The sequence below is a fragment of the Callithrix jacchus genome, chromosome 13 (assembly GCF_049354715.1).
Source record: "Callithrix jacchus isolate 240 chromosome 13, calJac240_pri, whole genome shotgun sequence".
Lineage (NCBI taxonomy): Eukaryota > Metazoa > Chordata > Mammalia > Primates > Cebidae > Callithrix > Callithrix jacchus.
Genome location: NC_133514.1, coordinates 90,818,980 through 91,066,256, shown reverse-complemented (window position 1 = coordinate 91,066,256; position 247,277 = coordinate 90,818,980). Strand labels below are relative to the sequence as shown.

The window sequence follows — 247,277 nt, the reverse complement described above, 5'->3', positions numbered from 1 at the left end:
TTCCAACAGAGCAAGGAAGGAGACGACCGGAAGCTCCATGCTTAGAACTTCCCTGGACTCTGCCGCATGAGCGTCTTCCTTCGGCTGATTTTAATTCATACCCTTTTGCTGTAATAAATCATAATCTTGAGTATACAGAGTTCATTGAGTTCTGTGAATCTCTCTAGTGAATTATCAAATGTAAGGGTGGTTTTGGGAACCCCCAAACCTGCAATTGTTGTCAGAAGTGAGGGTAGTGTTTGGACAACTGCTTCCTAATGTTACAGGGTCCCTTTCCAGGGATATGGAATAAGAAAGGGTATATTAGTCTGTTCTTACTCTGCTATACAGAACTACCTGAGATGGGGCAATTTATAAAGAAAACAGGCTCAATTGGCTTATGGTTCTGCAGGCTGTACAGGTAGCATGATGGGGAGCCGTTAGGAAACTCAATCGTGGTGGAAGGTGAAGGGAAGCAGGCAAGTTTTCACATGGTGGAGCAAGAGAGAGAGTGTGAAGGGGAAGGTGCCACACACTTTTAAACAACCAGGTTTAGCAGAACTCACTGTCATGAGAACACCAAGGGGAAAATCTGCCCCCATGATTCCATCACCTCCCACCAGGCCCCTCCTCCAAAACTGGGGATTACTGAGGTTTGGGTGGGGACACAGAGCCAAGCTGTATCAAATGGTGAGCAAGACATAAAAGAAAAAGAAGATGTGTTGCTTGGAGCCAGGAAGGTGGGGTTGAAGGAGATCTCTCAAAGCTCTCTTCATTAAGTCTCACTCAATTTCATAACTGGAAAACCTTTCCAGATGACTTACTTTGTCCCAAAGTGGAGGGACAGCCAAAACCAGAAGACAGCTCCTCTTCTGTGGAGTGAGATACGTACAAAGATGGATGATCAGACACAACGCATTTGGGTTCCTTTCTACTGCTGCCCCCTTGCCATCTCTCCACACAGGCAGACATCACTGTCAGAGGCTGCCATCAATGACCTGCCTTCCAACTCAAATTCAAAGTCCATTTTAAATACCACTTAGGAAAAAAAAGGCAAACAGTTCAGGATAATTTTCAAACAGAATTACTGGGCAAATAAGCTGGAATAGAATGTTTCACTGAAGATGAATAATATGCCTCACTATCCATCCCCCATGCCAAAAAGATTTCTGTGCATCTGTTTGAAGAAAAGAGAAAGAGAAAAAGAAAAAAGAGATAAAGAGAGAAAAGAGACAAAGATAGGAAGAAACAAATATCAAGTATAAATTAGATAAAGAACATTCTAAGAGAAGAATCTCTCTGGAAAACAGGAGACATTGTTTGGTTAAACTTCTCTGTAGATTAAGACTATAAAATTGTCTAAAACATACTCAAAACCAGAATAATATCACAGGCTGATGTTAATAAAATCTAAGAGCTGGGTGCAGAGGGTCATGCCACCCAACACTTTGGGAGGCCGAGGCAGGCAGATCACTTGAGGCCAGGAGTTCAAGACCAGCCTGGCCAACATAATGAAACTCTGTCTCTACTAAAAATACAAAAATTAGCCAGGCATGGTGGTGGGTGCCTCAGCTACTCCAGAGACTGAGGCATGAGAATCACTTGAAGCCACAAGGCAGAGGTTGCAGTGAGCCGAGATGGTGCCGCTGCACTCCAGCCTGGGCAACAGAGCAAGAGTCTTGTCTCAATACATAAATAAATAAATAAATAAAATATAGAAAACTAACATCTACTGAATCTTTACTATGTTTCAAATGCTGTTCTTAGTGGTTTAGATGTGTTAGACATTTGAAATCAGCAACATTATCGCTATCCCCTATTACGTATGGTGACATTAAATAACTTTCCTGGTCAGGCCTGTGGCTCATGCCTGCAATCCCAGCACTTTGGGAGGCCCAGGTGGGCAGATTACCTGAGGTCAGGAGTTAAAGACAGGCCCAGTCAACATGGTGAAACCCCCTCTCTACTAAAAATACAAAAATCAGCTGGACATGGTGGTGCGCACCTTTAATTCCAGCTACTGAGGCAGAAGAATCACTTGTAGTCCCAGCTACTCAGGAGGCTGAGGCAGGAGAATCGCTTGAACCCAGAAGGCAGAGTTTGCAGTGAGCTGAGATCCCACCACTGCACTCTGGCCTGGTCAACAGAGAGAGACTCTGTCTCAAAAAAAAAAAAAAAAAAAAACTTGCCTAAAAGTTTCAGCTAGTGTTGGAGCTGAGCTGCACTCCCATGTGGTTTGGCCCTTAACTTCTCTCCTATCCTACCTGAAACTTCTGAAAAATTGTTATCGAACAGACCACAATAAAACCCTACATAAATTCCAAGAAGAATCTATTCTGGCTACATTATCTGACTGTAATAAAATAGTAGAAGTAGTAATTACTGAAAAATAACTTTTCACTGCTCTATCCCAATAACTTAAAAATCTGAATAAAAAAGATAATTTTCTACGAAAATGTGTTATTCAAAATAAGTTTTAAAGAAGAAGGCAAATTTAAATTAGCAACAAGGAAAACAACAATAGGATAAACTGAGAAGGAAAAGTGTTGGCCCAGTGCAGTGGCTTCCACCTGTAATCTCAGCACTTTCGTAGGGCAGCGTGGGAGAATCACTTGAGCCCAGGAGTTCAAGGCTGAAGTTAAGCTATGGTCACTCCATTACCCTGCAGTCTGGACAACAGAGTGAGATTCTGTCTCTTAAAAAAAAATAGAAAGAAAAAAATGCAGAAGGAAAACTGTCAAAATCCCAGGCCTAGAGAGTTTTATAGATGAATAATTTAGGAAACAGATTAATTTGGATGCTATTCAAATATTACAGAGCATTACAAAATAAGGAGCACTTTCTGCTCTCCTATTAGCCTGAGAATTACAGTGATAACAGTGATGCTGAAAGCTGACGAATGTGGTAGATGTACATACTCACCTGTGTGCACACACAGCCCATGTCAGATGAGATGCTCTGAGCTGTGTGTAACAGGATCTGTAAGAGTCACTTAAATATCAGTCCATTTAAGATCAAACCAAACACCACCCCAAGCCTAGAAGTAGGTGTTTTCATTGTTAGGTCAAGCATTTAATGAGGCCCTCTGGGACCAGAGCTCCAGGAGTTCTGCTCTTAGAGGAGGCAGGAGAGCAGGAATAGAAAGGTGGATGAGGAGCAGAGCCAAGTTCAGAAATCGAGCTGTGTGGCCCATGCCACAGGGACTGCCCGAGCCTACCATTGTCCCTTTTCACAGTTCCTTTGCCATAATGTGTTGATGCCCTGCTCTGACTGACTGGGGAGCCCATATTGTATCTGTTTTTAAATAGCTGAATATCACCCTGAATATACCAAGTAGTTTTGGAAGTGTAGTATCCTAAAGTTGGCATCTCAAATCAGCAGAAAAAAAGAGTACTTATGCAGATACCCACTTCATTGCTTAGAACAAAATAAAGCCAAATCCCTGCCTTACCTGTTGTAGCAATCACTACCAATACTTCAAAGATTAAAATGTTTAAACAAAAAAAGAAAGACAGAAAGAAAAACCTCAGACTTCTAGAAGAAAACAAGGATGAATCATCTTTAAAATCTTGGAATGAGAAAGACCTTTCTAAGCATGATGTGGAAGCTAGAAGCAATAAAGAAAACATTTGACAACTGAAAAAAAGGAAACTTTCTGTATGGAAAAAAATGGCATCCTAAAAAAAGTCAAAAGCCAATAAATCACAAATCAAAATATAAAAACACTGCAAAACTGCATTTGCAATACATCTGACAGCTAAGGAGGTAATTTCCCTTATGTACAAATCCATGAGCGCTCTTACAAATCAGGGTCCAATAATTAAGAAAATGTCCATAGCATCACTAATACCTGATACATATAAATCTCACCCTTGTTTATTTGTTTGTCCACTAGATAATGCTCAATGTTGGATAGGGTATGGGAAAGTGGGCACATTCATATGCTTGCTAATACAATTTTTAGGAGAATAATTTGTCAAATTTATTAAAACTTAAAATATATATATCTATTGACAGATTCATTCCTGGAAGCATCATGTGTAGCTTGGTAAAATTGGAAAAAACTCAAATATCTATTGATAGGGAATCAATGAGACAAATTAGAGTACATGTATTAATCCAACCAAATGTTGATTGTCTACTATCTGATGATACTTGAATTCTCATGGGAGGAAATGCAGCGCAAATAACTAAAAAACAGCCACACAAAGTTTGTAATAAATGCTTTGAAGGAAATGAATATATTGTATTATAGAGCAAGCATTGGCAACATATGGCCCATGGGCCTACCCTGGCCTGCCACTTGTTTTTGTGTGGTTTGTGATATCGTTTAAATGTGTATCCCCTCCAAATCTCATGTTGAAATGTTATCTCCAATGTTGGAAATGGGGCATGGTGGGAGACCTCACCTTCAACATTGGGATCATAGGGGTGGATCCCTCATGAATATCTTGGTGCTGTCCTCATGACAGTGAGCGAGTCCTTGCTCTAAGTTCACACAAGATCTGTTTGTTTATAAGAGTGTGGCATCTCCCCTCTCTGTCTTGCTCCTGCACTCATCTTCCACCATGATCAAAAGCTTCCTCAAGCTCTTACCAGGAGCAGATCCTGGAGCTGTGTTTCCTGTAAAGCCTGCAGAACTGTGAGCCAATTAAACCTCCTTTCTTTGTAAATTACCCAATCTAGGGTACTTCTTTATAGGAAGGCACAAATGGACAAAAACACCTTGTGAGTTAACGGTTCTTATTTTTTAAATGGTTGTTTAAAAATCAAAAGATGAATATTATTTTCTGATGTGAACATTTGTACCCACAAAAATTTAAAAATTTTAAAAACCTTAAGAAAAGAAAATTATATGGCCTTTCGAATGTTAATGTCCATGAATAAAATGCAATCAGAATGCAGCCATACCTGTTTTATGTTGTCTGTGTCTGCTTTTTCACTGCAGTGATAAAGTCATTTCTCTAGTGACTGTCTTATAAAGCCTAGAATATTTACTCATCTGGCTCTTTGCTGGAAAAGATTGCTAACCCCTGTTTTAGAAGAAATAAATAATAAAGGGCCTAAGAGAAATGAAAACATATGCCCACACAAAATTTGTACATGAATGTTTGATGAACCAATGGAGGGATAAATAAACAAAATGTGGTATATCCATACAGTGGAATATTACTGAACTGTGAAAAAGAATGAAGTTCTGTTCCATGCTACAACATGAATGAACCTTGAAAACATGCTAAGGGAAAGAAGCCAGTCTCAAGGGAATATATTGTATGATTCCACTTAAGTGAAATAAGCGTAATAGGCAAGTCTATACAGACAGAAAGTTGATTGGTGGTTACCTAGGCCTGGGGGGTTGGGTGGAAATGGAGAGCAATTGCTAACGGGGGTTATGAAAATGTTCTGAAATTGATTATGATGATAGATACACAACTCTGTACATGTACTAAAAGTTATTAAATTGTACACTTGGGTGGGTTAATTGTATGGTATGCAAATAATATCTCAATAAAGCTGTTTTAAAAAAGAGTGGAGCATGCAATGAGTTTGGAAGCTACTTAAGATAGGGTTTCAGGAAAAGCCTCTCCAAGGATGTAATGTTTAATTAAGACTTCAAGGAAGAGAAAAGGCAGGAGAAGAATATTCCCCTCAGAGGAAATAACAAAAGCAAAAGTCCTAAAGCAGGAGGAAGCTTGTCTTGTTTGAGAAACAGCAAAGCCAAGCATGGCTGCAGAATCATATTCTGGTGGGAGAACATGAGGTCAGAAAAGTAGGCAGGGTCTAGACCATCTATGTCCTGTGGGAGCTACTTACAAAGGCAGAGAGTAGGATGGTGGTTATCAGAGACTTGGGAGGGAAGAGGGGAGGGAAAAATGAAGAGAAGTTGCTTAGTGGGTACAAGAATAGAGTTCGATAGAAGGAATGAGTTCTAGTATTCAATAGTACAATAGGGCAATTATTGTTAATGTATTGTATATTTAAAAATAGCTAAAAGAATTGTAATGTTTCCAACACAGAGAAAAGATAAACGTTTGAGGCATTGGATATCCCAATTACCTTGATTTGATCATTGTATGCATGTGTCAAAATATCACATATATCCCACAAATATGTACAACTATGATATATCAATAAAGAAAGAATCTAGCTCTAGTGGGAGATTGAATCAGCTCTCTCAGAAGAAGGTGGCTGCATGTAGGAGAAGGAGTTCTCTGAAAATCTGCTAGGCTATTAAGTAAGATCTGGGTGGGTGAACAACAATGTCTGGTGTGATATTAACCACAGGAAGATAACTGAGCCCTTGGCATGTGTCGGGCATTCACTCCTCACAGCATCTTTTGAGATTGGCACTAATACTCTCCGACTCAAATTACGGATAAGAAACTCAGTTTAGTGAGATTAAGTACCAGATCCAAGGTCCCACAGATAAATAAACGGGAGAGTTGAGATTTGAACCCAGGTCTCCCGGAAGCCAAAGTTCGTGTTCTTTACAACATCATCAAACTGTACCCCTCTCCCCCAAGCAAAAACAGAAAGCCATGTAGGCTAAACTGGCTGGGAGAAGTTTTATGGAGGAGGTTGGATTTGAGGTAGACCCAAAAATAGAGATAAAAGGAGACAGAGGGCAGCTCAGAAGAGATGATCACCGTGAGCTAAGATGCAAAGGCTGGAGAACACAAGAGCTATGCAGAATGCATTGGTGAATTCACCTGCTAGTTTTGAGTGCTCAATAGCAGAGTTGTGGGATGAAGTCTAGAATAGTACATGAGAGCCAGATTCTGGCAGTCTCAAATGCCGTCCTGCCCAGGTGACATTTTCTGGTGGGTGACATTGTCTGGTGGGTGACATAGAGACACAAAATGTTATGAGCAGAGGAGTGACGAGGTCACAGTGTAGGTGATAAATAGGAGTATGGTAGTGATAGGTAAGAGTAGAATGGGGAAGACACTGAGGGCATGGACTGGAGTCCATCCTTTACCTCTGAGGAGTATGGCTTTGACCTTTAAGTGGGGGCAGTGACAGTGGCCACACCCCAAAAATAGCTGAACATAAGAGCTATTTCCATGCAATAAATAATTGGACTTGGTATTTGAACAGTGTATGGAGCTTAGGAGAGGAAGAAATCGAGGAGGATTCCAAGGCTGGGATGACAGAAATAGGGAAGCCTCTAGAGTTAGATGCACGTAAAGTATATATAGAAAAGAACAAAAGGCTAAGGATTCCCTCAACCTTGGAGAGTATCACATGTGTAGAAGGTGCGCAGACCCTGCTAGTTGGCAATCTGGTATCTACCTGATTTTCTTTACTAACTTAACCCTCAGCAGCAATGTTCCTGCTTCCAAAAGTACATTTCCCAGCTCCTTTGCAGTAGGGATAAGCATGGGACATCATTTCTAGTTATGAGACCTAAGTGGAAGCATGTTGGGGATTTCTGGGAAGGTTTTTCTTTTCTCTTGTAAATGACAGCCTTTCTTCCATGTGGCTTCCTTCTTCATTCTGCCTGGATGGAGGACAGGAGGCAAGAGGTTGAACAGCCATTTTGCAATCATAGCTAATCATGAAGACAAAAGCCACCTACTAGGGATGAGCGAGCAGAAAGATAGAAGCTGCTTGGGAAACTGTCAACATTGCAGAGCCATTGTGCCAGTCCGAGATTGTCTACCTATGCACTTCATATGAAATAAGCAAAACAAGGCCAGGTGCAGTGGCTTACACCTGCAATCCCAGCACTTCGGGAGGCCAAAGCAGGGGGATAGTTTGAGCCCAGGAGTTTGAGACCAGCCTGGACAACATGGCAACACTCCATCTCTACAAAAAATAATAATCACAATTATAATCATAATCACTGCTGTTAATTTTCGTGGTGATGCATGCCTATAGTCTCAGCTGCTGGTGAGGCTGAGGTGGGAGGATCACTTGAGCACAGGAGTTTGAGGCTGCAGTGAGCCATGATTCTGCCACTGTTCTACAGCCCAGGTGACAGAGACTTTCTCAGGAAAGTCAGGAACTATTTGGAAAAGGCAAGCAAGGCACAAGCCTATGTCTCAAAAAAAAAAAAAAAAAATCTGGCCAGGTGTGGTGGCTCATGCCTATAATCCCAGCACTTTGGGAATCCAAGGCATGTGGATCACCTGAGGTCAGGAGTTCACAACCAGCCTGGCCAACATGGTAAAACCCCGTCTCTACTAAAAATACAAAAACTTAGCCTGGCATGGTGGTGGGCACCCATAATCCCAGCTTGGGAGACTGAGGCAGGAGAATTGCTTGAACCCAGGAGGTGAAGATTGCAGTGAGCCAAGATCACACCATTGCACTACAGCCTGGGCAACAAGAGCGAAACTCTCTCAAAAAACAATCTTTATTTTGTTAAGCCACTATAGTAGGGTTACTATCATATGAAGCTAAATGTAATTCCTGACTGATACAGTAGGTTAGAAAACAAACAAGAGAAGAAAAGGAGTGATCAGATAAGTAAGAAGGGAGCCAGAAAAGTTCATGTATAGTATCACAGGAGCTGATGAAATACAGTCTGCACCCAAAGAGGGTGTTTGTTGAAGGTTGTAGAGTGGGTGAGAAGGCAGAAAGGGTGTTCTAAGGACAAGCTCACCAGAGCAGAGCTGCAATCCCAGCCATGAGTGAGATGGTGAGACTGGCAGTGTAACTGGTATGGAGTAGAGAAGAGGTCCGTGTAGTCAAGGAGGCAGAAATAAATGCAGCGTCAGGTAATTGACATGAGTGTTGAAAGGAACTGGGATGAGGGCAGGAAGAATGAGAGTCAGGTGCCAAAAAGTTATTGAGGAGCCTAGGAATAAGTCCCAAAAAGCAGGACTCAGTGTTGCCTTTAAAGACAGTACTAGCCCGCACCTAGGCAGGGTTTCCCAGCCTGTCATATTCTTGGAGATGTCACAGTAACTCAGTTTATTTCCATTTATCCTTAATTGACCAGATGTTCAGTAACAGGCTCTCACTTTCCTGATTAATAAAGTTGGACCTCGAAAGCCATGTGACTACTAACTAACTTCCTGGGAAATATGCCCTTCCTAGGATCAGCATGCTCAGAATTATGCCTGTTTTTCACAGATACCTGTACTTGGTTTCCAGGTAACTGGGAAAACAAATCCATTGTCAGAAGGTTGCTGAATGAGCCCAGAACTGGAATAGAAGCACTCCTGTTTGGATGCATGTGCTTTCTCAGAAGTGGTAGGGTAGTACAGATGAATCCCCTTCTGCCTCTCTCTGTCTGGACTGCGTGCACATCTCTCAATGCTGAGCCCCAAGTCTTTCTTTCTTCTTCTTCTTCTTCTTCTTTTTTTTTTTTTTTTGAGACGGAGTCTTGCGCTGTCCCGCAGGCTGGAGTGCAGTGGCTGGCACGATCTCCTCTCACTGCAACCTCCATCTCCCAGGTTCAAGAGATTCTCCTGCCTCAGCCCCCTGAGTAGCTGGGACTACAGGTGCCGTGCTGTCACACACAGCTGATTTTTGTATTTTTAGTAGAGACAGGGTTTCACCGTGTTGGCCAGAATGGTCTTGATTGCTTGACCTCATGATCCGCCCGCCTCAGCCTCCCGAAGTGCTGGGATTACAGGGATGACCCAAGTCTTTCCTCAATCACACAGTGCCCCTTAGAACTGCTGAGGTGATGACTTTCTTCATGCTATGATCCAAGCCTAAGGATATCCACTGGTTACCTTGACAGGTATGATGTAGGTGTGTCTGTTGTCTTCTCAGCAAGTAATTTACAAGCCACCTATAGCTAGGTGGAGAGACTCTGTACCTGGTTATTCTCACCAGCTGTGCAATGATTAGCATCATTTTTACTGCCAAAGGGTGATAATTATCCAGCTTCATCCTCATGTCAGGGTGGAGGGCACACCACTGAAAGCCCTATGAGCCCAAGACAAATGTGGATAATCATTTTAGTTCTTACCAAATTGATATCATAACTTCAAATCACAGAATCAGCACAACTCCTAATGGTGGCCAAGCAGTCTTTTCACAGGCTACCCATGAACTTCCAAGAGCCACAGGGGGCCGCTGGGCTGATGTATCAGCCTGCCGGTGCTCAGGCCTGCTCCTTTCTGCACAGGGTGGCATGGGATGGCCTTCGCTGCATAGCAGGCAACAATTTGGCTTGTGGTTAGCAGATGCAGTTTTTGTCTCAGAAAATACAGCCACTAAACTCATAGGATAACACTTGTCCTGGGTTTTCTCAGGAATGTCAGGAAATATTTGGAAAATGTAAGCAAGGCACAAGCCCCACCCTTTAGTCCCTATGCCTGACTGTGTGCCTATTGCCCTGTGTTGGTCAGGCCCCAGCTGGGTGGCTGTGGCCAGGTCTGAGTGCTTCTCTTTCACACCGTGTGGCAGCAAGGGGGCTGCCCAGGGCAGTGGGGATGTGGACACTTGGATGCTGGTAGAGCAGCAGAATGCCCTGGAGACAACGCTTGAGGTACCATAGCCGAAGCCATCAGTCTCCTCAAAGGGCTACTAGGAAATCAAATTTTAATACACATGCCTGTAGTCCCAGCTACTTGGGAGGCTGAGGCAGGAGGATAGCTTGAGTCCAGGAATTCGAGGCTGCAATGAGCTATGAGTTTGCTTGTGAATGACTACTCTGCACCAGCCTGAGCAACACAATGAGGTCCTATCTCTAAAAAAGAAGTAAATTAAATATATATATATAAGACTGGACTTTAAAGGTCCTGTCTTTATGATGGTCCTGACTTTAAATGGCTTCTTTTTAGAGGAAGAGGGATGTCTGTGGAGCTTAGCTGAAGCACAGGTTAGGTGACACTGTCAGGAAGAATGTGAAAGGGATTCTTTTCCTGAGCAAGAAATCAGACAACATGATTCTAAGGTCTCTTCCAACACTGAGTTGCCAGGTTCTATGGTCTGATATATGGCAATTGACGGGGCTGATACAGGGACAGTATCCAGTATTTACGTATTTGGTGTGCTTACTTACCTCCCGATCATTAGTTGTTAAAATCCTCCCAGCCATAACTTTGAAAGGAATAGAAATGACAGTTTTTGTTGAATGTAAATGGACACAGAATACCATGGCTTTGGTGGCAGATCTTAAAGCACTAGGTATATCTGGCATCAGAAATACGTAGCTGTCTTGTTCATGCATGCTAATGTGGAACAATAGTCAAGAGATGTTAAAGGAAGATGAAGCAAGGGTAACAGCGTAAAGCACATACCTCTGGCTGGGTGCAGTGGCTCATGCTGGTAATCTTAGCACTTTGGGAGGCAGAGGTGGGTGGATTACTTGAGGTCAGGAGTTTGAGACCATCTTGGCCAACATAGTGAAACCCCTTTCTACTAAAAATACAAAAAAATTAGCTGGGTGTGGTGGCGATGCCTATAGTCCCAGCTACTCGGGAGGCTGAGGCACAAGAGTCACTTGAACTCAGGAGGCAGAGGTTGCAGTGAGCCAAGATCATGCCACTGCACTCCATCCTGGGTAACAGAATGAGACTCTGTCTAAAAACAAACAAACAAAAAAAACAGAGAAAGAGCAAGAGCATACCTTTCTCAATTTATATAAATTTGTATACTTGTATATTCATGGAATAACTCCAGGAGAATATAAAAAATCTGATACCAGTGCTTTGGTCGCTGAATGGCTGAAGGTAAGAAAAAGAATTATTTTCCACTGGTTACTTTTTTTTGTACTTTTCTACTTCTGTACATTGTGTTTGTATAAATAATAATAATGAACCTTAGCTGCCTTACCAAGAAACCACAGTTACTGGCAGGCATGGGGGAAGGTTAGGGAGGCTCTGGAAAGGGAGGCCTTTGGGGGGCCCAGGAAGAAGAAAGTCTGTATTTAAATACAATTCAATCCTGCCCACATTTAGAAATCATTTGCAGTGAATTCCATGTGGAACTAGATCAGTTTGAACTTGAGCCACCCACAAGTGGATTATAAAAGTGAAAGGGGGGTTCATGACTGTTCATGTTAATAAGTTATTTCTTTGGGCTGTGGACATTTTCCTCAAGTGCTCTAGTCTTCCTGGATGAACAGCTGGGCGCCTGCGTCCTGTCCCCATTCTGCCACTGGCTAAGAGTGTGACCTTGGGTAACAGACTCTGTTCTCTGGGCCTCTTGGAGAAGTAATGAGCTCACAAATGCATTGTCTATTTCATTCTGTCTGAACCAGGGTGTGGGTGTGGAAACACCACTGCAGAGCAATGAAAACCAAAGGGTGGTCTTAAGGAATCAGAGTGTATCAAGGAAACCACAGTAGAGTGGGGCTAAGCCTCGAGAGAATTACCATATCCTGTTTTCTGACAGAGTCTGGCCAGACTCTTCGCCAGGTTCCAGTGAATCACCAAATCACTCTGGGCACAGCTCAATGCACAGATGGCGCTGGGAGCCGGGAGAGCTGCGTTAGGCGGTAAATCTCTCCTGCGCTAATCCCAGGAAGCATATGCTTAATTAGGCAAGGGTGTGTTGGACTTCCAGAGTACAGATAATTGAAAATCAGTGCAGGAGATGGCTTGTTTTCATCTTAAAAAAAGATGAAATATACTCATATGGTTAAGTGACAACATTAAGGAGGCCCAGCTTTGTTAATCTTTGAATTTTTATTGTACACTTAACTTCACAGAAAATAACTTTAACTGAAACACTACCCTAGAGTCTCTTCTGATCTAGTTTGATATACAAACATATTTTTATTATTTATTTATATATTTATTTAGAGACAGGGTCTTGCTCTGTCACCCAGGCTGGAGTGCAGTGGTGATCACAGCTCACGGCAGCCTTAACCTCCTGGGCTCAAGTGATCCTCCCTTCTCAGCTTCTGAGTAGCTGGGACTACAGGTGAGCACCACCATGCCTGGCTTATTTATCTTTTATTATTTTTATAATTTTTTAGTAGAGGTGAGGTCTTGCTGTGTTGCTAGGCTCGTCTCAAACTCCTGAGCTCAAGCAATTCTCCCACCCTGGCTTTCCAAAATGCTGAGATTACAGGTATAAGCCACCTCACTCAGCTACAAACATATTTTTTATTTCAGAGGTGATACATGTTTTTATAAAAGGGTAATTTTGTTTTAGATTCCTTTTATAGACATTTGGAAAACAAATCTATATAGAAAAAATAGAACTCATGAAAGAGTGAAACGAAGAAAGAATAAAGTACTGTGTTAGCAAAGTTGCAAATCACTGAAGTCACACTTGGCTGTATTTTAAAATGTGGTTTCATTTTGGATTAATATTGAACTGCTAGTCAATATTCAATGTTAATATATCATCAATGTATTTCTGATATTCCCCATGAGTACCTCCTCACTGGATAGTAAGGAGCCCTAGGGCTTCCCAGTGAATAGTATTTCCCCTTCCTCTGGTTAAAACAGGCTACTTTCAATTTATAAATTGTTACTTCTCAGAGACCAATCCCCCATAAGGTGTCAGCTGCCCAGGGACTATATCTGAACCTATAACTGCTGAAGAGTATCTACCCTGAACTGGCCCCTTGGGATTCTGTGCTAGCACATGTTGCTGGGGTCTTTGAGTCCCACTTGTTTTTGCTGGTCCCCTGACCCTCTCTGTACTACCAGGGAATTTGGCTCCACGTGGATCCTTTGCTATCTGTGAGCAGACCATGGAGAGCCAGGAGCACATGGTCTATCTAACTGCCTATCTCCTGTCAAACCTGTCTCAGCTTCCTCTGTGCTCAAAGTAGCCACAGGTAGGGTTTCTCCTGCATTGTGTCCAGGGAAATGAGCTGCTAGCCCCAATGTCCTTGCACTTCCCCAAATTTATCTAGATGTGTAAGTGCCTGCCCAGCATATGTGGAGAGGAAAATAAAAGGGATCAGCACCTGACCTTCTTGCACTATATCACTCTATCTCCTTGGTTCTTTCACCTGAGCAGGGAAGGTCTGTCTTTAGATGTTCTGCTGTTTCTGTATATATATAAATATATACCACAACAAATCGATTATATATTATATATATTTGTCTCTGTATAATATTCTCTCTCTATATATAAGTATATACAGAGGATATATACAGTAGATACAGTACATACAGTATATATAGGATATACAGTATATATATAAGCATATGCAGAGGATATTATATGTATTATATTTATATAAATATATGTATATAAGTATATTTACATCTATACTTATATGTATAAATATATAATATATACATACATAATACAAATTTATATATTTATATCAAATATGTTAACATGTGTTTATATAAATATATGTATATATTATATAAATATATATTAAATATATTTATGTAAATATACTTATTTATTATAAAATCTATGATATATTTATGTAAATATGTTTATATAAATATATCAATAGTTACATATTAATGTTACATATCTATTTTTGTCTGTATAATATCCTCCTTGTCCCTTCTCCATCCTAGACTATAAGGTTAGCAGATGTCATGGTTTAACGGTTATAGTCAGACTGAAACTTTCTTCCACAGTGAAAGAGACTACAGATATTTAGAAATCCTGTTTCTTCTGATAAAGTCTGTCTTTCCATGCTATAAAACCCAATTTTGGATATTATTAACTCTTACTTTTTGTTACAGTAAGACTTCTATTTGCCCCACCTGACATTCTCCCACCCCTAATTTCTCTACTTCCCCTTTGCCCAACACAGATGAATTCTGTAGGCTGATTAGGGTAAGGTCAAATGCACAGAACCATTAAGAGGGGAATAAAGCACATTAATATATTTAGAAATATTACTCCAGCTATGACATCTTTAAATTGCAATGTTTTGGTAGTGACTAGTAAGATTAAACTTTTTTTTTTTTTTTTTTAACACATCTTATTTTATTCAGATAGCAGTCTGATCACACGTGGTCCAACAACACTCAAATAATAAATCAAATTTAATCAGATGTTAAAAAGACTGGTCTTCAAACATCATAGCCAATGATGCCACGCTTGCCTATGATCTCTCCGACATAAAACCACATCAACACCTCAGTGGCCACCAAACCATTCAGCACAGCTTCCTTAACTGTGAGTTGTTTGAAGCTACCAGTCTGAGCACTATTGACTATTTCTTTCAGGCTCTGAATAGCTCTAGGGATCTCAGCAGGGGTGGGAGGAATCAGCTTAACCTTGGCGTGGTACCAAAATGTGGCCAACTGAGGCTTCGAATAAGTCACAGCAGCGTTCACCAGCGCCGGGGTCTTCTCCACAAGGTTACGGATAAATTGGGCCATGGTTCTGGGATGGAAAGTCCGTCGCCCCGAACGATTAAACATTTTTTAAACATCTCATGTTATATAAATATAAAATATTTTATTACTTTATAACAGCTCTGTATATAGTAAGGCTATTAACTCTTTGCCTTGGTGTACAGCTTTTTCTATACAATGTTTTTGGTCTTATAGAATTTCCATTTCTTTCATAATTTGATGCTTAGAAAACTTGTCTCCAGACTCTATTTTCTGTGACATTTTTCAGTCACTAAAATTTTTATGATTTTATTTATTCTCTTTAATATGTTGGGAATCTATTCTAGGATATACCGTAAGGAGAATATCTAACTTGATTATTTCTAAACTGCCAATTTTCCTGGAATCGTTTGATGAATATTCTAGAAACATAAGTATTTATATCACTGTATCTCATGCAGATGCACTTGTTTGTGCTTTTCATCACTTAACCATCTTTGAATGGCAAGCATATGTACAACCTCTTCTTTCCAAATGAGTGCTTCCCCTCCTGTGTAATCTCTTTAGAAGGTTACTGAATTGTTCTAAGGATGCTTCCATTGCTGGACGTTCTTTTCTGGTTTCCTTTGAAAATTATTTTTGGCAACAGGTTTTGAGCCATGTAGAAAACCAGTCTTATAGCTCACTAATACTTTTTTATTGGACCCCTAATTACTGCAGCTTGATTACCTGATTTGCCAGGTAATGTGGCTCCAGATGACTCCTTCCTATTTCCAAAGAGCAAACACACTTTTAAAGCATGTTGCAGAAAAAGATGGCCTCAGTTCTGCTATATTTGTTTTAAAATTAGTCATATGACTTTATAGTTGCTTGTGATCAGGTATGTGTGTGCACATACACACATAAGGTTTAATCTTCTTCCTGTTCTGCATATTTGGCTGTGACTACAAATTAGAGTCATATGCACTTGGGAAGAAGAGGACTTTCTAAAGATACTGGCCTCTAAGCAAGCTTAGAGGGCAAGAGGAACTCCTCCCTTCTCCCTCCAAGAAAAGACTCATTGGTTTCACTTCCTATAGTGGGATTCATCAATGGGGACAGTGAGTGATTCTCGTATGTCTTTGGTAGAGCCCATGGTTCCATTTAATTTTTTTCCAGTGCCCTATGTATTTCTAACAACAACATTGACTAAAGGAAAGAAATGCCAAAATTGATATCCCTCTGGATTTTATAGATTTCCTAATTTTCTAATTGCTACACTCCTGCCAACAAAACACAGTGAAATAATGCCCCGTGAGAGGTCTCAGAACACACCACAGGATAGGACTACAAATTTCAGTGATTACAAACAATTAAAGCAGGCAGCCAACATGTAATTTTCTTTTTAAGCATGGATATAGACTGAGAAATGACATACTCGGTTGGAATAGACAGACACAGAGCTGTTTCCCTTTGTGTAAAAATCATACTTGATCAAGTAGAGAGTACAGCTAATGTGCCCTCCTTTATTTGCCTATAAAATTGAGGGATGTGGAAATTAGTGAAATTAAATTCACAGCTGCATTATTTGCAAATAACAAAATTCTATCTGATCTTTCATAAGCCAAAAGAGGAATGTTTTGGCTTGTGGAAAAAAAGAAAGAGTTGAACATCCAAACAATGGGAGAGAAAGGGATACACTTGAGTCTTCAGGAACAATTGGAATTATGACCCCAAATATAACTGGAACTATCTCCCTCTGTTCTGCATTTTGGCTTCTTCCCATACATTGACTTCATCCTGCCTCACTGCAGACCAGCCTTTTCCATGTATCAGGGTGGACGTCTGCCCTAAGCTCCTGAATTTTATTGTCTCCACTGGAGAGATACTACCTATCATATTGTTGGCAGTCTAAAATTCAAAATTCCTGCTGTTGGAGTTACTTCAAACAGCTAGGAGTGCCATATGCCCCATAAACATTCAATAGTTTCCTAACACAGTGTATAAAGTGTCTTGAGGAAGGGCCACTTCTTTCTAATTTACACAAAAGTGCCATATGGGCTTATGATGGCCCTGGGTAGAATTCTGAAGGGCACAGGTTAGGTCAGAGGCCCATTCCTGGACCAATCACTTATGGCCGTACAGTTGAGGTCCTCTAAGAATATGGTAGTCCCTATGAGATTCTTATAAGTAGAAGAAGAACAGTTTGTAGAGAAGGAGGACATAGTTCCCTAAAGAAAGGGATGTGCTAGCAGGCAAAATATTAATTGTCCACTATGCCATAGTAGCAGTTTGGTAAGCCTATTTTACATTTTCTTTCTCCTTTGAAAAAATGTCTTGATTCTGTTGTTCTTCTTTGCTAAATGTAAACTCTGATAGGGCAATGACTGAGCTTCCATATTTTTCCAGTAATTTTTACACTAATTTATTAATTAGGTGGTGCCACAGTTTGAATGCTGGTGTCCCTCCAAAATTCTTGTTGAAATTTAATCTCCAATGCAATGGTATTAAGAGGTGGGGTCTTAAAGAGGTGATTAGACCACCTCCTTCTTTAAAAATGATGTGAGCTTGAATACATTTTACCTATTGAACACTGTGCTCCCATTCTTTTTCTTTTTATTCAGAACATTAATTTACTCTCCCTTTTATAAGCATGGATCATCAGTTATTTTGATTTTTATTTCAGTCAATATTAATTAAATTTATGGAAATATATTTTCTTATTCTGTCCTCATCATATTTTCTTCGATTCCATGTCTTCATTTATCTTTCTTTCATTTTATTCTTTTTCTTCTTCCTTTCTTATTTCTTCAGATTAAAAGTTTTAAGGGTTATCTTTTAGTGAGGCTTGAGGGTGGCAAACTCTCTCAAGTTATGTGTATGTGCCTATATTTTGCTGTCTGTTGAATGGAAGTTTAGCTGGGTATAAAATTCTAGCTTGCCAAATATATTTCTTTGCATGCTGAAGATATTATTCCATTGTCTTTTGGCCTTAAGTTTTTCCAATTAGAAGCCTATTATTAGTCTATCATTCAATGTTAGATGATCTATTAAATAATAGATCTTTAATAGTAGATAATCTTTACTAATTATTAAAGATTTTTGTTTATTTTTATGTTCTTTATGCAGTTTCACTGCATGAAGAATTTAAGTGGGGATTTAGTTGTATTCTTCCTGCTTGGTACTTGGAACGCACTTTCAAACCAAGGACCGATATCATTGCTTAATTCTGGCTAATTTTCAGCTACCACCTCTTCAATTATTACTTCTTCCTTATTTCTTCTATTCTTTTCTTCTGGTACTCTTATTAGATGTATTATATGGTCTCTCAATTTATTATCCATGTCTTTTAATCATTATTTAAAATGTTTTATATATTTTGTGCTGCATTCTGAGTGCATTTTGTAACACTGTAATTCAGTTCATTAATTTGTTCATCAACAGTACCCATTTCTGGCCTACTAAATTTTTAATTTCAAAATCTAAATTTCTATTTCAAAATCTATAATAAATTTTTTGTCTTATCTATATAGTTCTTATTTCTGCCTGTTAGCTTGCTTGTTTTTGTTTTTGTTTTTCTATTGTGCAGACTGGAGTGCAATGGTGTGATCTCAGCTCACTGCAACCTCTGCCTCCTGGGTTCAAGCAATTTTCCTGCCTCAGCCTCCTGAGTAGCTGAGATTACAGGTGCATGCCACCATGCCCAGCTAATTTTTGTATTTTTAGTGGAGATGGGGTTTCACCATGTTGGTCAGACTGATCTTGAATTCCTGACCTCATGATCTGCCTGCCTTTGCTTCCCAAAGTGCTGGGATTACAGGCATAAGCCACCGTGCCTAGCTACTTGTTTGTTTGTTTGTTTTTCTTATGGATTTTAGCATCCCAAGCATAGTTATGTTTTAGTCTTTCTCAGAATAACCCCTAAAATATATCTAATAAAGCAAATTATATTTTAATAACTGATTTTTATTCTGGTCTTTCTTGGCTTTTTAGCTTTCTTCAAATGCCTTATCATTTGTAGGATCAGTCTGTAGGATCATTTTGAGAGGGAGATTCATTTCTATCTCTCTTCCCTATTTAGTAGGTTTACGATAGCTTATAGTTAATTTCCCCCACCCTCACGCCAGTGTCTCAGTCCAGAACCAAGTCTTCCATTTGTGATGGGGGATTCCTGCCTTATAAGGCACTGATGCTTCAGATCTAGTCACTAGGCTAGGAGGCAGCTTGTTTTAGTTCCTAGTTATGTCTCTGTCTTCTGCCACCCTAGTGTTTCCTCCTGCTTTTATAAAAGATATAAGCTCACATATGCATCAACATGAGTTTTCTTTTTCAGCTTCTTTTCATGGTCAGGCAAATATTCCTGCCTTTAATACCCAATCTCATGTGGGGTCCACTTGATCCTGTTATTCTACAGTACTGAGCTCCTAGACATGACTACTGCCTAAAGACCAGAGGCCCAGAGCACGATGGTTTTAGCCCTATTTACTTCTTGATGTTTATACTTTGTTTCTGGGTCCTGGAGCTTTTTATCTTGTTATTGAGTCCAGTTGAATTGTTGTATTACTTTAGTTTCTTTTTTAAAATCATCGTCTATTACTGCTATATATTTTAGTAAAAGGAATGTTTCTGGTACACATGTCCAGCTCATGTGTACCTATTTATTTAAAATTTTCTTCCCATATGGCCAAAGTGAATAAACACATTGATTCCTGAGTTCTCTCTTTTCACAAAGAAAACTCTACCCAGTTCTTTGAGAGAAGTCAGGTTCTTCTGGCAACAAATTCCAAAATAAATTTCTTCTGTGCGTATCATAGAGTGGATACTGAGTATCCTGATAGTAAAAGGAATTTACCATCTCCAGTAAAAATTAAACTGCATCATTTTACAGTAAAAATCACACAAAAGGTGAAGGGATATTCCTCAGATTAAATGCTAGTGTGGGTACTTATTCTTTTCTTTATCTTTTATTTTATTTCTTAAAGACAGGGTCTGCCTATGTTGCCCAGGCTGATCTCGGACTGCCAGCCTCAAGTGATGCTCTCATTTCAGTCTCCCAAGTAGCTGAGACTACAGGCATGTGTGCCACCATGTCCAGCTCATGTGTACCTATTTATTTAAAATTTTCTTTATTCCATAAATAAGGATTTTTATATAGCATTTATAATAAATAGTAAAATACAAATATGATATTAAAATTGAGTTTTAGAAACATATAAATCAGAACATATTCCTAAGATTAGGAGGAAAACATAAAAATTCCATATTCACATTGCAGAGTATAAGGTCCCACATGTTGAGCTGTATATTTGCCTTTGAGCTTATATATGGCCAAAGTGAATAAACACAATTGATTCCTGAGCTCTCTTTTTCACAAAGAAAACTCTTCCCAGTTCTTTGAGAGAAGTCAGGTTCTTCTGGCAACAAATTCCAAAATAAATTTCTCCTGTGTGTATCATAGAGAGGATACTGAGAGGTGAAGTAGATGGTGCCTTCAAAAACGTAGCTGCAACGTAAGTTAGCAAGGCTGATTTTAGAGATTCTTCAATGAAACCCTAAGGCACAATGCCCACTTCGTTAGCACATGGCAGAGTTGAGACAAACTCAGATTTGAGCCTTCATCAGATGTTCTTGAAACCTTACAACACTCCCTCCTCTTGAGGGCTTTAAAGAATCTCCATGAATGAACCCTGTATTAGATCACTTTGGCCAGCCTGAGGCAAGAGGTGAATTCTCTTATTAGCCATTTAATTGTTTTTGTTGTTGTTGGCAATCACCGGAACTCAACTCAAATTAATGTAAGCATAACAACATTACACTTTTTAGTTTTGTTAACTCTAAAGCCTAACTGAATAATTGTAGGCAAAGGGTCTACTGGCTGTAGAGACAACTTGCTCCAGGGAAGTGAACACTGCCACAATCTCCCCATCTTGTCTCTGCTTCCATTTGTGTTGCACGGCCAAAGAGAAAAGAGAGCCCTTCTCCAGTGGATCAAGTTACACAATCCTTGGGAAGGTTTGGTTTGGACCACATGCCCATCTTTGAATCTCTACTAACATTTATTAGGCACATACTGTATACCTAGCTCTGTACTCATGCCCTTATGTGAATTATATCATTCAATCTTCATGATAACTTGATGGGAGAGGTAGAAAGGAACTGACTAAAACTAACCTCTGCAATAGATGGTTTTACCTTTGCCTCTCAGTTTCTTGATTCCTCACCTGCAGTGATCTTACCCTCCACCTCACCAAGTCACACAATTCCATGGTCATACCCTAAACATTGTCTTCAACAACAACTGCAGGTTCCCAATTTCAAGTGTCCTACTCTTTAATCACCATTGCCAGTATCCTAACTCGGACATTCATTGACCTCGTTGGGTTCTTGAATCCACTGATCCCATTGTTTTTCACCGTCTATCAATCCTATCTTTTTTCCATCCCCACTCCAACCATCATGTACTTAATTCTCTTCTCACCTGGCTTGAAACTATGGTTCATCAGTGTCCTAGTTTGGTTCTCTCAGAAGCTGACCCTGAGACAAAGATTTGAGTGCAAGTCATTTATTTAGGAAGTGATCCCAGGAAGCATTGGAGGGAAGTAGGAAAGTCACACAGGGAAGAGGAGGGAGTGAATACAGGGAATTTATTAAGCAGGTGTGTGGAATAGTCCTTAGAATTATTCCCCCCTCAAGGGCAAGGAAAGTGTAGTATCCCATCCATTGTTAGCTAAAGGTTACTCCCAGGGGCTTCCTAGCACTTCTGGACCGTTCTAACGCAGGTCAACAAGAAGCCTTCCCACAGAGAGCTGCAGGTACTTGCTGTGAGAAGCCAACAATGTGCTGTTATAGGGAGTGCAGAGTGAGGGTCAGGAATTGAGGACCATTATAGCCACTCTGTTGGAGATGCCCTTGCTTATATCCCCAGCCATTGTACTCCCCTAGTAAAATCCAAACCCTGGTGAAACCCAACCACTGCCTAATCTGAGCATCTGAAAGCAGTTAGAGAAAAGCACACAAACATGATGACTGATCTCACCTTAACGAGTCCATGAACATCAAGTGAGTCTTTAGTCAATTCCCTCCCTGACCGTCTGAGACATCAATTTCAAACTTTTTCATCTCTTGTCAAACCTACAAAACTCCCTTTCTCCTTCTTGTTTTTGGTTGTTCTTGCTCCTTATTTCACTGGGAAATAGATGCTATCAGAAGAGAACTTTCACGTTTCCAACATCTAAACACTGAACATCGGAACACTGATATCTACTCATGCTCTCTGCCTTCACTTGAGTTACCCTAGATCAGTGTGTCTCAACCTTTTCTTTTCATTATTGCCCATTATACAGTCTTTTGAGATACCATTTTCCTAATTGCCTGTGCCATGAGATTACGTACTGCATGCACATCTGTGCTTTGATATAAAAAGAGTAGGAACAAACTTTTGTCCTCATCGAGGATACGTGCAATAGGCGAACCATCAAAGCTTCTGTCTTAGGCTAAACCTTCCCAGTGCACCGGGTCCCATCTCCTTTTACCAACTCTAGAGTGCCATTCTCACTGTTATCTGTTCTCTTTCCTGTACTATCATTTCCCCCTTTCTACTGGATTATTCTCTTCAATCTATAAAAATATTCTATGTTCCATCTGATTAAAATCTTCTCTTAAATGCCTATCTCCCTTCACTGGTCTTTCCTATTTCTCTATATCCATTCCCCTTTACCAAAAACTCAAAAGACCATGTTTAGGTGTGCTGGCCAGCAGCCAGCATCACCCACCAGACATGTGAGTGAAGATGCCTCCAGACAGTGCCAGCCCCAGCCCCACTCCCACCCCCAGGTCTCAAAAGGGCTTTTCGTCACTTTCCTTAGAACCAAAGAGCAGAGATGCAAGAAAGGCCCCTGGAGGCCAGCTCTAAGAGAATTCAACCCCATTTTCACTCAGCTGAACTGGGCGGTTGCCTATATGACCACAGTTGGTGTATCTTTCCTGGGTTTCATGTCAATTGAAAATGTCCACTGTGGCTTGTTGATCTTCGGTTATTTTACCTCTATGGGGACTTCTGTTATTTATGAGAAAAATACCTTCTTAATGGGGTTATTGGAAATTCAAATGAGATAAAGTGAGCTTTAAGAACCTTGAGGCCGGGTGCAGTGGCTCATGCCTATAATCCCAGCACTTTGAGAGGCTGGCAGATCACGAGGACAGGAGGTCCAGACCATCCTGGCTAACATGGTGAAAACCCGTCTCTACTAAAAATACAAAAAATTAGCCAGGCATGGTGGTATACACCTGTAGTCCCAGCTACTGAGGAGGCTGAGGCAGGAGAATTGCTTGAACTCAGAAGGCGGAGGTTGCAGTGAGCCGAGATTGCGCCATTGCACTACAGCCTGGGTAACAGAGTAAGACTCTGTCTCAAAATAAAAAGAAGCTTGCACAATGAGAGAAGACAATAAACACTCCCCCAACCTCCTCTTTGCCACTTCCAGTAGAACTGGAAGTTCACTGAGGGAAGGAACCATACCCACCATTTCTTTATATTCTTCATAGCCCATAGGACCCTACTTTGCTTGTAATGTTTAATAAATGCTTTTAAAAATATATACTTCTAGTGTTGTTCCCTGAATTGGACCAGAGGATAAAAGATTTACCAAGCAAAAATAATTAAAAGCCTTCTTAGTTGAAGGCCCCTTGGTGTAGGGGTCTTTTAAAAAATTTAATTAATTATAATTGTGCCAATGAGGGACACTAATGTTGATACACTTTGAATTCTTTGGTGTTGCCTCTTCTTCTGAATGAGAAATTTATTAAATATGTATAATATATAAAATATTACTGATTTCTTCATGTACCCCTTATGTGATTTAACACTTAATGCCTTGAAGTGAGGAACCAGGCACTATGAAATATTTTGTAGTCTCAGAGATTGAAGTAATCTCTTTTACATAGGAGGGTCTAAACACATATTTGTTAAATAATAAAAAGAAAATAATTTTAAACATTACTATTATTACAAGTTGATGTCAAATTTGAAAAGTTTGATTAAAAGAGAAACACATTTACTTCTAACGCAAAGACTAAAAAGTAGTATTTCATGAATTCCTTTTGGTTTTTTACATTTTCTAATAAGTTTTTGTGTTTGTTAAGTGTTGAGAGGGTCAAACATTCAGTGAATATTTAATCTGCTGATTTTTGGGGATCCTTCCTCTTCAAGCAGAGGAACTTTTCCTTAGCTTGGCTTTCAAAGCCCTTAAGAGCTCTTTTTTACTAGTTCAGCCTTCATTTCTTTCCACACCTCCTCATGCCCCTCCCCTCTTTCCCCTTTCCTTTCTCCTTCCCTTTCATACAGACATGCTCCTCTCACATCTGGGCCCTTGCTCATATGTTTGCCTTTGCTCTGTTGGCTCTTTTCCTGGCTAACCCCTAGCAGTACCATTCTGGCCTTCCCTGACTACTATGACCAGTTGAGCTGCATCCCCTACAACTGTCTCCTCTAACAGAATGGAAGATCCCGGAGGGCAAGGATAATATATAAAATTATCCTTGTCTTCCCAGTACAGTGCACAATCCCTAATAGAGAAGACTCTTCAAGAACATGGCTTGTTGGCATTTTTTTTTCTTTGAGACTGTCTCACTCTGTTGCCCAGGCTGGTACAGTGGTGTGATCTTGGCTCACTGCAACCTCTGCCTCCTGGGTTCAAGTGATTCTCATGCCTTAGCCTCCTGAGTAGCTGGGATTACAGGAGTAGGCCACCACACCTGGCTAATTTTTATATTTTTAATAGAGACAGGGTTTCACCGTATTAGCCAGGTTGGTCTCGAAGTGCCTTAGCCTCCTAAAGTGTTGGGATTACAGGTGTGAGCTACCACACCCAGCCTTCCTTGGCATCTTTTAACAGGTTAAAAAATGTCATTGGAGATACAGTTGTTTCATTCGTTCAGTGAAATATTTTCTATATTGGTAATAATTACAATAACAGAAAGGGTGAATCTTTGCCAGGTAAACCTTAGGCCTTCAATAACTATTAATAATCAATTATAAAAAGCCTAGAAGAACCTTATAAATTACTGGAGAGCCTACTCAGAGACAAGAGCATCAGAGGGGTGGAAGAAATTTTGAAACCAAGTTATGGTTTAAAAAGTAGTGGAGAAACGTGAATGTTAGCAGCATTACTCCTAAGAGACAAAAAAAATGGAAACAACCAACTGCCCATTCACTGATGATGAATGGTATATCCATATCATAGAATATTATTCAGCTATAATAAAATAAAGAAATGAAATACCGATACGTGTTCTAACATAGCTGGACCTTGAAAACATGCTTAGTGACTGAAGCCAGTCACAAAAAAAACACACCACATACTATATGATTCCATTTATATGAACATTCAGAATAGGTAAATCTATAAATATAAAAAAGTAGATTAGTAGTTGGCTAGGGTTGAGAGTCGGGGAGAGAAGAGTGAGGGTGAATGCTATCACTATGGGGTTTATTTTTGGAGTGATGAAAATGTTATAAAATTAGATTGTGGTGATGGTTGCATAGCTCTGTGTATACCAAAAGCCATTGAACTGTACAGTTTAACTGGTTGAATCTTATGGTATATGGATTATATCTCAAGAAAGCTGATTTTTTTTTTTTTGAGATGGAGTCTCACTCTTGTCACCCAGGCTGGAGTGCAGTGGCATGGTCTCGGTTCATGCCACCTTTGCCTCCCAAGTTCAAGCAATTCTCCTGCCTCAGCCTCCTGAGTAGCTGAGACTACAGGCACCCGTCACCATGCCTGGTTAATTTTTACATTTTTAGAAGAGATGGGGTTTTACCATGTTGACCAGGCTGGTCTTGAATTCCACACCTCAGGTAATCCACTCGCTTTGGCCTCCCAAAGTGCTGGGATTACAGATGTGAGCCACCATACCTGGCCAATAAAGCTAATTTTTAAAAGTAGTACAGAATATTTGTTGCAAAGTTAAATCTCAGGAGGCCATGAAAAAAAAAACTTTCGACGTAATCGTTGCTGATATAGTTCTTCTTTGTACTTCTTGGTAAGAGAAAAACCAAATCTCTAAATAATCTGGGCCTTTGAAACCCTGTGCACACAGGCCAGAAAGCCCCCAACTCAGTGTTGACCAGCCAAGTGGGTGAGAAGTCGAGATTACAGGATGCTAAAGATGACAGCAATGCTGGTGCTGTATGATGAATGCAAGAAAAAGAGCTATAAATGAGGTGAGTAAAAAGATTATTAGAAGGACACAGCATAACTAAGGGAAACAGCAAAATTACGTTTACAGTGTAAAACGTAAACATATACCTGGAAACTGACAGCTTGTAGAAAACGCCACTGTGGTGTAGAAGTCTCTCTGGCTAGCTGTCAGATTTGGAAAGCATTCGTTTCTGGCATCAATATTGTCAAGTGCAGTTGGAAGGAATCTGTTCTAGCTCTTGGGACACCCAGGTTCCAGTTTTGGCTCTCTCATTTATTCACCATTCAACAAACAACTATTAAGCCTACTGTGTGCCAGGCACTGCAGCTGGCCCTGGTGACCCATAGTTCAAAGACACACAGATTCCTACCTCAAGGATCATACTGTTCTGAGAAAAACAATTTAAAAAGATAGTAATTAAGTACTCTGGCAAAGAGCAAAGTACGTCTTCTGTCTTGAGGTGTGAAGAAAGGAATAGGTGTGAGGGAAAGACTTGCCACAACTTAAAGTCATATTGTTTCCTTGTTAACTCTTTTTTAAAATATAGTTTTTGTAGAGACAGGGTCCCACTATGTTGTCTAGGTTGTTCTTGAACTCCTGGCCTCAAGTGATCCTTTCAGGCCTCCCAAAGCTCTGGGATTACAGGCATAACCAGTGGCCACTGCAGTCACCTTATTAAGTCTGCTGTCCTACAAGAACATCAGCACCTTGAGGAATTTTTATTGTATTCATATTTTATTTTATTTTGAGATCGAGTCTTGCTCTGTTGCCTAGCCTGGAGTGCAGTGGCACGATCTCTGCTCACTGTAACTTCTGCCTCTCGGGGTCAAGCAATTCTCTGTTTCAGCCTCCCAAGTAACCGGGATTATAGGAACCTACCACCATACCCAGCTAATTTTTGTATTTTTAGTAGAGATGGGGTTTCACCATCTTGACCAGGCTGGTCTTGAATCTTGACCTCGTGATCCACCCACCTCAGTCTCCCAAAGTGCTGGGATTATAGGCGTGAGCCACTGTTCTCGGCCCTGTATTCATTTTTTATAAACAGCTTTATTAAGACATCACTCACATAGCATACAATTCACTCATTTAAAGTATATGATCCAGTGGTTTTTAGTATGTTCACAGAACTATACAATCATCACTGCAATCTAATTTTACAGCATTTTCATTACCACAGAAAGAAATCCTGTGCTCACGAGCTGTCACTCCCCTTCCCACCCCAGCTCCACTCTACCTTGCCAAACACAAATCCATTTTCTATCTCCACAGATTTGCTTATTCTGGATGTTACATATAATGAAACGACACACAATGTGACCTTTGCTACTGTCTTCTTTCACTTAGCATAATGGTTCAAGTTTCAATATTCATCCGTATGGTAGCAGGTCTCAATACTTCATCATTTTTCATGGCCGAATGATATTCCATTGTATAGAAGTGCCACATTTTGTTTATCATTCATCAGTTGGCGGGTATTTGGGATATTTCTACTTTATGGTCTTATGAATGCCATGAACATTTGTGTAAAGACTTTTGGGTGGACATATGTTGCTATTTCCCTTGGGTGTATACCTAGAAGTGGAATTGCTGGATCATATGGTTACTCTGTTTAATCTTTGGAGGTATTAATATTACCAGATTGTTTTTCAGAAGGACTGTACCATTTTACATTGTCACTCCACATCCTTAGGAACACTTGCTATTTTCTGTCTTTTTGATCATAGCCATCTTAGCGGGTATGAAGTTGTCACTTTATTCATTTTCGTATCTTGAGTGCCTCAAAGACAACCTGGCACAGGTAGATGCACAATTTATTTGTTGAGCAATGTTGAGAACACGGTTGACATTTGTCATTTAGGGGCTCCCCAGAACCTGGCCCCCTTTCTTTTGTTTAGATAATTCTCTAAGGATTACTGGAGAGAAGCAAATCCCAAATATAGAAGGCTCCCAATATGTCAGCTCCTTACTTTCTCAACCCTGCCTGCAAGTAGAGCATGCAACATAGGCTAAGTTTGGTTGACCTAATGGATCTGCCCCGGGCTTCAAAGACAGGGCTCTAGTAATACAAAATACAGGTGGTAAAGAAACAATTCTGGCGGCAGTAACAGGCACTACAGTGACATCTGGTTGCCAGGAGCAACAGTGCTGATACTGAGAGTGGTGGGTAGCAAATGGTGGGTAGTGCTCAGTGGCAGTGAAAGCTGTGGTATCCTGTGTGGAATGGTGGTGATGGTTTCCTCTTTCCCCCAGTATGCTGTCCTGTGTCTTGGCTGTGTTCCTGGCTGCTGGCCAGCCTTCCTTGTTCCCGCTTGTCTAAGTCTGTTTCTGCAGCCTTCCCAGCAATTGTGTCAGCCAATATCCTTTTACTAAATTCTCTTTTTCCTTAAGTCAGCCAACATCAGTTTCCTCTGTTGCTTGCAACTAAGAACTCTGGCTGTTACAATGAACACTGTGTGTGTGTGTGTGTGTGTGTCTGCGTATGTATGGATAGAGATCAACGGATGAATGAGGCTACTGAAGCTCTATACAGAGCTTTGAAGGATGAGTAGGGGTTGATCAGGCACCATAGGGCAAGTGCTTTCAAGCAGAACAAAGAGCACAGCATAGGTACTGTGGAATGAGAGAACACGGTGATTAGAAAAATTGTCAGGAGTTCAGTCTGGCTGGGGAAAAGGGAGCAAGGTGGGGAAGTGTCAAGATGTGATGCTACAGAGACTGGCCGGGGATGGATCATGAAAGGTCTTTTAGGTTATGCTAAATAGTCTTGATTTTATTCTGGAAAAAACATAGGAAGGACACTATTAATCAAGGTAGTGATGTCAGATTTCTATTTAGAAAATATACTATTTAAAAAAATTCTGGCAGCAGGAAGAAGGATGAATTGGAAGGGAGCAAGACTAGAGACAAGACCAGCTGGGGAACTAGAGCAATAATTCCAATGAAAGACAATGAAGTCTGAACCAAGGCAGTGACCTTGGAGATGAGGCATTGGTTCTGAGATATATTAAGGAGGCAAAACCAATGGAAATTTTGCCTTTGTTTTGCTACATAGGAATTAAGAAAGAAGGAAGACCATGGATGACTCCAAGGTTTCTGTTTAAGTAGGCCTGGCAGGTGGCAGTGTCATTTATGCAGGCATTTATTCAACGAAAGTTTAATTAGCACATAATGTGGTAGGTGCTGTGTATAATGAAGTGGATAAAATAAACCTGGTCTTACCTTTGCTGTAGTAATGATTACTTTATGTCAGTCCTCATTTACATATCTTCTCAGATTTTCTGGGCCTTACCATCTCTGGGACCCTTGACCTCTTCCTCTGTTTCAGCTGCTACCACTAGAGACTTAGGTTAAGTCCCTGTGGTTTAATTGCCTGAGGCCAACCAGCCACATACCCACAGTTTCCTCCCACCACTTCTGAACTCCAGGGATTGGACCTGGCTTTCTGAGCAACTGACAAAGAAAATGGGTAACACAACTGGGAAGTGAGGGAATTTTAACTCCCTGAGGGACAAGTGATGACCAACAGGAGATAGGAGACACAGGGATAAAATTCCTTCCTTCTTCACATTGTTTCATGGTGTGATTTCTCCATACTGCCTGTCTGGAGATGTCCCGTATGGCTAAGGGGCTGCACCTGCCCAAGAGACAGGCTGTATTTCTTTAAGGATTTTCATGGAGTAGTATTTAGCACAGTAATGCACTGCTGTACCTTGTTCCTCATGTTTTCTTGTCTTTTTTCTCATATTGCTGCCCTGGGATTATGCTTCCTAAAAAAAGCATCAACTCTTAATCCTTGCATCAGGGTTTGTTTTCTAGGGAACTGGGCTAAGACATAACCAGATAGGAAAACAGAAGGAGATGATCAGTTCCATTTGGATAAGCTGAGTTTGAGTTAACTTGAGTGAAAATTATTCATCCATTCAAAAATACTTATTGAGTGCCTCCATGGATGCTTGAATTAGGGATACTATGGTGAACAAAACAGACATGTTTCCTGCTGTTTTAGAGCTTACATTAAGTGTTAAGGGGTGACAAGTGATAATTCAGTACAGAATAAGTGGATATGATGATTCTACCTAATGATAAAAGTTTTTAAAGAAAAAAATTTAAAGGTGATGTGATAGAGTGTGACACATGTATGTTGGGAGGGGGTGCTAATCTAGACAGGTGGTCAAAGGAACAGAGAGTAAGTGGAGGAAAAAGCCTCTCCAGAGGGAGAGGCAAGGCTTTTGAAAAAAATGGCTGGAAGAGTAGGTCTGGAGACAGATATACCTGCCCATCATTGGGGGTTTAGGCATGGGTAGGAAATTTGCCTCTATTTTCACCATGAAATAGTTGGTGAGGACATATGCATAAAAAGTAATGGGAACTTGGAGTTTTGTAGAGCTCTGAGTTCAGAAGTGTCTTTTTGCAGCATGGATGTGCATGCAGATCAGGAACAGGAAGAAGAGTGTGGGCAGTGCCAGAGCAGAAAAGGCAGATACTAAGTGCACAACCGCTGGCACTAAGTGGTCACAGGACTTTGGAGAAGGAAGCCTGGGCCTCAGTTTCCTCAACTGCAAAATAAGAGCACTGAATCGGGCTCCATGATTTTACAAAGGCAAGGAGGAGTTGATATAAAACCTCTATATAGCTATATAATTTAACCTTGAAACTCACCAGTGAAGTCTTTAAGACCCAGTAGTAATTGTCTCTCTCCCACCATTAATTACATTCTGGCCACTTGTCAGCTAACACAATTGTCAGACTCCTTCAGCAAAATGTCTGTTTCATAGCAAGGACTGTTTGCAGTAAGGACAAACAATTGGGACTCATTAATTCAATAATTAGGACACTGCTTATGCATCTATTGTCTACTCTAGTCAGCTAGGTAAGCTCTTCAGTCTTCATCAGAGCAATTATGCTAATATGCTTGAAATTTTCCAAGAGTATTATACCTTCACACACTTATCCTGCCTAGCAGCAGCCTGGCTTAGTCAATATTGTCACCCACAGACAATTATAATGAAGGCATAAGGCCCTATTGTTGGCATATGACTACCAAATAATCTCCCCTCACAACAGAATTTTAAACAATTTGTATATTGTTCTTTCAGGGTTTAGACACTGGCCACTGTTCTTCTTCTTCCAAAATATGTAGATCTCAGATATTTAAATGCCTTTAAGGGAGAGCTCATTGCATTGGAATTGTATTGTAATTTTCCAAGTAATATTTGAACAATCATTGGGTTATCCAATGGTCTAAATAATTATCCATTTAAGTGTATAGAGGAGAACTACAAGATGCCTGGAGAATAAGAAATATAATTTGTTTTGCATATATGTTTCTATCAGAGCCAACTTCTCTCTTAATCTCTTTCTAATTATAAAAAATCCTACTTGTCTTATTTTCTCAAATGACTTTGGCCAAAGAGTGAGAATTTTCCAGTATGATCAACCAATGCTTCTATGGTAGATGCATGAACACTTGTTAAATTTGAAGGTTTTTTTTTTTTTTTTTGTAATATATGCCTTATTCCTGTCTCCTGCACTTCCTATCAGACGTGAAATACTAAAAACTAACATGAATAATGATTGTGTGTGTGTGTGTGGGGGGGTGCATATGTTCATATCTGGAACATAAATTCATTTGGAACCTGAAATTTCATTGTATCGATATAAAAATCTAGCCGGTGTTGGATTCCTTATCATTTACAATAAAAGTAACCCCACAGATTTGTTCTTTACAATTTTTACTTAGAAGATCTCATTTAATCAGTGTCCTTTCAGCTGCAAATAACTGGATCTTTCCTTAAGATGTAGTAATACTTGCTACAATTTAATTGCACTAAGATGAGCAAATGTGTAGCTTGGATGTTGGAAAGAGACCCAACAGTTGTATGGAGGGCCACTATAAACAGGAAGAATGGGTGCAAAGCTGTGTAGAACATTTGCAGACCTGTGACACATGTTTTCCTTTTATACAAACGCTGTATTTTACCTTTTTTCAATTACTTAGTGCTTTGGTAAGGGTCAGGGAAGACAACTGAGAGTAAGTTGTCCTTGTCCTTCAGGGATTTACATTCTAGATAGAGAGACAGTTTGTATACACAGGAGACGCTAAAAAAAACTGCTCAAGACATAAATCAAAATAAAGTAATGGTATGTATATCATTGTAGTTATAAGAGAGAAAATTCATATATGAGTGATGCAGTGTTAGGCTGGGGAAGCCAGAAAGGGCTTTAAAGATTTACCAGAGTGGAGATAGAATATGAGTTGTTTTTTGAAAAATCACATTTTTAAAAACATCAAACTACAGAAGAAATAATGATGAAATTTAAGTTTTCCACTTACGACCCTCAGGCTCTTTCCAGAAGCAACCACCATTATCATTTTTATGTGTCTCTAGTGCACTTAACCACTTTTGAATTGGATTCTGAATTGATTTAGATTTAATTGATTTTGCTGTGTCATGTGTAATGAAGGGTTAAACTTGGTCTCTATCCATATAAAAATGAGACTCACTCAATCTAATTTATACAATAGGGACCTACTGATAGATCTTGAGGTACCCTAGTGGATTTCCAAGCTGTTTGTTGCCATGGCAATCCCTGCTCTATGTGCCTTCAGTTTCTGTCTTGACCCACTTTGGTTTATGTGCATTTCTAGCAGAGGGGACAGTAGGCACGCTCCCATTTCTAAGCCCCTTGGGGATTGCATTGGTAGCCAGATTGTCCCTCCTCCCTCTTCCTCAATTATAGACATCCTGGAAGGTTTCCTAAATGAAAGAGTTCTGGACCTAAGGTCTGAGACTTGGAGAAATGGTCTAACTTAGACCTCAGGCATACTACCCACTCAATTAATGTAACCTCAAAGTACCTAACTCCCACACTGGGAGAACACTCTTCTGGAATCCCAGCTAGGCCTGCTTTTGTTTCTATTCCTACTATTCAGGTGGACACCCAAATCCACACCCTGTTCACACAGGAAAGAATACTGGTGTGACCAGGGCAGCTTTTAACATGCTACTTCATATTATAACTGTTGACTTGCATTAGCAGGAAGACAGACCCAAAACCAGAAACAGCCTTCCTACTTTTAAGTTGAACAGCCTTTGCCCTAGACCATCCTCCCTAGGGGCTCTGGAAAGAGTAAACAAGGCAGAGGAGGTGGGACAGCTTCACCAATTAGCTTCCTGGGTTTCCTTCACAAACCTTTTTTATTAAGGGGTTAGTAGAGCTGCCTCTAAACAATGGAAGAAACCACCCTGGAAGGAAGTATCTGGAGGAAGAATTTCTGCTGAGTAGCTTTGTCTTAGCATAAATGTTTGCATGCAACAGAAGAGAAGTTAATGATCACAGACTTTCCCTGAACTTCAAAGTCCTATGCTATTTACTTTCATATTATTATTTAACCATCACACAACTATATTTAAGTAGATATGGCTGCAGGTGAGTTCCATTTGCCAAAGATTAGCTATGGAACAGAGCCGTACTCAAAGCTACAATGTGATTGTAGCTGATTCCTGGGTTCGCGCTCTTCCTCGCAACTTTTGCTTGAGAAAAGTTCCTCCGTGTGTGAGGAGATGGTAGAAAGGACAGAGATTTTGAAAGGACATCTGGAAAACGTGTATGACTCAGGGGATGGCCACATCACTCTTAAGATCCATCTGAAGGCACCCTCCTCTGGGACACCTTCATTTTTAAGAAAGATTATACTTTAAAAACTCTTACTGTTTGAAGTGCTCATTGGTACTTCCTGATTACTGATTTGTATTGCTAGTGCTTTTTTCCAGCTTGTTTATCCCAAGTCCCCAACTGAATCTATAAAGTAATCCAGTTTCTGAACAGGCAGCCAAGAAAACTGAGTTCTAGTCTTTGGCACCTGTGTGAGACCTATTTCTTTTCAACTTTAGTTCTACGATGCTCCCTGCCTGTGTCACAGTGGGTGCATAGTAAATACTTGATGTCATTAGTTGGGATCAATATTTTGTCACCAGAGGCTTGGGTGTTCCTAAGGGTAAAAGCAACAAGCTTTCCCCTGGGTGCGGTTATGCCCTGGGCAGTCGTAAGTGTAGGGCCTGCTGCCTCCTGTAGGCCAGATGTGCAGACCCGGGCCTAATGGCCCAACAGTGGAGAAAAGGGGAAGGGAAGATAGCCCAACCATTAAGGGGCATCGTGACAGGCGTTTCTTTTAGACTTCACAAAGACCCTTCCGGACATGCATTATTGCTATCATCCTTGCTGAAGAAGGAACCAAGGTTCAGGTTAAACTCTTATACCTGGCATCCCCTGCCCAGGCCTAAGTGTTCCTGAAAGACCCCAGCTCCGGGCTTATTTACATTGCGAACTCGCCCTCGTCTGCAGCACGAGGGCCCCGCCCACTCATTTGCATAGGGCGCACCCGGCTTCTCCAGAACCCCTCTCTCCCGGGCGCGTCCTCCGGGCTGCCCGAGTCCTCCCCGTGGCATGAGCACGTGTCTGCCCCGGCCTCACGACGGACCGTGGACGAGGCGGCAGGCCCCCACAGGACCCACCCCACGGCGCTGGCGAGGGACCCGGCAGTTGCCGGGGATCGTTTTCTAGCGCGACAAGGGACGGGCCTCTCCCTCCCCACCCGCGAGCCCAGATGGGAGCGCGCCGAAGCCCAACTCAAGCGAAACCGCTGGCGTCCCGCCCCGCCCGGCCGCGCCCCGCCTCGCCTCACGCTAGACGGGGGAGGCGGGACCAATCAGCAAGCGACGTCTCCCTTCCGATTCGAGGCCCCCGACGCGCGGCTCACACCCCGAGCTCCCCGCGTGCTGATTGGCTGCGGGCGCCGCCGGTCCGGCCGGGAGGCGGGGCGGGCCGTAGGCAAAGGGAGGTGGGGAGGCGGTGGCCGGCGACTCCCCGCGCCCCGCTCGCCCCCTGGCCCTTCCCGCGGCGCTCGGCCTCGTTCCTTTCCTCCTCCGCTCCCTCCGTCTTCCGTACACGCCCCGCGCGACGCTTGGCCAGCGTGCCTCGCGCCCTAACGGGCGGCTGGAGGCGCCAATCAGCGGGAGGCAGGGTGCCAGCCCCGGGGCTGCGCCGGCGAATCGGCGGGGCCCGCGGCCCGGGGTGGCAGGCGGGTCTACCCGCGCGGCCGCGGCGGCGGAGGAGCAGCTAGCCAGCCAGCAGCCCGCCAGCCGCCGGGAGGTGGGTGCGCGGCGGCCGGCGGTCGGCGGCCGAGGGCGGAAGCGGAGGTGGGGCGGCGGGGGAGGGCGCGGCCGTGCGGGCGGCGGGGAGGGCTGCGGGCGCGCGCCTGAGGGGAGGAGGGGCGGCGCGGGCGCCCGCGTCTTCACCCCCTCCTTCCCCGCGGGCGGCGGCCAGGCCCCCACCTCTCCCCTCCCCTCGCGCGCGCCGGGGTGGCTGGCCGGGCCCGGGCCTGGGGGCGGGGCGGGAAGACGGCGGCGGGGAGTGTTTTCAGTTCCGCCTCCAATCGCCCATTCCCCTCTTCCCCTCCCAGCCCCCTCCATCCCATCGGAAGAGGAAGGAACAAAAGGTCCTGGACCCCCCGGATCTGACGGGGCGGGACCTGGTGCCTCTGTGCAGGTAAAGCCTCGGCGCCCGCGGGCCTCGGGATAGGGGTGTGTTTGTGTGCGGCCGCGGCTTGGGGTGATGGGCCGTGTCACATGGCCGCGGCTGGTGGGGGCTGGGGTGTGGCGAGTTCGGGGGCTGTGGGTTCGCGGGCCCGGTGGTGCGGGTTGGGGGCCGGAGAACCCGGGAGGGACGGGGCTTGGCGGTCAGTGCTGCCGCCCAGCCTGGCGGGGGCGGAGGATGCCTGCGTCCCTTCCCCTCGCGGCTCTCACGCTCCATAGTTTGTGGTTTTGATTTTTAAAGCCGAAGAGCCAGAGCTCTTGTTTCAGGAGTTGTGGGGAAGCTGTGTTAGGGGCGCGTAATACTTTGCTTCCACTTTTTTTTTTTTTTGGTCCGGTAACCTTTGTTAACCATAGTAGTCTCGGGTTTTCCATGGCTTGTGTATACTCACAAACACGAACACAGCTGATACTCTGTGATCATCCTTCACTCATTTGTGAAAGTTGTTCTGCGGGTGGAGCCTATTAGTTTTTATCACACGCCTTTGGAAAGCCCTCTAAGTGATTTCACGTATTTCAAATTTGGTTGTCAAAATTGCAACTTATTTTGTTCTCTTAGGGGATACTGTCCTTGGTTCAAGTACTTTTGTCTTTTACTTACCCTTATGATTTCCTTTTGATCCTAAACAGAAAGAGAATACCTGGGTTGATTTGTTACTCCTTCCTCTTGACCCTTTAAAAGCAAAACAGCACCAGTGTAGTGTCAACCATACCTTAAAAAAACAAAAAACAAAAAACTCCAGGTGAAACGAATTTGCAAGCAGCATTTTCCATTAGTTCTGTCTTGTTTGTTATAGTTTTTTTTTGGTCTGATAACCTTTGTTAACAATAGTAGTCTCGAGTTTTCCATGGCTTGTGTGTGTGACACGCACACAGCTGATACTCTTAAATTTTGGTGTGTGAAAATTTTTAAAAGATATGTGTAAAATAATTGTTAATAAATAAATAACTTGGAAGTAGTTTCACCTTTTTGCAAATGGTCCTTGAAATGTGAATGAATTTCCAAAATTCCTTTTCTCTTTTCTGACTTCATATGAATTGAACCTGATAGGTTCGTATGAATGAATCACTGATAGGATGTTTTTCTTGCGCCTAATAATAAATTTGCTCTTATGCTGAAAATTTGCTCTTCTATTTTAACCCCCTTTCAAAAAGTTTTCATCTTACATTGAACTTAGTCAAATAGTTAAATGGAGTTTCAACATTTTTTAATACATGAATTAGTGAAGCAAATGCGGCAGAGATGTGAGAAGGAATTTAAAATGGGCTTCATAAATGTATCATAGTTTGACGGTTTTTTAAAAATTTGCCTTCAGAAAACCCACACAAGATATTTAAAGAATTTCGTCTGCCAAAAGGTCATTTAGCAAACGTATATATTAAATTCAAAAGTAATACTTTAATTTTTAAAGTTTCTTAGCCTTTGCGGTAAACTTGGGTGTGGTAGTAAATATAAATAGTTCACACCTTGGGCATTTCTAAACCGAGTACCCACTTATACACTTACTATAAATATTAACTGGATTTAATTGAGTTCAAGTCAGTTCACTGGCCAGGTTTAATTAATGGAATGTGATTGGAAACGTTCATTTTGGGGTTTTAGTAAGAAATTGCTCTTACAGCTTGCTTTTTATACTTTGCCACACCTTCTAAAGTGCGGCTAAAGCGTTGAAGATGTTCAACAAAAGTTTGGTGTTTCAAGGTTGTAACCTACGTGTACTTAGTCATAAGTGGTCATGTCTCCACATAGTCGGTAAGCTTCATGAAATAATAGTCTTTTAAGAAACTGTGCAGGGTAATTTCCTGTTGTTTGTGGCTTATCAGGCTTGGTATGTGTTTTTAACTCTTATGTAGGAATATAGGCGATGGTTTTGTGTATTTCAACAGAGTTTCTCTTTAATAGGAACAAAGGTTATTTCTGTTCTACTTCAAGATGGCAAGAGGTTGTCCCCTTTTCATTTTTACGTAATAAATATTAGAATCATGTTGCTGTAATCTTGTTACTTCACATTTAGGGGAATATATGTGAATGGAAAACCTCAGTTTAGCTGCATAAACTGCTGGCCAAAGACCTATTGAATTTTTACATTTTGCAAATGGAGATTTCATATTCTTGGGACAAGAGTCATTTTTAGAGGGTGAAGGGATTCATGTCTTTTAAGATTCCTAGTCTTTTGATGTGTATAGAACAGCTATTTTTAGGCCCTTAGTTTCTGTAAGAGGGAAGATGTTTTCCACTAAGTTTTGCAAAAGTGTGTCAGAAAATGTGAATGTAAAGAATTCCAAGCCAATTTAGGAGAGGTATGCATTTATTCAACAAATAACTTGTATTGACCAAGTGGCATTTATTCATCAAACAGCTTTTTCTGTGAGTTGGGCTTTGGTCTAGGCAATAAAGTATCAGCAAGAAAGTACACCCCTTTTCCTTAATGGAATTAGAAAAGTGGAAAGTCATGTCCATTGCCCGATTCTCCAGTGTTCAGAGTAAGAAAATTGTTAGTGTACAAATTGAGGGAGCATGTGTTACTGAGCCATTCCTCAAGTGTGCTTGCCATGCCTCCTATCACATGTAGTGGGGACAGCACTGGGGAAGATGTGAAGTGTTAACTCAGTGTCACTCGGAACAATTGGTGTATTTTGGGGGGAATTGGTACCAGTTTTGCACAATCTGTGTAAACAAGATATGGCCAGTCTTTCAGAAACGTGTTTATTGCTGAACAGATGTACACTTGTAGAGCTAAGCTTCATTTGGCCTTAATTTGATTACTTATTGCCCTTTAGTTACAGAAACTGGTTAAGGCAAGAAGGGAGACTTGAATGAATCAGGTTCCAGTGAAGGGATTAGGAATAAACTGTAAAAACAATTAGTTATACTGAGAACCAGAATTGGACAGCAATCTCATGTAGTGCAAAGGCCTTGGGTTTTGGAATCAGAGAGCCCCTAGGCTAATACTTTGTTTCTCAGTTACAGTATTGGGCAATTTACTACTTAATCCTTGACTCTTGGTTTTCTGACAGAAAATGGAAGTAATAACCTCTTCCTCTTAATAAATGATCACAATTAAAGTACCTAGAACATTACCTGAAGATATATAAGGGTCCCCCCAAATGATCTTTTCCTCTCTTGTAGTTGTGGGTTTGTTACTTGTTCTAATCCAAATGATTTGCCTACACTGTTGTTATTGACCTATTAAAATTTATTCCAGCAGCAGGCAATGAACAGCAAAGGCCTGGGATAGCCAAATTGTTCCAGTCTGCAGCTTAAAGCTTAGGAGAGCCTTGGAGACCCCTAATAAGAATGTATTGGCATTTATTTAAAGTGTTTCTAACAAGCAAAGTTATCGGCTTCTAAACCTGCACTAGATTAGAAACAAGTAGATTATGGGTACTGTGGGAGGTTTAAAGGGGGTGTGGTGGGGGCTGGATAGTAGGATGTTAGCTTAGTGTCTATTGTAAGAAAAAACAGGTAACAGCCTGGTGAGGATAATAGAGATAATCTACAAGACACAAAAATAGTCAGCCTGGCTAGCATGTCTGGGGCCATTCTGTGCAGGACCAGACCTGAAACCATAGTAATGAATGTTCATCAATTAGCTTAAATCATGTTTGGCAAAATCTTTTTAAGAGTGCAGTAATCTACATAATATACTTTAGATTGTCACTCAGGATGATTAACAAATGTTCTTAAAGGGGTAGAAGATTGTGCTATGGCTTATGGCTTATTTCATGAAAGATCCACAGTACCTGTTATGACCAAGATGTTTTTTATTTGTTTTGCCATTCAAACAGCCATTCAGATTCCAAGCTGAAAGGGTAGCCAGCAGTAAAGGAAGGCTGTCTCAGTGTGGTAGCACCCTATGCCTCCCCTTTCTTCGAAGTAAGTAATTTTTTTGTCAGTCTGCAGGAGTATCATACAAAATTTCACTAGTGCTTTGAGAATAGTGTATGCTTTTCACTGTGCTTTGTGATAGAGTATGCTGGAGATTTCTGGGACAAAGCAAGAGAGGATAGTTGGCTGATCTCTCTGTTGAGGGTTTCTTGACTCTTGTAATGTGACTTCTGCCCAGTATTGGCATTGATACTTTGTTTGATCCCCTTTCTTCTAACCTTACCTCAGGTTTACTTTTTAAACCATCTGTATTATCAGATAATTATTGGTGACTTTGTAATATGTTGCCTAGGCTATTTTTAAAAATTGGATTTTTTTTTTTTTTATCAGTACAAAAGTAATCTAGCCTTTTTGGTTTAAAAATGCATAGTTAGAGGCCTATTGCTTGTTATTGATCAATTTCGACCTTTTTTTTTTCAGGTTGGTGTAGTTGTGATGTATTCAGGTAGGACATAATTCAGTGTTTATTCTAAATTTACATCTCAAAGAGAACTCTCAGCTACAGTTCAGCAGTTTCATGTAGAGAGAATGTAATTTTTCCAAGCCAGGTGGATTTAGACACTGCCTTTAGTTTGATTAGGTAGCCAGAAATTTTAGGGTGATTCTGTTTTTTCTGTGCTTGCCTTACATTGTACAGTGTGAGTGGTTCTCCTTGGCTCAGTGGGTTTCTATTATTTGTAGCTGAAGCGCATTGATAGGACAGGTGCTTGATGTATTTAGGTTTGTACTCTTAAGAAAACAGAAATTCTAACATGATTCAAAATTTGTGAATTTGTGAATTTACTGTGAAATTGTCACTAATTCTCCTAGGTAGCTCTTTTCTTTTTCAAAATCTGGTTTTACATTGGCCTGAAGGCTGTAGAGCAGTGGAAAGCTAGGATAGATTTTAGTTCCTTGTTTAGTGCACGTGTCTACCTTACATGTAAAAATCTGCATTTCCTTGAATAATCTACAGTGCCATACCTTCATTCTGTGGGGAAGGGGGATGTAGTTTCAGATTTAATGTATTCAGTTAATAAGAAAGAGTAATCTTTGGTGAACCACTGGTAGTCTGTCTGTTCATTACTTTTAGTCTCTTAAGTAAAAAAAAAAAAACTATCTGAGGAAGTAGCGTAGTAAATCTGTATAGTTGATATTATAGTTTGCCTGTACTTAAACTACATTTTCATATGCTGCTTCAGCTACTTCCAGAAATCCTATAAAGAGAACATGGTTAAGGTCTTGTAAATATCGAGGAAATGTTCCATCTTAATCACCTCTTTCATTTCAGAATGTGGGGTGGTGAGGCTGGACACAGTGGCTCAAGCCTGTAATCTCAGCACTTGGGGAGGCCAAGGTGGGCAGATCACTTGAGGTCAGGAGTTTAGACCAGCCTGGTCAACATGGTGAAACACTGTCTCTACTAAAAATGCAACAGTTAGCCGGGTGTGGTGGTGGCGGCGGCGATGACCGCCTGTAGTCCCAGCTACTTGGGAGGCAGAGATAGGAGAATTGGGTGAACCTGCAAGGACGAGGTTGCAGTGAGCTAAGATCCCACCACTGCACTCCAGCCTGGGCAACAGAGTGAAGCTCCATCTCAAAAAAAAAAAAAAAAGAATGTGGAGTGGCAAATCTTTTTTGCAGAGTCCCCTGTATAAACTCCTTATAAAGGATGCAAGGGAAGCTGGGCCCATGAGCCTTCTCCTTTGACTTGAATGAACTATTGAAACTTTTTTGTTGACTAGAGATACTTTATCTGTGGCAGTGAATGCAAATTTTCCTTATTTAGATCAACTTAAAAAAATTTTTTTTTGAGATGGAGTTTTACTCTTAGGCCTAGGCTGGAGTACAGTGGCACGATCTCTGCTCACTGCAACCTCTGCCTCCCAGGTTCAAGTGATTCTTCTACTCAGCCTCCCAGGTTGCTGGGATTACAGGCATGTGCCACCACATGTGGCTAATTTTGTATTTTTGGTAGAGATGGAGTTTCACTTTGTGGTCAGGCTGGTCTTGAACTCCTGACCTCAGGTGATCTGCCTGCCTTGGGCTCCCAAAGTGCTGGGATTACAGGCGTGAGCCACCGCGTTCAGCCTAAAATTCTTAATAGACAGATAGTTATGTTGTAGTTCATGTTAACTGATAAATTAAGCTTTTCTTTTAAAAAATGTTTTGGTTATCAAGAGGGTCCAGCTTTGGCCTGAGGTTTGTACATTGGCCATTTCTACTCTAAACCAGTAGTAGTCAGACTTAAAACATATGCACACCAGTATACAAAGCAGCAACTAGAAAGCCTTTAGAGAGAAATATGCAGAATCTCAAAATGTAAAATAGATACAAAGAGTAAAGCTGTTTTGTGGAAAGACGAGTAAGCAGTTGAAGTCCTGCCTGATGAGTTTTGCTTTCAACCTCAACCCTAGGAAGCCTTTGAAGCACCACTGAAGAACCATAGGTCTTGGAGAAATTTTTGCTGTAGACCTGCTCTATCTTAACAGGTGCCACATGTAGCTATTTAGCACCTGAAATGTGGCTGCTGTGACTGAGGAACTGAATGTTAAATTTTACTTAATCTAAATGTATGTAGTCATAGGCAGCTGATGGCTACTGTATTAGACAGCAGATACCTAAGGACATTTACATCATTGTAGAAGGGTCTGTTGGAGGGCACTACTCTGAAGTTGAGTTGAACTTTTATGGCCTGAGGACCCCACTCGTGATTTGACGTGATATTAGTTGCTGCTTCAGAAGAGAGTCAAGATAGACTTTGGGAAATTGTAGAGCAGTTGAAGTACTTAATATTTGTGCTGATTTGAGTCTGGGCCTGTGTAGTGTTGTCATAGGTGCTTTTTTTTTAAAAATAATCTGGTAATGATAAACCAATAAATAAGTTGTATGTTTACAAGCTGATGATAGAGTTGTGGATTTCACAAAACTCATTATAGGTGATAGGAATGTAACTTCTAGGTTAAAAAAAAAAGAAAGGTGTTTTTGTACAGCAGTCCCTATTTAATGTGGACTTTTGGTAAAATAATAACTTTCCTGAATTCAAGCTTGCGTTAGGTTTGACAGTCCATAAAGTGGAACACATGAATGTTTCCTGTTTGCTTTTGTTGAAAAGACACATCACTCATTCTCCACGGGGGCCAACTTAGGTTTCCAGTTGGCGGTGTCTTTTTTTTACTAGCTTATGCTTTGGAAAGAACATAGTTATAGTGAGAATTGAAAAATCTGTTTTATAAAAATTGGCTTTTATGTATTTTAATTTTTTTTGATATTTTCTATTGTCCTGGTTACTAATGAATTATTTATCTGACTAAAACAGTCGTAAAATTCCAGGTCATTGATGCTGTTGTTTTTTTCTCTGTCTTGCAAGTGTGTTTGACCGTACATTGCTAAAAATCTGTCTCTTTAGGGGATTGTTTCCAGGACCTCCTGTAGGCACCAGAATCTAAGAATGCTGAAGTCCCTTGTATAAAATGGTGTAGACTTTGTAATCTATGCACATTTTATTGTTCAGTCTTCTCTAGATTGCATAATATCTAATACAGTGTAAATACTTGTTCTGTATTAAGAAATGATGATGAGAAAAAAGTCTGTACATGTTCAATACAGGCGGTTTTTTTCCTGATTATTTTTTATCGATGGTTGGTTTAATCTATGTATTTGGAACCCACAGATAAGGAGGACATGTACAGTGATTTTGTATTTCTAGTGGGCTCTTAAATGTTCTAGATGAGGCAGCACCATTATATTTAAAGTATTTTATGTTGAAATAATTAACTTTGGTTTTCTTTTGAAATAAAAATTTACATAGGTATTTGGGGACTATTTTGTATTTCCCTGCAGTTTGAAGATTTGAAATTTCTCTTTTCTCCATACCTTTGAAAAGTGCGGTCTACATTTGCTTTCTGCGTGTAATCACCTTATCTGTTCTTGACTTCAACTTTGTGAAATTTTTTTTAACCATTCTTTTTCACATATCCCTTTCTACAGGCCTTCCAAGTTTAGTAATCTTTTCTCAATAATCATACCTTCATGGCTTGCCATTATTGCTTGTACTCTATCTAAATTTCTTAAAATGGCACAGACACAAGTTCGGCCCATTGTTCCTTCTGTAAAGAGATAAAAATGTTGGATAAAACATAAAACAAGTTTTCTCTTACGTATGTATATAGTTGAGCTTAAGGGAGAGAGAAAGTGCCCTAGTACTAGAAACTTAAACAAATTAGTCAACTTTAAGGAAAGGCTGGCCTTGGGGGATTTACTAGAGATTCAGTAGCTGGGGCTGAGGTTATTCAATGAAGAGACGGGACTCTGGGAACTGTGTGCTTAAAAAAATTAAAAATAAAAACTCTTCTTGTATCATTGAAACATCTGTGGATTCTGGGAGAAAGAAGCCTCGGACCTCTCTATGGAGGAATTGAAAAAACAGTAGGCTTTAGATGGACTTAAATATCACAACAAGGCAAGGCAGAGTAAATGAAAACAGATCTGCAGCTGCATGTGGAATAGTGAATTTTTGTATACATGGTACATTACTGCAATCCAAAATTCAGGGAGACACAGTGAAGAGTCTCTTTACTAGTCTGTCCTTTGCCATACAGTTGCCTTTTCAAAGGCAAGTAGCTTTACTGGGTTTTTGTGTGGTGGTCCAGGGATTTTATGCACCTATTAACAATTTTGTGTGTGTATTACCTTTTAATACAAGTGGTCATATATGTCATTTAATAGTACATCTTATTTTGTGTTAGTATATAATGCATGCCTTTTTTTTTTTTTTTTTTTTTTGGAGGAGTGGGTTACATAATATTCTTTTGTATGGGTGTCTGTAATTTTTTTTTTTTTAAGTCAGTGCTTCACTGTTACCCAGGCTGGAATGCAGTGGTGTCATCACAGCTCACTGCAATCTTGACTGTCAGGGCTCAAGCGATCCTCCCACCTCTGCCACCTGAGTAGCTGGGACTACAGGCACATGCCTACCATGTCTAGCTATTTTTAAAATTTTTTGTGGAGAGGGGGTTTTGCCAAGTTGCCCAGGCTTGTCTTGAATTCCTAGGCTCAAGCGATTTGCCTGCCTCGGCTTCCCAAAGTTTTGGGATTACAGGCGTGAGCCACTGTGCCTGGCTGGGTGTCTGCATATATTTATCAGTTCTCTGTTGAACATTTAGATGATTTCCAGTCTTGTGGTATTAAAAACAATGCTACAACAAATAACTTTGTTTATATAGTGTTTTGCTCCTTTGCAGGTATGTCTGTAAGATAGATTTCTAGGAGTAGTTCAAAGAATATCTACATTTGTAATTTATTTTAGAGAATGTACTTCATTTTTTTGAATAACACATGCACATGGTATAAAAGTCAAGGAGAACAAAATAGTAGATACTGAAAAAAGTAAGTCTCCTTCATATCTCCTACCTCCTTCTGTCCTGTTGTGCTTTCCAGAAATGTAATAATTACTGTTACTAGCTTCTCATTTATTTTTCTAGAGTTGCTCTGCCCAGTATGATAGCCACTGCCCACACATGGCTATTGAACTCTTGGAATGTAGCTAGTCTGAATTGAGATGGACCACAAGTGTAAAATATACACTAAATTTCTGATAGTACAAAAAGAGAATATTAAATATCTCAGTGGTTTTTAATACTGATTGCAAATTGAAATAGTATTTTGGATATATTGGGTTAAATTAGTAAAATTATTATGATTTCTCTTGTAATTCCTGCTGTGATGGCATCAAGAAGTGGGATCTTTGGGAGATAATGAGGTCAGAAGGGTAGAGCCCTCATGAATGGGATTAGTGCCTTTATAAAAGAGACCTCTGTTAACATTCTGTCCTCGGTGTGTAGATACCCCAAAAAAGCTGCAGTCTGCAACTCGAAGAGGGCCCTTACTGGAACCTAACCATGCTGGTACCCGGGTCTGGGACTTCCAGCCTCTGGAACTATGAAAAATAAATTTCTGTTGTTTGTAAGCCACGTAGTCTATAGTACTTTGTTATAGCAGCCTGAACTGACTAAAGCACACCTATTTTTACTTTTTTAATGTGGCTGATGAAAATTTAACGATACGTGGTTGCATCCTATTTCTGTTGGATAGGTCTAAAGAGATCCATACATGTATAAACATGTACGATTACAGGAATTCCTCTTAGGCAGTTTTTTTCTTTTGCATGGTATTCTGTGGAATCAGAAATCTGCTGAGATGTTGGTTACAAAAAAGTGGTACAAGGCTGTTCTTTATGGCTCAGTCACCCTCATCCGTTTGTCATTATCATTTGTGGGTGTAATCAGTGAAGGCTGTGCTTCCATTGACTTTTACAGTGTTCACTTTGGAGAGAAGGCTGCCATTGTTTTGGCTCTATCTTTTTTTTAACTTGCTCCAGTTTGCGCTGGTTGCCTCTACACCTCGTATGCAGCAGTCATCCTGAGATTCTCCCTTACTAGCATTACTAAATTAGGGATTTCCTTCATTTTTTCTTATTTTTTTAGAGCTCCTATTCTTCTTTTTTTATACTTTTTTTTTTTTTTTGAGACAAGGTCTTACTTTGTTGCCTAGTTGGATTATAGTAGGTGATCATGGCTCACTGCAGCCTAGCACTCCTGGGCTCAAGTGTAGATTGTTTTTTGTTTTCTAGTCGCTCCTTTTGATGAGACATAGTCTTCAGGACCTTCTGGAGAGAGTGTTGAGAGGAGGGTAAATATTTGGAGATGTTGCCTGTCTGAAAATGCCTTTGTTCTGGGTAATATAAGTCTAGGTTGGAAAAAAGTTTTTTTTTTTTTTTTGAAAAATTGTGAAGCCCAGAATTATGAAGCCATTGCTCTCTTAACTTTATTTACAGTGTATTGTTGACAAAACCAAAGCCATTTTGATTGTTTTCTATATAACCTATTTTTTTTTTCCTCCTTGGAAACTTTAGGCCCTTTCTTTGTCCTTGGCATTTAGGTTTTGCTACCATGGGCCTTCATGTAGGTTTGTTTTCATCTATTGCACTGGGGTCTTGATGGGCCCTTTCCATCTGGAAATGCCTTTCAGTTCAGGGACTTTTTCTTAATTTAGTTATTTGACTTCCCTACTCTCCATCTCTGTACTTTGGAACTCCTCTTGGGACATTGGAGCTCCAGAACCAGCCTTCCAATTTTTTTCACTTTACTGTTTCCCATCTTTTTCTACTTTCTGGAAGATTTCTTCTATTTATCTTGTAGCACTTGTGCTGACTTCCCCGCCCCACTTTCTGCTGTCATGAGCTATCAAGCTATACAGGAGCTGTTCAGTTCTCTGCTGCCTCATGCTGATCTTGCTTCAGGGTTGCTAAGTCTTATTTCTCTGGCTATATTGATGATTTACAAATGTTTTCTTCCTCTGTATGGTCTTACGTTAAAGCTGAATTTTTCTGGCTTTGTTTGACACTTTTCCTCAGATAATCAAACTAATCCTTAAGAAGTAGGGATCTAAAAAGCTGATCAGAAACTGAATATGTGGGTGAAGCTTGTCTCCTTTCAGTTTCACTGTAGAGCAATCTGAGCAGGCTGTTTGTTGGTAAACTCTCAGTATTAGCACCTATGTGCCTTTTCTCCTGGGCTGGTCAGGTACCCTAGTGAATTCTTTTGATCTGAATAACTGGGTGAAGTCTGGCTGCTAGTAGTTGGGAGCCAGAACCCAGTGGAGGAAGGGGCTTGGGAGTCGACATTTAGCATAGTGTGTTCATGTTCATTCACATCTTATTTTCTTCCTACTTATACTCAGGCCATCTCCTAATCCAGTGATGTTGTTTTACCCTTTGCAGTAAGTAAGCATTGAGGCAGAGGATTAGTTATCTAGAGACAGTGTGGGAGCACAAATCTAAGAACTGAATTCCTTTCTAAATAGCTCTTAACAATTGCTACCTATTACTCCTTTCCCCTCCTGACCCTCAGTTCCTGCTGTGTCTTGCTTTTGGTTCCTTAACTTTTCGAGGATTCTGTGGTAATGGATTATTTTCAGCTTTCTCTACAGCAAGCCCAGAATTAGTAGTTTCTGATCTGTTCAGTTACTACTCGCTCATTTTCTAGCCATTAAAAGCTTACTTCCGTTTTCTTCTTACCCCTTCTCCCCATCCTCATGACCATTTTTTTTTTTTTTTTTAATTCCCTCGGTTGGGCGCAGTGGCTCATGCCTGTAATCCTAGCACTTTGGGAGGCTGAGGCAAGAGGATCACTTGAGTCCAGGAGTTCATGGGCAACATAAGGAGACCCCCATCTCTTAAAAAAAATCCTTTTATTATGGTTTTGAATAGGCTACTGTTTTCATCTGCAATGCAATGATGAGTTAAAGTTTTCCATTAAAAATTTTTACCAGTAACCTTCCAAAAGAATTGAAATGGAAGAATAATGTATAACTCCAAGTCAGTGCAGATGAGGGATAGAAATGAAGAAAATTTGATCACTCCAATATAAGTCAGGGAAGAAGAAAAAAGCAAAGAAAAATACATAGGTAGTAGAAAACACAAAATAGGATGGTAGAAAATAAGCTGAGATACCTCCATAAACCCAATACATAATCTCAGATTAAACTTGCTGGCTAAAGGAGAATAAAAATTTAAAAAATCCAAACAACTGTGTTTTACAAGTGGAGATACTACTAAAAGTATGATGACATAGTTTGAAAGCAAAGAAATGGAAAAGATATACATGGTGTTACTTATAAGGTAAAATTGGAAGAATTACAGGGATAAATCAAATCTATAATCATAGTAGAACATTTTAATATACCTTAGTAATTTATGAAAAGGTAAATTAAAAAAATTACAAGTTTTAAAGGATTAGCAAGCATTCAACAATTGCAGAAGACACATTCTTTTCGGGTACCCATGGAATCTTACAGATTGGTTATATACTAGACTCCAGGGCAAGTGTTGACAAATTCTAAGAAATTTATATTGTACAAATTATATCCTTGGAGCCCAGTGCATTTAAGTTAGTAGCATGATAGAAGGATAGCAACATCCCCAAATTTATTGTCAAATACCAAAAACATTTCTAAACTTACGGGATGAACAACTCAGTGGAAATGAGAAGATATTTCAAACTATGAAAATACTACCTATTGGCACTGTGAGATAGAGCAAAAGTGCATTTGACTCTATGGGAAGCTTAGAACCTTAAATGTTTACTTGTAAATAACTGAAAGTTAATGAGCTAACTAATATAAGGAGTTAGAAAAAATAGTTTAGAATGTAATAGAAAAAGAAAGGAAATAATAAAGTTTAAATCAGACATTAAAGAAAAGTAGACATTAATAAAAAAAGGCAGATGGGCACAGTGGCTCATGCCTGTAATCTCAGCACTTTGGGAGGCTGAGGCGAGCGGATCACTAGGTCAGGAGATTGAGACCATCCTGGCCAACATGGTGAAACCCCGTCTCTACTAAAAATACAAAAATTAGCTGGGTATGGTAGTATGCACCTGTAGTTCCAGCTACTCGGGAGGCTGAGGCAGGAGGACTGCTTGAACCTAGGAGGTGGAGGTTGCCATGAGCCAAGATTGTACCACTGCACTCCAGCCTGGGTGACAGAGTGAGACTGTCTCAAACAAAAAAATAGCACCTTTGATTTAGTGTATGTAACTAAATTGAAAAGACTACCAGGATTGATAGAGGAGAAAAATAATGTACACATCTTTTGGAAATGAAAAGGTGGTATAACTGCAAATAAATTGAGATTTTAAAACTACAAGAATACTGGGAACAGTTTTATTTCTTTAAATTTGGAAATAGGTAAAGTGGATGGTTTCTCCCAAAGTAAATTACAGAGTTGGCTTAATAAGAATTAGAAGCTTCACTAGATTATGATTTAAAAACTTAGTCATATTTAGAAATATACCAGGCCAGGTGTGGTGGCTCATGCCAGTAATCCCAGCACTTTGGGAGGCCGAGCCGGTGGATCACTTGAGGTCAGCAGTTTGAGACCAGCCTGGCCAGCATGGTGAAACCCCATCTCTATCAAAAGTACAGAAATTAGCTGAGCATGGTGGTGGGTGCCTGTAATCCTAATCGGGTGGCTGAGGTGGGAGAATTGCTTGAGCCCAGGAGGCAGAGGTTGCAGTAAGGCAAGATCGTGCCACTGCACTCCAGCCTGGGTGACAGTGAGACTCTTGTCTCAAAACAAGAAAATAAAACATAAAGAAATATACCTGTACCAAAATAAAATTTCAAATCCTCAAGCAAAATACCAGATTACAAATGGCAACCCCATATGGACAAGTGCAACCAAACGTGAGGAATTAACTCCAATCTTATACAAAATCTTACAGAAAAATTATTTTGCAAGGCTTCTGTAATCTTGATACACCGACCACAGAGTGTGAGAAGGGGATATAGGCTGCATTCTCACCAATGAACATGGCAATAAAAATTGTAGTTTGTAAAATGTTAGCATTTACTCAGAACAAAAAAATACCATAACTAGAGTTTGTCTTAGGAATTTAGAGATGATTAAACATTAGAAAACTTGTGAATGAAATTCATCATGTTAACACATTAAAGGAGAAAAGCCTTTTGATGGACAATGGGAAGGCATGTGATAACGTTTAGTACTTGTTCGTGATAAAAATTCTTAGAAAACGAGGAATACAAGACACTTTTCAAAAGGGTGTTAAGACAGAGAAGAATACATATGGTATAATTCCATTTACACGAATTTCTAGAACAGGTAAAATTGCTACTGACTTCTATAGAAGTCAGTAGTTGCCTGGGATGGGGAGGGTGGATTGACTGAAAAGCGACATAAGGGAGACATCTGAGATGATGGAAATGTTGTCTTGTTTGGGATGGTAGTTATATGAGTGTAAACATTTGTTAGAATCATTGATTTCATGTTCACTCATGGTTCACAACCCTCAGTTTGGAGAAAATGTAGAGTGCAGCATATGGTGAAATGTCTCTTCTAGCCGATTGTGTGTTTATACACTAGGCTGCAGTGTATGTAAAAGGAACTTTTCACTGTGGGACTTTCTTTGGTTAAAAAGTTTGAAAGTTTTTGCCCTAGAAGAGCTTTTACATAGTGTAAAATGAAATATACCAGATTATTTATAGCAGTTTATGAGAGAGGAAAATTGGAAACCTAACTAGTCATCCAGAGTGAATGGACAGTGAACTGTGCTAGTCATAAAATAGGATGCTATGTAACAGCTAAAATAAATCAACTAGAATTTAGGATTGTGTGTCTATCAGCATGGACTGAACAGTATCAAACTTTCATATAAATTCATAAAATATACAGAAGTATATTGTATGGATACACTATGTAGCAAAACTGTTAAATGACTGTGGGGGAACATCAGGATAGTGATTATCTCTGAGAAGCAAGAGGGAGGGAAATGGTATCAAAAAGGAATACATAGGGGAGTTCAGCTGTATCCATGGCTTGTCTTATTTCTTATATCTATCTGATCAAATACTGCAAAATTGTAAGATATGACAGCTCGATGGAAAGTACGGGAGTGTTCAATGTAATAGTTTTGTATAATTAAAAAAATTAAGTCCCCATTTACAGTAAAAAACCAAGATACCTGGAGAAATAAGTAAATTTAACAAGATATAAATTTTTTTATGCAGAAAATTATGCAACTTATCAGTACATAATAAATGGAAATATCCATTTGCATAGGAGTACTTGATATCATAAATGTGTTCTCCATAAACTAATATAAATTCATTGCACTTCCAATCAAAATCGTGTAGGATTTTTGTAGAACATGCTAAACTGAAAAGTAACCAGCAGTGTTACACATTTGAAAAATGAGGGAGGCTCATAACAAGACTAACTAGAATTAATATTCTCTTATATTGATGTTAAGTGTGAACAAATAACAGAATAGAAAGTGTGCGATCAGACCTCTAGTAGGAATTTGCGATGCGACAGAAGTAGCATTATGACTTAGTGAAAGGTAAACTTTAATAAACAGGCTGTCCTTATTAGAGGTGGTTAGATCACTATCTCACGTCTTAAAACCAGATTTCTGATCTTTCTTTTAGAAACTCAAGTATGAAACGTCAAATTAAAGTGTCTGAAAGAATATCTAGAGGGGATTCTCTGTATTACGTTAGGATATTTGTGCTTCACATTCCTCATTTATAAATAATAGTACCTACCTCAGTTGGTTCTTAGGATTCTGCAAATTCATGCTTACTGGACTCTTAGGCTTAAGCACTCAATAAATGTTTCCGACTATATTTAGAGGCAGAGCAAGATTTCTTTGGAAAGAAGCAAGGTTGTGTCATTAAAGATTTTGAATTAAAATATAACTTTGTGTGCTCCAAAAGACGACATAAAATTAAAAGTCATTTTAAGGATTTGGAGATTTCTTTTGTAATACATATTCAGTGATAGGGTTTATGTCAGAATAAAAACAGTAAGAAAAGGACCACATATTTGAGGACTCTGGAATGAATATGAACTGTTGTTTAATTAAATATGCAGAGAATGCTATTTGTCAAACTAGTTTAGAGTTAACTTGAAGGCTTTACTACATACAAGTTCAAGATAATTAGATCTCCTACCTAATTGAAACTTTCCGGTGAGTAATCTTAGAATCCTAATTTTACTAAGGTGTAACATTTGGTAAGCTTACTTATTCAGCTGTAAAGATAAAGCCTTTGTGTTCTTTTGAAATCTGTATTATGTAAGTATCACTTATTGCTGGAATTAGAATTAGTGTCTGAACTTAGATTTCAGTTCTTGCAGATGCTGAAAATTTATTTTAGTAGAGAACTTGCTGCCATACCATTGAAGGAAATCGGTGTATTCTGTAAATGACTCATTCACATTTTGATAGCAACTTGATCATAAAAATAGTTTTCTTTTTTTGTATTTCATTTGTTTTTAACTTGGAACACATTGTTATCTATTCTTTGTCAGCCTACATTCAGTCTATTTACACTTGAAAAATATTGGCTAAGTATAATACTTAAGTTTTTAAAATAAAAGCTTAACTAATTGAGATGTATTATTAGCGTTACTTACAACAAATGTTATTATATTATATGATTTAAAAATTCTCCAGAGATATTAGACAGATGTCAGCCAACAGTGGTTACTGAGACATGTAAAGATAAGGCTGGTAACTTTAAGTTCCAAAATGGTTTTAACTCGTCTTTTAAGACATGGGACACTGAAATCATGTGGCAGTACCAGGTCATGTGGCCGTTCAGATGACCTACAATAGGCTTAAATTTAAGGTAGTTTCATTTCTGTGAAGAAAATATATGGTAGAAGTTTTAAAAACTTCTAGATCCCTGGGAATACAGCTTAACTCATAGGAAACATTTCTTCCAACAAAAGTGTAACAGGCTGGGTGCCGTGGCTCACACCTGTAATCCCAGCACTTTGGAAGGCCGAGGTGGGTGGGGTGGATCATCTGAGGTCGGTAGTTCAAGACCAGCCTGACCAACATGGTGAAACCCTGTCTCTACTAAAAATACAAAAATCAGCTGAGTGTGGTGGTGTGGTGTGTGCCTGTAATCCCAGCTACTCCAGAGGCTGAAGCAGGAGAATTGCTTGTACCCGGGAGGCAGAGTTTGCAGTGAGCCGTGGTCATGCCATTGCATTCCAGCCTGGGCACCAAGAGCGAAATTCTGTCTCCAGGAAAAAAAAAATGTAACAAACTGTTACTCTGATTTCTTCTAATAGTGGAAATCTTTTATTTTTGCTGATTGTACAAAGGTTTTATTTTTTAAATTCATTTTTGTAGGCTGAATTCTTATGAATGACATAATCAAACCAAAGATATAGACACTTCTAGGGAGATTCTTATATTCTGCTTTTTCTATCATTTTTTCACAAGGATCAGAGATATTACTCATGGTAACTCAAAAAGAGGTGTTGTTTGGAGGATATAATTGTGGAACTGGAACAGGCCTGGACAGTCTTCAGAAACCAAGCCTAGTGATTGGCTACTCTGCTTTTCTTTAAGACTCCAGTTCTCTCTGCCTAGCTTGGGCACACACACTGTGCACTGACTACTCTCTATCCTGAGTCTACTGTATCTTATGCGACCTCCTGGCCATGTGATGAATATTGTTACTTACATGTATAAAACTGCCCCTTTCACCTTAGTCTTCAGGTTTGCTCTTCTTTGCTCGTTCCAAATAGTGATGAATGTATCATTACATGCTGCTCGGTTAGTTACTAGGTGGTCACATTAGTTGTGTTTGAATCATTTTCCCTAAACTGTACATGTCCAGTAGGTCAGTAAAACGTGAATTGTCACTGAAATAAAGTAATACTGTCATTAGTAATTTCTGTCCTCAGCCCTTTAATCTGTGCTGGCCTTATTTGCCCCTCATCTTCTGCCACAGTGCTTCCTGTGCACCATATTTTAGTGATAACCTAAATTTTTGTTTCTCCTAAAATGTTGCCTGTCTTTAGAAAACATGCTGAACTTTCTGCCTACTGTACTATCTCTTTCTTCATACTTGTGCTCTGGTGCCAACTTTTGTGACACCTTTCCCTCCAAAGGTTAAATTAATCCTGTTCTCCGTGCTAGGATAACACTGCGTCACAAGATACTACAGTGTCTGTAGTTGGCTCCTCTAGAGTATACTTTGTGGCATCCAGCAGAGTAGGAATCCAGCAGGGGCCAAAGGTAGCCAAAGATACTTTTTGCTGCCCAGTAGTCCCAGGTTATTAGTTGGTAGGTTATTACACAGGTTTGATGGAGTTATGTGTGCTTGCTTTATTTTATCAAGTTATATAGTTCAGTGCTTATTTATGTGTAGTATTATAGGGTCTACCACTGTAGACAGTTTAACAGGACTACTGTTAAGTTCTCTGTTGCTCTTTTATTTGCATTGCAGTTCCCAAATTCTGTGCAAACCTCACTTTTCCACCATTTCTACTATATTGCTAAAAAAAGTTACGTAATCCTATTATTGACTCCTTTCAGATTTTTAGTGTTTGAACCATAGTTGGACTCCCAAGGTGGCCAATGCGGTATTGTTATGTGGCATTCCATACGTCCCTAAAAGAGGGTTGACGTGGCCAAATTTATGAAATTTGGCATGCTGTGTTTCCTCTTCCTGTAGGGAGGCCCTGGGGCCAATCTCTTGAATTGAGCTTGAAGACCCATTAATTGTTTTTCCCTTTTGAGGGGCGTGAGTATGATTATATTAGGTTGTGGCTATTATTTTCTAGCTAATTATACCAAGGCCTGAATATCTTCAGTTTGAAGACCTTTTTTGAGAACAGTCTTTTGATAATTTATAGTTCTTTTTTGAGCCTTTAATGTTTCTTTTTTAGTAAATATACAGTTGACCCTTGGTCAATGAAGTGGCTGGGATGCTGTCCTCCTGCACAGTGAAAAGTCTGTATATAACTTTTGACTCTCCTAAAACTCAGCTAGTGACTTACTGTTGAGTGGAAGCCTTACCAGTACATAGAGTTGATTCACCATATTTTGTATGTCACATGCATAATAAACTCTATTCTTTAAGCTAGTGAAAAGAAGCTTACCAAGAAAATCATAAGGAAGAGAAAATACATATAACTATTCACTAAATGGAAGTGGGTCATCTTGAAGGTGTTCATCCTCAGATTGTCTTCACCCTGAGTAGGCTGAGGAGTTTGGTTGGTCATGCTGTCTCATGGCAGAAGAGGTAGACTGGGCGGCAGGCACATTCAGTGTAACTTTATGAAAATAAGTAATTTTTGCCTGACTTTTTTTCATTTTCATTTCTCTGAAAATGTTTGTGTGGTATCAATCCTCTTCCACGTTTTGCTTTTGTTTTAGTGCCCGTGTCATAGAAGGATCTATGTTATAAAAGAAGTCAAAAGCAGCCTTGAATAACTAGAACCCTTCTGGTAAATTATCCTATGCCAATTTGTTTTCTGACACTGCTGCTTCTGCATCTTCCTCATTTGGAGCTGGTTGAGAGGCACTCATCTCCATTATGTCATAATCTTCTGTTAATTCCTCTGGTGTGGAGTCTGTTAGCCCTTGAGTTTCTCCAAGATCCATGTCTTCAAACCCTTTACTCCCCTGTCTACCCCCCCCCCCCACCGCCCCAATATCCACAGTCTTGTATGATTTCCTTGATAGGCTCTGGCGTAAATCCTGTGAAGTCAGGCACATCTCGACACTGTTTTCTCCAGCAGGAATGTGTCATTTTGGACTTGATGGTTTTCATTTTTTTTTTCTGTAATAGCAAGGGCATCTTCAATGGCATAATCCTTCCATAGTTTGATGACACTCTTATCAGAGTTCTTTTTCATAGCATTGACAGTCTTTTCCATGGAGTACTGTGTATAATGAGCCTTAAAGGTCCTTACCACTCACTGATCTAGAGACTGATTTAGAGATGTTATTAATATGTTCTGGGACAAGTAGATCACTTTGACACATTTGGTGTTGGAATCATGGGATTGTGGATTACCAGGGGCATTGTCTAATGTCAGAAGAACTTTAAAAGGCAGTCCTTTACTGGCAGGCTCCTTCTTGACTTCATGGACAAAGCATTGATGGAACGAATCCAGAAAAAGGGGTTCTGGTTGCTCTGGCCTTTTTGTTATGGCAGCTGGTGTTTATCTTTTCCTTTCAAGGATTGGAGGTCAGCAGCTTTATAGAGAAGGGCAGTCCTGATCATAAACTTGACTGTATTTTCATGAAACAGTAGAGTTAACCTGTCCTTTTCTGCCTCAAATCCTGGTGCTGCTTCTCTTTTTGCTAACGAATGTCCGTTGTGTTAGTTTTTATCCCTTAGAATTGAGCACTTGGGTCTGCATTAAAAAAACCTGTTCAGGCAGATACCTTTTCTACTCAGTGATTTTCTTAATGGTGCCTGGGAACTCATCTACTGCTTCTTGGTTGGCAGAAGCTCCTTTCCTGTTAATCTTGACATTTTTTAAGCCATGCCTCTTTCTAAATTCTCGACTTTCATTAAAATTTTCAGCTTTAGATCCATCGCCTTCATTTTGCTTTAGGTCGTCATATAATGACTTTGCTTTTTCTCCAACTGTGTGATAGGCTATAGGTATGCCAGCCTTTATAGTAATTCTGTACCTGTATAAAACCTGCATTTCTAATATGAGATAAAAGATGTTTCACAAAAGGTGCAAGGTCTTTACACCTGCTGGTGTAGCTGCAGTGACAGCTTCACAAATTTCCTTTTCTTTTTTTACAGTAAGTTTTTACCCTGGATTCATTTATCTTGAAATGGCGGGCAACTGCAGCTGCAGACCTCAGTCTGCGGTATATACCAAGCAATTTGAGTTTTACTTGTAACGTCATGACTTTTCTCTGCTACTTGGGAGCACTTTGAGCATCACCAGTGGCACATCGTACAGATCTCATGGTATTAGTTAAGGCTTATGGTATTGCACTACACATGGTGAAAAATACATGAGAAATGTGAGAAATCACTTTTTACTGTGATAATTTACTGGAGACAAGAACTGCTCATGCAGAGATGATTAGCCTCACTCAGTGGGTACTTGCAGCACTTCTGCTCACCGTGATAGCAACAGGAGGTGGCTATGGAATTATTATAGTAATACAGTATGTACTATGGTTAATCTTATGTAGTTATGATTAAATACTTCCTTTGAATGTATGTTTACATTTCTCTTGACTGTAAATGGTTCCATGTGTGGTCTGTGTGTAAGTTTTGATAAATTTTAACTTTTTAAGGTAGATTTTTGTATTTCATGGTGGTAAATGATAGACTAGTAGCTACATATCTTTTATGCATTTGTAACATACCCTTTTCTTAGTTTTTTTCAGTGTTTATAGGCTACCTGGTTTATTTGAGTTTTTTTTCCCCCTTTGGATTGTCTCAAATCTCCAAGGCATTTTGCAGTATTTCTTGAATAAAATCTGTGAATAAGTGGACCTATACAGTTTAAACCTATGTTGTTCAAGGATCAACTGTATAGCTCTGTTACAACCACCATTTTGTCCATGCCTTACAGAAGTTTATGATTGGCTGTCATTTTGACTCAGTTTTTGTCCTTAAAATAATACCCCTTCCATCCCCCATCCACCAACATTTGCCTAGATATACTTACATAGGGTATCTGCATGTTGTGGACAGACACTTCTAAGCTTACATCTTTGGTCACTTGCAACCTCCTTCCTTCTGAAATTGGCAATGTGCATTGGTATGTTGAAGCTTTTGAGAAGTTCTTCAGTAAAGAAACCTATTTAGTTTATTTAGGAACTTCTTAATGTGTTTGTTCAGGCATCTTTTAAATTTTTTTGAATTGTAATTTACATATGCTAAAATGCACAAACTTTAAATGTTCTGTGTTTTTGAAATGGAGTCTTACCCTGTCACCCAGGCTGGAGTGCAGTGGCATGATGTTGACTCACTGCAACCTCTGCCTCCTGGATTCAAGTGATCGTTTCAAGTAGCTGGCTTATAGACATGCACATGGCTAATCTTTTCGGTATTTTTTGTACTGATGGGATTTCGCCATGTTGCCCAGGCTGGTCTCGAACTCCTGGACTCAAGTGATTTCCCTGCCTCAGCCTCCCAAAGTGCTGGGATTATAGGCATGAGCCACTGGGCCCGGCCAGTTCTGTGAGTTTTGATAATTTGTACTCATGTGTGACTACCTTCCAAATAACATAGAAAACATTCAGGAATTCAACAGTGGATATACAGGACTGGGGGATAAAAGATAGAGGACGCTTTTACACCCCTAGAAAGGTACTTTGAGCTTCTGTCCAAACGTTTCCACTTCTCTTCCTTGATGCCTCTGAGACGATCATTTTGACTTGTCATTAGATTAGTTTTGCCTGTTGTAGGAAGCCGTGAATGAAATCAGTCTATATCTTTTTGACTTTTGCCTAGCATATTTTGGAGACTGATCCATGTTGTGGAGTGTATATGCACATTCATTTTTGCTTCTAAGCAGTGTTTTTATGAGTATGCCAGAATTTTTTTCTGTTTTCTTTGGATATTTTGACTGTTTTTAGTTTTTTGCTATTATTAATATGGCTACTATGAACATTCTCATACAGGTTTCTTTTTGTGGACATACTTATTCATTTTTCCTGAATGTGTGATACAGGGTAGATCTGTGTTTATTTGGAACTTGCCTGTTTTCCAAATGCGCTATAACATTTTACACTTCCATTTCAGCAGTGTTTGAGTGTTCTAGTTGCTTGACGTAGTAGGCTGAATCATGGTCTCCAAAGATTCAGGTTCTCATCCCAAGAACCTGTGCATGTTGTTTTATATGGCAAAAGAGACTTTACAGATGTAATTAAGTTAAGGATCTTGAGATGGAGAGATTATCCTGGATTATCTGGGTGGGCTTTAAATGTAATACCAAGTGTTCTTATTAGCAGAGGGTAGAGGGAGATTTGAATATAGAAGAGAAGGCAATGTGACAGTGGAAGCAGAGATTGGAATGATGTGCTCTGAAGGTGGAAGAAGGGAGCACAAGCTAAGGACTTCGGGTAACCACTAGAAGCTGAAAAAGACAAGGATGAACTTCCCCTCAGACACTCCAGGAGGAATCAGTCCTGCCAACACTGTGACTTTAGTTCATTGAAACTGATTTTGCTAAATTTGTGCTGTGATTATGATCATTTGTTACAGCAGCAGTAGTATACTAATACACTCCACACCTTCACCAACGTTTCGTAGTGTCAGAAAAATTTAAAACCATTCTAGATGGTGTGAAATGGTCTTGCATTATGGTTTTAATTTGCATTTTCCTGATGATTGGTGAAACTAAATATCTCTTACTGTACTCCTGTATCCTCTTTTATGAAATGTCCATAATTTGTTCTTTTCCTGTTTAACAAAAAGCTGAGCTCATCTTTTTCTGCGATTTGCAGTTCTTTGTACATTTAAGATAGTCCTTTGTCAGATACATGTACTGTAAAAAAAATTTTGCCCCAGTCTCTGGTGTCTTTGGATAAGCAAGCAGACATTTTAAAGTTTTGGTGGATTTGAGTATCCCTTACCCAAAATGCTTGGGACCAGAAGTGGTTCAGATTTTTTCCAATTTTTGGAATATTTTCATTATAGCTGTATACTACAGTGTCCATTTTCTTTGGGTGTCATGGTGGTACTCAAGAAGTTTCAGATTTTGGAGCATTTTATATTTCAGTTTGCAGATTTGGGATGGTCAGCCTGTATTTATTTTCTTTTGTTTTTTTTAGACAGGGTCTTGCACTCTCACCCAGCCTGGAGTGCAGTGGAGTGATCTTGCCTGTGCTCAAATGATCCTCTCACCTCAACCTCCTGAGTAATTGAGAGCACAGGCGCACACCACCATACCCAGCTTTTTTTTTTTTTTAGTAGAGATGAGATCTCGCCATCCTGTCTTAGGCTGGTCTCAAACTCTTGAGCTCAAGCAGTCTGCCTATTTTGGCCTCCCAAAGTGCTGGGAATATAGGTGTGAGTCACTATGCCTGGCTCAACCTGTATTTCTTTTGTAGTTAATGGTTTTTAATGTTTTAAGGTCATGAATGTATTCTGTGTTTTCTTCTGTAAGCTTAAGATTCTGCTTTCCCATTGAAGATAGCATGTAATTGTGGTTGAGGCTTATTATTTTCCATGTTGTTGAAAAGTTGTTGAAAACTAGATTGACCTTGTGCCTTAGTGGAAGATGAGTTGACAATATGTATGGGTCTGTTTCTAGACTTGTTCTGTTCCACTGCTCTTTTCTTATGCCTACTCTATATTCTTTATTACTACATCTTTTTAGTAAGCCTTGAAATAAGGTGGTGTAAGTCCTCCAGTTTCCTTTTTCAAGAATGGTTTGGCTATTCTAGTTTTTTGTTGTTGTTGTTTTTCCATATGAATTTTATGTCATATGAATTTCTTAACTCTCCTGGACTTTTGGTAGGGATTACACTGAATCCATTTATCAAATTGGAAAGAATGGACATTTAAGCAAAATGAGTCTACTAGTCTATGAACACGGTCTCTTTGTTCAGTGTTTATCACTTTTCTTAACAGTATTTTGTAATTTTTAATGTCGAGGTCTTGAGTATCTTTCTTTAGATATGTAGAAAGTATCTGTTGTTTGAAGTATATTTCTTGAAATTTCATTTTCCAGATGTTTTTGCTTTTATGTAGAAATGGTTTTTGTATGTTGAATTTGCCTCTTGACCACCCTGTATCTTGAAACTTGTTCAGTGTTTTTGTAGATTCCATGAAGACAGTCACATCACTGGAGAATAAAGTCAGTTTTATTTTTTCTTTCCAATATATCTTTTCTTGGTTGTATAGTTGTCCTGGCTAGAACATTCAATGTATTAGTGAATAGAAAGGGTGTCCATGGACAACCTTGTCTTATTCCCAGTTGTAAGGGAGAGATTGAATGTTTCTTCATGACATATGATGTTAGCTCTAGGTTTTTCATAGATGTCCTTTTCAGGTTGAAGAAGTCTTTTCTAGTGCTGCTGGGGGTTTTAAATTATAGCTGAGTGTTGAATTAACATTATCAGATACCTTTTTTCTTGTTCATTTGAGAGAATCATATGGGTGTTTTCTCCTTTATACTGTAAGTGAGGTGCTTGATTTTTAAATGTTAAACCAGTTTTGTTCCTTGAGATAAACCCTACTTGGTGATGATGACCTTTTCTCTTATGTTGCTGAATGTGATTTGCTAATATTTGTTAAGGATTTTTGCATCTAGTAGTAACCTTTGCTATGTATTAGTATGAGATCTTGGGCCCAAGCCAGTTTCTTGTCCCTTTTTCAATATCAAACAGCTGTTGCCTCTCATTCCTCAGCATCAGTGTACCTTTGCCTGGGACTGGTGACAATGTTTCCTCCCTTCCTCTGGCAGTATAATGTGATGGTTATTGTTACAGAGTCAAAGGCATGTTTGTATGTGGGAGATGGGCCGGTAAGTTGTGCTCCACAAATCTCCCAACCCAACAGCACATGTCTTTCGCTCTACTCTTCCCCTTCAGGGCAGGGCATCTTTGCTTGCCCTTGGGTTTGGTAGACTTCCCTGTGTCTTCTGTCATGGTTGAAATGAGATGCCACCAAGCAGGAGGAAGGAGCTCTCTCCCATTTTCTTTTTCAAGAACATTCAGTTGAGGCTCTTGGAAAAGAGCTTGCATATGGGTGCAGATTCTCTTTCTGTCTGGGGCTCCCAGGGATTCTTAACTGTCATCCTAGCTCAGCTTTTAATCCATGCTTTTATCTTTAATATGCAGCAGGTTGACCATGAATGTGTTTTCTTTCCATATATGGGTTAGTATCTGTCATCTCTTGAACAGTTTGTGGCCATTATCTCTTTATACGTTTTTTTCTTCCCCATTCTCTTTCATCTTCCTCTGCCATTCCAGTTAAATCCCACTGACATTTGGTTTTGGATAATTTGAGTTTTTTTCCCCCCACAGTTTTGTTTTTTCCTCTTTGTGTTTAAATTTGCATACCTTAATTTGGCCTGTCTTCAAGTTCACAGTTCATTTCTGTTAAGCCCATCTAATATCTTTTAATTTCTAATACTGTATTTTCCTGTGGTTCTCTTTTGTAGCTTCGATGTCTGATGAAATTTTTTCATTATTCATGTTGCCATCTCTTCCATCAGCTTCTTTAGCATTCTTATCATAGTTATCTGATGTTATTAATTCATGTTTTGACTGTTTGCTACTCCCTATATCTTGTAATATTTGATTGAATGCTGAACATTTGTATAAAAACAATAGAGATTGAAGTAAAGAATATTTACTTTAGAAAATGGTCCATCATTTCTTGTGTCAGTCTGGTATATTGTGGTGCTAAGTCTTTAAGATATGTAGTTAAGCTAGTCCTGGGCTTGCTTTCAACTTTAGTTTGATTTAGTTCAGGTGTTTTGAGGACAAGAGCAATATTTCCCATTTTGTCAGGTTTGTTGTCCAGGTATGATTTTGAATATCTCTTTTTGGTTTGTAGCTGAACCACCAGCTTTCTAAACCATGAGAGAGTTTTCTGTAGCTCAGCTGTCCGCTCCTTGGTCATTCTGATTTTCTTTCCCTCCTCCACCTCTCTAGTCCTGCCTCCAAGCTTTTGTGCCTAGTGGGAGATCTTTCTGCTAATAATACCTTCCAGAGATTTCTCTTAGCAAGCCTATCCTGTCTTCAAGTTGGCTGCTCATTTCAGCCTTGGTAGGTCAATGTCCTGAGTATCTGGGTGAAAGTTTTTCTCGTATCTCTCCTGTTTCACCCCAGCCCTTGGCAGCTCAATGTCTAGGGTCTCTTGGCATCATTTTTTTCTCACCTTTCTTGCCTCCCCCACATCCCATTCAAAGGGTAGATTCTTTGCATTTGTGGGAGATCTTAAGCTTCTTAGAGGATCTCTCAGCTTTTCAGCCCTGTTCCCCAATCTTTGACATACTTTTGCAAGTACTTAGTGGAAACCCATGGGAATGAGTGGCTGGGATTGATACAGGCTTACTCTGTGGGATCCTTGCAGTTTTAATATGTCATGTCAGTCTGGTTTCTTCTTACTTGCATTTATGGCAGGATTATTCCTCTTTAGCCACTCCACCAGGAAAGAGACCATCCATGCAGCCTCTCTTCTCTCAAGGCTCAACACTTTGGAATTAGTTCTACTTAACCTACTTTGTATCCTTAACTCTGGTTCAGAGAAACCATGATTTTGTAGCTTATCTGGCTGGTTTTGATTATTAGAATGAAAGTGATGGTCTCTTGTAACTTTCGACATCCCAATAATAAGTGGAATTCCTTCTATGGAATACTTCTTAAATATATAGCCTGATAATATATACCTGACACATTTTCTGTTTTTTCATTCTGATTGATTTTCTAGATTTCTCAGGGCTAGGTTTCTAAATCTTTTCCCATTCTTCTTAAATCTTAACTCCATTTCTGTCCTCAAAAGTGGTCTTGTGTCTTATTTTAAAATTAATCAACATAAAATTATTTCAACTCAAAGATTAATAGTTGGGGAAGATTTACTACTGAAATGGAATGAGAAAATTTGAGGGGATAGGATGCAGTAGTTCTTGGTAGTCCAAGACTCTTAATAATAATAAAAAAAAAAACTAGAAAAGTCAGGTAATTTACAAAAATTATATATTTAGAGATAGAGAACAGTGGGTGTAAAAGTGATTAAAGAAAGCAAAATTTTGCACTCTGGAGGAATGAATACCTTTCAAAAGTGAGCTGAGAGGTCTGCAGCTGATCGTGAGGCATTGTTATTTATGGGTACAGAGTAGAGGAGGCCTTTGGGCTGCAGCCTGAGTGGCACATTGAAAATGTGAGGCGACCTTTAAACACAGAGAACCCTCTCGATATATTTGCTAAATTCCGTAGTTCAACTGGGCGGAAGAGATAAACCAAAACCTCCAAAAAGGAGATTGGGATATTTTCTAGTCCTGTGGCATTGAGATAAAGATTCTCTAGGGGAAGCGACTTCAACAATAGGTGAGAGTTGAAAGCACTTGAGGAAGTGGTGAATACACACTGGTGATTTTCAGTACACCCAGTTTCTTCCCCCTGTAGACATTGCCAAATTCTGGAGCTGCTTAGGCTAAAGAGCTAAACCAGAAATCTATTCTTAAAGTATCTAGGTACCTGGAAGATAAGGATCTGCTAGCCTTTCAAATGAAAGCTCTGCAGAGCCTTGTCCTCAGAACCTCAGAACAGGGACAAACCAGAGGTAGTCTTGTTCATAGCAAAATTGCTACTCAGCAGTGTTCTATAATTCTGGCATTATAGAGGAAGAAATAAAAGTATATGTATGAGATTGTGTTCAATGAAGGACGAATAAGGAACTATTTAGGGTAACCACAAAAAGAAAAGGAAGAATGTGTAACAAATGAATACAGAGAAAAATTGGATACATAATATGTGATAAAGTCGAAAGAAGGCAAGAAAGAAAATATAAAAGACAGCTAAATTGGTAATTAAATGGAAAGAAATAGGCTAAATATTCCAAGCAAATGTCAAAAATTATCAGACTAGACAAATAATAATTACTTAAATATAAGTACCTAGAAAGGTTGAGAGAAAATGATGGGAAAGGATACACCATCCAAATGCTAACTGAAAGAAATAAGTATGGCCATATTAATCAGGCAAAGGAGACTTTAATACAGTAAACACTAGTAGAAAAAGAGAACTGCATTTTATAGTGTAAGGGGATTGATCCACCAGACTTACCACAATCCGTAATCTGTACCTAGTAAGAAGATAACCTGAACATCTATAAACCAAAAATTGTATTTCGAACTAAAAGAAACAGACAAATATGCCACCATAATGGATGCAGGTATATAGGACACATATATACATTGCAATTAGCAGGCTTGATCTAATTATCAGACATAGAACATTGAAACTATTAATGGTGGTATTGACCATCTTTTCCATTGCACATGGAAATTCTTCTAGAATTGACCATGTGCTGGGGTCATAAAGCCTCAGCAAATATCATTAGATTTTAATAAATGAATATGTTGTTTGTATTATAGTAAGTAAAAAGAACAAAAAACGAAAATTTCCAACTGCCTGTTAATTAAATACTGTGCTTCTGAATAATATATGGCTCAAAGAAGACGTTACGGTGGATACTAGAAAATATTTTAAACTGATTGAAAATGAAGGTGAACTACAATGATCTGGAACGCTGCTGTAATGCTAAGATGAAACTTATAGTCTTAAATCTATGCATTGGAAAAGAAAGCTTTATTAAGGAAGTAGAAAAAGAATAGGAAATCAAGCCTAAAAAGACAGAAGTAAGGAAATAATGAAGATGAATAGAAATTAGTGAATGGAAAATAATTCTACATAGAGAAAATTGACAAAGCTGAGAAAAAGTTGGTTCTTTGAAAAGATTAATGTAATTGACCACTTAGCAACACTGATTGAAAGAAGATGGGGAGGGGGAAACAGGTAAATTTAAATATTAGGAAAGAAAAATGATACATCTCTGGATCCTACAGTCATTAAATAGAGGTGTTTATGAACAGTTTTGTGGAGAATATGGGATAGGGAGAGTGGGCAGAAATTTTGAGTACTTAGGGCTGGACCATTCAGTATTAATAGACAGTACCTTTGTGTGGCTATTGAGTACTTGAAATGTGGCTAGTCCTAGTTGAGTTGTCCTGTAAGTGTAAAGTACCCAGCAGGTTTTGTAGACTTACTATGAAAAAAATGTATTAAAATCTTATATGATTGCATGTTGAAATGATGGCATTTTGGATATATTGGGTTAAATACATCATTAAAATGTCGCCTGTTTCCTTCTGCTTTTTAAAATGTCACCAGAAAACTTAAAGTACATATATGGCTCACATTACTATTTTTATAGAGGTTGTTATATTGCCTTTAAGATAGATACTGTTGTTATCCTTGTTTTGCAGCTGAGAAAACTGGTGTATCAAGGTTGCCATACAACTAGTAAGTGGCATCCTTGGGATTTGTACTTGGCCAACTGGCTTCAGAATCTGTTCTCTTAAGCATTACACTGTTTATATGTTCTTAAAGGATATTAAGTCATTTCACTGTCATTTTTTGCAAATATCGAAGGATATTTTAGTAGTAGGGTGACATGCAGTATGCATCAGAGAAGGTGGAAGGTGGAGACTGAAAGACTAAATCATTTGTAGATTGAGAAAGGAGTTCGAGATAAATGTGTCGTTCTAATCCCATCTAATGGACTAAGTTGTCAGGCATGGATACCTCTGTTGATTGTATAGAGAGCTCAGCTTTTAATGATGGCTCTTTTTACGTCTTAGCTCCAGATTGTTATGTGCAACACAGTATATTGACACAACCAAGTACTTGTTCTCTGGCATCATGCTGCTTGATTCAAATCCTAGTGTTGGCACTTAAGAGTTGTGTTATCTTGTTGTGTTGCTATAAATTATCCTTTGCGTTCATAGCACCTGTCTCCCTAATCATCCACTTTTTCCCCCATCTGATAACTCCTTTATATGTATTTCTTAGTTTTTTTTTTTCCCCCTCACTGAACTTGGCACTTTCTGAACTCCCCCATATACCAGTGTTTGGTTACCACTTGACCGTTTTATTTCTCTGCTCAGCTTCAGACCTTTGTCTCGACCTGGTTTTTGGACACCTCCTTCTGGAATTTCGTAGTCACAGCAAATTTAGCTTGACTAACATAACACTTGTGTTCCCCGAATAACTTCATATTTTGCCTAATTGTATTTTCTTTTTTAAATTAATTAATTAATTTCTTTTGGAGGGAAGGAGGGAGGGAGGGAGGGAGGGAAGGAGGGAGAGAAGGGAAGGAAGGAAATCAGGCAATGAGAGAGACATTGCCGACCTGGATCTAGAGGTCTACAAGTTGATTTCTTTTTTTCTTTTTTTGAGAGAAGGAAAGAAAAAAAAAGTGAAGGAGAGGAAGAAAGAGGAAGAAAAAGAGGGAGAGAGAACGGAAATGTTGCTTTATTCTAAAAAAAAAAAAGGGGGTATTAATCATGGCCAATCAATATTTCATTTAAACCTATAAGTAGGTATGATGTGGTATTGACAAGAATGTATATTTTGTGTAAAGTGGAGAGCTCTATAAATATTTATTAAGTTTACTTGTTCCAGATCTGAGTTCAAGTCCTGGATATCCTTATTAGTTTTCTGTCTCATTGAGTCTAAGTCTCTATGTATCTGGGTGTTAGGATCATTAGCTCTTGTTGTCGCATTGATCCTTTTACCACTATATCTTTGTTGCTTTAAAATCTATTTTATCAGATACGAGAATTGCAACTCCTGCTTTTTATTTATTTATTTATTTTTGCTCTCCATTTGGTTGGTAAATCTTTCGCCATCCCTTTGTTTTGAGTCTTTGTGCATCCTTGCATGTGAAGTGGGTCTGGATGTAGCATACCGTTGGGTTTTGGCTGTATCTTTTGATTGGGGGATTTAGTCGATTTAAATTTAGGGTTACCTAAATTTGATGTTGCCATTTGATGTTAACTGGCTGTTTTATCCATTCGTCGATGTAAATTCTTCTTTATGTTGATGCTCTTTGCTTTTTGGTATATTTTTAGAAAGGCTAATACTAGTTGTTTCTTTCTATGTGTAATGCTTCTTTCAGAAGCTCTTGTAAAGCAGGCCTGGTGGTGATAAAATCTCTGAGTACTTGCTTGTTCATAAAAGATTTTATTTTTCCTTCAGTTGTGAAGCTTAGTTTGGCAGGATATGAAATTCTGGGCTGAAAGTTCTGTTCTTTGAGGATGTTGAATATTGGCCCCCACTCTCTTCTGGCTTGTAGAGTTTCTGCTGAGAGATCTGCTGTAAGTCTGATAGGCTTCCCTTTGTGGTAACTGACCTTTCTCTCTGGCTGCCCTTAGTATTTTCTCCTTGGTTTCAACCCTGGTGAATCTAACGATTATGTGCCTTGGGGTTGCTCTTCTTGAGGAATATCTTTGTGATGTTCTCTGTATCACCTGGGGTTGAATATTGTCATGCTTTGCTAGTTTAGGAAAATTTTCCCTGAATAATATCCTGAAGAATATTTTCCAGCTTGGATTCATTCTCTCCGTAGCATTCAGGTACACCTATCAAACGTAAATTTGATCTTTTCACATAGTCCCACATTTCTTGGAGACTTTGCTCATTCCTTTTTATCCTTTTTTTCTCTAATCTTGTCTTCTCGTTTTATTTCATTAAGTTGAACTTCGACCTCTGATATCCTTTCTTCTGCTTGAACAATTCGAGTGTTTAAACCTGTGCATACTTCTTGGAGTTCCTGTATTGTATTCTTCAGTTCCATTAATTCACTTATATTCCTCTCTAAGTTGTCTATTCTCATTAGGATTTCATCAAACCTTTTTTCAAAGTTCTTAGTTTCTTTACATTGGGCTACAACATGTTCTTTTAACTCACAGAAGTTTCTTATTATCCATCTTCTGAAGCCTGATTCTGTTAATGGGATGTGCTCATTCTCCATCAAGCCTTGTTCCCTTGTTAATTAGGAACTATGATCCTCTGTAGAGGGAGAGGCATTCAGATTTTGAGTATTCTCATCCTTTTTACGCTGGTTTCTTCCCATCATTGTAAATTTATCCACCTGTTGTCTTTGTAATTACCAACTTTCAAATTAGGTCTCTGAGTGGACGTCCAAGTTGTTAATTCCCAGGGCTGAAATATGAGCAACCCACTGCGCCGGTCAAAACAGTGGCGTTAAGACTGATGGTGCTTTTCTTCCCCGGGAATCTCCAGTCTGGCTTCCTTGTTGAGTCCGTAATAGGCGACTCTGCCTTCCCAGAGCTCCAAACCTCGGTCAGAAGGGGAACCAGTCCCGTTTACTCTGCACCAAGAGCTGCCGCGCTGAGGTGCCGGCAAAACCGCTGCGCCGGCCACTAGAGTTGCGCTGGCGACCCGTGTGGCTCCTCCACTGGGAATCTTCTGCTCCATGAGCGACCAAAATTTGTCTGAAAGTGTGGCGTCCTCTCCTCCTCTGCTCTTTCACTGGGAGCTGCAATCCCGAGATGTTAGCGATCAGCCATCTTGGATCGTTACCCCCAATTGTATTTTCATTCAACTGGGTTTTCAAGCAAGAACCTGTAATTGTAACCTTTCCTTAACTCTATTCTGTCTCCCTAATACCTATTCTTTCCTTCTGTGTATTGCAATTCTCTGCTGGTTGATCTCTCTGCCCTTAGAAATTTGCCACTTACTCCCCATCCCCCACTGCCAGTACCTTGCTACAAAGGGTTTCTCTTCTTCCTACCAGCCCCAGCTCAAAAGTGTAGTTTGCAGATGAGTAATACAGAATGGATTTGAGAATAAACAGGTAAATACAGGCACAATAGATGGGCCAAAAAAAAAATTGTTGAATGCAAGAAGGAATGAATAAATGGCAAGCTGCCTTTTAAGGAGGTGCAAATGTTTCCTCAGGAAAACCTTTACTGACACCTAAGGCAAAGTTAGGTGTTGTTTCTTTGTGTACCTGTAATTCCCATTACAATTTATCTTATTTGTCATGTGTATTTTAATCATGTCAGTATTCTTCACTGTCATGACCCTCCTGAGAAGAGGGAATATTAAAAAATTATTCTTTTATGTGGTGTGTGCCTAATGTATATATTTCTTTTTAAACCAAAATATTGGAATTACGGAGAGGTCAGAGTAGGAATGCACTTTGTGTACATTGGAAGTGAAACTCAGCAGATTATCTATGAAAATTAGCCAGTTCTTTGATGGGGAATAACTTTTCATCTTGTGTTAGGATTTTTTTTTTTTTTTTTTTTGAGGTGGAGTCTCACTCTGTTGCCAGGGTAGAGTATAGTGGCACAGTCTCGGCTCACTGCAATCTCTACCTTCCAGGTTTAAGTGATTCCTCTGCCTCAGGCTTTGAGTAGCTGGGACTACAGTTGCACGACACCACTCCTGGCTAATTTTTTGTATTTTAGTAGAGATGGGGTTTCACCATGTTCGCCAGGATGGTCTCCATCTCCTGACCTTGTGATCCACCCGTGTTGGCCTCCCAAAGTGCTGGGATTACAGGCATGAGCCACCACACCCAGCTGGATCTTATTTAATGTTAAGAGTATATGCAAAGTGTGCTTAGAAACTGTTGTCTGATCATTATTATTAAGGAACAAACTCATGAAAATGTAAGCATGATTGTATTCATAAAGATACACTTTGAAAACTGCAGTTGCAGTATTTGGGGTGTGTGATGTAAAGACCTCTTTACTTTCTAAAAAGGATGCTTTTGGGAACTTTATTAAATATGCAGATTGAACACATATTTTCCTTTTTTCTATATCTCACTAAAATTGGCAAAGAAAGAAAAGCATAAGAGGTAAGGAATGAGAGCGGAAACACTAGAGGAAGGAGAGGTTACTCAGATCTTGGAATGTGAATCACAAATAGAAATGTCTTAACTGATACAGCAATACTAGAAGGCTGAAATCTTAAGTTCCACGAGAGACTACAGGGAAAATAGGGAAGAAAATAATCAAAGAAATAATAAAAACAAGACTCATAGAATTTTAGTATCAATTAAGTGCTCAGAACAGTTGATGAGAAAAAGAATAAACACTGCATACCCTCTTAGAACATTATGAAATTTCAGAACCACAGATAAGATATTAAGAGATTCTGGAGCAAATCACTTTTTAATCAAAGGATCAGGAATAAAAGTTATGTTAGACTTATCAGTAGTGGATTCTAGGAAGTTGAGGGGACAGTGCTTTCTAAATTCTGTGTGAACTTATAAGGAATGACTTACAGCAAATTAAGCAAAAAAAAAAAAAATGTCAAGGTATACAAAATCAAGGTATGCTATGCTACTTTTATGTAGGAATAAGGTGGTGGGAATGTGGATAGATATGTGACCATGTTTATATTTGTAAAATGACACTGAATAGACAAAACAGCTTAATAAAAATGACTCCTGTGGAGAAGACAGGTTATTCCTTAAATTGGGAAGAGAAACCCTCTAACTTTACTCACTAAGCAAATTTAGATGAAAATGAAAAAAGTATAAAAAGTTTCTTTCAAGGGCAGGTGAAAGTGGACTACAGCTTTTCTCTGCAGTTTGCCGTGTTTATTTCTTTGTTCTTGATTTTTTCACAGTTTATGCATTTTCCCTTCTTGTAACTATAGATTTTGCCTCCTGGTAGTTACGAAAGTTTAAAACCTGGGGGAGAGTGGGCTTATAAATTTTCAATGTATTTTTGTATAGTCTTTTGAGAGTAGATTAAAGTTCTAAAAAGTGAGAAAACCTTTTTTTGTGAAAATATTTTAATTGACAATTTTAAGAGTTTAGTATTGGTAGAGAAACATTGTTAGAAGTATCTGATTTTACTTGCAAAATTACTGTGTTTGCCCACAAGACAAGTCCTTATAACATTGGCTTGTTTTTTAGACTAGTTTGTTTACATAATTCATTTAAATTCATAAAGATAACTTTTTCATGGGTTGGGAAATCTGTTGGGAAAGTCATAATTTGAATTTCTGTCTGGTTTTACAGTTTGCTTTCTATGATACGTTGAAATTATTTCTTGGTATTCAAGTTAGTCTCTACATGATCCTTTCAATATCTTTGCTAGGTTCGATACAAGAGGCTGTTTTCCTAGCGTGGCTTGCTGCCTTTGGTAAGAACATGTCGTCCATCTTGCCATTCACGCCGCCAGTTGTGAAGAGACTGCTGGGATGGAAGAAGTCAGCTGGTGGGTCTGGAGGAGCAGGCGGAGGAGAGCAGAATGGGCAGGAAGAAAAGTGGTGTGAGAAAGCAGTGAAAAGTCTGGTGAAGAAGCTGAAGAAAACAGGACGATTAGATGAGCTTGAGAAAGCCATCACCACTCAAAACTGTAATACTAAATGTGTTACCATACCAAGGTAAGTTTTGTTAGATCCCAAGTGTGATGATCAAATTGTGTAAAGGAATCTGAGGGAAAGTTACTGAATTTGTGTTCAAGTCGCCTGTAAAAAGTGATGATTAAAATATGACTGTTTTTAACCTTGTTGTATAAATTGTTTTTATTAGCTGATTTGTTTTAGAAATCATTATCTTGAACAGTGAGAAGGTTGAATCAAGCTTAACAAGTTACTTAGATTTATTATCTTCGTTGCCTAAATTTGTATGTTATCTTCATTTCTGTGATTGAATGATACTTGAATAAAGAATGGAAGCTTTTTCTACCACTAACATAGTAGCAACCTATGGTTTCTCCTCCCTTGGTCAAAACTTTTATCAGTTGGGTGAAAAGAGGCTGCTCACTTTTTAATGAGTTTTATATGGTTTTTCTTTGAGTGGCAGCATTACTTCCAAAAGAACAGTGAGTTCGGTGGCTTCTTAAATGTTGTAAACATTAGTCAGACCTGTCTTAAAGACCTACGTCTTAGGTTGGGAGGACCTGTTACTTTAAAAGGCTGAAGTTTTCTGAGGATAAATTAAATCATTTACAGATAAGTACCACTGTCATAGTATTTTTATTTTTTTAATAAAGTGGCAGGTGTTTTTAAATATGTTTTACTACTACTTGTATACATTACAGGTTTTGGGGGGACTGTAAGAAATGTAGAATTCTCTAAAATGATTGTTTGCAGTGATATAATGTGGACTAGCATATAGCGTGTGAAACCATTCTACTTGGCTTTGAGCTTTGAGAAGGACACTTTTGATGCTTGTTGGATAATAGATTCCAATAACACGAGCACAGCCTGTCTAGCTGCAAATACTAACAGTAGAATATTTCTTGCCTTGTTTGGTGGACCATCCATTACTTTCCCTTACTTGTTTTGTGTATATCTTAAAGATTTCTTTTTTAATTTGTTCATTTGTTTTACAAATGCCTATTGAGTGTTTGCTGTGTAGAAGGCACTGTTTCTAGACATATGGAGTTACAGTGATGAACAAAACACAAAACTCCTGCCTTCCTAAGGGACAGAAATACACAGTAAACAAGTAAACAAATTAATTGTAATTTGATATGATGAGTGCAAAGAAGGCAACCAAATGCAGTGATATGATAGAATAATATGAAGAATTAAAAAGCTGCTTTGGCTTGGATTGTATTGCTTGAGCAGAGCTTCGAGAAGCAGCAGCTAACTGAGGGAAGAGAAAGTGTGAAGACACTGAGGTGGGCTTCTTGTATTAGAAGAATTAAAAGGAGCCCAGAATAGATGGGCTTGTTCAAAGCTTCTATAGGACATCCTAGGGCATGGTGAGAGTTCAGATGTTAGTCTAAATATAACAGGAAGAAAATGAGTTTATTCTGATGGATTTTAAAGAGGATTTTCAAAATTCACATTTTAACCAAGGTTTTTCTGGGCTGCTGGAGACAAATGAGGGCATAATGGTATGTGTGTAGTAGGGCAGATAGAAGCAGGAAAATTAGGAGTCTGAGTAATCTAAATGCAAGATGATAGAGGCTGGACTGTGTGGTGGCTGTGCCAGTGCATAGGTTTTAGAAGAGGAACTGAGGATTTGCTGGTGAACTGGCTGAGAAGTCAGGCTCTATTTTTCATTGTGTAGTACCTGGCATTTAAGTTAGGTGACCACTTATCACATGCCTATTATGTGCCTGGTGTGCTCTTCCTCACTGGAGTTAAGATATAATGTTTGCTTTTAAACTGCTTGCTTTCTAGTAAGGGATATCAATTTTTTTAAAAAAGAAGAAGTTAAGGCATGGTAGATATTAGAAATATGCTCGGGGATTACCTGGGGAGGAGGCTTGTGGAAAGTTTCCTTCTGGAGGAATACTGGTGCTTGAGTTGAGTAGGGTAAAGGAGGAATTAGAGGAGAAGCCTGTTTCATCACATGTAGCGCAGTGGTTTTGACTGGTGAAGTGTTCCAAGCAAGTTGGTGTCCTTAGAGTATAAAGTAAGGGGTGGTAAGTGGCCGAGGTGAGTGTATAGAGGTAGTAAGGAGTCATTGCATGCCGTGTGAGAGTTCACACTTAACCGGAGGGTGACTGGTGAGGTTGGGGCCATTGAAGTGCCTTAGGGTCTGAAGGCTCAGAAGTCAGATTAATTTCAATTGTAATGTGGGCTGCAGTGAGAAAACCCCTTGTGAGGCTGTCAAGAATGGAGGCTGGGAGACCAGTTAGTAGGTTATCACTTGATCGAAGGAAGCTATGTGATACAGGCAGAGATAGAGCCATGTTTTTGCACAACTTCAACAAGGCTCAAGTTCATTGCAGTGAGGTTATCCACAGAACAGAGCCTGAGAGGGTCTAATCTTTTAAGGAAGTACAACAGTATTAAAATTGGCCAGTGCTGATATTTAACCTGTGGAGGTCTGAGGTCAACTTCATCATGACTCTTTATTCCCCCCACCACCCCCGCCCCCGCTTTTTTTTTTTTTACAGCCTCGTTTGGAGATAGAGCTCTCTGAGCGCTCATATACTAGAGCTGCTTCATCATTAAAAACACTTTTTTTTCTGCCCTTTCACCTGATTGATGATTTTAGATGTTGCAAAATTGAGATTTGTTATTGATCGTGGTCTATAAAAATTTTTTTAACTTTTTGCACACTATAGCTTGGTGTCATATTTTTAAAGTTTGTTTTTAGTAGAACAACTAAGTTTTGTCAGATTATTAGTGATTTTTTAACTACAAAACAAACATAAGAAATTTAGTTGGAATTCAGGGAACTCATTTATATGTAGAGTGTAAAAGATGGGGAGTGGGATGGAAAAGGTCTGTTATGGATAAATCCAAACCTTAGCTTAAACAGAATTATTCAAAATGTGATACACAGTGGATTTAATGTAAGCACATTTACTCAAAATTGCAAGTAAAATGTTAATAAAGTACCTTTATGGTTTTATAAGTCAAAAACAATAAAGTTCAACTGATGAAGAACAGGAAACAAATTACTTAATTATAAGAAATGGAAAATGTTTTCTGTTGAAACGTTTTGTTTACTGAACAGTTCCTCCCCTCTTCTCTCAGCCCCTTAATATTAGAGGGGGGTTAAAGTTAGGGCAGAAACATAGTCCTGCCTCTGGTACTCCCACTCCCCTCACCTTAATACTCTTGTTGCCTCTGGCAGTTTAGAACTGTAGTTACAGATATGTCACTGTTGCTTCCTTCCCAGCATTTTCTATGGTGACAGAGTAATTTATAGGTAGAACTTAACCTCAATAAAAGCTACAGTGAGGTATAATAAAAAATTTCAGGAAGCTTTTTCACCTCAAACATTTTTGAGTCTGAGGAATGGGAGACAATTTGGTCATGAAGCCAGAATGGCAGTTTATATTTAGGCAAAGAATCAGACGTAAGGAAAAGGCTTTCAATATATTATCCACAATAAAGCAAAATTGAAACTGCAGTAGGGATGGGGTTCTGTAAGGTTAAAAGTAAAGGACTCTGAAGTGTTAAACATTCTGTAAAGTTAAAAGTAAAGGATGGAGTTCTGTAAAGTTAAATGTGAGGGCTATGGGGTCTAAAATGACAGTATTATAATAATTACACATAAATGTATAGGAATGTAAAATTTATTTTCATATACATAAATTACAAGGACTCTCCTAAGGTGGTACTCTGACCATGTAAACACATTTTTGATCTTTCATCCTAAGGAAAAAATCAGAATATTGTCAAAGATTTCTGATGTTCGTTTCAGTGTTGTTTTTCCTTTTCTTCCACCAGTCCATTGGAATGTGTATTGTTTTTAATAACAGTGAATTAGAAAAAAAATCCAATCCTAACCTTTAGTTTCTTTAATAAAGAACACTGAGCTTATTTTATACCATAATTGAACGAGGATAATGAAAGAGAAGTTCATACCACTCTTATAAACATAGATGCAAAAGTTATAAATAAAATATCAAACTAGAGTTCAGTGGTTTATTAAAAACAAAATCACAAAAACATAACTAAGCACGGTTCTCACGCCTGTAGTCTTAGCACTTTGGGAGGCTGAGGCAGGCAGATTGCCTGAGGTCAGGAGTTTGAGACTAGCCTGGCCAACATGGGGCAACCCTGTCTCTACTAAAAATAGAAAAACTAGCTGGGCATGGTGGCGCGTGTTTATGATCTCAGCTTGCTAAGGCAACAGAATCACTTGAACTTGGGAGGCAAAGGTTGCAATGAGCCGAGATCACACCCCTGCACTCCAGCCTGGGTGACAAGAGTGAAACTCCATTTCAAAAAGAAAACTAGTTAAATTTTATTATAGACATTCAAGGATGATTCCACTACAGAAAATCTGTTAGCATAAGATACTGCAAAATCATATTTAAGAAGCACTTTACAATCATTACAGATATAGAAAGAGCTTTCTATAACATTCCTATTCATGTTTACAAATTAGAAATGGGAGTTTTCTTAGCTTGATAAAGCATACTTCTAAAAATGTTAATAGTTATGAAACTTTTAGACATTAATTGACCAAATTTTTAGTTGTGACTGTGGATGATCTTGAAAAGTCCTGTAGTTTTTTCCTAATGTTTATATATAAAAGTATATTACTTTTATAGTCAACACAATTAAATGGTTAAATAGGATTTTGGGCAATTTAATTCTTTTCTCTTTATGACAAGACTTGTCTTTTTTCTGTTACAGAGCAATTCCATTTTTTTAGCATTCTCTTCTGATATATGTATGTTTATGACTATTTTTGCCTTCAAAAAGTGTGTTACTAGCCGGATGTGGTGGAATGCACGTGTAGTCCCAGCTGCTTGGGAGGTTGAGGCAGGAGAGTCATTTGAGCCCAGAAGTTCCAGGCTGCAGTGTGCAGTAATTACATCTGTGAACAGCCACTGCACTCCAGACTAGGCAACCTGTCTCTTTAAAAATAAAAAAGATGCTCAAGTCTGTAATCCCAGCACTTTGGGAGGCCGAGGCGGGTGGATCACCAGGTCAACAGATCGAGACCATCCTGGTCAACATGGTGAAACCCCGTCTCTACTAAAAATACAGAAAAAAAATTAGCTGGACATGGTGGCGCCTGTAATCCCAGCTACTCGGGAAGCTGAGGCAGGAGAATTGCCTGATCCCAGGAGGCGGAGGTTGCAGTGAGCTGAGATCGTGCCATTGCACTCCAGCCTGGGTAACAAGTGAAACTCCATCTCAAAAAATAAAAAATAAAAAAAATTAAAAAGTTACTTAAAAACATAAAAATAGAACCTGTCTCTTAAAAAAAAAAGTTACTTAAAAACATAAAGTAGTATGTATGTAACTGAAAATCAACCATGGTTATACAGTGGAAAAATCAGTCTCCCTCCCACTCCTTTCTCTCGTCACCCAGTTTTCCTCTGTAGTGAACTTTCTATTACTAGTGCCTCATGTATCCTTTCCAGGATGTTTCTTTTTAATGTTGCCATTAACATTTGGATTTTGTTTTGCTTCTTAGAAATTTTAAACATCAGAGTAATTAGTAACTTTATGCAGACTGTCTTGGAATAGAGCAGTTCCAATAAAAAAAATATCATCTTTTATTTCTAGCTTCATGTTCATACACTTTTGCTTCTCTAGATAATCAGGACTAGCTAAAGAGAAGTATTTTTGAACCCAAACCATGGTATTCTTTCATTCTTAAGTGAGTGCTTTTTCATAATAGGGTAATTCTTCTCACTCATACATAGGCGCACGTGTGTGTGTGTGTGTGTGTGTGTGTGTGTGTGTGTGTGTATGGTAATATGTATGAAGTACTATGATGGAGGGAACTCTGAATTTCAAGTTTGATAACCTGTTTTTTATGTCAGCTTCTTCAGTATTGATGAGTGTAGATCCTGTGGAATATGACTGTACTTTTTACTATTCTCTCAGCTGTGAAAGGCAATAGTGCCATCTGAGTACTTTCACAGTATAACTTCTGGGTCCGTTGGAATAATGTAAATGGGCTTCATAAGCTATTAAACATTATAGCTAGGATTATGATTAATTGGAAAAATTCAGATATTCCAGGTCTTTGTTTTCTTTCAATTTTTTTCCCCAAGAGAACTCACATTAAATTGTAGACATTAAAATATATTGTCTCTGCTTAGAGAAAACTTTTGCCAGGCAACATTGCATAATGTGTAATTTATTAAATGTATAAAATTTGTTGATAAAGTCAATTGGAACAGTAAAACTCTATAAATACAAATTAGAACTTTGAGGTTATGGGGAATAGGGACATTTTATCAGCCTTAGCATCCAGTTTGTCATACAGTGTTTGTAAATGTGAAAGCACTTGTGATGAAGTCAAGGATCGCCTGAAACACACTTTGGAAGGCACTTTGCTAAACCCTGGATCTTTATCTGGTGCCTGCATTTACAGTTAAGTATTTTGAGGGGGCTCCTGTTCCAGGACGCTGGTATTCAAAGTCCCTTGTGTATATGATACATTCTTACATGGGACATTTTTATCAGTTATCAGGGAAAATACCTACCTGTCCTAGGACCTTTGTCCCTTTACAAAAATTACTGAATTATACCCAAATTAATTAATTCCTTTAATTTCATCCTGTAACACCTGTTGCAATAGACAACATACCGACTTTTCTCATCCTGTTAATTTAATACATTAGCTTCAGGAAAGAGACTCAACCTAGCTAAAATAATAGGCATTCTAAAAATTACAATAATCTTTTGTTTTCCCAATATCCTTGGTCTGTTTCCAGTCGTACCTGGAACCATTTCAGTCTACGCAGTTCTTTTTTTTTTAAAGTATTTGCTATCCAGTCCAAAATGTCATACCCAGGCCATTCTTATGTGACTGACTACATTCTGGGGAAGAACCATACTGTTTACTCCTTCCCCTTCTGTCTTGTAATAGAGTACTTCCAGGCCTATGTGGTCCTCATTGGCAATATAAGTAAATGTATCACTATCCAAAGTGCCCGAGATAGACAGTACCCACTGATGGACTATGGAGAGGTGAGATCACAGTAAAACAGCAGTTTAGGATATCTTGCTTTAAATCTTCTCTTGTACTTAGACTAAAATCAAAACGTTTCTTATAGGCTGTTTTTTTAATTTTTTTCAATGCAGATATTTTCTGTTGATCTACTTTGAGTTTAGTGGTCCTGTTTTTGTGCTGTATTCAGTCTGTTAAGCCTACATGAGTTCTTAATTTCAAATGCTATATTCTTCAGTTACAGTATGTTCCTTTGGTATTATAGATCCCCAAATCTCTGTTGAAATTCACCATCCATTTTGTTTATTTCCTTAATATATTTATGATAGTTACTTTAAAGTCCTTTGTCTGGCAGTTCTAATACCTGGATCATCTATTGGTCTGCTTTTGTTACTGTCCATTCTTCTTCATATCTTCCTGCATTTTCATGTCATACAGTTTTTATCCTATGCTATATATTGTGCACATTATGTAAAATTCACTTATAAAAGAAAGATTTTGTAAATGGTGCTTTCCCCAGAGTATTTGACCTTACTTACCTATATCAGGTAGACAGAGAGGATGCTCATTTTAATCTGATTAGTGACTGAGCTGGGTTGGAGCTAGACTGCCATTTTAATTTGGTTTAGTCTGCCACTGGATTATACCTTTACTGCAAACAAAGCTCTCCGGGGATTTTGATTGAAAGCATGGCAGACTGTCACCTAACCCCTGAAACACTGGGAGATTCACTTCTACGTTTTTGAAGTATGAGGTGACTTTCAAAGTATGAGCTCTTTACTCTCAGGTTTAAGATCTGATAATTGTCTTGAGGGGGAATACTTGTGATTGTCAGAAGTTCTGTTTTTTATTTCTGAGAGCTTCTTTTCTCAGATCAAGCTGAGGATAACTCAGCTTGCACCTAGAAATCTGTACATGACCCCAGGGGAGGAAGTGATAGGCATTTGTCAGTTCACCTAGAAAGCTGCTGTGCTGCAGTTTCAGTTCTTCTGGATCTCACTAGTTTGATAGCTCTCCATTGTCTTTTGAGCAAGTTTTTTTTTTCTTTTTCTTTTTCCTTTTTTTCCCCCTTCTAGTTATTGTAGTAAGAACATTGGACTGTTGTGACCTGCTTATATTTTACCTGGAAGTAAAACTGTAGCAGAATATTGTAATAGGAACTGTTCTGGTATTTTCCAAATCTGAGATTTACTCCAAATCTGAGAACAGTAGATTCCAAATAACCTACATTCAAAATTGAGGTACTACAGTGTTCTTGCAGAATTTGCAGAAAAAGACTCCCTGAGTCAAGCATTGCTACAATTAAAACCCATTACTCACCTCTAGGCTATATAAAGATTGTGAGTTCAGGAGAAGGACCCCACAGCCAAAACCTTTTTTGGTGAGAGTAGTATATGTTAAGGTATTTCTCCCTTTTTTGTTAATCCAATTTGAGGAACTTGACAAGAACTTCTCAGTTTGACATGTGTCTGCTGAGGTTTGAGAGATAAATAGGACTGGTACTTGACTTCTATCTGAAAAGGCCTAAAAAGTGAGATAAAGGCTGGTGCTGCCCCTTTATCAGTAGAATGAAGAAATGGCACAATGGGAGTGGCCAGCAGTTTGTCAGAGTTCGATGGGTCAAAGATGGAAGAATTACCCCCATGGACTAAGTAGACTTTAGTAAGACATAATAGTTGAACTTGGCTTGCCTTGAAAGGATCAAGAGGCCATACTTGGTTGGAAGGTCACAATGTTCCAGGCAGACCAGCCTGAGAAGTTCCCGCATCAGGAACTAACTGTAGGTAAGAGAGTCGGCATTTAGACTCTCACCTCCACAGGACACCACATGACTGTCGCATCAGATTACAGTCCAGCCAGCCACATAACACTGTGCCCTTTTTCTCTTAGACACCCTCTTCCTGCTATTTCGGAACCTGGAGGGGCCTTTAAAATAATATCTGGAGTACTGGAAGAGGTAGAGTGCAAAGAATTAATGAGATAGTAAGATTTTGTCTTTGCTCAGGCTAGATTTTTAATCTCTGAAGAAATTAATACATATATCTGGACATGACTGGAAAGGTGTTGAAATCTTTTTGAGATTTTGTGCAGACAGGATAAAAGCCGCTTGAGAAGAGCTGCTTGTTGGAGAGCAATGACTAGAGTGGAGCTCACTAAGTCCAGCTTGTTTCATGAGCTGTCTGTATCTTCATTTTGAAAGTTCAGAATTCCAAATTTAGTGGTTGCTGGGGACGGAGAATATGTGGGGAGAACAGAGGGATGTTACGCGCATCTGCGTGAAATACATGCCATTTTAACGAAAGCATTTTTTTTTTACATGCAGTCATGACACTGGTTGCTTTATTTTCAAAGCAAAGTTAAAACTACAATTTTCTTCTGTTATCATCGTTTTCCTTGAAGTGTTAGGTTAGTCTTTACTCTCAAAATCCAACTTTTAGCTCTGCCTTTGGGTTATGATGGGAAGCACTGTGAAATGGTCTTCATGCTCTTATGAAACTGTGATCACTAATAACACTTAAATTAGAACTGAAACATATAAGACTTCTAACTTCACCTCAGCCTTTTGTTTTAGAATTTTGCTTATCTTTATGGCTTTATATATATATGTATATATATGTATATAATTTCTCTGAAATTTGCTAGTACAATGAGGGCTGGGGGCGGTGAAAGATTATATTTATATTGAGGACGATAGGGAAATTGAGAGATACTGAACAAAAATTTATAATGAAGTTAAGTAATTCAAAAAGGGTTTTCCTATATAATTTTTATATGATGCCTTATATAGTTTGCATCCACAGGTATAAAACATTAATCTATGTGCTTAAACATTTGCCTAAACATTTTAACGTGTTATCTAAACATAACCTCTGTGTGAAAGCTGTTTATCACATTCAGAATGCTGTACAAATTTGAGTTGATTTTTACTTTGTGGGATGCTAATTTTCAAACATTGCCAGATTATAAAAACATTTCTCTGCAATCAGTTAAGCATTATAAAACTGTATAACTTAAAAAGTTGAATTTCATGAAATCACATTCTGTATTGCAATCCTTGTTTTATGTTTGATGTACAGTCATCCTTGGGATACCCCATAACTCCAAAATCTGGAGAGCTCAAGTGTCTTATAAAATGGCATTGTATGCAAATAACCTGTGCACATCCCCGCATATATTTTGTTTTGGAGGTGGATGGGGAGACAGTGTCTGGCTCTGTCGCCCAGGGTGGAGTATAGTAGTGCAGTCTTGGCGTACTGCAACCTCAGCTTCCTGGGCTCCGGTGATCCTCCCACCTCAGCCTCTCCAGTAGCTGGGACTACAAGTGCATGCTACCATGCTAGGCTAATTTTTGTATTTTTGGTAGAGACAGAGTTTAATCATGTTGCTCAGTCTGATCTTGAACTTCTGGGCTCAAGCGATCTGCCTCAGCCTCACTTACAGACATGAGTCACCATGCCCAGCCTGTATTCTTTAGTATTGTATTTTTTTAAATATAGTTTTTCCTCCAATATTTTCTACCCATGGATGTGGAGCCCACAGATATAGAGACCAACCATGTATTCCAGATTTTTATGCACTTATTTTAAGATTAGAATGACATGTACTTACATTTTATATTTATTTATTTTGTCATTTAAAATACTATTTTTTAATTGTTAAAAAAAACCGCATGTATTGGCCACATACAGTGGCTCATGCTGTAATTCCAGTACTTTGGGAGGCCAAGGTGGGTGGGTCACTTGAGGTCATGAGTTTGAGACCAGCCTGGCCAACATGGCGAAACCCTGTCTCCACTAAACACACAAAAATTAGCCAGGCCAGGTGGCATAATTCCAGCTATATGAGAGACTGAGGCATGAGAATTGCTTGAACCCAGGAGGCAGAGGTTACAGTGAGCCAAGATTGTGCCACTGCAGTTCAGCCTGAGGCAACAGAGTGAGACTGTCTTGAAAAATTAAAATACATGTACTGTAAATAATTTATATACCTGGAATACTATACCAGTGTTATTGTTTTAGTTTTGATTTGCTATGTTTATATTACTTGTTTCTTTTTAGTAAGTATATGAGGCAGAATAATGTTGGTAATTAAGAATGTGGCCTCTGTCTCTGCCACTTGCTGGCTGTAGGACCTTAGACATGTTACTTTATCTCTGTGCTTCCATGACCTCATTTGTCAAATGCAGACATGCCTGATTGACATCATATTTCCCTAAAATGACGTGCTTTCTCGAATGTTCATGGCAGCTTTATTCACAATAATTAAAACCTGGCAAGAGGTCAGGTGTCCATCAGTATAAGAATGACTAAACGTTGTACCTGTTCAAGTAATGAAAACTCCTTAGCACTTAAAAAAAAAAGTCGTATATGTTAACATGGATGAATCTCAAAATCATGCTGAGTCAAAAAAGCTAGACCCAGAAGAATGTGTACCATATCCCATTCACAGACTTTCCAGAAGACACTACACCTACGGTGAAAAAAGATCAGATTAGATTAGTGGTTGCCTCTGGGGATGGGGGAATGGATGGCAAACATTGAGAAAGGACATGGGCGATGATTTGGACAGGGTTGAAAAGTATAAACTTTATGCATCTGAGAAAACTCAGATGGTACCATTAAGATGTGTGTTCATGCTATGTAAATTTTACATAAAGTAAAAAAGAACAGCAAACTGTACTTAATGTGCATTCTTAAGTGTTTGGATTTGTGGTATCTGCAACTTTTTTTTTTCTCTGAGACAGGGTCCAGCTCTGTCATCCAGGCTGGAAGTGAGTGCAGTGGTGGAGTCACTGCAACCTCCGCCTACTGGGGTCAAGCCTCTGGTTGGCCTCCTGAGTACTAGGAGCACAGGCGTACATCAGCACACCTGACTAATATTTTGTATTTTTGGTAGAGATGGGGTTTGACCATGTTGCCCAGGCTGCTCAGGTACAACTTTATGTTTAACATTCCAAAAAAATAAGAGGTGGAAAGAGAGGTTAAGTAAATAGATGTTAGAGCAAAGAAAACAAATTTTAATTGCAGAATCTAGCTGATGAATATATAGGATGCTTACTCGTAACTCTCTAGGATGTTTGAAATTTTTTGTAACAGAGAACTCAGGAGAAGATGGAAAGCTTGTTCACTGAAGTATCTGAGAAGTTGGAATAAATACTTGGAAACTGTTAAGGTTTTCTTTTCTGAGGTATTTCTCCCCAGAAGTTTGCTTGATCCTTTTATGTTTTATTTTTTTAAAACTGGGATCTCTCTGTTACCCAGGCTGGAGTGCAGTGGTGCATCATAGCTCACTTTGGCCTGAAACTCTGAACTCAAATCATCCTCCTGCCTCAGCCTCCCAAGTAGCTGGTACTGTAGGCACGTGCCACCATGCCTGGCTAATTTTTTAATTATCTTGTACCGATAGATGGGGGTCTCACTTTGCTGGCCAGGCTAAGTTTGCTTGATTCTTAAGAATGTGTGGGGACCTATCTCTACAGAGCTTTCCACCAACTTTCATAATGGAATTAGTTGTTAAAATTGTGCTTGTTACATGAGCATCTGAGACCTTGGAATAAAACCAAGGTCTGATATCTGGATCTATATTTGAATTTACTGTGTTACTGATTAGAAAGGCTCAGCATGAGTTTATTTTCTTTAATTGTTTTGTATGTATTCTTATAAAAGTACAGCAAAACTTTTTATTCAACCTTTTTTTTTTTCCTTGAGGGTGAAGCTATGTTTTCCTTATCTTTTTTTGCCTCTGCACATTATTTTGTGTGTGTGTGTATGTGTGTTTTTTTTCTTTTTTTAACGAAAGACAAAGGGGAGAGAGAACAGGAGTCTTGCTCTATTGCCCAGGCTGGAATGCAATCCAAAAATAGGTATCAAAACCCTCCTTTATGCCAATAATTGTGCTTTACAGAAGAGACAGGAAGGAATAAGGGAAGAAAATAACAGCCAACCAGTATTTCCTTTAAGTCTGTGAAATGCTATGCAAATGCTGAAGAGTGATTCACTTCCAATTATGTGGTCACTTTTAAAATAGATGTAATGTGATACTGAGAAAAATGTATGTTCTGTGGACCTGGGGTGAAGAATTCTATGAATATTCACTGAGTTTACTTGTTATAGGTCTGAGTTCAAATCATTGATGTCCCTGTTAATTTTCTATCTCGTTGATCCGTCGAATATTAACAATGTGGTGTCAAAGTCTCCCGCTATTATTGTGCGGGAGTCCAAGTCTCTCTAAAAGTGATTAAGAACTTGTCTTATGTATCTGGGTGTTCCTATATTGGATGCATATATATTTGTGATCATTGACTCCTGTTGTTGCACTGATCCTTTTATCATTATGTAATGTCCTTTGTTTCTTTTAGGCTTTGTTACTATTAAAGTGTATTTTGTCAGAGACAAAAGTTACAACTCCTGTTTTTTTTTTTTTTTTTGCTCTCCATTTGATTGATAAGTCTTCCACCAATCCTTTGTTTTGAGTCTTTGTGTGTCCTTGCTTATGAGATGGATCTGGATACAGCGTACTGATGGGTTTTGACTTTTTATTCAATTTGCCTGTCTGTGTCTTTGATTGGGGCATTTAATCCATTTAAAAATTTAGGATTAATATTGATATTTGTGAGTTTAATGTTGTTGTTTAATGCTCGCTGGCTATTTTGCCCATCAGTTGATAATAGATTCTTCATTACGGAGATACTCTTTACCTTTTGGTAAGTTTTTGGGATGACCGATAGTGGTTCTTCCTTTCTGTGTATAGTGCTTCTTTCAGAAGCTCTTGTACAGCAAGCTTGGTGGTGATGAAATCTCTGAGTGCTTGCTTGTTCACGAAAACTTTTATTTTTCCTTCATTTATGAAGCTTAGTTTGGCTGGATATGAGATTCTGGGTTGAAAATTCTTTTCCTTGAGGATATTGAATATTGACCCCCCCACCCCTTCTAGTTTGTAGGGTTTCTGCTGAGAGATCTGCTGTGAGTCTGATAGGCTTCCCTTTATGGGTAACCTGACCTTTCTCTCTAGCTGCCCTTAGAATTTTCTCCTTTATTTCAACCCTGGTGAATCTAACGATTATATGCCTTGGGGTTGCTCTACTTGAGGAATATCTTTGTGGTTTTCTCTACCAGGTAACTCTCATTACCTGGAGTTGAGTATTGTCCTGCCTTACTAGGTTAGGAAAGTTTTCCTGAATAATATCCTGAAGTATATTTTCCAGCTTGGATTCATTCTCTTCATGACATTCAGGTACACCTATCAAATGTAAATTAGGTCTTTTCACATAGTCCCATATTTCTTGGAGACTTTGTTCATTCCTTTTTACTCTTTCTTGTCTAATCTTGTCTTCTCATTTCATTTCATTAAATTGGTCTTTGACCTCTGATATCCTTTTTTCTGCTTGATCAATTCGACTGTTAAAACCTGTGCATACTTCGTGGCATTCTCGTATTATATTCTTCACTTCCATTAATTCACTTATATTCCTCTCTAGATTGTCTATTCTTGATAGGATTTCATCAAACCTTTTTTCACAGTTCTTAGTTTCTTTACATTGGGCTAGAACATATTCTTTTAACTCAGAAGTTTTTTATATCCACCTTCTGAAGCCTAATTCTGTTAATGGAATGCACTCGTTCTCCATCAGACCTTGTTCCCTTGTGGATGAGGAACTGTGATCCTCTGTAGAGGGAGAGGCACTCTGATTTTGGGTATTCTCAGCCTTTTTATGCTAGTTTCTTCCCATCATTGTAAATTTATCCACCTGTCATCTTTGTAATTACCAACTTTAAAATTAGGTCTCTGAGTGGACATCCAGCTTGTTGATTCCCAGAGCTGGAATCTTAGCAACCCACTGCGCTGGCTAAAACAGCAGTGTTAAAATTCATGGTGCTTTTCTGCCTGGGAATCTCCAGTCTGGCTTCCTTCTTGAGGAATGGTGAGCTGTGTACAGCTCAGTTATCTGGAATGTAGACATGCTCTGTTCTGATTTGAAACTTAAAATGAAACACTGATTCCTGGGATGCACATTTGGTGACTGTTTTTGAATGGTTACTATTTCACTACAAAATAAAATTGAAAAACATTTTCTACACAGCTAAGGTTTAAGCCAGTTAAGAACCCTCTTAAACTGTCTCCAGATTTAATTACTGCCCCGTTATGCCTTAGTTATGATGGAATGTGAGCACTTATTAGCTACTGAAGATTCAACTTTTTGAAATAAATTTCTTACTATATTTCTTTTATATTTTCAATTTTTCAAGAATATCTCAAGTTTTCAAGAGAGAGTTTTTTTGCATCTATAATGCAGCAACTTAAAAAATCCTTTGCACCTACTCGTTTCTCAATCAGGATTGTCTACATTTTGCGAACAAAATATAGGGAAGAGACTGGATTCTGAGGCAAGTGAAAGGCTGTTATTCTATTTTTTTTTCACTGTTCAAGGTTTATTGGGGGTTTTAGTTGGTGTAACACTTGGTTAGTTGGTTGCATTGTTTATATGTAGATCTTTTTACATTGTATGGTAATGTACACTACTGATATGTATAGTTCACAAAATAAGATCCTTTGGAATAAGACATGTGATATTGGATCTATACGCTGAATGCCACGATGTGACCGACTGGGAAAAAATGTTGGACTAGGCATGTTCAGTGAAGGAGCCAGGAAGTTATATAACAAATGAACATCTCTGGCTCAAGGGGCAACTGCAGCATGTGCAGCATTGGCAGTGGTGCCTCAGAGGTGGCAGAACTATTTCACACTAACCAGTTTAGGACTACACAAGGTTACCGCCATCCAGCATCAGAATATAGCTGTAGGACTTTACAAACCGTTCCTATTTCTAACTTCTGGAATTGATGTTTTTCCCAGTCCATCTTAAAATATGACTGCTTTAATCACAGATCAGATAAAAAGGACAACATGCACAACCTCCAGCTAAAATCCTGTTGTGGCCTAGACAGTGAAATGCTATGACATCAGAAGACTTTCAAATTGCAGCTCTTTTTGGATCCCCCAAAGTGTATCCGCACTCTTCCTCAAACGGGCCTCTTCCTCAGGAGTCAGAGTCACCTTCACAACGTCTGAGATGCCATTCTGTCCCAAAATGCAAGGAACACCAAGGAAGACATCATCCTTTATTCCATAGAGACCCTTAATCATGGTGGAAATTGGGTGCACCCGCCTGGATTCTTCATTGTAGTCTCTGCCAAATCTGCCACAGAGAGTCCAGCGGCCCAGGATGTGTAGTCTTTGAGTTTGATCACCTCGTAAGCACTCTCAACCACCTGCTTGTGAACCTCTTTCCACTGTTCCTTATTTGTATCAGTCCCTAAATCCGGGTGCAGAGTCTTCAGGGAGACACCAGCAACATTCACTCCACTCCACACAGGCACACTGGAATCTCCATGTTTCCCAAGGACCCACCCGTAACAGCTTAATGGGTGAACTCCCAGCCTTTCCCCCATCAGGTAAAGGAATCGGTCTGAATCCAGAATGCAACCACTTCCAATAACACGGTTTTTGGGAAAGCCACTTATTTTCCAAGCCACACAGGTCAAGATATTCACTGGATTTGAAACAATAAGCAACTTGCAGTTCGGGCTGTGTTGTGAACTGAACGTGAGCCCAGGAATCTTGTCCAGCAAGAGGGTCCCAAACCTGGAAGAGAGCGTGCGTGGAAAAAAAGGAGAAAGAAAAGAGTGAGGTCTGGAGGACTGGCTTAGGCTATGTCCAAGCAGCAATTTTATTTTTGCAATAGGTTCCATTATATAGTTTTCTGCTTAATGTTGTTTACATCAGATCAAAATGCTTAAGTCACAAGGTAAGCAAGTAAAGCCCACTAAGTAAGTTATGCCCAGTAAGTAGGTTACACCCAGTAAGTAAGTTACGCCCAGTAAATACTTAACAAGTGTAAATACTTAATATTTTACAACAAATGTAGCAAGCATCCAAAATGAACACAATGAAGCAATAAACCATAAGGAACCAAAAGTGGACACAATGCCTCCCAAGTCCTCATATCCATAAAGTAATGTCTGTTAATTATTTTGAATAGCATAGTCCCTCTCTCGGTTCCTGCTTTCCCTCAGCTCGACTCCCCCAACCGGGGATCTGTGTCCAGGCTCAAGCTCACTGTATGGCGAGGCCCATTTCCTAAGGGCCTCACACGGGAGCGATCCCCACAGTTCTCCCTCAGGGCTGTATTTTACAACATTAGGAATGATGAATTTAAAGATGTTCACATTACGCTGGACCAGATGAGGACGGCTTTCTCCCTCTTGCTGACGTGCCCCAGCCGTAATAATGACCAGCTTAGAGTTTGCAGTTACATTATAGTCTTTGCCAGAGACAGTCTTTGGTGTTCTAAGGAAAAGGCTGCCATGTTGGAGATCCATCATCTCTCCCTTCAGTTTGTCTTCAATGACATCAACAAGAGCAAGTTCGTCTGCCAAGTCCTTCATTAAGATACTGATAGCACAGGCCATACCAACAGCACCAACCCCAACAACTGTAGTCTTATTCTGGGGGGGTCTGTTCTTCCTTTAGAAGATTATGAATCAGCTGATTCTCGAGAGTTGCCATTTTGGACTTGAAACCAAAAGGAACCAGGAATGCATGTCGGGCGGGCGTCGGGGGCGCACAGCAGTGGGATCCGGACTCGGCAGCAGCTGCTTCAGCATCAAGGCTGTTTATTCGTAATCATTGATGAAGAATTTAAGTTTAATCAAAGCAGTCACATTGTTTTCAGTGATGTGATAGATAAATGACATTTAAACATATGTAATTGAATACTACAGTCTATTTTGTGTCTCTTTCAATTATATTTGTAGTGAAGATAAAGTACACAGGCACACATAGTACTTATAATTATGGAGACCTAAAAAAATTATTACAATGATTACCTCTTCATTCCTGAGCTGTTTAAAATCTAAACTTTTAGTCTAGAATGAAAGGGTTATTTTAAGTAGAAATAATTATGGATGCATAGTTACAAATTATTCCCCTAGAACTCTATATTAAATGAGTAGATACGTAATCAAGAGCTGGAGTCTCAGGTAAAGTTCCTTTTGTTGATACTATTCTGCTAACTTATTAACTAATTTTACTGAGTGTTGGGCATGCTTTAATCTTAGCAGGGTGACAACTTAGGTAGTTATCTTTTTTATTTGTTTAAATAAATATACTGTTTAGGCAAGATCATGAAAAATAAATTAGTAAAACAATGGGGTTTATTACTTTTGACGTTGGTTGTCTAACTGCAGCAGTAAATCTTGCAGATAATGGCAGGAACATTAAACTGGTTTAAAGGGTTACCAGATTCTGTGATACGAGCCCCCTTTTACCCAAAGTTGGTAGTGTTTTCTTAACTCTCACTGCTTCTCTTTTCTTTCTTCATAACAAAGATGTGAATGAATATATATATATATACCCTTAATGCAAAAAAGGTAGTGTATTAACTGACATGAACATAATATCTGGATGGTTGGAACAAAGTGCCAAATGTTAATTTAGATGTGTATATATGTAGGCAAGTGTATCATTTGTAAATCGTACACTAGATATTAAATTTTAACTTCAGTTTTCAAAAGTCAGCCTATTCTTAGATGAAGAAAATCTTTAATGTGTTTATTTTACTGATACTTATTGTAAAAGTTGTTGCTAAGGAAATTCGATAAGGATTTCTGTCAGGTTTACTATCAAGTGATCCTGTTAGTTTAGTGATTAGTATACTGTATGCCAACAAATGTAGTTGCCATCTTAGTATATTTATGACTTTAATAACTGTTTTACTTCTCCCCACATCTTTTTAAATTCAAGCTAGATATGTAAGTAAGAACATTACATAGTTGATAGAGGGATAATCTGTTGTTAATACACTGTTCCATGCAAAGAACTTTGGGACTTTGCAAGAGATGCTAACGTATGTATACTTGTTCATCTGTGAATTGATGCTGGGACATCACTGTAGTTAATTAATGGTCTATTACATCTTATTTCATCATATTGTAATATTTGACATTAATTTATTAGTAAACTATCAAATTTGTTCAGGCAGAATTTATGAGACAATTTTTGCATGATATTTTTCATACATAAGAATTTTAAGAATATCCTGAAGTTAGGTGGTCAAATAAATTTAGGAAATGTTGAGCCAATGTGTTTGGGATATTGCTGTCATTGTTATAACAGCTTAATCTCTTTAGGATATACTGTTGATTTCACGTAACAAGTAGTCTTAGTTTAACATTTTCAGACCTATTTTCTATCCTTAGTACTTTGTAAACAGCTTGTTGTTGTACAGCTTCATGTTTTTCACATTTGAGTAGTAATGTGCAGACATTTCTTGTGGACTTCCTTTGGTATTATATAAATGTAAAGAAACGTACTAAAGTGTAAACTTATGCTAACCAAAAGACAAATTTATACTCAGCTATATAACCCACAATTCCGATTACCATCAATTTCATAGGTGATGGATACTGTTTTTCCATAACTTGCAGGTTACTGTGAGGTCCATAATCCATTTAATTTTACAAAGTACTTGATATGAAGTAGCGAGCTTATGAAGACAGTTGTTATTAAATACTTGTTTCTAAGATGCACATTTTTTTCACTTTGGGATGCACCTTGTACATAAAATTGAAAGAGGTTTTTCAAGTGTTACACAAATAATGTTGCATTTTAAAGTAGATTATCTTAGATTAGAGAAATTTATTGCATGTGTAAAAGGCTTTTTATAAAGTTGTTATAATCAGTGCTACTTCTCTCAAATTTTCCCTGTGTTTGTTTCTTTTGATATTATTTAGAAACTGGCCATACCTGCAGTTATAACTTGCACTTCTTATTAACAAACTGAAAACCTGGGAGGTGTAATTTTTCCCCAGTGTTATTTAGAATGTTATGAGTTAATGTGTCTAGGAATATTATAATCCACTTTTTGTACTATGAAAATACCAGCTGGGTCACCAAATATGTTGTTTTCTGGGTGGTACACAAAGGCCTTTGGAAGCTCAGGGTGTTGTGGGGAAATACATTGTAATTAGACAATTAATATTTAAGGACAAGTGGGTGATTAAAACTGCTGGATTAAAACCTACCAAAAGGCATCTAAAAAATTGACCTGGTTTGCTAGACATGTTAAAGAACTAGTAGTAAAGTTAAAAGGTAGCTAGAAGGGGGCAGTTGACATAAATGCATATGTAAGGAAATCGGTACCAAAGGTTCATGTGAGACAGAAAGGACATTGTGTCAGAAGAGAATGATCAGGGCTCAGGCTGCCATGTTATTATTTGTCTTTTATAGTAATGCTCAAACTGTGCTTTAAATTAGGCAGTACAGAACTGTTGTGTCTCTGATATTTAGTTATGTAAGGTTAGAACCATATCTTTTTATAGAAACATTGAGAAGACGTAGACTTTCATTTAATTCTCTGGTGATATTTTCTTTTATTTTTAAAATTTTGGTGTAAGGCAATACATTCACATAGTTCAAAAATAGGCATATTTATGTGTGTATACACATACAAGCATGCATGTACACACACATATATTGGAACGTCTTCCTTCCCACTCTGTATCTCGGGTAACTACTGTTCATGATGTATGTGTGTCTTTATGCATATATTAGCAAGTACTTATAGATCTTTTTACCTGTCCTTTTTTTTTTTTTTAGACGGAGTTTCACTCTTGTTACCCAGGCTGGAGTGCAATGACGCGATCTTGGCTCACTGCAACCTCTGCCTCCTGGGTTTAGGCAGTTCTCCTGCCTTAGCCTCCTGAGTAGCTGGGATTACAGGCACGCGCCACCATGCCCAGTTAATTTTTTGTATTTTTAGTAGAGATGGGGTTTCACCACGTTGACCAGGATGGTCTCGATCTCTTGACCTCGTGATCCACCCACCTCGGCCTCCCAAAGTGCTGGGATTACAGGTGTGAGCCACCGTGCCCAGCCCTACCTGTCCTTTTTTAATAGAATGAGTAGCATATTTTAGAGACCTTTCCATATCAATTCATAGGGTATCTTCATCTTATGCTAAATTGCCCTATGAATTTTTTGTTGGGACTTTTTCTGTTTTGGTTTTTACTTTGTGTTCTGTGTTTTTCCTTTTTTCAAGTAAAATTTTCATATGGTGAAGTGTACAAATCATATATTCAGTTCAGTTAGATTTGACAAATGCATATACCTGTTTCAAGATAAAGAATATTTCAATCATCCAGAAAGTTCTTTCATACTCTTTCCTAGTGGTTCTTCTGGAAACAACCACTGTTTGAAATTTTTCACTTTGAATTTGTTCTGCCACTTCTGGAACTTCATAGTGGAGTCATGCACTGTAGATGCTTTAATGTTCAGCTTCTCTTGATCAGAATATTCCCAAGATTCATCCATGGGTCAGTAATTCTTTTTCAAGATTGTTTTGCTATTCAGATTCTTAGTATTTCCATATACATTTTAGATCAGCTTGTCAATTGCTACAAAAAATTTTTGCTGAAATGGTGACTGTAATAGATACCAAACAAATAGGCAACAGTCATTAGGGAATTAGGGCAGATGGATATCTTAATATTGACCCATCTGCTGTATCTCTACGTAGCTTTTAAAAAAAATCTTTGAGCAAAGTTGAGTTTGGGCAGAGTTCACAGTCATATTTTGATGTTTTTCCCTTGTGCCTCTTTCTTTACAGGATATCTTCCTCCTTTTTTCAAACTCTGGCAGCCCCAAATGTGTCCTCTGATTCTAGGGATTCTAGGTCAGTAAAACTGCAGTTTTCTAAAAACAACAAAAAACCCCTGCAGTGTTCTGTTTGAATCTAGTTGCCCTGCCTAGCAGTGACTAGGGAGTGCCCTTGGGGACACAGCCACAGAAATGCAGCTCTTATCCAGTGCAGTTTGCAGCTTTGACAGGTGGTCCTCCCTTCAACTTTTGTCTGTTTTTGATCTGTCTCCACTGTTTTCAGATAGTTGATTGTTATATTTTGTTCAGTTTATCATTGTTATTTGAAGGAAAGTTAGCCTGACTGAGGCTGCTCTGCCATTACTGGTAGTAGAACCTCCCTTCTGTTTTGTGTATTTTGCTAATTGCATACTGTTTTAATTATTGAGAATTTATAATGTGGTTCAGAATCTGGTAGGGCAAGTCTTTACTATTTTTTGTTAGAATTTTTCTGGTCATATTTATTTATTTTGGCATATTATAGTATTTGGACTAATACCTGGATTTTTAAAAAATTTATTGAGATTGTACCAAATGTATAAATTTGGTAGAAGGATTATCTCTATGATGGTATCTCCCTGTCTAGGGTCCTATGTTTTTCTCTTTGCTCAGTGTACTTTTGTGTTCTTTAGTTATGTTTAAAATGTTTCTTTGTATAGTTTGACACAGTTATAATTACATTTATCTAGATGCTGCTTATACAACTCTCATTATCTAGGGGGAATTGGTTCTGGGATTTCCCACTGATACCAGAATTAGTGGATGCTCAGGTCTGTGATATAAAATGGCATTGTAAGCCTGGGCATGTTGACTGACTTCTGTAATCCCAGCAGTTTTGGAGGCTGAGGTGGAAGGATCACTTGAGTCCAGGAATTCAAGACCATATCTGGCAACACAGTGAGACTTTTGACTCTACAAAGTGCTGAAATTAGCCAAGTGTGGTGACACATGCCTGTAGCGCCAGCTACTCAGGAGACTGATGCGGGAGAACTACTTGAGGCTGGGAGGTCAAGGCTGCAGTGAGACATATTTTAAAAATAAAATGGCATTGTATTTGCATGTAACCTATGCACATTTTCTCATACTTAAAGTTGGCTGTTCCTGACCTTTTTGGCACCAGGAGTCAGTTTTGTGAAAGACAATTTTTCCACGGACCATGGCAGTGCAGTGATGGTTTTGGGATGAAACTGTTCCACTTCAGATTATCAGGCGTTAGATTCTCTTAAGGAGTGCCCAACCTAAATCCCTCACATGCGCAGTTCACAATAGGGTTCTCGCTCCTGTGAGAATCTAATGCCACTGCTGATCTTACAGGAGGCAGGGCTCAGGCGATAATGGTCTCTCCCCTGCTGCTCACCTCCTGCTGTGCGTCCTGGTTCCTCACAGGCCATGGACCGGTAACAGTCTGTGGCCTGTGGCCTTGGAGACTCCTGCTTTAAATCATCTCTGCATTATGCAAAATATGTAATACTATGTAAATGCTGTGTAAATAGTTGTTATACCATACTGCTTTTAAAGTTTGTATTTTTCAGTTGTTGCATTATTTTTTAGTTTTTAAAATTTATTTTTACTTTTTTTGATCCACAGTTGGTTGAATACAAGGATGTGGAACCCTTGGATACAGAGGACTATGTTTTGTTATAAATTGGATTATTTTTAAAAATATTTTTTATTATGTAAACAGGCAATGGTTTTACTAGTTAGAAGCAAATTTAATGTTTTTAAATACATTTTTCAATTTTGTTAGGTATGATAATGATGGAACTGAGGCTTAAATATACCCTATGACAGCAGTTGGAAAGTGGCAGAATTAGGGTTGTGGTCTAGATCTGTCTGCCTCTAGACTGATTGCAAGTTCTTCACAATTACTGTTTATTCTTTTCTGATTCCTTTCAAGGATTAAGTAAAGTACAACTTAAACTTCAGACTCTATTTTAGATCCTGGTTCTCATGTCAGTCTCAGAATAACTTGAGTGAAACGTTCTGATAGCAGAGCAAATAGCCTCTTGTGCTACACTTTTGTTAATTATTTTCGAAGAAGAGTCTGCTGTATACCATTTCTTTAATAAACTCAGACTCAAGTCTGTAGAATTTAGCTGATTCTATTGTGATTTAAACTACATTGTGCTATATGTTTCCAATAGTTATTTGAGAAATCTTTTAAGTCATCAATGTCATGGTTTTTAAATCAGTTTATCTTTGGGAAAAAAGGCAAAGGTCTAAGTTAGCTGTAATTTACCTGGTGTTTTCTGACTTTTATTGTCTGGTAAATATTGCAGCCTGAAAAAGCAAGAGAATCTATAAAACACTTCAGTGAGGTGCTGGAAAATTTCCAAACATGTTTTGTTTTGAACTGTCCAGTCACTGTAGCCCCTAAAGCCAGGCATGTCTTGTTCCTGCAGCCTGATGGCTATGCGACAGCACCTGTAGCACTGAAGCTGAGGATGCCCTGTGATTCTGTTGCCTCACCACAGGAAGCCAGCACTTCTCACCATTGCCTTTTGAAATGTTGATCCAGTTAAGCTCACTAACATGAAAATTTGAAATTTTATCAGCTGCTTGATTTATTTTCAAAAGATGTTTTGAAATACTCCTTTCTCCGCATTGAAGTTTTGATGATTTTGTAATATGCGAGAAATGAACTTTTCTGAAATTATCTTTTGACTAGCTTAAAAAGTACAACTGAGTACCTGAGACATTGGCTGTCAAAAGTTCCATTCCAAAACTTTGTTTTAAGCTCCTTCCCTTCTCTCACTGACCAGAAGTCACTTTGACATGAAGTAGAAGTAGAGAAAAAGGGAGAATTATCTCTGGGCTGCCCATATTCTGGAAAGAAATGTGAGAGAAAAATTTTAAGATGCTATACTAAATTAGAATGATTTTGAAATCTATTTCTTTGTCCATTCTAGTGATAAGAGAACAAAGTAATTTTCAGTAAAACTTAGAAGTATCTTGAACAAATAACCTAAAAATCTTAACTGTGAATGTATGTCTATTTTTATTGAGATTTTTTTCTATATTAAAAATCAGTTGACATCTGTTTTTAGATAATTTTTTATAAAAACTGGATTATAAAATGAAGCACTGTTAGTAAAGCTCATGGCACAGGTTTTAGATCTTTTGAATAGAGGAAATTGGAAAGGGCATTATAGGTGTGATTCATTGAACTAGAGGGCATTGGTGTTCACATTTTAAAAACATAATCATGACTTATCTGGAGTCACATGTTCCATTTTATTGGCTTCCTTCATATAGAAAATATAGTAACTAGCACTAAATGCCTGTGAAAAAGTGAAGCAATTGTATATTTTCTGGGTGAAGGAAGTATTCTGTACATTCTCCATGTTTTACATCATGGTATTTTGAATAACCATGCTTCCATGTTCACATCAATTTTTTGTTTTTCAATTTATGCACAGCACTTGCTCTGAAATTTGGGGACTGAGTACACCAAATACGATAGATCAGTGGGATACAACAGGCCTTTACAGCTTCTCTGAACAAACCAGGTGAATATTCTGCCCTCTGTCGAATCCTAGAGATCTTGTGGGTGGGGGGTTATATTTTGGAAGACCTATATGGGGTTGCTTAGTGTAATTTTGCCTAGGATGTTTCCTTAATGTAAAATAAGGCATAGCATTTAAAATATCTGCTTGCCAGTATAAAAAATATATTAAATGTTTCAGCTGATGTTTTAATCAATGCAGTTCTAGTTTGAATCTTCTTTATTGTATCCCCTAAAGAATAAGAAGTTTGATAACTATTTATTTTAGCTTGAGATCAGATTATAATCTGTTGTTGGGCTAATTTTTAAGTAGATACATGATCAGTTTTACTAAATTTGTTATCAAAATCTCATCTTTTTACTAATAAATACATATTTAATGAACCCCTTATATCACAATTAACAGTAGGTTAACTCATTTTTATGTTACTTTTTAAAATCATTTCATTCTCTTTTTTGCGTATATGGTATTTGTTCATTTCATCTCATCATATTCATTACCATCCACATTTATTTGTGAACTATATAAATATACCTCAGTTCTCAAAGCAGTCACAACTGGGTAATGAGTTGCAGTAGTCTGAGGAAGTTACTATCACATCATTGTTGGTATTTATCATTCTTCACACTAGTTCCTTTTTTGACTGTTCAGTCACCTCCAGAATTAATACCCTTAGAAGCATCTCTAAAATGAGTTTGATTGACTAAACATAGAAGTTGACAAAGTTTTTCCAGTATAACTGCATAATACTTTTTTAAAAATTAATTTTCCCATGTAGTTAGCCTTTCATTGGCATTTGAGTCATTTATGTGACATATTTATCAGAAACATTTGCTAGTGCTGCTGCATACTTTTATCAGATCCATTAAATAGTACATTTTTCTTCTTGATTCTCACTAAAACTAACTAAATGGCTGTCATTCTTTTCTTTATGCTCTTAATGTACTAATTTATTATTCCATTTGACAACAGTTTTTTTTCTAAAGTTTCCTCCTTTCTTTTTCCCTTGCTTCCCAATAGGTCTCTTGATGGTCGTCTCCAGGTATCCCATCGAAAAGGATTGCCACATGTTATATATTGCCGATTATGGCGCTGGCCTGATCTTCACAGTCATCATGAACTCAAGGCAATTGAAAACTGCGAATATGCTTTTAATCTTAAAAAGGATGAAGTATGTGTAAACCCTTACCACTATCAGAGAGTTGAGACACCAGGTGGGAACATTGCAAGTTTTTTTCCTGGTTTTGTATTAAATGCCTGAACTTAAGTATATTTAGGTACTGTTGTGATCCAGGAAAATTTTAGTGTAAAAATCTAATAAATTACCTTAAATTGTGCATATTATTTGGTGGTAATTTAAAATGTTTTTTATTTTTTTAAATTTTTAATGGGAAAACATATCAGGGAAAGATATGTCTGTTTCTTGGAATAGCATATGATTTGGCATCGAAGTATGTATCCAGAAAATACTGTAGATTGGCAGTCTGCTTAGAGCTACACTGATGTGCTTCTACATGTCTCTGCTGCAGTAACTTATTTTTAAGCATTTTGCACTTGGAGTGCTTTTAGAAGTACTTTAATGACATTGTTTGTATATAAGCTGTTTAGTAAAGCTTGTGACAAGACTTTCATTTAGTTAGTTGTCTACCTGAAACTATTAAAAAATATAGCAATAGCTGTGAAAGTTTTCTATATCTGATTTTACAGATAAAGACAATGTTAACTTTTCCAGTGGGGATATATGAACTTTTATGGTAATATAATGTTACCAGGATCACATTGTTCCCAAAAGTTTGAGATAAATTAGAACTTGGAAATTTGAATAGTAGCCTATGTAAGTTAAAGCCATAGTCAGATTTGTCATTTTTTCAATAACTGATAGATACCTAGTTAAATAAACTAGTTAAATATATAGTCAAATAGGTGGTTCCTAACTTTAAAAATTAAGCTACAACTGCTTTGTCGTCGTCTTGTTGCAAACTAAAAAAGGTCCCCCCACTCTCCTTTGCTCTTTGCCGTTAACTTTGATTTCTTGAACTTTTTCAGTTTTGCCTCCAGTATTAGTGCCCCGACATACTGAGATCCTAACAGAACTTCCGCCTCTGGATGACTATACTCACTCCATTCCAGAAAACACTAACTTCCCGGCAGGAATTGAGCCACAGAGTAATTATATTCCAGGTATTTTTGCCTTCTGAATCTCCTAAAACTTGGATAGATAGAAATTTTGTTTATAAGCATTCAAGTATTAGTAAATTGTGGTTTCACTTTTTAAAAAATGCTTCTTAGTTTTTAGTAGAAAAATCTGGTTTGTTGGGCGAGTATCTTGTGAAATGTCTAAGCCTAGTAAATTAAACAGTTTTGTTTGGAGAAGAGTTTTACTTTATATTTCATTTTCTTTTGCAGTGACTTTAATCAAAGTACTGTGAGAAGCAGAAAAGAAAAGATCTTAGTAAGTTTGTCTTAGTTGTTGAAGCTAAGCGAGATGCAGAATGTAAGCAAAACAAATGGTGTAGGAAAAAAGTGCCCCCGAAGCACATGTGACTGAAAATCCACCCAGTGAACATTTTTTCTTAGCTAACTTGGTAATATTTAACAGAAATGTAACATTTTTATAAGAAATATACTTAGTTTTATAGACATAGCAAAACTTCCATGTTATACTGAACATCAGAAAACCTTTGTTTTAATTATGTTCTGTCTATATCTCAGTAATTCCAGATGAAAAATGAATTCAGCTACATGGTTCTCAAATTTTGTTCTGATATATTATGTGATCCAGTAATACTCCACCATATGATATCTGGCTTTTTCATTTTTAATTTTTTTTAGGAGAACAACTAATATTTTGTTAAGTTTTCTTGTATGTTTCCCTTTTTGTTTGATTTTTCTCCCTAGCAGAAATGACGTGATGTTAGCTTGAGGATTAAACTATAGTGTCTTGATTTCTTTCTTCCTTTTGTAATGTTCCTCTGTTCCACGCTTATTTTATACACTAAAAATATGTAAGGAACTTAAGAGCATTTACAAAAAATTTAAAATACAGTTTTACTACTTAAATAATTATTTCTTGTATTCATCATGGAAATAATACTTACTCATTGAAGATAGTTTTTTTTTTTTTTTTTTTTGAGACGGAGTTTTGCTCTTGTTACCCAGGCTGGAGTGCAATGGCGCGATCTCGGCTCACCGCAACCTCCGCCTCCTGGGTTCAGGCAATTCTCCTGCCTCAGCCTCCTGAGTAGCTGGGATTACAGGCACTCGCCACCATGCCCAGCTAATTTTTTAAAATATTTTTAGTAGAGACAGGGTTTCACCATGTTGACCAGAATGGTCTCGATCTCTTGACCTCGTGATCCACCCGCCTCGGCCTCCCAAAGTGCTGGGATTACAGGCTTGAGCCACTGTGCCCGGCCGATAGTTTTTAATATATAAGAAAAGGAAGAAAAAAAGAAAAGGAAGATAATAACTAAGAAAAGTAGTATTTTTTTTTAATAGCTGGTTTTACAGATGCGAAGTGGTTTTTGATTATTTTAATGTATATTTCCTTGATTACTGTTTTATTCCAGAAGAGGATTTAAGGCTACTTTTTAGGTTTTTAAGAAATACAAACTTACTAAAGTTAAGAGAGGGAGAGGGTGAGATATAGTATGATATACTAGGATGAGGGAAAACATGAGACTGTGAAACAGGGCAATTGCTGGGTAGAAAAATTTGGTTTTACTTTTGTAAACTTGGCTGGGAGTGGAGTTTTGTGAATGTTGCTGTCGGGAAGGGGAGGCATTTTAAGTCATTAGTGTGGGAATTACTGTTCAGCCAGCAATACTAAGAAACTTAGGTACAAGCATGCAGTATTGTAACACACATACCCAGTAATTATTTGGAAGGATATTCACCAGAATGTTTAGTGGCTTTCACTTGTGAAAATGTTTGGGCTCATTTTTCCTTGCTTTTTTATTCCTTTAATTATTTAGATTGGAATATTTTGTAAAGTAGAAATAGGAGTAGATTATACCCATTTGCTTTTCTAGACAGTGGGGCTTTATCCAGTTCCAAGCAACAGCAAAACCACTTTAAGGAAATTTTAACATTTTCTCAAAAATGCTAATAGCTTTATTATTTATCATAATGATAATGGAAAAAAATAGGATACGCATTTTAAGGTTCAGCATTTCTTTCTGATTAGATCTTTGAGATATTGGTTAAACTCACAAAGCTTAGCTCTGTTTAATTTTATTAGCTTTAACTTTTAAAATATGCATAATATGTACACTTATGTTCTTTATTGTTTGAGCATAAGAAGATAGTTTATTCTTAGAATTTTTGTTTTAAGAATTTGGGGGTACTGACACTTAAATGAAAAGTTTGATACTTAAAGTTTGTGGTTAGCTTATTGAATAGATACTGTAAAAGGTTATTGAAGGATACCCTTAACCCTCTGGTCGCCCCCTCCCCCCCTTTTTTCTTTGAGATAGTTTTATTCTTGTTGCCCTGGCTGGAGTACAGTGGTGCAATCTTGGCTCACCACAACCTCTGCCTCCTGGGTTCAAGTGATTCTCCTGCCTCAGCATACTGAGCAAGCTGGGATTACAGGCATGTGCCACCATGCCCAGCTAATTTTTTATATTTTTAGTAGAGACGGGGTTTCTCCATGTTGGTCAGGCTGGTCTCAAACTCCTGACCTCAGGTGATCTGCCTGCCTTCACCTCTCAAAGTCCTGGGATTACAGGCGTGACCCACCATGCCCAGCCTCTTTCTTTTGCTAATTTTAAAATTCGGTTTGGATATGTGTCGGTGTTATCTTGAATTGCTCAAAAATGTTCAGCAGTGTAAATGTTAAACTGATGAAAATCTTTTGAACTTGTTTTTCCTCCTGGGAATTACAGTTGAGGAAATCGTATACATGATTTTATTTTATATGCAGTTTATTCAGCTATTCAGGTGCCTTTCTGAACATAAATGTTTTATTCAGACAGCATGTTGGAAATAATGTGTTAGTATCCTAATGTTTATTTTCAGGGAGCATTTTACCTCTTTATTATAGTAGTATCTATTTGAATTGAATTTTCTGCTTCAAACACTTAGACTTTACCAGTTAGGAATCCTTGGAAAAATATACTTTTTAGGTAGAATTTAGGCTGGACCAATCCTGAACCGTACTAGCTTCTTTTAGTCTATAGAACTTAGTGTAAGTTGTAAGCCTATAATATTTAATACTTTTATAATCCAAAATCTTTCGTGTGTGTGTGTGCGTGCTTTTAATTTTCTAAGTCCTCATAAAATAATGATGCTCATTAGATTAAACAACGACAACAATGAAAAACATTGTAGTTACTAATGGTTTTGCAGCTTACTGATTCAGATCTGAGGCATTTTTGAAGTTACATTTTTGGCTCTTGCCCCAGAATACGTACCTATAGTAATGAGCAAGATATGTAGATAATGTCTAAGAAAATATGTCCAGAGAGCAGGAGTTTATTAAAAGTAGATGTTAAGGATTCACCTGCAAAATTTAGACAAGATCCTGAATCATACATTCTCAGTATGCAATATTACTTTTATAATAATATTATATAACATTATTTGTTATTTGGAGTGATTATTCATTGGTTACCTTTGGTAGCTGGGAGAAAAGGTAGTGAGATTATGTTGCAGCTATGCTTGATTTGTTTTAAACTTTTGTAGAAACGCCGCCTCCTGGATATATCAGTGAAGATGGAGAAACAAGTGACCAACAGTTGAATCAAAGTATGGACACAGGTAAAAAAAAAAAAAAAAAATTAAAAAAATTTGAAAATTCCTCAGTGATTAGATATATATTTCTTGTATTGTTTGAAACTCACAAAAGATGATCTTCTATCTTGATTTAACATATCTGAACCATCAAAGGGGTCCATGTTGTCACTGAAAAATTACTGTATACTCTGCAGAGTAATTGTTATATTTTTTATTAGAGTAAATGGAAAATTTGAAAACATACACATGCTTTTATTTCTTCTTAAGTATTTGCTTCTGTTGAAGTTTTAGTTAACCCTGTGACTAAATACCTCTCTGTGATAAAAGACCATAATTAGTCAAATAACAGAGTTTCAGAGGAATTTGGGGTTGAAGGATAGGGATCAACTGTTCACTGCTCCTTGAACCTAATAGTGAGTTTTTAATTATAGTAGATTAATTTATTATATTTAGCTATAAATTCCAAACAATGATAGAGAAAGTTTTAAATCGCATTTTATGTAATAAAATGTATAACTCAGGACTAATAAATTAGCAGTGAAATCACTGATGTAATTGTCCAGTTTGATTCATTTCATCCTGTCTGTATCTTAACTATTGGACATCTTAATAATATCACAGCCAAATATCGCAGACAATATATGCTATCAGTCTTAATATCTCAGACAAATTATGCTATCATTCTTTCTCCACATCTTAATACTAATGTATTTTGTGGTTATGATAATCTAAATTATTTTAAAATGGATTATCATTGGTGGTGGAGGGAGGGGTTACAATAATTCTGTTGTTTAAATCCTTCCATTTTTTAGACTCCCAGGTAAAGAAGTTTCTGCTGTAGCTAATCATACATTTGGCTGTTTAGGAGTACCAGATAACTAAGAAAGGTAGATAATCTAATGGACGTTGCAAATAACATGTTATACATCTTAATGCAAATATCTTAATGCAAATGATATTTGACTTTCCACATGTCTTTCTAACATTAGATATCAACTCTCTTCTTGAAGCAGTAATATTCTTTTTTGCCTGTGATGGACAGCTGTTACTGTGACATTAAAAAGTGAATGACATGAAAAGATACTGAACATCATAAACCACAGTGAGATACTACCTCACACCCACTAGATGGCTATAATCAAAAAAGGAAAATTACAAATGTTGGTGAGGATGTGGAGAAATTGGAGTCCTCATATATTGCTGGTAGGAATGTTAAATGGTTCAGCACTTTGGAAAAGTTTGCTGTTCCTCAGAAAGCTAAATATAGAGTTAACATATGTGGCCAGCTATGTACCCGAGCAAATTGAAAACATGTTTACTCAAAAACTTGTACATGACCATTTATGCAAGCATTATTCTTAATATTCAGAACAACTCAGATGTTCATCAAATGATGAATGGATAAATAAGATGAGGTATGTTTCTGCCATAGAGTTATTCAACCATATAAAGTAGTGATAGTACAACATGAGGTTTGAAGTTGCCAGCATGGATGGACCTGGAAAGCAGTATGTTAAGTGAAAGAAGCCAGATAAAAAAGGCTGTAGGTATTCTAATTAGTGCACAGACACCTATTCAACAATGTAACTGAAACACAGGGAGCAATAATACAAGTATTGGTTATGATAAATGAATCAAAGTAAAAAAGTAGAGAATAACCTGAGTCAGCTGGCTAAAATGATTGCAGTGTTGGGGCTAACTTTGAACGCAACCTAATATTTGTTTCAGTGGAGTAGTGTTACTGGCTTTCTGAATGACACATTTAAAATTACTATATGGCAATATCTGATTCATCAGATGCCAGCAGTTGGTTTGGCTGCCAGCCTCTTACCCAATATCAGTTTCTCTCTCGGGGCCATGGCAAGAAACACAATTCTGACTGATGCAGGGCTCCAGTTTAGAACACAGTTGGCCACCTCTCTAACTGTGGTTCATACCTTCCAGAGGGAATCCTGCTGGGAAAAAAAATGTACTGAAATTTTTTAAAAGGGCAGCCAGAGGATTAATTAGGCATGATGAGTAACTATATGAACAAGCACTTGTTACTTTTTTTTTTTAATTTAAATTTCTCTTGTCAAGACTTTCTTTCTTTATAGTCTTTTGGACTTTAGAGATCAGGCTGGACATCATAAGAAATTGAAAAGTCTGATTAATCTTTGTAGTATTGTATAATCAATCCCTTTTCAAGTCATGATTTTTATGAACATATTTGTTTAAATAGGTATATAGAGAAATAGAATATAATTGTAAGATGTGGATTTCATAACTCTCAATTCAGTTTTGTATCTTCTACATACACAATGCTTGGTCCAAGATATGCTAACAAAGACTTAAAGGGTTTTTTAATCTGCCTGTGTCCCAGAAGATACAATGCGGTCCTAAACTCCAATACCTCAGAATGTGGCCTCGTTTGGAAGTAGCATCTTTGTAAATGTAATTAAGATGAAGTCATACTGAACAATGGACACCTAATTCTATATGACTAGTGTCTTTATAAGATAGGAGAGAATACGCCGTATCAAGATGGAGGCAGGTAACTGGAGTTAGCAGCTGCAAGCTTAGCAGTTCTTAATGGGAAACCCGAAAGCTTAAGAGAAAGGCATAGAACAGATTCTCCCCTTCAGCCTTTGAGAGTTTGGCTTTGTTGACACCTTGATTTGGGACTTATGTCCTCCACAGCTCTGAGAAAATAAATTTCTGTTGTTTTAAGCCACCCAGTTTGTGGTATTTTGTTAGAGCAAGCCCTAGGAAGCTAATACAGTGAGAATTAAGATTTTGAGACTTTCCTGCTCATAGGTGTATTTAGTTGTTTGTAAGTTATATACACTTGAAAATATAAACAAAAATTAGAAATTGAAGGATGAGATTAAATAAATGGAAAGTATGTTTTAATTTTTTCTTTTTGTAAACTAGTAGTTTTTTGTGCTCTAGATAGTGTTCACATACTCCACTTTAAAGACTACTCCACTTACAAGACTACTTCTCTTAAGCAAATGCATATAATTAAGATAGCATTGTCAGATTCTGTGCTAGACTACTTGAGTTTAAAATGTTTCTCTTCCATATACTAGCTAGGTAACCTAGTTTTATAATCTGTAAAATAGGGATAATAATGGCACTTACACCTTATAGGGTATTAACAGGCCTGATATTTATAAAGCATCTACGTGTTCCTAACCTGTGATAAGCACTGTATGAATGTAGCTAAAGAAAATGTTAAGGGAGAGAGATCCAAGATGGCTGATCGCTAACAGTTTGGGATTGTAGCTCCCAGTGAAAGCGCAGAGAACAAGAGGACGCCACGCTTTCAGACGAATTTTTGTCACTCACGGACCAGAAGATTCACAGTGGAGGGGCCCCACGGGTCGCCAGTGTGACTCTTGTGGCCAGCGCAGCGGTTTTGCCGGCGCCTCAGCACGGCAGCTCTTCATGCAGAGTAAACGGGAGGAGATTCCCGGGCAGAAGAGCACCATCAGTCTTATCGCTGCTGTTTTGGCCGGTGCAGTGGGTTGCTCAGATTCCAGCTCTGGGAATCAGTTTACTGATTCCCAGAAACCCAACTAGAAAGGCGGTAATTGTAAAGACGACCGATGGATAAATTTATAACAAAGGGAAGAAACCAGCCTAAAAAGGCTGAGAATACCCAAAATCAGAAGCCCTCTCCCTCTACAGGGGATTACAGTTCCTCATCAGCAACGGAACAAGCCCTGATGGAAAAGGACTGTGTGCCATTATCAGAAGTAGGCTTCAGAAGGTGGATGATAAGAAACTTCTGGAAGTTAAAAGAACTTGTTCTAACCCAATGTAAAGAAACTAAGAACTTTGAAAAAAGGTTTGATGAAATGCTAACAAGGATAGATAATATAGAGAGGAATATAAATGAACTAACAGAGTTTGAAAACACAATACAAAAATTTAGCAAAATATGCACAAGTTTGAATAGCCGAATTGATCAAGCAGAAGAAAGGATATCAGAGGTTGAAGACCTACTTAATGAAATAAAATGAGAAGACAAGAATAGAGAAAAAAGGATAAAAAGGAATGAGCAAAGTCTCCAAGAAATATGGGACTATGTCAAAAGACCTAATTTACGTTTGATAGGTGTACCTGAATACGACAAAGAGAATGAATCCAAGCTGGAAAATACTCTTCAGGATATTATTCAGGAAAACTTTTCTAATCTAGCAAAGCAGCACAATATTCAACCCCAGGTAATACAGAGAACACCACAAAGATATTCCTCAAGAAGAGCAACCCCAAGGCACATAATCGTTAGATTCACCAGGGTTGAAACGAAGGAGAAAATACTAAGGGCAGCCAGAGAGAAAGGTCAGGTTACTCACAAAGGGAAGCTTGTTAGACTTACAGCAGATCTCTCAGCAGAAACCCTACAAGCCAGAATAGAGTGGGGGCCGATATTCAACATCCTTAAAGAACAGAACTTTCACCCAGAATTTCATATCCTGCCAAACTAAGCTTCACAATTGAAGGAAAAATATTTTATGAATAAGCAAGTACTCAGAGATTTTATTACCACCAGGCCAGCTTTACAAGAGCTTGTGAAAGAAGCATTATACATAGAAAGGAACAACCAGTATTAGCCTTTCTAAAAATATACCAAAAAGTAAAGAGCATCAACATGAAGAAGAATTTACGTCAATGAATGGATAAAATAGCCAGTTAACATCAAATGGCAGTAACTCTAAATTTAAGTCGACTAAATCTCTCAATCAAAAGATACAGCCAAAACCTAATGATATGCTACATCCAGACTCATTTCACATCTAAAAATACACAAAGACTTAAAGGGATGGAGAAAGATTTACCAGCCAAATGGAGAGCAAAAATAAATAAATAAATAAAAGTTGCAATTTTTGCATCTGATAAAATAGATTTCAAAGCAACAAAGATTAGTGGTAAAAGGATCAATGCAACAATAAGAGCTAACGATCCTAACACCCGGTTACATAAGACTCATAAAGAGATTTAGACTCAACGAGACAGAAAATTAATAAGGATATCCAGGACTTGAACTCAGATCCAGAACAAGTAAACTCAATAAATATTTATAGAGCTCTCCATTTTAAATACACAAAATATACATTCTCCACCTTAAATACACAAAATATTGATCAGCCATTATTAATACCCATTTTTAGAATAAAGCAATATTCCCATTCTCTCTCCCTCTTTTTCTTCCTCTTTCTTCCTCTCCTTCATTCCTTTTTTTCTTTCTTTAAAAAAAAAATAGAAAATGTTAAAAGAGGACTTAACCGTTCAGAAAAAGGAAGATAGTACATTGCACAAAGATTTGAAGGAAAACGATTAATTGAGATCCAGACATAGGGGCATTTGACATTTGTGGTTTAGAGTCATCTCTATAAAGTAGGTAAGTAAGGTTTTTGTCAAAATGAGGGATTAGACTTGACAATTTCATGTTAGTTTTAACTATGCCTTATTTCTGCCATGTTATAGTCAGTTTTCGATATAGATGTATAGCGTGTCTTTCATTAGGTAAATTTTTTAGTATTTTGTACTTTTATTGCTGTTACACATGTTTTTGCTTTTAAATTTTATTTTCCTATTGTTTGTTCCTAGGGTATGGGGAATATTTGATTTTTGTATATTAATCTTTTCTTTTGCATCCTTGCTAAATTGACTTTCTGGTTCCAGAATTCTGTTGATTCTTGAGATTTTCTGCATATACAATCATGTCATCTGTTGATAAGGACATTTTTTTTCCCCCAGTCTTTATGCTTTTTCCTTTTTCTGTCCTAAGACCTACAATCAAGTGTTGAAGTTATAAGAATGGACGTTTGTGCATTGTTCTGATTATAGGAGGAATACATTTCACAATTCCCCCTTTAAGTATGATGTTGTGGATATTTTGGAGATTTTATCTGATTGAGGAAGTTCCTTTTCCTTTTTGTTCTTAATGTTCCAATTGTGTTTTATGAATGGCTCTTGAATTTTTTTCTGCATTTGTAAGAGGGTTATATAGATTCGTGGATTTGATTGAATTGTTTTATTTTTGAGAATTTTTTAATCTGTTTATGAGAGACTGGTCTATAGGGTTTTTTCCCTTCTAATGTGTTGATTAGTTTTAATATCAATAAAATGTGTTGGAAAGGGCTTTCTCCTGTTTTCTGAAAGGGTTTCTTTAAGATCAGCATTATTTCTTTTATACATTTTTGATAGGGCTGGGCATGGTGGTTCTTGCCTGTAATCCCAGCACTTTAGGAGGCCAAGGCTGGAGAATTGCTTGAGTGCAGGAGGTCAAGACCAGCCTAGGTAACAAAGCAAGACCTTGTCTCTACAAATATATATATTTATATATATATATTTTTTTTTATTAGCCAGGGTAGTGGCATTCACCTGTGGCCCCAGCTACTTAAGAGGCTAAGGCAGGAGGGTCACTTTAGCCCAGGAGATTGAGGTTGCAGTGAGCCATGTTTGCAGTACTGTACTCCAGCCTGGGCAAAACCTGTATCCAAAAAAAAATTCTATAGATTTTACCAGGGAAACCATCTCTTGTAGGAAAGGGATTTTTTGAATTGAAGATTATTTACATTTTTAATTTTGTATATGTGTTTGATAAACTTGTATTTTGTTAGAAATGTGTTCATTTCATCTAAGTTGTAGGACTGATTGAGACAGGGTCTCACTTTGTTGCCCAGGCTGGAGTGCAATGGCATAGTTGGCTCCCTGCAGCCTCAACTTCCCAGGCTCAGGGAATCCTCCCCATTTTAGCCTCCTGAGGGGCTGGGACCACAGGTACATGCCACTGTGCCTGGCTGATTGCTATGGAGATGGGTTCACCATGTTGGCGAGGCTGGAGAATTTATTGATACAAAGTTATTTCTGATATTTGTTACTCCTTTAATGTATGTGAGATCCATTTTAAAACTTAGGATGTTACTAATTTGACTTTTTAATTTTTTTATTAAAACATCTTGTAAGGGATTTATCAGTAGTTTCAAAGGACCAATTTTTTGTCTTGTTAATTTTTTCTGTTATCTTGGTTTCCTTTCTGTTTCACTTCTTTGTATTCATCATCTTTTTGTCTACTTACTTTTCAGTTAATCTCTTTGTAGCCTCTTGTGGTATACATTTAGATCATCGATTTGTTTATAATGTAAGCATTTAAAGCTATAGATTTCCCTCTAAGCTTTGTTAGCTGTATATTACAAGTTTTATATTTTTATTATTTTCTAATTCCTCTTGATTCATGGCTTATTTAGAAGTTTGAGTTTTTTAAAGGAGTGTGAAGATTTTCTAGATACTTCATTGATATCTCATTTAATTGTGTTATAGTGCAACACATAGTGTGTGTGACTTTAGTCCTTGGAAATTTGTGAAAATAATTTTATGCTACAACCTGTAGCTTATCTTGATAAGAGTTTCATATATTCATTAGAAATAATGTACTATAGTGTTCTAAATGTCATTTAGTTCCGGGTGGTTGATGGTGTTTATATCTTCTTAATCCTTTAGGATTTTTTAAAATCTCCTTTGTCAGTTATGATGACAAAATCTCCAGCACTGACTTTGGAGTCACCTGTTTCTGCCTTTAGTCCTGTGAGTTTTTGTTTCATATATCTTTAATCTCTGTTATGATACAGAGATGATACGTATTTAGAATTACTACATCATCCTAATGAATTTACATAAACATCATCATATCTTTTTTCTTACCTCAGTGGTTACATGATATATTTTTAATTCTTTCAGTTTATCTGAATCTTTATACTTAAGGTGTGTTTCTTGTGGACAGCATTTTTTGGTTTTATTTAATCTAACAATTTTTGTCTTTTAGTTGGAAAATTTAGTCCACTTATATTTAGAGGAATTATTGATACCATTGGGTTTAGCCACCATTTTGCAATTGTTTTTCTATTTGTTCTCTCTAGTTTTTTTTTTCAGTTTTCCTGCCTTTTAGACTAATCAAGTAATTTTTGTTTCCTTCTATTTACTCTCTTGGCTTTTTACCAATAACAGTATTATTTTCACAGTTGGTATTCTGGTCATTACATTGTACTGACCACGTTATATATAGAAGGTTACTTAAGTTGTAATATTTTATTTACAACATCTTGTAAAATTTAAGAACTTACACCACTCTAATTTCATTCATCCACCTCTGTTGTTTGTGCAATTATTGACATGTATTTTACTTAATAAAAATGTATGACCCCCAAGATACAGTGTAATTTTTGCTTTAGACTTTAAGTTGATTTTTAAAGAAAATTAGATGGGATAAAATGGAGTGTTTTGTATTTACCTACATATATACCATGTTTGTTCCTTTTTGCTGCTTTTTATTCCTTTCCTACAGACATTTATTTCATTTGTTTTAGCACCATTTCTTGGAGAGGCTTTCCTTTCTCCATTGATTTACATTGGCTCCTTTGTTGAAAAATCAAGTGATAATATGTATGTGAGTCTGAGTTTGGGTTTGCTTTTAATCCAGTTAAATGAATTTTTTATTTCAGATGATTTGCTTTTTAACTATATAATTTCCATGTAAAAATTATTGATAATTTGTGTCCAGTTAATATGTAATATGACCTGCTTTTGTTGACTGTTTTATCCCTTGATTATGGGTTATTTTTTTTTTTTTCCTTCATTGAATATCTTTTGTTTTTAACTAGATACTGGATATTTTATATAAAATAATAGAGACTAAAATAAATACGCTTTTTTTGGAAAAACCCACCCTTTTCTCTCTCCAGTTGCTAAGTTGAGCTGATCCCTTCCCTGCTCTTAGGATTTGCGTTGGAAACGTGATAATTCCATGCTTTAATATCACATCACTCAGGTTTCAGGGAGGATCAGTCCTCTACCTCAGCAGGACTTTGAGGTATGAATATGGCAAGACTGCATATTCTGATTGCTTTCCAGCCTTGCCCAAGACTTCCTGTGCTACCATGTACTCAGCTAAAAACATGTATTGGAACTGACTGGTGAAGAGGACTAGCTCTGTGCTTACAGCTTCTTAGGTTCCCATTGTCTGTGCATGGCCATTGAAATTTTAATTGACTTCTCTTTTGGCAGGCCCAGTCCTTTGTGTCCACATGTGGCAGATGCTATCTATCAGTAGTGAAAGTGATTACCACTGTCTTAACTGAGGAGGAGCTCATCCCTCTCTCTCAATTAGTTCCTGCAGACTTATTTGGATCTGTATCTGTATGAAAACTTTAAAGAAAAATAGAATTTTTAAAATCTATTGTCTTACCTCTTATTTCAGAAGCAAAGTCTTACCTCTTATTTCAGAAGCAAAGGTTTTCCCCAATCTTCTACCTACTAACTGTAAGGGGAATTCTATAGTAGAGTTTCTAATAAAAATAAAAGCTGCTTTTTTTCTCATTATGAATGGAATTATGCTCATAGAAAATTTGGGAATATATAAAAAACCTAAGATGGTATCACATTGGGGATTAAGTTTTTTAAAACAAGAAATGAGAAAATGGTTATTCATGCATTATATATTTCATAAGCTGAATTTGACAGTTGTGTTGTATCACTTTGGCAGGGAGGCTTAACCTCATTTCTACCATTCTTTATCAGATAAAAGTTAAACAGTGTGTTCTACACATAAGGTTATGATATAACATTTCAAATGATAAATGGATATTCATTATAAAAAATTAGAATAGTTAGAACAGGAAATCTTAAGCATTACATGTAATTGTATCTAGCAACAAATTAAAATTTTTAAAGGTTCAACCTTTACCAGAAATTAAAAACATAACACTGTAATTAACCTCAGAAAAATAGCTAGAAAATGCAGAGAAATTCAGTAGGATGTCAGATTCTAGAGTTCCTGTTCTTGTTTACTACACTATATCTCTGGCTGATTTTAGGTGACATGGGGGAGAAATGGGTGCTTTTGATACATATTGCTGAGGTTTAGAATATAATTAGTGATCATTTTTGGGATAAGGTTGAAAGAACAATCCAGGATGATTCCCAGTTTTTTGGAGGTTTGTGAACACTTTGGTGTATATTTTAGTAAATTAGACTTTTTAAAGCATACATTTTTGTTGTATATTTTTAAGGTATATAACATGATGTTTGGTGTATGTAGTGAAATGGTTATAATAGTAAACTAAATCCATCATTTCACAGTCACCTCTTTGTGTGTGTGATAAAGGTGCCTGAAATTGACTCAGTAAATTTCCAGTGTACAACACAGTATTGCAACTGTAGTCCTCAGGTTGTACATTAGATCTCTAGGCTTATCTTACATATGTACAACTTTACACCCTTTGACCTATAATCCTCCTGTTTCCCCCAACCTGTAATCGCCATTTTATTGTGTTTCTATGTATTTGGTTAATAAAAACCCCACATATGAGATTATGCAATTTTTTTCTATGTCCACCTTATTTCCCTTAGCATAATGTCTTCCAGATTCATCCTTGACAAAAGTAGTAGGATATCTCTATTTAAGGCTGAATAACATTCAGTTGTGTGTGTAACCCACCGTTTCTTTATTCATTCATCTGTTGATGGGACACTTGGGTTGTTTTCTGTATCTTTGCTATTGTGAATAAAAGCAAGATAAAAAGCAATGTGCTGCATAACAAGGGAGTCTTCATTAGACAATCAGATTTCTCAGCAGAAAGTTTGCAGACCCGGAGAGATGGGTGATGTATTTAAAGGGCTGAAAGAATTAAAAAACAAAACTGAAATTAGCTGGGTATGGTGGTATGCACCTGTGTGGTGGTACCAGCAGCTGGTGGTACCAGCTGCTCAGGAGGCTAAGGTGGGAGAATTGCTTGGACCTAGGAGGCAGGAGTTGTACTGAGCCAAGATTGTGCTATTGCCCTTCACTCCAACATGGGTGACAGAATGAGACCCCCATCTAAAAAAAAAAAAAAAAAAAAAAGTATCCTTGCCAACCAAGAATACTATAACCAGTAAGGCTGTCCTTCAGAAACAAAGGAGAAATAAAAAATTTCTCAAACAAAAGCTGAGAGAGTTCATTAGTGCTGATGTGGTGAGGATGGGAAGCAACAGACACACTCATTTATTGCTGGTCAGAATGAAAAATGGTATAGCCACTTTGGAAGACAGTTTGGTGATTTCTTATAAAACTAACCATATTTTTACCATATGTATGGTTTAGCAGTCTTGCTTCTCCTTAGTGTTTACCCAAATGAATTGAAAACTTAGGTCTACACAAAAACCTGCAGATAGATATTCATAGCAGTTTTTTTTTGTAATTAGCAAACTTGGAAGCAACCAAGATGTCTTTAATAAGGTGACTGAGTAAATAAACTGATATATTCAAGTAATGTGAACAGGTCTTCAAGTAATGTCATTTCATTATAATGATGATTGAGGAAAGTTGGTTTTGTTGTATAATTATTTTGCTTAAAAAGTCAGTTTTCAAAAACATGGAAGATGTTAAATGAGGACTTACTATATATGACATTCTGGAGAAGGCAGAACTATGGAGACGGACAAGTGGTTACTGAGACTGTGTGGGAGGGAAGGAGGACTAGGTGGAGCACATGGCATTTTTAGGGCAGTGAAACTACTCTGCTTGATACTGTAAATGGATACATGTCATTATGCATTTGTCAAAACCCAGAGAATGTGTAACATAGTGAGCCCTAATGTAAATTATGGACTTTTGGTGATAGCGATTTGTCTGTGTAGGTTCATTATTATAACAAATGGGCCATTGTGTTGTGCGGGTATTGATGGGGAAGTTGGGGAAGCAGGCCAGGGGTCATATGGGAGCTCTTTATACTTTCTGTTCAGTTTTGGTGTGATCTTGAAAATACTCTAATAAAAAATGGTCTGTAATTAAAAATTAAGGTCCCCTTAAAAGATAACAGATTAAAAAAGAAAAACCTGAGTGAATATTTGCAAATTGATGACAAGTCTAAGAACTGATTTTTAAGTTTAAAAATTTACATATCAAAAAGAAAAAACAGTTAATAGAATTGGCTAACAGAACAGGAATACACTATTTCAACAACAAAAAAAAAAACAGTTGCTCCCTTTAAACCTATCATATTGGCAGATGTCAACATGTAGTGACACAGTGTGAAGCACTAGCTTATAAATTCTTGAAGATGAAACATTTTTGAGAGGATATTTTGGCACTTAGAAAAGTTTAACATTTTATTTGACATTCGTTAATTTTTCAAACAAAGGTTTGACAAATGTGTTCTACAAATATATGTAAACGTGTATATAAAGACACATGCACAAGGATTTCTCTAGGTGGTTTAGCTGTAAGTAGATACTGCTAATTCACACTGGCTCTCAAATAGGATATTTATAATATTACCTCTCCTAAGTGGAAGGCCTGTGGTAGGCGAAACTTCAGTAGCAGCATTTATGTAAGAATAATTCATAGGCTAATCATCAGTTCCTCGCCTCTGTTATTTTTCAGGAATTTTTTTTTTTTTTTTCAGAAAAGCCTTCTATTGTTAGCTTATTTTAAGTTTTTAAAATTTGTCTTTTTTGTAATCTGTAATTCTAACTTGTCACATCTCACTGAACATCTATTAGTCTAAGTGATCCTACTGGTCATTTCTAAGTATTTAATAGACAAGTAAACAGTTAAAAGATATGAATAATTGGGCAGTTTCCTCCTTTTCTAATAGTGGCTTTGTTTATTTTATATTGGCTTCAGGAAACAGCAGTGAATTTTAGCTCATTGTTCTAAATATATTTTGACCTTTCTTAGTTGTACCTGTTCTGACTTGCCAGCAGATTTTTCAAGCTGAGAAATAAAAAATGAACATAACTTATTTGTGTTGGGGAAGACTGTTCTGTCTTCTAAAAAATAAGCATTTCTTCTCTATTTCTGATTCATTTATTTAGGGGCTGCCATTTCACCTTTATCGCCTGGTATTTTATGTCATGGTTATAATGGTGTATGGTAGGGAGGAGGTGTGTAAGGCAGTCTGACCTATCTTATTCTTTTTTTGAGACCGAGTCTCATTCTTTTTTTTTCTGAGACGGAGTTTCGCTCTTGTTACCCAGGCTGGAGTGCAATGGCGCAATCTCGGCTCACCGCAACCTCCGCCCCCTGGGTTCAGGCAATTCTCCTGCCTCAGCCTCCTGAGTAGCTGGGATTACAGGCACGCGCCACCGTGCCCAGCTAATTTTTTATAAATTTTTTTTTTTTTTAATTTTTTATTGGATTTTAGGTTTTGGGGTACATGAACAGAGCATGTAAGACAGTTGCGTAGGAACACACATGGCAGTGTGCTTTTCTTCTCCCCTTCACCCACATTTCGCATTTCTCCCCAGGCTATCCCTCCCCACCTCCCCCTCCCACTGGCCCTCCCCTTTTCCCCCCAATAGACCCCAGTGTTTAGTACTCCCCTTTCTGTGTCCATGTGTTCTCATTTTTCATCACCCACCTATGAGTGAGAATATGCGGTGTTTCATTTTCTGTTCTTGTGTCAGTTTGCTGAGGATGACGTTCTCCAGATTCATCCATGTCCCTACAAACGACACAAACTCATCATTTCTGATTGCTGCATAATATTCCATGGTGTATATGTGCCACATTTTTCCAATCCAGTCTATCATCAATGGGCATTTGGGTTGATTCCAGGTCTTTGCTATTGTAAACAGTGCTGCAATGAACATTCGTGTACATGTGTCCTTATAGTAGAACGATTTATAGTCTTTTGGATATATACCCAGTAATGGGATTGCTGGGTCAAATGGAATTTCTATTTCTAAGGCCTTGAGGAATCGCCACACTGTCTTCCACAATGGTTGAACTAATTTACACTCCCACCAACAGTGTAAAAGTGTTCCTTTTTCTCCACATCCTCTCCAGCATCTGTTGTCTCCAGATTTGTTAATGATCGCCATTCTAACTGGCGTGAGATGGTATCTCAGTGTGGTTTTGATTTGCATCTCTCTGATGACCAGTGACGATGAGCATTTTTTCATATGATTGTTGGCCTCATATATGTCTTCTTTCGTAAAGTGTCTGTTCATATCCTTTGCCCACTTTTGAATGGGCTTGTTTGTTTTTTTCCTGTAAATCTGTTTGAGTTCTTTGTAAATTCTGGATATCAGCCCTTTGTCAGATGGGTAAACTGCAGACATTTTTTCCCATTCTGTTGGTTGCCGATCCACTCTAGTGACTGTTTCTTTTGCCGTGCAGAAGCTGTGGAGTTTCATTAGGTCCCATTTGTCTATTTTGGCTTTTGTTGCCAATGCTTTTGGTGTTTTGTTCATAAAGTCCTTGCCTACTCCTATGTCCTGGATAGTTTTGCCTAGATTTCCTTCTAGGGTTTTTATGGTGCCAGGTCTTATGTTTAAGTCTTTAATCCATCTGGAGTTAATTTTAGTGTAAGGTGTCAGGAAGGGGTCCAGTTTCTGCTTTCTGCACATGGCTAGCCAGTTTTCCCAACACCATTTATTAAACAGGGAATCCTTTCCCCCTTACTTGTTTTTGTCAGGTTTGTCAAAGATTGTATAGTTGTAGATATGTTGTGTTGCCTCCGGTGCCTCTGTTTTGTTCCATTGGTCTATATCTCTGTTTTGGTACCAGTACCATGCTGTTTTGATTACTGTAGCCTTGTAGTATAGTTTGAAATCCGGTAGTGTGATGCCCCATGCTGTGTTCTTTTTGCTTAGAATTGACTTGGCTATGCGGGCTCTCTTTTGGTTCCATATGAAGTTCATGGTGGTTTTTTCCAGTTCTGTGAAGAAAGTCAATGGTAGCTTGATGGGGATAGCGTTGATTCTGTAAATTACTTTGGGCAATATAGCCATTTTCACGATATTAATTCTTCCTAACCATGAACATGGAATGTTTCTCCATCTGTTTGTGTCCTCTCTGATTTCGTTGAGCAGTGGTTTGTAGTTCTCCTTGAAGAGGTCTCTTACGTTCCTTGTGAGTTGTATTCCAAGGTATTTTATTCTTTTTGTAGCAATTGTGAATGGCAGTTCGTTCTTGATTTGGCTTTCGTTAAGTCTGTTATTGGTGTAGACGAATGCTTGTGATTTTTGCACATTGATTTTATATCCTGAGACTTTGCTGAAGTTGCTTATCAGTTTCAGGAGTTTTTGGGCTGAGGTGATGGGGTCTTCTAGGTATACTATCATGTCGTCTGCAAATAGAGACAATTTGGCTTCCACCTTTCCTATTTGAATACCCTTTATTTCTTTTTCTTGCCTGATTGCTCTGGCTAGAACTTCCAGAACTATATTGAACAGGAGTGGTGAAAGAGGGCATCCTTGTCTAGTGCCAGATTTTAAAGGGAATGCTTCCAGTTTTTGCCCATTCAGTATGATATTGGCTGTTGGTTTGTCATAAATAGCTTTTATTACTTTCAGATACGTTCCATTGATACCGAGTTTATTGAGGGTTTTTAGCATAAAGGGCTGTTGAATTTTGTCAAATGCCTTCTCTGCGTCAATTGAGATAATCATGTGGTTTTTGTTTTTGGTTCTGTTTATGTGGTGAATTACGTTGATAGACTTGCGTATGTTGAACCAGCCTTGCATCCCCGGGATGAATCCTACTTGATCATGATGAATAAGTTTTTTGATTTGCTGTTGCATTCGGCTTGCCAATATTTTATTGAAGATTTTTGCATCTATGTTCATCATGGATATTGGCCTGAAGTTTTCTTCTCTTGTTGGGTCTCTGCCGGGTTTTGGTATCAGGATGATGCTGGTCTCGTAAAATGATTTGGGAAGTATTCCCTCTTTTTGGATTGTTTGAAATAGTTTTAGAAGGAATGGTACCAGCTCCTCTTTGTGTGTCTGGTAGAATTCGGCTGTGAACCCGTCTGGACCTGGGCTTTTTTTGTGTGGTAGGCTCTTAATTGCTGCCTCGACTTCTGACCTTGTTATTGGTCTATTCAGTTTCAGCTTCCTCCTGGTTTAGGCTTGGGAGGACACAGGAGTCCAGGAATTTATCCATTTCTTCCAGGTTTACTAGTTTATGTGCATAGAGTTGTTTGTAATATTCTCTGATGATGGTTTGAATTTCTGTGGAGTCTGTGGTGATTTCCCCTTTATCATTTTTTATTGCATCTATCTGGTTGTTCTCTCTTTTATTTTTAATCAATCTGGCTAGTGGTCTGTCTATTTTGTTGATCTTTTCAAAAAACCAGCTCTTGGATTTATTGATTTTTTGAAGGGTTTTTCGTGTCTCAATCTCCTTCAGCTCAGCTCTGATCTTAGTAATTTCTTGTCTTCTGCTGGGTTTTGAGTTTTTTTGATCTTGCTCCTCTAGCTCTTTCAATTTTGACGATAGGGTGTCAATTTTGGATCTCTCCGTTCTCCTCATATGGGCACTTATTGCTTTATACTTTCCTCTAGAGACTGCTTTAAATGTGTCCCAGAGGTTCTGGCATGTTGTGTCTTCGTTCTCATTGGTTTCGAAGAACTTCTTTATTTCTGCCTTCATTTCATTGTTTACCCAGTCTACATTCAAGAGCCAGTTGTTCAGTTTCCATGAAGCTGTGCGGTTCTGGGTTGGTTTCTGAATTCTGAGTTCTAACTTGATTGCACTATGGTCTGAGAGGCTGTTTGTTATGATTTCAGTTGTTTTGCATTTGTTGAGCAGTGCTTTACTTCCAATTATGTGGTCAATTTTTGAGTAGGTGTGATGTGGTGCTGAGAAGAATGTATATTCTTTGGATTTGGGGTGGAGAGTTCTGTAAATGTCTATCAGGTTTGCTTGCTCCAGGTCTGAGTTCAAGCCCTGGATATCCTTGTTGATTTTCTGTCTGGTTGATCTGTCTAATATTGACAGTGGAGTGTTAAAGTCTCCCACTATTATTGTGTGGGAGTCTAAGTCTCTTTGTAAGTCATTAAGAACTTGCCTTATGTATCTGGGTGCTCCTGCATTGGGTCCATATATGTTTAGGATCATTAGCTCTTCTTGTTGTATCGATCCTTTTACCATTATGTAATGGCCTTCTTTGTCTCTTTTGATCTTTGTTGCTTTAAAGTCTATTTTATCAGAGATGAGAATTGCAACTCCTGCTTTTTTTTGCTCTCCATTTGCTTGGTAAATCTTCCTCCATCCCTTTATTTTGAGCCTTTGTGTATCCTTGCATGTGAGATGGGTTTCCTGGATACAGCACATTGATGGGTTTTGGATTTTTATCCAATTTGCCAGTCTGTATCTTTTGATTGGTGCATTTAGTCCATTTACATTTAGGGTTAATATTGTTATGTGTGAATTTGATACTGCCATTTTGATGCTAAGTGGCTGTTTTGCCTGTTAGTTGTTGTAGATTCTTCATTATGTTGATGCTCTTTAACTTTTAGTGTGATTTTGGATGGCTGGTACTGGTTGTTCCTTTCTATGTGTAGTGCCTCTTTTAGGAGCTCTTGTAAAGCAGGCCTGGTGGTGACAAAATCTCTGAGTACTTGCTTGTTCGCAAAGGATTTTATTTTTCCTTCACTTCTGAAGCTCAGTTTGGCTGGATATGAAATTCTGGGTTGAAAGTTCTTTTCTTTAAGAATTTTGAATATTGGCCCCCACTGTCTTCTGGCATGTAGTGTTTCTGCCAAGAGATCTGCTGTGAGTCTGATGGGCTTCCCTTTGTGGGTAACTCGACCTTTCTCTCTGGCTGCCCTTAGTATTTTCTCCTTTATTTCAACCTTGTTGAATCTGATGATTATATGCCTTGGGGTTGCTCTTCTTGCAGAATATCTTTGTGGTGTTCTCTGTATTTCCTGCAATTGAGTGTTGGCCTGTCTTGCTCGGTGGGGGAAGTTTTCCTGGATGATGTCCTGAAGAGTATTTTCCAGCTTGGATTCATTCTCTTCGTCCCCTTCTGGTACACCTATGAAACGTAGGTTAGGCCTTTTCACATAGTGCCACATTTCTTGGAGACTTTGTTCATTCCTTTCTGCGCTTTTTTCTCTGATCTTGGTTTCTCGTTTTATTTCATTGAGTTGGTCTTCAACTTCAGATATTCTTTCTTCTGCTTGGTCAATTCGGCTGTTGAAACTTGTGCATGCTTCGCGAAGTTCTCGTATTGTTTTTCAGCTCCTTTAATTCATTCATATTCCTCTCTAAGTTATCCATTCTTGTTATCATTTCCTCATGTCTTTTTTTAAGTTCCTTTGTTTCTTTGCATTGATTTAATACGTGTTCTTTTAGCTCACAAAAGTTTCTCATTATCCACCTTCTGAAGTCTATTTCCGTCATTTCGTCACAGTCATTCTCCGTCCAGCTTTGCTCCCTTGCTGGTGAGGCGTTTTGGTCCTTTCTAGGAGGCGAGGTGTTCTGGTTTCGGGTGTTTTCCTCCTTTTTGCGCTGGTTTCTTCCCATCTTTGTGGGTTTATCCGCTTGTCGTCTGCGTAGTTGCTGACTTTTCAATTGGGTCTCTGAGTGGACACCCAGATTGTTGATGATGAAGTATTTCTGTTACTTGGTTTTCCTTCTACCAGCCTAGCCCCTTCGCTGTACGACTGCTGAGATCCACTCCAGGCCCTGCTTGTCTGGGGTGTACCTCTAGCAGCTGTGGCACAGTGAGGGATGCTACCAGTTTCTTTTTCTGCTATCTTTGTCCCAGGATGATGCCTGCCTAATGTCAGTCTTTTGGATATAGAGGGGTCAGGGAGCTGCTTGAGGAGACAGTCTGTACTTTTTTGGAGCTCAATTGCTGAGCTGTGAGCTCTGTTGTTCATTCAGGGCTGTTAGGCTGCTGTGTTTGATTCTGCTGCAACAGAGCTCATTAAAAAAAACCCTTTTTTTCTGAAATGCTCTGTGTTGGGGGGTTCGGGCTTTATTTTTCGATGTCCGTTGAGGTGTCCTGCCCAGCTAGAAGGCAGACTAGCCACTGTTTGCCTGCCGAGTCTCCGCCCTGCTGTTGTGTGATTCACCCTGTTCCTGCAGGCTCTGCTGTGGTCTCTGCCACGACCTGCAGCGGAGTCTCTTCATTGTAGCGTGTTGCCGGAGTCTCTTCATTGTAGCGTGTTGCCTCGGCACTGGCAAGCTGCGTCAGCAGTGGGCGTGTATCACAGTAGGGACGGGTTGCCTCGGCAACAGAAGGCTGCGTCAGCAGTGGGCGTGTATCTCAGTAGGGACGGGTTGCCTCGGCAACGGCTGGCTGCGTCAGCAGTGGGCGTGTATCTCAGTTGGAGCGGGTTGCCTCGGTAGTGGTGGACGCCCCTCCCCAACAGAGTGTCCCGGACCGTCTGCTTGGGATAGTTTGAAATCGCGGTTTTGTTCGTCCCACTGGGTATCCCAAACGCTCTGTCCCTGCAATCCCCTGGGCTGGCCTACTGTCCAAGTCTCGTTCAGTCTTAAGTCTTGCCCTCTCAAGTCTCAGGTTGCCGGTTCAACAGGGCACCCGGACAAGCCCGCCCTATGGGGATTGCTGGGTAGGGCCGGCCGCCGCCAACCCGGCTGCCGACTTCGCCAGGCAGACCTACTGCCTGGCGTCCCGTGTCTTTTTTATACTTGGGAGTTTCCCGTTCTGTGGGCAACAAAGATCAGTCTGGAAATGCAGCTCTGACTCACCTCTTTGCAGATTCAACGAGAGCTCCAATCCTGGGTTGTTCTCACAGCGCCATCTTGAGTCCTCCCCCTTTTTTGTAATTTTTAGTAGAGACGGGGTTTCACCATGTTGACCAGGATGGTCTCGATCTGTTGACCTCATGATCCACCTGCCTCGGCCTCCCAAAGTGCTGGGATTACAGGCTTGAGCCACCCCGCCCGGCCCGAGTCTCATTCTTACCCAGGCTGGAGTGCAGTGGCACGATCTCAGCCTACTATAACCTCTGCCTCCTGGGTTCAAGTGATTCTTCCACCACTGCCTCCCAAGTAGCTGGGGTTACAGTTGTGCACCACCACACCCTGCTAAGTTTTGTGTTTTCAGCAGAGACTGCATTTCACTGGGTTGGCCAGGCTGTTCTTGAATCCCTGACCTCGTGATTTGTCCCTCTCAGTCTCCCAAAGTGCTGGGATTACAGGTGTGAGCCACCATGCCTGGCCTGACCTATCTGATTCTGCATTTATGCTCTTGGTATACCTTTGAAGCTTGGGTCATGCTATCTTAGATAACTTTCCCTAAACGTGTAGAGAATGATGATCATAAAACATATTTTATATTTTTAATATGATTATTTAACAATGTTTACAGCAAACATGTTTTAAAATTGAGTTGCATGGAATTGAGCAGAGTAGTTGCACCATGATTTTTCATCTGTTGTCTGTGGTGGTTCTTATTTTGTGTACTTGTACCCCCTTATTTTCTTGAGTAGATTTAGCCTGTTTACTCAAAAGAAGAAACAGATCATTTTCTAAGAAAGTGCAGTTTACCAAAACTGACTCTAGAAAATAGACCTATCAGAAAAAGTCACCCTTCATAGCATAATGTCTCATAGTAAACCCTATAAAGTTACTAACTATAAATAATTTCACAGAAGAATTCTACCAAACTTTTAAAGAATATACTGTACGATGCTATTTGAACCTTTGCAGAAGATAAAGTTGCTATATTGTCATAACATTGATCACAAAGCCTTACAAACATAGCACTCATGTAAAATTTAGGCTCATACTGCTTGAGACTATTGATGCAAAACACCTAAATAAGTATTTTATTGCTGTCAGCCTCAAAGCCAATGCCATGCGTAATCAGAAAAATGGTAGAAACATTACCCTAAAAGTCCAGAGTAAGATAACATCCACTGTCACCACTGTTTCATCCCAACGTGTGACACTAACCCAAAGGTGATTGATAAATCATGTAGAAGGGTTTTTTTAGTGCTACATGATCAAAATTAGGATTAAAAGTCATAAAACCAGTGATCAAATATTTGTAACTCATACCATAAAAAGACTTATATCCCTATTGTATATAAAGAGCTTTCAAACAATCAGTAAGAAAATGATCAACATCGCAAAAAGAAAAGAACAGACTTAAAAAAAAAAAAAAACAGACTATACAGAAAGGAAACACAATATAAACGTGTAAAGCCACTCAAAAAACTACTGTGACCATTCTTCATCTATAAGCAGTAACACCACAGGCATCACTTTACTGTGTTGTGACTGGTCATGTAAACTGGTATGAATTATAATTTTACCCAAATTTATCAAAATTGCACATGGCACAAACCTTTCAACCTGGCAGTTTCTTTTTTGGGATTGTATCCTTCAGATGTGATTGGGAACATGCAAAATGGTCAAGAATAGTTATTGCAATCTTATGGCACTGGTTCTTATAGCAAAAGATAAATAACCTGAGTATTCATCAGTATGGGATCCCAATGTTATGTGACTAATTACATAGATAGACAAATAAGGAAACACATCGTGAACAATTTGATAGAATAATGTGGAGATTCAAAAACTATTACCACTTGTGTGTGAAAAGAAAAGACACAGAACAAAAATATATTTGCTTATGTGGTTCATAGAATATTTTGGAAAGATACCCAAGGAACTATCAACATTAGATACCTTTGGGAAGATGAACTGGTAGGCTAGAAGCCAAAACTGTACCCTTTGTGCCTTTTATGCAGGAACCCCCTTTCTCCTCCACCCAAATTAAATTTAAGCACTTACATATTCTGAATTCTTAGTATTTAAATTATCTTTGTATTATTGTTGATAATTATAACCAGGTACAGCTAGTTTTGTGATTACTTGATCAGAAGTTCTGGAAATATTTTATTTATTTTTAAATTAAATCCTTTTGTTTTAGGCTCTCCAGCAGAACTATCTCCTACTACTCTTTCCCCTGTTAATCATAGCTTGGGTAAGTTGCAAATACGTTCTCCTTATCATATTTATACTATATCATCTGCTTAATAATAATAATCCTCTAGGAGTTTTTAAAATATATATATGAGAAAGGAATTCTAAGGAATAATCAAATAATTATGTATTTGGTTTACAATGATGCTTTTAAAAAAGAATACTAATATCATCCCTCAATATTATTTAAAGTTTTCTAGAACAGGAAATGGGTTTGATCTTCTTCTTATTGAAATAATATTCCTCATAGAAAATTATATCACCTATTATGGCTAGATTTTTATGCTTATGTTTTATGATGTAGCAATTAATAAAAGATGCATATATATACATTGACATAAATATATGTGTATGGGGATATAAATATGAGAGCATGTGTGTATATGTACAAATGTGTATGTGTACAGTCCATAACCATGAGTTCAGCATCTCCAGATTCAACCAACTGCAGATTGAAAATACTCAGTAGAAAATGAAAATAACAGTAAAAGCTAATATTTATTTATTTATTTATTTATTTATTTATTTATTTATTTATTTATTTTTGAGACGGAGTTTTGCTCTTTTTACCCAGGCTGGAGAGCAATGGTGCAATCTCGGCTCACTGCAACCTCCGCCTTCTGGGTTCAGGCAATTCTCCTGCCTCAGCCTCCTGAGTAGCTGGGATTACAGGCACGCGCCACCATGCCCAGCTAATTTTTTGTATTTTTAGTAGAGACAGAGTTTCACTATGTTGACCAGGATGGTTTCGATCTCTTGACCACGTGATCCACCCGCCTCGGCCTCCCAAAGTGCTGGGATTACAGGCTTGAGCCACCGCGCCCGGCCAATACTTATTTTTTGAGACAGATCTTGCTTTGTCACCCAGGCTGGAATGCAGTGGCGTGATGTCAGCTCACTCCAACCTCTGCCTCCTGGGGCCTCAGCCTCCTGAGTAGCTGGGACTACAGGTGCATGCCACCACACCTGGCTAATTTTTGTATTTTTAGTAGAGATAGAGTTTCACCATGTTGGCCAGGCTGGTCTGAAACTCCTGGCCTCAAATGATCCACCCACCTTGGCCTCTTAAAGTGCTGGTGTGAGCCACCATGTCTGGCCCAAATTTTAAAATACAGTATAACAACTTACATAGCATTTACATTGTTAGATATTATAAATAATCTAGAAATGATTTAAAGTATAAGGATGATGATACGTTACATGCAAATACTATGCGATTTTATGTCAGGGACTTGAACATCTGAGGGTTTTTAGTTGGGTAGGGGGGCGGGGGGCAGTACTGGAACCATACCCTGTAAATACCAAAGAATGACTATATATACATTTCTGTATTACTATTACTGTTTTTGCCATCATCTTACCCTGCTGTTTCACAATTTCTCTTCGGTTGTTAATGTTTGGAATTTATTCTACAAAATTGTTAAGTTTTTTCTTTTGTAATATTTCTTAATATGTTTTAGGGAAAATTGAAGCAGCTAAATATATAGTTTTCCAGTGAAAAAAGTAGTCTCTTGACTCTGGTCTGTTTCCACTTGCATGATGCTTTCCAGTTCTTACGTATGAATGGGTTTTCTATTTTTGTAGCAAGGGTATCTCACCAAAAATTTGATGTTAAAATAGACAAATGTCAAAAATATGTCATACTTTGTATCCTTTTATCATGAATGTTTTTCTTTGTGTGGCTTTTGACTCATCTTTGCTCCAGCTTTATCTTACCTCACATTAGTTTTTTTATGTGCTTTAGAAATGTACCAAGTATGACAAGTTGACTTACTTTGCCTATGATTGTTTTGTGGTTGAACAGGAGCTAGACTAAAACTACTGGTAAAACAAATAATCCAACATAAAGTGATTGAATGACATGGGAGAAATTTGAAAAAATCTGGTACGATCTATGAGATTGGAGTTTTGAGTGAAAAATATTAAGAATCTAGTATGATCTATGGAAATTGATACAGATGTATGTCTATTTTCTGAGCTTTTGCCAATGCATGCTCACATAGAACATGTAAAGATGATTGTATTCAATCCATTTTCGGCTTAAGTTGTTCACACATTTTCTTTTTTTTTTTTTCTTTTTCAGATTTACAGCCAGTTACTTACTCAGAACCTGCATTTTGGTGTTCAATAGCATATTATGAATTAAATCAGAGGGTTGGAGAAACCTTCCATGCATCTCAGCCCTCGCTCACTGTAGATGGCTTTACAGACCCATCAAATTCAGAGAGGTTCTGCTTAGGTTTACTCTCTAATGTTAACCGAAATGCCACAGTAGAAATGACAAGAAGGCACATAGGTATGTTTCATTTTCCTTGTTATGAAAAACCAGTGCTGTATACTCATAATGTAGGCATTGCATGGTGTGCCACATGAAGAGCTTCTGTGCAGTAAAACCAGCGTTCTCTCTGGAGGTTTAAGAGCTAACACATTTAAGTGCACAGGCTTCACTGCTTCTAATAGATCCTGGCGATTCTTCAGCTGCAAACTCTACAACTTTTATTTGGCACCCTTGATACTGGAAAGTTCTTCGATAAATATGTGTTAAGATAAGTTTAATTTGCTGAGTCTCTACCAGTCATAAAATTGCAATGTTCAGATTTTGGGATTCAGACGTTTTAATAATTTTTTTTTCAGTTTCTTTATGTATCTCCTGGGTTTTTTCCCCCTTTGGTGAACTCATATATTAAATCAAATCTGCTTTGCTTGCTGTTCATCTGAAATGAGTTATCTAAAGCAAGAATTGTCATTTAATATAGTTGAAAATGTAATTCAGGGAGATCTCAAAATGTGATCTGGGGATTTCTGGTAGTCCCAGAAACCCTTTCAGCTAGTTTGTGAGTTCAAAGTTATTTTCGCCAAGACGGGTGGATCACCAGTGCTCAGGAGTTTGAGACCACCCAGGGCAACATGGTGAAACCCCATCTCTACTAAAAATTAAAAAAAAAATTTAACCAGGTTTGGTGTGTGTGCCTCTAGTCCCAGCTACTTGGGAGGCTGAGCCATGAGAATTGCTTGAGCCCCAGAGGTGAAGGTTGCAGTGAGCCGAGATTGTGCCACTGCATTCCAGCTGGGCTGCAGAGTGAGCCTCCATCTCAAAAAAAAAAAAAAAAAAAAAAAAGCTATTTTCATAGTAGTACTGAGATGATGTTTGCCATTTTTACTCTCATTCTCTCATGAGTATACAGTGGAATATTCCAGAGCCTACATGCATATGATTTTGCAAGACATGAAATGTGGATTTGATAATGAGACTCCAACTTTGTTACACTAGACATTAAAGAGATTTACAAAAACGTGAAATGTTGCCACTCTTTTTTTGCTTTGGATACACAGTTTCATAAATGTTGTTTGTGTTAATATGTAATGGATTTATTGTGTAATTTTTAAGTGAATTTTTTAAAATCTCAGTTTTTATATCTAATATGGCCATTTTCCATAATATTTACATAAAAACTCTTTGGGGGTCCTCAGTATTTCCTTAACGATGAAGTGAAAAAGTGTGAGAGCCACTAATAATTGAACACCATTCTTATCACCTTAAAGTGACTTCTTTTAACAATAGTTTGCTTCTGTTTTTTTTTTTTTTTTTCTTCTTCTAATTAACCCTCACCTTCTGTGAGATGTAATGCTGGTTACCAAAAGGTGATTTTGATACTGCAAAATGATAGTGACTAGAAAATCTATTACTTGGTTCCATGTGGAAGTTCTCAAATCTTGCTTGATGTATAAATTTGGATGATCTTGTTAAGATACCAGGTGTCACTGTAGGTGCTTTTTTCAGAGTTTTTTTGTTCTTCTGTCTTAATTGAGGTTCTGCAAAAAAAATTTATTGGGTTTTCTCTGTTCACTTCTCTCTCCAAAGTTTTAGATTGCTGTAATTATTAGGTTATCTTTTTATTTTTTGATTCCTAGTTTTGCAGCTGATTTTTTTCAGGAAATATAGCCTGAAAAAGCTCTAGTTTTTGGACTTAATGTTTTCCCAATGACCACGTGCATGACTGTTCTACAAATATTCCATAGTCTTAACAGAACCAGGGCACCAGGTTCTGTAGTTATTAAATCTGGCATGTTGTTTTACAAGTTTTTTTTTTTCCCTGTGAAACAAATTAACCACAAACTCAGTGGCCTAAAATACCAATTTTTTATCTCATGGTTTCTGTGGATCAGAATTCCAGACATGGATTAAGTGGTCTTTTTAGGGTGAAAGGTGAAAATTGAGGTGTCAGCTGGCCTGTGTTCTTATCTGGAGCTTGAGGTCCTCTTAAGCCCACATGGTTGTGGCAGAGTTCAGCTCCTGGGTGCCACCTGAATTCCTTGCTATATGGTCCCATCCATCTTCAGAGTCAGCAGTGGAGCATGCCTTTGTGTTGAATCCCTCTCATGTTTTGAATCACTTTAGCCTAGGACAGTCTGGTCCTTTTTAAAGGATTGCCTGATTAAGTCAGGCCTACCTAAGATAATCTCCCTTTATTAAGGTTAACTGATTTGCTGCCTTAATTACATCTGAGAAATTTCTTAACAGCAGCACCTAGTGTCTGATATAATAGAGAATGTATGTGCACATCAAGGCTGAAACCCTTAGGTGCTGTTAGAACTCTGCCTCTCAATTGTTTTTTTAAAATCTTTGTATCTCATGTTATTTTGCATCTGTGATCTCTCAGATTCTGAAAGAAGTATATTAAAAATCTCCCAGTAGAATTTTTTCTCACTTAATTATACTTATACATCTAGAGGTTTGGTTTCTACCATAATATATAGTTTTTAAAATGGTGAATGACTCTTAACCTCTTGATAATTTTACATCATTTTTCTTAACCTTAGTGGGATCTTTAAAAAAATACACTTGTAATGAAGATATATTTCTCCAAACATTAGTGAATTCCTTCAAAATTAACTCAATCTTTTACTTTTAAAATAATATATATCATTTGTGTGAAACTATTTTACCATCTACTTTTTCTACATTGTTTAAATACTTTTGATATGCATGTATTACTTTTAAATTCAATAAAATTATTGTTAGAAAATACTTAGAGAAATATACAGTAGTATATTTAAAGTTAGATTTCAGAAAGACTTTACCTGTGAAAAAGATCCTGGAAATACCTTACATCATTTTAGAATTTTTCCAAGAAAATGCTTCCAAAGTTGCACTGAAATAGTAAATGTTACAAAACTAATCTCTTATGTATTTTGTTTCAGGAAGAGGAGTGCGCTTGTATTACATAGGTGGGGAAGTTTTTGCCGAGTGCCTAAGTGATAGTGCAATCTTTGTGCAGAGCCCCAATTGTAATCAGAGATATGGCTGGCACCCTGCAACCGTGTGTAAAATTCCACCAGGTATGGATTCAATAATGTAAGCAAACCTATTATGTCAACTTGCTTTTTCTGGTTGCTAATTTTAGGAATCGGGAGATGATTGCATGCTCATATTCTAAAACTTGTAACTCTTTTAAAATTATTTTTAATAATGATACTCTTTTTTGACAGTTGCTTGTACTTTTTTTGAATCATAGGCTGTAATCTGAAGATCTTCAACAACCAGGAATTTGCTGCTCTTCTGGCTCAGTCTGTTAATCAGGGTTTTGAAGCCGTCTATCAGCTAACTAGAATGTGCACCATAAGAATGAGTTTTGTGAAAGGGTGGGGAGCAGAATACCGGTATGAAATGCACATTTGTTTCTTAAATTTCCACAGTGTAATTGTGTTTCATTCTATTCTTGCTTATTCTGGCGTTCATTTGTATTTATTTTCATTGAGGTTATAGTGTTAGCTGATCTCTATGTAAAATAAAGTTGGAGGCCTCCAAATTCAAAACTATTGAAAATTACTGGGCTGACATTATGGAAGATATCATTAAAATATGTACAGGCATGCATTTTAACATAATGCAGAGTGTTAAATATCATAAAAGGGGTGTATATGAAGGGTTATGTCATTTTATAGAAGGAGAGATGTTTTCACATGGTGCTCAAGGGAAGCTTAATGGCACATAATCTAGTTGTAAAATATTTCAGTAGTCATAAATGGATGGGCAGAGTTGGGAAGCGATAATCTTGACAGTAGCATTAGCAATTCAGTATGGAGTATAGAAAAAATAAAACTGGACAAATAAGTTGAGACAAACTAAATGTAGGTTAAGAGGAGGAACTTCATTCAGAAGTAGAAGGGATACTTGCTAATGTGCCAGACACTGTGCTGTTTAAAGTGTAGTATCTAAAAATTACTCTCTCTTTTAATTAGATCTTTATAAGGTTGAAATAAATGAAATTGCCATCCTTGTAGGTAACAAATAATAGGTTCAAACTAATAAATATTTGGAAATAGGCATAAAAAACTGATAATTTGCCCAACGTTACATTATAAGTGGTTGAGATGGGACTGGAAGATAGTTCTTCTGGACTCTTAACCTATTAAGTTATATATTTAAGTTTTACAAAAACTAATTTGCCATCAGTAGGTAAGGTAGACTGGATTATTGATAAACAATAGATTGGATTTCGCATTAGAGGGAAGACTTCTTTACCGTATTTAAAGGTAGAAATTAAGTAAAATACTTAGTCTTCCTTCAGTTTGTATTGCTTACTCTTTGTATGCCTGCTTAAGAAATATTCATGTAGTATAGTGATTGTATTCCTGCTTCTTCCAGCAATTTGGTGCCTTCCAAATTTATTTTATTTCTTTTGGAATTACTTGTCTGAAGTTCTGTCAGAAATCTGACTTTGAGATTGTGAAATGCGAGGTCTACTTGTTGAATACTTTTTAAAAAATATGTTATATGTTTCTATCTGAGAATCAAGACTTGTCACTATTTTGTCTGAGCTATATTGGTAGAATCATCCATTTTGTGATTTTGCTGTAGTTCTCTTTTGATATGTTGTTACCTGTAAAGACTGCTGAATGCCGTTTTTCAAAACTTTAGACTTGACCTGAGTTGATAGCAAAATTAGATTTAAATTATATTGTCTAATAATAAGTTTTCAGGTCAGACTTTTTTTTCTTCCAAAGGTTAGAATAGTGCAAAATGTGGTAGGAATTTAGTGGAAGTAAGAGTGAACTGCAGAGAGAATTAAATGTGTATCTATAAATCTTCTAAGAACAGTTTTAATTGGTAAAGATACTACCCTTCATTCGCTGTGGACTCTGCTGTTCTTTAACTCAGAGATAAAGTAAAATCTTTAATTACAGAAGCAGTAATATACAGTATATCTTTATGAATATTTGGAGTCAGGTACATCTGACTTTGGAAAATCAAGTCGTTTCCTGTAACATTTACAAATCAAAATGGCAAATATCCATTTATCTATGGACTTGTGGGTAGCTACCAGGAACTTTTTGTCATTAATCATTCTGGAGCTGAGGAAATAGACTTAATGTTCAGGTTTCTAAAACTATCCTTTTTATTTCTTTAATGCCATCTTGGTTGTTAGCATAAAAATTAGGAAATGGAGTAAACAGGGAATTTAGATGTATGAAGAATTCATATTTGAGAAATATATCTGAGTGGCAGCCTTCTTAAACCTACTCCTTGGGTAACCTGGATAATGAATTATTCTTGAAAGGGAAGCTGGTCAGGGGAGACAAGGGCAGCCAGGACCATTGTTAATCCATCTGCCACAGTCGGTGGGTCACTAGAACTGACAAACTTGGGGAAACTTTGGGAAACTACACAGTGTGCAGAATTATCCCACCCAGGGGAACAGAAGTGCTGGGCATGTGAACGTCAATTTCTGTTTCCTTGGTTGAGGGCTGCTCCTGGGGATGTTAATTTCCTGGCACTTCTAGCCTGCTTCTCTGGATATATCAGAGAAGTTCCTGGGCACAAAAATGCAGATATCTGCAATTGGAAGTTGCCTAGAGCACACTGAAAAATCTGAAGGGTATAGTGGGGTACTGATACCATCTGCCTCAGAAAATGACATTCTTGGAAGTACAGTTTTAAATTATATTGAACCTGTGTTGCTTGGAGATGAACAGTTGATAATGGGCTTTTCTTATAATTGAAGGGCTGTTAGTCTATAGAAGCAAGTAGGTTTATTGACTTATTCTGTGTAGCAGATAAGGTGGAACTAAAATCAGTGCATGGAAGTGACAGGATATCATTGAATAATTTGTAATTCCCATAGAGTTGTCCCTTTTGTTGAAGCACTATTAAAAGCCCGAATGGTGTTGCTAAGAGGGATGTTCATTGGCTTTGTCAGGGAAAGTTGAACTCCAGCATTTAACACTCTCTGTGGTAAGGGTTTACCTTGGGCCAAGATTTTGTTTTTGTTTTGATATACTTGTATTTAGACTCCATTTGATTATTTGAGTATCTACTATGCTGTAGTTGATTTGTTGAGTACAGTGACCGTATATATGTCTTGGTTTGCTTGGGAGAATCCTGATTCATGTCTCTTCTTCTGGCTTTATTTATTTGTGTGTTGGGACAGAGTCTCACTCTCTCGCCAAGCTAGATTGCAGTGGTGTGATCTTGGCCCACTACAACATCTGCCTCCTGGGTTCAAGCAATTCTCCTGCCTCAGCCTGCCGAGTAGCTAGGACTACAGGCACCCGCTACCACCCCAACTAATTTTTATATTTTTGGCAGAGATTGGGTTTCACCACGTGAGCCAGGATGGTCTTGATCTCTTGACCTCATAATCTACCTGCCTCAGCCTCCCAAAGTGCTGAGATGACAGGTGTGAGCCACTGCACTCAGCCCTGGCCTGATTAATAATAATACCCACAGTTTCTCTCAGGTGTTCAGTTTTGGACGATGGTGAATAGTAAGATCACCTTATTAATTTTAGTTTGATGTGATTTACAAGAACATCTTTTTCTCTTTTAAAACAAGGTCATCAGAAGTACTTTGTTTGACTCTGAGGATCAACCATTTTTCAAAATAATCGTGTCCAAAATTATATACTCAACCTTTTAATTTCTGTAAATTTTTAATGCAGTGTACATAAACAGCCATTTTTCCTGCTTGTGGACTTTATTTCATAATTATTTTCCTATATTCTTTTAAACAGAAGGCAGACGGTAACAAGTACTCCTTGCTGGATTGAACTTCATCTGAATGGACCTCTGCAGTGGTTGGACAAAGTATTAACTCAGATGGGATCCCCTTCAGTGCGTTGCTCAAGCATGTCATAAAGCTTCATCACCAATCAATTTCCATCAAAAGACTTAATGTAACAACTCTTCTGTCATAGTATTGTGTGTGGTCTCCATGGACTGTTTACTGTCCAAAAGTTCAAGAGAGAAAACAGCACTTGAGGTCTCATCAATTAAAGCACCTTGTGGAATCTGTTTCCTATATTTGAATATTAGATGGGAAAATTAGTGTCTAGAAATACTCTCCCATAAAAGAGGAAGAGAAGATTTTAAAGACTTAATGATGTCTTATTGGGCATAAAACTGAGTGTCCCAAAGGTTTATTAATAACAGTAGTAGTTATGTGTACAGGTAATGTATCATGATCCAGTATCACAGTATTGTGCTGTTTATATACATTTTTAGTTTGCATAGATGAGGTGTGTGTGTGCGCTGCTTCTTGATCTAGGCAAACCTTTATAAAGTTACAGTACCTAATCTGTTATTCCCACTTCTCTGTTATTTTTGTGTGTCTTTTTTAATATATAATATATATCAAGATTTTCAAATTATTTAGATGCAGATTTTCCTTGTAGAAAAACTAATTTTTCTGCCTTTTACCAAAAATAAACTCTTGGGGGAAGAAAAGTGGATTAACTTTTGAAATCCTTATCCTTAATGTGTTCAGTGGGGCTTAAACAGTCATTCTTTTTTTGTGTGTGTGTTTGTGTGTTTTTTTTTAACTGCTAAATCTTATTATAAGGAAACCATACTGAAAATCTTTCCAAGCCTCTTTTCTCCATTCCCATTTTTGTCCTGATAATCAAAATAGCATAGCATGACATCTTCACCAGTAATAGTTGCACTGATACTGCTGGCACCAGTTAATTCTGGGGTACAGTAAGAATTCATATGGAGAAAGTTCCTTTGACACCCAATTTTCGACAGGAATAATTGGCTTGTATAACCTGGCAGTCTGTTGATTTAACTTTCCACCTACAAAAAAATACATAGGTGGCAGTATAATTATTTTCAGGGATATGCTAGAATTACTTCCACGTATTTTTCCCTTTTTAAAAAGCTAATCTATAAATACCCTTTTTTCAAAAGGTATTTTAAAATATTTCAACCGCAGACCTTCTGGTCTTCTAGTAGTTTCATTTGATTTAGTTACCAGATTGTATTATGAAATGAACCTTTTGTAGATGTAATTGTTTCTGCAAAATACCTAGAAAAGTGATGCTGAGGTACGATCAGCAGATATGGGCCATCTGTTTTTAAAGTATGTTGTATTCAATTTGTAAATTGATTGTTACTCTACATGTAATTATGAATTCAGAATTTTAAAAACTGGGGGGAAAAGCCATTTCTTTAGCAAGTTTTTTAGCTTTTAAGTTACCTGCAGTCTGAGCTGTTCTTAACTGATCCTCAGTTTGTGGTTGACCATATTTCATACTCTGTAGTGAGAGGAGATTTCCGAAACTCTGTTGGTAGTTCATTCTGCAGCAAATAATTATTATGTCTAATGTTGACTCATTGCAGTTTAAACATTTCTTCTTGTTTGCATCTTAGTAGAAATGGAAAATAACCACTCCTGGTCATCTTTTCATAAATTTTCATATTTTTGAAGCTATCTTTGGTACTTGTTCTTTGAAATCATACTCAACCTGTCTCTACAGGTATCATTTTCGATACTTTCAACATTTGGTGGTTTTCTATTGGATACTCGCCATTTTCCTGTATTTGTGTGTATATGTATGTGTTCATGTAAATTTGGTATAGTAATTTTTTATTCGTTCAACAGATATTTATTGTTCGCATGTTTGTACCAGGAACTTTCTTAGTCTTTGGGTAAAGGTGAACAAGACAGCTACAGTTCCTGCCTTTGCTGAGACAGCAATTACACTAATCCTTAATCATCTTGTCTTTGAAGGAGATAAACAGGGTACTGTACTGGAGAATAACAGATGGATGCTTCAGGTAGGACATCAAGGAAAGCCTCTCAGGAAATGATGCATGAGCTAATACCTGACATTGAAGAAGCAAGCCAAGTGATGAGCCAGGGAAGATAAGCATTCCTGGCAAAGAGAATAGCATCAAATGCAAAAAGGCTCACACTAAAGGAAACTCATGATTAGATATTAATGCTTTATACAGAAAACTCTCTACAAATCCAAACTTGAAGATCAGAATGGTTCTACAGTTTATAATATTTTGAAGGTAGCCTTATTTTGTGATAGTCTGCTTCATGTTATTCTCACTAATATATCTTCTTCCTCAACCTTTTGCTGTAAAAATTTCATTTGCACCACATCAGTACTACTTAACAAGAGCTGCTTGCTTCCAGACTTCGTGCTGCCCAGTAATTATGTCTTCTACTACCCATCTTGTGAGCAGAGTAAATGTCCTAGGTATTACCACTGTCAGGCCTGTGGGAGATACTCAGTGGAGCCTCTGCCCTTCTTTTACTTAAGTGAGAATTTGTAATGGTGTTAGGCAACAGTTCTAGGGGCAGAAAACAACTCTGAAAGTGGTAGAAGGTCCTGGTCTTGGTGGTTACTCTTACATTACTGTGGTGAGTGAAGCAGTGCCTACTGTGCTGTTTCAGTAGTGGAGCACATCTCTACAGTTCTGCTGCGATTTTTCTGAACAGTAGGAAATTGGGACTCAACTCTTTGAAAACACCTATATTGAGCAGTTATACCTGTTGAGCAGTTTACTTCATGGTCATAATTACATTTGTGTGAACATGATACTTTTTAATGAGATGACTTTTTTGCATTTTATCTACTGTGGCCTAATTTTTATTGATTTCTCCCCCCCCATTTATAGGTGTGTTTTTCATTTTTGTAAGTGATAGAATGCCCTATTTGTTGAATTTTATCTTTATTTAAATTAGCAACATTATTTAGGATTTATTCTCCACAATACTGATAATTTTCTAGGTTTGATGACCTGAGAATTGAATGCCCATGCTTTCTATCATATTTCTAAGATGAGTAGTAGTTTTTCCAGTAGGTTTTACAGAGACACCTTGAGTGCTGGCTAGGGGAGGCTTTTGGGGTTCCCACTGATGTTGGTACAACCAGTGGCACTTTTATTCTGTATTGAAATATACTGCATGAGATTTCTTTTGGAAAGAGTTTCATTGCTTTAAAAAGAAACTCAAAGTCTTTATAACCACTGGTTGAGATTAGAAAATATAACTGGAATTAGGCCTACCTTCTGGAATACCATCGATTGTGCTCTTTTCATCCTACTTTAAAGAAGCCTTCCTGATTAGATTTAAGCTCTGCCAATTATACGATTATACCTTATGATATACATTCAGCCAGTAAACATTTATTGATGCCTGTTGTTTGCCAGCCACTGTGATAGATACTGAATAATAAAAAGATGACTAGAATGGGGCCCTGACCCTTGAGCTGTGCTTGGTCTTGTAGAGGTTATGTTTTTTTTCCTGGGGACCTGTCACTTTGCCAGAAGGAAATCTAATTTTCTTGAAAACGAGATTTTCTTTGTATGGTTTTACAAATTGTTTAATATCTATTTGTATTTTTTTTTACCTTAAACCACATTCAGTTTTGCTTGATTCGTCTGTCTTTTGAACACTATCATGATTTTTTTGTTAAAATTATTTTAATTTCACTTTATTTGTGCCTTTGTCAGTTTAAGACTAAGACTTAGATGGTAAAACAAACAAACATCAGTCTTAGACTCTTGCTAGTTGAAATCAAATAAAAGAGAATATATACCCAGTTGGTTTCTCTACCTCTTCCAAAAGCTTCCCATACATACCTTTAAGATCCTCTTTTTTCTTTTTTAACTACTAAAAACTTCAGCATTTATTCAGTATTAAATACCGTGTTGGTCTGAGGGTGGGGTAGGTTTATGGTGGGATATAAACTAACACAAGACAATCTTCGCTGTACTTAAAATATGTCTTCATGTAGTCTTTCCTTTAAAAGCTGAACATTCCAGTTTCCTAATTTGCCCCCCTCCATTCCAAGACCCTGTCCACCAAGTATCTCTTTAGATACCTAGTCTGTGAACCTGAACAATGAATGACTTTTTTTTCTTACCGATCTAAGGCATTGATACTTGGACATATCAAACATTTTCTTCCTTTTATATACTTTACTTTGCTAAATCTATTATTTTCATTATCTGAATTTTATTCTTCCTCCCCTCCTGACAATACATATCCAGGTGGTACTTGCTGGTTACCCTCTTTCTTGTTAGCCATGTTTTTATCTGCATATATCAAAGTGTTTCCTTTGAAATTACTAACAAAGGAACGTGCTTTTCATACCTAGAGTCCTAATTTCTTCATTATGAAGGTTGCTATTCAAATTGATCAGTCACTTTAATTTTACAAATGGCTCAAAAATTCTGTTTAGTAAATGTCTTCGTGACAGGCAAATGGCATAAATTTAAGATTACGAACTTTTCTGACACTTCTAGCCAATCTTTTCCCTACGATGCCAGATTTCCATCTTGGGGCATATTGGATTGTTGAATTTAGGACAATGGGGAGTAATGATACTGTGTGGTCTCCAGAGGTAGTCAGAATCCTGCTACTGAGTTCTTTTTATATCTTCCTTTTCAGATTTTTATTACTATTTTGTTTGTTTAGACTACACTTTGTATGTGGGGATTGAGGGGAAATTATCTCTTTGAGTGAAATTCCTGTGTTTTGAGCCTTACAACCAGGAAATATGAGCTATACTAGATAGCCTCATGATAGCATTTGTAATAAGAACTTTCTCGTGCGTTTATGTAATTTTTTGAGTAGGAACTGTTTTATCTTGGATATTATAGCTAACTATATATAGCAGAACTGCCTCAATCTTTTTAGTAGGAAATAATGTGTGTGTATGAATTTATATGTGCATATACACTCAGAAAAACTAACAGTTGGGGTTATTCTAACAGTGTTAAAACAGTTGTTCCATTGTTTAAATCTCAGATCGCAGTAAAATGTTCTTAATTTGTCTGTATACATTTTTCTTTAATGGACAGACCATCAGAGTACATTAATTTTCTTAATCTGCTATTTGGCAGTTCAATTATTATACCATTTTTTGGCAACTTGGTAATTAAGACAGCTAAAATTTATTAACATCAAAGAATGCTCTGTCATAAACCCCTTTACTAAACTATTCTACATTCAGCAGACTCTGGGATGTACTAACTTAGAGTTAATTTTGTTGTTGATAATATTAGATTGCTCCCTCTTTAATTCTCCCCTGGTGTACGGTTGCTGCTTAAGTTACCCTGGGAAGTACTACTTACAAAGTCAGATTTTCCTGTATCTGACAGCCTGATGGAAGGTGGTTCGGCTCTGACTTTATCTTTGCTAAACATAAATGGATTTTCCAAGATTCTCTGGGACATCCTTGACCCACAGGTGATCTCACTGGAATGTATTCACTTTAATGCCAGTTGGTTCGGTGCCATGAGATCCATAATGGACCCAGAATTTCACCATTGCTTAGATGTATGAGTCTCTTGGAAGAATAATGCCACTGATGATAGGGATCAGAAAGGTATATTAACTCAATATACAGGCTTTTAGATGTTCAAAAAATTTCAAGAAAAATATCATTCGTTTACCCTCCAAAAAAGTAAGAGCTCTTAGTTTCTCCAAAATATGCTCTTTGATTTACTTCTTATTTTTAATTAAAGATGGTAATTTATTGAACAATGAAATCCATAATATATTGATTTAAGGACAAAAGTGAAGTTTTAGAATTTTAAAAATACTTAAATATTATATATTTCCCATTTCGTAATTGTTCTATTTTCTCTGTAGCTTTCAAGTTTGTAACTATTTTATAATGTTAGTAGGTAACTTGCCATATTTCTGGTTCTATATTAAGTTTTACCCTTTATAATGCTGTTATTATAAAGTTGGTTTTCAGCATTTGTCTGTAGCAATAGAATTTTACTAAGTCTGTTCTTCCAGTAAGGTTGTTCTTTTCTAAGTTCCTAAACAAATATTTGTTTGCCACTCTTACTATTACCAATCTTGGATTGTTCAAGCTGAAAAAAAAAATTGTGGTGAGAAACAATAGGGTCCTTTTCTGGTGAATATAGGTTCCTGCTTTAAGACTGGAAATCTGTTGCTTTATACAACTAATATACACACAGATTAATTAAAATTGTGAGAAATACTTAACACATAACAGGTAACATGTCTGAGTTTTGAATTTTTTTTTTTAAAACTCAGCTTTTTGACAAAATGCACAACCCAAATTGGTACTTTCTTAGACCAGTTTTACCTCATGCCTCGTTCTTGCTTTTCCAACCCTGATTTTAAAGGCATACTTGTATCTTTTTATTAGTAATAGTGAAGATGTGACACTAACCATTTTATACAAAAGAGTAAAGAAAGGAAAACTACAGAGATTAAGATGAAAACAGTTCTACAGTTGTTGAATTAGATCACAGTATGGTGGGCAGAATAAAAATGTTCATATCTGAGATTATTCCTTTTGCCACCTTTTCCCAAGGCCAGACCTCCTGGTGGAGAGCATTTAAAAGTAACATTGTGGGCCTTTCTTATCAGAGGGCTGTCTCTCCAGCTGGCAGTTTTTGTTTTTGTTTTTGAGAAGAAGTTCTACTCTTGTTGCCCAGACTGGAGTACAGTGGTGTGATCTTGGCTCACTGCAACGTCCACCTTCCCAGTTCAAGCAGTTCTCTTGTCTCAGTCTTCTGAGTAGTTGGGATTATAGGCATGCGTCACCACACCTGGCTTATTTTGCATTTTTTTTTTTTTAGTAGAGACAGGGTTTCACCATGTTGGTCAGGCTGGTCTCGAACTCCTGACCTCAGGTGATCGGTCTGCCTTGGCCTCCCAAAGTACTGGGATTACAGGCGTGAGCTTTTATACACTACTCACTAATTTGCTTGATTGCTACCAACTGTTTTTAATGTTAACACCTTTAAATAAGGTTGTTCTGGACTTCCTGGCCTTTTAGCAAGCTTGGAGGAACTAGCCATTAGCTAGTGACATAAAAGTATTTTGGGATCCCTTAAAGGTAGCTTTATGCTTTTGAAAATTCTTACCTTTTCTCTAGTGATAATAAGGAAGGAGTGAGTAGTGTTCTCAGGGTGACCAGTTGCCCTAGTGTTACCTGGGACTGAGGGTTTCCCTGGATGTGGGACTTTTCATTGCTAAACCCAAGCAAGTCCCAGGTACACCAGAAGGAGCTGACCACCTTAGGTGTTCTTGTGATTTACCCTCACTTCCTTATGTTGTCATAGTTGCTTCTCAACTCAGCTGCACCATGGCTGTCAACATTACTGATACTTACTGGGATATGTGTCCTCTAGTCTCTGACTACTGTGAATAGAACATGAGGTTTATAACACAAGTAGCTGAAGGTACCAGCATGGTGGTGAGACTCACACTTAGTAGTGATCCAGCAAAGATAAATGATGTTTTAATGGAACACAAGGGGCCAACTACATAGCTAAGTTCTTTTGAACCTATGTGTATATGTAAGTACAAATAATGTGTCCTTACAGGGTTAAACTTCATCTGATATTTAGATTTTTCATAGTAAAAGGAAACCAATTGTGGTTGTGGATTTCTTTTGTGAGGAAATACATGGCCTTTGATGCTATGGCCTCTTCTGCATTTCCCAGTCTGTCCTGCTCAAGAAGCTACAATGTGTTACTACATTTCTCAGTGAATGTTGTGTTGAAATGACTAAATGCATCAGCCAATGGCAAGTGAAGGAATTGGGTGTCCTGATGCAGACTGAGTAGTTGCATTCAACTCTTAATAGCCTCCTACTTATATGGTGCTTACCAGCTAGAACACTGAGCACATAAGGTGAGATTTTTTTTTTCTCTCATGGGATTAACTTTGTAATGCAATATGATGGATGCAGACCCTGTTGTTTCTCTCTGGTAGTCCTCAGTGGCTGCATCCTTGGTGCACTGTGATGGAGATATTAAATGTGCTCTTTGTAAGCTTTCATTCTATGACTGTCAAAAATATGATGTGGTTCCTTTTTTATTTTTATTAAACAATGAGCTGAGGCTGTATTACAGCTGGTTCAGTTAAAATGGTTGAATACTGATGTCTTTTCCCCACCTACACCAAATACTTTATTTAAAGTACAAAAAAAAGTTCTGCTTAAGAAAACATTGCTTACATGTCCTGTGATTTCTGGTCAATTTTTATATCTATTTGTGTGCATCATCTGTATGTGCTTTCACTTTTTACGTTGTTTGATCTTACCTATGTTAACAGCACTGTCACTGTTGAAAGGTGGTCAGTTTTCCTAGAATTAAAAGAAAGCCATTTGAGTTGTTTACCATGTTATTTATGGGACTAATTTTTGTTTTTTATTTTTTTTAGATGAGATTACATTTTGCTGTTCACTCCCTAAATTTTGTGGAAACCAAAAAAAGTGATTATATTTCACATATGGAGATATGATTTTAAGAGTTCATGTTTTTGTTTTTAATTTGGTGTTACATAAAAAATTATCCTATTCTCCTGGCAGGTAAATCTATACTATTTAGTATAGCCCCACAACAGGTACACACCACACACTGCAGTGATAGTTAGACATTTTGATTTATTTCAGAGTTTGCCTATGCCACATTAGCACTCAAATGTGTAAGATCTATGCCATAAACAAAATTGAAAGTTGAAGTTTGCTACAATATACTTTTAGCAAAATAAAAATTTTAAGGCTCCATTGAAAAATACTAGATAAGATATAATCTCATATAATCATGAAATAATTTTTAAAATGAGAAACATTTAGATCAGCCACACTTCCTTTGTGCCTGGCAAGAATTCACTTCTGTGGATGAATCAGTATTTTTCTGGTTAGCAGACTGTTTTCTGCAAACCATTTTAAACATGCATCGGTATGCAACAAAAAGTGACCTCAAATGCTACAGTACAGTATCCTGCTTGGCATTGAATAGCCCTGAGACTAGTGCAGTTTTATCAACACTTTATTAGGAGGAAAGCCAAGAAGATTTACTGTAATTGCTACCACTTGCCACTGTGTAAATCTAAAAGGAGCCTCCCAACATTGAACAACATTGAGGGATAACTAGAGGAGATCTTTCTACATTGTCACCTCACCCTGGCATTGCCTTTCACTGCTTAGCTTGAAGTAGTGACACTGGTCTATATCAGGAGATTTTTATAATGGCCCTAGCATCCATAATTCCACATGTTCATCAAGAGGCTGGAGAGAGAGAAGTATTAAAGTCTGTGTTTGAGCTGTTTCCCCACTTGGCTTATTCTTTTTTTTTCCTTCTCTTCAAAATGGATTGAAAGGCTCTTAGTGCTTAAAGCAGATGTATCAGTATCAAACTGATGCCATCCAGTGCAGTTATTTTAAGCTCCAGGTTTGTCTAAGTTTGGGTGAAGAATGTGTTAGTTTGCTACTCAAGAACATGTTTGCAACATAGAGCTATCCAGCCTCTTTTTTGACAGACTCATCCGTTTCGTCGAAATACACAGTAAGCCCAACCTAAAAATTAAAGTTTATAAATATAAGAATAGAAAAACCCAGAAAGCTAATTTACACATAAAGATTATCTTCTGCTGCAATAAATAGGTATGGAAATATTTGTAGAATTGGTTTAACTGATTATGTAAAACAAATGTCATGCTATTTTGCCATAGTGAGACATGCAGCAATTCTTAAAATCACATTAGTAGATGGTAAGAACATTGAGTTAGACTTAGCAGATAACAAGTTCAGTGAACAATAGACTAAGCATGCTCTTTAGGAAGCTACATGGGAACAGAATATGTTACTGTGCTCCAGTCCAAGCTGCATGACTTTATTGGTTATAGGATAAATGGAATTTGAGATGGGGATTTGCCAGTTTTTACAGTCTGCAATAGTTTTGTTGGCTGCCTCTGCACCTTTCTGAATTTTATGTGAAAATACAATTAACTTTTAAAGTAGTTTAGGAAAGAGGGGTGATGACAGAGGAAAGAGAAGTTAACTTCTGAACACTTTGGTCCAGGAAGATGGGCACAATGCAGTTTAAGCCCAGGGTTGAAGAATACATTGAATTTGGAGAGATAGGACTTTTGAAGCAGGTCAAAATGAGACACTGAAACAGAACTCTTACCTGTATGTCTGGATATGCATGAAAACTGAACAGTATTACTGAGTTACATATATGGTGAGCACAAAATTGATAATCGCAAGCTGGGTAGGTTCTGCTATGAAGCTCACATCTAATCACAAGGCCTAGATAGCTTGGAGTTAAAAGCCAAGGATAGCTGTATAGTTTGGGTTCCATAGTTTACAATGAGATTGTGCTACTGAGTAGTCATTTTTGGGGACAGTCGTTCGGAGAATACAAGCCATAACCTAGCCAAGAATGCAACGTGGAATGAGGATGAGGAAGTTGATACATAGACACACTAGTGTGTTCCCTCTCTTCCCCCGACTCCCCTCTCCCCTCTCCCTTCTCCCCCTCCTTTCTCTCCTCCTCTCCCTCCCTTACCCTCCCTCTTTTCTTCTCCCTCTCCCTCTCTCTCTCTCCTCTCTCTCTCTCTCTCTCTCTCTCTCTCAAACATTTTTTTTTGCTCACAGCCAAATATTTGTCTAGAGAAACTGTTGGAATTTTAACAAGAGTTTTGTATGTATGTGGATTTTTTGATAAGTAGCAAATCAGAGGCCTTAACCACTGCCCAACAGCAGTTCTCCATTGAGACTACATATCTTAAACTTAAGCAGAAATTCATTTGCTCTGATTTTAAATCTTATAAAGTTTTTCTTCATTAGAGGTCTTATCTTTAAACTATATTGTGGAGGTATTTGATCAAACTAAGATATAAGTACCATTTTAATACAAAGGATGACTCACTTTTACATAGTTTGCCATTTAAAAGTGTGCTTCAGTGGGAAAAATTATTATTTTTTTTTTTTTGAGAGGGATTCTTCCTCTGTCACCCAGGCTGAAGTGCAGTTGCATGATCTTAGCTCACTGTAACCTCCACCTCCTGGGTTCAAGCGATTCTCCTACCTCAGCCTCCTGAGTAGCTGGGATTACAGGTGCACACCACTATACTGGGTTACTTGTATTTTTAGTAGAGATGGGGTTTCACATCGTTTGCTAGGCTGGTCTTGAACTCCTGACCTCAGGTGGTTTGCCTGCCTCATCCTCCCAAAGTGTTGGAATTACAGGCATAAATCATCGCACCTGGCCGAGAAATGAAAATTTAAATAAGCCTAGCTTACCACCTGGAATAAAAATGTTTTATAGGAATGTCTACATTGCTCTTTTATATTGAAAAAAGCATTTTTGTATCTGTTTTACCCAAGAACTACAAGCTACTTCATTTCAACTTTTAAATCATGAATAATAGCATGTGTTATCACTACATTTAAAAATGAACATAGTTAATCAAAAACATCTTATAAAGAATTGAATTTTGTAGAGATAATTGAATGCTTTCATCTGTAAAAGAATTAGTGGCCTGAAAACCACTGTGGTTTCTTGCTTTGCTTTGAAGTTGTCAGTGGAGGAATTTGTGGCTACCAGTTACATGCACTTGTAGGTAAAGGAAAATTCATATTTTTAATTCTAAAATGAAAACCACTGACCAACTTTTAAACACAAAGTTTAGTTATTAGCTTAGGCATTATTTTCCTGTTCTTTATCATTTCAGGATTCAGGTTCTTAAATTTAACATAAAAATTTATAAAACACAAAAATCAAGCTACATTTGGTAAGCCAAATTTTAGGATTCAAAGTCTCTTAACAGTCTCTGTGACATGTCATATGGGGCAATTTTTATTTGCCAAAATGTCTACTTCATACTACCTGGGTGCTGCTTCCCCTTTTTATCTCTCTGCTCCTAATCCCCTATAATTAAACCCCTATAAAACTGCCTTCTTTTGAATACCTAATTGATTTTTTAAAATATTTTTTCAGAATCAAAATTAGAAAAGGGAGAACTACCTAAGAATCTGACTTGTTGATATTCTTTAAAAGATCACATTTATTTGAAGGTGGGTGCATATTTTTTATATCCACTCTTTCCCAATTTGTATATGACCATTGTAAAATTGGATGTGCTTTTTTTGTCACCAGTATTGCCACCAAGTAATCATCTCTTAATTTACAATTTACATAGCGATTGACTAAAGAGGGGTATTGAACATAAATTTATTTTTAAGATTAAACTGAGAAATGGAGGATTTACATGATTTTAGTCTCTAGTTGGTGTTTCTTGACTGGGAATAGCAGTATCTTAAAGGCCATTTTTAACAAGACTGCTAAGGATGGAATGCTTGAAGGAAACAGTCCTATACAGTCAAATACTTCAGTTATCTTGGATAATAGAATGAAAACTCAGTTGCCTACTTTGAACAAAATTTTTTGGATTTTAATGGCTGGACAGAATAACATTCTGCTAATTTTAAACCTTGGTTATTTCCGACGTAATGGAAAATGCAGTTTGACTCAGAGTCAGAGGTCTGGAGTTTGGGCCCTGATTGTGCCAATGTATGTGACTTGAGATAAATCTTTTCATCAGTGTGCTTTAAAGTTCCTCTTTTCCTCCAGTTCCCCAAAAATGAAGTTAACTTTCAGGGTGGTTATGAGAATTAAATGAGAACACTTGAGAGAGCATTCAGCCCAAAGTGGGTACTCAATATTACATGGCTGAATCTGCACAGTCTACAGAATACAAGGCAAAGGTTACTCTGAAGGTCTTTGCCAATAATGAATCTTTCTCTAAGAAAGTTTGCAAATGAGATGTCAAACTCAGAAATGTCACATAAAATGTATTGGAGCAATTATTGCCACAAAAGTAACTCAGCAACCACAAAAACCCAGTGGTATGCAGCAATAAACAGTTTATGAATTGATAAGTGATTTTGGCTAGGTGTCTCTGGGGCAGTTACAGTCTTTCCTCGTTAATGAGGGAGTTGGCCTCAAGTAGAAGGACTTGGCGTTTTTCCACATGCCTCCTATCCTCCATTAAATAAGCATGTTTTTGTGGAGGTTGTAGAAGGCAATAACAACCAAGCCCAATCCCATAACTCCCTTTCAAGTCTGCATGCCTCTTGCTAACCAGCATTCACCAGGAGCAAGCCACATGGCTAAACCCAGTGTGGAAAGGTACTACAGAGTTTTTAGACCAAGGGAGAGAACACAGGAGGGGCAAAGAATTGGAGCCTTAAGGGCAGTGCAGTCTACTACACCCTTGCTTTGTATTTCACGGGTTACTGTACTGGTTTGCCAGCAAATAGAAATGTGGAGAAGCTAAAGATTGCTCAAGCTGGGTCTTAATAGTGGTCTCTTTGGTTCAAAGTGTTTTAACTCATGGAGCATCAAGTAAAACCCTAATCTGACATAAGAAGACAAAAGCAAATGAATGTGTTTTCTATCTATAAGTTCATTATTGTGGTTGCTTCTGGCCATTATCACATGACTGGAAGTTGACACCCTCTAAACTCTGAGCCTATCCTGTATAGCACTAGAAGAGTCCACTTCATATAAGAGGTAGAAAGAATCATTCAATTCAGGGAAACCTTTTTCTCTTAATCTGAACATTTGCATTAATGCCGTTTCCAAAACCTTTCTGGGACTTCTTAAATGCAAAGATGCTATCTATACATGCTGGCTGTTTTTAGAAGCTTGGAGTGCTTTTAGGAAACTTCCCAATACTGCTTTAGCAGTAATATGGTTGACTGATCAAGGTATGTTTGTTTTACCTTTGACACTGAAATTTTTAAGACAGCAATTATCTTGCCTGGAGAGTCAAGTTTCTGCTTCCAACAAAGTCAGGAAGTAAGCTTCTCTTTGGTGATGTGGCTGTGCTTGGTAGCCTAGAAAGCGGAGTCAACATCAGTCTTCAATGTTTGTGTGCCTGTCTTAGTCTCTTTTGCCACTATAATAGGATATCTGAGGCAGAGTCACTTACAAAGAAAGCTCACAGTTCTGCAGGCTGGGAAGTTCAAGGGCATGGTCCTGGCCCTGGCAAGGGCTTTGCTGCTGCTTCATAGCTTGATGGAGAAGGTTAAAGGGGAAGCAGATGTGCAAAGAGATCAAATAACCCACTTTTTAACAACAACCAAACAAGTCTCTTATTAACAACCCACTCATGGGGAGACTGATCTAGCCTTGAGAGAGGGAGAACCCACCACAAGAGCAGCCCCAAGCCATTCATGAGGCATCTGCCTCCGTGAACCAAACATCTCCCACTAGGCCCCAGCTCTCAACACCACCACAATGAAGAGAAGATCTCACAGTGTGTTTGAGGGGCAGTTTGGGAGACAAACCATAGCAGTGCTCGATATTTCTACCAAAATTTTCAGGTAACTTGATATATTTTTCCTTGAATGTATGTTTAAATGGGCTTCCCCTCCCCACACTCATCTTGAATGGTCCCACAACAACTTTTGATTATCACCTTCCTGTAAATACACAAAAATATTTTGTGGTCTTCTGGCAGCCCAATGGATGGAACTTTTAAAAATCTTGGTGGTGGTGGTGGTTTCAAACTTTCTAATATACCCATTATTTTTGTAAAATACGAAAGCACCACCAACAGAAAATCACCCAGATTCGAACAACCAGAGCAAACAACTGTTTGGTGTGCACTTTTTCCCAGTCTTTATTTGAATGTCTGTGTATATTCAATGGAAAATGAAGCTTCACTCACAGCTCATTCATTGGAGAAAACTACTAAAATCATAAGGAAAATCTAAAATGCGGTAATCCAGTCAGCAAGCTAATGGGCATATGAAAACAAAAGTTTTTTACCATGATTTGTGGACCACAAAAGATCTGTGTTATTAGTCTATTTAAATTTGGTGTTAGAAATTAAATATAAAAAGTTTAGACATACTTTTTGTGTGATTCTTTTTTAGTGTATACTGTGTATGTTAAAAAGTTAACTGTACTTTAATGTTTGTGGAAGCAGATGTCCCAAAATAAAAGTATACTGTAGAACCAAAGAATTGTATTGATCAGCTAGCATTTAGTTTTCAGGTATAATAACTGTTAACCTAAATAACAGGTTTTCTAAAAGAAAATTATGTTGATTTGGGAATAGGACATTGCAAAGGGAATATGCATGTCGCAGTAAACTGTGTGTTCGGGAAGGTAAAGGAAGACAGGTTTTTAAATGACAGATAAAGAGGATTATATAATTGTCTTGAAATAATTATTCTTGGCTACAAGAATTAATAACAAGGATAATGCCAGTTTGGGGTTGGGCAATCAGCTTCTGGGCTCATGTCCTCGCTAAAGGACATGTATTTTCTATGTAAGTTTGCAAATAGTCATGCAAGCTGGCGTGGTTTCTTCTGGATCTTTTGAGGTAGTGCATAAGAACCCTCTCTTCATGGACTTCCCTGGATCCATTTGTCAGGGCTTTTGGAAACATGACGCTGTTTTGAATCTGATGGCTTTTACCTTTTCCTCTCTTGATCAAGATCTTTTTCTTAAAAGCATCTATGATCAGTCATCCTGTAGTTAGATTTGATTGTCCCTTGGTGACAGAATAGACCTTTTCCAGATTATTGGTATGGTCCTGTATTGGCAGGAGTAATTGGCAACTAAGTCAGTGTTAAAACCTTTTTGGCCACATTTGAGGCTAGGGAGGCTTGAAGGGAGTGGCACCCAGGCTAGGTCCACCTGGAGTGTTTTATCGAGTTCAATTTTTTTCCTTAGTCCTTTGCTGTCACCACAAAGTGCTGGGCTAGTCTGTTAGGAATTGTGCTTCTTTCTGCAAAAAATTTAACAACAGATGCAAAGTTTAAAAAAGGAAATATACAAAGTAAAATTAATAGTAACGTGACACTCCCAGTTTGCATAATGGTTTTGAGCGCTGAACGTAGGCTTAAAGGCAACCAATTGAATAAACCAAATTATAATACAGTTCTTGCTCTGATGTTTTCGGAAAAATGTCTACAGCCTGAAATCATCAACTTTTTGTCCTGGTTTGCAGTTTGAATATCTCTAGTTATGGCATTGGTTGGTGTGGTGAACTTTTGTGTGACCCATACATCAGCATGAGGACTTATTCCTTTAAAAATTCACCACATCTTAGTTTATAGGCCTCAGAGCATGTAAATAGTTTTGTTTTTTTTTTCTTAGAGAGGTGTAGCCAAATATTAAAGGAAATTAGAATTCAGGAGAAAATCCAGACTGCAGGTGGATAACTGGAGTTTCAAAAAAGGGTACAGAGCTGCGATTTAATAACAGGTATGTATAGCTTTCTTCAGAAACCTAAAGTTACCCTGATTTTTACCAAAGATGTTCAGAATAAAACAGATTTGTAAAATTTATCAGATTTTGCAAGAATAGTAGCATGGTCACAGTAATCTCAGATTTAAAAAGCTCCCTTGAGGCTAGGAAGCCAAATCAAGGTAGACTTTAAATTTTACCTATATTTTTAAGGTTTCCTGGGCCTGCCAGGAAATGACAATTTTTAACTCAGTGTAATGCTGAGAACCATTGAAACTAGGCATTCTACACATTTTCAAAGATGACATTTCAGTCAAAGCCTTGGTAATATAACTACTGTTTCCATTCGTATCCTGTTATAAAGACAGCAGATTTTTATTCAACTTAAGCAAATTATATTGCCTTAAGAATACTCACAAATAAGTCAGGCACGGTGGCTCATGCTGGTAATCCCAGCACTTGGGCGGGCCAAGACAAGCAGATCGCCTGAAGTCAGGAGTAGGAAACTAGCCTGGCCAACATGGTGAACCCCCCCGCCCCGCCCCTTCTCTACTAAAAAATACAAAAATTAGCTGGGTATGGTGGCGCAAACCTGTAGTCCCAACTACTTGGGAGGCTGAGGCTGGAGAATTGCTTGAACTCGGGATGCAGAAGTTTTATTGAGCCAAGATCGTGCCATCTTGGCGAGAGCGAGACTCCATCTCAAAAACAAAAGAATATTCAGTTTCCAAATCTTGGAGCGATCAAGAAGAAAGAAAAAGCAAATATTTCCACTTTTGTTCATGAAAGTATACTTTACCAAATTGCTGTAAACTATAGATAGCATGAGAGAATTTCCTTAAATATGGAAAATAAAACATTTAAGTAAAAATGTTTCAAATAAAGGTCAAACAAAATCTTCCGTTACTCAGTCTCATGTAACTTTTTTTGTTATTTGATCTTAATTTCATGGACCCATCAGTTTCTTCATTCAAGTTCTGAAAAATGTAGTCCATTGGTATCAAAGTTATTAGTAACCTCTATTTAAAAGTACACTAGCATCTTTTCCATGAATCTGATTGCAAATTCTTTTAGAGAAAAAGCAATAACTGGTGATGACAAAAACTTAGAATAACCAGGATTAAAAATCTGATGAGAGTTTACCATAACCAGAAATAGACAAGGAATTTTGGTTATTTTGTGGCATACAGCATAATCAGAATTATGACCGATGACAGATTTCTAACGACATCATACAATTTTGGAACACTCATCAGTAACACCTACAAATGTAACTATGTCTAGTATTACATGATTAGACAGTGCTTATCATATAATTTAATACATCAAACAAGCCTAATTAATTAACATCTCTACCAGATGGCATACACATGCTCCGAGGCTTTCCAGAGGCGCAAGTGGAAAACTCCAAAAGGTAATTTTAAGTCAAAAACATTTAATTTAGAACTTGATCTTAGAGAAGCCTGTCAAAGATGTCAGAAGGTTCAAAACAGGATCTCAGGTCACTGTAAAATACTGAACAGGAAAGATAAAAGACTTCAGAAACAATACAGAAAGTTACATTTTAAAAAACTTTCATCTTTTCAAAACTTCATTTTTCCTAAGAAAAAAAAAACATGTAAACACAGGAATTTATTTTGATAAACAAAATCTTAGGTCATTTACCAAAATGGTAAAGAAACACCTCTTGCAGTGTGACTGCCTTTCCTTATGGGAAGCCTATTTGGATATACCGAAAGTTGAATCTGATGAAAAGGTACTTGAATTTAGTCAGAGACAGGAGGAGTATTTCCAAGGCTATGAGTGAATGCCTTACTATAGAGGAATGTAAGTAAGAAAGCTAGTACTTCGAGCAGAATACATGGCTCTTGGAAAAATTATGAGAAATCTCCTTGTTGCTTGGAAACAATTCAAACATCCAAAAAAGCCAAGAATTCAGAATTAAGTTATACTGGAGGAAAACATTGCTTTTCTATGTCTTCTACAGAACATTTCAGTATCAAGTCATAACGGCAAGAGTTAGAACCGGAGAAAAAATGTTACAGGAGCTAATGAAAAAGTTGAGTTATTACTCCAGCCAGACAAAAAGATGTACCTTCTTACGGGGAGAAAGAGCTGAAGGCAATGACGTGTGACCTGCAAATAAGGTGCAGCAAGTCAGCAAAAGTTGAACTTGTGAAATACAAATCAGGATCTTCAAGAAGAAAACTCTACCTCAAAAAATGAAATGACCATTTTAAATGAAAAAGCCTCTCTAACCTGAATCTAGGTGAAATTAAATGAATCTCAGAAGGAAATAAGGCAGAAATTGAAACTCTGCATTTTAGAAAATGGCTGATTTTGAAATTAAAAATTAAACTTCTTTCAATTTTATTAAGACCAGATCCTTAAAAAGAACCTTGTTCTAGAATAGAGGACCAAATTTTTGGCGTTAGTGTATATAATATGCATGTATAGCATTTATACTATAGTGTATATACAAATAGATGGTATGTGTATAGAATATACTGTATTAGTATATATATATGTAATCTCAATCTTTGAAAGTCTTATGATTTCATTCTAGTCTATAGCCAACTTCATTGCACACAAAACTCCTTTCATAAATTTATCCTTCATGAACCTTTCATGACCTGTACAGACCTTCAGTAACATGCTTAAACTTTCTGCTTTGTTTTATACTTCCTCTTACTTAAATAATTGATCATCCTGCTTTAGGACAAAGATTTACTGTGCAAGACTCATACAGAATTATTCTGTTAACTTTATAACCTTCCATACCAACAGTACGTTCTCATACCTGTAACTTCATATTTCTCTCTCCTCCTCCCACTTACTGGTTCTTTTATCTTGTTTCCATATTTGAAACAACCTCTAATAAACTGAATTTAAACAACTATTTTTTCCCAATAAACAATTTTTATGCCTTATAACTTTTCTTATTAAAACACATTTTTTGGTACACTTTGTCTATGGAATTTCAGATTTTCAAATTTTAACTCTTATTAACTTTATTTTTTAGTGAAAACCTAGAAAGCAAAATTTTTCAACTGTTATGTCAGCATTTTATAGATGAGAACCATTTTATAATTTTTTAAAACACGTTTCCTTATAATTTAATGTATTAATGGGCCCAAATATATTTAGCTTTTTTATAATTTGGGAAGCCAAGAACAACTAATATTTTCAACAATTTATCCGTTTTTATTTGGAAATGATCCAGACATTTAATGAATACTACTTAATTTAACATTAAGATTTCAAATTACATGTAAACTGTATTATCATATTTTTAAAAACATTCTTTTGGTTTATCTTTTAGAGATAATATCTTGCTATATTATCCAGGTTTGAGTTCAGTGGCTGTTCACAGGCACAACTGTAGCACACTGTAGCCTCAAACTCCAACACACACAATCCTCTTGCCTCTGTTTCCTGAGTAGCTGGAACTATAGATGCATACCACCATGACTCACCCTTGCTTATCCCATTTATACCCATCCAATTCATTTTTTAATAATTATTCCTAGATTACTTATAAAAACCAAGATATTAGACATAGCTAATCATTTCAAGTTATTTTCCTGTTAACCATGTTTTTTATTACCTATGAATGTCATGTGTTCAGTTAAGTAAGAACCATAAAAATGAAATACATGGATATTTTGCCAGTAACTCAGAGGATACAGCTGTTTTCATTAACAGTACTAAATTAGTCCAACTTATAGTTACACAAAGATCATTCTGTTTTTAAGTTGAGTTCATATTTTTTATGACCTTAAAACATCTACAAAATATAAAACTGAGTAGTCAATGCAGGCAAAAATTTTAAAGACATTGTTATTTTTGATATACCAATTATTTTTAAACCAGCTTATTAAATATTTACTTAAGTCACATGAACTGAAAAGCATTTGTGTTAATTACGATATATTTTGTATTAGCACTCATTTACCTGAGCCAATATGAATAGAATTCCTTAAGGGATTTATAGCCAACTATGCCAGATTTTACCATGTAGGCACAACATACAATATATATGTACATATGTGTAAACACAGCTAAACATATATACAAACAGCTTTCATTTTAGAATTTTAGTTATAAGATGGTGATACAGACTTGCTGGTTTATGAAAGACAGTTATTGGATTCAAATTACATTTCTGAGAAAACGGGACCTCAGCTGAGTAAACTTGCCAGAATAGGTAATCTTACGAAGGCTGTGAACCAAAAGTTTGAGTAAACAGCAGTTTTGATTGTTTAAAAAACCTCTTATCCCACCTCCCAACCCCTTTTATTCAGTTTCAAATGAGTTTAATGTTAAATATTTAAATGCTTACATCTTTAGCTAGGACTGGCTGAATTGTATAATAAAAAACAATCTCCAAATGGCCTTGAAATTTTAGTAACAAATCTTTTTCCATTTGATTTTTTTTGTCTAGTCAGTGCAGGCTTAGAAAGCATTTTATTTAGCAGCTGTGGGTGGGGTTTTTTGTGTTGTTTTTTTGGCCTTTGCATAGCTGGCAAACCATTTTTGGACCAAAGATACCTTATATTATTGCACTGAGCTCAATATTTTGACTGTTTGATTTGAGAACCTAATTTTCATATAAAAATTTAGTTCTTTTAGGCTAGTAATCCTTTAATTGTTCCATCACACTAAGCAGTTATTAGGCAAACCTAAATTTATATTGAAAGGGAGACTTCTTAAGTCTAGGTGTTGGTTGCCATGGAGTTGTTGTAATTTGTAAAGCCATTAATTTGAAGGCCCTTTAAGACCTTTTTCTTTTTTTTACTTTGGCTGGAATGCCATAAGGAGTGAGTTTTATCTCAACACCTGCAGAAAAGTCAGCAGATTTAAAGTAGGCAGAAAAAAAAAATAGAGAACTTGGAAGACTCTACATGTTAACTCTATAGCTGTAGCCACTTTGCATTAAAAATAAGCTTGGGGAGTTTAATCTCTATGATAGTCTTTGATCCAAAAACGTGTAAGAGGAAAAGCCATGTAGCTGACCTGAAGTCCCAGAAAAGCGAGCATGCCTCAACGTTTGAGAATTCCCATCTTGTTTCTTCTCAGTCTCTTAACAGCAAAGAAAATTCTGTAAATCCTGTCGTCAGAGAAGTCAGGTGTTTGGACCAGTGTTTTAGTTGGTGGCAACTGTCCTAGTGGCTTTTAACCAGCCACCCTGTGCCCCAAATTTCGAATGTTTATTTTCGCTCTTGGGAGATGTTCAGAAACGAGGGAAAAGAGCCAAATCATTTACAGATACATGTAACCAACCAAAACACAACCAAAATCAGTGTTCCCAAAAGTTCTAACCTAGTCGTGCAGATTAAAAAAAAAATTAAAGCACACAGAGGAATCTAAAGTAAATTCATCAGAAAAGGCATGCCTTAGAATCCAGAGTAAGTGGTCAGGTGTGGTGTCTCATGCCTGTAATCCCAACATTTTGGGAGGCTGAGGTGGGAGGATCACTTGAGCCCACCAGTTCAGGACCAGCCTCAGCAGCATAGTGAGACACTGTCTATAAATTTATTTTAAATCCGGAGTACTCAAACCAGAGGGACACTTGTCTTTATACCAAAAAGGACTTGTCAGGAAAGACAAAAAGTCTTTTGTCATCCCGGGAGGGATGTGAAGTCCTTTATTAAAGTGGTCTTAGAACCAAGACAAATCCAAAGTCAAGTCAAAAAGCCACTGCCAAGAGTGGGAGGCTCCACCTGAGAGGAGACTCACGAGGGCAGAACACACAAGCTGTGTAAGCCGAGAGCCCAAAGGGCTCCAGCGAGTACTGCATACTGGTTCCCAGGTCACCAGTTCCCTCCGAAAGGTGTCCTGCTTCAGGTCCTGCTGCTGGACACCATTTTTGTCAACTTAAATAACAAGCTCTCTAAAACAAAACTATTTGGGAGTACAGCATTGCAATAGAAATACACATGTCATGGTAAACTACATGTGTATTCAGGGAAGGAAGACAGATTTTAAAGAAAAAGGCAGGGTTGCATAATTGTTTATAATTGCCCTTGGCTACAAAGATCAACAGCAAGGGTGGTGCCAGTCTGAGGTTGGACGGGCAGTTGCTAGGCAGGAGTATTTTGTGTGTAAGATTTGGTGGCCTTTGTGATAGGTTGCAGATTTTGCAACACAAGTTATTTTCCCAAAAACTTTCACAGTACATAGAAAATATATTGGACATATATAGTATTAAATGTGCCAAATTAGTAATATTACATTAAAATATTTGTTATTGTTAATGTTTTTAATAAGTTGTTTAGGCAGTTAATACCAGAATCTATCCTTTCTCATTTTCTAATTTGTAAGTGTATTATCCAAAAACAAGTGTTTTAGAGTGACCACTGTACATTCTGGTATTTTTTTAAAGCTACCCAATTATGTATAATTTATTTAAAAAACTTTTTTTTCCTAAGACCCAAAACTTCTGATCAATACATAGGTACAAATAGAAATAAATACAATCCCTTTTCATCTCATACCCATTTCTACTGCCCTCTCTGAAGAAAGCCTTTTATTAGTGTCTTGACTAAATGTGGCATGGGAACTAGCATTTTCGAGGGAAGTTGATCTTATCTACAGGCTCTAGAAGCCAGGATGTGAGTGTGTCTTTACCATCTCTTAGGTGACTCTCCAGAACTTTCATTCTCAAGCCCCGCCCTCACTGCCAGTTCCTCCTCAGCTTCTTAGCCAAGTGGCAAAGGAAAAATGGTCTCTTATGTCGGGACTAAGCCATGTGATCTGAGCCCTGGGTAAGTCTGCAAGGCTTCTCTAGAACCTATACATAAATTATTTCTCCTCTAGCTTCTTCCTACAGCCTACATGGGCTCAGTAAATCCTCCTTTATTAAGACAACAGGAAAATTAAGACAACATCCTTGCAACCCCTGTAACTACTTTTTATCTCTGCTATTTACAGCCAAGGGTGTGTCAAGACCAGTTCATACAAACCATGTTGATTTTCTGTTTCACCCCCTCCTTACTGAATCATCCCTCCATTTGCTGCAATTGCCATGGGGTGCTATACTCAGACATGGAGGAAGTGATGTCTTATTCAAGGCCAGTTCTTGTACTAATGGTTAAATAAGTGGTTTCAAAATTGGAGTCACAAGGAGAGCTTCTAAAATTCAGGTTCCCTGGCCTCAACTGTGGGATTCTGATTTAGCAGGTCTGGAATTGGAGCACTGGGATCTGCATTTTCAGAAGACCAAAAGTGTTATCAGCCAGGACGTAAACCTCTGCTTTAGATCACATTTCCTGTGGCTTTCAGATTTTTCTATCAGTGTTCTTCCCTCTTCCCAACTCCCACACATTAAAACTCAGATCATGCAGAAAAGAAGTTGCAGTTCCTTCATTCCACATCAATTTTTCATACATCCCATCTGGCTTTGGAAGGGTGTGGGAAGAGGTGGATGGCCTTAAACTTGCTAATCAAAGATAACGTTCTCTTTGGATTCAGATAGCCTATCTCAGGTTTAAAACCGCCTCTTTGGATAAATGCTCAGCTTTTCAAAGGTTCTTGCTATCTTCTTCCTCATGATGGCATCTAGAGGATGAGAGCAGTCCTCTCCAGGTGACACAGGAAGCAGGTTCTCTAATGCATGTGCTGAGGTCCTTGACAGTCCTGCTGCTCGTGCTCTTCCTGCCATCTTTGTTAGATATCCCTGAATCCACTGGTTAATGTAAGTGGTTCACAGGCTTTTGTTCACATGCTGTCATGCCCTGCTGCTGACCACAACTCTGCCATTGCCTTTGCTATCAAGGTCTCTCTGCCTTAATAGCCCCCGTCTTGCAACTGTGGGCTGATTAATCTGCTTGGCTTTGGAGTGGGTAGAAAGGGATGATGTTGGAACTTTGGGACGTACTAAACATCTTGCTCAAGCTTTGGAAAGCCAGTATTTTCTCAGACTACTAGACACCTCCTTCCACCAGTGCTGAGCTAGTGCTCCCGTGCCATACTGGGTAAGCCTCTAAGTCATGAGCAGGACTTCTCTGAGTGGCTTGCAGTCTTCTACTTTCCCAGACTATGCTAGGAAAGTAGTTCACTAACCCTGCTGCTCTAAGACTCGCATACTCATCCTGCAGTTTCTGTTTATTTCCCACCCGGGCAATTGCAATCTCAATCAAAGGAAGTCAAGGCTTCAGTGAACCGTAATTGTGCTACTGCACTCCAGCCTGGACGACAGAGTAATTTTTAAGGACCTAGTTTGTTTATGAGACGGAGTTTCACTCTTATCACCCAGGCTGGAGTGCAATGGTGTGATCTCGGCTTACTGCAACCTCTGCCTCCAGGGTTCAAGTGATTCTCCTGTCTCAGCCTCCTAACCATGCCCGGCTACTTTTTGTATTTTTAGTAGAGATGGGGTTTCACCATGTTGGCCAGGCTGGTCTCAAACTCCTGACCTCAGGTGATCCACCTGTCTCAGTCTCCCAAAATACTGGAATTACAGGTGTGAACCACTGTACCCGGCCAGCACCCAGTTTAAATTCCATCCTCTCTGCAAAGTCTTCCTTAACTACCCCTATTGAAAGTTACTCCTGCTTCTCACAGGAAGTGGTACTTGGATGTTCATGAGATAGATCCACAAGGCTCCTATAGGGTTCCTGGGGAGACAGTGACACGGACACTCAAGAAAGAAAGCTGGGAATAGGGAGTGTATGTGCTATAAAATGTGCTTTAGATTTGATTACCACCACTTAGGTTATGAGCTTTGATATGGTTTGGGTCTTTATCCTCACCCAAATCTCACCTTAAATTGTAATCCCTACGTGTTGAGGGAGGGAAGTAACTGGATTATGGGGGTGGTTCCCCCATGTTGTTCTCATGATAGTGAATTCTCACAAGATCTGATGGTTTTATAAATGGTAGTTTTTCCTGAACTTTTACATGTCACACTTTTTCCTGCCACCCTGTGAGGAAGGTGTCTGCTTCCCCTTCTGCCAAGATTGTAAGTTTCCTGAGGTCTCCCCAGCTGTATTAGTCTGTTCTCATGCTGCTAATAAAGAGATATCCGAGACTGGGTAATTTATAAAAGAAAGAGGTTTAATTGATTCACCGTTTTACATGGCTGGGGAGGCTCACAATTATGGCAGAAGGCGAAGGGGAAGCAAGACAGGTCTTACATGGCATCAAGCAACAGAGAGCTTGTGTAGGGGAACTCCCCTTTATAAAACCATCAGATCTCATGAGACTTACTATCACAAGAACAGCACAGGAAAGACCCACCCCCATGATTCAATTACCTCTCACTGGTTTATTCCACAACATGTGGGAATTATGGGAGTCACAATTCAAGATGAGATTTGAGTTGGGGACACAGCCATATGGAACTGTGAGTCAAACCTCTTTCCTTTATAAATTACCTGGTCTCTGGTATTCGTTTATAGCAGTGTCAGAATGGACTAATACAAGCCCCTTGAGGTCAGAGACTAAAATCACTTTTTCCCAGACATTTGCTTTTTATGCATGCTGCATTGTTGTGTCTGCTTCAACATTTCCAGCAGTGCTTTATATATAGGGGCATGCAATAAATGCTTCTTTATCGACTTGACAGGTGCTCAGAAGATCTCGGTTGATTGATTTGATTCTCTTATGATGCTATCTTTTCCTGAGAGCTCATTAATTTTTAAGTTATTTTCCTTGAAATGCTTGGTATGTTGCCCCCACCCTGCTCTTTTTGCCTTTCGTAGGGTTCCATCTTGAGCAGCTGTTCTCATTGTCTGTTTTGTGATCAAAGGTTCTGATGATCTTTGGAATATGTGTGTGTTGGAGTGAGGATGGGGCCTGAGGGAGATGCAGGGTTGAGGACCAATTCACCCAACCCAGCTGATACAAGTAAAGTGGCCCCTTAGGAACACTGAAGCATTCCTGTGGATTTCCGAGTTAGCTTCTTTCAAATCGGCATAGGCCTTCCAATGTGGCAGGCCATAAGACCTGAGGTTTTCACCCTGTTCCTGGAAGCCAAGTGGACAGCAACTAGTTTTTACCTTCTTCATTGCACATTTGGGGCTTGGGGATAATGTCAGATGTGTGTCAGTTGAAACTGTGGCTACTGCATTCCACTCCTTGTGAGATGGTAGTGCTCATGCCAACAGAAAACTTCTAGGCCAAGAATGACTGTCTTTAGAGAACAAGACAGGCACGGAAGTTGTTCTGGCATAAGAAAACCATGATTTGCACCCCACAGTGTAATAAGGGAAGACGATGCTGAATTCAGAAGATGGTGCAAGAGTGTGATAGTTCAGCTGTGGTGGCTTTTGCTGATGCATGGGACTATTTAATTTACTTTTCCTTTTTAACAGAGACAGGGTCTTGCTGTGTTGTCCAGCCTGGTTTCACACTCCTGGGCTCAAGTGATCCTCCCACTTCAGCCTCCCAAAGTGTTGGGATTTTAGGCATGAGCCACTATGCCCAGACCTTATACAAATATTTTAGTCAAATATTTTAGTTGGTCAATTAGTCTTTTTAAGCACCAATTTTGTGCCTAGCCTTGTGGGAACTGTAGGAAAAAGACACCGTCTATATGGGAGGACCTTGATTTGCTGTCACAGGTGCCATGAATGCTGATTATAAGGCAGTGTGGAATCAGATGATTGAAAGCCTAGTCTGTAGCACAAACTACTAGAGGGTTCCAATGGGGGCAATTAAGGTGGGCAGGGAGGGTGGATAGCGTTTGACTTTGACAGCATAGCCTGGGCAGAGACACAGTGGGGATGGTGAGTGTGCAGTGGGAGGAGGGAGAGCGGTAAGTGGTAGGGAAGAGGTGGGAGGGGGCAAGGAGAAGGCTCAGGAGGTTTTGGGACAGGGAAATGACTTGGTTGGTGACCACTTAGTTTCTTCTCGCATGTATACAATTTGTAATTTGCTTGGTTGTTAGTATTCCTGAGTCAGATGACTTCTTTCCAGGATGAGAAACCGTTTCCCAGGCCAGCTGCCTGGGCTGTGGTGTCTTCCAGTGCTCCTCTGTGATTGTACTAAAGATTAGCTGGTCTGGGCAGGCAGGATGGCAGAAGCCCTCTGACTTCATGTCTGAAAGAGTACGTGTTTCAAGTCTGTAATTACAGCATTTAACAGACCATATCAGCCCTCTTTGGGATGGCTTTTGGCAAATGGGCTAGAAATCTATTATGCCTTTAAATGATACTCAGTCTTCTCTTTAAAATGTTTCTCAGTGAGTCCACCCCACTCTATCCAAGTATGTCTCAGGCCATGAGTCAAAAGGAAATGAGTAGTTCTTTTTGGTTGGGGAATTAAAAAGAAATCTCCACCCAAGTAACAGGTACATAGTGGGAAAAAATAACATCTCCCTGAAAGCTTAACCTTCAGGCAAAGAGAGGGTCAGGGGGCGGGAGCTCAGTGATGGGGAAACCTCAGAAGATGTAAAGAGAATTATAGACAAGGCTGAACATTGGCTGTCATCCAACAAAGCTCTTATAAGATTGGAATCACTGCCCAGTTCTTGAGCTCTGACCTGGAGGGAAGAGGAGTCTGGAAGACTTGGCACAGACCCAAGAGTGCTTTATTGTCTTTCTGGTTCCAAGTCCTCCTTAGCTCACTGGGAAGGAGGTGATGTGGGGGCAGGTAGGCCAGTTTGCATGAGTGCACACATCTCCACTGGCTAGTCTACTTCACAATTGCCCCACAGGTTATCCTCACCTCTACCTGGTTCCAGTTTCAGACTGGGAGGATATAGAATGCCATGCCTACCCCTCACCCTGCTTGCTCTGGCCTGGAAAACTGTGCCATTCCTTTACCACTAGCTGGCATCTGCCATATGCTTTAAGGAACTGAATAAAGAGGAAGGGGGAAAGAAGAAAGCAGAGAAACTGGAGTGCTTACTATCTGACCTCCAAGTGCAGACAATGCCTCTTTCCATAGCAGCACAGAACTTCTCCATCCCTTTGACCTGTCTCCCCAGAGATACCCGAGGAGGACAGCCTTGTTTCTGTGATCTGTTGTTAAGAACTGCTGCTGAGAATTCTTCCTTCGGCACCACCTTAGTCATCTTTGGTTTTTAACTAGGTCCATCGTAGGTAACAGCCAGGAATTACTTAGTTGACTATCTGAGGTGGTGGTTGGTGTTGGTAATAAAGAATAAAGATGGAAATGAAGCAATGAGACTGCATTTCTTTATGGTTCATAAATTAACTCTGATATCAGTTTGTTTTTTTTTTTCTTTTGAGGCAGAGTCTTGCTCTGTTGCCAGGCACCAGGCTGGAGTGCAGTGGCACGATCTCGGCTCACTGCAACCTCTGCCTCCCGGGTTCAAGCAATTCTCCTGCCTCAGCCCCCTGGGTAGCTGGGACTACAGGTGCATGCCACCATGCCCAGCTAATTTTTTTGTATTTTTAGTAGAAACAGGGTTTCACCATGTTGGTCAGGATGGTCTTGATCTCTTGACCTCATGATCTGCCCACCTCGGCCTCCCAAAGTGCTGGGATTACAGGCTTGAGCCACCGCGCCCAGCCTGATTTCAGTTTTTAAAAGAGAAGTCAGAAATATTTAGAGCAGAGCAAAGCTCACTGACATACCTAGGTGGTCTTAGATGTAGCCAGGGTGCCAGGTACCACAGGACACCTAAATTTATATCAGTGTATACTGTCACAAGTTATGAATAAGAATGCCTTTTTGCCACATATAGTTCTTAACTCAATGTATTATCAAACTTATTTAACTCTTTCAGGCCAGGTATGGTGGCTCATGCCTGTAATCCTAGCACCTTAGGAGGTTGAGACAGGTGGATTGCTTGAGCCCAGGTGCTCAAGCAATCAGAAAAACCAAATCTGGGGACATTCTACAAAATAATTATGACCTGTCAGGACAACACAGGAGTTTGAGATCAGTCTGGGCAACATGGTGAAACCCCATCTCTACAAAAAATACAAAAATTAGCTGGGCATGGTGGTGTGCACCTGCGGTCCCAGCTACTTGGGAGGCTAGATGAAAGGATCACTTGAGCCTGGGAGACAGAGTTTGTAGTGAGCTGGGATTACACCACTGCACTCCAGCCTGGTGACAGAGCGAGACTCTAAAACGACAATAGCAACAACAACAAAAAATTAACTCATTCAGTCTGAGAGGTGAAAAATGGTAGGAGAATTTGATCTTTCAAAAGGTAATCATGTTTCTTCCATGCTCAAGACCTTCACTGCTTTCTTATTCTTACAGTGAAGCCAAAGTTCCTTAGCATGGTCCAGAAGGTACTCAGGATCTGGACTCACTATTTCTCTGATTTTATCCCATGACACTAACCTTACTCTTAGAATAGTTTCTACCTGGTGAGACGAGAGCATGTCCTTACAGATAATGCTAACCAGTAAATGTGGAAAAAAGTCACCATAATGTAGCTACCATAGTAATAACGGATTCAGTCAAGGATCACAAGGATCAATGGACACTAAAAGTCTTGAGTGAAAGTTATTTGGTGATTGGAATATTTGCTCAGATTATTCATCAATTGTAAATGGAGAAAGTGACATCTATACATTGAGGAGACATGGTAGAAGGTTCCTTAACAAAGTGATCAAGTTTAACATCACCAGTAATGGGACAAGTAGGTAGCACATGCTATGACTAATGTTCCTCCTCATGTGGAGCACTGGAAAGGTACACATCAATGACTTCAGTGAGTGTTCTGTCAAAAATACAGAACCTGATTCTAATCATGACAAAACATCAGAAAAAACAAATTTGGGACATTCTACAAAATAATTATGAACAAGAGGGTAGGGAAGTAAGTAAAAGAAGAGTAACCGTGAGCCTTGTAGACTATTAGAAGGCCTTTGCTTTCCTAATAAGCCGGAAAGCCATTCGTGAGTTTTGAGCTGAGAATGACATACTATGACTTAATTTTATTTTATTTTTTGAGACGAGTCTCACTCTGTCGCCCAGGCTAGAGTTCAGTGGTGTGATCTTGGTTCCCTGCAACCTCTGCCTCCTGAGTTCAAGCTATTCTCCTGCCTCAGTCTCCCAAGTAGCTGGGATTATAGGTGTGCGCCACTATGCCAACTAGTTTTTGTATGTTTAGAAGAGATGGGGTTTCACCATGTTGGCCAGGCTGGTCACAAACACCTGGCCTCAAATGATCTACCTGTCTTGACCTCCCCAAAGTGCTGGGATTACAGATGTGAGCCACCACTCCCAGCCAAAATGACTTAATTTTAAAATGATTGCTTTGTTCTAGCTGCTGGATTAAGAATAACCTATACAGGGGCAAGGACAGAAGCTGTGTGTCCAGTTAGGTTATTATTGCAACAATCCAGGCAAGATGATAGTGACGTAGACCAGGATGAGGAGTGGTTTGATATAGACGTAACTTCAAACATAAAAACAGAGAATAGAATAACATACAACCATATATACCTATCACCCAGCTGCAACAATTTTCAGCTCATGGATGATGTTTATACACACCTACTTTATTTATACTCCACCTATTTCCCCTGCCATTTTATTTGTATGCAAATCTCAGTTGTATCATTTCATTCTGGATGTGTGTTTAAGAATTCGCTGATGGGTTGAATGTGAAGAAAAGGAGAAGTCAAGGATGTCTTCAAGTTTGCTGTGACGGATGGAGGTACAAGTTCTTGGGATGACGAAGGCTGTGGGTGGAGTAATGTGAGAGAAATGATTGAGAGATTCCTTCTGTGTGCATATGGTTTGAAATGCCTATTTGACATTCCAGATGCTGTTGAATATACAAGTCTAGATATCAGGGAAACAATGGGGCTGTAGATGTAAATTTGGGAGTTGTCAGATTATAGATAGTCCCTAACACCAAAAGATTGAATCTCCAGCTTCTGGAAATCACAGAGTAGCTTAAGTCAGACTAATTCTTCTGCTGATAATAATTACCATATAAACTCTGGAGGCATGGGAGAGTGACCCAAAGCGGATACATGCTGGAGGAGATTCAAACCTTGAGAAAAAGGAACCATGGTGGGTATGTTTTTTTTTTTTTCTTTATTTTTTCCTGTGGGTACTCACTAGCCCCTACAAGACAGTGAATAGAACTCAAGTAGAAAGTGGCAGTCTTACTGTTCTGAGGTTTCTAGAGAAGCTGGAAACTGAGGAGGAGAGAAGTCATAGAGAAGGGAGTCCTGTAATCTGTGTATAAACTCCTTTTAAATCCTTGCCTGACTCCTTAACTCTGTATGTAGGGATCAAAACTCCAAGACTTCCAGGGCAAAAGCAATAGCTACCAGGCTGAAAGTGCTGAGCAGAGATTTCAGCTTCCCAGTGCAATTTAAGTCCTTCCAAATTAGAGGAGCTTATTAAGGATCTCAGACTTTCATTGAAACTTCAGAGAGCCCACACCTTAAGAGTAAGGACACATCCCAGCACTCAGCGATTCATGCTCAGTCTAAGGACCAAGCTGAAATAGACTCACTGTAATAGAACTAAAATCAAGACATTTCAGATTCAAGATGATCTGCTAGTAATTTAAAAGCTTGTAAGAACCATCCTCTTCAGAGGAAGGTAAGAGAACCTAGAATCTCTACAGTAAATCCTCCATAATGGCCAATGTACCATCTAAAATAACAAAAACTGGAAAAAAATGTGTAAGATGTGACCCACAGTAAAAAATAAAACACATCAGTCAACAGAAGCAGACACATAGATATTACGGATGTTGAAATTTTCAGACAAGAATTTTAAAACAAATTTGATAAGTATTTTGAAGAATCAATAGTAACTGGCCTGGCACAATGGCTCACCTCTGTAATTCCAGCACTTGGGGAAGCGAAGGTGGGCTGATCACATGAGGTCAGGTGTTTGCAACCAGCCTGGCCAACGTGGTGAAAACACATCTCTACTAAAAATACAAAACTTAGCCAAGGATGGTGGCACACATGTGTAATCTCAGCCATTTGGAAGGCTGAGGCACGAGAATTGCTTGAGCATGGAAGGTGGAGTTTGCAGTTAGCCAAGATTGTGCCTCTGTTCTCCAGTCTGGGCAACAGAGCAAGACTCTAGTCTCAAAAATATAGGAAGAATAATGTCTCAGAAATGGAAGCCCCAAAGTAGTCCAGGCCCTGTATTGCAAAGGAGTGAGTTACTTCCTATCTCTGTGCTCCACTTTCCTCCATTCATTTGTTCATTCAGTGAATATCTATCGGTTGAATAGTTCATGTCAGGCATTGCTCTAGGGGTTGAAGTCATATCAATGAACAACCAAAATCACTTCTCTTGGCATTTACTTTCTATTTTGTAGAGACAAAACAAGTACACGTGGTGATAAATTATGTAAAAATAAATCAAGCTGGGCAAAGGAGTAGAAAGTGGTGGAAACTAATGAGTCTCTTTTACATAGAATGGTCAGAGAGGACCTCTGATAAAATGGCATTTGAGCAGGGACCAGCGGAAGCAAGCCACGTGAGTGTCTGGGAGAAGAAACTTCCAGGCTGAAGGAAGAGCAAGCACTGAGGCAACTCACTGAAGAGAGTTTGGGATATCAGCATGGCTGGGTGCAGCAGGTGAGGTATGCTGGGAGCTGAAGATGGGGAGGTAGAAACAGTGGGACAGGTCACATAGGCTGTGTAGGCCATGGTAAGGGTACTGGATTTACTGAAGCTCCTGGAGGATTTTGATAAGAGGAGTGTCTGGATTGACTTCATCTTAAAGAATCATTAGCAGGAAGCTCAGTTGAGTGGCACTTGCAATTGACTAAGCTGGGCATGGTGGTGTGTTCCTGTAATCCCAGCTACTTGGGAGGCTGAGGCAGGAGGATTGCTCGATCCCTGGAGTTTGACTCCAACGTGGGCAACACAGCAAGACCCTGTCTCTAAGACAGATAAATCAAAATAAAACAAAAGGCCAATGGGGGAATAATAATAGCCCAGGTGAAAGATGATGGACCAGGGTAGTAGCAGAAGTAGTCAGATTTGAGATATATTTTGAAGGTGGGGCAAACAGTGTTTGCTGACGAATTGGATTAATTGAAAACTCAAGGTTTTGGACCCGAATGTCTTGAAGAATGGAGTTTCTAATAACTGAGCCAGAAGACTGGGGGCCTCCCAGAGTGCTGGGATTACAGGCATGAGCCACCGTGCCCAGCAAGAGAGTGTTTTTAAAGGTGAGGGTTGAAGCAACATGCTCGATCCTAAGTAGAAGGGAAAACAGGATGTCAGGAGATGGGGGTGATGACCACGAGATGTCAGGTGATAGGAGGTGATGTGAGTGCATGCGTGGAAGGGCCTTTGAGAGCAGCGTGGAGCCTTTGAGCAGAGAAAAAGGAGAGCAGGCTGAGGGCATGCACTCAGGCGCAGTTGAGTGAGCAGACTTAGTGGCCAAGATGAGTAAAAGTTGTCTTGTGGTTGCTTCTACCTCCTCAGGGACATAAGAAGGCAAGTCATTAATTAGCTAGAGTGAAAATGAGGAAGGAGTTGCTGGAGAAGGCATAAAGTAGGGGTCAAGGAAGTGGGGAATTGAGTGGACTGAGCAAATGGAGGAGAGTTCCTGGAGGCAGCAAGAGCCCATCTGACGTGAATGGTCACGCCTTTTAGGCGAGACAGCATGCTTGTTTGCTAGACTGTTATTCTGCAGAAAAATTCATCAGGCCTCTCTGCAGGAGAACTATATTTTCCTGCTCTAATGACATCAGGCTTTGGTATAAGATTTGTGTTGATCAGCGAAACATGGCTAGAAGTGATGTGTGTCATGTCTAAGTGGAAGATTTATGAAGCAGCCTGTCTTTACCATGTTCTTTCCCCCCTGCCCAACTGGCCATATCCCAGGGGAGCTGCTCCATCATCCTGGAGACTGGAGTGAAGACGATGAGCAGCAGAGCCACAGCCAGCCTGCAGTGGACACGTTCTACAGGTGAAAGGTGCACCTTGCAGCAGCCAGGCCCTGTGGCTGGGGTTGGTGGTTACGGTGACATGGTCCATGCTGACTGATACAGCCCACTGTGCACCTTTGTCCAGCTGTCTTCCTTCTGCCTCTGTGCAGGGGCAAAGAGGATTGACTCAGTTTAATCAGCACTGGGGCTTCGAGAGGGGCTTAGCAGGGAAAGCGAGGGCCCAGGAAACTGAGGGTATATTTAAAGGAGCCTGAGCTGGGGAGGGAGGGAAGCATGGGATATGCTAGAGTCATCCTTGGGTTTGTTTCTTACAGTGACAAGACGGCTGCCAGGGGCAGTCAGGACCAAACATGTCCTTGCTCGTGTCCCCGAGGAGAATGTGTCCTTGTGTCCAGTTGGAACTTGTGTTGACTCTCTTTGTTGCCAGAAGTGGTCAGAATTTCTTTTTGAAAGGACTTATTTTAATTTGTCTTGCCAGCAAAGCTTCTGCCCCTGAGATTTCAGGTATCTGCTTTTGTTTGTCGTTTTGGCCTTTTCAGATTGAATTAAACTGGACACACACACACACACACACACACACACTAAACTGGGGACACACACACACACACTAAACTGAGGACACACACACACACACAAAACCGGGGACACACACACACATAAAACTGGACACACACAGACTCTAAACTGGACACACACACACTAAACTGGATACACACACACACACACACACACACACACACACACACACACAGAGGAGAGAGAGAGAGAGAGAGAGAGACAGACAGAGAGAGAGAGGTTTCCTGGGCCAGTAGGGGTTTCCAGTGCTTGCATAAGGATGGTCCTATGTGGTCTGCACACACCCTTCAAGTCCTCATCACAGCCTGTCCATTCCTGACAGGGATTAGGTCCAAATCACCTATTTTGGAACCTGGGCAGGCTGGAACCTGGTCTGACTGAAACCTGGTCTGACTGGAACCCATTAATTCCCTGTGCCTTACTGCCCAGAGGCTAGAAGGCTTCCATTCTCATGACCCCCCTTCCCCTTATTAGAGAAGCCAGACAGTCCTGCACAGCCGTGGGCCCTGCCCTAGATACTGTCTGCTAGTTCTGGCCCTGGCCTTCAGGCCTGTTGCCCAGCCAAGCGCAGGAGAACCTCTGCAGTCTTACCTGGATGCCTCTCCCAGCTGCCTGCCCCTCCGGCCATAGACACTGGACAGGAGCCCACATGTTCTTTACTCCCCCTCATTTGGGCATCAGAACTTAAAAGAGGCTTTATGGTGAAGAGTGGGAGATCCAGACAGGCCCCACTTCTCAAGATTGCAGGGTGCAGGCCTTGGTGGGGCTGAGTCGTCCCCTTGATCTGGGAGCTCCTCCTGCAGGAGTCTGGCCTTGCTTCAGTCTGGCTCTGGGAGCCCACCTGGCCCCTTGCTCATCTTCAGCAAGCCTCCCGCTGAAGTCAGGGCATGTGCGAGGTGACCTGACAGCCGGGAGTGCTGGAGCTGTCATGGTCTCAGATGCAATGTCTGCAGTGTTTATGTCCAGTGACCCTCAAAAAGGCACAATGGGGTGGGCAAGGTCAGGACGGGTTTACAGATGGGAAGCTGGTCCTCCGAGAGGGGAGTGCCCACCCAAGGCCACATGGCTTGTTGGTGGCTGACCAACCTGTGGCCTCATGACACCTAGTCCCCTGCTCTTTTCACTGCCCCTCACTCCCAGGGAGAGCCACTGTTATTCGGTGTGGTGTTAACATGGACTGCAGCAGACCCTCAGGCCTTGGCTAACTGGTAAACCTCAGCTTCAGCTTCAGCCACTGTTATTCAGTGTGGTGTTAACATGGACTGCAGCAGACCCTCAGGCTTTGGCTAACTGGTGAACCTCAGTTTCAGCTTCAGGCTGGGCTTGCTCAGAGATGGCTGGAACACTCGGGTGGTCAGGCCAGGGAAGGGTAGAAGATGGGGAGTCCCTGCCAGACTTCCGTGGGGTTTCCCAGGTGCTCCTGTGGTGGGGGGTCTGTTTTTGTGTGTTTTTCTTAAATTATACTTTAAGTTCTGGGGTATGTGTGCAAAACATGCAGGTTTGCTACATAGGTATACATGTGCCATGGTGGTTTACTGCATCCATCACCCTGTCATCTACATTAGGTATTTCTCCTAGTGCTATCCCTCCCCAATCCCCTCAATCCCTGCTATCCCTCCCCTAGCCCCCACCCCTGACAGGCCCCGGCATGTGATGTTCCCCTCCCTGTATCCATGTGTTCTTATTGTTCAACACCCACTTATGAGTGAGAACGTGCGGTGTTTGGTTTTCTGTTCTTATGTTAGTTTGCTGAGAATGATGATTTCTAGCTTCATCCATGTCCCTGGAAAGGACATGAACTCATCCTTTTTTATGGCTGCATAGTATTCCATGGTATATATGTGCCACATTTTCTTTATCCAGTCTGTCATTGATGGGCATTTGGGTTGGTACCAAGTCTTTGCTATTGTGAACAGTGCCGCAATAAACGTATGTGTGCATGTGTCTTTATGATAGAATGATTTACAATCCTTTGGGTATATACCCAGTAATGGGATTGCTGGATCAAATGCTTTTGTGTTTTATGGAAGATAAGTTTGTTATTTGCTCAGTGACCCAAAATTGAAACTCAAGTCCTTTGGAGGAAGTTCTGGGCTCTGAAATTGCTTCTCTCAGCCTCAGTTTCTCCATGGGTTTTGGATTCAGGGGTTGACCACAGTGATTCTGAGAGGATAGTTTGCGTGGTGGCTGGCCTGGCTCATGGGCCTCACTCTGTGACAGTGGAGGAGGACATGCAGGCCATCTGAGTGGGGAGTGCTGGCTGGCAACAGGGTCCACTGAGACACTGACTTCCTGCACTGGGGCTCTCAGCAAGTCCAGCCAGCCAGCCTCCATTTTCCCAAGTGTAAAATGTGTGTCAGGCCATTTGCTTCTGTGGGAGGGCCTGGAAGGCTATAATTATGGGAGGGTGTGTGGAGTCCTGGGAGCCCTCGATGGGGTTTTACAAGGAAGCTGCAGACGGCTATGGGTCATGACTGGTTGGGAGAGTTATGGAATTTCTTTAGAAAAAAGAACCATGCAAGGAGTGGGCGGGAGGGGGCGATGGCAACTCGGGAAGAGTGTCTGGCGCCCTTGGGAAGACATCTTAGCACACACCAAAGCCCTCTCTCACAATTCAATCAAGTTGTTGCTTCTATTCATACCAAAAGGGCCTTTTTAAAATACAATTAGGCTCTGTTTTATTATGTGTGACAGACGAGGCCATTAACCATTCCGACTATTAAATCAGACTTCATTAAAAAAAATGGAAGTAACTGTAAATTGCCTTGGGTCACGATCGTTTAGAGCCGAGACATTTCAAAGAAAAACATTAGGGAGCTCACGACCATGATGAAGTTAATCAATTTGACATCCCACGGAGGGCCGGGTGTGTCTGCGCCAGAAGAGCTGCTGCACAGCCTCTCCCCAGAGCCCGACTCCTGGGGAGCAGGGGGGTCTCTGCCTCTCCTGTCTCCAAAGGAGAACTGGTAAGCCTACGAAAATAACTTGGAAATTTGGGGGAAAGGGAATTTCTTGTCTCTCAGAGAGGTGTTATTGGTTTGCTTTTCTGAAAAACTATCTAAATATATCAAATGTGATACCAAGTCATACATAATACATTTATATGTTTTTGCACCAAAAAGTGACTTTGGAGCTGTAAGAAGCAGAGCTATGTAAGTATAATGCATCTTCCCTAGCCCCGTAAGTGGGGTGGGGTGGGGTGGCTTCCACAGACTTCCTCATTAATGGACAGGTTGTGCCCTTTCTCCGGGTGTCTACTTCTTGGTAGGGGTCCTGAGGAGGAGACACCTGCACTGGGGTGAATCTTGCCCTCCTCTCCTTTGTAGGGGTAGAAAAGGGAGGATGGACAGGGCAATACAAATACGAAAAGATGGGAGGAAGCCCAGTCCCTGCACTTTTCTTCCCCAGGCCGTGCTGAGCCCCAAGAGAGAGCAAACCCCAGTGTTCCTCCAAGGTAAGGAGAGGTGGGAGTTGAGTTGTGTCTGGGGCGCATCCTGGCCTTGAGGTGGCACCAGGCCTGGCAAGGGTGGGGATGGGCGGAGACCACTCAAGACCAATTCGGGAGGGGTGGGAGCCGGTGGGGGGGTGGGGGTGGGGTAGGTAGAGAGGCAAGTTTGGTTGTGAAGCCCTGGAAGGTGGGGTCCTGTCTAAACAGGAATTTCCTGGCTGGATTATTAGCATAATAATGGTAGGGGTGGAAGGGGAGCATGTTTGTCTGGAACGCAGAGATGGGAGGAGCGGTGCTGTCAGCCTCAGAGAGGTTCCCCCTGGACTTTGCCCTCTCTCCCCTTTCCTACTGTCCTGCTGATTGAGATGCACCAAGGGCCTACCTGAACGCCAAGATCGCTTTCATTCTGGTATGGCCTGCACAGGGCTCACCTACCTGCTCTGTGAAGCCCCTCAGCTGCACCCTCTGCTTGGGGACCCTTTTGCTCCCTGCTCTGCTGGCGCTGTCTGAAAGCTGCTAGATCCAGTAGTCCCTTGCCAGCAAGCCTCTGTGCAGTCTCCATCTCGCTCTGTTCCAGCACGCCTCCTTTCAGTCCTCTGCTTTCCTGCTCTCGATGGTGCCTACAGCCCAAGGACAACTTTTCTGGCCTCAAGTCCCTTCAGGAGATGTCCCTGCCTACCTCTCTGGCCTCACCTTCTGCCCCTCTGCTCCAAACACTTAGCATTTAGCACTGTGGTTTCTTCTGGCCTCCCTGACTTTGAAGGTTTCTTTTGCCTAAACTGCTTGTGCCTGTCTTCTTAGCCCAGGGAAACTCTTCAGATTGGTCAGGGTTGGTGACTCACAGTATCTTCCTTCCTTTCTTCCCCCTCCCCTCCCCTCCCTTTTTCCCTCCCTTCTTCCTTCTCTTCTTCCCTTTCCTGAGCACCATCTGTGCCAAGTACAAGATCTCTCCTTTACAGAATTGCTAAGACAATAAAGAAATGTACTATGAGGCAGTGATGGCACTGTGGAGAAACACAGGGCAGGGGAAGGGGAGAGGGAGCGAAGGGGGAGCGGTCAGGGAAGGTCCCCATGGCGAAGGGGCATTGGAGCAGAGACCTGAAGGAAGTGAGGGAGCAATCACTGCCACAGTGTCCCAGGGTCAGGGGTGGGGACATGCCTGTGTGTGTCCCACAACACAGCTCTGTGACTGGGGCAGTTCTGCAGCCAGTTGTGCACTGTATTGTCACAACGGTGGTTATGCCAGTCTGTTTGCCCTGGCCTCCTGAGCTACGCAGGGCAAGGACATATCCTGTTACTCTCTGAATCTGTGCTCTGGAACCACGAGCAGCCTCAGACACCCGCAGGCAATTGACACGTGCCTGTGGACTAAAAGAATGAATGAATGTGTGAACACAGGGGGAAAGCTGCAGATTTCTGGACTTGTGCAAGTCTGTGGGGAGGAGAGAAAAAAGGAAAGATGCATATGGTTTTTATATTCAAAAAATCTTCAACCAATTAGCAAAGACATGCACACACTTAGACAACTTATAAAACCTAGTTTAGATCAAAAGTTAAATAACTTTAGGTGATACCTTAGAATCCACTAATTCCACATTTTATGCAGGATGAGTGTCAAACACTTCCAAGTCCCTTAGATGCCCTGACATTTACTCCAAGAATACTCCAGAACATTTCTTTGGGGCTGGCTTCCCAGGCTGCTTCAGACTAATGAATTGTCCGCTGGACTCTGAGATATGCTTCCTTATTTGTTTTTAACCCAAACTCTCCCCCCAGAGTGATGTTACACCCTCACTCAGCAGTGTTTGCACATCATGGATTCTTCCTGTTGTCTTCCTAGCAAGCATCATGAGAAACTGCCACTGTATTTTTTCTCTATTTGCTTACTGGGAGCAAATAAGCCAACTGTGGTAAGCTTGTGTTGCATTGTGTCTCCCCGCCACTGGTGTGTAAGCTATCTGGGGGCACAGACCATGTCTGTTGTGTTCACTTTTGTATTCTCATGCTTACAGCAGTGCTGGTTCTCAAGAAATACATTTGAATGAATGAATGAATGTCAAGAAAACCTGCACTGTTTCCAAAAACTCAAACTATTTTGGAAGGATGGAGATTATTAGCCCACTACAGGCAGTTCCTTGATGATGGAGCCATGTGCTCCTTGTCTCTGGATTCCTCATCCTGGCATGGTGCTCGGCATGTAGGTGTGTCCAACACATACCTGCAGAGGGGACTGTGCAAAAGAGGGCCCTTTATAGCCTGCAGCAGTGACTGGCAACTCTCTGTGGCCAGCACAGTGTCAGGCTCCCGTGGGTGGTTGGCACGTGCCTGTAGAATGGCAAAATGAAGCAATGTAGGGACAAAGGGAGAAATGAATGCATTTCTAGACTTGTGCAAATACCTGTTGCTAGGTGTCCACTAATGCTGTCTTGCCCCAGTAAAGCAGGACAGAGCCTTATATTCTGGCCACAGTGCTCTGTGACCCCAACTTGTGACTCTCTTCTCCAGCCACAGGGAGGCTCAAAAGATCCTCCCACCTCAGCCTTCCAAGTAGCTGAGGGACCACAAGTGCCTGCCAGCATGCCCAGCTAATTTTTGTGTGTTTTGTAGAGACAGAGTTTTGCCATGTTGTCCAGGCTAGTCTTGAACTCCTGGACTCAAGCAATCCACTCCCTTCAGCTTCCCAACTGTGAGCCATTATGCTAGCCTATTTTAATTTTAATTTGTTATTTTTAGACACAGTCTCTTGCATTGCATCCAGGCTGGAGTGCAGCAGTGTGATCACAGCTTACCATAGCCTCAATCTCGTGGGCTCAAGTGATCCTCCCTCCTCAGCCTCCTGAGTACCTGGGACTATAAGGCACATGCCTCCATGCCCAGCTAATTGAAAAAAATTTTTTCTAAGAGATGGAGTCTGACTATGTTGCCCAGGCTAGTCTCAAACTCCTGGCCTCTAGTGATCCTCCTGCCTCAGCATCCCAGAATGTGGGGATTACAGGCATGAACCTTCATGCCTGGCCCAAAATATCTGTTTGAATAGAACCTTTGAGGGTCTGGGATGAGGTTTGGTGGGCTCTGGCAATGAGAGCACACAAGTGAATGCCTGTATTTTTTCCCTGTTTGTGTCGTCCCTTATGTGTGACTTTCTGCAAAGATAGGGTTTAATATAGAAGAGACCTAGGCTTCAGTCTTTGAGTGAGAAGTCTAAAATATAAGTCCTTAAAAATTTTAGCCTGGGGCAAGCAGAAGAGGAATGATCCTCTCCATGGGTACTCACACCTAGGGATGTGATGGGTTTGTCCCTCCTGGCCAGTTGGTTGCCTGATCCTGTTTTGGGTTGCAGGCAGGCCCACTGGGCCTTCTCCCTGCCGCAGGCCAGGTGAAAAACAGGCTCCTGCATCCAGCCAAGCACACACCATCTCCCCCGTCATTGTACTTCCTGCATGTCCCTTGCCAGGCACCCACGTGCCCTGGAGATTGTCGCTGTTGCCAACTGTTGTGATTTTAATCCTTGCTCTGTTTTTCCTTCCTGGAGACCAGGGACCTTCCCGAGGTTTGTCCCGACAAAGCTTCTCCCAGGCACTCTGTGGCCACTTCCTCCAAAGACCACTCCCTGGGGAGGAGTGAGTCACTAGAATGAGTCTGGGGGCAGGGGACTGGCTTTTGTGGGGAGGGGGGCAGGGGGGGTCCCACTATTCTTTTCTTTAGCACCTTGCCCAGAGCACGTCTAAGCAGTGACCTGAGCTTGGCAGGCCCCTGGTTCTTCTGGCAGCCATGGTGCTTTTTGCAGCTTTCTGTTCTGAGAGGGGCCACTGCCTCTGGAGGTGGGGAGGCTTTCTGCTTAGCAACGCCTGATGCTGCGAGCGTGTCCAAGGAGCCTCTGGTGTGTCCTGGATCAAGCTCGCTCCCTGGGGTCCTGCCTGCACTGCCTGACCCCCAGTACCCAGCTTCCTGCCCTCAGACCCCAACCCTTGATTCCCTGAGCCTTGACCTGGGAGCCAGTGATGATGGATTCCAACTGAAACTGCCTTTCCCTAGTTGAGTAGTCTTTGCAAATCGCTTCTCCCCAGCCCCTAGCTTCTTTGCCTGTTAAAGGAGGATTAAAAAGAAAAAAATTTAAAAATACCACCCTGTTTTGCCAACCTCATGAGGCAGGAGCCTGTTGTGAAGCTCACATTAGCTAAGGCTGGAGACCTGACTTAGAAGGTGCAGGGCACTGTGTGTATACCAGGCTGCAGCTATTTTTATTTTTAACGTTGGAATCCTGTGTGTCTCTGTCTTGAGGAGAGACAGCCGTTAGAGGGTGCATGAGCTTTAAAGAGGAGGTAATGAAAAATATTGAGGCCAAGATTAATTTTTCTGAAGCAATCATGAAAAAGCAAGAGATTTGTGCTAGTAGTTAACAATGTCACTTGCCTTTTTTCATTCTGCATATTATTATATAAATAGTTTATGGAAAAATAGACTATGATAAAATATTTATAAAATAAACAGAAAATTAATCACTGAAAGAGCAAGTCAAGCCATCACCATTGGCTACGTTATTCTCTGACTTCTCCATCCTGGAATTATGGTGTTTTCACACAGCTTTCACCAAGCTCAGAAACATCCCTCACTCTGGGGGCACTGTCCCCACTGTCTCTTGCTCAGTGGGGCCTCTGACTCTGAGGGATATGAGTCTTCCCTCTTCTCCATCACTGGGATTTTCAGCTGATTCCAATGATCCTTTACTTCAAGGCATCCTTACTGGGGGACCTCACTGCCCCGTCAGTGAACAGTCATGATTTCAGGGTTTGGAAAAAGGGATTAAAAGAGGCATTTGAAAAGTGGTGCCTGGGGATGGGGCCTGGCAATCTTACTGGGTTTCTTGAACAAGCCTTCCCTTTCCACTCCCCTCACTCTCCACGCTATTCAAGTCATCTTCATTCTCCTCAACTCTTCCATGTGCTGTCCCCTCACGGGCATCTGACAGTCAAGTGCTGTGCTCTGAGAACAACCGTCAGATGGCAGCACATCCTGGGCCTCCCAGCTGGCCTCCTCTCACTGCCTCTCCTTCTCCCTCCTGCTGTGACACCCTGAGCCTTGCTCCTGTGGTCAGCTGCCCCCACTCCTGTGTCTTGACTTCCCCCTCGCGCCTCGATCAAGATGTTCTGTCTCCCCCATGGCGAAAGAAAACCTCCCTCAACTCCTTGTCCTACTCTCCAGCCCAGTAAAGCTTGTCAGATGAGACATCTACACATCCCTCCTGCTCCCTCTCACCCTGCTTTGTTCCCCAACCCACTCTGGCTGGTGGATGTCTGACACTGAACCTGCTTCCTCGGTGTGGTGCAGGTCTCCAGTCAGTGGGTGGATGGGTTGGGTAGAACTGGCCCTTTCTGCTTTGTTACTCTCTCTCTTCAGCCTCTACAAGATCAACTCCCCCAGGCTATTCAGGCAACTGAATTTCTTACCCAGGGCTCAGGAGAGTTTCAGGAGTTCTGGGAGCTGGGACAAAGATTCTATGTCCAGCTATTTTGTACTTCCCCTCGGATTTCATGAAGGGAGATACCTAAAGACATTGGCCATTCAAATGAGACCATGGAAAGGTGCTCAGCCTACTGCTAATTAAGGAAAGTGCAAAAAAATCCCAGAAACATACCATTTCATACCCATTTGCATGGTACATTTTTTTTTTTTTTTAGCCAGAGTTTCACTCTGTTGCCCAGGCTGGAGTGTAGTAGTGTGATCTCAGCCCACTTCAACCTCCACCTCCTGGGTTCCTGTGATTCTCCTGCCTTAGCCTCCCGAGTAGCTGGGATTATAGGCACACATTATCACACCCAGCTAACTTTTTGTATTTTTTTTTTCTCGAGATGGAGCCTTGTTTTGTTTCCCAGGCTGGAGTAAAGTCGTTAGATCTTGGCTCACTGCAACCTCCACCTCCCTGGTTCAAGTGATCCTCCTGCCTCAGCCTCCTGAGTAGGTGGGGGTTACAGGTGTGCGCCACCATGCCTGGCTAATTTTTGTATTTTTAGTAGAGACAGGGTTTCACCACGTTGGTCAGACTGGTCTTAAACTCATGACCTTGTGAGCCACCACACCCAACCTTTATTTTTGTATTTTTTAATAGAGACAGGGTTTCACCATGTTGGCCAGGCTGGTCTTGAACTCCTGACCTCAGGCAATCTGTCCGCCTCAGCTTCCCAAAGTGCTAGGATTATAGGTTTGAGCCACCACACCTGGCCTGATAAACATTTTTTAAAAGCCTAATAATACCAAATGTACTAGGATGTGCTGAGATCAAATGTATCCAGCAGGGAGTGTCTCTGGAAGAACCACTTTCGAGAGAAGTTTGGCAATAGCCAGAGAGTTGAAGATGCTCCTGCCCCATGACCTGGGTAATCACACTTCTAGCCCTGTGTTGCAGAGGGGTACAGGGAGCCTTGTTGATGCAAAAATATTCTTGCAAGATCATTTGTAACATAAAAAAATTGGAAACAACCAGAAAATAAATGTAAAAGTTGTGATCTATCCATATAGCAGTTAAAATGAATGAACTACAGTCACATGCATCAACATGGATACATCTCAAAGACGTTGCTGAGTGGGAAAGACAAGTTGCAGAAGGGATGTCTAGTATGATACTATTTGTATAATGTTTTAAGATATGCAAATTAGTACTACAAAATGTGTGTGGATACATAAATATGTATGAAAACTATAAAAATCTGCACAGGAATGATAAACACCAAATTCCTAAGAGGTTCTTTATTTTCCCTGGGGAGAAGGGGAACGATGGCAGGAGCGATACGCAGGGGGCTTCAATTCGATCTGTTGTTCCATTTCTTTCTTTCTTCTTTGTTTTTTTTTTTTTTAGATGGAAACTCTGTTGCTCCCACTGGAGTACAATGGTGCTATCTCAGCTCACTGCAATCTCCGCCTCCTGGGTTCAAATGATTCTCCTGCCTCAGCCTCCCGAGTAGCTGAGATTACAGGTGTGTGCCACTGGGCCCAGCTAATTTTTGTATTTTTAATAGAGATGGGGTTTCACCATCTTGGCCAGGATGGTCTCAAACTCCTGACCTTGTGATCCACCTGCCTCAGCCTCCCAACATGCTGAGATTACAAATGTAAGCCATTGTGCCCGACCTGTTGTTCCATTTCTTAAAAGTGAGAATCTGAAGCAAATGTGGCTTAGTGTTAGATTTTATTAAGCCGGGTTGTGTGTAGATGTCTTTGATGTTAATGGATTGGCTTTATTAGAAAACATATCAAACATATAGATAAATTTAAAAAGCTTCTTAGGCCTCCTCAACACTGGGGAGCATGAAGGATTTCTCCCATTCCAAATGGCTCTCCTGTCCCAGGGTGGAGTCTTTTCTTCCCAGCACTGGTGCCCCTTCTTCAAGGCACTGAGTTGGAAAACTCTGAAGCACAGTGGTGGAAAATTCTGCCCTTTCTCCAGGCTGAGCCTCTCTCCCAGAGTCTTGCCCTTCATACCACATGATACAGTTGAGCTTTTCGGTCTGGGTAGTGGCCCAGCTTCAGCCTGATGCAAGAAAACATGGCATTTAGGAGCCAGACCGGCTGAGTCCAGATGCTGGCTCTGCCACTTGACTGCACGACCTTGGGCAAGTTACTCTAATTCTCTCTGCTATAGAATGGAGGTTGCATGGGCAGGGAAGAGGGTGACCCATGAGTCCAGGAGGGTGAGTAGGGGCAGCTCAGGGAGCTTGAGATCCTCATCCTATCCAGAGCTGGGCTACTTGGCACAGAGTAACCAGGTCATATTGATACCTGGCAGCAGGAAATGGCTGCCTGCTGTCCACCCATCCCAAATGACATGGGAGTTGAAATGGACAGGACTGATGCTAAAGCAATTTATTTGGACTGGTTTCCCTGCCCAGATAAGCAAGTGTCATTGAAAGCAAATCTTCTGTTGATTGTAGCAAACCCTTAGATAGGGCAGGGAAAGAAACCCAAGCTCCTCGGTGCAGAGCAGCTCAGAGGCCCTGGGCCCTGCCTCTGTGAAAACTCTTTCCAGGTTTTATCTTCTTACATCAAGCATTTCAAGAAAAACTAGATAATCAGGCTGTGTGGGATTTCTGCAGAACTCTCCAGAAGAGTCGTGAGCTCCTCACACCTCCACGCTCCTGCCTCTTGGCGGTGTTACAGCTACGTCTCAGTGGTCCAGATTCTGGGGAGCTCACCCCTGTCCTTCCATCCTGTCCTCTTATCTTCCCCTGAGAGTGTTCACATGCATGGCCTCCTGTGGCACTGGAGACGCAGGCCATGCCGGGATGAATATAGGGAATTGCTATGGATTAAACTGTTTCATCCTAAAATTCATATGTTGAAATCCTAACCCTCAGTACCTCAGAATGGGATCTTACTTGGAAATGGGGTTGTTGCAGATGGAATTAGGTTAAGAGGAGGTCACTAAGGTGAGCCCTAAGCCAATATGACTGGTGTTCTTATAAAAAAGGAAGAATTTGGACTAATACACACACACACACACACACACACACACACACACACACTCACACACACAGAGAGCGAGAGAGTGAGGCCACGTGACAATGAAGGCAGAGATTGGGGTGATACCTCTATGAGCCAAGGAATTCCAAAGATGACCAGCAAACCTCCAGAGGCTGGGAGGGAGGCCTGGAACAGATTCTCCCTCACCGCCCTCAGAAGGAACCAACTCTGCCATCACCTTGATCTTAGACTTCCAGCCTCCAGAATCGTGAGAAAATACATTTCTGTTGTTTAAGCCCCCAGTGTGTGGTGTTTTGTTGTGACAGCTCTTAGCAAGCCAATACAGTGACTATGTGCCTTTCAACTGAGGACCTGGGGACCTGACGACGCCTGAGAGCAGCAGTGTGCTCAAGGTTACACGGCTACTAAGGAGCTCAAGCTAACACTTGGCTTCACAGACAGTATAACAGGGTGGCTTGGACACTTATACAAGGGAGTCAGTGATTTCAATAGGAACTGGGAATAAAAATGTATTGCAGTTTATGCTTCTGTGAAGTGTGATATGTCACAATGGCTTCTGGGTAGTCTGTTCCTGAGCTTGATTGAGATGGTGTTTGGGGAAAATACTTATCACCTGTAGGAGATCACACAACACGCCAGATTCAAGTAATGGGCTCCATCACAAAGACCACAGCCTTCAGACACACTTCAGTGTGCCAGCTCATTGTATAACTAGTCTGGCATCTCTGGCTGCCTAATTTATGGGATCTTGGCATGGCCTTGGCCTTCTGATTCTGGTGTCCTTTCTGTCTTATATTCTTGGGTGTGGGTGATTCTAAACATCTTTCTTTGGGAGTTATTCTTTTCCTCCCCACCACAGTGCTAAGCTGGCTCCCCACACTGTGGGTTGGATGGCTGGAGTTGGGCAGTGAGGAGTGTGTAGGAGGGACAGGACAGAGGCTACCCATCAGGAGGCTCGTGGCAGTCTGCCTCCATCTCTCCACCCACAGCTGTGTGGCCTTGGTTAAGCCACTTCCGCATCTGAGCCCCAGTTTTCTTACCAGTAAAGAGGGCATTGGGGAGGGGGAAAGATGAGCTCTCTTCCAATTGGGAGGAGGCTGCAGCCCAACAAAGATGGTAAGAGACACCAAGAGTGAGGCTGGCTCACCAGCTATTTTTGCTGTTTTAAAAATCCCACCTAAGTGCTGGGTTTTTCTGCAGCATGAGCCTGAGCAGGACAGCCAAGGTTGAGCATCTGTCAGCACAGTCGCCTTGCTCATCAGAACCTCTGACCAGCAGAGACATGCTTTTAGGCAAAAAATACAGGACACATGCATGAATTCTTAATTTGTACAATTTAGTTGGCAAGCAGCTCTTAAAACAGAAGTCTACTGAGATGGCGCATACTAAAAGTGTCCTTGGTTTTGAGAAGGTGGAACCACTGAGTTTCGGGCCCCAGGTTACCTCCTGTTCTAGAGCCTACATTCCTAGCCCTACACTGGGGTAGCACCCCTCCTCTTGGTGATCTAGATGAATGGCAACCCCACCTGGATAACTGGTCGATGGCTGTGCCCCGTAACTCCTTCCGTCCCCTGGTCATGTCACATCCTCCCTCTTCAGATTAGAGTCACCTTATATGGGAGTTTCCATCTCCAGTTTGCAGGCAGTTGCTAACACCATCCCTGGCAATGTTTGTATTTACCTCTGTGCTGAGCATGGTTTTTGTATATGTCTTTGTGTTGAATGTGGCATACCTTCCCTTTAAGCTGTGAAGCTCCTTGAGCATCAGAATGGTTATTTCAGCTATAACTGGATTTGGGGCTATTGATTCTTTCAACTTGTGGCCAGGACCTGCATGTCTGGTGTCGCAGCGTCAGGCTCAATGAAGAAGAAGATCAGTGCTTGGGTTGACAATGGTCAGCACAGCTGGCGAGGGGCAGAGCCATAAAGCCAAGCTGAATCCTGCTGATTCCCTGCACAGTGCTCTCCCCTCCTCAGCAGTACAGACCTGCACCACAGCCCATCTGGCTCAGGGAGGCTGCAGAGATGGACTCAGAGGGCAGGACAGCCCTTAAGGGGCCTAATAACAAAACCCTGTAATAGCAATGATGGTGTGAGGGAGAAGTGCTTTCCCTAGCGAGGAAGAAACTCTGTGCAGAGATGTGGGCTCAAGGCCGACTTCAGAGGCAGGCAGACGTGTCTGTTAAAACTCTGGGCTTGGCTTGACTTACATGGGCTCCCTAAGGTGACTCTTGGAGGCACACAGGCACAGTGGAGGATCATGAAGCCACACAGACTGCTATCATTCAGCCACCTCTCCCTTCTTCTCTAGTAATAGAATTTTTCTTCTTCTTCTTTTTCTTTTTTTTAAAGTGAGGTGTTTGGCTGCCCAACATAAAGGCTACATTTCCTAGTCTCCCTGGCTGTGCGACTAAGTTCTAGCCTACAGGGATGTAACAAAAGTGAGGAAATATTCTTAGAAAGAAAGGATGTTCCTTTTTCTTCTCCTTTTCTTTTCGTTGCTCTGTGAAAAGCAGATGAGATGGCTGGTGCTGGAGGAGCAATCTTGGGCCTTGAAATGACCTTGTGAACCACCCTTGATGGAACTCTAAAATAGAAGCCACGTCATCATGACACTATGGGGTGCCTCAGCAGGCCTGGTCCACCTGCTTTTCATCTATGTAAGTTTCTATTTTATTTAGGCCACTGTGTCTTTGGGGTTTCTGTCCCCTAATCCTAGACTCCAGAGAACTGTTTATTCCTTTTTCATTTTCTTGCAATTCTTCGGATTATCTTTTGATGCTGGTTTATCACAAACACCTCTCTACAACTTGTTAAAACTCCCCTGTCTTGGTAAAGAGAGAACAGAGCTTATTCAGGCTCTGAGCTTTTGGTAGGCAGTAGATCTGAGTGTTATTGACATTGTTTTGTTTTGTTTCTATGGTATTTATTTTTAGGTTACCATTTACTTAAAGTAAATGATATTACTTTTCCATTTACAATAGTGACATGAGGTCATTTTCCTTTTTAAATAATTTACTTAAGCAAAAACAATTGAGTCAATTTAAAAGATGTTAAGTGACTGAGAGTGCAGGTTATGTCAGCCATGGCCGAAATGAAAGCAGTGGTGGGAGGGTGACAGTGTTTGGGAAACAAGGTTCTAGGTTGTGCTGTTTCAGAAAGAATTGTCTAAATATTTTTCCTCCAATAGTTTATGGTTCTCATTTTTGATGATTCAAAATATTCTTGTAATGGGGCTCCCACAGACCAAGCATAGTAGTTAAGCATGTGGGTTCTGAAGCGAGACTCCTGGGGTTCAGTTCCTTGTTCCTCCAGTTACTAGCTGTGTAGACTTGGGCAAACTACTGTACCTTACTGTGCTCGACATCTCATCTGTAAAATGGAGTTGATGATGTGTTTGGGAGGACTAAGTGACTAATTGCTCCTAAAATACTGAACAGAGTGTCTGGTGTGTATTAAATTGCAATAAATGGCAGCTGCTATTATTCTTGGTTTGTGTGACTTGAACACACCAATATGTCGATGTTAAGAGCTTTATGTTGAGTTTTTTGGAGTAGGATAACTCTGATTCGATGCTTGAGGAGTTTCATATTGTAAAGGGAAAATACACCACATTCAACACAGAGAAATATACAGAAGCCATTCTCAACATGGAGCTACAAACATAAATTGCCAGGGATGGTCTCGACAACTGCCAGCAAATGGGAGATGGAAATTCTCCAGATCAGGTGACCTTGAATTCTAATATTTGAAAGGAAGGTGTCACATGACTGGGGAGGAAGGGAGGCTGTAAAATCTATGGTCACATACATTCAGGGTTTATTGAAGACCTTTGTTAAAACTTGGTATCCAATGCTTGAGCTAAAATAGATCTTTTATTGCAGCAAAACAGCATAAAAACAACCTTTTTGATTTACGTCAATCCTATTTGATGCCCATGTAGGACTTAGGAGGTTGGGAATATCACATCTAAGAATTTCTACCACTGAACATGTAAAGATAGACACGACTGCCCTGGCCTGCATCGTGGAAGGCTACAGGTTTGGTGGAAAGAGCACTGGGCTGGGAGCCAGTAGACTTACGTTCTAGTCTTCTCCCTGCCCCTTTGTGATTTTCGGTAACTCTAGTCACTTCTTTCAGCCTCTTTCCTCATCGTAAATCAAAATAACTGCATTAGACTAAGTAGCCTCTGTCACTTGATTATTCTTCATCTCAGGAGACAGCAGGAAGATGAGGAATATACTACAGGGCAAAGTCCCAACCTACTCTAGGCATTGGACAGGGTGTGGACTTTGGAGCTGGATAGATCTGGGTTCAAGCTCACTCACTTATTAGTGGGGAGGTTCGAGGCTGATTTCTTAACCATCCTGAGCCTCAGTTTTCTTAGCAGTAACATGAGAATAATAGTCCTTGTGTAAGGATGCTGTAGAAATAAGAATAGCATTGAAGAGGCATCTCACAGAAGAAGCAATGTATATGGATGAACTGCACGTGAAAAGATGCTCAGGTTCTCTCTCAGTGAATGAATTAGAACTCAAAATAGTCAGATCCCATTTTACCCATCAAATTGGCAAATATTGAAAGTCTAATAATTCTCAGTGTTGGAGAGAATGTGAGGAGATGGGCATTCTTATCCACTCTTGGTGGGACTACACACTGGAGCAACTATTTTAAAATACCTTTTATTTGGTCAGGTGTGATGGCTCACACCTGTAATCCCAGAACTTTGGGAGGCTAAGGTGTGGGTCACTTGAGGCTAGGAGTCAGACACCAGCCTGGCTAATATGGCGAAACCTCATCTCTACTAAAAATACAATAATAATAATAATTAGTTGGGCATGGTGCATGCCTGTAATCCCAGCCATTCAGGAGGCTGAGGCACAAGAATTGCTCAAATCCAGGAGGTGGAGGTTGCAGTGAGCCAAGATTGTGCCATTGCATTCCACCCTGGGTGACATAGCAAGACACTCTCAAAAAAAAAAAAATAAAAATTCTTCTCAGCCTTTTGGCTGAGAAGATCAGGTGTTAAAACACTGTTTATTTTGAAATAATCTAGATGTAGAGAAGAGTTGCTCAGATAGTTTAGAGAGTTTTGATGTGCTCTTCATTCAGCTTCTCCTAATGCTAGCATTTTATGTCACTATGGTACAATGATAAAAACTAAGAGTATTAACATTGGGACAATATTATTAACAAAGCTACAGACTTCATTTAGATTTTCTCACTTTTTCTACATATGTCCCTTTCTGTTTCAGGATCCAATCCAGACTACCATGTTATGTTAAACTGTATACTTACCTTAGTCACCTCCAAACTGTGACAGTTCCCAGAATTTTCTTGTCTTTTGTGACCTTGACACTTTTTAGAAGTCCTTTTCTGATATTTTATGGAATGTCCCTCAGTTTGGATTTGTCTGATGCTTTCTGATAGTTACAGTGAAGTTATAGAATTTTGGGAGGAGGAGCACAGAGGTGATGTGTCCTTCTCAGTGCATGGTATCAGTGGGTGTGTGGTGATCACTTATTATGGTGATGTTAACCTTGATCACTTGATTTAGGTGATGTGTCAGCTTTATCCATGACAAAGTTAGTATTTTCCTCTTCTTACACTCTGTTAGAAGAGAGTCATTATGTCCCAGCTCACACTCAAGGAGAGGGAAATTAAGGTCCACCTCTAAGGGAGGTGTATCAAAGAATTTGTTAACACATCTCACCACAGTAACTAATAAGTATTTTGAGGAAGATATTTTGAATATGCATTCTGTGTTTTTCTTGAACTTTCACCCATTAATTTTAGCATTCATTGGTGGAGCCTGCCCCTGCTAGTAATTGTTATTGTGCTATTCTAATGGTGATCTTCTATTTCTCTCATTTATTCTACATTTATTTGTTGGAATTATTATTTTTACAGGCAGCATCTTGCTCTATCACCCAGGCTGGAGTGTAATGGCATGATTACAGCTCACTGTAGCTTCAACCTCCTGGGCTCAAGTGATTCTCCCACTTCAGCTTCCTGAGTAGTTGGGACTACAGGCATGTGCTGCCATGTCCAGATATTAGTTGGAGTTTGTTTATCCAATCATTTATTTATTTTATTCTTTGGGATTTAATTCAATAACATTGTATTGGGAGCCCTTTCAGAGTTGCTTGTGTCCTTTGACATGACTCCATACGTTTTTTTGAACACTTTCTTACTTTCTGGTATCACAGGATACTCTTAGTTCATCTTGTATTCTTCTTACTTCAACTCTGGATCAACCATTTCTCCAAGGAGCCCTGGTTTCTTTTGCTGGGAAATGATTTTATAAACCAAAATCTTTCTATTAGATGTGCACACTGCTATTGGGATGTCACTGTTTCTAAGTCCTTTCAGTAGACAGAGATAGAAATGTGATTCTATCTATCATCTATCTATCTGTCTATCTATCTATCTATCTATCTATCTATCTATCTATCTATCTATCTATCTATCTATCTTAGTCTCTTTTGTGATCATCATTAAATGAAATTATGCTGATATCTCTAACACTAATTTAATGCAACAGTGTCTTCTGCCTTTGCTTATTTGTAACTTCTTTGTCCAATAGTGAGAAATTTGCTTCTTATTTCTGTAATATATTGTTTAACCCTAGTATATATGTACAATAGTTTCAGAATCTAACAGTATCCTTTGAGCAAACAAATTTACTAATGAAGACCCAATGTTTGTGTATTTCTCTTTGTCTTTTGCCCCACAGCATCTAGGCAAAACTGCTTTCGGAAGTGATTTAGGTTTGAAGCATTATTTTAAAACTTGAAACCTAAATTTAAAATATACTTATTCTTTGTGCAGACAATGTCATTTTTAGAATTTTATATACTCTGTCAAATGTGTAAAAATATATGTGCAAGAATGTTTGCTGCAGCGTGATTCGTAACTGAAAAAATGGAGAAAAACTAAAATCTCAATTACAAGGGAATCACATTAAATATATTGTGGTGCATAAATATTATAACACATGCATGTAATAAAATGCATTATAGCCAATGAAACGAAATAAAATAATATTTGTAATGATTTGGAAATTGACAAATATAAAACACATTTATTATAGTATGATGTATTTGGTGTAGAAGAATTCTATATATATATATATATATATACTTATCAATGGGGAGTGGAATAGAGTTGGGGGAGGTGACTGAGAAAGATTAAAAGACTAATTTTTATTCTCTGTTCTACTCTGTGTTATATGATTTTTTCTTATATGAGTATACATTACTTTTATAAAAGAAAACATTTAAAAGTGAAAAAAAAACTTGAAAAAAGAGGTACAAATGGGTACACAGAGGAGGTTTAATAAATAGTGACTGGTTCCATTTCTGATCTGGTGGAATGAGCTCCTGACTTGTAATTCTACAAATAATAACAATAAATTTTGGGAAAAAACAAACTACAAAAAGCAATGGCTTAAATTCTCTGCAGAGTGAGAAAAATCAGGGAGAATTTGGAAGGGAGTTGAAATTAGAAAACAAGGACTGGTACATGGTAAATTTTCTGTTCTAATGGCTTCAGGCTGAAAACTGCTTGTTATTGAGTTTTGGAGTGACCAAAACTCTGATAGAAAATCTATCACCTTTCTGACCTGAAATGACAGAGGACAGAGCCTGGGGGTGACCACGACCACTGGAACATGTAAAGGTAATCCCAGAAAGAAGAGAGCCAGAAAGGGCAACTATAAGTTCTGTCAGTGAACTCAAAAATCCAAATTGAGGGACACTGGTTAACCCTTGTACCACACATGTGCTTGCAGGTAAGGCTAACAGAACTGAACTGAGATTTGAATTGCTGCCTACTTCAGGCAATTCAATTGAAATTTGAGTCTACCAAGTTGACCGTTTTCTGAAACAATAATATTGGCATTCTTTGGGAGAATATAATAGAGTTTAGAATCTCAATGATATAAAATTCACAGTCTATGGTGCAATCCAAACTAACGTGACATTTGAAGAACCAGAAAAATATGACTTTTCTTTTTTTAATTATTATTATTTTTATTCAACAATATGTTTCTCCATGAAGGCCTAATGATTTTTCTGAAGTGGAAAGACAGTCAATGGAGGTAAGATGACTTTGAAGCCACTGTTATAAGCATGGTCAATGAGTTAATGGAAAATATATTTGTATGATTGAAAAGATAGGAAATCTCAACAGAGAAACAGGAAATATAAACAAGAGCCATATGAATTTTCTAGAGCTGAAAAATAGCACATCTGAACTAAAATTTATAGACATAATAGCAGTATGGACCTAATAGCACAATGGAGATGTTTCCCACCACCATAAAAAAAAAAAAAAAGATTCAGTGAATGGAATGGTACATCAACGAATATTATCTAATCTGATGAAGAAAGAGAAAAAAAATGTTAAGTGAACAAAGCACCAGATCTGTAGGACATATGTATGTGTACTTAGAGGCTCAGAGTGGGAGGAGAGAAAGAATGGGGTAGAAAAAATATTTTAAAAAATAGTGGCTGAAAATTTTCCAAATCTGGTGAAAGATATAAATGCATAGATTCAAAAAATGTGGAAACCTCAAGTAGGATAAATGTAAAGAAAATTACATCTAGGTACATTAGAGTGAAACCACTTAAAGTCAAAAAAAAAAAAAAAAAGAGAAAATTTGGAAGCATCCAGAGAAAACGACACATGAAATTCTAGGTAACAATAATTTTAATATCCACAGATTTCTCATGAGAAAACATTGAGTCCAGAAAATAGTGGAACACCATCTTTAAAGGTCTAAAGAAGAAGGGAAAAAAACCCTGAAAACCCAAAATTCTGTGTCCAGCAAACATGTTCTTCCAAAAAAAAAAAAAAAAAAAATAGACATTTATTTATTTATTTTTGACATTTCTCACAGACCTGCACTGGAAGAAAAGCAAAGTATGCTCTTCAAGATGAAAGGAAATTACATAAGAGAGAAACTTGGACCTCTAAGAAAGAATATAGAACATCAGTAATGGTAAATATCTGGGTAAATATATACACATTATTATTATTATTAGAGACAGGGTTTATCTTCTGTTGCCCAGGCTGGAGTGCAGTGGCACACTCTTGGCTCACTACAACCTCCGCCTCCCATTTTCAAGTGATCCTCCTGCTTCAGCCTCCTGAGTAGCTGGGACTACAGGTGTGCACCACCATATTCAGCTAATTTTTGTATTTTTAGTAGAGACAGGGTTTCACCATGTTGGCCAGACTGCTCTCAAATTCCTTATCTCACGTGACCCACCTGTCTCAGCCTCCCAAAGTGCTGGGATTATAGCTGTGAGCCACTGTGCCTGGCCATAAGATTATTTTTTAATCTCAGTTTCCTTAAAATACATATGGCTATTTTGGCTAGGCACAGTGGCTCATGCCTGTAATCCCAGCACTTTGAGAGGCTTAAGCAGGTGGATTTCTTGAGCCCAGGAGTTTGAGAGCAGCCTGGGCAACATGGTGAAATATCGTCTCTACAAAAAATACAAAAATTAGCCAGATGTGGTGGCACATTCCTGTGGACCCAGCAACTTAGGAGGCTAAGGTGGGAGGATCACCTGAGCCTGGGAGGTCAAGGCTGCAGTGAGCTATGATCTTGCCACTGCATTCCAGCCTAGGTAATAGAATGAGACCCTGTCACAAATACATACATACATACATACATACATACATACATACATACATACATACATACATATGACTCTTTAAAAAAGAAAGCATAGTGTTTCTTGCAAGCTACAGTACATGTGGATGTAATATACATGGCAGTTGCAGCTTAGAGAGTGAGTGCTGTGAGTGGGGTGGGGTGAGGGGTAAATGGAACTGTACAGTTATAAAGCATCCAGATTTTATGGGAAGGGGCACAATATCAACTCTGTGAAAGATTAAGGATGCACACTGTAATCCCTAGTGAAACCTCTAAAAAATAATGCAAATAGTTCTAGCTAAAAAGCCAATAGATACATTAAAATGTAATTCTAGAATATACTGCAATAGTCCAAAGATGGAAGGAAAGTAGGAACAGGGGAACGAAAACCGAGAAGGGATGAACCGATGGTAAGTAATGAAAAGATAGACTTAGTTCCAACCCTATCAACAATTAAATTAAATGTTAATGGACTAAGTAAGCACCCTAATTAATAAATAGTAATTCACATTATTATTACCATCATGATCACTGTAGCCTGCAGAAAGAGTGTGGTCATTTTTTGTTCTGGTTCATCTTTTAGAATATCACTCAGCCCATGAGCATCTAAGGTTTGACTTTGAGTTATCTGCTGCTTCTGGAAAAACTTGTCTCCCAAGCAAGCAGGCAGGGTGCCCCTGAAAAGGCCACCTCTCTGCCCTTTCTGTCCCAGCTGAGTGCCTAGGCTTGAGCTCATCCTTGATGCTTAGAGCAGCACAGAATCAGCACCAGAGAGATATTAGGACTACTGAATCCATCCTGAAAAATGCCTCAGTTTCCCTTGATCAAAATCTATCAACCAAGATTAGTCTCTAAGCAGATTTTTTTTTTTTTTGAGATGGATTTTTGCTGTTGTTGCCCAGGCTGGAGTGCAATGGTGTGATCTTAGCTCACTGCAATCCCTGCCCCCAGGTTCAAGTGGTTCTCCTGCCTCAGCCTCCCAAATAGCTGGGATTACAGGTGCCCACTGTAACAACCATGCCCTGCTGATTTTTTTTTTTTTTTGTAGTTTTAGTAGAAACGGGGTTTCACCATGTTGGCCAGGCTGGTCTCAAACTACCGACCTCAGGTGATCTGCCTGCCCCAGCCTCCCAAAGTGTTGGGATTACAAGCATGAGTCACTGTGCCTGACTCTAAACAAAAATTTAAAGATAATTGATATACACATTATATGTTTTAAAATTCTGTACAAAAAGATTTGCAGTAAAAAGTCAGCCTCCCTCCTATTCTGTATCCTTAAATCAATTTGAAAGTTTTTAATGTGTTTAGCCTGAACCACCTCTTGCAGCGATGGGGCTGGGGTCCTAGAGACACTAACAGCAGGAGCAGTTGGGTTTTACATTCTCTACTCAAGCAGATGTCTGCCTCATGTTCTTTTTTTAGCATTTGAAACCAACTTCCTGGAATCTATGTCCTCGCTATGGCAAGCAATAGTATTCCAGAAAGCTTGTTTTTATAGAAAAAAATTTAGCTAGGCATGGTGGACTGGTCCTGCCAGCTTTGAAAAATACAGAATTTGCATGAAGATGAAAGTCCTTTGTAACTAGGAGTTGAAGGGGTGTGGGTGGGGAATGTACCCAGAAATAGTCTCTGCTGGCTAAATATGAGGATTAAAAAAAGGTTATTGGTAAAACACCATTTAATATTGAAATGGTTTGGGATTTTGTTTTTCTTCAAAGGACGGAAGTGGAGTGGAAATGTGAGAAGGTCATGGACTATGAAATCTAATAGGATTGGTTTTCATCCTAATCCTACCACTAATAGCTTTGGAAAGTCGCCTCTCTAAGCCTTAGTTCTACCATCCGGGAAATGATCCTGGAACAAAGTAAATACTCAACGAATACAGTTTTCTTACCTGACTCTTCCTCTCTGTGTTTTGGTGTTTTCCCATTACCTTATACTGCATAACAAAACATCTCAAAACTTAGTGGATTAAAATAAGCAAAACACTCATTTTGCTCAGTGCACAGGCAGCTTCTGAGATGGCTCCTGGGATTTTCACCCTTGGATAATCCCTTCCTCTGGAGCATGGGATAGATGTCGTGACTCGATTCCAGTGAATAGAAGAGAGAGGGGGAGAGAGGGAAGGAGAGAGAGAGAGAGATACCATATAGAAACGATATCACCTTTTCTAAGCTCACATCAGAAACCACTGAGTCACTTCCACCAGATTTTATTCCTTAGAACAAGTCCCCAAGGGAGCTGAGCAGGATAGTCCAGGGGAACAGAATTAGACTTCACCTTTTGTAGGAGAGTTGTCCAATAGTCAGGAAATCCATGAGGGATCAGAAAGGTTGCTGCGGCAGTTTTTGAAAAATACCATCTGCTGCACTTGGGAAATGCAATCCTCCTGCATCCATTGGTGTCTTCTTCTTGTCATTACTTGCCTTAACATTACTTGACCCTCTTTAGGGGATAGGGTACTTAGGTATGATAATATTTCAGAAAAGTCTTCTTCCTAAACTATTTCACTTCCCAGGGAATCAATATGGCCATAGGCTCTAATGCCTTAGGAATAAGGCCATTCCCCCCTTTTTTTCTTTGAAGACAAATCTAAGTGATGTGCACAATACACTTGGGTAACTCATAGTTTTAATTTTTTGATTTTATTTTTTGAGACAGGGTCTTGCTGTGTCACCCAGGTTGGAGTGCAGTGGTGCAATCACGGCTCACTGAAGCATCCCGGGCTCAAGTGATCCTCCCGCCTCAGCCTCCCAAATAGCTGATACCACAGGCATGTGTCCCCATGCCTGGCTAATTTTTTTGATGTTTTGTAGAGAGGCAGTCTTGCTATGTTGCCTAGGCTGGCCTTGAACTCCTGGGCTCAAGTGATCCTTCCACCTTGGCCACTGCACCTGGCCTAACTCAGTTTTGACAAGGAGGAAGTTGTGAAGCTCAGCTGTTTCTCACTGACTCACTGGAAAGCCACTTGCTTGGTGGCCTATCAGTTCTTTGCATGAACAAATCTGCAAAGACAACGCTTCTGAGAATATCCTGTAATTCTTTTCTTGAAGAGGGAGGGAGAGAGGGAGAAAAAAGGAGAGAGAGAGGCGGGAGAGGGAGTCAGAGCAGAAAAGAAACACAAGTTCAGGTAGGTGAGTGGGATTGAAATGTTAAAAGAAGGAAAAGAATGGAAAACCTAAAACGTAAGAAACCAATGGCCCAATTCCATTCAGAATAAGGAAGTAAGATATAACACTGTCTTTGTTTTGTTTGTTTTGTTTTATTAGAGACAGGGTCTTGCTCTGTTACCCAGGCTACAGTACAGTGGCACAATCATAGCTCACTGGAGTCTTGACCTCTTGGGCTCAAGTAATCCTCCTGCCTCAGCCTTCTGAGTAGCTAAGACTACAGGAGCATACCACACCCAGGTAATTTAAAACAATTTTTGGAGAGATGAGATCTCGCTGTGTTGCCCAGGATGATCTCAAAACCCTGGCCCTCCTGATCACTCCCAAGTGATCCTCATATCTTGGCCTCCTAAAGTTCTGCTATTATAGGTATGAGCCACCATGTCTAGCTAACACTGTTTTTAAAAAACATCTTTATTGAAATACAATTCACATACCATACAATTCACTCATTTAAATTGTACAATTCAATGGTTTTTAGTATGTTCACAAGAGTTGTACAATTTTCAGCACAATTAATTTTAGAGCACTTTTATCGCCCTAAAAAGAAACCCTGCATGGGCACTAGTGTGGTGACCACTCCCCATCTCCCTCCACCCTCTCAGCCCTAGCAACTGCTAATCTACTTTCTGTCTCTATAGATTTGCCTTTTCTGGACATGTCATATAAATGAAATCATTTGATATGTGGTCTTCTGGCTTCTTTCACTTAGCATAATGTTTTTAAAATTTATTTATGTTGTAGTATATATCAACCCTCCCTTCCTTTTTATGGCTGAATGATATTCCATTGCACAGATATGCTACATTTTGTTTATCCATTTATCAGCTGATGAACGTTTGGGTTGTTTATTTTTTGGCTTTATGAATGCTGTTGACACGAACATTCATGTAAATCAGGGATCCTCAACATTTGTCTATAGCAGGGATAGCAGTCCATGGCCTGTTAGGAACCAGGCTGCCCAGCGGAGGTGCGTGGTGAGTGTTGAGTGAAGCTTCGTCTGTATTCACAGCTGCTCATCATTGCTTGCATTACCTCCTGAGCTTCACCTCCTGTTAGATCAGCAGAGGCATTAGACTCATCGGAGCATGAACCCTGTAGAGAGCCAGCGTAGCCCACTCCCTCTGGGGGGATCAGCAGCAAGGCTACTGTGAACTTTGGGTGAACTCCAGAGAAGTGAAACCATAATGGAAGGATGTATATGTCTTGGGGTAGAGCAGATGGGTCTAGAGAGATAACCAGCTTTCACTGACCTTGCTGCAAGATAGTTGTTAGCTGAAGTATGTTAACTGAAGTATGAGAATAATAACCACAGGCTGTTCTAAGTAACTGCACCCTCCCTCTGCTATGTGCTTTGAGAACAAATAAAGTACACTGAGACAGGTCCGGGTCAGCGAGACTGACATCCTTTACCTCCTGGACTACCTGGCCCAGCTTTCTCTATGTTTCTATTTGTGTCTTTATCCCACTGTTCCCTCTTAGGTCTTTGAACCCTTGTGCAGTTTGGGATACAGCGCACACCAGAGAACCCTATTGTGAAGTGCACATGCAAAGGGTCTAAGTTGCACACTCCTTATGAGAATCTAATGTCTGATGATATGTCACTGTCTCCCAACACCCCCGAGAAAACTGTCTAGCTGCAGGAAAACAAGCTCAGGGCTCCCACTGAATCTACATTACGGTGAGTTGTATAATTATTTCATTGTATATTAATGTAATAATAGAAATAAAGTGCACAGTAAGGGTAATGCACTTGAATCATCTTGAAACCATCGCCCCCTCCCCAGTCTGTGGAAAAATTGTCTTCCATGAAACTGGTCCCCGGTACCAGAAAGGCTGGGGACCACTGGTGTACAGGATTTTATGTGGGCATTTGTACTTCGGTATATACTTAAGAGTGGAATGGCTGGTTCATAGGGTGACCCTATGTTTAACATTTTGAGAAAATGACACATTGTTTTCCAAAGTGGCTACACTCTCACTAACATATACAAAGGTTCCAATTTCACTATAACCACACCACATTTTCTGTCTTTTTTCTTATAGCCACCCCAGTGGGTGTGAAGTAGTATGTCACTGTGGTTTTGATTTCCGTTCCATAAATAGCTAATGATGTTGGGCATCCTTCCCTGTGCTCACTGGCCATTTATAGATCTTCTTTGAAGAAGTGGCTATTCAGATTCTTTGCCCATTTTTAAATTGGGTTATTTGTCTTTTTCATTATGGAGTTGAAAGAGCTCTTTGTATATTCTGGATCCAAGCTCCTTATGAGATAATATAATTTTCAGATATTTTCTCTTATTCTGAGGGTACTTTCTCTTTCTTGATGGTATTGTTTGTATCACAGAACTTTGTAATTTTAATGCAGTCTATTCATCTATTTTTTCTTTTGTTATTTGTGCTTTTGATGTTGTATCTAAGAAGGTTGTGCTTAACTCAAGGTCATGAAAATTTACTCATATATATTATTCTAAGAGTTTTGTTTTAAATTTTAGCTTACATTTAAGTCTTGGGTCCATTATGAGTTAATTTTTGTGTATGGTGTAAGGAAGGGGTCCAACTTCATTCTCTTTCATGGGGCTATACATAATACTGTTTTTTTACATAATAAAACTTATTAATCAACCTTTTTAATAGTGCTTTTCTAAATGAAGAAAGACAGAGTGGGATCCACTTTCCCCGTAGTTCTACCATATTTTAAACACTAGATTTCCATGACTTCTATTCCTTCTTCACTCCCTATTGGTGTATAATGTGAATATGGGCACATTTCTAAAATTAATAATTGTGTAGAGGGGCTTCAGCTCTTTGTTTTTTTAAAAAAGAGGATTACACTAAGATAGTGATTCTCAACCCTGTCTACTTATTAGAATCACCCACAAGCTTTACAAAACACCTACACCGTAATTCCTTGCCTGGATATTTAATTGACCTGGGGTAGGGTCTGAGTATAGGTATTTTTCCAAGTATCCCAAGTGATCCTATGGTGCAACCAGGATCATAACTCCTGCTCTGGACAGTTTCTTTGGGAGCTTTCCAAATCTATTATCCTATAGTTGTGTGGCAGTTCTGAATAGCAGAAACATGACAGAATATGCCACTCAACCCAAGTGAGCCATCCCCAGGCACCCACACAGCAGAGTACTCTGTGAGTAGCTGGTGTCTGTCTTGGGTTTGACAGGGCGGGTCTTCCCATCTCTTCCAAGAGCAGGTGGCATCATTTCTACCTGGTGCCTGATCTCGGCAGTAGCCTTGAGGGGACCTCTGCAGTCAGTCCAAACCAATGGCCACTGTTCATGGGGCCCTGCTCCAGCCATACTGGCTTCCCCCAGGCACATCTCTTCTCACCCACCTCCCACCTTCACAATGGCTGTTCCCTCTCTCTGAAGCTCTTTCCCTTTCCTTCTTCTCCACTGACTTCCTCTTACCCTCCTCTGGTCTTAACCTAACATCGCTTCCTCAAATAAACCTTTCTTGTCTTCTTTTCTCTCCTTCAGATCCCCTCTTGATAACTTCAGATTGTCACAATGTGATATTCCTTCTTGCCTGCATCCCAACTATGATGAATTATGGGCATAAATATTTATTAGTGTTTTTCCTCACTCAGTTGTAAGACAGTGACCACGTCTGCCTTGGCCACTGTTGTTATTCCTAGTGATAGAACAGTGTCTGTCATCTAGCGAACAATCGAGCAATACGTGAACGACGCTGAAATGTTAAGAAAAGCCTTAACTCTGTTGAGTGCCCGTTCTTAAAGAAGACAGAGCAGTGTGCAACCCATTTACAAAGAGGTTCAGTCAGGAGAAGTTTAAATGGCAACCATTTAGATGTCTCATGGGAATCTTTGCTTCTCCTGAGAATGTCTTCACCAAGAGTTCCTCATTCTCTGGCTGTGCAAGGTTGAGGCAGCATCAGGCTGTGGCTTTGGGAAAAGGAAAGTCACCCTCGTGTAAGTTAAGTCAACCCTTGGAAGTGTATCACATGAATATTTTACCATTTATGAGTGTGAGTTAGGCATGCATTCACTCAATTCACTGGAAATCTGATCGATGCTCAATCCTGCAAAGAACTCCAGAAATCCTTGAGTTTAGTGATTAATTCACTGGACAAGGAGTCATCCCTATTTGTACCTCAATTTCCTCGGAAAATTGAGAGGTTGGACTAGATCACCAAGTGCCCTATTGGGCGTCATCTGCACAGAATTACTTCTCCTCCACTCCATCCATAAGGTTGTGTTAGGAACTATTGTCTCATCCTTATCTCAGATGACAACTGACAGACATGGGGGTGAGCACCCTGGCTCAGGTTGGACCCATCTGTCCCTTTCCTGGACTTCAGGGCAGGGACTAAGAAAAATCTGCCTTGTTCACATTTTTTTTCTACATGTCTTGGAAAAGGTAATCCGAAGAAAGAGAAAGACTGAAGGAACGGAGCTGTGTAGAGCATGAATGATGTGGGGAGAGTGAACCCCCCAATTCCAGTTGTTTCTGAGCCCCAATTCATCCTTGCATTTAGTTTTTTTTTTTTTTTTGAGATGAAGTCTTGCTCTGTCCCGCCCAGGCTGGACTGCAGTGGTGGGATCTTGGCTCACTGAGCAACCTCTGCCTCCTGGGTTCAAGTGATTCTCCTGCCTCAGTCTCCCAAGTAGCTCCAAGTAGCTACCACACCGGGCTAATTTTTTTTTTTTTTCATATTTTTAGTAGAGACAAGGCTTCACCATATTGGCCAGGCTGGTCTTGAACTCCCAGCCTCAAGTGATCCGCCCATCTTGGCCTCCCAAAGTGACTGCACTTAGTTCCTTACAAACAATTTTCACTGTGCTGAAGCTAGTTTGATTTGGGGTTCTGTTACTTACAGTGAAAATATGAGCATTCATGACTTCAGCATTTGGAGTTCCGAGTATTTATGATCAATATTTGAAACAAGACCTACTTCCTACATTTATTGGTGGCATTAACCAAATAGTTAGAGACCTAGAGAGGCTGACAGCTCCATTATCCTCCGTATTGACAGAAGCCCTCTTGGGTCTTTGGGTCCATTTCCAAGAGATACAGTGCAAGATAATAAAATGAGGAGGGTGGGAACCTGGGAGGTGGTTGGGAACAGAGATCTTACTCTAAGAAGCGCTTTGCCAGTGCAAATGAGGGCAAGGCATTGTTTTCCTTTTCACTGTTGTGTCTCTTGGGCCCCAGACAGGGCCTTGAATAGTGCGTGGCACATGGAGCATTTATAGAATGTGTCCTGTGGGAATGCCCACCTCTCCTCTGATGTTCTAGCATAGAGGGCGCCCACGTTTGTGAGGTGCATTGGTGGCTGCGGGGAGTGGGCAGAATGGAAGACTTGGATCACAATGAAACTGAGGTTTGATGGCAGGAAGATACCCTGGGGTGGGGGTGCTGTGGAAGTGGTGCTTTGTTGCTGCCTCCGGCTCGTGCCTGCTGGCCTCTGTGCCATTGCTTCTGTCATCTCACCTACCACCCCTGGGGACCCTATTTCCTCAAGCCCCTTCCCTCTGTGATGCCTTCGCTGACCACCCCAGCTGGAAGAACTCCTCTCCTCGGTGCTGCTCACATGGCAGTTATTTACATATTGTCTGTCTCGCCTGCTCAGTGGGGAGCTCTCGAAGTACAAGGATGGGATTGTCATCATCAGCACACCCCAAACACCCCCAGAGCCTGCCCCACAGCAGCACTCGGGGCACAACAGCGAATGAGCCCAGGCCTAGACCAGGCTGGCTGACATAGAAGGTTCAGGGAGAAGCTGGGGAAGGTGACTGAGACGTCTGTTTCTGCTGGTCTACTTCATTCTGTCAGTCCATGATTCTCCCAGCATTTAATTTGTGCCCTTTCATTCATTCTCCTGGACTGTTAGTTTACAGTCTTGTTAGGGGTAATTCAGCCACCCCAGGAGTCAATGCCTTGTGGCCTGTTGTGTGACGTGTATGGGCTCCTAGAGACCTCCAGAGGGGTCCACAGGGCACAGAGAAGGGGGCAGTTTCTCCTGCATCCTAAGTCCTGCCTCCCCATGCTCCCTCCCTCTTCAGTGCTGCCCTCCCTCTCTGTACTCTGTAGGGCCATGATTCCTTTTGGGAAAAAGAGCATTAGTTATTGACTTTTTTTTTTTTTTTTTTTTTTTAAACAGGGTCTCTGTTGCCCAGGCTGGAGTGCAGTGTTATGATCTTGGCTCACTGCAGCCTCTGCCTCCTAGGTTCAAGCAAATTCTTCTGCCTTCGCCTCCCGAGGTGCTGAAATTACAGGCACACACCACCACACCTGTCTAATTTTTGTATTTTTAGAAGAGATGGGGTTGGTCAGGCTGATCTTGATCTCCTGACCTCAAGTGATCCTCCTGCCTTGGCCTCCCAAGGTGCTGGGATTACAGGCATGAGCCACTGTGCCTGGCATAGTTTTTTAAAATTCCAGGCTTGAGGTTCCTAGACAATCAGTCAGCTCATAATCTTCCAAGTCGCAAAGTACCCCCCACCCCGCCTGCCAAACACACTTTCAGAAACCCCTGTCTTCCAACAAGATGACCTTGGCTTTCTTTCAGCCTCCTTTGTTGAAGCTGTTGACTGGTATCACCAGGATAAACACAGGCGTGGGCTGACTGCTGGGAGCGGAGGTGCTGGGCCTGATTTAGCTTCTCGACCTTGAGGGGCTAGCTGATGGGGCAGGTTTCCTGGGTGGGATTATAAGAAATCCTAGGGCATCCTTGGGTGGTGTGTGTGGGGTCCAAGTGTGTTCTGAGTCTGTATGACCATATTGAGTGGATGTGCTTGGGCATTCTTCCAGGGAGAGGGTCAGTAGTTTTTATCGGTTTCTCAAAGGGGCCTGTGACCTTCAAAACGTTAAGGAAGCTGGCCTGGATGATCTCCGATGAGGTCCTTCCTGTTTCAGCCTCGGCACTTAGGAGGTAAGAGCTGTGTCAGGAGCCGCGGAGTGGAGACACAGGCGGTGGTTGATTCCCGGGCGCCACCTGCTGGTGATGGGGTGCATAGCACCTTTGGGCAATTGGAAAACCCCTGGGCTGACTTCCTGTCTGAACAAGCCCTAGGAAAGGCTCTGGAAGGAGGTTTTGGAATCTGGGTGCAGCTGCCTTCCCTCCCAAGAGATTGAGAATGGTTCTGGTCCAAATACGGAAGGGAAGCCCCGGCGGCTCACATCCCTCCTCCTTGTTCACTCTGCACTTGGCTTCTGAGCCCCCTCAGGAGGCTTCGTGGGAGTTGAGAGTCAGGAAGCATGTTAGTCCTGGTCTGGTCTGGGTGGAGGGAGGAAGTTTCTGCCTTAAGTGGGGGAAGAAGAGCTAAGAAACTCTGGCCAGACTTGAGAATAAAGGCAGAGCTTTGTACATCTCAGAACGCTTCCCTCGAATGAAGTAGGGTGAACCCTACTTCCATCTGGAGAGGCAGGTATTGTCTAAGCCCAATTCACAGATAAGGACAGTGAGGCCCACCTAGGTGATATGATTTGCCTAAGACCACACAGCTAGATGGATTTGGAGCCAGTCTCTCCACTGGAAGTCCCACTGCAGATAAACACTCCCACTTTCTCCATCCTCCTGCCTCCTCCCCTGACACCCCAGCTTGGGCTGCCTGGGGTCAAGAGCCTGCATTTAGCTCAGGATGCTTCTGGTGGGCAGAGTCCAGGGGGAATGATGAGAGTCCTGCTATCCAGTTCCTTCCACCCTCCATGTGCAGTGGACCCATAGGACCAGACCAACTCCCTTGGTCATGTTGCAGAGCAAGGCAGGAAGCCGAGGCCGCTTCGTCAATAGGGATGCTCCCTGTACCATCCTCCCTGAGGCTAGAAGGAGGCTACCTTGGGATAACACAAAGGAAGACCTTAATTCCCACAGCAGAGTGTAAAGCAATGGAGCTCAGCATCCCAGTGGCTATTGGAGGCTGAATATACAACAGAAGCCATGGAAGGTTTGATAGTCAAGTGACAGGTCCATACATGTTACTGAATGTAAGTCAGGTTGAAGCTGGGAGGATGGCATTACAGAGCCCTTTGTCTTCACAGCTTAGTTGCCAGTTCCTCTGGCAAGCATCCCTAATGGCCACTCAGTTTGGGAACCTTCCCCTGTTTTCCTGGTACATGGAACTCACAAGCTCATTACATTTGACACTCTCCATTGTATTTGCTCATTCGCTTGTCGGTAGCCCTCTTAGGCTCTGGGCATCTAAGGGTAAGACCCTGTTTGTCACATTTCACTATGGTAATGCAAGCAGTTAATTCACAGTCTGACACATGATAGGCACTTACAATAATGTGTTGAATGAGAAACAGACCTTATCATATAGTATCCTGGTTAGAGACAGAATTGTTGGGAAATTTCTTACCTGGACAAGAATTCTGAGATGTTCTGAGGGGGACAGACAGCTACCAGGTTCCCCAGAAAGACAAAAAGAAGCAAGGATTCCTTGATCCTGCTTCGAGTCCCAGCATGAGTGGATCTCCTGGCTGCAGTGGTTGTGAGGAGTTCTGTGTCTTGGTTGAGCTGTGTCCGTGGAGACTCGACTATGTGGGATGCTCTGAGCTTGTGTGAAGTTCATGGCGATCTTGGGGAAAGGTCTTTCTTTTCATGGTTCCATTCATTATACTTTTCCCCTGGGTCAAGAAAAGAATATACTATCAGGCTTTCAGTAAATTTTAAAGAGTTATTGAATTTTAAATACATTTTAAAAAATATTCTACATATGCACATATAAAGGATAAAAATAAAATGAATATACATCTACTGTGCATCAGGCTTAAGAACTTATTTTTAAATATTGTGTGTTATTATTATTTAGTTCAAAATAATTACCAACTTTTCATTGTAACAACCTTGAGAACTCTTATGTATATCTTGCAAATCCCTTTGCCACCTCTGGAGATTCCTGCATCCTAAATTTTATGTTTTTTGTTTTCTTTTATTAAATAACTTACCACATGTGTATCTGTCAAAACAATATATTATTTAGTTTTGAATGTTTTTGAAATGTATTTAGGTGGCATCATACTGAGTGCATTCTTCAGTGACTGATTTAATCCATTCTGTTAAGTGTATCTGTGGCTCACTCGTTTTCACTGCTGGTCAGTATTCTATTTTATGACCAAATCACAGTATATTTATCTATTCTCCTTTCTTTAGGATAATATTTTGATGGTATATGTATTTTCCAACCTTTGCTTTCAGACGTTCTGTGTTTCTATTTTTTAGGAATGCCTCTTACAGGTAGCTTGTAGCTAGATTATTAAGAATTCAGTTGTACAAACTTTATCTTTTAACTGGAAAGTTAATTGATCTATTTTGTTTACTGTTTTTACAATAAATTTGGATTTATTAATATTATCTTATTTTACATTTTCTACTTGTCCAATTTTCTTCATATCCTTCTTTTTTTTTTTTTTTTTTTTTTGAAACAGGATCTTGCCCAGGCTGGAGTGCAGTGGCACAATCATGACTCACTATGGCCTTGACCTCCCGGGCTTAAGTGATCCTTCTACTTCAGCCTCCCAAGAAGCTGGGACTATAGGCATGTGTCACCATGCCTGGCTAATTTTTGTATTTTTTGTAGAGATGAGGTTTTGCCATGTTGCCCAGGCAGGTCTGAGCTCAAGTGATCCTCTTACCTTGGCCTCCAGAAGTGCTGAGTTTACAGATGTGAGCCAATGCACCTAGCCCTTCATTTTTTTTTTTTTTCCTTCTTTCTTATTTTCGTTTGTACTGTGGAATCTCATTCTCACTGGTCCCCATTAGGGTTATAGATCTTAGTTATGTCCTTTTAGTGGTTACCCTAGAAACTTTAACGAGCATAGTTAATCTAATAAAGTAAAAAATGAATCAGCATTTTACACTTAACTGTTCCTGTAGATTTAGCTTCAGTTACCCCATTTGACTCAATGTGTCAGGCAAACCCCAGTGATCCAGAATCTTCTTGTACAATCCCCTTCCCTTGAGTAAGAGTGGAACCTGTGACTTGCCTCTAAACAATAGGATATGGCAAAGATGATGGCATGTCACTTCTGTGGTTATGTTTCTTTATATAGCACTGTCTTAGACTGAAGAGAAAGACCTTCCTCTTGGTTTTTTAAAGAAATTTTACTATATACATTTGAGGTTTAAAACATGTTATAGGATACATATAGATAGTAAAGTGGTCGCTATAGTGAAGCAGATTAACCTATCTATCATCTCACATAGTTACTTTTGGAGGGAGGGCCTGCTAGTCTTAAAGAAGCAAAAAAGTTTGTGTGAGTGTCTATGGAGAGGGCCATGTAGCAGGGAATGGAAGGCAATCTGTAAATGATGAGAAAAATGGGGACTCAGCCGTATAGATGTAACAAGCTCAATTCTGTTGACAATGTGGGGGAACCTGAAAGCAGAGTTTCCCGAGTCAAGCATCTGATGACACTGTAGTCCTGCTGACACCTGGCTTGCATGCAGCCTTATGAGACCTGAGCAGGGGACCCAGTTAAGCTGTGCCCAGATTCCTGATCCATGAAAACTGTGAGATAATAAATGTGTGTAAGTTGCTTGTGGTAATTTGTTATGCAGCAATAGAAAACCAATACTTTTTATAACTTTGTCCCCCCACCGCCACCACCAATTTTTTGGTTTAATTTACTGGAAAAGCCTCTTGAGCCTGGTATTTCTTTTGTGTGAAGATTTTAAGTTATAATTTATTTATTAAAACAGTCATGGGACTGCTCATATCTCCCATTTCTTCTTGTGTCAGTTTTAGGATTTTTACGTTACTAGGTATCGTTATTTTCTCTAAACTAAAATATTTTGGTACAAAGTTGTTTGTATTGTATTCTTTTGACCTTTTTGATATGGGTAGGATCTGTAGTGGTGCCTCTTTCTTTTTTCCTTATGTTGGTTATTTGCTGCTTCTCTCTTTGTTTCTTGGTTAATTTCACCAGAGGATTATACGATATATCTTTATTTTTAAAGAACCAATTTTTGACTTTATTATCTACATTACATTTTTACTTCATTATTGTCTGCTGTTTTCTTATGTAACTCTTGTTTTGTTTTTGATATTTCTTTTCTAAATTCTTGAGATGGTTTTTTTAGCTTTTTTTTATTTTTGGTAATATGTGCATTTAAGGTCATAACATTTTCTTCTGATGTTTTAGCAGCATTTAGCAAGTTTTGGTGTTTAAGGTTTTATTATCACTGAGTTTAAGATACTATTAAATTTCTATTTTAATTATTATTCTTGACTCACATGTTTTGGAAATGTATTTCTTTAATTTCCATTCACACACAGACTTTTCAGTTATATTTTTGTTATTAATTCTGAGTTTAATTTCACTGGCCAGGGAATGTACTCAGAGTAATTTGGCTTTATTTTTAAAAATTGAGGCATAATTTACATACAATAAATTTGTATGTAAATGTAGTTTGATGACTTTGGGCAAAGGTCTACACCTATATAACTAGTAATTCAATGAAGATATAGAATATTTCCATCACTCCAGTGAGGTTTTCCATGCCCCTTTTCAATCAATTCACCTCCACTTCCTCTCTCTTTGCCCAAAACAACTACTGTTTCAGTATCTATCACTAGAACTTAATTTTGTCTGTTCTATAATTTCACTTACATGAAATCATGTGGTACACACTCTTCTGTGTCTGGCCTCTTTCATGCAACGTAACAGTTTTGAGATTCATCCATGCTATAAGGTATTTCTACCCATTCTCCTTTAATGGACATTTAGATTGTTTCCAGATTTTGCCTATTCTGAATAGCCAAATGAACATTCTTGTGCACATCTTTCTTGTGGACAAATGTCTTATTTCCCTTGGCAAATACTTAAGACTGAGGAGTAGAGTTGCTGGGTAATATGGTATGTGTTATATTTAACTTCAAAGGGAATGGCTAAACTGTTTTCCAAAGTAGTATCGCTATACAATCTCACCAAACATGTTAAAGAGCTCAGTAGCCACACGTTTTGTCCACGTCTGTCTATTTTATTTTAGCTGTTCTAGTGGTATGAGGTGGTGTCTCATGATAGTTGTAATTTGCATTTCCCTGATCACTAATGATGTTGATTATTTGTTATGTGCTTAGATGCCATTCATATATATTTTTATGGTAGTGTGTTTGTATAAGATCTTTTGCCCATTTTTGAAGATTTAACCTTTTAGTTTGAAATAACTATGGATTCACAGGAAGTTGCAAAAAATAGAGGGTTTCATGTACTCTTCACTCAGTTCTTCCTAATGGTACATGTTATATAACTTTTGTGCAATGTAAAAATCAGAGAATTGATGTTGGTACAATCCACAGAGTGCATTTAGTTTCATCAGGTTTCTATGCACTTGTGTGTGTGTATGTGTATGTGTGTGTGTGTGTGTGTGTGTGTGTGTATGTGTGGGTAGTTCTATGTAACTCTATCATAGATGTAGACTTGTGTAACTACTACCACAATGAAGATAAAAGATTGACTCATCACTTGAAGGATTTCCCTGGTGCCACCTCTTTATGGCATTCTTACTTCCCTCCCACACCATTCCTAACTTCCTGGCAACCACTAATCTGTTCTCCATCTCCATAACTTTGTTATTTTGGGAATGCTATATAAATGGAATCAGGCAGTACGTGACCTTGTGAGCTAGGCTTTTAAATTCAGAATGCATAATTCCCTTGTGATACATCCAAGTTTTATGGATCAGTTACTCATTTTTTTTCTACTGTGAAGTAGCATTCCAACATATGGATATACCACAGTTTGTTTAAGCATTCTTACTGAAGGACATTTAGGTTGTTTCCAGTTTTTGGCTAATTTAAATACCTTCTGTGAACATTCATGTACATGCTTTTGTATAACCATAAGTCTTCATTTCTCTGTTAAAAAGCCCAGGAGTGGAATTAATGGGTTGTATGTTTAGTTTTTTTTTTTCTTTTTTATTGAGATGGAGACTTGCTCTGTCACTCAGGCTGGAGTGCAATGGTGCAATCTTGGCTCACTGCAATCTGCCTCCAGGGTTCAAGCAATTCTCCTGCCTCAGCCTCCTGGGGAGCTGGGATTACAGGCATGTATCACCACGCCTGGCTAATGTTTTGTATTTTTAGTAGAGATGGGGTTTCACCATGTTGGCCAGAATGATCTCAAACTCCTGACCTCAGGTGATCCACCTGCCTCAGCCTCCTAAAGTGCTGGGATTACAGTTGTGAACTGCTGGGCTTGGCTGCATGTTTAGTTTTTAAGGGAACTACCAGCTGTCTTCCAGAGTGCCTGTGCTGTTACGTATTTCCCCTAGTGATGCATGAATGATTCATTTTCTCCACTGCCATCAGCATTTGGTGTTCTCACTATTTTTTACATTAGCCATTCTGATAGGTATGTGTTGATAACTCATCGTAGTTTTAATTTGCATTGCCCTTATGGCTAATGATGTTGAACGTCTTTTTGTGTGCTTATTTGCTATCATATATCCTCTTCAGTGAAATTTCCTTCGTGTCTTTTGCCCATTTCTAATTAGATTGTTTTTGTTTTTAATGTTGAGTTTTGAGTTTTTTGCACATCTTGTTGTAGATGTGGTTTGCAAATATTTTCTTTCAGCCTGAGGCTTGTCTTTTCAGCATCTTAAGTCTTGCACATAGGAAAAGTCTTAGTTTTGTTGAGGCTGATGCTATGGTTTGAGCTTGTCGCCACCAAAACTCATATTGAAATTTGATCCTCAATGAGGTGGTGGTGGGAAGTGGAGCCTGGTGGGAGTTGTTTGGGTCATGGGGGTGGATCACTCATGCATGGTTTGGTGCAGTTCTTGCTGTAGTGAGTGAATTTTTGCTCTGGCAAGACTGGATTGGTTCTCACAGGAATGCGTGAGTTCCAATGACAGTGGGTTGTTAAAAACCAGGGTGACTTGGGTTTTGCCTCTTTGCATGTGTCTGCTTTCCCTTTGATGTTCTCTACCATGTTACGACAGTGAGAAAGCCCTCACCAGAAGCCAGGGTCATGCCCTAGAACTTCTCAGTCTACAGAGCTGAGCTAAATAAGCCTTTTCTTTATAAATTACTCAGTCTCTAGTATTCTGTTATAGTAATGCAAAATGAACTAAGACAACCAATTTATCAATGTCCTTCTTTTATTAATTGTGTTTTTGATGTCATGTCTAGGAACTCTTCTCCTAGTCCTAGGTCCTGAAGACTTTCTCCAGTATCCATCCTCCCTCCTTCCCTCCCTCCTTCCTTCCCTTCCTCTCTCCTTTGCTCCCTCCCTCCCCCCTTTCCCTTTCTCCCTCCCTTCTTCCTTCCTTCATTTCTTCCTTTTCTTTTCTGTTCTTTTTCTTCCTTCCTTTCCTTTCCTTTCCTTTCCTTTTCTTCCCCCCTCCCTCCCTCCCTCCCTCCCTCCCTTCCTTCCTTCCTTCCTTCCTTCCTTCCTTCCTTCCTTCCTTCCTTCCTTCCTTCCTTTCTTTTTTCCTTCCTTCCTTCCTCTCTCTCTTTTTCTTTCTTTTTTTTTCTCTCTCTTTCTCTTTAAATTTTTGAGATGGACTGTCACTCTGTTGCCCAGGCTGGAATGCAGTGGTACAATCTTGGCTCACTGCAGCCTCTGCCTTCTGGGTTCAAGCAGTTCCCCTGCCTCAGCCTCCCAAGGAGCTCAGATTACAGGTGACTACAACCACCCTTTGCTGATTTTTGTGTGTTTAGTAGACATGGGGTTTTGCCTTGTTGGCCAGGCTGGCCTTGAACCCCTGACCTCAAGTGATCTGCTTGACATGGCCTCCCAAATCCAATGTTCCCTTATAAAAGTTTTAGACCAGTCTGACCAACATAGTGAAACCCCATCTCTACCAAAAATATGAAAAAATTAGCCAGGCATGGTGGTGTGTGGCTGTAATCCCAGCTACTCAGGAGGCTGAGGCAGGACAATGGCTTGAACCCAGGAGACAGAGGTTGCAGTGAGCAGAGATAGTGTGCCACTGCACTCCAGCCTGGGCAACAGAGTGACACTCCATGTCAAAAAGAAAAGTTTTACATTTTACATTTTACTCTTAAGTCCATAATCCATTTTAGGTTAATTTTTGTATAAAGTGTAAGGTTTAGATTGAGGTTATTTGTTGTTGTTTTTTCATCTCCTATGAATGTTCAGTTGTTCCAGCACCATGTGCTGAAAGACCACCCTTCATCTGTTGAATTTCTTTGGTATGTGTGTTAAAACTCAGTTGAGCTGGGCATGGTGGGAAGTGCTTATAGTCCCAGGTACTCAGGACCCTGAGTCCTAGGCTATAGTACACTATGCCAACCAGGTGTCTGCACTAAGTTTGGCATCCAAATGGTGACCTCCCAGGAGTGGGGGACCATCAGGACTACCCCAGGTCAGAAATGGAGCAGGTCAAAACTTCTGTACTGATCAGTAGTGGAATCTTGCCCGTGAATAGCCACTACACTACAGCATGGGCAACACAGCAAGACCCTATCTCTTAAAAAACTCAAATGGGCATATTTGTATGGGACTATTTCTGGGTTATCTAGGCGTTCCATTCATCTCTGTATCCATCTCTCTGCAAATACCACACTCTCTTAATAACTGTGGAAATATAATAAGCCATACACTGATGTCTTAGTCAACTCAGGCTTCTGTAACAAAATACCTTAGACTGGGTAATTTTTAAACAACAGAAATCTATTTCTTATAGTTCTGGAGTCTGGGAAAGTCAAGATCAAGGCACAAGCAGATTCGGTGTCTGGTGAGGGCCTGTTCCTCATAGATGTTGTCTTCTTGCTGTATTTTTATATGGTGGAAGCATGTGAATGAGCTCTCTCAGGGCTCTTGTAAGGGCACTAATCCCATTCATGAGGGCAGAGCCCTCAGGATGCAGTTACCTCCCAATGACTTAATTACCTCTTAATACCATCACCGTAGGGATTAAGATTTCAATCAATCAGTTTTGAGGGGACATAAAAATTAAGATCATAGCAACTGGGCAGAGTGATTTCTCCCACTTGATTCTTCTTTTAAAAAATTGATTTAGCAGGAGGTCGAGACCAGCCTGACTGACGTGGTGAAACCCCATCTCTACTGAAAATACAAAATTAGCCAGGCAAGGTGGCACATGCCTGTAATTCCAGCTACTTAGGAGGCTAAGGCCTGAGAATCACTTGAACCCTGGAGACAAAGGTTGCAGTGAGCTGAAATCACACCACTGCACTCCAGCCTGGGCAACAAGAGTAAAACTTTGTCTCAGTCAATCAATAATTGATTCAGCTATTTTAGGGCTTTGCTTTTTCACTTAAATTTTAGAATATATGGAATAAGTGGGTCTATCTACCAAAACAAAGAAAAACACTTAACTATTTTAAGAACCTCTATCTGAGATTCTGATAGAAATGATAGTAAACTGCTAGATGAATCTGGGAAGAACTGACATTTTCGTATGTGGCATCTTCTAGTTTATGAATACTTTATGTCTACTTAGGTGTTTGTTCAGCTCTCCTTTGATTTCTTTCATTAGCATTTTCTAATTTTCAGCATACTATATATATATAATCCCATATATGTTTTGTTACATTTATACCTAAATATTTTATTTCATTTGGAGCAATTGTGAGTATGATTAGTATATGTTACTTCTGTGATTGATTTTTAGTATGTTGATCTTATATCCAGCAACCATGCTGAACTCTCTTATTGGTTTTAAAAGCATTTTTGAAGATTTTCTATTTAGACAGTCATGATATCTGTAAATAGGTATGTAGGTACAAGATTATTTCTTCTTTTCTAATGACCTTTCCTTTCCTTCTCTCCTCCCCTCCCCTCCCTCTCCACTCCCCCTTCCCTTCCCCCTCCCCTTTCTCTCCACTCCCCCTTCCCTTCCCCTTCCCTTCCCTTCTCCCTTTCCCTTCTCCCTTCTCCCTTTCCCTTTCCCTTCTCCCTTTCCCTTTCCCTTCTCCCTTCCCATCCCCTTCCCCTTCCCCTTCCCTTCCCTTCCCTTCCCTTCCCTTCCCTTCCCTTCCCTTCCCTTCCCTTCCCTTCCCTTCCCTTCCCTTCCCTTCCCCTCTCTCTCTCCCCCTCCCTCTTTCTTTCTCTCTTTCCCTCTCCCTCTCCCTCTTTCTTTCTTCTTCTGCCATAGTACATGGGCTATGACTTCCAGTATCAGGTTGAATGTGAGTGGTGAGAGCAGACATCTTTGTCTTGTTCCTAATTTTTAATGAGTAAAGCATTTATTATTTCATCATTAAGTATGATTTTAGTGGTAACTTTTAAAAAAATAATTTCAACTTTTATTGTAGATTCAGGAGGTACATGTGCAGGTTTGTCACATGAGTACACTGTGATGGTGAGGTTTGGGGAATGAATGATCCCATCACCCAGCTAGTGAGCATAGTACCTAATAGTTTTACGACCTTTGCTCCCCCCATTTCTCCTTCCTTCAGTAGTCCCTGGTGTCTGTTGTTGCCATCTTTATGTCCATGTGTACCTAATGTTTAGCTTCCACTTATAAATGAGAACATGCAGTATTTCTGTTCTTGCATTAATTCACTTAGAATAATGGCCTCCAGCTGCATCCATGTTGCTGCAAAGGACATAACTTTGTTCTTTTTTTTTTTTATGGCTGCATAGTAGCCATGGTGTATTTATACCACATTTTCTTCATCCAGTCCACCGTGCCTAGGTGAATTCCATGTCTTTGCTGTTGCAAATAGTGCTGCATTAAACATACGAGTGTGGGTGTCTTTTTGGTAGAAGAATTTCTTTTCCTTTGGGTGTATACCCAGTAATGGGATTGCTGGGTTGAATGATAGTTCTATTTTCAGTTCCTTGAGATATCTCCAAACTACTTTCCACAGAGGCTGAACTAATTTACATTCTCACCACCAGTATATAAATGTTCTCTTTTCTCTGCAGCCTCATCAACATCTGTCGTTTGTTGACTTTTTATTAATAGAAATTGTGCCTGGTGTGGGATGGTATCTCATGGTTTTGACTTGCATTTCTCTGATGATTAGTGATATTGGACATTTTTTCATGTACATTGGCCGCTTTTATGTCTTCTTTTGAGAAGTGTCTGTTCATGTTTTTTTACCCATGTTTTATTGGGGTTATTTGGTTTTTGCTTGTTGAATTGTTTAAATGTCTGATAGATTCTGGCTATTAGACCCTTGTTGGATGCATAGTTTGTGAATATTTTCTCCTATTTTGTATGTTGTCTGTTTACTCTGTTGGTAGTTTCTTGTTTTTTCTTTTTTCTTTTTTTTTGAGATGGAATCTTGCTGTGTCACCCAGGCTAGAATGCAGTGGCTCACTCTTAGCTCACTGCAACTTTCACCTCCAAGGTTCAGGCTATTCTCCCACCTCAGTCTCTTGAGTAGCTGGGATTACAGGTGCCTGCCGTCACATCTGGCTAATGTTTTATGTTTTTAGTAGAGACAGTGTTTCACCATGTTGGACATGGTGACCTCAACTCCTGATCTCAAGTGATCTGCCTGCCTCAGTCTCCCAAAGTGCTGTTGATAGTTTCTTTTGCTGTGCAGAAGCTCTTTAGTTTAATTAGGTTTCTTTCTTTTGCCTGATTGCTCTGGCTAGGACTTCCAGCAGTAGGTTTTTGTAGATGCTTTTTATTGAAGAAGTTTCATTAATTTCCTAGTTTTCTGAGGTTCTTTCTTAAAAGTAGGAATGGATGTTGAGTTTTGTCAAATGCTTTTCCTGTGACTATTGAGATGATTAAATGATTTTTCTTTTTCAGTTTGGTGAGTTACATTGACTATTGAATGCTAGCCAACCTTGTTTTCCTCATGTAAACCCCACTTGCTTACTAAGTATTATCTTTTAAAATTTATATTGTTTGATGTGATTGGCCAATTTTTTATTTAGAATTTTTACATGTATGTTCATGAAGGATGTTGGATTGTAGTTTCCCTATCTCTGTGGTTTTGCTTTGTTTTCTTGTCTGGTTTTGGTAGAGGGAAATGACTTCATAGAAGAAGTTCAGAAGTATTCTTTCTTCTTTAACTTTCAATTGGCTATAATTGATACAATTTTTTTTCTTAAATAAAAATTATTGGTAGAATTCACCAATGAAACTCTCTGGGTTTGGAGATTGTTTTTTTGTGGAAGAGGGGAATGTTAAACACATTTAATTTCTTTAGTAGATATTCAGGCTATCTATTTCTTTTTTTAGTGAGCTTTGGGAATTATGTCTTTCAAGGAATTTATACATTTTATCTAAGTTGTCAAATTTATTGGTATAAGGTTGCTCATAATATTTCTTTGTTATCCTTTTAATATCTGTAGCACCTATAGTGATATCACCTCTCTTATTTCCACTAATGTTAATGTATGTCTTCTTTTTTTTTCTTGATTAGCTTAGCTAGAGGTTTATTAATTTTATTGTTTTTCTCAGAGGACCTGCTTTTTGTTTAATTTACTTTCTCTCTCTCTCTCTCTTTTCCCCCCTATTTCTGCTGTGATCTCTTTTTTTTCTGCTCACTTTGGGCTTACTTTCATCTTCTTTTTGTAGTTTCTTAATGTGAAAGCTGAGGTCACTTACTTGAAAGTGTTCTTCTCTAAAATAGGGAGTTAGTGTTATAAATTTCCTTCTAGTACTTCTAATACACAGCTTTACCTTTAGCTGTGTATTAAAATTTTGATATGTATTATTTTAACTTTGATTCAGTTCATAGATTTCTTCTTCGAACAACGTTTATTTAGAAAAGAGCATCTTGTGGATTTTTCAGAGATATTTCTGTCATTGATTTCTGAATTAATTATATGGTGGTCAGAGAACATACATTCTATGACTTCTATCCTTTGAAATTTATTACACATGTTTTATGGCCCAAAATATGGTCATGGGCACTTGAAAAAAATGCTTATTTCTACTGTTGTTGGGTGGAGTGTTCTATAAATATTAGTTAGGTTAATATTTTTTTTGTGAGGTATTTTTGCTGGGTATAGAATTATAGGTTAACACATTTAAAAAAGCATTTTTAAAATATTGCGGGTACTATCTTCTCATTTCCATTGTTTCCAGTGAGAAAGCTATGGTTATCCTTTGTTTATTTATTTATTTTTTTGAGACAGGGTCTCACTCTGTTGTCCAGGCTGGAGTGTAGTGGTGTAATCATGGTTCACTGCAGCCTCAACCTCCCCAGGCTCAGGTTATCCTCCCACCTCGGCCTCCCAAGTAGCTGGAACTATAGGCATATGCCACCATGTCCAGATAATCTTTGTATTTGTTTTAGAGACAGAGTTTTGCTGTGTTTCCCAGGCTGGTCTTGAACTCCTGAGCTTAATTGATCCACCCACCTCAGCCTCCACAGATGCTGGGATAACAGGCATGAGCCATTGTGCCCAGCTGTTATCCTTTATTTGTACCTTTGTTCATTTTTCCCCCTTGTCTGCTTTTAAGATTTTCTTTGGCATTAGTTTTGAGTAATACTATTATGAGGTGCCTTGGTGTGATATTATTTATATTTCTTGTACTATAGCTTTGTGAGATTCTTGTTCTGTAAGTTTGTGGTTTCCATTAAATTTGAAAAAGTTTGGCCATTATGTCTATAATAATTTTTTTTCTGCCCTCCTCCTTACTTTGGAAATCCAATTTCATAAATATTAGGTTGCTTGAAATTGTCTGATAGCTCACTGATTCTCATATCCTTTTTGGATTCTTTTTCTCTGTATGTTTCATTTCAGATAGTTACTATTGCTGTATTTTCAAGTTTACTCATCCTTTCTTCTGCAAAGTCTAATTTGCCATTAATCCCATTCAGTGCATTTTTCATCTCAGATATTGAATTCATCTCCAGAAAACCAGATATTGTTTTAATCTCTAGAAGTTCAATTTAGCCATTTTAAAATGTCTTCCACATCTCTATTACAGTTTTTGAACATCTGTAATACAGTTGTAATAACAATTTTAGTTTTAATTTACTGGTTTTTCTTGTCTTGAGAGGTTATATTTTTCTGCTTTTTTGCATGCCTGGTAATCTTTGATTGGATATGACACATTGTGAATTTTACAGTTTGTGTGTTGGATAGTTTGCATGTCTACAAATATTCTTTATTTTGTGATGCAGGTGAACTAGTTGGAAACAGATTCATTATTTGGGTCTTACTTTTAAGATTTGTCAGGCTGGACCAGAACATTGTTTAGTTTAGGGATAATTATTCCCTGCTACTGAGGCAAGGTCCTTCTAAGTGCTCTACCCAAATGTCCCATAAAATATATTTTTCAGTCTTCCTAGTGGAATTAGGTGCTCTTCATCTTAATACTCTCAGATGTTTTCCCTCCAGATTTGGGTAGTTTCCTCAGATGTATGTATTTATTTGTACTATACTGAATAATCAAAGAGAAACCCTCTACAAACTCTTGGAATTCTTTCTTCCTTTTTTTTTTTTTTTTTTGAGATGAAATTTTGTTCTGTTGCTCAGTCTGGAGTACAGTGGTGTGATCTTGGCTCTGCCTCCTGTGTTCAAGCAATTCTCCTGCCTCAACCTCCCAAGTTAGCCGGGATTACAGGTGCCTGCCACCATACACAGCTAATTTTTGTATTTTTAGTAGAGATAGGGTTTTGCCATGTTGGCCAGGGTGGTCTCAAACTCCTGACCTCAGGTGATTTGCCCACATCAGCCTCCCAAAGTGCTGGGATTATGGGTGTGAGCCACCGCGCTTGGCCCAGCATTTTTATATAGGAACTTTTGAACACTTAATGTATTCCACTTCTGGCATATGTTGTCACCTATTTCATTTCTATTTATTAAGTATAAACATCATTATTTATGTTTTATATAATTAATGTTTGTTTATATATGCTATTTTCCATCACTCTTCATTCCTTCCTGCATTTTTGAGTTTCTACCTGGAATAATTTTCTTTCCGCCTAAAGAACACTTTTCAGTATTGTCCTTAGTGTTTGTCTGCTTTGTTGAGTTTCTCTAGTTTTTGCATGTTTGAATGTGTTTCTATTTCACTTTCATTCTTGAAGAATATTTTTGCTGGGTATAGAATTCCAAATCAGCAGTTATTTTCTTTCAGTACTTAGAAATACCTTCCAATAGACTCTGCTTTCCAATTTTTTTGTTAGGAGGTTTATAAAAAAAGATAATTTTCCTTCTGGCTGTTTATATATATATATATTAACCCATTAATGATGTGGTTTTAATTCTTGCATTGATTTTGAACACGTCTCAACCATTTTCCCTTCAAAGATTGCTTCTGTTTCATTCTTTTTTCTCTGGGATTACAAAAGTAGGTCCAACTTATTGTATTTCTTATTTCTCTTACATTTGTATTGTGTTTTTCATCTCCTTTGTCTCTCCATAATTCATTTTATTTTTTGACCATTGTTATCTCTTACTAATTATTTTTTCATCTTTTTCTAAGCAGTTGTTAAACTTATTCATTTAATTCCTAATTTGGGTTATTTTATCTTTTGGTTCTTGAATTTATAATTTTTCAAATTTTAAATATTATTTTGGTTCCTTTCTGCAATTCTACATTTTGTCCTTATTTTGTTGGACAATAAAACATCCTGATCTTTTCCCCATGGAAAGTAATGTCTTCTCTACCACATTGCACTTGTACTGTTGGTGTTCTGAATATAAAGTTTATAAATTCAGTCTTTTACTTTATGTTGTTGGTTTCTGCTTATCAGTCTAAAATTTCCAGATCTTTTGCAATCTTAACTAGGCCCACGATTTTATGAGGAGGCCAGGAAATCAGCAGAAAGGACTCTAACTCAAAAACCACCAAATTTATTCTCTTCTGACACAAGATTTTCATGCTGAAGTCATGAGAAAAGTAAGTTTAGCATGGAATCCAGGAATGGCACAGCATGATGGCAAATCTATCAACTGTAAATTCAGCAAATAAAGGAAAGTTTCTGCCATCAAGGAACTTATCATCTAGTGTGGGAGACAAAAAGAACACAGATCAATAATTAGTAGGACATATTAAAACTATGCAGTTGGCTGAATAATGAAGTACAGATCCTGAGTGTACTTCACTTTCTAGTCTCTAGATGGAGACTATGAGGACTAGAATAGTTTTGAAAGGCCCCAGGTGTGCTGTTACTAGGTGTAAGAAAAAGGATCCCATGATGAATTACTTTCTTAAAACTTTAATTAATTCATTCATCCATTCAGCATTTGGACATTTTTGGACATTATTATATCCCAGACACTGAATGCTGTACTGGCCCCATTATAGAACAAGACGGGCTGGACCCCTCCTCTCATGAACCTTACATTCCCGACACTGCCGCTTGTGGACCAGAGTGGGAAGGGGAGGAGCATGGCTGGAGCAGGCCTTGCAGAGGAGTGGCCTGAGAGGAGTGATTGGGCCCATGACCCTGATCATGATCTGCCATCTTATCTCCCCAAAACATCCCTGGAGGTTCTGCCTGCTGAGGACACAGTACTTACAGATGGCCCTCATCCTCTTCTTCTGGGTTTGGTGCAGGGATCTGGGTGGGGATCACAAGTCCATCACCTCGTGTCTCTGTGATATGAGCCAGATTGTGATTTTGAGATCAGCAGTTGTATCTTTTCATCTCTGAATCTCAAACCTGCCACATTGTAGGTGCTCAGTACATGTTTATCAATGAAAGATGTTACTTCAAGAATTACCTGAGGTCCCTACCTTTAAGCACTTAGTGTCATCTCCATTTACAGACAAAGCCTTGCTCATGGTCACAAGCCTGCATCTTCTGTAGAGCCCTATTCAGTTCTTACCTATTCCATCACTCTCTCTGTCATAATTCCAGTTTATAATTGGGTTAACCTTTTCCTGAATTCTTACAAGACTAAGCCTGAATGAATCATTTTACCATTTCAGTAATAGCATCCATCTTAAAAGCCACTTACCATCTGCCAAGCACTGTGCTGAGTATTTTAATAAATACTTCAACTCAGTTCTTAACAACATCCCTTTGAGAGAGGCATTTTTATTCATCCCATGTTACAAAAGAGAAATCTAGGGCTTACTGAGGCGAAATACTGTACGTGGAATAGCACAGCTAGTAAGTGCCAGAGCTAGTATTTGAACCCTGGACGGTCTGACTCAGAAGTCTGTACCCACAAGCATCATGCAATTACTGCTTCTGTTGTACCGTGTTAGGCTCAGTTCCCCACTGGAAGGCAAGTGCTTTCCCGTGCAGGAAGCCCATCTTAAGGTTTTGTTTGTTTGTCTTTCTGATTTTCTGCCCACCTGTGAAGGCGAGGGATAATGCCTACGTATGGTTGATATTCAGTAAAGACTTGCTGCGCTGAAATTTCACTTGCGGCACTGTCAGGCTGCAGGCTGCCACTAGGTGGTGCTACATTCCAGGGAGTGGACGGTGGCTGGCCATTTGATTGGCAAGAGGCAGGACAGTAGGAGAGGAGTGTGGTCTATTCAGAAATGGGATGGCTGGGGCCGTGGAGGAGGGGAACTTCATACCTCCTGAGAGGAGACAGGGTTGGGAGAGAGAATCTACTACCCAACTTCCCCGGAAAGACTGCAGTTAGAAAAGTGGGCTGGCCAGGCAACAGAGGGGCCAGAGAGTGCCTCTGCAGCCCACAGTGGTGGGATGGAAGTAAAGTCACAGGCTGTTAGGTAACTACCAGGCTCTTGGTAGAGAGCGCCTGGCCTGCCTTTCTGCCCAGGACCATGGGAGGTAAATGGCCAAATCAGCATTTTCATTCCACTCCCATTCAGACGTGTGGCTCCCCATCTTCTAGTTGGGGCTTCAGGCCACTGTTGTTTCAGGTGCCCAGGGGAGAAGTGTGCAGTGACGGGTTCTAGACCCTAGCCCTCTGGCCCCTGCTACCTGTCTATTCTCCTCTTCCACACTCCCCTCTGGCCTAGCCACGTTTTGGTGGAGAAACAAGTTTAGTGTTGTGAGCAGGACTGGGATGGCAAGTACTGATGGCAAAGTTCAGAGTGGGTGGGTCTCTGCAGGCTGTCCTAGTCAGGGAGGGCTTCCTGGAGAGGGAGGTCCCAGTGGACAGGTGAGGTCTGATCCTGAAGCCTTGAGTGTCAGGTCTTAGGGTTTAGCAGTAGTTCAGCTTAGCAGGAAGAGCAGAGGATGTTAGGAGACTTGGGCATTGGCCACAGGCTAGTTGTGAGCAGTGACTGCATCTCAGCCTCAGTTTTTTCTGTAGGGTGATCATATTTATTGTCCGCACGAGGATGATCTTGTGAGTGAAAGGAATTATTAATTGCCCTGGGTCAAAGGCAGAGACTGGGACAGCTGTCTGGGCAAACCAGAATATAGGGTCACCCAACTTCTATATGAAATGAGCTGCCTTCTAAGACCACCGACTTGAGGTCCTCTGATTTATGACTCTAAGGGAAGCACGCAGAAGGGACACAGAAAAGAGGCCAGAATGTCCTGGTTCTGTCGCATTCTAGGATGCATGAAAGACGTGAGTGATGCTCACTCATGAATCCATGGATCTAGTCATCCAGTCCAGCCATCCATCCATGAGTCACACAGATCCAACAGTCTGCAGGAAGACCCTGGGTCCCAGGCTCTGGAGGGCTGCACAGACACACTGCTGTTCTTAGGGGAGAGCTGGGGTGCCCTTTGACCTGGCAGGGCTCTCTTGTGCTGGAGTTGGTTCCTTCCCTCCCTTCCTGGTCCCATCCTAGCTCTGTCCCTGAGGAATTCTTGACCCAATCCACCTTCCTTTCCTTGGGCCCCTGGTGCACCGAGTATGCCGCTCCCTGCCCCGCCCCCACCCCCAAGAGGTTTGCTAGGAAGCACTTGGGATGGACCCCGGTTCTGTCTGACCCTGTCTTGCCCACCCATTCTCATCCCACCCCAGCCTCTGCATCCTAACAGCCCTATGACAAATGATCCCATGGCTACGTTAAATTGGCTGCTGCATCCAATACCGTGGATTATAGAGAAAGGAAGATACATAGCTCATTAACTCAAATCCCAGCCTCCCTCCCCCAGGCCTCGTTTCTTCTCCATCCCCCCCTCTGCTTATCTCTGGAGAAGAGGCCTGGCCAGAGGACTACCTCCTCTTCCCTCTAAGGACTTTTTGGGGAAGGGAGGAACTTGAGGGGAGGGGACATGGGCTTTCAGGGACCAGGTGAGCGCTCTAGCACTGCATGGGACCCACCAGCAGAGGGCTCCACGGCATAGCGGGTCCTGCGGGGAAGATGGAGATCTGTGAGGAGAGACTCCTGGAGGATGGAGAGGACGCTGGCTGGGGACATCTTCCACCCCAGGCCTTTCCCTTATATTAATACAACGGAAAGCAGGGCAGATCACTCCCTGAAGACTCTTTCTGGAGCAGGGAAGGGGAGTGCCCCCCCCCCATCCCCGAGAGCCAGGGCGAAGCCACAGCAGCAGGGCTGTGTCGTGGAAGAAGGGGAGTTGCGCCGCGTGTGGGGCGCCCTTGCCTTGACCTGGCCCCCGGGGCTTCTGGTTTCAGCGGACTGCAGGGGCGACGGCACCAGGGCAGGAGGCTGGGGAGGGAGGCTGGGAGCTGTGTTGGATGGGACACTGGTTTGTTGAGATGATGTCCGTCTCCCCCATTCAAGGGCCCACCTGTGGCCAAAGATAGGGAAGAGCTGCGCTTTCAGAGGGTCATGAAGAATTCATCCGGCCTTTGTGCCCGCCTGCCCGTGAACTCCAGCTGAGACAATGGCAGGGCTGGGGGCCTTTGTCTCTCTGCCGGTAGAGGCAGTGTCAAGTGTTGGCCATCTGTGGGCGGGGAGCCCCCCTCTCTTGGGAGAGGGGCAGTCCTGTAACTTGACGAGGGGCACCAAATTCAGGTCTAATTAATTGGAAATTAAAATTTCCATTTGACTGGGCCAGAAACAATTGGGGGTGGGGACCTAAAGTCAGGAGAGGCCACTGGGAAGAGGGATGGTGTACATGGTGTGCGTCTCCGCTAACCTTACTCTGGAGGAAGCAGGGTGTGCCCCCAAGATGCACTCACAGTCAGAAAATCAACCAACCAACTGACAATCCAACAACACAATAGTGGCTGCATGCTTTCCTAGCAAAGGTGCTTGCAGAAGCAAGAAGGCCTCTCATGCCATGGAGCGTTTCAGGCACCCATCACGCGCTTGGTACTGTGCCATGTCCATCAGCAATGCATATGCTGCCTGAAATTCCACCATTAGAAATTCATTTCTTTGTGACTTTACAACTGTTTAATTAACTTAGTGTTTCTTGAACTCACATTGTATGCTGGGTTCAATTTCACATGTGGGACTGTGTCAGTGAACAAAAGGCAAAACGCCTGCTTTTATGGAGCGTCTAGTCCAGCGGGGAAGACAGAGATAAAGAAATAGACCTATGTTTTGTAAGGGGAAGGCCTTCTGTGTGGGCACGACGGGCTGTTCTTTTAGGTAGGGTGGTCAGGGTAGGTCTTACTGAGGGCTCTTGAGCAGCGGTCTGAAAGCTGTGGTGGAGTTAACCGCGTGGCTGTCTGCGGGAGGGCGCTCTAGGCAGAGGGAAGGGGAGCAATGCGAGGTGGGATTGTGCTTGGTGTCTATTGAGTGGGCCAGCCTGGCTGGAACGAAATGGGCAGGGAAGAGAAATGGAGAAATTGTGGTTGGATTCGAACATGAGGAACCCTGGAGGCCATTGAGAGGACTTTGGCTTTAATGGTGAATGAGATGGGCCATGGGGGTTTTGAGCAGGGAGGAGCCTGATTTGACTTATGTTTCACCAGGTCATTCTGGCTGCCATGTGGTGGGTGGAGTAGAGGCGGGGACACGGGGCAAGTGGGAGGCCAGTTAGAAGCCACTGCAATGGTCCAGGTGTGAGATGGCGTTCCCCAGACCCCATTGGTGATGCTACTGCCTCTGTGTTTGGTGGTGGGGCTGGTCCCTCATCTAAGTCCTTCTCAGCCCTAACAGAGATGCCCCCACCTGGCTGTGCCAAAGCCTGCCCTGGAATTGAGATGGTGACACCCTCCCTGCCCTGTCCCTTGCCCTTGAAAGAAGCCTCAGAGCCTATCTAGTGGTCCAGAGGCCTGGTTTCTCCTGCCAGCTCTGACCTAGTGAGTGTTTCCAGCCATTTGCTTCACACCTCTGTGCTTCAGTTTCCTCACTATGAAACTGACGAGTACATTGCCTGGTCTAGGCCAGGCATGGGGGCTACAAACTTGAGTAGGATTTCCAGGAGTCTGTGGGTCCTCCTGTACAAGGGTGACAAGGAAACATGCGTGGGATACCACAGGCATCAAGGACTCCGTGTTATTTTTAAAGTGTGCTGGGAACCTGTGAGAAGGGGTGACTGGACCAATTCTGCCTGGAGCAGGCAGAGAACGCTTCCTGGAGGAGGCAGCTGTTGAACTGAGGCTGGAAGGACAAGGCAGTGTTCACTAGGCAGATAGGAGGAAATGGTGTATCTGGCAGAGAACAGCAGGGGCAAGGGCTTGGAGATGCAAAAGTCACAGTTAAGATACCACCTTAAAATCAGCTAATTTTAGAGCCAGAAGGGACCTTGGAGATGATTAAATTCAGTGGTATTCAAACATTTTTTGTCTTATTTCAAGCATATATAGAATTCCATTGTATAAACCAGATAATATTAATAGTTAACATCTATTGTTTACCATATGCCAAACACTTTCCCTTTGTTGATTCAATCTTTTCCCACCAATCCAGTGAGTTCAGTTACTACTACTAACATCCTAATTTTATAGATGAGGGAAATGGGCACAGAGAAGTTAAGGAACTTGCCAGTGGTCACAGTGTGAGTGAAAAGGCTAGGATTTGAACCCAGGTAGTCTGGTTCCAGCCTGGATGTGAAGGTGGAGCTGCTTGCTTATGGAGCGGTGGAACCCAGAAGCCCTTGTCCCCTCCTCATCCACACATTTCCCACTGGACATATCCCATGGATATGTGCTCCCTCTGAGACCACTGATTTAGATCAGTCACGTGATGGAGAAGCCGTATCTCCTGCCCATGCCATAGTTTCCAAGGTTAATGACGGCTAAGTCAGGGAAGGCCTTCTGGGGAGGAAATGCCCATTTCGTGTCATGAACGTCCATTCTTTTACCTTGTGGGATGTTTCTAGAAAAAGCTTCAGCCTTGTAGGGAGGCTGCATGGGGGTTGGCAGGACAGCGCGTGCCTTTGTTTCCAATGGGGACTCCTTGGTCTTCGGCTTTCTTCAGCACTGAATACTCAGGTCCCAGGCCTGGGGGCAGAGGCAGGAGGAGCAAGACTCTCAGTGGACTCCATGTGGTTGGTGATTGGCAGGTGGGGATGAGGAGCATGTGTGTGTGGAGGGTCTGCAGGTCTCAGGTAGAAAGTGCAGTGCCAGGGCATCAGTGAAGTGGGTAGGAGGGACAGCCCCCTTCACACTGACCTCCCCCCTGCCACAGCTTGCTTTAAAACAGAAGAGGTTGGGATTTTGCCCTGGTTGTCAGGAAGGGGCATGGTTATGTGAGGGCTGGTGGACAGGGGAGCAGAAGTTTGATTTTCATTGGAGGCTGCCCCTCCCCATTCCCCTTTCTGAGGGATTGGGGGGGTACTAGAAACCCTTTGAGTTCCTAGGTCCTCATTCTAAGCCTCTAGAGTCAGCTTCCAGGGGTGGGTAGAGACCATGCCTCCTCCAGGGGTCTTTCCTGACCTCCCAGCCAGCAGGCTCCTCTGTCCTATGGGGCATCTCTGGATCCCTCTCTGGTTCTTGCTGGTACTTTTGGCCACAGCTTTACATCCTGCTTTCCCATCCCAGGTGCTCTTTCCCCCAGGTTGGCATCCAGCTTGTTCCAGGTATACATGGATCCAGTATTTGGTGAGTGGTTACTCCAGGCATCAGGCACCAAGAGGGGGCCTGCCCCTTAGCAGCTTCCAGTGTGGTGTGTGCATGTGTATATGTCTGTATGCATATATGTGTGAGCATGTGTGTATGTGTATAAATGTGCATGTGTATGTGTATTTAAGTGTATATGTGTACGTATATGTGTATGTGTATATGCGTGCATACGTGTATGTATACATGTATATGTGTTTATATCTGTGTGTATAATTGTATGTATGTGTATGTGTGTATAAGAATGTATGTATATAAATGTGTGTGTATAAGTGTATGTATGTATATGCGTGTGAGTATAAATCTGTATGTATATGCATGTGTGTATAAATGTGTGCATGTATGTATATGTGTGTCTGTGTACAAGCGTGTGTATGTATGTGTAGATGTGTGTATGTGGTTTGGTCTGAGGAGGGTTGAGACACACACAGGCTGAGGCCCAGACTTACTCTGAAAACTGCGGCTGAGCCCAGTAGCGTTTGGGGCAGGGATGGGCGGCTCTTGTTAGTGACCCTGTCCATGGTCCGCAAATCCACCAGAAAGACAGCGTCCTTGTTAATTAATTTTAGGCCTCTCAAGAGAAGCCTTGGCCATCCTGTCCTGGCCCTCTCCCCAGAACATGTCATCTCCCCTAAAATGCTGACCTTCTACACTTGAGGGAGGGCCCTGCTTCCCTCCATCATCCCCCATGCCCACAGCAATCACCTAAATCTGCAGCATCCCGAATTCCGGGAACCGCTGAGAGGTTCACGTATCCCATTACTGTTTTGGCCCTGTCCTCTCTTCCTTGGGCCCAGCCAATGTCATGTTGGTTCCTTAGCAGCCCCGGGGAGAAGCGGAGGGCGGGGAGGGTGGGGAGAGTCCAAGGAGCCATCCTGAATCCGCAGGCCTCCCGTCTGTCCGCCGGTTAGTGCGGCCGTGCGGGCACCAGGGGGCACCGGAGCGTCGGGGTTCGCGCGGCGGCTCCTCGCAGCCCAGGGGGCGTGGCGCACGGGAACCGCCAGGGGGCAGCAGAGCGCAGGGCCGCGGGCGCGGGGCGCAGGGCTGGGCGGCGGCAGCTGCGTTCCCGGCTCCGAGAGCCGTTCTCTGTTAGGAGGGTAATTTAGAGCAATTACACCGATTATTATTGCCTTTCTAATTAGTGCTTTTCCTACAGAATTAGCCGAGTGTTTATTAGGAGCTGCTTGTTGCCAGCCGCTTAACTGCTTCGCTGCCGGGTGCGGGCGCGGGGAGGGGCCGACGCGTGGGGCTGCCTGGTTATGTGGTTTCGCATAAAAGCATGGATTAAATATTCATTCTGCTTTGTTACATATAGCATTAATTTTTTATCAGCTGTATGTTTTCCTTGAAGTTTTCCCTGCGTGTTAACGTTCAGGCGGGCTGCAGAGGAACTCCTGGGCCTTGGCCGGTGGGGAGGACAGTTCTGTGACCCTGGGGGCAGAGGGGTCCCTCTGACATCGGTGACATGGTTAGACTTTTCCCAAGCGCTTGTCCCCAGATCCTTCTAACACCGCTGAGAGGGAAGCAGGATGGATGAGGAAACTGAGACCCGCGGTGAGGGGTCTTGCATGTCACTCCCAGAGCTGACAGACCAGACTGCGGGGGCTGGCATGAAGTCTCCACCACGGTCATCGCTGGGACCTTCTAAATCTTCAGGCCCCTCGGGAACCTCCTGCATCACCCTGGCCATGCGGTGCCATGTAGGTGGGCCCAGGCCTACCCCAATCACAGGAACACAGGCTTCAAACTTTTCCCAGCTCAATTCATCTGTGCCCTGCAGAGAGGAGGTCGGATACCTCTGGTGCTTCTGGGTTCTGCCACCTCCCGACAGGTGAACCTTCTAGAGCCCTTGACCTGGAGAAGCGGCTACACTCGGGGCGGGAGGCAGAGGGGAGACATTTGGTTTTATTCAGTGCGCTCTCCTTTATGGCGAGTAATTGTTACTTGCTTTGCCTGCGGGGAGAGGAGGCTGTTCTCACTTCACCAGTCCTCGGGAACCCCATGTAAGAAAAATTAGACGTGCACCCACAGCAAACCAGAGGGTGTGGTTTGTGCCGCCCAGCCTTGGTTCCCCGTGGAAAAGGCTTCTTGGAAAACCACTCCCCCGTGCATCCAAGTGTTTGTTTACAGCTCATTAACTATTTGATGGAAAGGTTGGGGTGGGGGAAATATTGACAGAAAATCAATCAGAAATGAAGATTAACGATCTCCAAAATGTTCCTGTGAGTCCATAGGGAAATGGGACTTGAGTTCTAAAACCAGGGTGTGATAAATGAAGATTTTATTTCTCCATTTGCCATTGCACAGAGAGAAGCCACCAGGAATCAGGTGTGAGGAGTGGCCACGCCCCCAGGGAATTTGAGAGGGGCCACAAGGGCACCTTTTAGCTTTAAGGCCTCTTCCTCCTGGCCTTTGTTCCTGTCAGCAGGGGAGAATAGAGGAGAAATTCAGGTTGGTTCACTCCACCACCACCATGACACTGGGCAAGCTGGGACCAGGACAAGGTCACATGGCTTGTCTTTCGCTGTGTCCCATGCCTCTGTTCCTGTTCTTTTTTTTTTTTCTTGCTTTCTTTCTTTCCTTCCTTTTCGAGATGGAGTCTCATTCTGTCACCAGGCTGGAGTGCAGTGGCATGATCTTGGCTCACTGCAACCTCTGACTCCCTGGTTCAAGCAATTCTCCTGCCTCAGCCTCCCAAGTAGCTGGGATTACAGGCACCTGCCACCACACCCAGCTAATTTTTGTATTTTTAGTAGAGACGGGGTTTCACCATTTTGGCCAGGATGATCTCGATCTCCTGACCTCATCATGATCTGCCCGCCTCAGCCTCACAAAGTGTTGGGATTACAGGTGTGAGCCACCACATCTGGACGGTTCCTGTTTTATTCACTGGATGAGGTCAGGCTTCCCAGGTGGAGCTGGAAGGGAAAGGCAGGCAGGTATTTTCAAATAAGCCCATGGGAGCCAGAGGTCAAAGAACAGCTGGAAGATGCCTCATGCCAGTCCCAGGGTGGCTCTGGAATGGCACCAGCCACAGTAGGTCCAATCGTAGGGTGGAGAGGAACCCAGGCTTGGTACCCGCCCTCCAGTTCAGCTTGCAGGCTTCTGTCTTCATCTGTCCTCTTTCCATGTGAATGCAGTTCAGGCAGGGTCAGTGGTTAGCTTCTGCCCCTCACCCTGAACACAACTGCGTAGCACCCTCCAGAGGCCCTTCCATCCCTGGCAATGTGTCTACTAAGTCTGGCCCAGGCTGCTGCAGTCACCTGGGAAGATTCCCAGGTCCCCCTGCTGCAGAGGCCTGTTTGGGGCCTGCGCATCTTGGCAGGGCTGGATTTCCCAGGCTTAGTGGTTGGCTCCCAGGTGCACCACACTTCAGTGTGCCCCCCAGATCTGGCCACCTCTCCTAGGTACTGCCATTTCTGGCTCACTTCTCCCTGACTGTTGAGGGTCTTTTCTGCTTTCCATCCTGCAGAGATCCTTGAGACTAAGAAGCAGAACAGAGCCTGGCTGCCTGTTTAAAAGGAGAGGAAGAAAACAGTGAGGGAGAACCCCAGAGTTTGGATTGCAGTTGTCCCATCTTGCCTCATGGGGATCCACAGGGTGAATGTGAACACATCAGGGTGCTGAGGCTTGTGTGGAGTCTGGAGTCCCTGAGGCTGGAGTCCCTAGGGCAGAAGGTGGACCACCAGGGCTCCCAGGCATCACCCTTGAAATCTATTCCCTTGAGACATTAGTGAGCCTGGGCTGCTAGGGGTTTCTGGGGACACCCTCCTGCATTTAACACAGATGTCACTGACAGGGGAGCTCTGGGAGACCGCCATGAACTTTCAAGGCTGGAAGAGGTTTCAGATGCTCTACACTGGGGCGTCTACTGGTGCCACTTAGCACTACTGACATTTGAGGCTGAATACGTCTTTGTCAGGAGACTGACTGTGTGTTGTAGGACATCTGGTAGCATCCGTGCCTCTACCTCTAGATGCCAGCAGTGTGCACACCTCCTCCTATGTTGTGATAACCAAAAATGTCTCCAGACATTGTCACATTTTGGGGGAACAAAGTCACTCCCAGTGAGACCCATTACTCCACTAATCTTTTAACAAATGCACAAACCAATATCAAGAAATAGAATGTGGCGTAAGCAACTTCATCTAAGGCTAACACGTAGAGGGCTCAAATGCTTGGATTCTGGAATCAGCCACATCCAGACTCAAATTCCACTGCTACTACTCACTAGTTCTTCTGTGACCAGAGACAAGTAACCTCTCCTTGACTTAGTTTACCCCTCTATTAAATGTGCGTATTAATTTTCCCGCCTGTGTGGGTTGCCGTATTCAATAAGATGATGCACAGGAAGTGTTAACTGCCTGACATCTTGCAAGAGCTCAGTTAATAGCAGTGAATATCAGAATCAAAATACAGTTCTGGACTTTTCTCCTGATCAGAAGTAGAAAAGCCTGAAGAAGGTATGAGACAATGGAATTCTGAGGACACCCTACAACCTCTCTCTCACCAAAAAAAACCATAGACATAAAGAAAAGACTTTTGGCAAAGTTCTTAAACATGCTGAAGCATAATAAGCTGGGGCTGGGTGTGGTGGCTCATGCCTGTAATCCCAGCACTTGGGGAGGCTGAAGTGGGTGGATCACATGAGGTCAGTAGTTCAAGACCAGCCTGGCCAACATGGTGAAACCCTGTCTCTACTAAAAGTACAAAATTAGCCGGGCATGGTGATGGGCGCCTGTAATCCCAGCTACTTGGGAGGCTGAGGCAGGAGGATTGTTTGACCCTGGGAGGTGGAGGTTGTAGTGAGCTGAGATCATGCCATTGCACCCAAGCTTGGGTGACAGAGCGAGACTCCATTAAAAAAAAATAGCCAGGTGTGGTGGCAGGTGCCTGTAATCCCAGCTATTCCATGAGAATCACTTGAACCCGGGAGGTGGAAGTTGCAGGGGGCTGAGATTGCACCATTTCATTCCAACCTGGGTGACAGAGCAAGAGACTCCATTCCCGCCCCCCCAAAAGAAAGAAAAAAGAAAAATAAAATAAACTGGGCTATAACTTTCGAGGGAAGATGGAAAGTAGATGGGACACAGTGAGCCTGACCCTGAGAGGGCCCCAAGGTGGAGGTGGCTGGTGGTGACAGAGAAGGGTGTCACCAGGACAGTGGACAGGTGACTGGCTGAGGTATCGCAGCAGGAGCAGCAAGTGGCCCTTACATAGTTTGTCACCTCTACCCACAGGAGTGGATGCCTGGGGCAGATGCATGTGATAGGTTTGGTATCAAATGGGGGATTTCCTGAGGCTGGGCAAGTCTTAGAAAAAGTGAGGATCCTTCACTCCGAGGTGACAGGGGTGTGGCCAGGCCCATCGTCTGCTCTCAACAGTTCTTCCCTTTCCCTTCAAGCAGGATGAGCAATTGGAATTGCCAGCACTCAGCCTCAGAGAGGAAGGCAGAATCAAGAATGGCCACATGTTTGAGGAGAGCTGATAACAGAGCAGGATGAGTGAGGAGTTAGCTCCGAGGAGACAGAGGCAGCAGCACAAGTAGTAGGGACTTTGGGGTAAGAAAAATTAATGTCCTCTCGAAGATGTAAAGGCATTTGACCCATACAATAAAAATTAGTGGCCGGGCGTGGTGGCTTATGCCTGTAATTCCAGCACTTTGGGAGGCCGAGGTGGGCAGATCACCTGAGGTCAGGAGTTCGAGACCAGCCTGGCCAACATGGGAAAACCCGTCTCTACTAAAACTACAAAAATTAGCTGGTCGTGGTGACGGGTGCTTGTAATTCCAGCTACTTAGGAGCCTGAGGCAGGAGAATCGCTTGAACCTGGGAGGCAGAGGTTGCAGTGAGCTGAGATTGTGCCACTGCACTTCAGCCTGGGTAACACAGTAAGAATCTGTCATAAAAAAAAAAAGAATTAGCCAAGATTATGAATATTTTGTTAGCTGAACAAAAATTTCAGAATCGATGGATAGAATTGCGGGATGAGCATGGGTGAAGAAAAAAGAGCCAAAAGGTCAAGGCAAGAACTTCTCCAGGAGTGGTGCAGCAGGTGAGATGACAGACAGCATAAAAGGGCACTCAGTCAACACCGAGGACACTTACATAAGGAATACCAGGAGGATAAGATAGAGATAAGGGAGGGGAGGTAGCACTTAAAGAATTAGCAAAAGAATTTTCCAGAACCAAAGAAAGACATAAGTGCTCAGATTTAAAGGGCCCACATGTAGCCGGCCAAACAAAACAAAACACAAGCATGGACATGTAAGCGAGATTTTTAGGACAACAAAGATAAAGGAAAAGTCTCAGAAGTCTCCTGAGAGAGAAAAAGCAACTTACATATGTGGCGCAGTTAACCCTTGAACAATTTGGGGGTTGGGGCGCTGACCTTTTGTACAGTAAAAAAAATCTGGGTGTAAAATGTGACTCCCCTAAAACTTAACTACTAATAGCCTGCTGTTGACTGGAAGCCTTGCCAATAGCATGCACAGTTAACACATACTCTGTATGTCATATGTATCATATACTGTATCCTTACAATAAAGCCAGAGAAAAGAAAATGGTATCAAGAAAATCACAGGGCCAGGTATGGTGGCTCATGCCTCTAATCCCAGCATTTTGGGAGGTTGAGGCAGGAGGATTGCTTGAGCCCAGGAGTTCAAGGCTGCAGTGAGCTATGATGGTGGCACTGCACTCAGCCTGGGGGTCAGAGCAAGACCGTCTCTAAAAAAGGAAAAGAGAAAACAAAAAAAAAAATAATGAAGAAGAGGAAATCTATTATTTACTAAGTGGAAGTGGAGCATCGTGTTGAGTAGGCTGAGAAAGAGGAGGAAGAGGAAGGGTTGGTTTTGCTGTCTCAGGGGTGGCAGAGGTGGAGGGAGGCCTGCCTGTAAGTGGAGCTCTGCAGCACAAACCCAGGTTGTTCAAGGGTCAACTGTATTTTCACTTCCTGGGGCTTCTGTAACATATTATCATAAACTGGTTTAAAACTACATTAATTTAATGATCACAGTTCTGAAGTGTAGAAGGGTTGATTCCTCTTGGAGACTCTGAGGGAGGGCCTGTTCCATGACTCTCTCCTAGCTCGGTGGCTCCTGTCAACCCTTGGCACTCCTTGGCCTGCAGGTCATGACCCTGCTGTCTGCTTCCATTTCCACGTAGCCTTCTCTGTGTTTCTGCGTTCTTTCTTCTTCTTATAAGGACACCAGTCTTTGGACTTAGGGCCCACCCTAAAAGATCCCATCTCTAGATCCTTAATTATATCTGCACACACTCTCCTTGCAAATAAGGTCACACTCACAAGTGCTGGGGGTTGGGACTGGGACTTGAACGTATCTTTTTGGGTGACTCACTCCAACCCACTATGCATAGGAACAAGAATTGGATTGATATCATATTCCTCATCAGCAAAATTGGATACAAGAAAATAATGGAGCAATATTTTCAAAGCTCTGAGGGGAAATGGCTTTGAACATAAATGATCATTCAAGTGCGAGGGTAAAATGAAGCCACGTCAGACAAGTAAGGTTCAGAACATTTACCAGCCTTCCAGTTCTTCTTTGGAAGAATTACTGTCTTTGGCGACTGTGTAGGATGCCTGCCTTCCTCCATCCCCTACCAGCAGGGAAAAAGCATCCCAAATCACCTGGCATTAATACCTTTAAAAACATTCACACATTGACACATAAAAATATTAACATATTAATCTATAAAAATGTTAATATATTTATGTTGTTTAGCAAGCTATTATAATTATGTAGACAAAAATATTAGGTAACATGAAAGAGCACGTTGTAACCCTGTTCTCCCCATCCTAAATATGCACTTCCCCAGAGCAACCCCTCTCAACTCTTCTAGCTATTTAATCTGCTATTCTGTATTCTAAAATTTCTTGTATATATAGCTATTTCTTGATTTCTTGGTGTTAAGAGTTATTGATTGACTTTCAACCATGGAGAATTAAATTTTAGCTCTTTTACACCCCCACTTGCTCTCTCACCAAACACACAAACTGTCCTTCCCCCATCTTCCAACAGAGCTGTATCACAGTTTTTCATAAAAGTCACTATTTTTGGGTGTTTATATTAGTGTGAGCATATAAATATTATCATAGCTAAGCCATGTAGTGTGCTATGATTAGAATTCTTTTTTCTTCCTCCTAGATTGATACTTGCTTTTGTTTTCATTTGCTTAGTTTATATACCTATTGGTATATTGGGAATCCGTTTTCCTAAATTCTTCTGCAGAACTGAAAATCTCTTTAGAAGAATACATTCAAACATGTCAACTGTTGCATTAGCCATCAACAGAGGGATTTTTGTTCATCTCTTTTCTTGGTGGGATTCTTGGGTCCCTTTGTCTTTCTTTTTCTTGGTTTACTTCCTTATTTTGGAAATCTGTATCATTTAGTAGTTTCCGGTGAAAAATTAAAAACCCTCACTCTTGGCAGTTAGGTTGGAGGTAGAATGATAAATTCGAGAATATTTTTCTACCTTCTTGAAAGTATTGTTTCATTGTCTTTTAGCTTCCAGTATTGCTAAAGATATACTTATTCTGAATCATTTGAATATGATATTTTATTTTTAATGTGATCTTTTTCTATTCTCTGGAAGCTTTTAGGGTCTTCTATTGATTCCTGGTATTCTTAAATTTCATCATGGTATGCTCTAATGTGGGCACATAGTCACCCAGTTAAAAAAAAAATCTTATTTCTTTAGCTTCCTCTGGAGGTAGAGTACCTTATAAATATAAATAGAATTACTGTGTTTGGAGAAATCTCTTTAAAGGTGGGGGATGTCCTTCTTTTTCCTTCTCGATGGATGGAGATGCGATGGTTGGAGTCCTAGCAGCCATATTAAACCATGAGATAACGTTGGAAGAAGCAGCCCTGTTCTGCGAAGCAATAAGATGGAAGAAGCCTGAACTCCTGATATCATGCAGAGACCAAACTACCCTTGGGCTCATTGCCATTAAGCTTTCTTTCACTTGAGAGAAAAATACATTTCTATATTTTTAAAGTACTATTTTGTATGCTTTTTGTTAAACAAAGCCAAGCATTTCTAAATGATAATATAGACACAATAATATATTTTCCTTTGTGAAATTACTTTTAAAACACTTTCAAATAACTATCAATGCTTCTATGATAAAACTACACCATTATTTTCTCCCCAAATTTATCTGAAATTGAGACGGGCATCATATAATTGAGCATCTTACATACAACCAAATACAGGAAAAGACTGAATCTGGAGGAAGACATAATAAGGTTAAAAGAAAGTAATACAACTTGTTGTTTATTGTAAAAGTATTTAAAAGCTGAAGACTACCTAGAAAAAATGTCAGATGCCATCATGGGGAATAGCGGGTTGGGGTGGTGAGGAGCTGAGGAAGGGATAGGTGGTCAGTTTGTTCTTAGTTTGATCTAAGACTGAATATAGATGCTGATTATTTGTAGATATTGTTATAGAAATGCAAGGAATTACAGACAAAATTTTAAGGGTAAACACCAGAAAATTGAAATCCATGGTGTAACTTTCAAAATATGAGAAAAAATTGAATCAAATGAAGACAGCTGAAATGAATTACCAAAAGGCAGAAAAATGGTTAGAAATAAAATAAAAAAGCATAATAAATAGAATACATATATAGACACACACACACACGCACACACACACACACACACACGTCATTGTTAGAGTAACTCTAAACATATCAACAATCACAATACTTTTGAATGAGTTACATTCCTTTCAAATTGGATTTTAAAAAATCCAGTTTCATGCAGTTTTCTAGCAATATATACATATAAAGAGAAAAATTGAAAGCAAAAGGAAAAATGTAAAGATATATATCAGGGAAGGCTAATAAAAACAGGGATGGTAACATTAATAGCAAATAAAGAGGAATATTTTGTGTTGATGAAGGAACTCCCTGTTAAGATGACATATGATAATTATGGGCCATTATGCATATAACAGAAAACTCACATATATAGAAAGAAAACTTGATAGTACTGCTGGGAATTAAATAAAAGATTATAATCAGAGACTTCAACTTACTCCTCAACAGATCAGACCAACAAGAAAATCAAGTAAGGTTATAGAGGATGCAAATAACATAATAAGGTTGGCGGTATATAAAATGCATGGCATATACTGAACAAATAGAGAATACAAATTTCTTTCAGATACACATAGAACATTCACATAACTGCCCATGTATTAGGCCACATATAAAACATTAATATATTTTTTCTTTTTAAAATTGATACATAATATTTGCACTTATTTATGGGGTACATGTGGTGTTTTGCTAAATGCATAGAATGTGTAATGATCAAGTCAGGGTCCTAGCAGATCCATTGCCTCAAGCATTTATCATTTCTATGTGTTGGGAAGATTTCAAGTCCTCTCTTCTAGCTATATTTTGAATTACGCAACACACTCTGGTCAACTGTAGGCACCCTACTCTGCTGTCCAATATTGGAACTGAATTCTTTCTATCTAACTGTGTGTGTGCAACCATTAGCCACCCTCTGTTCATCTCTCCATTCCCAACTTCCCTTTCTCTTCATCTGGTATCCAGCGTTCTAGTCTCTACCTGCATGAGATCAACTTTCTTAGCTTCCACATGTGAGTGAGAACACGTGACACTTGTCTTTCTGAGCCTGGCTTATATGACTTAATAGAATGACCTCCATTTCTATCTATGTTGATGCAAATGACATGATTTCATTCTTTTTTATGGCCTAATAGTATTTCCTTGTGTATATATAGCATACATTTTTTAATCCATTCATCTGTTGATGGACACTTAAGTTGATTCCATATCTTTGCTATTGTGAATAGTGCTACAATAAACGTGGTACAGGTACCCCTTTGTAAAATATTAATACATTTTTAAACATTACCATATACTTAAATGCCACATTCACAAGTCATAATGCAATAAGATGAGAAACCATCAACAAAATAATGGCAAAAATAGAATCTCTGGGCTTGTGATTTAAATAACACATTTCTCTCAATAATTACTCAAAGAGTTAATCAAAATGGAAATACACATTATTAGAACAAACACAAGAATGCAATATGTCAAAATATGTGGAGTATGACTCTTCAGAAGATATTGAAAAGCTTTAAGTTCATTAATTAGAAAATCCCAAGTCTCAAAATAAATAACCTATGATTTCAATTTAAGAAATTAGATAAAAAACAATATGAACTAAATACAATAAACAGAAAGCATTGATAAAGATGAAAGCTCAAATGAATTGAAGAGAAAACAAAAAGTGGAGTTAATTTACAAAACCAAAATCTATTTTGTGTTTTAAAGACCACTAAATGAGACAGTCCTTTGCCAAGATTGACAAAGAAGGATTGAAACAGACAACAGCAGCAACTAAAAATGGACCAATTTACAACAGAAAAATAATAAATTATAATTGGAAAAAGAATATTTATGTTAAAATTATCACTCTTCAGCTTTTCATGTCTAAAAGTATACTATAAAGATATTATTGAAGTTGTCACTTTATTCATAGAATGAATGTCCACTTTAAAGTTCCTAAATTGTGTATCTTTAGATTATAAATGGCATCATTGCATTTTGTATGTATTTCAAAGTTATTGTTCTTTTAAAGGTTTCTTCTCTCGTGATTTCAACCATTCTGGATGTGTCACAAGTCAACCTGCCCTTCGTCTTAGATTTGGCCTCGTCTACAACGCTGTGCCACTGCTTGGAGCACCCACAAAGAGGATGCTCATTTGGTGGGTGCTAGAGTGAATGCTTTTGTCCCCCCAGATATTCATATGTTGAATCCTGATTTCAAGGTGATAAGATTAGACGGTGGAACTTTGGGAGGTGGTGTGGTCATAAGGGTAGAGCCCTCACAAATGAGGTTAGTGCCATTATCAAAAAGAGCCCAGAGAGCTGCCTTGCCCTTTCCACCATGGGAAGACATGGGAGACGATGGCCCTCTATGAACCAGGAATGAGCCCTCACCAGACCCTGAATCTGCCAGCACCTTGACCTTGGATTTCCCAGCCTTCAGAACTGTGAGAAGTAAACTTCTGTTGTTTATAAATTTCCTTATTCTGTTACAGCATCCACAATGGGCAAAGATAGTGGATATATTCAAGCTAGACTTTTTTGGTTGTGAAGGATAGAGACTTATTTGGAAATAAAAGGTCTCTGTCAAATCACTTTTGGATTGGATTGGAACAGAAATCCGTCAGCTCGCTCCCTCGCTCTCTCTCTCTCTCTCTCTCTTCCCCCCCTCTGTCTCTCTCTCCTCTCTCTGTCTCTCTCTCCCCCTCTCTCTCCTCTCTCTTTCTCCTCTCTCTCCCCCTCTCTCTCTCCTCTCTCTCTGTCTCTCTCTCCTCTCTCTCCCTCTCCTCTCTCTCTCTCTCTCCTTTTTCCTTCCTCTCTCTCTCCTCTCTCTCTCCTGTCTCTCTCTCTCCTCTGTCTCTCTCTCTCCCCCCTCTCTCCTCTCTCTGTGTCTTTCTCTCCCCCCTCCTCTCTCTCTGTCTCTCTCCTCTCTCTCTCCTCTTTCTCCTTCCTCTCTCCTCTCTCTCTCTCCCCCCTCTCTCTCCTCTCTCCCCCCTCTCTCTCCTCTCTCCCCCCTCTCTCTCCTCTCTCCCCCCTCTCTCTCCTCTCTCCCCCCTCTCTCTCCTCTCTCTCCCCTCTCTTTCCTTTCTCTCTCCCCTCTCTCTCCTCTCTGTCTCTCTCTCCCCCTCTCTCCTCTCTCTCTTCTCTGTCTCTCCTCTCTCTCTCTCTCTGTCCTCTCTCTTCCCTCTCTCTCTCCTCTCTCTCTCTCTCTCTCTCTCTCTCTCTCTCTCTCTCTCTCTCTCTCTCTCTCTCTCTCTCTCTCTCTCTGTGTCTGTTTCTCTCTGCAGCCCTCCTCATCATGTGTACTCCCTATCACACCAGGGTAGTGTGGTTCTGGTTGACTCCACTTTCTGCCTCACTGGCTCTGTCTCTCATTTGTCTTCTCTCTCCCCCCTCTCTCTCCTCTCTCTCTCCTCTCTCTCTTCTCTGTCTCTCCTCTCTCTCTCTGTCCTCTCTCTTCCCTCTCTCTCTCCTCTCTCTCCTTTCTCTCTCCCCTCTCTCTCCTCTCTGTCTCTCTCTCTCCTCTCTCTCTCCTCTCTCTCTTCTCTGTCTCTCCTCTCTCTCTCTGTCCTCTCTCTTCCCTCTCTCTCTCCTCTCTCTCCTCTCTCTCTCTCTCTCTCTCTCTCTCTCTCTCTCTCTCTCTCTCTCTCTCTCTCTCTCTCTCTCTGCGTCTGTTTCTCTCTGCAGCCCTCCTCATCATGTGTACTCCCTATCACACCAGGGTAGTGTGGTTCTGGTTGACTCCACTTTCTGCCTCACTGGCTCTGTCTCTCATTTGTCTTTAGTTGAAAACCGTGAGAGGGCTCTGCTCCCCTCTCCAACACCAGGCCTCAACAGGTCACTGTCCCTGCCAAGGTGTGGCTGCCCCTTGGTTGGGTGCCCACTGCTGGTCCAGTCAGGTGGATCCCAGCATTTCCTGGCGATGCACACACAGTGTGGGCAGCAGCTGTATGGCTCTGGCCATTTCCCTTTGGATGGGTCGTCAGTGAGGGTGTACTCCATCACTGACGTCTCCAGCATGGGCTGATGCAGTTGCCTGAGAAAATGAGCACAGTTTCCCAGGCAGGTCACTCAGAGAGTCTGTGTCTCTGCTGCCTTCCTGTATGGCTGTCCTCTCCCAACCTCTGTGTCTGTAGGGAGAGGGCTCTGAATCTCTCAGAATCTGGCGACTATGTCTGGGGGCAAGGAGGGCATCCAAAAGCCTTGTCTGTGCTCTTGGAGGCTGCACATGCTTAGTTGGGAAGAAGCTGGTGACATCCCAGCATTGAACTGGCCTTTGGGCAGAGTTTCTGGCAGCTCCAACTCCAGTGGCTGCTTCTTCCATCCTTGAAAATGCAGGAAATGCACAGGCTTCCACAAGGCCTCTGGGGACATTTTGCGGTGGGTGGGAGCCAGCTCTGGCAGCCAACACCCGAAGCCTCACTTTTGGGCTTTTCCACCTTCAGCAGGAATGGCTGAATCCCAGTCCTACTTCACTGGGCTCAAGTGCTGCATCCCTGGAAGCAACTCCAGCACTCCTGGCTTGATCACGGAGCCCAGGGGTGTTCTGCTACCACAGTGTTGTGCTTGTCTGTGCCGTGGCTCAGTGTTTTCTCTCTCTTCCGAGGGAGGAGGAGATTTCCTGGCTGCCTGATAGCAAGCTGGGCCACGTGGCATGCTTTGAATGACACATGACAATGAAATTTGGGTAGAAGAGACATGCGAGACTTTAAAAAAAAATCATAATGTTTTTGGAGACAGGGTCTCACTGTGACATCCAGGATGGAGTGCCATGTCGTGATCGTGGCTCACTGTAGCCTTGACCTCCTGAGCGCAAGTGATCCTCCTACCTCCGCTGCCTGAGTAGCTGGGACTACAGGCAGGCACCACTGCACCTGGCTAATTAATTTTTGTTTGTTTTTTTTTTTTTTGGTAGAGACAGGGTCTCTCTATGTTGCCTAGGCTGTTCTTGAACTCCTGGTCCCAAGGGATCTGCCTGTCTCGGCTTCTCAAAATGCTGGGATTACAGGCATGAGCCACTGAGCCTGGCCGGAGATGTGTCACTTGAAGCAAGCACTTCCAGACTCTTCCGTGTTGCTCCACTGTTTCTCTTTTCCCGTGCTATAAGACCTGCAGCCCAGGTCCTGGCTGCTCCTTCTACCTTGGTCCTGAGTGAAGAGGTCTTGCAGCAGAGGGTGATGACCAACCTGTGATGATCATGAAGGTGAGTGAGAAGTGAGCCTTTGCTGTTGGAAGCCTCTGAGGTTTGGGGTCGCCTCTCCCTGCAGCATCCTCAGCCTGCACTGTGACCCTCTATTTGCTTCTATCTCCTGCCCTAGATTGTGAACAACTTGGTAGCAGGGACTGGGCCTTTCAACAGCTACTTATGTGGTGATCTCTGTGTGACAAGCACTGTGCTAGATCTTTAGGATACAGAGATGAAAAGATTGGTCCATGACCTTGAACCTCCCAGTCCGATGGGGACCCACCCACATGGCAATGATGAGAGCGTAAAAGAAATGCGCCTCAGAGGCTGCAGGAGTCAGAGAAGGGAATCCTTCACCTGCTGGGGATGAGAGGGCCAGGGCAGGTGGCACATAAACCTTGTTTATGGAGGTGAATATGTCTCTATTAATTTATAAGTTTGGACCATTCCTCGTTCCAGAAAAGTCTTGAAGGCGAGGAAGCCTTTGGGTTTGTGCCTATGGCCCTACTGCCAAAGAGAAAGGTGGCACGTTAAGTCCCTCTGGGCATTTGTTCAATGTCAAATGTCCCAGCTTTGTTCCTCCTCTGTTCTCTTCCTTCCTCTGTCACAAACCCATCCTCCTGCCCTCCCCTTTTCTGCGACCCAAGGATTTAAGCTTTTTTCCCATCCCCCTTGCCAAGTGGACAGCTTTCCTGATACACATTAACACCTACAAGCAGAGTCACTGGCCTGGAATATAAAGAAGGCGCTGTTTGATGTAAACGTTATTCCGGAACACATATTTAGGATCTTCAGGAAATCCTCGTCCCCTTTCAGCTTCAATACCTTAGATTGAAGGTATGAAAGAAACAACATGTAAACGGCATTTAGAGGTAAATTATTAACATTAAGACCCTCTTTATTAGACAGTCGTACACAAAGGAATTTTATTTCAGATCCTCTGACACATGACAAATGGCTGCTTCCGACAGAAGTAAACTGCGTTCTCTGGCAAGCAGAACCGAGGGTTGTATCAGCTGGGGGAAGAAAATCCAATTTGCTTTTAAATGCCATTTGCAGACTGCTTCTTTCATACTAACAACCCAAGTTACTGAAGTTGGGAATGTAAAATTTAGACATTAAGAAACTTTACACAGACCCTGTCTAGTCAAGGGGGTCCCTTCCTCAAACCTAGGTGGAGACAATGTCGGGGTGTTTGGGCAAAGAGCAGCCCCATTTTTCATGCATTCTCTTTCTCCCTGAATGCCAGGGGTTTTTAGAATAAACTGCTTTGCCAGACAGTGAGCAGAACATAAAATCCACTGAATTACATCCTACTTAGGAGTTTCCAAAAGGCGGCTTTGAAACAAATTCCCGAGGATAAGTAGGATAGGCGATTGTGTAGCCAATATGTGTGCACACATATAGTGAGCAAAGCCTGTCTTCTAACTGTTTAAATAGCCAGAGGTGGGAAGAGAAATGGAATTTGTAGTCAATAGCCCATTGTTCTCCTGGTTCTTTTTTACCCCTTCTGCTCCTTCCTGAGCTGTGGCGATTGGTGTCCCAGTTGCTGGGTCACAGGTGAGGTGGGGAGTGGGCTGGCAGAGGGGTGCCATGTTAGATGAAGAGCTATGTGGAGTGGGCAGGCTGGATGGGGAGTTGGAGCTGAGGGTGTCAAGGAAAGGCTGGGAGCAAGGTCGTACAGTGGCCACTGGAGAGGATCAGGGGGACAAGGACCTGGAAGTCAGCGGGCAAGACACAGCCAGGGTGCTCTGAAGCCCAGAAAGGCTGATGGGGTTGGTGAATGCATAGCAGTGAGAGATAGCAGGGTTTTGTGGGGGTGATGTGGTAATGGTGGGATTCAGTGGCAGGGATAGTGGAAGGCGTTGGGAAAGGTGGACGTAAAGTGGGGATAAATAGAATGGAGGTTTAGGGACAATGTGAGACAAGACCCATAATAAAAAAACAGGAAGCATACAGACTCCTGAGGTCAGGGCATGGGCTCAAAAATCAAGCAGGCAGTCCCAGCAGTTGCCATAAGACCAGAAAATGAGCTCGTGACAGCTCAGCTTCAAAAGTGCTGTCTGAATTCTGTTACTGGCAAGAGTCAATATGAGGACATGTAGGCCTGACTCTGGCTCTGGAAGTGGGAGCAGGTTTAAGACAATAAAAGATTGTGTCTGGTGACTGCAATATTGGGGTCAGGAAGATAATGACAGGACAGGAAGGGAAGTGGACAGAGATCCAACCAAGGTGGGTGAGAACTGAGTGGTCCAACTTGTGAGAGCTGTGGAGATGAATTCCGTTACTGGCAAGAGAATTGCAAGGGGCTGATATGATGGTTGCTATGAAATATTCCCATTCCCCACTCAAACTTCTTCAGAGTCCAAGTCCAAGAATTCAGTTTCTTCAAATCTGTCAGTAAATACTATGGCATTGATGAATTGGCCATGATCCCAATATGTGCCTTGGCAGTAGAGTTAGTGAAGAGGAGAGGTGGCACCCAGTCCTCCCGGGTCCCTCACAGACTCTCTTCACCTCCACTATGGTTGGGACCTGCTATGAAGGTCTTTGTTGCATGGGCTCAGGAAGTGGCCTCAGGCTCAACTTCCCAAGTCTTCCCTTTGTCTCTCTTGACTACTGTAGCTAATGAGTCAGCTTGGATTAGGGTCTGCCTATCCACCCATGGCTAACCAAGCATTAGGATATGTGTGAGTGTATGTGTATAAAACATACATCTTAATATATAAAACATATGAACTATAACGTGTATGTTTATATATGTGTGTACACACACATACACACCCACACGAGGAACTGGCTCACATTGATTGTGGAGGCTGAGAAGTCCTATGAGCTTCCACCTACAAGCTGGAGACCCAGGAAAGCTGGCCATGTAGTTCCACTCAGAATCTGAAGGTCTGAGCATCAGAAGGGCTTGTGCCCACCCATGCTGGAGGGCAGTCTGCTCAGTGGAGTCCACTGATTCAAGTGATAATCTTGTCCAAAAACACTTTCACAGACACACCCAGGATTTTTTTTTTTTTTTTTGACACAGGGTCTCTGTCATCCAGAATAGAGTACAGTGGCATGATCTCGGCTCACTGCAACCTCCACTTCCTGGGCTCAAGCGATCCTCCTGCCTCAGCCTTCCATGTAGCTGAGACTATAGGCATGAGCCAACATGCCAAGCTAAACACCTAGAAACACCTGAACATCCTATGGCTCAGCCAAACTGATGCATAAAATTAACTGTCACCCCAACTACCCCTCATTTTCCAAAGGTGCTGTCACCAAAGATGTGGACTTGAGTGCTCTGTCTTCCATTCCCACAGCAAAGAACCAGGCCCTGCTTCCCAGTACCCCAGTCTGTGCTGGAGTCTCTCTCCTTGCCTGCCTGGGTGAGAGATTAGTTGGCTGGACACATGGGAAATGGAGACCCCTGGTTGGTTGACCTTTGTGGTCCTTGCACACCCAGATATCTACCTTTATTATGACAATGACCACACTCTGTGGAAATAATGATATTATGGACAGGAATACAGATATAATGTGGAGCTCTAGCCTGTGCTGACACATAATAACTGTGGGGTGGGAAGGTAGCTCGGCAGGAGTGCTGTTGGGAGCCATGTCATGGGAGTTGGGACTGAGGGTTATGAGAAACTGGATAGACCTTCAAGGGCTGGAGTCATAGGTTCAGTGCAACCTGTCCCATGTCTGTGTGAAATTGCCCAGCCCTCAAACACTCTAGACCCTTGTCACATCCTCTCATGTCCTTGTCCCCTCACAGTTCAATTCAGTAAACATTTATTATCTCCAATTGGACATCCATTTGAGGCATGAAAATAGGGATGAAGAAGGCATGGGGGCTTCCTACAGGCAACATCTCTGCCAGATTCTCAGCACTGGGTCTTCTGGAAGATTCCACATGTGGAGTCAAGGTGTTTAGAGAAATGTACTGAGTGGCAGGGTCAGCTGAGAGCATGTGAGCCACATTCCTTTCCATGGAGCTTCCCAGAGCCTTTGAGAGGTCTTTGATTGAGGTTGATTGGGCCTCCTTACCTTCACGTGTCCTCTTGCAAGTTTTTGTCCTGGGGTAATTTTGACACTATGATGCAAGATCTGGCTCTTAAGTGATTTGCGGGGAGCTCTGGTCTTCCACAAAGCTTGAAAAGCCACTGGGGAACAACACACCTCTGGAGACTTGGCCCGGTTAGAAGGGGAGTTAACAAAGAATCGATGTGGTAATTTCCTTCTATTTCCAAGTGAGTCCAGGACTGCCTCCTCCAGGTAGCCACTCCTACTTGTAGGCCTCTCCTTCATTTCAAGCCCAGCCAGCATTCCCTTCACCTTTTCTTTAGGAGATATTTGTGTGATGGCTTCAAGTCCCTTTCAAATGCCTCTGACTGTATCTTCAACCAGATGGTTAGTTCTCAGAAGATGACACCACATCCTTTTTTCTTTCCAGACTCTTACCAGCCACCCCAAAACTACTAATAATTACATGAAAATATTATAATTATCCAATTAATATTACAATAAAGGACTTGTCAGAGGGAAAAGTGTCAAATGGTTGTAATAATGCACAATTATTACTGCGTGCTTTCATTTTTCTAGCTTGCCATTTAATTTTTGTCCTATTCATGCTTACCTTTTAAAATTATAATCATCGTGGGGTCAAGTTTTATGTTCATTTTAAACACTGAAATATCCTTTAGACATGTCATTGAGAGTATTTTTTCCATATTGTGTCAGGAGGTCACCTCTATTCGCCTTCCTCAGTAATGCCAGGCATTCTGCCTGCTTCTTCCTCTTCAAGGGCCACGGTCAATAAAACCTGAGAATGTCTGGGGAGTGAAATGTCTAATGGGGATGCGTGAATAGAAATCATTCAGCACACTCCTGGAAGAGACAGGTACAGCGGCTGCACTTGGTTTCCCCTCTCCAGACCTCCCTGCCTTCCCTGTTCCTCCCATCTCTCCCCTACAGGCTGCTGTTTGGTTAAACACGGTTTTGCTTCAGTTGTTTCTTCCTGCATGCTAAGTCTTGGGGAATAACTACATCAGAAACTACCGAGCAGAGGCTGAAATCCACGCATTATATCCTACTTAGGAGTTTCCAAAGGCGGCTTTGAGATAGATTTCCAGGGATAAGTAAGATAAAAAATACACCCGGTAATGTTTGTACACACACAGTGAGCAAAGCCTCCCAGACTTGTTAACAGGGGAGGGTGGGGAGGGGAGCGTATGCAGTAGGCTGGGGCTCGCAGAGCCCATCCCACCCTGGCATGGAGTGGGGAGAAGCTGCTCTGGAATAGAGTTGGCCCTGGGCTCCTTCAGGACCTGTTTTGGCATGGGGTGGTACCATTTCTTGGAAGTCTATGGCCATGTTACTGAAAAATGGGCTCTCTGGGCATACTGCTGGAGGCTGGCTCTCATCAGCCGCTGAGGGGGTAAGACTTAAAATTGAGTCTGATATCATGAGCCTTGACATCTGCTGAGGCCAGGAAGGACTGAATGGTCTAGAGGAATGTTCCCTTCCCGACCCTGCACTCATGGACAAGGTCATCTAGCCAAACAAGCCTTTGCATCAAGGGGGCCAGGCACAGTTCTTTCTTATCCTTGAGCAATGGGTTTCAGTTTGCTGCTCACCACAGAAATGTTCAGACAAGCCAGCTGCATTTGTCCATGGGAATCGGTGATCACCTCACCATCTCAGTACTACAAAGCTGCCTGCCACGTCCCTGGTTGTTCACTCTGTTCCTTTAACAGCCCCATGTGGCCCTGTGTGGTGTGCTGGGCCCTCCTCCCTGGCATGTGAGTCCATCTGACTCGTAAACTGCTGCTGATCTCATCTTTCCAGTGTCAGGCATCAAGTCAGGTCCCAAGAGTTTGGCCACCCCCATAACCCCAAGGGGATTCCCACCCTCTCCCACAGGGTGAATAGGAGGTGATGAAAACATCCTCAGAGACACCAAGGGATGGATAGAGGCTGAGAGTCTACATGCACGGGCTGTGTGACCTCAGACCAGGCACTGAGACCTTCAGGGCCTCATTTTCCTCATCTGTCCATTGGGATAATAATTTCTGCCCTTCCTAAAGGGATCGCCAGGAATAGTCTGTGAAACTAAGGATGACAGGGCAGAGTCAGCTGTGGGTTGCTTTGCAACATAAAAGTGATGGAATCACTGCTGCCCTGACAAGGGGACTGGGCCACGGGGCAGGAGGCATGATGAGGGCCGAGGGATGACAGGTGCTCGTGTGGATAAAGTATTATTGTCACGGTGATCATTGCACAGTTGGATTCCCTTCTTTTGAGGCACGCCTGCTTTATTTTCATTGTTTATCTTTTTCCGCTGGAAGCAGCTAGAGACATTTTGTTTGTCAGTTTTGTTTGTGAAGCCTCCCAGCTTCTCCATTGAGGAGTCGATGATCTGTAAACAAACGCTTCGATGCGCAGGGGAGCTCCCTCGTTTAAAGGCACCTTTGGGGGGAACCCTTTTACAATGAGAATGATTGCCATGCAATGTCTGTACTTGTGAATTTGGAGTTTTGCTTAGCAAGTTACTTTAAAATGGAGACTGCATGTCCTGGGCACGACAGACTAGGAACAGTGTGGAGAAGACTTCCAAATCCTGTGAGAAGCTTCCAGCTATGGAGGCAGCCAGGCAGGGCTTGCTCCTGATAAGAAGTTTGCTTTGAGGGACTCAGAGGCTGATGACGAAGGATGACGCTGGGGGAAATGGTGCGATGTATCAGAAAAAGCCTCAGCCTTTGCCCGTTTCTAAGTCTGTGATCATGGCAGCCTTCCTTAGTCTTCCCACCTGTAAAATGGAGATAGTAATGCTTGCCTTCAATGTTGTTCTGATTATGAAGTGAAATGTCATATGTGACATGCGTGGGATCTGCAAACACAGGGTGCTGCCAGGGCTCTGAGCACGCCATCTTTCCACCTGACGGTCCCCGACAGAAAGCAGGAAAGGTCGGTTGACTTTGCCATGGTCTTGCCCTTTAGCCTAATCGTCGGCGGACTTCTGCAGGAGCCTCTGTTATCATCCCTGAAGCTGTGGTCTGCAGTAGGACTGCCTTGCACTTGTCAAGGTCCTTCCTGGGGTGAGTGCAAAGGACCTCGCTTCTCGCCGATAGCTCTGATGCTTTTTCTTCTGAATCCTCACTCTCACCTCCCTTATTTCTTGTCTCCTGCCCCCTAGTTCCCGGGCCTCTCTCTCTCTTCCTTCATCTATTTGCTTCTTCTTCCTTTTTTTGCCACCATCTTCCCTTTGTCCGCCACCCTTCCCTTCCCCCCTCCTGCTTTTTGTCCCCCCAATTCTACCCTGAACCCCACAATCTGTGTCACAGAGTTGGGGAGGCAGATCCAGTGGCCTCTACAGCCATAGCCCCCTCCCGGAGCGCCACCATACAGAATTGCCTGCGGTCCTGTCCCATTTTGCCCTTCTCCTGTGGCCAGGATTTGCACAAATGAACCTGGGCCCCAGCATGCGGGCCAGGGCCACTGAGCTCTGGAGTGCAGGCTCTCAGCTCAGCCCGGCTACCCTCTGGAAACAATCTGCTCCCTTGCCCAAGTGACAAAAATAAGAGAAAGAAAGGAGCAAAGGCCTGCACAGGCAGGCCCAGCAGCACTGAGTGAGACCACACCAGCCTGCGCAGGAGCTGCAGCGAGCTGGGCTAATTAGAGGGGCCTTGCAGTCCCCATGGTAATTTGCTTAAATGGAAGAAGTTGCTTTTCTCTCCTTTTTCTGTTCTCAGGAATTCCAGTTTTAGGCTCTGGCAGTCTCTAACCACCCTTGGCCCTCTGGGGAAGTGTTTGCTATGGAAATATGCAATTAATATTGCAGCTATCATAATTGCTAATTATTAAAACAATGCTACCCCCTTTTCCTGGCCTAGTTTCATGTTTAAAACCATTTAAATAACAGGGAGGAAGAAAAAAAAATGGAAAAAAGTTAAACACCAGTGCTGAACTTGTGCAGAGCCAAATGAGATGGTCCCTGGGCTGCCTGGGATTTGTCCTGGCATTGGGAAGGACAGAGTTCTCCAAAGCCTCTGACCTAGGCTCCCCTGGAGCCATGTGCTAGATAAAAGTGAGGTACAAATTGCATTTTTGTCACTGGAATCCTATTTCCACAGTGACACAGAGCTATTTTCTTTTCTTTCTGATTCATCTCCAATAGGATCCGAGACCATTAGGACTTACAGTGTCCTGTCTTCCTCTCAACCCAGTTCTGTTCACTTCCTTGGAGTCAGGGCAAGAATTTTCTGGAAATAAGCAGTTCGGTGTACTGGTACCTGGTCACTCTGAGGGTAAAGTGGAGGAATGACTCTAATGAATGGTTACAGCCATTTCTAGTGGTTCTTTCAACAAGGAGGTTTCATCAGTAGCAATGGCTGCTTGGTCATCACACTGCAAACACAGCTTGCATCATGCCACCCCCACAACAAGAAGCTGCCAGGGTCTTCCCCACACTCAGTTTATAGGGTTGAGCCCTAATCCTAAACTTGGCATTTGAATGTTTCATGACCCAGGCTCAGGCCATCTGTGGGGCTTTATCTGTCACTACCTCTCACCCCAGCCAGTCTGGCCATTCCCAAAATGTGCCCCATGCTCCCATGCTTCTGTGGTCACATGGAATGTGCTTCTCAGCGAAATCAATTCCATCCTTAAAGATCCAACTCTCCTTCTTTCCCAGGACATCACCTCTACCCTCTGAACTCTCCTAACAAGTACTTTATCCCCCTCAGGGCCTTATTACACATTTCCTTGTACTTGATCCATTTCCATACATACCTTCTAGTCCTGACTAATTGCTAAACTTCTTGAGGATGTTATTTGTAGTTAATGACCTCAGTCATCTTTGCCTCTCTAGGGTCTAGTCCTATGCATTGCCCATAGTAGGGGCTCAATGATGATTGAGGAAATAATGATTAAAATTCAAGAAACCTTTCAAAAAAAACGCCATGGATGCTATGTTCATTTCCTACAGCTACTGAACACAGTGCCACAGACTCTGTGCCTTAAAGCAACAAAAATATACTCTCTCACAGTTCTGGAGGCTGGGCATCTGAAACCAAGCTGTTGGCAGGGTCACGTTCCCTCTGAAAGCTCTAGGGAGGCAACTTCCTTGCCTCCTCCAGCTTCTGGCAGTTGCTGGCAATTCTTGGCATTTCTTGGCTTGTAGTTGTTTCACTCCAATCTGTCTCCATTGTCACGTGTTCTCCATGTGTGTCTATTTCTAAATTTACCTGTTTCTAATAAGGATGCCAGTTAGTGGATTAGGACACACCCAAATCCAGTATGACCTCATCTTAAGTTAATTACAACCGTAAAGGCCCTGTTTCCAAATAAGGTCAGATTCTGAGGTTCTGCATGGACTTAAATCTTCAGGAACAAGGTTCAGCTCAGGACAGTCACCAACAGGTATTGGAGGTGGATTTGAGGTCTTCACATTTTTAAAGCCCAAGTATCTTGAAGACTGATGGGGCCATAGACAAGGAACTTTTACAGGGTCCTCTGCTTTTTGCCATGTGACAAGTAGGAGTATTTATCCAGAAGCTGGCGTTACAATGGGATAGAACTGATGAAGATAACAACTTGACATTATCAATATAGACGTTAAAGGTGACAATTTCAGCACAATCTAAGTTTCAGCAGAATCCAAG

At 40.3% G+C, this 247,277-nt stretch overlaps 1 protein-coding gene, 2 long non-coding RNA genes and 2 pseudogenes across 12 annotated transcripts; 2 read left to right on the top strand and 3 right to left on the bottom strand.

The window, feature by feature from the left end:
* Positions 1–14,771: 14,771 nt before the first annotated feature.
* On the bottom strand, positions 14,772–15,232 carry LOC100397809 (ATP synthase, H+ transporting, mitochondrial Fo complex, subunit G pseudogene; annotated as a pseudogene).
* A 20,165-nt stretch (positions 15,233–35,397) lies between these two features.
* On the top strand, positions 35,398–135,390 carry SMAD2 (SMAD family member 2). Of its 10 annotated transcripts, none has more exons than XM_035270980.3 (14): positions 35,398–35,492; positions 35,803–35,888; positions 39,722–39,809; positions 40,242–40,266; positions 71,770–72,058; positions 97,127–97,216; positions 98,234–98,427; positions 99,260–99,394; positions 102,899–102,973; positions 124,627–124,680; positions 126,763–126,975; positions 129,882–130,019; positions 130,196–130,340; positions 133,694–135,390. In XM_035270980.3, exons 4-14 carry the CDS (start codon positions 40,257–40,259, stop codon positions 133,815–133,817), a joined length of 1,467 nt encoding a protein of 488 aa, XP_035126871.1. In that variant the 5' UTR covers positions 35,398–35,492; positions 35,803–35,888; positions 39,722–39,809; positions 40,242–40,256; the 3' UTR covers positions 133,818–135,390. The 10 variants fall into 10 exon arrangements, with proteins under 10 accessions (XP_035126871.1, XP_035126872.1, XP_035126875.1 ...); XM_035270981.3 differs by having other exon boundaries at positions 35,398–35,539; XM_035270984.3 differs by lacking the exon at positions 40,242–40,266.
* LOC100397445 (L-lactate dehydrogenase A chain-like) lies at positions 87,606–89,615 on the bottom strand (annotated as a pseudogene).
* Positions 135,391–171,452: 36,062 nt separating the features above from the next.
* On the top strand, positions 171,453–194,790 carry LOC128929479 (uncharacterized). Its single transcript, XR_008476058.2, has 4 exons — positions 171,453–171,808; positions 178,656–178,773; positions 189,180–189,281; positions 194,597–194,790. It is a non-coding gene; the product is annotated as an uncharacterized LOC128929479 (long non-coding RNA).
* A 21,003-nt stretch (positions 194,791–215,793) lies between these two features.
* On the bottom strand, positions 215,794–223,769 carry LOC118146887 (uncharacterized). The gene is made up of 4 exons (XR_013525335.1): positions 223,528–223,769; positions 222,066–222,204; positions 216,478–216,553; positions 215,794–215,958 (listed from the first exon to the last, which is right to left on the bottom strand). It is a non-coding gene; the product is annotated as an uncharacterized LOC118146887 (long non-coding RNA).
* Between the last annotated feature and the right edge of the window lie 23,508 nt (positions 223,770–247,277).

What these genes read in the sequence shown, in the direction of transcription:
- SMAD2 (XM_035270980.3), top strand. An exon ending in AATGACAAGAAGGCACATAG is followed by an intron (nt 126,976 to 129,881) that starts GTATGTTTCATT and finishes ATTTTGTTTCAG; the next exon opens with GAAGAGGAGTGCGCTTGTAT. An exon ending in CGTGTGTAAAATTCCACCAG is followed by an intron (nt 130,020 to 130,195) that starts GTATGGATTCAA and finishes TTTGAATCATAG; the next exon opens with GCTGTAATCTGAAGATCTTC.